At 42.4% G+C, this 209,759-nt stretch overlaps 4 protein-coding genes, 1 long non-coding RNA gene, 2 other non-coding genes and 2 pseudogenes across 15 annotated transcripts; 5 read left to right on the top strand and 4 right to left on the bottom strand.

The window, feature by feature from the left end:
* Nucleotides 1-17,384: 17,384 nt before the first annotated feature.
* Nucleotides 17,385-39,113, bottom strand: LOC120098765 (histocompatibility antigen 60b-like). 2 transcript variants are annotated; one of them, XM_087604435.1, is made up of 5 exons: nt 38,761-39,113; nt 25,295-25,543; nt 24,591-24,857; nt 23,776-23,958; nt 17,385-22,341 (listed from the first exon to the last, which is right to left on the bottom strand). In XM_087604435.1, exons 1-4 carry the CDS (start codon nt 38,852-38,854, stop codon nt 23,804-23,806), a joined length of 765 nt encoding a protein of 254 aa, XP_087460561.1. In that variant the 5' UTR covers nt 38,855-39,113; the 3' UTR covers nt 17,385-22,341; nt 23,776-23,803. The 2 variants fall into 2 exon arrangements, 1 of the variants encoding a protein (XP_087460561.1); XR_015648919.1 differs by lacking the exon at nt 25,295-25,543.
* A 211-nt stretch (nt 39,114-39,324) lies between these two features.
* Raet1ll1 (retinoic acid early transcript 1L like 1) lies at nt 39,325-79,954 on the top strand. 2 transcript variants are annotated; one of them, XM_087588389.1, is made up of 7 exons: nt 39,325-39,505; nt 42,261-42,380; nt 76,731-76,991; nt 77,254-77,517; nt 78,077-78,229; nt 78,815-78,956; nt 79,608-79,954. In XM_087588389.1, the coding sequence occupies exons 3-7, from the start codon at nt 76,811-76,813 to the stop codon at nt 79,672-79,674; spliced, it is 807 nt and encodes a 268-aa protein (XP_087444515.1). In that variant the 5' UTR covers nt 39,325-39,505; nt 42,261-42,380; nt 76,731-76,810; the 3' UTR covers nt 79,675-79,954.
* Nucleotides 70,327-129,787, bottom strand: LOC134482572 (uncharacterized). 3 transcript variants are annotated; one of them, XR_015648947.1, is made up of 3 exons: nt 129,637-129,787; nt 103,560-103,754; nt 89,923-92,137 (listed from the first exon to the last, which is right to left on the bottom strand). It is a non-coding gene; the product is annotated as an uncharacterized LOC134482572 (long non-coding RNA). The 3 variants fall into 3 exon arrangements; XR_015648942.1 differs by lacking the exon at nt 129,637-129,787 and adding an exon at nt 110,593-111,068; XR_015648948.1 differs by lacking the exons at nt 89,923-92,137; nt 103,560-103,754; nt 129,637-129,787 and adding exons at nt 70,327-74,983; nt 110,593-111,068.
* On the bottom strand, nt 75,460-75,581 carry LOC120100384 (small nucleolar RNA SNORA32). Its single transcript, XR_015655772.1, has one exon. It is a non-coding gene; the product is annotated as a small nucleolar RNA SNORA32 (small nucleolar RNA).
* H60al (histocompatibility 60a like) lies at nt 90,355-94,244 on the top strand. Of its 2 annotated transcripts, none has more exons than XM_087604440.1 (5): nt 90,355-90,471; nt 90,771-90,904; nt 92,015-92,248; nt 92,514-92,780; nt 92,924-94,244. In XM_087604440.1, exons 2-5 carry the CDS (start codon nt 90,814-90,816, stop codon nt 93,082-93,084), a joined length of 753 nt encoding a protein of 250 aa, XP_087460566.1. In that variant the 5' UTR covers nt 90,355-90,471; nt 90,771-90,813; the 3' UTR covers nt 93,085-94,244. The 2 variants fall into 2 exon arrangements, with proteins under 2 accessions (XP_087460566.1, XP_087460570.1); XM_087604444.1 differs by having other exon boundaries at nt 90,774-90,904; nt 92,924-94,241.
* LOC120100082 (retinoic acid early-inducible protein 1-gamma-like) lies at nt 113,138-163,326 on the top strand. 4 transcript variants are annotated; one of them, XM_087604456.1, is made up of 9 exons: nt 113,142-113,253; nt 113,536-113,665; nt 136,495-136,537; nt 139,320-139,422; nt 139,726-139,856; nt 141,015-141,275; nt 141,538-141,801; nt 142,362-142,513; nt 161,156-162,293. In XM_087604456.1, the coding sequence occupies exons 5-8, from the start codon at nt 139,766-139,768 to the stop codon at nt 142,430-142,432; spliced, it is 687 nt and encodes a 228-aa protein (XP_087460582.1). In that variant the 5' UTR covers nt 113,142-113,253; nt 113,536-113,665; nt 136,495-136,537; nt 139,320-139,422; nt 139,726-139,765; the 3' UTR covers nt 142,433-142,513; nt 161,156-162,293. The 4 variants fall into 4 exon arrangements, 2 of the variants coding, with proteins under 2 accessions (XP_087460582.1, XP_087460585.1); XM_087604459.1 differs by lacking the exon at nt 136,495-136,537 and having other exon boundaries at nt 113,172-113,253; nt 161,156-163,326; XR_015648928.1 differs by lacking the exons at nt 136,495-136,537; nt 139,320-139,422; nt 139,726-139,856; ... (2 more) ...; nt 142,362-142,513; nt 161,156-162,293 and adding an exon at nt 123,938-124,778 and having other exon boundaries at nt 113,138-113,253.
* LOC148006808 (retinoic acid early-inducible protein 1-gamma-like) lies at nt 149,223-161,621 on the bottom strand (annotated as a pseudogene).
* On the top strand, nt 160,586-160,707 carry LOC120100385 (small nucleolar RNA SNORA32). The gene has a single exon (XR_015655783.1). It is a non-coding gene; the product is annotated as a small nucleolar RNA SNORA32 (small nucleolar RNA).
* Nucleotides 163,327-179,662: 16,336 nt separating the features above from the next.
* On the top strand, nt 179,663-191,985 carry Vmn2r116l-ps21 (vomeronasal 2, receptor 116 like, pseudogene 21; annotated as a pseudogene).
* Nucleotides 191,986-209,759: the final 17,774 nt, after the last annotated feature.

Here is a 209,759-nt window from a genome sequence, read left to right as displayed (position 1 = left end):
AGAAAGCAGTATGCAGGGTTGGGGATTTAGCTCAGCGATAGAGTGCTTGCCTAGCAAGCGCAAGGCCCTGGGTTCAGTCCCCAGCTCCGAATAAAAGGGAAAAAAAAAGAAAGCAGTATGAGTGATCACAGGGCAGCAAGAAATAAACGTCACCCAGACCCTCATCCATGGCCTCTTGTTTCAGTTTCTGCTTGAGGTCCTGTCCTGACTTCCTTCAGTGATAGATGATGATACGGAAATCTAAGTCAAACAAACCTTTCCATCCTAACTTGCATTGGTCACGGTGTTTCATCAGAGCAATAGCAACCCCAACTAGGACAGAAATTGGTTCAGCATTGTTGGGTGTTGCCGCCACAGACATGATGACATATTGTGGGGCAGAATTGTGGAAGAACATTGAAACTTTTAGCCAAAAAGTCCCTGAGTGTTGAGAGCTCAGGGAGCTGCTGTCCTGTAATAGGTTGAGGGAGAAGTCTTTTGGACACAGCTCATATGATGAGATCTGGCTTGTGAAGTTTAAGAGGGAAGCAAAAATTCCTCTACCAAAACATTTGTACAAAAAATCTGTTGTGTCTGGACAGCCGGAGCTGAAGAATGTGCTGCACTTAGTAAGAAATCAGAAGAGTACAGTAATCTTTTGCTTTATTGGGACAATGAGTGCTCTTACCTGAGCCTGAAGCATCAACTCAACAGTGATTAAAAAGAGATCAAGATCATTGAGGGGAATTCCATGAAGGGTTTCCTAAGAGTCAGCACACAGAAGCTTTGCTCCAGACAGGGCCTAGGAGTTACCTTGTGCTGGCAGCAGAATCTGTTACTGTGTAATAGTCTCCCAAGTGATATGGTTTGAGGCATGAAGGGGTCACACGGAGCAGCAGAGGCTCAGCATTGTAAAAACACAGGAGAGGAAACTGGCAAGGGTGAAGCCTCTGGAGCAGTCAAAGCCCCAAGATGAAGGAATAAAGAAGAGAAGCTGAGGCATCGTGAAAGAGCCCTGGAGGGCTGTAGGTGAGAGCGCAGTCCAGTTGCAGCAAGAGACACCAGTGTTTTGAAGATGCCAGTACCATGTGATGAGCAGAAGACCTGCCTCAGCAGGGTAGGGAAGACATCTGGAGCCTAGGAGACCAGCTGTATGCTATGTGGGGCCAGAGCTGGAGAAAAACCCAAGACAATTGGAGGATCTGGAAGACTGTGAGTGGATCCCAGACGTTGAATCCTGAGTTGTTTATCAGTGGAGACGGGTTTTGCTGTGTTTGTATTGCAATAGTGCTCTGGCTCTTTCCTTGTGAAATAAAAAGATACTAACTTAATTTTTTTAATGTAAGGCTGCAGTTAGAGACTTAACTTTTAAGAGATAATTTTCATTTTTAAAAATATTTATTCTTATAGATTGAACTTTTAAAGTATATGAATTGAGAGAGAACATGGGAGTTTTTATGTTATTTGTGTTTTGTTTTGTGGTATTACATGAATGTGCCATGTTTTCGATAAATGAGACAGATTTTGATTAAAATAAATAAAATGAATAAATAAATAAAGTAATAAAAATAAATTATTGTGTTGTTTTTGTACATCAAGGGGATAAGGACTCAGTTGTGCTAATAATTTTAATTGTCACGGTGACAGAAGCTAGAGTTTAATCCTAACACTCTTTGTGGCATGGTGTTTCATGATAACATTAGTAATCCTACCCAGAGGGGACTCACTGTGCAGCAGAGAGCAAAACCCTGATCACCTAGAGTTCCTTGCATCAGGGTGTCTGTTGAGAAATCAACGTGGTGGACACAAATGTCAGTCCAGAGGGAGGATGAGGAGATTCCCACATTGTGTTTCAGGATTCTGGAAATGAATTTTGCTCCCCCTTCACTGCTAGAGTCCATGAGAAATGAAACATTAGCCCATAAGTCTTCCACAGAAGTCTGGCAGTCAGTCTTTGGCTTACATCATGATACATCTCGACCCTTGACAGATTGAGGAGGTTCAAACTCCAACATGGAGGCCACTGGATCTCCCTGAAAAGTCTCCAGACAGAAATCTTTAGATGTCCATGACTGCTCCAACCACCACCACAGGGAACAGAGGAAAAGGAGGAAGTCAGGAAGAGAGTTTTCCAACAAAGTCACCCATGATTTGCCTCATGGGCATGAGTCCAAAGCATGGGCAAAATATTACTTAAATCAAACAGTATATAAACCCACCCAAGAGTCAAGAGTCATGGCATAGGAGTCAGAAGAAAGGATGTGAGAGCAAGATGGGGTGGAATGATGTGAAATGCTGTTCTCCAGCCATGAACTCACCGTCGCACTGCTGGCTGCTCAGCAGAACTGTGTATGGGCTTGGTCCCTGCACAGATACACACACACACACACACACACACATATGAAAGCAGAGGTAGGAGAACCTTAAAGAAAGTCATCTCACCCGCGGATCCCGCCCGCAGCAGCTCTCTGCTCCCAAACACCGTGGGAGAGAGACCTCACCGCCTGGTCAGGTGGGCACTCCTGAGGCTGCAGAGCAGAGGAGACCACCAACACTGCCCACCCCTGCCCACATCCCTGGCCCAAGAGGAAACTGTATAAGGCCTCTGGGTTCCCGTAGGGGAGGGCCCAGGAGCGGCAGGACCCCTGCGCCTGAGACACCGCTGGAACCTGAAGGAAACAGGCCGGATAAACAGTTCTCTGCACCCAAATCCCGTGGGAGGGAGAGCTAAACCTACAGAGAGGCAGACACGCCTGGGAAACCAGAAGAGACTGCACTCTGCACACACATCTCGGACGCCAGAGGAAAACACCAAACGCCATCTGGAACCCTAGTGCACGGAAGCTCCCGGAAAGGGCGGCACATATCTTCCTGGTTGCCGCCGCCGCAGAGAGCTCGTGGGCAGCACCCCATGAGCAAACTTGAGCCTCGGGACCACAGGTAAGACCAACTTTTCTGCTGCAAGTGACCTGCCTGGTGAACTCAAGACACAGGCCCACAGGAACAGCTGAAGACCTGTAGAGAGGAAAAACTACACGCCCGAAAGCAGAACACTCTGTCCCCATAACTGGCTGAAAGAAAACAGGAAAACAGGTCTACAGCACTCCTGACACACAGGCTTATAGGACAGTCTAGTCACTGTCAGAAATAGCAGAACAAAATAACACTAGAGATAATCTGATGGCGAGAGGCAAGCGCAGGAACCCAAGCAACAGAAACCAAGACTACATGGCATCATCGGAGCCCAATTCTCCCACCAAAATAAACATGGAATATCCAAACACACCAGAAAAGCAAGATCTAGTTTCAAAATCATTTTTGATCATGATGCTGGAGGACTTCAAGAAAGACGTGAAGAACTCCCTTAGAGAATGAGTAGAAGCCTACAGAGAGGAATCGCAAAAATGCCTGAAAGAATTCCAGGAAAACATAAATAAACAAGTAGAAACCCATAGAGAGGAGACACAAAAATCCCTGAAAGAATTCCAGGAAAACACAATCAAACAGTTGAAGGAATTAAAAATGGAAATAGAAGCAATCAAGAAAGAACACATGGAAACAACCCTGGATATAGAAAATCAAAAGAAGAGACAAGGAGCTGTAGATACAAGCTTCACCAACAGAATACAAGAGATGGAAGAGAGAATCTCAGGAGCAGAAGATTCCATAGAAATCATTGACTCAACTGTCAAAGATAATGTAAAGCGGAAAAAGCTACTGGTCCAAAACATACAGGAAATCCAGGACTCAATGAGAAGATCAAACCTAAGGATAATAGGTATAGAAGAGAGTGAAGACTCCCAGCTCAAAGGACCAGTAAATATCTTCAACAAAATCATAGAAGAAAACTTCCCTAACCTAAAAAAAGAGATACCCATAGGCATACAAGAAGCCTACAGAACTCCAAATAGATTGGACCAGAAAAGAAACACCTCCCGTCACATAATAGTCAAAACACCAAACGCACAAAATAAAGAAAGAATATTAAAAGCAGTAAGGGAAAAAGGTCAAGTAACATATAAAGGCAGACCTATCAGAATCACACCAGACTTTTCGCCAGAAACTATGAAGGCCAGAAGATCCTGGACTGATGTCATACAGACCCTAAGAGAACACAAATGCCAGCCCAGGTTACTGTATCCTGCAAAACTCTCAATTAACATAGATGGAGAAACCAAGATATTCCATGACAAAACCAAATTTACACAATATCTTTCTACAAATCCAGCACTACAAAGGATAATAAATGGTAAAGCCCAACATAAGGAGGCAAGCTATACCCTAGAAGAAGCAAGAAACTAATCGTCTTGGCAACAAAACAAAGAGAGTGAAAGCACACAAACATAACCTCACATCCAAATATGAATATAACGGGAAGCAATAATCACTATTCCTTAATATCTCTCAACATCAATGGCCTCAACTCCCCAATAAAAAGACATAGATTAACAAACTGGATACGCAACAAGGACCCTGCATTCTGCTGCCTACAGGAAACACACCTCAGAGACAAAGACAGACACTGCCTCAGAATGAAAGGCTGGAAAACAACTTTCCAAGCAAATGGTCAGAAGAAGCAAGCTGGAGTAGCCATTCTAATATCAAATAAAATCAATTTTCAACTAAAAGTCATCAAAAAAGATAAGGAAGGACACTTCATATTCATCAAAGGAAAAATACACCAAGGTGAACTCTCAATCCTAAATATCTATGCCCCAAATAAAAGGGCACCTACATACGTAAAAGAAACCTTAATAAAGCTAAAAACACACATTGCACCTCACACAATAATAGTGGGAGATTTCAACACCCCACTCTCATCAATGGACAGGAGCCGGATGTAGATCGCTCCTGAGAGACACAGCCAGAATACAGCAATACAGAGGCGAATGCTAGCAGCAAACCACTGAACTGAGAATAGGACCCCCATTGAAGGAATCAGAGAAAGAACTGGAAGAGCTTGAAGGGGCTCGAGACCCCATATGTACAACAATGCCAAGCAACCAGAGCTTCCAGGGACTAAGCCAATACCTAAAGACTATACATGGACTGTCCCTGGACTCTGACCTCATAGGTAGCAATGAATATCCTAGTAAGAGCACCAGTGGAAGGGGAAGCCCTGGGTCCTGCTAAGACTGAACCCCCAGTGAACTAGACTGTTGGGGGGAGGGCGGCAATGGGGGGAGGGTTGGCAGGGGAACACCCATAAGGAAGGGGAGGGGGGAGGGGGATGTTTGCCAGGAAACCAAAGAATTATTATTAAGTATTAAATAAATTAAAAAAAGAAAAGAAAAAAAAAGAAAGTCATCTAAGGGGATTGGAAAGGAGAGGTTGATACAAGAGTTGATATGACTGATTTATGTCTCATGTATATATAAAACCAATTGTCTTGGTGACTTTCCCATCAAATAACTGCATGACATATGTCACCTACATATGAGAAGTATGGGCCTGTGTGTGTAAATGTTAATGGTTATCCCTGCCTTTGCTTCAGAATCTTAACGAAGGCAGTTAGTTGAACATATTGCCTAATATGGAATTTCCATAAGAGGCTTGATTCTATGACCTCTGTGAGACTCAGTTTGTGTACCCCAAAGGCCTGTGTCTGACATCATAAAATGACTTTGAGGGTTGAGACTGTTTGTAAAGCATGGATGTAAAGTCTAACAAGGTCTATAGTAATCACTCTAATGTGTAGGTCTACTACTCTCTGATGTTATTACCTGAGACCCAGTGGAAAGTCTTTCACTTGAGAGCTCTAAGGGCCTGGAAGGCTTTGACATTGAGTTTGCTATTTGAGAAACTGACGTTGTCAGGGCTTAAGGAATTATATCACTAGGTTACTGACCCATCAAAGCCTATACAAACCATGGTAAAAGGAAAGTCTCTCTTCATCTGCTTCCTTGTCCACACTTACTAGTATGTCCCTCTATTCACAAACATTGAAATCTACTTCCTTGGAATTCTTGAATAGACTGAGAAATAGCTGAGACATCCAGTCCCATGAACTGGACAATTTCTGGATTCTTGGATGTTCACTACATAGGCATCAAGGTGGGATTATGGCCTGTAAGTCCTTTTTATAAGCCATGTGTGTATATATATATATATATATATATATATATATATATACATATACATATATATATATGTGTGTGTGTGTCTGTGTGTGTGTGTGTGTCTGTGTGTGTGTGTGTCTGTGTGTGTGTGTCTTTGTGTCTGTGTGTCTGTGTGTTTGTGTGTGTGTGTGGTGGCTATTCATGGCTGTCAACTTGATTACACTTGGAATTCATATCCCAAAATGGAACATCTGAGAGGGATTTTGGATTAATTACAAGTAGAAAAATCTAATTTTAAATAAGTTATTTAATGTTTGAAGACATACCTTTAATCCCAATCTTTTCATCTGGGAAAACCCATGTTTCATATAGGCCACACCATCTTCTATAACTCCTATAAGCACATGGAAGAAGTATACTTTTTGTATTTTCCTGATTACTCTGGCTTTGTTAGCAAGTCCATTCCTTCACAGTCATTTGCGCCTACCACTTCATTCTTCTGAAACTGAAGACCACCTGAGACATCGAGCCTTGTGGACTGAGCAACATCTGGATTTGCGGTCTTTCCATTCATAGGATTGAATAGCCATTGTTGGATTAGCTGAACCCCAGCCTGCATGTCTTCCTTGTAAATCACCTTTATAGAGAGAGAGATTCATTCTATATATTGTTAGATTAGAAAACCCCGACTAACACTTCTGTCATGTGTTTAAGACCATGTAGATTTTACAAGAGGTTAATTTTTTTTCATGTGATTAGTAGAGGTTCATTCACAGTTACATTGAGAATTTGGAAATCATTGTTGCTTCCATTAATTTTCTCATTCAGGAATACTCTCTGCTAGAATATATAAGCATATTGCTGTCTGTGTGGTTTCCCTTATAAACAATAAAGACATTTCTTTTCTTATGACTCATCCTGCTTGTTACAGAATGCATGTGGACCATGTCTACCCTCTGTACTCTCTATGATCTCTTTTATCAAGAGGAGAGATGTCATATCAGAACCATGGGTGCTTTTGACTTGTCCTATTGTTCTCTGTTCTATCTGGGACCCAGATGACCTGGGAACAAGAACCAACATCATGACTATTGTCTTAGCCCTCAATCTTCACCCACATCAGCCTCCATAGGTGTGTTGAAGAAACACCACACCAGTCCTTTGAAATCCAGCCAGTGGAGAGCATTGAAACCTTGACCTAAATTGGACTCTGTTAAAATTCCTTTCATTTCCCCAATAACTGAGATGCTAAAAAAATTGGTAAAATGTACAGGCAGTTGTCTTGATCAAGTAAGATATTTATGATTTAACCTCCATGTTCTTGAGACAGAATTTCACATTGTAGCTCTAAGTGTTCTGGAATTCTCTAAGTAGACCAGGCTGGTTTCAAATCCACAAAGATCTTCCTGCCTATGCCACCCAAGTACTGGGATGAAAGGCACAAGTCTCCACACCTGATCCCACACCCTGTTTAAAGTAAAGTTTCACACACTTTTTGTGTGTATGTGTGGAGTATTCACCAAAGAAGACCGCTCAGACATGGGTTTTAAGCACATATAATAATTTATGTTAGTCAGTGATCACAGCGATTGTGTGAGATCCCAGTGCAGCACTGAACCTGCTTCAGGGTGAGCTTTTAAGCACAAACCCTCTATCCTGTGTTGAGGTACTTCAGGTAACAAGAACAGTTAGCTAAACAGTTAGCTGGGCTAGAGAGATGACTCAGTGGTTAAGAGCACTGACTGCACTTCCAGAGAACCCCAGTTCAATTCCCAGCAACAGGGTGGCTCATAAGCACCTGTAATGGGATCCCATGCCCTCTTCTAGTTTGTCTGTAGATAACGACAATATACACACATACAGGAAATACATAAATCTAACCAACAACAACAACCACAACCACAACAACAACAACCCAGTAAGCTAGAAGTAGAACTACAGAAGCCAAAAAGCAAGAGTAGACCAGTTAGATAGTTCCTTAACTATGGCCTTAGATAGACTAGACCTTTCTTTTAGTTTGGGCAGGTGATGCTGCCTAAGTCTTGAGTCCTACAGTTTGAATGGCACTTCCATTAGGTCTGGTGGCCTGCTATCCTCTGGGTCCTATTACAACATCCCTGTGTCTTACTTTAAACTTGTGGTGTTTATCCTGATATCTTTCTCTTGTTTTCAGTAATCCTTACTTTAGGACGAACCTTATTTAAAAACCTTTCTTGTCACAAACATTTTTTTCAATAAAACAAATACCTATTACCTTCTGTGTTTCTCGCTACAGCTATAATTACTTTACGTCATGGTTTCAGTTATAGAATCCTTGACGTGAATTAGTATTTATTCAAAGAGCCACAAATCTTGACAAAGGCCACATCTGATCTTTTTCCTTTAATAATAGGTATGAATTTATTAGTACTTAATTATAAAGAACTTCAGATAGCTGGGCTTGGGGGTGCACACCTCTCATCCCAGCTTCTGGGAGGTATAATCACATGAGTTCTAGGTCAGCGTGGTCTACAGAGCTAAGAGCAGAGCAACTGGGGCTATACAGAGACTGTCTTGGTAAATCAAAATAATGAAAAAGAATAAAGGAATTTGCAAATCTCAGGAAAAAAAATCATACAGTGAAATTAATCAGACTCAAAGTCCACTATCATTATGAAAGGAAACTCAAAAGATAGTTTACATAGTCTTAGTTCACTTCTATGCAGTTAGAATAGCCATTCTTACTAGTAATTCTTGAATTTAGTAAGAGAATGCTGTCAAAGTTCATATTATTATCAGTTAATCCATTTCAACCTGTAACTGAGGCCTGGAGACGTGGGTAGGTATTTATGAGCACCGGCTGCTCTCACAGAATTCCCAGCTTCATTAATTCCCAGCATCCACCTGTGGCTCATCACCACCTACTACCGCAGCTGCAGAGGATGCTCTGGCCTTGGTTGGTCCTTGCATTTAACACACAACAAATCACCCAGTGCCATTGATTGTATGTATGAGATGTGTGATAGGTCTTTGCTATGTAAGGTCAAATTTACAGCACCATTTTGTGATTTAATGAATTGACAGAAGAACAAAGCTCAAATACTCTCTTGTTCATGTAAAATGAATTTAAAGTGACCCTTCTTTGGTGGTCTTTCTTGTATAATCATGTAATATATATAGAAACTTTAATCCTAAAGAAAACAAATATATCAAATTGCAGTCTCAGCTAACAGGTAGAACTAAGAACAAAGGGCATAGGATGTATTTAATTTAAAGTAAAACCTCAAAGGATATCAGAGATGATTAGGGTTAAACTGTGTTTGGCTGTGTTTGACTGAAGGTGAGGGCTTGTGGGGGGGAGCATTCATACCACAAAACAGAACTTAACCCACACAAGCGAGTAGTCAGCATTAACTGTTCTCTCAGTTCCTGGCAGCAAGGATCGAGGCCAGTGCATAAGGAGAAAATACTGGGGTGAATCAGGCAACAATCATTAGGTGTCACTTCACTGCTGCAAACTCTAGTCTGCTTATGTCACAAAGCTAGCAGACACAGGGAGGAGGAGGACTAAGGCAGAGTGCACACACCATGCAATAGTACCTTTCCTTCATGGTGCTACATGGCATTTAGCCTGGGGTCACTTAGGGGGAAACCAGAGGCAGGTGAACTGAAGTGTCCTAGAAGAGATTTTTAAAAAACAGTGTGAACTCAGAATGTGGATGTAGAAACTAGGGGTCACGTGTGGGGAGACAGGGGTCAGGAACTGTCTGAACACACAGCCCAGTTTTCTGTTCCATGGTACTCAGTGCAGTCAGCACTCTGCAAGAGCAACTTGGGCTGTGCTTTCTCTTGGCAGCTGAAGTCATCCCAGGACCCTGCTGTTGTTGTAAAAATGTAAAAATTAAAAAAGTATGGTTGTCTTTTATCCCCCACTAGGTCTGGCACCTCAGTAACCCAAGATATCTGCTGGATATCTTAATTCTCAGTCAGCAAGTGTCTCACCCGCTTTGCTCCATTCTATATCACACTGCCGAAGGCATCTCTCTTAGCCTGACAGCAATCTCTCTACCTATCTAGTTCCTAAGGCAGGTTTCCATGCCAGAAACACACATCCCAACTCCATAGCAGCCCAGAGCAGCTGCCGCACACTTTCTTACACTTAAATCGCTACATGAAAGAACACACAACACAATAACCTTTGACCCAATTGATAAGATAAACACCCACCTAAACATACAAAGGCCAATACACATCCATGCCTTAAAAACACTAATAACAACCTGTAAATACACAGAGCAGAATCTTAATGTCAGCCTCCATTGTTGTCCCTCTGCTTCTCTCCCTGTCCTCCTGTCTCTTCCTCCTCTTCTGTTCTAGTTCCCTCTTCTTCCTTTAAACTTTCCCCCAGCCCATCCTTCCTTCTCGTCCAGTGACAGGCCTCCTTCTATCTTGTACCTGCCTCACCTCTGACATCATCCCACATTTCACCCTTTTTGTCTAGTTAAAAAAAGAAAACATTTCTCTTAAATATGAGAACAACTATTATCATTTTGTAATTAAAAGCATAAAATATATCTAACACCCAGTCCAACACTACATCAGTTAAACAGAACATTTAGTTATCCATTCCAGCTTAGGAAAGGCTTAAAATCTATATTATATATTGCTAGCTTGTATACTATCTGATAACTATCCAATAAAATATGTATTTTCAGAGTTAAACAGCCTGATAGGCTATGAAACTAGAATCAGTCTTCAACCCCATCAGAAGTCTGAGAACGACCAAATATCTATATACATAGGAAGCCTAACATGGCTTCCAGAACTGAGAGGTTGTAGAGACAAATCTCCACTAGCACAGTCGCCTGTTAGCAACATGTGAGTGCAAGTCTTCAGCCTTCTGGCCCAAAATCAACTGACTGACTCTTGAAATGCAGATTTTGAAGGGCTAATCACCCTGTCTTGGCAGAGTTTATCAGGCAACTATTCTGCATAATTTGTCCTTTTCTGGACAGTATTAGTCTGCAGATGAAACAGGCAGTTTTGTCCAGTGGCTGCCCAGCCACAAAGTATTGCCTCACCTGGATGTAGAGATGTTCACAATCTTCATTAAATCTGCCAACAATTAGGAGCAGATATGTCTTCATTAAGTCTGCCAACAGTTAGGAGCAGATATGTCTGAAGAAAAGATAAATAACTTTAAATCTCAAACTTTGTGGATTTCTGACATTTGTGAAAACCATCTATGTATATGAGACAATCTGGACTGTTGTCTTTATATCTTAATATTATCTTGAAAGTACTCTAGCAAAGTCAGAGCCATGAATTTGCTCTTTGACCCTTAACTCACAGGTGTAATCAACTCAGAAATTTATAATGGCATCATTAGAAGGACTGGCTATAAACCTTGCACTTTTAAACTCTTTTAACAAACAAATTGTATACCAAAACAAAGATATGATTTTAGCTTAGTTACCAAATGAGATTATGACTGTACAACTCAATCTAGCTAATTCCTCCCTGTTAAATTACAACTAATTTCAAATTCCTCATAAAAACAACTTTAGAATAACCACTTTCAGTTCCCCAAAAGTCCAGGGAATTGGGGCGACGACTCCTCCATAACTTCTTCAAGCTGATCATGGGCTTTGAGATATCCTTGGGGATAGGGGACAGGAAGAATGAAGCAAATGCTGAAGCCAGATGTGTCCTGACTGGACCCAGATGAACGTCCTTGAGACCAGGAATCCAAGAAGGTGCACACTGCAAAATACAGCTCTCAAGACAAAAGTTTAGAATCGAGATATCTTTTGTTTGTTCAGATTGATGTCTCCTAAATCATTTTTTTCAGGTGGTCTACCTCTATAAATCTGATCAGTATGACTCTGTGAGCTTTCCAGAGCCTAATCACACTTTTTAAAAACACAAAGACAAAATCTTTCTCCCAAAATACTGTGTTTCTTAGTAACCAGAAAAGGTTGTATCTTGCACTCTCTCCCAGAGTAATAATATAACCATAAAACTCAAAGTCACACCCATTATGAAGATTAAACAATAGTTTAAAAAGGAAATAAGCTAAACAATGAGCCTGATAAGCTTTTGTACTCTAGGATATCAGGAAATGAACCCAAAATTCCCGTTGAGCCCACATTAAGAGAATCTGAGCTTCCTCTTGTGGTAAATACCAAAAGTAACCACAAACCCTCAGTAGCTGGCATCAATGAGCCGTATGGCCTTTAGCGGGGTAATTCATAAAACAAACTAAACACCTTCTATCAATTCTATTACCAATAAGCAACGCATCAAACCAGGACTTTAGCCTAAAATATACCCATCTGTTAATCTCTCTTCCTGGAGCCACAGACCTTGGCCCAGGTCTGTGCAGTTCAAATTACTCTCAACAACATAGCCTTCCATATTCCTACTAGGATGGGACATTAAGCCCCATTTAAAGCATTCCAGTTCTTTCAAAATCCAAAGTCCCTGATTCCACATTCTTCTACACAAAATCATTTTCAGGCCAACCAAAGCAATGCCCTAGTTTCTTGTATCAACTTCTGTTTTAGTTAAGGTTCTACTGCTATGAACAGACACCATGACCAAGGCAACTCATATGAGGACAACATTTAATTGGGGCCGGCTTACAGGTTCAGAGGTTAAGTCGATTATCATCAAGGTGGGAGTGTGGCAGCATGCAGGCAGGCATGGAGCAGGCAGAACTGAGTCTACATCTTCATTTGGAGAATGCTAGTAGAATACTGACTTCCAGGCAGCTAGGATGAGTGTCTTAAACCTCACACCCACAGTGTCAACCTATTCCAACAAGGCCATGTCTCCCAATAGTGCCACTCCCTGGGCCAATCATCTACAAACTGTCACACATAGGGTTACTAGTGCCCTGATGAAACAACATGACCAGAAACAACTTTAGGAGGAAAATGTTTAGTTGAGTTAGACTTCCACATCATAATCCATCACTGCAGGAAGTCAGGACAGAAACTCAGATAGGGCAGGAACCTTGTTGTGGTTTGGTCTGTGCTGTGTATACAAAGACTAAATCCTAACTCCAAGATCTGATTGTTCCCTAATTTAAAGTTTTTAGTTAAGTAAAAGTGGCTATATCCAGTTACTGGGGAAAATAGAGGGAGGAGGAGAAGCTTTGGTTACTGGGCTGAGGGGTCACAGGTAGGGACGGTGAGAGGAAGAAGGAGAAAGGAAGGAGGAGGAGAGAAAGAAGATGGAGACAACAGGAAATCTCCATGAGACAAGATGGACCAGGGGCACATGGCCAAGTGAAATGCCCTTGAGGACAGACTGATGGAGCAAAAATTATCCAGACAAGACTCAAACTGTTAGGACTTGGGGAGCTTAGCTGGGAATTAGCCAGTCTAGCATAATAAAAAAATAGATTAGAGTTATTTTGCCCAATAGTTTTGATAAAGCTGATTAAATAAATCTAGTAGGCTTCACTCTCACTCATGAGCTAGCTAGGGATAGAAATGAGTATTTACTTTTTAAAATGTATTAACAGGACTTGGAGCAGGAACTGAAGAAGAGGCCATGGAGGATTGCTGCTTACTGTCTTGACACGGTGGCTTGATTGTTCAACCTAACTGCTTTCTTTCATTCTTTCCTTCTATCTCTGTTTCCTTCCTTCCTTCCTTCCTTCCTTCCTTCCTTCTTTCCTTCTTTCCTTCTTTCCTCCCTTCCTTTATTTCTTCTCCTCCTTCTCCTTTCCCTCCTCCTCCTCCTCCTCCTCCTCCTCCTCCTCCTCCTCCTCCTCAGCCTTCTTAAGCCAGAGTTTCTCTGTCTGGTTCTGCCTGTCTTGGAACTCACTCCAAAGACCAGGCTGGCCTCAGACTCCACCTTATTCTGCCACCTAAGTGCTAGGATTAAAGGCATGTTCCACCACAACCCATCTTTAGCCTGCTTTCTGATAGAACCAAGAACTACTTGCCAAATGATTAGCACCACCCATAATGGTCTGAACCCTCCCCCATCAATCACTGATTTAAAAAGCAAACCTCCCCAGAGCTGGGTCTTGTGAAAGCATTTTCTCAATCAAGGTTCCTTCCTTTCAGATGACTCTTAGCTGTGTCAAGTTGACATAAAACCAGTCAGGACACCCACCTTGCCCTTAAGCACATCCTGCCTCTAACCGAGTCTAACCCTAACCCACCTTGTCTCCTGTGCTCTTTGTCCTCCACCCAACATGCGATTCCTGATGAAGTCCTGCTCCTAAGGGTCCATTCTTTCAGTTGTCTGATGATAAACGTGGCTTTCCGTAAAACACATTTTCCCTTTCCAACATGGTTACAATCCTGATGGTCCTGCATCTCACTCTGACAGAGAATACACATCAGGGGCCAATAGGCAGTTGTGGGCCACCCAGCGTGGATGCTGGGAATTGAACTCAGGTCCTCTGTAAAATCAATATTCCCTCAGCTGCTGAGCTATCTCTCCAGCCCCCAGATAGAGAAATTAAAAACACAGAAAAGCATCTCCAATCAGTTGAGCTCCAACAAAGTTGTTCAATGAAAGGAGAACTTCCTCAGCCAACAAGGAGTGCTTAACGTAAACGTGTTATTGCCTGTAAACCACACTTCGGTGACATTGACCTTAAGAAGGGAAAGAAGAGCCCAACACAGAAACACACACACACACACACACACACACACACACACACACACACACACACACACACACACACAATCAAACCCAATTTTTTACTTAACAGTCATTCACTGTGTGCCTTCAGAAATCACTTTTGGGTCTTACAGAAGCACTGCTAATTCTTTTCCAACACCAGATGGCACCAACAAGCAAGGCTTAGCCCTCCTAAGTTACACTGTGGCTAGCCCTGGGTTTTCATCAGTGACTTGGGGAGACAAGGAGACCAAAACTCACAATTGATGGGGAAGCTGAAGTGAGATCAGCTGGCTGATCTGGTACCCAGAAGCTGCTCAATGAATAGTCTCTCTCCTCAGTGTGATGAAGGGACATGAAAGTGGGGATTTTAAATTCCTCTGAAGAATCTGCTTCGGTGAATATCCAACCTAAGTACAATCCCTTCAAATGTGGACTAGCAGGAGTGTTCAAAAACCATATCCAAGGTTGTCCTCTGGCTTCCACACATATGTACATACACTCATGTACATACACGCACGTACACCTGCACATACATTAGTATAATTTTTTGAGTCCTGTGTTGTGGATTTTAGTTTTTCAAACAGGGTTTCTCTGAGTAGCCCTGGTTGCCCTGGAACTTGCTGTGTAGACCATGCTGACCTTAAACTCACAGAGTTTAAGGCCAGAGTTTCTGCCTCTCAAGTGCTGGGAGTAAAGGCCTGGAACACTCCTGCCTGGCTATATTACTCTCTCTGTCTCTCTGTCTCTGTCTCTGTCTCTGTGTGTGTCTCTCTGTGTCTCTCTGTCTCTGTCTCTGTCTCTCTCTCTCCCCGCCCCCATGTGTGTGTGTGTGTGTGTGTGTGTGTGTGTATGTCTGTGTGTGTGAGATTTAAATTCCCCAACTAGTCGTCTTAAGTATGTGATTAAGGAGTCATTGGGATGTAAGCAGTAAGGTAGTTCCTGTCTCCCCTTCTTCCTCTCTCAATGTCTATTACTGAGTCCTCCACCTGTTCCTCTGACAGCATGTCTCTCCTCTGCTGAACAGCTCCTCTGTTCTGCAGTCTCCTTTCAGGTAGCCCTGGAGCCTACCTGACCCCTCAGCTATTCCTCCCACTCTGACTCAGTTGTGTCTCTCTGTTCCCCATCTTATATCCTAAAAGAAAACTTCTGAGAGGTTCTTCTAGGCCAGATGTTCACAATCGGTCCCAACATGGGTCTGGGGGTAGAGTCACTGAGAGCTAAATCTGTCCCAGCATACAGAGCAGAGTCCATGAAAGGAGTGCAGATGAGGATGGAGGGAGGGGTCTGAGTATACTGACCACTTCATTAGCAGGTTCAGAGGAAAGTTAGGCCCCACCTGGTTGCAGGACATGTAATCTTTCAGCTTTGTGCACCTGTTTCTTATCTGTAAAATCAGGTGAAGGGCAGCGCAGGCAGCACTGTAGTGGTTTGTGATGTTGGACGTTCTGGGGCTGGTTGCTTTGGAGGTGTCTAGAATGGAGATTCTGAAGGAACATCTGGGGCTGGCAAGTTGCTGGAGCATTTTTTAGTTGATTTGAGGCTCATGGTCCTGGCACTTGGGGAAGGGGAGTTCAAAGACCAGGGAAAGGGGGAGAGGATCAGGGAGAGGGGGAGAGATCCCAGGGAAAGGAGGAGAATTCCCACCCATAGGAATGGACAGGTAGGGGAGTTCAGGATGTTGGATAGCAAGGTTTACACAGCAAAAGATAGTGTATGTGAGAATTCTCTCACTGGAAACAACCAGATCTTGCGGTTCAGAATTTAGGATTTGTAAACGCAACACCAGACCAACCCCCAACAAGAGAGTTAATGGTGGAGTGTGGAGGGGTTTGGAACACTGGCCGTGTATTCTGACTGTGGGTGAGGGAAAGGAGTGAGTGGGGGAGAGTGACCGGTGTGTGCTTAGGGTGGTCAGTCAATATCATCAGAGATCTGGGGATGAATTATAGGAGGAGGTGTCATCTAAATGGTCTCTATATCAGTTAAAATAGCATAGACTTTTTCATTACCTAGACAATATCCCTAGGTTCCTGTGGTCTTGACGGCCGGGCAGCAATGGTAAGCCTTCAGCTGTCATCAGGGCAGTGGCCTTGAGCTGTCAGATCCACATCTGAGATGTATTTTTATTACTGAACTTGGGAAATTGACATCAGTTTGACAAGGCAGAGCAATTAACCCAAAAGTGTTTTCAAGTGGAGCAGAGTCCTGGCAGTGTGTGAGGCCTGGGCAATTTCCCCAGTGGTTAGTGTTACCACAGTCCAGGTGGAGTCACTGTCATCATTGTGCTCTGTCTGTCTCCATTAAAGAAAGCAGGGTTTATGCTCATCGTGAATATGTCTGGAAGGACATGTCTAATAGTCACAAGAACGCTAGCTCACATTCTGAGACAGGCAGTAAGTGGATCCTAAGCAAGCTAAACATGGACCAAGACAATATGTCTTAGGACCTGTGGCATTCCAGCATCTCACATCTTGAGGATCTACCCAGTCAGTTACATTTCGTGGGTGAGCATCTTTCTGGGAACTCCTGTTCCCATAAGCAATGCTTCTTGTTTCATTCTGTGGCCTGATCCAGGTGCTGCCTGCATCTTCCATTCAATGTATCTGTTCTACACCTTCAGATATATGCTAAGTGGTTATCTTTACGTGACAGCATCCTTCCCTCAAAGGCTTAACATAAATTGATGGATAAGCAAACAAGAAAATGCAATATGCAAACTTAGTTCAAATTTCCTTTAATTCATGAAATACAAGCAAATCTAACATCCTGAATTATTTTAAATTTGTTAAGCAAAAGGAGATATCAGCATTTAACAAAGAATGTCACATGGTTATTAAAGCCAGATAGTAAAAAGCACATTAACAAGTAACAGTGTAACACTTGATAATAATGTGGATCTAATTCCATTTTGTAAAAGACAAAACATGATGTTTGCTGTTTCATGGTTTTATACCTTCCAGGAAAACAAGACACCTGAAGTACATCTGGATTTAACAAAGGAAGGAAGCAGCCCATAAACAGATGCAAGCAAAGAAATGCATTTCTGATGGCGAGAATAAGCTCATGGGAAGAGGGATTCATACAAAAAGTTCTTTTCACTCTACACGATGGGTAAGAGATGTTGAAAATGCAGACGTTTTTGTATGTCACAAGGCTTAGGACACTCAATGTAAAGTGGTATGGGTTTCTAAAACAGCTTTTTCATTACATGTTTGGTTTACTAAGATAACTGAGTGGGTCACAACTTTAACTTCCTAACAATGGAGTCTTCTCAGAGTTAAGATTGATTTAATATGTGTTTTTACGATATGTATTCATCTGAAGTATCTAACCTTTTGATGTTATGATACAAAGTGATCTTCTAATTCATGCTTGAGGACCACACAATCAAGTTCCTAAAATATATTTGCAAAACTCCCTCCTGATGTTTTAAGGAAATCCCTGAATTTAATTTGGTGATATTCATATGTATCCTTGGCTGTGAACTGGTCACACATGAAGCTATGAAACAGATTAAAACCACTATTTGTTCTGCAAGTCTGGTGTAACTGTCTTTCTGAGATTGCAATGGCTACCACTAGAGGGCTAAAGCAATGAGAATGAAAGGGCTGGGCTGAGGGCAAAGATTTTTCACCTTCACCTCCAGGTTGGCCATGTCCTAGCATCGAGGACAGTGGGGTAGCTCTAAAACAATATGACAGCTTCAGAGAGGATATGGAGACCCCAGAGTCCCAGATTCACTTAGAAATATCCTTGTCCAGAAAATGATGAATATAAGAAACTAAAGAGAAAGGGCCCCTAAATGTCTCCAACACCCCTGAAAATAACCTTCAAAGAGAAACTGCCAGCAACAAAAGAAAGCTGTTGGCATCTACATGGTCTTAAAATCCCAGCAGAGTACAGACAGGAATAATATAAAATTATAAATCTACCAGCTACAACCAGGATTCTCAAGAGTACCTGGTTCAACTGGGAGAACTGAAGTTCCAACTCCCTCACGTTCTAATTAATTCTCATCTATGATCTTGAATTATTCCAAACTCTGTATCAACCCTTTTGCAGCAACTAGTCGTCATTTAATTGTAAATTATTCCCATCTCTATGTCTGTCAACACCCATGATGTCTGTACAGAAGATTTTTCTCCACACTCAGCTCTCCCTAAGGGAAGAGACTCTTGTGTTTTTGTATATGACTGGACAGCTACTCAAGACTGCCACGGAACAATAGGATAAGCACAGCTCAAACTCTGACTCCACGATTTTAGGATAATCTCCAGTCATTAAACCAGTGCATTAAGTTTATCTTAAATTTGTTCCACAGGTCACAAAGGAAGCCATGGGTGATGTCTGAAACAGTCCTAACAGGTCCTGCTCGTCTCTCCAACTGTAGTTGTTACAAGGCCTGTCACTGAGGGTTCATCTGAAGAGTTAATAGGACTCAACCTGCAAAGGCTCAACCAGCTAGTTCCTGGGAGCATCGTGGAGACTCGTGTTCATTATTTCAGTGAAAGTTTGGTACAACATACATAAAACACCCCCTGACTCTATTTTCCAACAATAATCTGAGGTCTTTATGTCAAGTTATGAACCCCTTATTTCTGCATTTCTAGGATTTCTCCTCCTCAGTCACAATGGTCATACCTCCTGCCTATGCTGAAACCACAAAAGGGTAGTTCCCCCTTTAAACACTGTGGGCTACAATTACTTATTCCTGCTCACAGCCTATTTCTGGTTTTAACTCTTTGGTGACTTTGGCTGGTCTCACTGAACCCTCCAGTATGATGTCTATGGTCTAGATTAGAAGTCACTGTGATGGAGTTAGTGCTGTAGCAGGATGAGCCATCACTGCCATCTACACCAACACCTACAGTAAGCACCGAGGACCACTTGACCTCTGAGTGATGTTACAGTCTGACCTTCAACTCAGGCAACAACAGTCCTTTCCCTCTCCAAATTGTTGGTTGATGTCATAAGTTGTATAGTCTTAGGAGCCGATAAGAGCTCAGCATTCCCACACAGGGCTCTTAATGTCCTATCCTCAGCAATAAAGCCCTTCCAAGAGAAAGTGGTCTGCATCATTTGTCCACAATATAATCTGCTCATCTTTCAGGGCAGCAATGCAGATTCAAAGAGTTCCTCTGTCAAAAATAAAATCAAAATATCCTCTTTTAATAATCAGGGTCTAGTGCTTGGAGTCTAAGTTTCTCATGATACCTCCTATGATTAGAGGGTGAATCCTACCACCTCCGGCACCTTGGGACAGTGGTTGAACAATGGTGTCACGACCCTTGTCATCTAAGAAGACACAAGCAGGGCCCCTTTTATCTATTATAATACAAATATGAAATGGCCCAGAAACCAAGAACAGGTAACATCTCGTGACTAGTTTTAAAAAGCCCCATTCCATCTCCCAAGTAATGCATCTCAGGAAGTCATCAGCTGTGTTTTGGTCCATAGTGTGTATCTTTTCCTGTGTGTATGTTTGTTCATATACTAGTACATGTGGGTACTACACATTACCTTTTGCTGTCACTACTCAGGACGCCATGCCCACGGTGTCTTGAGGCAGTGTGTACTGGAACTCACCAAACTCACCCATTTAACTATTCCTTCTGATGACGAAGCCCCAGAGATGCAATAATCGACCCCCTACCCCCTCTGTCCCACTTTCTCTCTCTCTTTCCCTCTGTCCTCTATGCTGAGATTGCAAGCATGTATCACGACAGTGTTCACGTATTCTGGGGAGGGAACTCAGATTCTCAAAAAGCATGAGCGCTGTATGACTGAGTTGTCTCTTTGTCCCTCATTCCTCACTGAAACGTATGTATAATTTTCAGTTGCTGAATGTAACATATCTATGCCTTTGCTATGGTCCCATATGCTACTGTCAAGATAGTGACAATTGGTCTAGGACTGTTACTGTCACATGTTTATTCGGGCTCTGTAGATCGATGATGCTGCATCAGAGGCAGCACCGTCTGAGGATTTGTCTATTACGTAGTCTGTTACTCATCTTTCTCACCAACACTCATATTTCTCTTAGTTTTCTTTCGAACAGTATGAATTCGTAGTATGGTATACTTCTATATTCGTCGTATACATTAATAATCATAGATGCGTGAGCTGAGGTTTGCTCACTTCTATTTCTGCTTCGTTATTTATTTTGCTAACGCACTCCTCTTGGGAGACAGATGTAAGCCTCTCCCCTTCCTAACAAATATGGTGATTCAGATGTCACACTGAAGAGTGTGAAGTTTCACTGGGCTGTGAGGCAGGCATTGGGTCAATGGAGCAAGTTTAGTCTCTGTTGACCAGGGTTTGGTAGGGAAGCTGAATTTTCTATAATCAGGTACTGCATTCATTTGAAAAACAATGTATTTCTAATTTCTTTGCTAATGGACTATTTACTCACTGGGTTATTTTACTATGAAGTATGAAATCCCAAATCAGTGAGCTATGCCAGGAAAATCTATATGCCTTAACTTACAACCTCCATCCAATTCACAGCCTGTAATTAACAAGTAGTCCTGATTACCTTTGACAACTGGCTCCTGGCCATCCTGGGCTCTCTGTCTCCAGTCGTAATTACTAATACAAACTCTCAGATCACACATTGAACACAACAGAGTTATCTCATGGCCTTAGATCACAGAATGGCTGCAGAAGAGTGAACGAGTTGCCATTGGAGTTTAAAGAGCTCAGACTGGAGCCAGAGACAGAGGGATTACAGACACACAGACAGATTGAATGCAGGAGGTTAGAGGAGCTGCGAAGGAAGCTCATGGAGAGCTGCAGGGCTGCAGGGCTGCACCAAGCCTCAGCACTGAGTGAACTGCACAGGTGAGGTGCAGGACTGAGGATCCAGCAGGTGAGATGCAGACCCACATTAGCATGAGCAGCAGATGAGCTGTCAGACAGTGATTCAAGGAGGAGACATTAGCAGTGTGGACGGAGATGAGGGCTTAAGATGGCCAGGAGTTCTCTGCCTGCAGGTTCCCTGACACACAGACAGCCAGGGGGCAAGTTTGTGGTGACATAACTATTGCGAGTTAGGTGGCTTCTTCTAGGGTCTAGGTGAGGGTGAGATAAATCCTTGAGTTGGTTCTCTGATATAATTTGATATGTACATGTGATTCTCACTGCTTCCAACTCATTTTGATAAGTGTACAGGTGACTTATTCTTACTTTTGAGATTATGGTAATTTCACTCTCTGAGTCATCGATGGCCCTGGGCTGAAATGTGTCTCTGTATAAAGTGAAGTTTCATGCCCTCCATTGTCTGCATGGCACTTAGGAGACAGCCACCTGCAGCTTGTAAAATGGAGTCACTTAGGGCAAGCCCTGTTTTGGAAAGTGATGTGTAATTTAGAGGCAGACCCAGCTTTATCTCCACAATGATAAGGCAAGAGTGAGAAAGGAAAAGGATTAGAGCAAGAGGAAGGCCCCAATGGCAACAGCCTAGTGCACCCTGATGCCCTCATGCATGAGGCTCTGACAGCCATCAGTCTCCTGGGATCCCACCAGTTTGGTCCGAAGTCAACAGGTCAGATTTCAGAGATGCCATCAGAAATATGTTTGCTTCCTTTGCTGAAGAAGTCACTGGCAATGTTCAAGTGTCACCCGACAGCTGGTGATGCAGATCAGACTGCAGAGGAAGAGGAGCAGCAGGGAGCACCTATGACAAAAGCAGGTGTGGATTACAGTGAGCTCCTGGGCATCAGCTGCAGCACCCACTCTCCTTCCTCTCTCAGACACTCGCCCACACCACAGACCAGAGTCAGTGGACCAATCCTTTTCTCTTTCCTCTTTCCTTCTAGACCTTTCTGCCATTCTAACCTCTGATATGCTAAGACCGCAGTTGCTGCTGGAGTTGTAAGTGTACTGAAACAATGATTGTGAATAAAAATATTAAAATAATTTAGTAAACATGAATAAATCAGCCTACATGAAAGGCTAGAAAATTATACCAGTGTTTCTGTCTTTTCTGGGCTTTTAGCTTTCATCTTTTGGGGGTGGGCCAAGGCTTCACTTTATTGCCTAGGCTGGCCTTCAGCTTAGTATATAGTCCACAACAGGCTTGAATTCTTCCAGCAACCCTCCTGCCTCAGCCTTCCAGCTACTGGAATTGTAGGTCGAACCAAATATACAGGTGGATTTAAGTTTTTTGTGGAATAAAAGTTATTCAAAATAATTATATTGGCTGAAGTATCTGAGGGACCTGATATTAGATGTAAATGTTTTACCAGCCTGTGCATATAGTAAACATTTTGAGTTCATATTAAAATAGTTAGACCATTTGCTTTTTCATCACAGGCCTCTATTTTGACTCTAGACAATATTTGGCAAATCTAACAATGACAGCAGTGAGCACTTGGTTCATGTTACCTGCATGGACACAGGTGACTTCAACTTCAGAGGACAGGGACCTTGAAATCTTAATTCCACATGCAAGGAATTGTGGCTCAGTAGAGTGAGCAAGATAAATGAATGGATTTTCTTTTCTTTGTTCTTTTGACAAGGATTGACTATGCAGCCTAGGCTTATCTTGAACTTGGTGATCCTTATACCTTGGCCTCTTGAGTGGTGGAATTACAGGTTGGTCCCCCAATACCAACTCCTTGAATAGTCTGCTCATTCTGATCACTTTGTTATCCCTTAATTAGCTGGGTGCTACTAATGTACAGACTTGGCCCTAGGTATAAGAATTATTGTGTTGGAGCACATCATGCTCAGAAGAAAAACAGACTTTAATCACAGTCTTAGGGGAACCTCTTTTGATTTTGAGGAGGGAACACCTCATTTCAGTTTTTCTTGATCTTATATGGATCTTTGGTTCTCGGGTTCTCTGTCCACTCAGGAGGACTTTCATGTTTCATTCTCTTCTGACTGCAGAGTTATGCTGACCCTGAGAGCCTCCTGTACCCAACAATTTTCATCTCCAACACTACTGTGGAGTAGGGTCTGAAGACTAAGCTGAGATTTCATTCTAGTAGACAGAGATCCACTGTGATGGAGAGTGACATTGACGAAACCACTGGGACACCTTTTCTATGTTGTTACCCGACAAATATGACCAAGAAAAAGAGTGAGGACCTAGTATGTTCCTTACCCGTATTTTTGTACCATCTCTTGGCCAACTAGATGATAAAACGAATTAATATCAATAATAGAAACAGACTCCAGTTTGCCTTTAAATGCTGACTGTCAGGTACAGAAGAGGTACCATTCACTGTAGTTGAAGTGGTGTTGGCAGATGTAAGCTGGGCTATATCCTGGGCTGTTATTGTTGATCCTGTTAAAAGAAATCAGAAAACATATGCATGAAGATTAAAACCACACCTCCATCTGCAACTTCCCTCTCTAGGAGGTCCAAGGAACTCCTGTGCGACAACTATTTTCCATACCCTGGATAGAAAGATGACTAGGACGTGTGTGTAAGAGGTCCTTAGAGTTTGTTTTACTATCAAAGAAAGAGAATGTCTACTGAACCATCAAGCAATGTGACATATTTACTGTGGTTGACACAACTGGTGGTGCTTAATTGTGCCAGACGAAAACAGTGACACCTTCAAACGTGATGCTTGGACTGATGCAAAGGGCAGCTATAACAGACGATGGGAAAAGCCTGAATGTTTAGAGTGATGCATACAGACTGTTGGTCCAGGAGAGTCCATTTAATGTCATGGCATTGGTTAATAGGGAATGAGAAACGGTGAGAAATGAGATGGGAAAGAGGAACCCTTGTGATCACCAGGGATCTCCAGAGAAGGAGACCACCAGAAAAACATTGCCTAAGTCTACCAAATTTTCCCATTATGTACACATACTGGCATCCACACAGAAAGTCATCAGACTTTTCCGCAGAACTCCATGCCTTTCCCACGCTGTGGATATTTCCTCATGATAATCTGCTTAATAACTTACTTGGCACGTCCTTCCAGAGTTTTAAGAACATATTGTGACAGTTATTGAAATCTCCCATGGAGAACATAGAGAGATGGTCTTCAAGATCAATGCTATTCTCAAATTCCCTTATGATACTGTTGGCTTTATGTTGAGGTGGGTCCCATAACTTGTTTGTTGGATAAAAGTGGAAGGAATGTTGTCTATCAATGGTGAAGGTCCAGAAGCTATCACTGAGTCTTCCTTGTTCATATTGGAGTACCAGGGTGCCTTCTAGGATATGATTACCTGAAAATGGCACACAACACCATCATTTCCCAAACGTTACAGAGTCATCACCCTCTGACTTGACAAGTCTTCCCCTACACATTCTTTTCTTTCCTCCATGGGTTGCCATTTCTTACAGCTCAGGAGCCCTGTACTTCCAGGTTCAATCAATATTCAGGTTTTTTTTTATATAAATACATGTATAACCTTCTCTCTGCACCTGCTTGCTTCTCTTGTTTCTTTCTTTTTCTTTTTCTTTTCTTTTCAAGTCATGGTTTCTCAGTGTATCCCCGTCTGTCCTGGAACCTTCTCTGTAGACTAGCCTGACCTGGATTTCAGAGATCTGCCTGGCTCTGCCTCCTGGGTTCTGGGATTAACAGGGCATTCCACCACCACCCAGCATGTTCTTCCTGTTTCTTGTTGATAGCCTCTGTCTTTGCTTCATGTCCTGGTCTTACCCTTGGTCTTGACTGGCCATGATTTCATGTTATGTAGATTTTTATTCAGCTCTTCTAAAAGGCCTTTTATGGTTTCGGTCAAATCTTCCCAAGCTTTGGTGGCATTGACCTCCATTCCCAGATTACCCAAAGGCTTGGCCTTGTTGTCTTTATACTGAAGGAAAGGTTTTCCGTTCACTGAACACTGTCCTTCATAGCAGTGTAAAGAAAGATCCTTGACAGTGAAGTTGAAACGGATATAGCATGTATCTGTGAGAAAAATGTGTAGGTGAGTTACAAACAGGGAAGAGTACATAGGAGTCATGTTCTGTGAACTCAGCACTCTATGGATATACTGGTGGGGACAACTAGATCCTTAGCCTTGGGCTACCTTCACTGCTTTAGTCTGGTAAAACCCTCCTAGGTTACCAGGAGCCCTCAGATGCACACAATGTTACCAGGAGGACCTACCTGGCAAACACTTGAAGTGACTTTTTCTCAAGTGTCTTTTTCTAAGTATGTAGGTAGAAAATACCATCTATGCAACTGGCACTTCTACTCTTGCTGATGAGAGAACACCCTTTATAGAAGGGAAGATATCCCAAGGACGCATGGCAAATTTGCCTTGAGTCCTAAGTGTGCCAGAGAAGTTTTCTGGAGAAAACTGCAATTTGACACATATGGGAAGCTGCTGGCTATGGTCATATTACCTAGTGCCAATCCTGGTGATCCTAATCTGGGCACTGGATAAATAGGATCCTCTCTAGTTAAATCACAACTTTAAGAGATATGCATTTGGCTATTGAGAGAAAATGTAGTAGAATTGTATATCTTCCACTGTTTACTGGAAGTATGTGATTTGTTTTTCTATTTCTAGTTTACATAGGACTACAGTAAAGAGATTGCATGAATCTCAGAGGAGACTTTTAACTTTTCACTTTTCGATAAGTTTGAGAGTGTTGGAGACTTTGGGGACTGTTAAAGTTGGACTGAATCTATTTCCACATTATGACATGGCTAAAAACACCTTTGAACGCCAGGACATGGAATTTAGTGGTTTAAAAGAAGATGGCCGCCATAGGCTCATAGAGAGCAGCACTATTAGGAGGTGGCCTTGTTGGAGAAAGTGTGTTTCATTCTTTTCGTGCTGCCTGCCAGTCAGGATATAGAAATCTCAGCTACATTTTTAGAACCCTGTCTGCTGTGCATTTCCATGCTTCCAGCCATGATGACATTCACCCAAACCTCTGAACCATTAGCCAGACCAACATGAATGCTTCCCTTTATAAGAGTTGCTGTGGTCATATTATCATATCAATAAAATTCTAAGACAGGCTATAACCTGCACAAGGACATCAGCACACAAGCCAGTTCTCATATCTCAGAACACTTATGGTCTGTGGTCTTTCAGCAGCAAGAGAAGACATACAGTACAATGTGAAGCATTTGTACTAAGCAGAGTGAAGAGTGGCAAGCAGTAGCAAGAGGCATCTGTACACATGTTCCCATGCATGGTTTAACACTGAGCCAAATCTACCACATGAAACTGAGAACCAGTCTACTAAAGGGACTTCTTAAAGGAGCGTTTATCCATAATGCAGTATACTTATTCATCATAAAATATAAAAGGAGGTATCAGAACATACTCTCTCTAAGCCCTGCCTTGCCTGCTGGATATACACAGGCTCAACCACCTTTCACTCTGCTTCTCCCCACTGCTTCCCCTTCTGTGTTTAATTCTCATCTTCACATTTTCTTTCAACTCCTACACCTGAACTTTTGAGTTCATCCCTTTTGATTGCCTGAGGTTCTTTGTCACTTCATTAAAAAGATTGATGGACGTGAAAATGAACCCTCTGCAGCCCCAGAACTCTCACTTTGTTTGTGAACAAAAAGCGAATAAGGCCCCCACATTAAAGTAGATAAGATAAGAAGAAGCACAAGTTTTCTCTAAGAAAGACTGCGTTTAGGAGCTGGGTCCATAGATGGACTGCGTGTGGCTGAAGAAGAGGCAATGGACCATGAAGACGGTCCAACTAAAGCAACACTGGCAGCTTCAGATAACTTCTCCTTGGAGGAAGATGGAAGTCGAGGACAGTGATTGGGGGAAACTCTCTCGAGCCTTGAAAAGGGATTTGTGCTTAAAGATGACACCAGGTTCCACCAAGAAGAGAGAACCCAGTGCTGCAAATGAGGGTGGAGAAGGAAAGAACAGAGATCTGAAGGGCCCAGCCTAACATTTCAACAGCAGTGACTTTCCTAAGAACAGACACTTTACCCTTGGTAACAGACAATCGGCTCCTAAGAGGAAAACCTAGTGTTCTAGAGGTTTTGAAATTGATTACTTAAGTTACTCACAATTGCTCATAGCAAGGTAAAATCATTAATAGCCCATTGGAATGCTCCAAGCTACAATTTTCAAATGGTAACAAATCCCAAAACTGGAAAGCATCTACACTGCTGTAACTGTGATAAAAAGGCAAGGCTTCCCCAGCTTGGGAACTCCCACACCCATGCACTATATTGGAGAGATTGGAGGGTACAAGCTCAAGCTTGAATAAAGACTCTTTGCTTCCGCATGTGAGTTGAATTCATGGTGAACTCTGGTGGTCTATGGGAACCTTGTGTTCTGGGCATAGCATCTGGGGACACGCTTGATACTTCCATGACCCCCTACACAGGGTCTCCGACCTGTAAATCAAAGACTAGTTGGGAACTATTCTCTGGATATTGTTTCTCTGACTATCTGGCTATTTTCTCTCCAGCAAATCTGTAAACAGGTGAGTTAGCACGGCCACAGGGGACTAGAGAATATTGCTTGATACCCCTTTACTGAGATTCAGCAGCACTGAGAGACTTCCTAGACCCATTAGCAAGAAATTGGATCCCCTAATTTCTTTAGATAGACATTTCAGGTTGTACCCACTTCATCATCATCTAACTTTGCTTTTACTATTGTATACTAATTGGCATTCATACCTCTGTGTTCTTTGGCTATTTGCATTGTTTCTGATTTATTTTCTTGTGTTCAAGGTTAGAAGGATGGGACAGACCCAGATGTTCTGCCTCCCTGCAATGTTTTTCCTGGACAGGTTTAAGGACTTTAGAATTAGGGTTAGAAGGTACGATGGACAGACTAAACACTATTTGCAGGTTGGGAATTACCAGCATTCCATGTTGACTGGCCACATGAAGGAACCCAGGACCCCATATGTTAAGAAAGTCAAGGATGTCATCTATAGTTGGACCAGCCACTCAGAACAAGTCCCCTACATCACCACCTGCCAAGAACTCATATACCACCGACCCATGCACCTGACAGAAACACATCCTAGTGCTTAGGAAGAAAAGACAGAAAACTAAACCAACTGTACCACTCTACCTTGTTTTGCAGGATAGTGAGGATGCAGATTTGCTTCTCTCCTCTTCTCCCCTCTACCAGTACTAGTGACTGGACCCACAACCCTACAACCAGTACTGCTGCACACAGGGGCAGGTTGCTATCGAACATGCTAGTCACAAGACACCAGACACCACTGAGACCCTCCCTCCCCCTTAGGGCCACAGGGACCCCACATGATCAGAGTAAACTGATCCTTACAATAAGGCCTTTCTCTACTAGTTATCTGTATATTAGGAAGATCAGCACCTGAAATTTTCAGAGAGGCCAGGGCCCTTACAGAACTGCTGGATATGGTAATCTTTACCCACCAATCTACATGGGATGATTGTCAGCATCTGAGACAGATTCTCTTCACCACAGAAAAGAGGGAAAGAATTACCAGTGAGTCTCAGGAAATAGTTCCAGGTGAAAACTAATCCATTGATAATTGACACATCTTTTCCTTTGGCCAGGCACAACCTGGACTTACTTCACCATTGCTGAAGGTAAGGGAAAACTACAGATCTATCCTCAGACTCCAAGGATGGGGTGTGTCTCCTAGCAGTTGCTGGTCATTCCACTACATTGGCTTGAATAGGTGATGTTAGACAAGAAGATAGGGAGTCCCCTGCAGCCTTCCTAGAGAGAATTATGGCAGCATTCCAGATCTACACATCAGTGAACACAGAGTCAACAGAGAACACATCAGCAGTGATGATGGCTTCCATCAATCAAGTAGCACCAGACATAAATCATAATGTACACAAAGAAGATAGGATGAAGGAAAAGTCTGTACAGGAACTGTTAGCAGTCTTAGAGAAACTGTACAATAACTCAGAGTCTCAAAGACAAACAGGCCTACTCCAATGCCCAACAAACACAGAACACGGCCAAAATCTTGCTGAAAGCCACAGTTGGCACTGAGGAGGAAAAACAACAGCAGTTGCTACACCTAGCAATAAACAATGGTAAGAGATTATCAACAAGGGACAAGCCCCGACTCCAAAGAACCAACATGCCTCGTGTAAGAAGATAGGGCATTGGATCAAGGATTGCCCCAAACAAATCCCCTTCCCCAAAAATGCCAGAAGTGGGTCAAACCAAATTGGTGGAATTAGAAGATTTGAGCAATTAGGAGAGACAGTGCTTGAACCACCTCCCTGAATCTTGAGTAACCATTAAAGTGGAGGGGTAACCCATCAAGTTTCAAGTAGATACAGGAAGCCCACATTCAGTCCCCTCAACGGGTTATGGAAAACCAACAAGCAAAGAGTCATGGATACAGGAGGCCACAGGCATCAAATCAATATACACAGACTATTCAAAGTATAGTAGACCTCGGGATGAGATGGGTATCCCACCTTATCCTAGTCATGCCTGGATTCCCCTACCCCAACTAGGAAGTGACTTGCCATACATTATCCAGGCCCAAATCAAGTTCTACCCAGATTAGGATACCTTCACAGGTCAAGATGGACCACCAATACAGGCCTCACATTATCTTTAGTAGATGACTGTAAACACACAAAACTAAAGCCTACTTGAGAAGGAGTCTCCACATGGCTGTCACAGTTCCCAGTCAGGGACTGGGGAAATGGGACAAGCAGGACACTGAGCCCCTATTAGGATAGAATTTAAACCAGGGTCCACCCCACCTCAGGTTAAACAATATCCAATGCCACAGAAAGCCCAGAAGGATGCTTTCTTCAGTCTACCCCCAGCACCTAAAAGCAAGCTGCTATTTATTTTAAATAGCATGCATGATCTTGATGAAGGATTCAATGGACAACTTTTGTGGACCTGGCTACCCAGTGATTAAGAATTTGCCCACTATCTTCAACAAGGCCCTACATGAGGACTGGGAATGGATACAGGCAAACATTAGTACCTGTAGATACTTTCTCAGAATGGACTGAGGCCTTTCTTCCCACACAAGAAATGGCAAAACAGTGATCAAAATGTATTGGAAGATATCCTTCCTAGGTCTGGTGTGCCTTCAATGTGGAGCTCTGATAATGGCCCTGGCTTCGCCTTTAGTGGCCTGTGTTCTTGGCTAATTATGTTGATCAAACCCTGTTTGCAGTGTCACACATTTAGGCTAAAGGAAGCCTGACATCAGTAGGCTCTCATTGGGAAATAAAGCTGCCATTAGTGAAGGGATCAGCAGGGTAACAGAGGCAGGACTTTTAGGATTTCTCGGCAAGAAATGCAGGAGAGAGAGAAGGGACAAGTCCTCCAGGAGAGGGGTGTAGGATGGACCACACCGTGAAGGTGGAGGAAGATGAGACTGCCGAAATGTTGTTGTCAAGGGAAAAAGGCTCCATGGGAGGGCTGCCCAGATGAAACCAGGACAGGAAAGGTGAAATATAGACTTAGTAAATGCTAATTTAGGAATATCTGAGGGAAGTGTGTTAGCCATGTGGAGGTTTGGGAGTGGCCCTGTCATTTAGCTGGCCAAGACATATTAAAAATAAGTTTGTGTGTGTGTGTATGGGGGGGGGGAGAGACAGAGAGAGAGAGAGAGAGAGAGAGAGAGAGAGAGAGAGAGAGAGAGAGAGAGAGAGAGATTCATTTTTGAATGCAAAACACTTGGGTGGGTGGTGAACAGCAAGCACACATCCATGTCTGCATACATACATCAGTTTTAATATTTACTGCATCATTCATTGCTTAGGTAACACAGGAAGTAGCTTGTACGTTTAGGCCACAAAGTTCAAAACAGTTATAAAGGATGAGTAGAACACTGAAGGACACCCTTTCCAAATTAACAATGGAGACTGGCAGGGACTTGATGGCTCTCCGTCATCCATGATCCATACAGTCAGGAACACACCCTATATCTTGGGACTGACTGCAAGGTATGTATGGGAGAAACCTCCCTGCCCCCCATGATTCCTCAGCTCAAATCAGATGTATTAGCTGAAGTCACTTATATACATATATTTGACTCGCTCAGTGCCCCAGCTTATATCCCGAAGGAAATCTGGCATTAAGTGAGAGCCATCTCTCAGGCTGCTCTTCCACCTACTGCTCATAATGAATTACAGGCAACTGGGTGCTCTTCAATAGACATCAGAACCTGAGTCTTGAACCCTCCCGTAAAGGACCTTACAGATTTGTGCTGATTATACCCACCACACTTAAGGCAGACAGAATTGCCACCTCAATTCTCCACATCCACTATTGCCTCACAAATCTTTCTTCAGACCCAGAGGACATCACAGGCAGATAGCAGGTCTTCAAGCACAAAGACAATCCCTTGAAACCGAACTGCAAATCTTAGAGTTCTAATAGCCTTGCTTTTAACCAATCACTGCTCCTCCTCTTACAACCCTCACCAGCCTTATAACCTGACTTGAATCATCTAAAATGCCACCACGGGAAACATCCTTCAGCAGGTACATAGGGTGGCCCCCAGAGGCACCTGGTATCACTACCCCATCTTTGACCTCCATGACTTTTAGTGGGTACCTGGCCTAGTGCCCACCTAAAGAAACATTAATTTTATGTTTGTCCACGCCATAAAAATGGAATCAAGAATTGGAGACCTCAATGGGGAGGTGCTCCCTATTCCTATTGTGGATCATGGTAGTGCGTGAGTATGGGGGATAGTTGGTGGGCAAATCCAGTCAAGAACAATTTTATTCAGGTAACTAGACAGGACAACCATCCCAAAGTTCACTTATGGATGGATTTGGCCTGGTAAGAAACTTGTTCATCCCACAATATCATAAACAACATAATGTAATCCCATCTTTATAAAATTCACCCAATCAGGAAAGCAGCTATGGCATAGGGACAAGAAAACACCTGGGTGCTAAGGACCCATTTTAACTCACTTTTAGGACCAGGGGACCTATTTTCCATGTGTCTTGTCAGAGAACCATTGTTCCTCCTAGACCATTGGGACCAAAACTAGCATTGTCCCCACACTAAGCCACACCACAAATGTGACCTCACCATCACCATAGGGTCTACCTGAATACCCAACAGGATTGCACACTCTGAGGTCCAGACACAGAACCTTCAGACTAGCAAGGACCTAGTCCCCTTCCCCTATTGGAACTCACATATGAGGTTTGAATGTTAGCCATAATGACCTCACTCGTGATTATTGGCTCTGCCTAATGTTAAACCCTCTTAATATGAAGGCATTTCTCTCAATGCTTCAGTCTCTTAATACACAAAAGCAAGCCACTGCAGATGGCAACAGACACAACCTACCTGGATCAGTTACAGTGCTAGGGCTATGTGTATTCCGAGAAACACCAGGAGAATACTCCCACAACCACTGTAACCGGACTATTCCCTGAGATAAAGTAATGGGTACTTCTTAGTCCTGCCAGATGTCTGGCAGGCCTGCTCTACTGGCCTAACTTCATGCATTCACACAGAAACACAAAAGGCTTCCTCTGAGTTTTGGGTTCTGGTTCAATTGGTGACTTACTATTCAGGAAAAGATGTTCTCACCCACCTCACCCATGACCCTCGAAGAAATTTAACCAAGAACCCATTACCAACATCATTCTGTCTTCCCTCCTGGGCATCAGGAGAGCAGGAGCAATGGAAATAAGCCATATGCTTAGCATTACAAATCAGCCTTACTGCATTACAATTTTCAAAGGTTAACCAATCATGTAACTGCTTAGATGGAAAGCACCCTACTGTAATTATGATAAAAAAAGGCAAGGCTTCAACAACTATGGACCTCAGACACCCATCCACTGCATTAGAGGGGTTGGAAGGTCCGAGCTTCAATTTGAATAAAGATTGTGCTACGTCATGTGAGCTGGATACCTGGTGGACTCTGGTTGTCTGTGGTACCTTGTGATTTTGGCTGTGGTGGTTTTCATATGCTTGGGCCAGCAATTGGCACTATCAGGAGGTGTGGCCTTATTGGAATAGGTGTGTCACTGTGGGTGTGGACTTTAATACCCTAGTCCTCTCTGCTTAGAGGTGAGTCTTCCATTAGCCGCCTTCAGATGAAGATGCAAAATTCCTAGCTCTGCCTGTACTATGACTGGCTAGATGCTGCCATGCTCTCACTTTGGTGATAATGGACTGAATCTCTGAACGTATAAGCCAGCCCCAATTAAATGTTGCCTGCTATAAGACTTGCGATGGTCATGGTGTGTGTACAGAGCAGTAAAACCCTAACTAAGACAGAAGATCACACAGGAAGTGGGGTACTGCTGGGATAGAACTGACCATGCTATTGTTTGGAAGGATGGGTATTTGGGGTCTTAGGATTTGGAAAGCAGTGGAAAGTTTTAAATGGGGCTTAATGGGCCATCCTAGTAGGAATACGGAAGACTTTCTTGCTGAGAGTAATTTGAACTGTGCAGACCTGGCTCAAGTGGTTTCAAAGGAGAAGAATTTCAGTGTGTGGCCCAGAGAATGTGGCTGCCTTTTGCCCTTATCTGAAAAGTGTATGTTAGGCTAAGGAAAGAGATTTATATGATTGCATTGACAAAGGAAGTCTCAGTCCCAGCAAAGAATTTGTTCTCTGGTTTATTCTCATGCATAACATTTTGAACAAGTGTAGCAAGCTCAGAAAAATTATAAAAAATATAAAATATAGGATTAGAGTATTAATGGGGCACCAGGATGTGACATAGAGCCAATCAATTACTGTGTTCTAGGAGATACATTAAGGGAATGAGATTTTGGAGCAAGGTCCTACCCAGCAGTGGTACACCCCTTTATCCCAGGAGACAGGCATGCAGATCTGAGTTCCAGGTCAATGTACAGAGCCAGACCCAGGACAAGGAAGCATAGACAATGAAGAATTTGAAAAAGAGGAAGTTAATGATAATGCAGTAAGAATAAGAGGGCCATGTTTGAGCCTCTGCAAGCAGCATAACTCAGCAACTTTGCCCATGTGGCTCTGACTTTACAGTCAAGAGGAAACAGAGACCACTGGGACAATTGATGCTGATTAGCTGGAGCTAAGAAATTAGTGGTGATTAAGGAGAGACCAGCATCACTGAGTTGAACTCTTGTGGAAAGTGCTTTCTGGGAGTACAAAGAAGCTGTTTCCAGACATAGCCAAGCTTGCACTTCGTGCTGCAGCTGGACTTGGCAATGTGTAAAAGTCATCCAGGTGGTACTGGTTTTGAAAGCATGAAGGGGTCATGCCGAGCATATGAGGTTTGGCACTGGGAGAGGCCATGGAAGGACACTGGGGAAGGTAGAGCCTCAGCTGCAGTTTATAACACAGGAATAACAGGGTCATGAAAAGTAGTTGAAGCTTCGCACCATAAAGAGAGCCTGTGAGAGGCTATTGGTGAAGCCTACTTGTAGAGGAAGACCACAATGCATTGGTGATGTCAGTACTATAGAACTATCACCAAGAAAAACAGCAGTGGCAGTGAGGGCATCAGCCTGAGCTTAGAGTGCTCTAGAGGGCCTAGCTGGGGAAGTGATGCCAGCCTTTTGGAGGAGCCCAGAGGATCATGTGTGGATCCCAGACATTGAAACAAGAAGCTGTTGAAGTTGCCTTGGAGACCCCGAGGAATTTGAGATGCAGAGCCATGGACTGTCTGCTGGGGGAAGCTGCTAACCAGTAGTGGAACAAACCCAGGAGAAAGAGGATCGTTGCAGTCAAAAAAGGTGAAGAAGGAGTCAGATATCTAAGACTGCTGTGACATCAGACATGGAGATACAGAGTTTGGAATTTGCCCAGCTGGTCTCCTGTCTTGCTTTGGGAATTACAGCTAAGTGATTGGATGAATCTCAGAACAGACTTTTAACTTTGGACTTTTAACATGGTTGAGACCGCTATAGACTATGGGGATGCTGGAAGTTGGACTAAATGTATTTTGCATTATGCCATGTTTAGGTGTGGCTCCCTTAGACTCATATGCTTGAACAAGGCTATGGGGGCCAGGGAGTAGAATGTGATGATGTGTAAATGTTTGGGCACTATAAGGTGTAGTCTGGCTGGAGTAGGTTTGTCACTGTAGGTGTGCGACTTAATACTATATTCCTAGCTGACTGCAATTGAATCATCCACTAGCAGCCTTCAGATGAAGATGTAGAACTCTCTGCCCTGTCTGCATCAAGTTTACCTAGTTGCTGCCAAGTTCCCACCTTGATGATAGTGAACTGGACATCTGAACATGCAAGCCAGCCCCACCTAAATGTTGTCCTTTATGAGACCTGCCATGGTCAGGGTGTCTGTTCACAGCAGTAAAACCTGAAGACATGGACCTATCAAGTCCCAGTCAGTACATCAATAGGAGACATCTATAATGAGAACATTTACAGGAGACATTTACAGTGAGGACATTTACAGCCTGAAAGGCAGAGGTCACTAGCACAGGAAATACTAACAGTTCAACCTCAATTTAAGGTCATCAAAACTGCTCTGAGTGTAGGAAAGCAACCACAACTCACCAAAGGGACCCAAATCTTTAGAGGACATCAATGACAAAATGGAAGCAATAAACAAAAACGGTGCTTGTTTACCCAAAGTGAAGTTCATCAATTTTGAATATTTACAATTTCTTCCTGATGACTAACTAAGATCCTACCTTTGGACAAAGCCTCTTTGTGAAAACAACATTGACAGGCCACACCTGCCAAAAGCGAGGTATGGAACTTACCTGCAGATTTCTCTCCCCTGTGTGTACCCTATGTCCAATACCCTGGTCTCCTCCCTGGCTCTTTCTTTAGAACATCATTGGCAGCTCTCCGTTTCCCAACCACCGGCTCTCATCTCCAGTTGATCCCACCGTTGATCCCGGCTGACTACCTCACCCTATTAGTTGTTTATTTACAACCCCCAGCTCCATCAGTGCCCATGACCCTGCTAACATAAAGATCACTTTTCCTGGGGCAAGAAGTAGGGTGAAGGTGGACCTACCTTTCTCCTTTGCTCCTGACATCCAATCCCACACTCTCATTTCAACCTCTGTGGTTGGACACCAGCTGTGACCTCCCTTTCCTCTCTCACCCTATCCCCAAGGGATCAAAAAAGACATTCTCTTCCAACCCTTTTTTCTTCAGCTCCATCCACTATCCCACCTCCAATACCAGTAATCATCCATTGTGAACACACCAGCTGAGCAGACCAGGGAAACAGACAATACACAAGCATCATACTCTCCAAAAATCCAGAGAGAAAAGAGAAACCTAGGAACAAAACACCCACTGGAAAAAAAAGTCCAGACTTCAGCACCTCCTCCTATAATTAATTATCCCACACCCAGATGCCAGGGCAACAACATGATCACTGAGAGCCAGTGCAATCCGTCGGTCTCCATGAGAGCCCAGCTACTGCACCACACCAGGTGCTGAACATCCCAGCACAGTTCACAGTGAAAGCACAAGACAAAGCCCTGAAAATCAACCCTTTGAGGATGACAGTGGTCCTTAAGGTGGACATAGACAAATTCCTTAAAGAAAATCAAGAAAACACAAATGGTTGGAGGAAACAAATAAAACTGTTCAAGACTCAAACATGGAAATATAACAATACAGAAAACAAAACCTGAAGGAATTCTGTGAGTGAAAAATTTAGGAATGTGAACAGAGGTAGCTTCACCCACAGAATTCAAGCAATGGAAGGGAGATTCTCATGAGGGGCAATACCACAGAAGAGATGGATACATTGGGCGCAGAAAACATTAAATCCAAAAATTGCCAGGCACAGAACATTCATAATTTTTCTCTCCAAAAAAAAAAAAAAAAACTGAAGGGAAAAAATGGAGAAGAGCAAGGAAAAGGAGGTCCAGTGACAGGCCCACATTAGGATCCAGCTCAAGGGGAGGCCCCAAGGCCTGACACTATTACTGAGGCTGGAAAAAAAGGCGCCTATCATGACTGCCTGCTGAAACTCCCAACAAGCAGCTGAAAGAGTCAGATGCAGATATTTACACCCATCCAATAGATGGAAGCTGCTGACCCCTTGTGGTCGAACTAGGGAAAAGCTGGAAGAAGCTAAGGAAAAGGGCAACCCTGTAGGAGGACCAGCAGTCTCTATTAACCTGGACCTGCGAGATCTCCCAGATACTGGGCCACCAAACAGGCAGTGTACATAGGGTGACATGAGGCTCACAACACATATACAGCAGAGAACTTCTGGGTCTGGGTTCAGACAAGAGACAAGAGGCCCCAGGAAGTGAGGAGGTATTGTTGGGTGAAGGATGGGAGGTGGGGACCTCTTCCTGGGCTGGGTGCCAAAGACAGGGGAGGATGTGGGACAAAGAACAGTCAGAGGGTGGACCAGGAGCAGGATAAAATCTGGAGTATAAACAAGATTAACTAAAATTTTAAAACTGATAACACTATTTTACATATAATATAAATTAAGTTGCACAAATGGACATGTATTCTTGTCTAATAAGTGTTTGGGAACTGGAGGCCATCATCAGTGTTATGAAAGTAAAACATATGTTAATCTTTAAAAAAAGGAAATAAAATCTGGCCTCCTAGTCATCGACTGAGTATCTGATACAGAGACACATATAATATGCTTGCCAATTTGGAAGTATTCCTGACCTGCCTTTTCCAGAAAAACTGACTTCTGTCTAAACAGACACCATTCTCTTCACCAAGTGGAAGGAGTCTAGACAGGTCCAGGGGCAGGGGCAGAAGCGTCCTTATGCCCCACTAAGCACCATTTAACTGTGCTGTCGCCCAGTGAAGGCAGGGCCTACAGTCCTGTCTGAGTGGGACAGTCGGGTGAGAATATGGGGAGCAGCTGCTGGTTGCCTGTGCTGGGATCTAGCAAACCACACTGAGAAGCTCAAAAGCAAAAGGGCCAGAGAACTCCTGAGGGGAGAGACAGTCTTGGTAGAGAGGGGGAGGGGTGGGGTGAGGACAGGAAGGAACTTGGGTCCTAGATTCTTCTGGAAAGAGGCTCTGGCTAAGGAGGTCCTGTCCTCCCACACTGTGTTGCAGGATTCCCCTCAGGTTCCTGTTCCAGGAAGTCACTCACTGGCTAGCTCAAGACAGAGGCAGCTGTGCTCCCCAACCCCCACTCTAGGCTTTGGAAATTCACAGGGTAGCCTTGAACACTGACAAACTGTGTTCCCCCCTCCTCCCCATCGCTGCAGCCCTCCTATCACCCCTCTCCCTCCAAGGGATCCCCGGAACTCACCTTCTATCCCTGAACACAGACAGACAGACAGCAGGCACTGCAGGGACAAGTAGCAGGAAAGGACTTTGGCAGCAGCAGCAGCAGCCAGCCTCATAGCTCCTCCTCTAGATGCTGGTGGCCCAAGGGAGGGAAAGACTTGATCACTTCCTGCTGATGGCCCGGACCAGAGAAAGTTTTGAAACTTGGCTATGTGTTCAAGACAATTCCTTCTCCTCCCTCCTTCGTCCTTAGTCCTTCAAAACAGGTTTCTTGTTTCCCTCTCTCCAGATCTTTTCACAGCCTAGCTGCAGCCCTGCAGGCTGGTCCCTGTGCCCAGCAGACTGAGATGTGGGCCAGTGCTTATCTCAAGTCTCAGCGCTTTGTAGGGTGGGGTCACGAAGGAGCACAGCTGCGCATGGCTTGTGCGAACTAGCATGTGACCTCCTGAGTCACCAGAAGAAGAAAAGCGCGGGAAGAGAACAGGAAAAGGAAAAGAGCGGGAACTGTCACTAAGTGACAGGAAGCTTTTGGTTGGCTGGCAGGTGGGGCGGGTGAGTGACGTGAGCCAGGGTGGGGTGTAAGGGCAGAGTGAGCAGTAGGTAGGAGGGGTGTGGTGAGCTACAGAGCAGCAGGATCTCTGGGCTTCTGAGTTCATTGTACACAGATTCCTCAGGGAGCAACTCAGCAGCCTTAGTCCTCAGAGAATCTCAGCAATAAACCTGGACAGAAGGCTCAGAAAGTCACCACAGGGAGCTGCACCCAGAGAGTAAGTAACCCTGGCTACAAAATTCATAATTTTGTGGTGCCCCCCTACAGGCACCCCAACACCTCTCATGCCTCCAGCTTCCTGCTGCCTTCTAGGCGTCTTCCAGCACTGATCTGGCTGTAGCTATCCATCTCCCCAAATACTTCCTCTCTCTTCCCATCTGCACCTCTTAAAACTGTCCTAAAACGCCTGAGAAGTTATGCCCCACCTTGGAAATCAGAGTTGTTCTCTGCCCAGCCTGCAAGCTGTGCTTTATTTATTTTTCTGCCTCCCCGAAGCCCTTGCCTTTTGAGGCCAGAGTGTCCAAAGGTATTGGGGTGGCCCGAGTTTTTTGAGGCAGGGTCTGCTCTGAAGTTGGGAGTTCCTGGATTTGGCTAGATTGACCAGCTTTCAAAATCTGTACATTCTTCCTGTGTCTGGGATTATAGCACAGTCTGTTATGTCTAGAGTTCTCTATGGGTTTATGGAGGATGAAATGTAGGTCCTTGTGATAATGAGGTTGGAGTTTCAAAATGAAAGCAACTATTTAGATGATTGTGGTGGCACTTGCCCTCCACCCCAGTTTTTGGGAGGTAGAGGTTGACAGGCAGATCCATGTTGAGTTAAAGGCCAGGCAGAGTTAAATGATGAGATACTGTCTCAAGAACCACACACACACACACACACACACACACACACACACACACACACACACACACACACAGAGGCAAACAACAGTTTCAGAGGAAATGTTACCACAGGGAGGCAGTGGTTCTTTGCCTGTGCTGACATAGGTCCTTCTGTGTTCTGTTTTTGTGTATGGTGAAGGGGAGGGGTGACTGCTCATGGGTAGGGGTAGTGCTCATCCACACTGTGCTCAAGTCCCTGAAGGGCTGACAGAGAACTCACAATGCTGTGGTTCCTCAGCAGATGTGGACCTTTTGTTTGAGGCAGAGGGATTCACTGACTTAGGGAGTAGCAAGTCTGCAGACAAGGCTGGCTGAGCAGTGAGCCACAAGAATCCACTCGTCTCCATTTACCTCCGTAGAGCTGAGATTTCCAGCATGCTCTACCACACCTCACTCTAAAACTTGGTCCTAGGGGTCAAACTGGACCTTCATGGAATGTCCAAGGCAAGCTCTTTGTGAGTCAGCTCTCTGTCTCTCTCCTCAGATTTTTTCCCACAAAAACTTTCTTCTTGGCGTGTGTCTCAATTGTAGCATCCATTCACTCACTCATGCAGCAACCCAGCCACTGGCCAGCACCCTTTAGACAGCTTAAGGGAAGGATTGAGACTTCTGTGGAGATGAGCCAGAACGAGCAGTTCAATCTGAGACACTGCCCACCCAGTGCTCTCTCTACTCACACTGTCCTGGGAATCTCCTGCAGGGAGCACAGAGGAGAATTGAAGATGTGTGCACATGCTGTTTGGGTTGAGGTCTACATGACTGAGATTTGAATGTCCACTGTAGAAACAGTCTGTTGAATCATGGTCATCTACATGCTACTGATCCTTTCAGTTTCTATGTAGAGTTTTTGTAGTTGTTCTGAGTAGTGGCTTATGTGCCCTTTGCTATGTGGGTCCTGCTACCCACAGTGCTTGTTCATTGCCTTTGCACACATAGTGACACATGTGTTAATGTTGAGTTCCTCCTCCAGTGGGATTAATATACCCATGCCATATATGTCAATTTAGTCCTAAATTCTTTTATTTCACTGCATGTGAGTTCTTTTGCAGGATCTCAGTAAGCTACAATCTGCGATGTCTGTAAAGCCCTAATGGTGAGTCTTTAGAAGACACACAAGACAGGATTTCAAGCTAGAGAACATCAGCTATGAAAATAAGTCTTCTCACTGAGCCCTGCTACCATTATCATAGTAGTTAATGCAACCAGCCTTTTAAAACCTGCTGGGCTTGCCTGGAAATACATGGCATTGAGATTGACCTGACTGGGGTCACAGATCATGAACAAAGTACAGAAATGTGTTCAGAAAAGCTGGGATCTGGTAGGAGGTGGGCCCTTATGTCTGTGCACCTGCAGCATTCAGTAATCTCAGTGGGTTTTTTTTCTATGCATCAGGATAAGCAGGCATGTTAGCTAATGTTGGTATGGGTCTCTGTAGAGAATTAGATGTCAGTCTGCATTCATCTGGGGGGAGGGGGACACTTTCTTTACACACTGAAAAAATCAATTGCTCAGATCAGGGGGATGGACTTGCCACATCTGAGTCCCACCCAAGGAGGATGAATGCTGTTACTGAATACTAGGGAAAGGGCACCCCAGGTGCAGACCTACCTATCCAGTGTCACCTATATATGCAACCCAAGAAACTGTATCTTCAAATCCACCCACTGGCCAAAACCACACTAAGCCCTGGAGCAGATCCACTAAACCCTGCCTGGTCATGATGCTCTGTCACCAGGGGTCCACCTGTCCAGAGTTAGAGTGTGCCACCACCAAAGCTCTAATGTCCTATCTTCAAACACATCTCCCAATAGGTAGCCATAGTGTGGGGACTTACATTGAGCCATGTCCCCTATGTTTACTTCCTTACTCTAGTGTTGCTGGGACATAGACTCAGGTAAGATTCCCTTCCCTCTTCATAGTTACTATGATCACTCTTCTTGTTACCTTTCTTAAAGTCACTCTGTGGTGGCTTCTAACCACTGTGACTCCTTGTTTTCTTGCTCCCACTCACTGACTCAGTCTTGTTTTCAATCTACTATGTGTTTTTGGCCCAGCCTTAATTAGCTTTCCTTTATGATATCTTGTAGATGCTATTAAGATACAGATAGTATTATGGCAGAGATATCAATACCAACATCTTTACCGACTTCCTACCACCGAGGACATCGCAACCCCGAGTGACACGTCAATCTGGCCTTCAGCTTTCTGTAAGTGTATCCCCACCCTCCTATTCTGTGGTTCAATCTTTACACTGTGGGATCACATGACCCTGTGACAGACGGGCAATGCCAAAGAGCCCAACACTATTTTGAAGCAATGAATTAAGTACAAAGGAAATGGAACTTTGTCAGTTGTTAATAATTGGATTTTGTGGATTTAGTAGGGGGGATGTAAAGAAAAATATGCCAAAAACAAAAATAAGTTCCCCTAATCTAATACACAGACCCGAATATCTTAGAATCAGTTATTTGTGATGACTTGCACAAACAACTAGACGGTGACTCCTAATGAAGCCTGGCACCATATGTTTATGCTCAGGATGAGGGATCAATAATGTTTACAATGTACCACCTACTAAGATGCTCCCCACACCTTGTCCAGGCTAAAACAACTCCTTAAAATGTATCTTAAAATAATGCAAGTTAATTTCTTTAGGTATAAAAGACCCTATTTTAGCCTAAGGGTGCATGTTTGTTCAATAATTCATCTGCTTTAACATTGTCCGCAGAACATATTTTTACAAATATATGTGTGTATGTGTGGCCATGTACATGTGGGATGTGGATGAAAGAGACCTACCTTGGGGATACACTCCTCAGGTGGTCCTCCATCTTGGTTTTTATGTCTATTTCTTAGTCAATCCCTCACTGTCCTGGAAATCACAGATTAGGCCATACTGGCTGGTCAAAAGCTCTAAGGTGCCACCTGAGTGCTCTTTGCTGAAATTTCATGAATGTGCCTCCACCCCATGCCTTGTCTCTTTTCAACATTGGTTGTCAAGATTGAACTCAGATCTCCCTGTTTTTGTATGACAGGTACCTTAATATCTGACCTATTTTTCTCCCCAGGCTTTATTGTTTAATAAAACTAAATTTTTCTTATTATATGTATTGATATATGTATATCTAGCTATATATGTATCTGTTAATGTAGATTCAGATGTAGATGTAGATATATCTGTATCTGTATCTGCATCTGTGTCTATAACTGTATCTATATCTGTATCTGCATCTGTATTCTGTGTCTGTGTCTGTATCTGTATCTGTATCTATATCTGCATCTGCATCTGCATCTGTATCTGTATCTGTATCTGCATCAGTATCTGTAGCTGTATCTGCATCTGTATCTGTGTCTGTGTCTGTATCTGTATCTGCATCTGTATCTGCATCTGTATCTGTATCTGTATCTGCATCTGCATCTGCATCTGTATCTGCATCTGTATTCTGTGTCTGTGTTTGTATCTGTATCTGTGTCTATATCTGTATCTGTATCTGCATCTGCATCAGTATCTGTAGCTGTAGCTGTAGCTGTATCTGCATGTGCATCAGTATCTGTAGCTGTATCTGTATCTGTATCTGTATCTGCATCTGCATCTGCATCAGTATCTGTAGCTGTAGCTGTATCTGTATCTGCATCTGCATCTGTATCTGTATCTGCATCTGTATCTGTATCTATATCTGTATCTGTATCTGTATCTGTGGATGTCGCTGATGCTGTACCTGTAGATCTAGTCACACGGGTGATGCCCTGGTTAGAATTAAGGGTTCTCAACTGCATGGTGTTTAGTGGGAGAACCAGAGATGAGAAATAAAGAGGATAAGAAATAAAGAAGGAAAAAGCAGTCTCTGGGCTCTGGAGGACTTGTGTAAGCTGATGACTTGTGCCAAGCACATTTATGAAGAACTATAGTGCTGGGGGCCAGCCCCGACATTAGTCTTCTTTCTCATGTTGGTTCTTTTTGAGGCATTGGAGGGGGAAGAGGGTCGGCGGAGGGTAAGACTTTGTCTTACAAGATACTTAGGGTTGCTGTATAATAATAAGTTTACTTATCTACGTCTCAGTTACTATGTTGCTGTAGCTGGTTTACTTATCTATGTCTAAGTCACTGTGCTCTGCTACTGTAACTGACCTGCCTTCTGTTCCTCTGAGGCCAGAAACTGCAGTCTTGGGCACTTAGCACCTCATTCTAAAACAGCAGGAGATAAAGTAGAGGATTACTTGCTGGAGCCTTTTCCCTTTTGTTCCTATGCCTCTTGCTTGTCAGGCTAGGGGGAAGTTTGGAGCAATAAATTTCTATTGAACCAAGAGAAGTGAATAGGGCTTGCAGAAGGAAAAGCTTCTACATAGCCAAATATGCATAAACATATATAATTTCACACACGGATTCAAAAAAATGTGCATTTATACATTTCCACTCAAAATCAGTTGGGCCAGCTCACAGGCATTCTCACAGTTGCATTCTTACACATACACATGCATGCATTCTCATCATTACATATTTACACACACATCCATACTTACATATGCATGTGGAGCAAAAGACCAAGCCTCAGTGCAGAAAGAACTCATTCTGGATGAAAGATGAGCTCCAATCTTTATTACATAGAGAAAGAAATCGCTTCTATTCTTTTAATGCTAAGTGAATTAATCCCAAGTTTGTAAGAGAAAAGACTTGTTCCTTCTAATAAGACTAAGCCTGTGTTGCTATTGAGAAATGACCTGTTCTGTCCCATGGTAAAGAGAAACCTGCCTGCTCCTTCTGCTCTCTCCAGCTTCTTTTTTCCTCTACATTCTGCACATTGTTTTCTTATGTTTTCTATAGTCTCTAAGTTATTCCTCTCTGCATTTCTTCTCAGCCCAGCTCTTTTTAGCTCAGTTCTACTTAGCTCTGTTCTCCTTAGCTCAAACCTGACTCTTCAGCTCAGTCCCTCTCCAGCTCAGTCCTTCTGTGTCTGTCCTTCTGTGTGTCTTCTCTTTGTCCTCAGCCCTTAAACATCTTTCAGAATACATGATCACGTGTTACAAAGTTCATCACAAGTTCATACGAAAGATCAAAGCATAAATTGAACTAGAAGTTTACAACCGAGAATGTTTACATGAATATCCATCAGGAGTACTTATCTGGCTAAACATTCATCACCAGTGTCAGCTCTACAGTTTATTGAAGGTCTAAAACCATAGCTGTTAGTGAAGTTTTGTATAGATAAACCCAGTCGATATTTTATCCTTTGTCCTTGCACCTGTAATAAATTGTTTGTTCTCTTTTTATGACCCTTGATAATTGTTTTACAACCTCTTGGAATGTGCTCTGAGTAGGAGAAAATCTGGTTACTATCTAAGAGCAATTAATTGGTGACACCTGGGAGACTGGCAGAGTTCTCACTGCAGTTTTGACTATTAGATAAGTGGCTATTAGCCCAAATGCTTGAATTACCCTAGATGCCTAGAACAAATGAAACTCAAGAAGGATGATCAAAATGTGAATGCTTCACTCCTTCTTTAAAAGGGGAACAAGAATACCCTTGGCAGGGAATAGAGAGGCAAAGATTAAAAGAGACACAGAAGGAACACCCATTCAGAGCCTGCCCCACAGGTGGCCCATACATATACAGCCACCCAATTAGACAAGATGGATGAAGCAAAGAAGTGCAGACCGACAGGAGCGGGATATAGATCGCTCCTGAGAATCACAGCCAGAATACAGCAAATACAGAGGCGAATGCCAGCAGCAAACCACTGAACTGAGAACGGGACCCCCATTGAAGGAATCAGAGAAAGAACTGGAAGAGCTTGAAGGAGCTCGAGACCCCTTATGAACAACAATGCCAAGCAACCAGAGCTTCCAGGGACTAAGCCACTACCTAAAGACTAGACATGGACTGACCCTGGACTCTGACCTCATAGGTAGCAATGAATATTCTAGTAAGATCACCAGTGGAAGGGGAAGCCCTTGGTCCTGCTAAGACTGAACCCCCAGTGAATGTGATTGTTGGGGGGAGGGCGGCAATGGGGGGAGGATGGGGAGGGAAACACCTATAAGGAAGGGGAGGGGGTGGGATTAGGGGGATGTTTGCCCGGAAACCGGGAAAGGGAATAGCACTCAAAATGTAAATAAGAAATACTCAAGTTAATAATAAAAAAAAAAGAGAGAGAGACTTAATAGCAGTCCCACTATAAGAGCTTAATAATCATTGACATAACTTTAGGAATTCTTATAGGATCATCATTAAGACTTAAGGAGTCATCTATTTGTCTGTATAGCATCACTATGAGATAGTACATCTTCGTAGATCTGCAGAGATCTGCTCCAAAGGGATGTGCTATTATTTAATGATTGTTATGTGTTTAGTAATAACAGGAAAAGCCTTTTAATAGCAGGAATCTTTCCTAAAATGAATCCCTTCCAGCTTTGCTTAATAAGGGTGAACCAGTCGCAGATTATATAATATTCCGAGGCTGGCCATCTCAGGAAGATCACCCTCTAGTTATCAGCTTGTCCTGTTATGGCTTCTGACACTATAGCTTTTGATATGATATTTAGAGGGGCAGGGAGGGAAGGGTGAAGGTCAGCAGAGAGCTAAATCAGAAAATGTTGGCAAAGATTACACAGTGTACCTCAGACATGGCTGCCTCAAGATGATAACCAGAGCCAGGGGGGCAGAGGTGTTTCCCCTGAAACCTCAACCATGACTGCTTTGAGGCCCTGGCTCCAACTTCAGACTGGCAATGGAAAGTCTGCTCCTGACATGAGCTCAGAACTAAGGTTCCCCACTTTCTTTCATCAGAGATCTGAGAAAATCTTGGGTCTGCCTGGCTCCCCACAGGGTTTGGGAATGGAAACCACATCAGATTTAGCATCAAGTGGCTCTCCTTGCTGAGTCATTTCACCAGGCATGTTAACACTTTCATATCAGTTCTGTTCTGAGAAATGCGAAACTTTCAGCTCTGGGCTTTGATATCCTTGTATTTCCTATATGAGCTCATCCTCCAGAACTGTTACTGATCTTATGGTATTTTCTTAAATCATCATGTTGTAACTTTTTACTCTATGGGTGCCATGGATCCCAAGAGGTCAGCTCTATTTTAGGACATGTGTCTTCCTCTAGTCTGTCCCTCATTTTCTTTCCTGATCTAATATGTCTACCAAGATTCTTTATTACTTTGTTGCTTATTATTTATATTTGTGTGATGACGTGCATATGGGTGACCATGAATCCCTGAAGAGGGCTTCAGATCACTTGGAGCTGAAGTCCCAGGCACATGTGACTTACCTGATGAAGTGGAAACTTAAGAGTTTTTTTTGGAAGGCTGGAGAGATGGCTCAATGGTTAAGAGCACTGGCTGCTCTTCAGAGGTCCTGAGTTCAAGCCTCCTTATCCACATGGTTGCTCAGATCCATCTATAATGGGATCCGATGCCCTCTTCTGTCATGCAGGTGTACATGCAGATAGAGCACTCATTCATACAATAATTCTTAAGGGAAAAAGAAGATTTCCTTCTAGAGGAAGCCAAGAGCCTTTAAAGCCTTCCTGCTCTTGTTTTATCCTCTCTTCCCTTCTCCTTCTCTCCCCATTTCCTTCCCCCCTCTCTCTACCGGTGCTCATGGCCTCTACTTCTCAGCTCCTGTATTTCTCTACTCCAATCCTTCTCTGCTTCTCTACTTCCGTACTGTCTTTCTCTGCCTTTCTCTGTCTCTGCTGCCCTCACAACTCACCTACCCCTGCCTTGAATAAGCTATATTTTATACTAAAAAAGGTGTTTTTCTTTTTTTGAAAGTCAGTTGGATAGTGCTTTGCTGGGTCAAACACATAGAGGAACATTTTGTTAAGTTGGAGACAGTTGAGAAAGGTAAGGCAGGCTCATGATGGAATGTCTCACTGAAGCAGACACAGGAGAGAGGATGTTCGGCTAAAGCAAGCAAGTGAAAGGAAAGGTGATGAAGGATTCATAGCTAAAGACACGCATGTATTGGCTCCTATACAGTTTGTAGTTGAGCTGCATTTGTCAAGACTCCATAGAAAGAAATGCACTGAAATACTTCTGATATACTGCAGTTTTTTGCTATTGTCATGAATTTTGGTTAATTGGATGCATGGCATATCCTGGGTACTTTATGTCAGTCAGCCAGACTCAGCAGATTCTCTGGCCCAGAACTCTCAAAATGTCTCCACTGAACTCCCTAATTTCCCCAATTCCATCTCATGCTGCCTCTTGCTACTATCTGTCCCTGGCAGTCTCTCCGCCTCCATGGCTAGCCCCACGCAGTGTCTGCCTATCTCTCGGCTTTCTTGTTATGGACTCTGTTCATATTCCCAACAAATCAAAACTCTAGAGGCTTGTAATTTCTCAATCAGATTTATATCAGTAAATTCTCACTCTACAAAATAGCCACTCAATAAACTCAGAGGCAACTGACATTGATATTAACTCCCTACCTAGATGAGACAAACTGTCCTGGAACAATGCATCCCCTATCAGATTTTCATAGCTACCTGTGACTACTTAAAGCCACATGAGCATGGGTCATCCTCCTCTTCTCCTATCTCTCTCACCTATCAAAAACTCTGCCCCCTTTCTTTTTCTTTTTAATATTTTATACTATGTTTAGGTGAAAGTGAAATGGCATAGATAACCAACACCATCAGAAGGTGTGTGTGTGTGTGTGTGTGTGTGTGTGTGTGTGTGTGTGTGTGTGTTGCAGAAAAATTTGGGCACTGTCAGACCACAATCCATGAATGAAGCTGTGTGTGGAGAATTCTGAGTCCTTTTGAGCAAACTAAGTAAAGAAGACAACCCTTGTATACTAAGTTCCTCTTCATCCTAGATTTGTTCTTGGAATGAACGTTCATGCCCATCCCATGAGTAAATCGGCATGGATTTGGTTCAGATTACACAAGGTTCCTTATTTGTGTAGCTAAGAAGTGTTTCCAAGCATGGTGTCCTTGTGACTATGTAAAGTCCTGTGAACTTTGCTCATATGACATTGCTTAACCCAATTATCTGATGCTTTGAATAAAGTTGGCTATTGATTGAGACTTCAGTCTGCCTCAGCGTATCCTCTGCTCTCCCTGGTTAAGGCCAACACCTAGAGTAGTAGCAAGTTCCACCTCCATGGGAACCTGATATCCCCTATAAGATAGGAGAGTGAGGCCCGCAGCAGCTCTCTGCTCCCAGACCCGGTGAGAGAGAGACCCAACCGCCTGGTCAGGTGGGCACTCCTGAGGCTGCAGAGCAGAAGAGACCACCAACACTGCTCACCCCTACGCACATCCCTGGCCCAAGAGGAAACTGTATAAGGCCTCTGGGCTCCCGTGGGGGAGGGCCCAGGAGCGGCAGGACCCCTGCCTGAGACACCGCCGGAACCTGATAGAAACAGACCGGATAAACAGTTCTCTGCACCCAAATCCCGTGGGAGGGAGAGCTAAACCTTCAGAGAGGCAGACAAGTCTGGGAAACCAGAAGAGACTGCTCCCTGCACACACATCTCGGACGCCAGAGGAAAAAGCCAAAGACCATCTGGAACCCTGGTGCACTGAAGCTCCCGGAAGGGGCGGCACAGGTCTTCCTGGTTGCTGCCGCTGCAGAGAGCCCCTGGGCAGCACCCCGAGAGCAAACTTGAGCCTCAGGACCACAGGTAAGACCAAATTTTCTGCTGCAAGAAAGCTGCCTGGTGAACTCAAGACACAGGCCCACAGGAACAGCTGAAGACCTGTAGAGAGGAAAAACTACACGCCCGAAAGCAGAACACTCTGTCCCCATAACTGACTGAAAGAGAGGAAAACAGGTCTACAGCACTCCTGACACACAGGCTTATAGGACAGTCTAGCCACTGTCAGAAATAGCAGAACAAAGTAACACTAGAGATAATCTGATGGCGAGAGGCAAGCGCAGGAACCCAAGCAACAGAAACCAAGACTACATGGCACCATCGGAGCCCAATTCTCCCATCAAAACAAACATGGAATATCCAAACACACCAGAAAAGCAAGATCTAGTTCCAAAATCATTTTTAATCATGATGCTGGAGGACTTCAAGAAAGACATGAAGAACTCCCTTAGAGAACAAGTAGAAGCCTACAGAGAGGAATCGCAATAATGCCTGAAAGAATCGCAAAAATCCCTGAAAGAATTCCAGGAAAACATAAATAAACAAGTAGAAGCCCATAGAGAGGAGACACAAAAATCCCTGAAAGAATTCCAGGAAAACACAATCAAACAGTTGAAGGAATTAAAAATGGAAATAGAAGCAATCAAGAAAGAACACATGGAAACAACCCTGGATATAGAAAACCAAAAGCAGAGACAAGGAGCTGTAGATACAAGCTTCACCAACAGAATACAAGAGATGGAAGAGAGAATCTCAGGAGCAGAAGATTCCATAGAAATCATTGACTCAACTGTCAAAGATAATGTAAAGCGGAAAAAGCTACTGGTCCAAAACATACAGGAAATCCAGGACTCAGTGAGAAGATCAAACCTAAGGATAATAGGTATAGAAGAGAGTGAAGACTCCCAGCTCAAAGGACCAGTAAATATCTTCAACAAAATCATAGAAGAAAACTTCCCTAACCTAAAAAAAGAGATACCCATAGACATACAAGAAGCCTACAGAACTCCAAATAGATTGGACCAGAAAAGAAACACCTCCCGTCACATAATTGTCAAAACACCAAACACACAAAATAAAGAAAGAATATTAAAAGCAGTAAGGGAAAAAGGTCAAGTAACATACAAAGGGAGACCTATCAGAATCACACCAGACTTCTCGCCAGAAACTATGAAGGCCAGAAGATCCTGGACTGCTGTCATACAGACCCTAAGAGAACACAAATGCCAGCCCAGGTTACTGTATCCAACAAAACTCTCAATTAACATTGATGGAGAAACCAAGATATTCCATGACAAAACCAAATTTACACAATATCTTTCTACAAATCCAGCACTACAAAGGATAATAAATGGTAAAGCCCAACATAAGGAGGCAAGCTATACCCTAGAAGAAGCAAGAAACTAATCGTCTTGGCAACAAAACAAAGAGAATGAAAGCACACAAACATAACCTCACATCCAAATATGAATATAAAGGGAAACAATAATCACTATTCCTTAATATCTCTCAATATCAATGGCCTCAACTCCCCAATAAAAAGACATAGATTAACAAACTGGATACGCAACGAGGACCCTGCATTCTGCTGCCTACAGGAAACACACCTCAGAGACAAAGACAGACACTACCTCAGAGTGAAAGGCTGGAAAACAACTTTCCAAGCAAATGGTCAGAAGAAGCAAGCTGGAGTAGCCATTCTAATATCAAATAAAATCAATTTCCAACTAAAAGTCATCAAAAAAGATAAGGAAGGACACTTCATATTCATCAAAGGAAAAATCCACCAAGATGAACTCTCAATCCTAAATATCTATGCCCCAAATACAAGGGCACCTACATATGTAAAAGAAACCTTACTAAAGCTCAAAACACACATTGCACCTCACACAATAATAGTGGGAGATTTCAACACCCCACTCTCATCAATGGACAGATCATGGAAACAGAAATTAAACAGTGATGTCGACAGACTAAGAGAAGTCATGAGCCAAATGGACTTAACGGATATTTATAGAACATTCTATCCTAAAGCAAAATGATATACCTTCTTCTCAGCTCCTCATGGTACTTTCTCCAAAATTGACCATATAATTGGTCAAAAAACGGGCCTCAACAGGTACAGAAAGATAGAAATAATCCCATGCGTGCTATCGGACCACCACGGCCTAAAACTGATCTTCAATAACAATCAAGGAAGAATGCCCACATATACGTGGAAATTGAACAATGCTCTACTCAATGATAACCTGGTCAAGGAAGAAATAAAGAAAGAAATTAAAAACTTTTTAGAATTTAATGAAAATGAAGATACAACATACCCAAACTTATGGGACACAATGAAAGCTGTGCTAAGAGGAAAACTCATAGCGCTGAGTGCCTGCAGAAAGAAACAGGAAAGAGCATATGTCAGCAGCTTGACAGCACACCTAAAAGCTCTAGAACAAAAAGAAGCAAATACACCCAGGAGGAGTAGAAGGCAGGAAATAATCAAACTCAGAGCTGAAATCAACCAAGTAGAAACAAAAAGGACCATAGAAAGAATCAACAGAACCAAAAGTTGGTTCTTTGAGAAAATCAACAAGATAGATAAACCCTTAGCCAGACTAACGAGAGGACACAGAGAGTGCGTCCAAATTAACAAAATCAGAAATGAAAAGGGAGACATAACTACAGATTCAGAGGAAATTCAAAAAATCATCAGATCTTACTATAAAATCCTATATTCAACAAAATTTGAAAATCTTCAGGAAATGGACAATTTCCTAGACAGATACCAGGTACCGAAGTTAAATCAGGAACAGATAAACCAGTTAAACAACCCCATAACTCCTAAGGAAATAGAAGCAGTCATTAAAGGTCTCCCAACCAAAAAGAGCCCAGGTCCAGACGGGTTTAGTGCAGAATTCTATCAAACCTTCATAGAAGACCTCATACCAATATTATCCAAACTATTCCACAAAATTGAAACAGATGGAGCCCTACCGAATTCCTTCTACGAAGCCACAATTACTCTTATACCTAAACCACACAAAGACACAACAAAGAAAGAGAACTTCAGACCAATTTCCCTTATGAATATCGACGCAAAAATACTCAATAAAATTCTGGCAAACCGAATTCAAGAGCACATCAAAACAATCATCCTCCATGATCAAGTAGGCTTCATCCCAGGCATGCAGGGATGGTTTAATATACGGAAAACCATCAACGTGATCCATTATATAAACAAACTGGAAGAACAGAACCACATGATCATTTCATTAGATGCTGAGAAAGCATTTGACAAAATTCAACACCCCTTCATGATAAAAGTCCTGGAAAGAATAGGATTTCAAGGCCCATACCTAAACATAGTAAAAGCCACATACAGCAAACCAGTTGCTAACATTAAACTAAATGGAGAGAAACTTGAAGCAATCCCACTAAAATCAGGGACTAGACAAGGCTGCCCACTCTCTCCCTCCTTATTCAATATAGTTCTTGAAGTTCTAGCCAGAGCAATCAGACAACAAAAGGAGATCAAGGGGATACAGATCGGAAAAGAAGAGGTCAAAATATCACTATTTGCAGATGACATGATAGTATATTTAAGTGATCCCAAAAGTTCCACTAGAGAACTACTAAAGCTGATAAACAACTTCAGCAAAGTGGCTGGGTATAAAATTAACTCAAATAAATCAGTTGCCTTCGTCTATACAAAAGAGAAACAAGCCGAGAAAGAAATTAGGGAAACGACACCCTTCATAATAGACCCAAATAATATAAAGTACCTCGGTGTGACTTTAACCAAGCAAGTAAAAGATCTGTACAATAAGAACTTCAAGACACTGAGGAAAGAAATTGAAGAAGACCTCAGAAGATGGAAAGATCTCCCATGCTCATGGATTGGCAGGATTAATATAGTAAAAATGGCCATTTTACCAAAAGCAATCTACAGATTCAATGCAATCCCCATCAAAATACCAATCCAATTCTTCAAAGAGTTAGACAGAACAATTTGCAAATTCATCTGGAATAACAAAAAACCCAGGATAGCTAAAGCTATCCTCAACAATAAAAGGACTTCAGGGGGAATCACTATCCCTGAACTCAAGCAGTATTACAGAGCAATAGTGATAAAAACTGCATGGTATTGGTACAGAGACGGACAGATAGACCAATGGAATAGAATTGAAGACCCAGAAATGAACCCACACACGTATGGTCACTTGATTTTTGACAAAGGAGCCAAAACCATCCAATGGAAAAAAGATAGCATTTTCAGCAAATGGTGCTGGTTCAACTGGAGGGCAACATGTAGAAGAATGCAGATCGATCCATGCTTATCACCCTGTACAAAGCTTAAGTCCAAGTGGATCAAGGACCTCCACATCAAACCAGACACACTCAAACTAATAGAAGAAAAACTAGGGAAGCATCTGGAACACATAGGCACTGGAAAAAATTTCCTGAACAAAACACCAATGGCTTATGCTCTAAGATCAAGAATCGACAAATGGGATCTCATAAAACTGCAAAGCTTCTGTAAGGCAAAGGACACTGTGGTTAGGACAAAACGGCAACCAACAGATTGGGAAAAGATCTTTACCAATCCTACAACAGATAGAGGCCTTATATCCAAAATATACAAAGAACTCAAGAAGTTAGACCGCAGGGAAACAAATAACCCTATTAAAAAATGGGGTTCAGAGCTAAACAAAGAATTCACAGCTGAGGAATGCTGAATGGCTGAGAAACACCTAAAGAAATGTTCAACATCTTTAGTCATAAGGGAAATGCAAATCAAAACAACCCTGAGATTTCACCTCACACCAGTGAGAATGGCTAAGATCAAAAACTCAGGTGACAGCAGATGCTGGCGAGGATGTGGAGAAAGAGGAACACTCTTCCATTGTTGGTGGGATTGCAGACTGCTAAAACCATTCTGGAAATCAGTCTGGAGGTTCCTCAGAAAATTGGACATTGAACTGCCTGAGGATCCAGCTATACCTCTCTTGGGCATATACCCAAAAGATGCCTCAACATATAAAAGAGACACGTGCTCCACTATGTTCATCGCAGCCTTATTTATAATAGCCAGAAAATGGAAAGAACCCAGATGCCCTTCAACAGAGGAATGGATACAGAAAATGTGGTACATCTACACAAGGGAATATTACTCAGCTATCAAAAACAACGAGTTTATGAAATTCGTAGGCAAATGGTTGGAACTGGAAAATATCATCCTGAGTGAGGTAACCCAATCACAGAAAGATACATGGTATGCACTCATTGATAAGTGGCTATTAGCCCAAATGCTTGAATTACCCTAGATCCCTAGAACAAACGAAACTCAAGACGGATGATCAAAATGTGAATGCTTCACTCCTTCTTTAAATGAGGAAAAAGAATACCCTTGGCAGGGAAGGGGGAGGCAAAGATTAAAACAGAGACTGAAGGAACACCCATTCAGAACCTGCCCCACATGTGGCCCATACATATACAGCCACCCAATTAGACAAGATGGATGAAGCAAAGAAGTGCAGACCGACAGGAGCCGGATGTAGATCGCTCCTGAGAGACACAGCCAGAATACAGCAAATACAGAGGCGAATGCCAGCAGCAAACCACTGAACTGAGAATAGGTCTCCTGTTGAAGGAATCAGAGAAAGAACTGGAAGAGCTTGAAGGGGCTCGAGACCCCAAAAGTACAACAATGCCAAGCAACCAGAGCTTCCAGGGACTAAGCCACTACCTAAAGACTATACATGGACTGACCCTGGACTCTGACCCCATATGTAGCAATGAATATCCTAGTAAGAGCACCAGTGGAAGGGGAAGCCCTGGGTCCTGCTAAGACTGAACCCCCAGTGAACTAGTCTATGGGGGGAGGGCAGCAATGGGGGGAGGGTTGGGAGGAGAACATCCATAAGGAAGGGGAGGGGGTAGGGGGATCTTTGCCCGGAAATCGGGAAAGGGAATAATATTCGAAATGTATATAAGAAATACTCAAGTTAATAAAAAAAAAAGATAGGAGAGTGAGGACCCCACAGAAGCATAGAGAGTGGCACTGTTAGGAAGTGTGGCTTTATTGGAGGAGTGGGGCCTTGTTTGGGAAAGTGTGTCACTGTGGAAGTGGTCTTTGGAAGTCGACTAGTATGGTCAGGCTCCACTCAGTGCTTAAGAGACCCTTCTGGCTCGCAGTTCCTTCTCCAGCACCATGTCTGCCTGGAGACTTCCATGATTCCTGCATGATGATGATAAACTGAACCTCTGAAGCTGTAGGTCAGTCCCAGTGAAATGTTTCCCTTTATAAGAGTTGCCCAGGTCATGGTATCTTCTCACAGCAATGGCTATCCTAATATCTACCTTCTGGTTCTTTAGGGCAACAGTAATAGCCTGCCTGGATGTTTTGGAAATCACTTCCTTAGCACTGACCAACAACAGAATACAAGAGATAGAAGAGAGAATGTCAGGGGGAGAAGATACAACAGAAAACACTGTCAGAACAGTCAAAGAAAATGCAAAACACAAAAAATCCTAACCCAAAATGTACATGAAATCCAGGGGAAAAATGAGAACATCTAAGCTAAGGATGGTAGGTATAGAAGAGAGAGAAATTCCCATCATAAAGGACCAGTAAATATCTTCAACAAAATTAGAAAAGAAAACTTCTTTAACCTAAAGAAAGAGATGCCCATAAGCATACAAGAAGCCTACTGAATGCCAAATAGATGGACCAGAAAAGAAATTCCTCCTGTCCCATAATAGTCAATACACCAAATGTACTAAATAAAGAAACAATATTAAAAGCAGTAAGGGATAAATGCCAAGTAACAGACAAAGGCAGACCTATCACAATTACACCAGACTTCTCCACAAAGAATGTGAAACCTAGGAGACCCTGGGCAGATGTCATAGAGACCCTAAGAGAACACAAATGCCAGCCCAGGCTACTATATCCAGCAAAACTCTCAATTACCATAGATGGATAAAGCGAGATATTCTATGACAAAACCAAATTTTCACAATATCTTTCCACAATTCCAACCCTAGAAAGGATAATAGATGGAAAACTCCAACACAAGGAGGGGAGCTACATCCTAGAAAAAGCAAGAAAGTAATCTTTCAACTGACCCCCCCCATAAAGATAGTCATACAAACATAATTCCACCTCTAAAAACAAATATAATAGGAAGTAACAATCATTGGTCTCTAATTAATCTTTCAACACTGGTGGACTCAATTCCCCAATAAAAGACAGAGACTAACAGACTGAATATATAAACAGGACCCAGCATTTTGCTGCATACAGGAAATGCACCTCACTGACAAAGACAAACACTTCCTCATAATAAAAGGCTGGGGAAAAATTTTCCAAGCATATAGACACAAGCTGGAGTAGCCTTCTAATATAAAGTAAAATTAGCACACAGGTTCTCATGTGTAATTCTCTACAGCATGCTGATAGTTAACTACTTTTGAGAAAATACCTCTATAAGATCATATTCTGAGCTGTGGACAAGCCTGGATGGTACTCACTCTCTAATGGAAATCTGTCAATAAACTAGACAGTGTGGCCAATCAGGACTCAGGCCCCTCAATGGTGGTCCTTGTGTCCAGGCTTCCCGAGTCAGATCATCTGAACTGACCTCCAGGACTCCACACAGGCAGAGCAGGAGAACAACTCAGTGGAGCAGCAGTGCCTGGGTGGAATGACAGAGCTTGGGGCCTCCTGCCCAGGTCTTGGCTCTTTTCTTCAGAATCTGCAGGAATCTGGGGTGACTTTAGCTGCCAAGAGAAAACACAGCCCAAGGTGCTCTTGCAGGGTGCTGACTGCTAACTACCATGGAACAGAAACCTGGGCTGTGTGTTCAGAGCCATCCTGAGCCCTGTCTACCCACATGTGACCCCCAGTTTCTACATACACATTTTAAGTTCACACTGTCTTTCTAAATCTGTCCTAGGACACTTCAGTTCACCTGCCTTTGGTTTCCACTTTGAGAGACCGCAGTATAAATGCCATGTAGCATCACGAAGGAAAGGTATTGGAAAGTGTGTGCAGTCTGCCTTAGTCCTTCCCCTCCTTGTGACTGACAGCTGTTTTGCATAAACAGCCTAGACTTGCAGCAGTGAAGTGACACACCTAATGTTTGTTGCCTGAGTCACCACAGTGCCTTCCCCTCAGGCACTGGCTTGGAACCTTGCTGCAAGGAACTCAGAGAACAGTTAAGGCTGATAACTCAGCCTTGTGTGGGTTAAGTTCTGTTTCATGGTGTCAATGCCCCCTCCACCCACCCCCTCATCCACGGTGAACCACAGTCATACACAATCATCTCTGATGTCCTTGGAGTGTTTTCAAGTGTCTTGCTTTCAGGTAATACTTTTCAGGTGCCCTTTGGTCTTCAGGTCTACCTGTTAGCTGAGACTGTGATTTGATATCCTTGTCATCTTTACAATAGGAGTTTGTATATTTAATCTATGATTATACAAGAAAGATCCCCAAAGCAGTTTAATTTAAATTGATTTTATGTGAACAAGAATGTATGTGATTTCTGTTCATAGATTCACAAAATTGTTATTATAAATTTGAATTTTGGATAGCCTTGACCTAACACATCTCATACATACAAACAATGTCACCAATGATTTAAGTTGTGTGTTAAATTCAAGGCCTAGCAACAGCAGAGAGTCCTCTGCAACTTCAGTTGTAGGTAGTGGTGAGCCACAGGTGGGCGCTGGGTATGAATGAATCTGGGAGTTCTGTATGAGCAGTCAGTGCTCTTAAAACAATGAGTCAACTCTCCAGGCCTGTTACAGGTTGAAATGAATTAAGTGACAATAATATGAACTTCAACAGCATTCTTTTACTAAATTCAAGTGTGACTACTCAGAATACCTATTCTAACTGCAAGAAGTGTACTAAAACTATGTAATATATGTTTGAATTATGTGTTATAATGATGTTGGGCTTTGGATCTGAATAATTCTATTATTTGGTTTTTATGAAATCTGCAAATTCTTTTAAAATTTTTTATTAACATTATTTAACAAGACAGTCTCTCTGTGTAGCCCTGGCGTCTCTGAACTTAGCTCTGTAGACCATGCTAGTATAGAATTTGCCTGCCTCTACCTCCCAGGAGCTGGGATTAAAGATGTGCATGACCAAGCCCAGCACTATGAAAGTTCTTTAAAATTAATTGTTAATAAATTTACATCTATTTTTAAAGGACAAAAAGAGATCAGATATGTCCTGTGTCAAGACCTTCTGACTGTGAGCAAATCCTAACTCGTGTCAAGGATTCTATACCTGAAAGTGAGACAGATAGTAACTGTAGAAAGAAACACAGAAGGTCATAGGTGTGCGTGTAAATCAGTTCATTGACAGAAAGACAAGGCTTTGTGATAAGAAAGGTTTTTGAATAATGTGTGTCCTAATGTAAAGGTACTGAAAACATGAGAAAGAGATCAGGAATAACCCACAACTTTAAAATAGGGCACAGGAATGTTGTAACAGGACCCAGACCTTAGCAGACCCCCAGAGCTTAGCACAACTGACTCCATGATGCAATTGTCTTTCAGGCTATAGAACTCAAGACTTAGACAGCATCACCTGTTCAACCTAAAACCAAGGTCTCATCCACCCAAGGCCATAGTCAAGGGAAAGTCTCTAAATGGACTAACCTTGCTTTTTGGCTTCTGTAGTTCTGCTTCTGAATAAATGTTCTTCTTAGCAGAAGAATATCAAGAAAGAAAAGGTGTTTTTAAGGTATTTTTAGGAGCTCAACCTGGAGCAGGGTCAGGACTATTGCAAACACCCATAGAGACTGCCTGGCTAATATAAAAACTTCCTATTGGCTTGAACTATTCTCTAGTGAATAGCTCACAAAAAATGTCTGTGAAAGTTTACTTTAAAAAGGGTGTTGGATCAGGCATGGACCTTTATTCCCAGTACTTGGAAGGCAAAGGCATGCAGATCTATGTAAGTTTGAAACCAGCGTGGACTACTTAGAGAATTCCAGACCACTTCTAGCTACAAAACTAAAGGCTCTCTCAAAAACAAAAAATAAAACAATAACAAAAACAAACAAGAACCAAAGGAATAGAAGTTAAACAACAATGTCTTACTGGATTCAGGTCACTGCATGTAGATTTCACCATTTTTTAAGCAGCTAAGTGGAGGAAAAAAAAAGGGTGTCATAGCAAAGCCCCATGGAGGAGTTAGAGAAAGGACTGAAGTTGCTGAAGGGGTTTTCAACCCCATAGGAAGAACAATATCAACCAACCAGAAGCCCCGGAGCTCCTGAGTAGTAAACCACCAACCAAAGAGTACACATGGAGGAACCATGGGTCCAGCTGCATTTGTATCACATCATGGCCTTTGTGTGAAGGCCCAATGTCACAGCGTAGGGAAAAGCCTGGGCAGTGAGGTGGGAGTGTGTGATGAGTGGGTGGTGAGTGGGAGAGCATCCTCATAGAAGAGGGCAGAGGGAAGGAATAGGGGGGGTTGGAGGAGAATCTGGGAAGGGAATAGCATTTGGAATGTAAAGAAATAAAATGGCCAATAAAAGAATAAAGAAAACAAAGTCCATTTTGGGTCAAGGTATCAATATTCTCCAGTGACTGGATTTCAAAGAACCATCTGTTCCTCAAGACTGGCGTGCTGTCTCTTCAACAGTCCACACGTGGAGGCTGATGTAGGTGAGGATTGTAGGACTAAGACAACAGTCATGATTTTGGCCCTTGTTTCCAGGTAATCTAGGACCCAGATAAAATCGGAAATAATTAGACAAGTCAAAAGCACCCATGGTTCTGATATGACATCTCTCCTCTTGATAAAACAGATCATGCAGACTACAGAGGTTGGGCATGGTTCACATGCATTCTGTAACATGCAAGATGAGTCATAACGAAGGGAATGTCTTTAGTGTTCATGAGGGAAACCACACAGAGAGCAATATGCTTGCACATTCCAGCAGAGTACTCTCTGCTGAAATGTACTCCCTGAATGAGAAAATCAATGGAGACCACAGTGGTTTCCAAATCCTCTAAAATAACTGCCAACGAGCCTCAGCTGATCACAGGAAGAAGAGACTAACTTGTGAGACCTACATGGTCTATGACAGGTGTATTGGTCAGGGTGCTCTAGATTAACAACACAGAATGAATCTCTATATACAAAGGTGATTTATTACAATGACATGCACGCTGGAGGCCATATAATCCAGCCATGACTGCCTAGGAATGGAAAGACCAAGAATCCAGAATTTACTCAGTACCAAAGATGGATGACTCAGGTGGTCTCCAGTATACGCTCAAATCCTGAAGTGATAGGCTCTAATGACAGGGAAGAGATTGACGTGCTAGCAAAGCCGGAGCAGTAAGGGGAATAGCAAATATGTACTCCTCCATCTGCTTATATGAACATCAAGCAGAAGTCTGGCCTATATTAAAGGTAGGTTTTTCCCAGGTCAGTAGATCGAGATTAACTGTGTGTTTTCCAACATTCAATAACATGTTTAGAATTAGAATTTTTCCACTTTGTATTAATCCAAAATCACTATTATGTGTGGCCCATTTTTCTATCTTAGTTAATTCCAAGTGTAGTCAAGTTGACAACCAAGAATAGCTAGCACATACATACAACACACACATGTATATATACATATACACATATACACTGCACATATATACATGAATATACACTGTATATAGGGATCTACATACACACATATATGCATATATTCATATATGCATATCTATCTATCTATCTATCTATCTATCTATCTATCTATCTATCTATCTATCTATCTATTATTGGAATGGCTTCCATGCCATCATCTAGCAAATCCAACCTTAGGCCTAAGTACTGAAAGTCCAGGGATCCAGAAACGGTCCAGTTTATGAAACTGGATGTCTAAGCTGGTTTTCAGTCTTTGTGAGTATTCCAAGGATGTAGATTCCAGTGCCAGTGAGTCATTCTAGCAAAGGGGGACAGAAGCAGGCAAAGAGAGACCTTTCTTCTTCCATGTTGTGTATAGGTTTCCATGTTTAACGTAGGTGACAATTCTCTGCAGACACAATGCTTTCAACCCTGACCAAGTCAGCTATTCACATAGCAGGATTAGTCACTGCCCTCCAGATCATGAGGCTCCCAAGTGAAGAGCCTGCCTTCCATTCGGTCTCAGAAAATCCAACCAGCAAGTACCTGAGCTTGTCCTACACGCTATGGAGATTGCTATAGATCCTGTCAGACTTTACAGCAGGTGCATTACCGCCAGTCTCAACCCTGGAAGTCATTTTATAGTGTGAGGACACAGGCCTTTGTGGTACTTGACCTGAGTCTCCCAGAGGTTGTAGAATTAGGTCCATTCTAGGTAGTTCCGTATTAGACAATATGCTCAACTAACTGCCTTCACCAAGATTCTACAGCAAGGGCAAGGACAACCATTATTGTTTATACAGACTGGGTCATGCTTTCCATATGTAGGTGACCTGTGTCGTGCATGTGTTTTACTGAAAGGCAACAAAACAATTGGTTTTATTATGACATTTCCACATATGTATAAAATGTAAATCAGCTACATCAACCCTGTATCAGCCTCTCCTTTCCATTCCTTCTAGATGACTTTCTTTAAGGTCCTCCTGCCTCTGCTTTCATGTGTGTGTGTGTGTGTGTGTGTGTGTGTGTGTGTGTGTGTGTGTGTGTGCACTCCTGATGAGGTATCAAGCAAGTTCTCAGAGCTGCTGCTCGTTTAGTAGTTCGATGGTGAGCTCATGGATGGAGAACAGCCTTTCACCACATTCCACCCGATCTTGCTCTCGAACCATTTCTTGCCCCTCCTATCTGGTGATTCTTGACTCTTGGATGGGGGAAATACATGTTTGATGTGGGAGATGTGTTTGCCCACGCGTCCAGTTCATCCCTGTGAAGCAAATCTATGGTCGTTTGTCTGGAAACTCCCTTCCTGTCTTCCTCTTTTCCTCTTTTGCTTGAGGTGGTTGTTGGATCTGTCCATGCACAGCTGAAGACTTCTGTCTCAGGGGACTTTGTAGGGAGATTCAACGTCTCTAGGTTCAAATCTTCGCCACTGTATTTGTCAGCTTATATCAGGGTATAAGCCCATTGTCTCAAAGTTCTTCAACAATCCTGTCCACAGCACATCATCAGGTCAGTGGTAGCAATATCCTACATTCTTGTACCGATTTCTGTCCTAGTTGGAGTTGCTATTCTGTGATGAAAGAGCAAAGGTAGTTGTGGATGAAAAGTTATGTTTGGCTTACACTTCCACATCAGTGTATTACTGAAGGAAGTCAGGACAAGACCTCAAGCAGAAACTGAAAAAGAGGTCATGGGATCTGGGGGAACTGCTTACTCCCTTGGTCCCCATTGCTAACTCAGTCTGCTTTCATACAGAGTCCAGGATTACCCTTTCAGAGGGTGCGATATGATGACATTTCCACACCAATCACTAAGTTAGGATATGCTCTGTAGGATTGCCTCCAACTCAGTATTATAAAGGAATTTCCTCAGCTGAAGCTCTATGCAGCCTGATAGGACCATACTGTGTGAGGTGGATAAAAAAATGAGTCAGCACACACTCAGAGCTGACTTATACCTAGTCTCAGAAGTGTCCAGAGTACCTCATTGTTATCAATCTACTCATTTGACTTCTGGAGTGAAAATTGGTTTCAGTCCTATTGTCCAGGAAGCTACATCCTTTGGATGCTCACAAAGAAGACATGTTGTGTGAGCAACAGTGGAGACCCTAGGTCTGATGGGCTAATGGGCACTTTCAGACTCAGTGTTGTATCTTGGATAGGAGCAACTCTGACCCTTGGCTAATGTGCCTTCTTACTTTCCTGGAATGTATTCTCAAATACTGCCTATATTTGATGTTCAGACTATTCTGCACAAAACACATTTCCTTTGTAATATCAGTGGTTAACTGATGGCATATCAGCTGTATCCTGTAAGTTATACCTCTAAGGTCACAAGTCAGACAAGGATTCTCTGATGTTGACAGATGGCCCTCATGGCTTGTGACAGCATCCTCAGATATGAGAGGGCTGCCCCGTGAACCTCAGCAGATCCTCTTCTTTCCAATCTCCCACCCGCTGACCTCCCTTTGTTTCTGCCCTGTCCTTTCTCTGCCTCACCTTACAGGTCCCTCTCAGATCATCCTTCCTCTGCCTGCATGTGGGCTTTCCCTCACCCTTGCTGCAGAACATTTTACAGAAACTTAGGGAACAATTATAAGCTGTCTTCTCTCCATCAAACATTTCCTGCCAATACTAGAGAAGCTTTCTTCTCCAACCCAAGTCTTCCCAAGTGACTTTACTTTTCATTCCTTGAATTCACTGTGCCCCTTTCAAGGTTCTGCATGAACTGTGTGCCTGAGGCCCCATCTCCCACTTTGTCCCTACATAGGGTCCAGTCTGACGAAAACTATCCATGGTATATGATCTTCCCATTTCTGATAACAGCTCTGAGAGTTGCTTCACTGTGGAAACAGGGGAAACCTTCACTCAAACGTTTAAGAACCTTTTATTCTGGAGGTAAATATTAAAGACCTTGGCTACAAGAATGAGCCCAAATTTGGATAACCTACAATTGTATATGATAGCAATTTTATGAACTTTTTATACTAAAGACACAATAAAAGTCATAATTTTCAAATATATTTGGTGCATAAGCCAGATGACTGATACCATGTCTTAGAAATCTTGAGTCTGATCCTCAGATGCTATTTGTTCAAATTTTGGCTTGCAGGTTGGGGGAATCCAGAGGGACTGTCACATACTTGGGACATAGGAAATAGTCACAATAAAGTGAGAACACTAACTAGGGTAGGCAACAAATGGGTGCTGAGTGGGCTACAGATGACCCAAGGCAATATATCTTGGGACCTCTGTTGTTCCAGCATCTTACATCCCTGAGATCTCCTCAGTCAATTAGCTTTTGTGAGTCCAGACCTTTCTGTGAACTCCGTTCACAGATGCAATGTTTTTGTCATTTTGTGGCCTTGCTCAGCTCTAGTCTGTATGTTTGATTTGATTTATTTGTTCACTACCTTCAGATAGATGCTGTGCACTAATGTTTGCCTAAGTCAAAGGGTTTAACTAAAATAGACTGATAAATAAGAGAGCACACAAGGTCGTGGGAATGTGTTTTAATTCATGAGATAAAACCAAATATAACACGGTATATAGTTTTAAATTTGTGAAGAAAAAAGGAAATATCAGAATTATACCATGTCAGCAGGTTATTGAACTTAGCTTTTGACAATAACAATGTTGATAATATTGTACATCTAAACCCATTTTATAACTCACATATATGATGAAGTTTGCTGTGTTCAGAGCTTTAAACCTTCCAGAAAAAAAGCCCGAATTACTTCAAGAATCTGACAAAGGAAGGAAGCACGAAAAAATCATGCCAAGGGGTAAATGTAGGCAAAGCAATGATTTCTGATAAAGAGAATAAACTTCTTGGCAAGAAGGATTTCAATCATGAATTAATTTCAGCCTGAATGATTGCTAAAAGACAGTGAAAAGCAAAAGGTTCTGTATGTCACAGGTTTTACCACTTCCTTAAAATGGTATAGGTTAAAATATATAACTATTTAATTACACGTATGATTTGTCATTCCTTCTGAGTTTGTAAAAACTTTAACTTTTTAACAATGTAGTCTTATCTTAGTCAAGATTGATTTGAAATCTTTTATTATTATTACTTTCTCACCATTTCTTCATCAGCAGCATCTAATGATTTGGTCTTGAGACACAAAGTAATCTCCGAAGTCATACAACCACACAGCACACTTACCTAAAAATATTTGCAAAACTGTATATAATATTTATCAAACTCCCTGACTTTCAGTTGGCCACATACATTTGTATCTAGGGCTGTGAACTGGTCATTGATGAATGCTATGATACAGATTAAAACCACTATTTGTTCTTCAAGTCTGATATAACTGACTTTCTGGTTCTCCACAGCCACCACTAGAGGACACAGTGTGGAACAAGGGTGGGGCTGAAATTAAAGATTCTTACCTTCCCCTCCAGGTTAAACATGTCCCATGAAGAGGACAGTGGGATAGCCAAAGTGATATGGCAGCTTCAGAGAGGTTATGGAGAATCCAGAGTTCCAGCTTTAGTATTTCACAGGGAAATACCCTTGTCCAGAAGATGACAAGTGGAGGAAAATCATAGACAAGGGGTCCCTAAATCTCTCCAACACCCCTGAAAACGACTGCTAGCAAGATACAAGTGCCAACAAGACAAGGACGTTATTAGCCATCTACATGGTCTTAAAGACGAGCCCAAAGATACAGATTCAAATCATATGAAATTAAAAATCTATTAGTTGCAACCAGGATTCCAGGATTCTCATCAGGACCCAGTTCAACTTGAGAACTCAAGGTGTTAAAGCCTCTACATCCTAATAAAGTCACTTTATGTTCCCGAATTATGTCTTACTCTGTGTCATCAGCCCGTGAAGCAATCACTCCTCATTTATGATCCTATAATTCCTAACTCTACGTCTATCAACCTGTGTGAAGCCTGTACAGTGGTCTTCTCCTCCACACCGACCTCTTATGGGATGCAGAGTCTTGGGTCTCCCTATATGATTGGAAGAGATGCTCAAGGTTGTCACTGAATACCACCATAAATACAGACCAAACTCTGACTCTACCTTTTCAGGATAATCCCCAGTTATTAAAACAACACATTTAGTTTATCTTAAATTTCTTCATCAGGATGCAAGACCATGGGAGATGTCAGGATCAGCTCCTGTGAGGACCTGCTCATCCCTCAACTGTAGTCATTGCAAGGCCTGTCACTGGGATCATCTGAGCAAAGTTAGAGCACTCAACCTATAAAGGCTCAGAGCCACTTCCTGGGAGCCTTGGAGAACTTTTATTCATTCTTTGAATAAACGTTTGGTACAACATACACCAAACACACTGAGACTCTAGAGGGAAACCACAATCAGAGGTTCTTACATCATGTTATGACCCCCTTACTTTTACATTTCTGTCATTTCATCTTGTCCTCAGTCACTATTGTCATACTTCCTGCCTGTCCTCAAACATCCTAATTGTGGTTTCCCCTTTTAACCCTTGGGGCTTTAAATTCTTTATTCCTGCTCACAACCTATTTCTGCTTTTTAACCTGTGGTGACTTTGGCTAGTCTCACTTAACCCTCCAGTGTGATGTGTGTCGTCTAGATTAGAAGTCACTGAGGTGGAGGTAGTGCTGTGGCAGGGCTGTCCATCACCGCCATCTACACCAACACTACTGTCAGCACTGAGGACCACTGGATCTCTGAGTGACCTCAGAGTCTGGACTTCAACCTCATGCAACAACCAACCTTCCCTTCTGCAAAATGTAGGTCAATCCCTTCTTAGGTTTGAGATCTTGTGACCCTTTGACAGCTAAGTAACCCCAGAGTGGACTCTCAATGTCCTATTCCCAGGACTAAAATCCTTCCAGTAGAAAGTGGTCTGCATCATTTATCCACAACATGATCTGCTCATCTTTCAGGATGGCAATGAAAAATCATATTCTCCCTCCTGGAAAATAAAATCAAAATATGTAGTACATTGAATTTAAGTGCATCCCTGACAAGCCGATAAGTGAGACTCAGACTAAGGTTATTTTATTTGGCTTTGACAATTACGGGAGGTTTATCCCTAGTCTACTCTTCTACCTGCTGACTTGGCTACATTTCCAGTGATGTACCCCAGACACTTGCTCTTTCTCCTGAGCATAGACTGTTGTCTGTCTTCCCTCATGGCAGCTTCCTCTCTCTCTTCCTTTTTCTTCTTCCTTCTTTCCCTCCCATGTCACTCCAAACCCACCTATCTCTAATCCCTCCAGTAATTGGCCGTAGCCCATTTTATTTAACCAATAGTTTTAAATCAAGGTACAAAGTTTGCACAACAAAAGAGTATAAATCTGAGAAGTCAGTCATAGGCTCAGACATTCTAGTACAGAATTAATATTACACTACAACAGCAACATACTAAACCTCAACGAAAATACTGTCTTATAACCACCAAATTCGAATACTTAGAGTCTGTCTTAGTTCCCCATGATATCTCCTAAAATTAGAATGCGGCTCTACTCAGTGTTAGCACCCCAGGTCAGTGGTTGAACAATGGTTCTATGATAGTTATTATCTAAGAAGACACGAGGTGTCTCTCTTATTTAAATACAAACATAAAAATGGCCAGAGAGAAGGCTAGGTAATATCTCGTATGTAGTACTGAAAGTTCCCATATGCCCCTCAGAAATATTGTCTTTTGCAAATTCACTAGCTATGTCTGAGAGAACAGTGTCTATTTGTTTCACGTGTGTATATACATATGTGTGTGTGTGTTCGTTCATATATATATGCAGACTACATATTTCCTTTGGACGTCTCTCTTCAGGATACTATGTGGGGTGTGTTTTTGGTCAATGTGTACTAGAACTCACCACTTCAACTATGAGGGCAGAGGAAGAAGCTCCAGAGCGCTCTCTCTCTCTCTCTCTCTCTCTCTCTCTCTCTCTCTCTCTCTATCTCTCTCTCTCTCTCTCTCCTCTCTCATCTTGGTATTCCAAGCATGTGCCACAGCAGTGTACATGAGTTTTAGGGAGGGAAGTCAGGTCCTCATGCTTGTGACAGGAAAACACTATATGACTGAGCGTTTATATTATTATGGGTCACTCAATGTGACATTTCTATGCTTATGCCATGCCCACTGGTAGTTCCTGACATGGCACTGACCACTAGTTGAGGACTGTTACTATCCTCTGTTTCTAAATGGATTCTGTGGTTTGAGATGCACATGTGTTCATGACTTCAAACCTATTTTCATAAATGTGTAGGAGGAATATTTTTGCTTTGGGATTAAGTTAATTATCAATATCTGCATCATGGATGGTACTTGGCTGACATGTGTCTGCGTTTAAAGTGAGGTGTCATGTCCTTCAGTGTCTGCATTGCACTCAGAAGGGAACCAAGTGCTGTTGGTAAAATGGAGTCACCCAGGGCAAGACATTGTTATTACATAGTGAGGAGTAATTTTAGGGCCATGCCCACTTTGATCTCCACAGCGCTATCTGGTAAGAATGAGAAAGGAAAGGAACAGAGCAAGAGGAAGCCCCTGATAGTAACAACCTAGTGCACTCTGATGCCCTGGTGTGGGAGGCTCTGTCGGCCATCATTCTGGGTTCCCAGCAGTCTGGTCCGAAGTCAACAGCACAGAATTCTGAGATGCTGTCAGCCATTCATTTGCTTCCTTTGCTGAACTCGTCTCAAGCAATGTCAAAGAGTCACCCAACAGAGATGGTGATGAGGACTGCAGGTCAATTTGGAGAGCAAGAGGACAAAAGGGGTGTGGATTACAGTGTGTTCCTGGGTTACAACTCCACTACCCACTCTCCTTCATTCCTCAGACAAGCGCACGCATCACAGATCACAGAGCTCAGTTCACAATCCTTTTCTCTGTCATTCTTTATTGTAGATCCTTTGGCCACAGGAAACTCTAGTATAATAAGATGTCAGATGTTTCTTGAGTTGTAAGTACAACACAATATTGTGAATGAAAAACATTTTAAAAAATCAGGAAAACGAAAAACATCAGGAAATATGAAAGGCTAGAAAAATACTGTGTGTTTCTTGGCTGGCCTTTTACCTTTCACTTTTAGGTTTTTGGTAAAGGATTCTCCTTAGCTCCCAAGCTGGACTTGAGCTTAGTATATTAACCACAACAGGCTTGAACTGTTATGGCAATCCTCCTGCCTCAGCTTCTCACATACTGGTATTGTAGGTCTGACCAAACATCCAGGTAGATTTAAAAGATTTTAAGCAATAAATGTTATTCCAAAATAATTATATTGACGTAAAAATATATGTCCCACAATGCCAACCAACCAGAGCTTCCAGAGACTAAACCACTACCCAAAGACTATACATGGACTGACCCAGTGCTCCAACTGCACATGTAGCAGAGAATAGACTTGTTGGGGCACCAGTGGAAGGGGAAGCCCTTGGTCCTGCCAAGGTTAGACCCCCATTGTAGGGGACTGTTGTAGGGGGGTGATAAGGGGGGTGGATGGGGAGGGAACACCCATAGAGAAGGGGGGTGGGAGGGGCTATGGTGCTGAGCGTCAGGAAACCGGAAAAGGCAATAACATTTAAAATGTAAATAAGAAATACCCAATTTAAAAAAATGGGATAAATAAAGAAATAAATAACTAGAAAAAGATATATATTTCCTAATATTTGGTACAAACCTTTTATCAGCCTATGCTTATAGGGAAATTTTAGATCAATTTAAAATAGAACAACTCTGTGTTTTGAATCCACCCTGTGTTTGGCATAACCTGACAATGATGCAGTGGGTACTCACCCCCTTTACCTGCATAAACCCAGGTGACTTCAAGATTAGAGGACAAACATTTGAATCATGCTTTCCATAGGCACTAAAGTATAGCAAAGTACAGTAACCAAGTGAAAAGAATGGATTTTATTTTGTATCCTTTGTTTGTTCTTTTGAGACAATGTGACTATGAAGCCAGGCTGACTCTGAATTTAGTTATCCCTCTGCCTCAGGCTCCTGAGGACTGGGATTACAGGTTGGTCCCACAAGGCCAACCCCTTGAATGCTCTGATCATTCTGATCATTCTGTCCTAAGGGCTGTCCTAAGCCAGGAGCCACAGATATCCAGACTTAGCCCTGGTATGAGAGTCACTGTAGGGTTCGGTTTAGGGTTAGGATTAGGTTAGGGTTAGGGCTAGGGTCTGGGTTCCATTTCGGGTTAGGACTAGGTTACAGTTAGGGTTCGGGTAAGGATTAGGGTTAGGGTTCGGGTTAAAGGTTGTGGGTTAGGGTTAGGGTTAGGGTTAGGGTTAGGGTTAGGGGGGTTGAGGGAGAGACTCTTTCAGTCTGCATAGCTGCCCTGACAATGGGCAGATCATGACATGAAAATGAGGCAGAAGGCTTCCTTTTGGAAGGGCTGTATTGCTGAGAACAGTGCATTGAGAGCCCTGTGTGGGGTTGCTGAGCTCTCATAGGGTCATAAGGTCATAAAACTTAAGAAGGGATTGACCTACATTTTGCAGAAGGGAAGGTTGGTTGTTGCATGAGGTTGAAGTCCAGACTCTGAGGTCACTCAGAGATCCAGTGGTCCTCGGGGCTGACAGTAGTGTTGGTGTAGATGGCGGTGATGGACAGCCCTGCCACAGCACTCATTCCACCTCAGTGACTTCTAATCTAGACGACACACATCAGACTGGAGGGTTAAGTGAGACCAGCCAAAGTCACCACAGAGTTAAAGACACCACAGACATAGACTGTGAGAACGAGTAGTGAACTGTCACGGAAAGAATGTGTAACTGTCTCCACAACACTCCCAGGAACCTGATTGATTGCAGGTGGAGAGCTCTTCCCTCAGTGGATCCCTCAGGGGCAGGCCTTATCATGACTACAGTTGGAGGGATGAGCAGGACCTGACAGGAGCTGGTCCAGACATCTCCCATGGCCTTGCCTCTTATGGGAGAAATGTAAGAGAAATTGAACACCCTGCTTTAATAACTGGAGAATGTCCTGCCAATGTGGAGCCAGGATGTGAGCTATGCTTTTCCTTGTTTCAGTGAGAGCCATGGGCATCTGTCCCAATCATTATTGACATTCAAGGGTCTCTTCATCTAAGGAGAGGTGGGTGTGGAGGAAAGGTATAGTGTCCAAACATCCTAGGGGTGATAGACCTAGAATCAGGAATAATAAAGATCACAGATAAGGATTAATTAGAGTGTGGAGGGAGTCAGGATCTTCAGTTCTCCCAGTTGAACCAGGTCCTGGTGAGAATCCTGGTTGGAGCTGGTAGACTTTTAAGTGTATATTATCTGTAGCTATTGTCTTGGACAGGTCTGTAAGACCGTGTAAATAGCACAGGTTCCTTGTGTGGTTGACAGATGTATCTTTACAGTGGTTACTTTCAGGGGTGTAGGAGAGTTTCAGTGAACCATTGTCTTTATGTTTCATCCAGAAATCCTGTTCTGGAAGGGTACTTCTCTGTGAAATGACCCAAAACTTGAATCTGGGATCCCACATCCTCTCTGAGGCTGTCATGTTCTTTTAGAGCTATGCCCCTGTCCTCTATGCCGGGACACGGCCAACCTGGAGGTGAAGGTTAAAATCCTTGCTGTCAGCCCAGCCCTTGATCCTCATTGCTTTAGGCCTCTACTGGTGGCCATTGCAAACTCAGAAAGTCAGTTACAGCAGACATGAAGAACAGAGAGTGGTTTAGTCTGTTACATAGCTTCATGAGTGAGCAGCTCTCAGTCCAAGACTCCTATCAATGTGGCCAAATCTAATACAGAAACTTATACAAAATACTTTAAGGCAGTTTGCAAATATAGTTTGGGAAGTGAACTGTACAGTCCTCAGGCCTGAATTAGGAGATCACTTTGTGTCACAACATCGAAATATTAGACCCTTCTGATGAATAAATACGGACAAAAACAGATTCTCAATGTTGACTGTGACAAGACTCTATTGTTGTGAAGTTGAATGCGTGACAAACTCACAAGAAATCAAGGTATAATCTTGCCAAACTAAATTCAATTAAACAAGTTTCTTTTTGTGGTTTTTCCAATATACAGTTTTAAATTTACCTCCACAAGCCTATAGAATCTTCTGTGTTTCCTTGTTTTGTTTTGTTCTGTTTTAACAGTCCTTTAGCAATCTGTTAGGGTGAAATTACTTTATCCTACAAATCTTTCTTACCGGTAAACACAGTCTATTGTGAAATTCATAGTCATTTGGATGTTTTTGGGTGGTGGCTGCTTCCTTCTTTTGTTAAGTTGTAATTTAGTCTTCTTCTTTCCTAGAGATATAAAACCCTGGACACAGCAAACGTCCCCATGCTTTGTCTTTAACAAATTGGGCGTAATTGCTTAATATTATCAAGTGTTGTATTGTCACTCATTAATGTGTTATTTCACACCTAGCTTCAATATCATTGTGGCATTGTTTGATTAATATTGATATTTACTTTTCTCTTCACGAATTTAACATATCCAATGTGTTAGATTTTCTTGCATATCATGAATTAAAAGAAATTTGAACTAAGCTTGCATATTCCATTGCTTCCTTATCAGCCACATTAAGTTATAGCCTTTGAGGGACATTATCATGTAAAGACACCACACATCACCCATCTGTAGGGGGAGAAGAGCTATAACAAATCAGACACACAGACACATAGCTGGGCCTGGCCTAGAAACGATAGAAAAGCCTTGCATGTGTGAACAGGAGTTCCTAGACAGACATGAACCCACGAAAGCTAACTGAGCAATCCTCAGTGATGTGAGATGCTGAGGGGCCCAGGTCCTGAGACATATTTTCTAGGGCCATCTTCAGTCCCCTTAAGAACCAATTACTGTCTATGTCCTTTTGTGACCTAACTTTCTTGCGACTTTTAGATATGTCCTTAAAATACATGAAGAGACCCTCTAGTTCCACCAACCCAAAAGCTACGAATTTTGTCAGACACGATCTGGGCCAGTTGTGTTTCTATACAATTGCTGTAAGATCCCTTCCTCATGTCTCTACTGATTCATTTGAGAGATTTTTGATTTATGACTTCCGTGTCTCTTCATAACAGAAAGTTCATAAACAGAGAAATATCACATAAAAATATGGGTAACCTAAATCTGTGGTCACTCTGGTGGTCTGGTCTTTCATATTTGTCTCCAGAATAAAGAGTCTTTTACCCTTTGAAGGAAGGGTTCTTTCTTTAAGACATGGAAGTTGTTGACTATTTTGCCACTCAGGTGTAGAGAAATCTTTCCCTGGGGGGGACTTCCTTTTGTAGGCTCTGTGTATGTTGGAAACTTTGTAATACTTCGTATTGTTTGTCAACCTTTAAGTCAGGAGAGTGCTCAGGCCCCTTTCGAAGGAGCTCCAGTAGACAGATCCCCCCCCCAGACTTCCCTCATTGTCATAAGGGCACTCCACCCTCTATAAGGTCATAGAAGTTCTCTCTCGCCCCTCAACAGGACAGTACCCAGGTTAGGCTCACTTTAGGTGAAAAGTCTACATAAAGGCAGACATTTAATTGGGGCTGGCTTACAGTCTCAGAGGTTCAGTGCATTATCATCATGGCAGTAAGCCTGGCAGCATGCAGGCAGATGTGGTGCTAGAGAGTTAGAAGTTCTACAGTGTGATCAAGAGGCAGCTAGGAGAAAACTCCTTTCTGCAGGGAGCTAGGAGGGTCTCATTCCACACTGGATGGAGCCTGGACAGAGGAGGAGACCTCCAAAGGCCACCCCCACAGGACAAACTTTCTCCAACATGGCCACACCTTCTCCCATAAGGCCAGAATTCCTAATAGTATCACTTCCTTTGGACCAAGCATATTGAAAGCAGCATAGAGGGGAACACTTGTGGGGTAGGCCTTTGAGAGGGAGACTAAGGGTGTGGCTGATTAACTCAGGACAGAAGCTCTTTAGGATAAAGGGACCCAATTGCCCTGGGCCTGAGCACTGCCTGAGCCTGGGACATTTAATTGGTTGCACAAGTGTCATTCCATCTGCGACCTTTAGCGCCACCTACTGGTTGTGTTCCTGTGCACGTGCAACTGCCCAGGAATGCTAAACAGTGGGAGGGGAATGATCCACCAACAGGGGCTGGTTGGTTGATTGGTTTAGAAGTGGGCGGGACAATGAAATCAGCGCATCCTTACTCATATGGAGGGTGGAGTTCAGGCTCCCAGTTTGGCCGGACGGCCTTCCCGCGTGGCTGTGATCCTCACGGAGGGACAAGCAAGCTACAAAGTTCCTGACAATTGCTGGAGTTACAGCGTTGGTGACCGGCATTTTCGTGAATCTCTGAGCGGGATCCTCTGCGGGGCGGCACAGAATCCTCACGGCTTCTCACAGCTCAGGTCACACCTGTTGCTCATGGCGGGTATGGCAGAGAATACAGCCGCTGAGCATCCTCTATTCACAGGAGCTTCATGCGTTTTGGTTTTTCTGAGCTGTCTGGGGTCTACGCTGTGCGCTGGTGAGTTGCAATGTCCTGACTGAAGTGGCTGTCGTGGGGGGCGGGGAGGTTGTCGGGATGGCGGGAGGGAAGCAAGTTTGTTGAAAAACAGGGTAGGGGACGCCCTTGTCCGCTCTCTCAAAGGCTCCTCCTGTACATGGTTCCTCCTTCCTGCCTGAAAGATGAGCATCAACAGTTACTCTAAGGCCCTGGCACAGTTTGTAGAACAACCACCCCAGGTCTGTAGAACAAATAAGGAAGGAAGGGAAGATCCCTGTCAATCTGTGGTGAGGCTCACAGTTTTCAGCCACCTGGCTGATTGTATGGGCAAAGTGCCAGACCCTGCAGGCAGGATGTCTCAGACAGTTCCCATGGACTTTGCTCTGAAGACTGCCTTCCCCTGGTATTCTTAGCATGCCCAGAGCCATTCTGTGAAGTCTTGTCCTCTAACTTTCTTTCCTTCATTTCATGGTATTTTTCCATCAGATCGGAATAGGAACTTCCAGGGACAAGGCAGTCACAACCACTCATGTTGTGACCTGTTTTACCCCTTTGTTCTTGTTTTTTTTTTTTTTAATTTAATTTAAATATTTTTATTTTTTTAATTTTAATTTTATTTTTATTATATTTATTTTTTTATTTTATTTTTAAAAATGTTCCCAACAGGCTAACTGCTAGACAAGTAGCATGTGGAAAACCTAATGGGAATTTTTCTTTATGGTCATGTCCACAGCAAATGAGAAACTGGATTCTAAAAGCCTTGGTAATGACCATTTGTTCTTGTTTTCTTTTAAGGCAGGATTTCACACCATTTCCTAAACTATAGAATTTGCAACAATCCCTTCTCCCCGGGTCAACCTGCTGGCAGAGAGAAAATCGGTTTTCTTCAGGGAATGACACTAGAAAGATCAAGCCATCCTGGGAAGAATTTGTTCAGGAGTAGTTGACCAACAAATAAGTCATGAAATAGCCTCTCTCTGTGTGTGTGTTTGTGTGTTTGTGTGTTTGTGTGTGTGTGTGTGTGTGTGTGTGTGTGTGTGTGTTGGGGTGTATGTAGTGTTCTTTTGGGCCGATGTTGTATTTTATTTTGCATTTTCTAGTGTAAATATATTACAAACTTGTTAAAGGTTTCTACAATGAAATATTATTGAATTTTACATTCTAGTGCTCCCACAAGCATGTGACAGCAAACTTGCCCAGGCTTCTCTGTCTTGCTTGCTTCCTTTTGTAGTCTCCTTCACAGAATAGCTGTAAGGCATTGTGTCTCTTTAGCTGTTAGTGAAAGTCTGGGACATCAGGGGCCATAAGCATGCTGGGAAACAAAGACTTAAGGAGAGAGATTGGGGCTTCAAGCAATCACAGACAGAGAGAGATCTCTCCTTGTGAATGGAATAGGTGTGTGGTTTAATGTGGGGGAAGCTGAGCTCTGAAGGCCAACAGTGCTGTGTGACAGAGCCCAGTGGGAGCAGGGATGAGCACTGAGCTCACAGCTGGCAGTTGCCCTCTCCAGGACAACTGGGGCATTGCCTCAGGAGCTTCCCTCAACACCAGGTTCAATGTTGAATTTCCATGTGTTCTATGTTGCCTCCCTACCCGTGAGTGTTCAGATAGATTTTCATGCCCAGGAATATGGATGTTATTTGACATACTTTATATTCAGTACATGATAGTAGACAATAAGTGTACTTTTGAGATAATCCTGCTGATAACATGGTATGCATTGGGGTGAGAGGAGGGGTCCGACCAATGTGACCCAGCGACTGTTCTCACAGAACAGAAGATGCAGAGATCGTGGGCCTCTTGAATAGAGTCACCTCCTCCTGACCTTTGCCCTTCAGAAGAATGCTTGGGGTCACAGGAACATGTGTCCTATGGCTTTTTGTGCTCCCAATTTGGAACTCACCTTCATGTTTCTCTCACAGATGTACACTCTCTTAGTTGCAACTTGATCATCAGGTCTCCTACCAAAGCAGAACCTCTCTGGTATGAAGGACAGTGTTCAATGGATGGAAATGTTTTCCTTTCTTCTAATAACGTGAACAAGACCATGCCTTTGGGTAACCAGGAGAAGATGGCAAATGCCACCGAAGTGTGGACATGTTTGACCCAGTGGATAGACCGATGTAAACAGGACTTAAGGGACAAGGTGTCTGAAATCAAAGGGGACACTACCAAGACCAGTGGTAAGTGTGGGACTGAGCACAGAGGCAGAGATAGTTGGCAAGAGAAGAGGGGCAGAGCACATGCAGGAGTGGGATGTGAGTGTCTTTGTGTGAAGGAGCTGAGCGCTTGTGGTATTGTGCAGGCCCAGGGTACACAGTGGATAAAAAGAGAAAGTCGTGTGGAAAAGATACTGACACCTAAGCTTGTAGAGAAAGACTTGATCTTGAGGAGGTGACGAATGGATCAGAAGGGAAGAATGACGGTGTTGTATGTGACTTGCAGGTCACCCCACTTTACGGGTCACCATGCTTTCTAACCACAGCCATGAACAAATCATTGGTGCTTCCTGTGTATTCAACATCAGTGAGAATTATTCCTTCATCTTGGACCTAAAGACTATGAAGTGGAAACTGATTAATCCTGTACCAGAGGACATCATGAAAGAATGGAAAGATGATAAGACATTAATGAAACATCTGAATTTGTTCATAGTAGAATGCAGTCCGAAATTCAATGAATTCTTAAATCAGCACGAGGAAAGAACAAGTAGGTATTACCTGGATTGTCAGAAGGCTCTTCTTCTCATTTCATAGACTGAGTGAGTGAGTTCTGGGTAGTGTTCCTGAGACAGTGATGACCACAGGGATTCCTCAGTTCATCTCACACCCCAGTGTTCCTCACTCCCTGTTAACCAGTGGTCCAGGCTCTGCATGGCCTGCTAATGAGCCCTAAGTCTGTGTGCATCACTGTACACTTCCCGTCCTCTCATCCTCAGGTAGCTGCCCTTCCACCAGCTCCACCACCACCTTTTAAAGGATTTACCATCTTACTCTGGCACAGTTATACACCAGCAATTTCCTCAACATCCAGTGATATCCACAGTTCATTTGTCAAATTTTGGGATGGTTTGATAGATATTAACTTTCCTTTGTAATGAAATAAACTCTGCTGAGACATCATTTATACAACTCCCACTCCTCTGTCTACTCAGGACTTTGTAAATAGGTCTGGCATGGGAGTCCCTCTGACTGCCTTGGGAGAGAAGGTGCTAATGGAGGGGTGTATTTAACTTTATGGAGAACTTTCCTATGTTTTTTTTTTTAAGGATCAACAACAAGGGCCCCAGATATCACCCAGCCTCCACCTACCAGCCAGGTTCCTTATAAGGAAGTATTGATCCCTGTAGGACTCATCATTTCCATCATCTTTATTATTTTCCTTTGCATATGTGTGAAGAGGATGTGTTGTCCCCACGGAGGTGAGGAGCAGGCTGGGGTCTCATCCTGTCCTTGGTAGTGTTGTTTGTCAGGGGACTTTCAATAGTTGTCTCAGTGGGTATTAGGGATGGGAATGCTGGTCCTCATACTTGCATAGCAAGTGCCTTTACCCACTGAGCCATCTTACCAGCAACCAACATTGACCTTTTGGGAAACTGATTTCCAGTTCAATAAGTTTCCTTCTGCTCAGACCATGAGAATGGAATGAAACAAGCTTGTGAGCGCCTCACTTGCAGGCACTCATATCATGACCCATGCAGGGACACTGACTCTACATTCATTCCCAGAACAATTGGAAAGCTGTTTCCACACAGCCAGTTAGGACTGCCCATGAACTCTCTCTGTCTTACTTCCCTTTATGCTACATGCAGTAATGGCTGTTGACCCCAGAAATGGGTCTGTCTGAGAAGAGGATTGGTGACCTGGATCTCTAAACCATCTTTGTTAGTCAGGGGTCATGACATATCAGGGTACAAGCTAAGAAGTGACTTCCAGACTTCTGTGCTGGGATCAAGGATGTATTACTTTCACAATCAAAGTGTGTCTCTCACTTCAAACCTCCCTAGGTAGAGAACTTCAGCTGCTCAAGGACTACTGCATCAACTGGCACAAGCCACAGAGGAATGAGGGGCTAGAGGAGACAAAAGGAGAGGTTCCCAACCAGAGAACCAAAATGTTGTCCCAGGAGGAAGATCCCAAGACATTGGGGTAAAAGCATTTACTCAACCAAACATCCAAATTATCCCATCCAAGATTCAGGGAATACCTTATAACATAGGGAAGAATAGGTGCAGGAGAACACAGTTCCCAGGCATGACCTCACTGCTGTGTCTTTGAGCTCAGGAATTCTGAGAAATTGCATGATCCCTGCACAAGAGCAGGCCTGTCAACCATCCCTTCATGGAGCCACAGGGCCTCATAAGCTTCCTCACTCACTGAGAATTTTTCTGCATTTAATGATGCCAGAGCTTATTGTGTTTATTGGTGTGGTCACTACTAAGGAGCCCGTATTCCTGCAAATAACTCCTTGCCCACACTCCTATTAGTAAGTTCAAATTAAGTCTTTTTATCAATTATTATTACTTTTTAATTTAAAGAAACTTCCCTTGAAAGTAGAGGGGGCATTTGGAAGAGGAAACCTATGCAGGAACTGGGTAAGGGACATGAGAGGTGATTAAAGGGTTGTCGTCACCAGATTATCTTACACACATATATGAACACATCATAGTTAATCCAACTGTGATGCATTACTTATGTGAAATACATTGTTAGATGTTTGTGTATGTTTTACTCTTACTGTGTATCAGTGTTTTGCCTGTCTGTCTGTCTGTCTGTAACATGTGTACCTGGTACTTGCAGAGGCCCAAGGAGGGCATCAGAATCTGTGGAACTGGAGTTACAGATGTTTTCAAGTACTGGGAGCTGAACCGAGGACATCTCCAAGAACAGCAAGGGATCTTAACTACTGAGCCTTCACGCCAAACGATAAATGAATTTTTCCTTTAAAAATGATTTTTATTTTGTTTATGTATATGAGTACACTGTCTCTGTCTTCACACACACCAGAAGAGGGCATCAGATCCCATCACAGATCGCTCTGAACCACTATGTGTTGCTGAGAGTTGAACTCAGGACCTCTGGAGAGTGAGCAGTTCTCTTAACTGCCCAGCCATCTCTTCAGATTAATAAATTTCTTAAAAAGAAAATATGGCCTTAATATTATTCAATACAGGGGAAGGCCTTAACCAAACTTCACGATAAAGTTGAATGTTTCAGATTCACTCACAGTAAAATGACCATGGAGTGAAATGGCCAGTTATGACGTCATTTGTAGCATTGGAGCTAAAGGTTTGGTCAGAGGGGCTCACAGTTGCTCTAAGAGAAATGCCAAGTAATACCGCCATATCTAATGAAACCTGTAAATATAAGGTATGTGCTTCACAGTTTTATGTGAGTTTGACATATTATAAAGCGGTATGAGAGGAGAGAAACTCGGTTTTAAAATGCTTCCTTCAGATTAGGCTGGAGGGAACCCTGTAGGGCATTTTCTTCACAGTAATCACATGCAGCTCACAGCCCATTTCGGTGATCCTTTCCTATAAGGCTGATGGCTTGTGTATGAGACTGTATGGCTGAGCAAGCCATGAGGAGAAATCTAGTAAACAGCACCCATGCATGGCCTCTGCATCAGCTCCTGCCTCCAAGTCCCTGCCCTTTTCGAATCCTGTCCTGACTTCTTTCAAAGGACAAACAGTGATTTGGAAGTGTAAGCCACATAAACTCTTTCCTTCTCAAGTCCCTTTGGTCATGATGTTTCACCACAGCAAAAGTAAACATCATTAAGACAAATTGGTACCAAGATAGTGTGTGGTTTTGTTGTAGCAGACCTGGCATGTGTTTTGGGGAGGTTTCTAGAAAGCCGTTGGACCTCTTGGCTAGAAAAGCCATTGAGTGATAAGAGGTACCTGGTCCATTCTTTAGGACCTTAGATGACAGGCATGTTGAAAGCAGTGCAGACAACGGAGGCCTGACTTGTGATGTTCAGGGAAGCAAATGCTACCAAGTCATTTGCATTAAGAACGGATGGCTCTATGTTGCTGGGGCTGAAGAATTGGCTGTGATTAACAAGAGTCCAGAACTACTTTAGTGGAACCTTTGTTTTGTTGGGATACTCAATGCTCTTCAGCTGGAGCTGAGAACTTAACAGTCATCAGGAGAGAGCAGCACCACTGAAGTGAGATCATCTGGAAAGGGATTCCTGAGAGTCAGTACACAAGCTGTGTTCAAGACCCAGCCAGATTGGAGCTTGTGAGGTACCTGAACAAGTCAGTGTAAGAGCTAGCCTGGTGTTCCTGGTTTTGTAGATGTGAAAGGGTCATGGAGAAGAGCTGAGGCTTGGCACTGTGCGACAGAATTGGAGTCCATGAATAAAGCCCTTCACAGGACACTACTAAAAGTGTGGCTAGAGCAGAAGACTCTAGCTCTTTGGAAATGCCAGTGCCAAGAAGTGACCACCGAGGAAAGCATCAGTGGTAGTGGAGTGGAGCAAGCCAGAACCTAGAAGACAAACTGTCTATACTCTAGTGGGTGAGCTGGTGATGTAACTCACATGGTGATGGGGAGCCGGGTCTAGGCCAACCTTGGACCCTGCATCCAATTTTCTACTTATGGCTTTCATTGGAGACTCCATAACTGGTCCTGTTGTCAATCATGGCTTTCTGGCTAAGCCATGACTCCTCAAGACCTGATTAAGACCTTAGTTTAAGGAAAGGGAAAAATTAGGAAAGTCCCCTGAGACACAAACGGGGTAAGTTATCCTCCAAGAACAACATATTTGAACACACACACACACACACACACACACACACAAACACACACCAGAAATAGAACTTAATGACAGATCAAAGTACAAATTGTGCAGACATTTTGAAGCTCCACTGAGTTTTCTTTGGGGTTGCTAACAGGAGTCTAGTGAGAGGTTAATTATAGGATCTGGGGTGACTTCTCCAAAGCTGTTTCATTGCAGAGCTCACCTCAACACAGGTAGTGACTCCTGATGAGAAAATTAGAACAGATTTTAATATGTGCAAAATGACCAGCCAGTTTTAAAACCACAGGGAAAAACGTAGTCCTATCTCAACTGGGTAGAACAACTGAGGAGCTGTCTTGCACAGCTTCTGCTAAGCCAGGCCTTTAGCAAATACACAAGAATGAAGTGACTGCAACAGTGGAAGTCATTACCTTGAAAATCTTTGCAACCTGATATTACAGCTAGAACCCACCTATATGTTCTGACGACTCCCCCTTCAGTGGATGTCAACAAGCAGGAGGGCACAGAGCCAGGAGCCTTCTAATTCAGGGTGACAACTCTGTAGCCACAGAGACATTTTTGGAAGCTCACGGAGCACTTTCTATATCTGATAATTGTGTTTCTGCAGGAAGTGGCACTAATGTGGAAAGGTAAAGTTAAGGAAATCACAGAGACCAGAGCCCACAATTAGTCTCAATGAGTATCTGAAGCTCATGATTGGAGTCTGGGAGACTCAGAGGAAGTGTGCACTAAGTTGTAGGGAGAGACCACACCCAACTGAGATGCCTGATAGAGAAACAACTGTAAAATATTATAGCAGCAGGTGAAGGTACCATGGAAAAAGACTCCATGCACATACACTGAAAGACAGTGAGTCAAGCAGAGGCTCCAGTGGTAGACAGACACATGGTCCCCTTGAAGAAACTGAGTACTAACTTCTGGGAGTCTGAGTCATGTCTGGAGGGAGTTCACTGAAATATGGACCTTCTGAGGGGATGAGGCCAATTCTCTTCCCATGTTATTCCTTGGTACCAAGTGAATATCTCCAACAGGGGCCCAGGAGGATTGCTAGACAGCACAAGCCACAGAAACATGTGAGGCATTCTGAAAGTTCACGTGTCAGTGTCTGGGAGGGATCAGGTCACATACAGTGATGACAGGCTTCCTTCTAAAGATTCAACAGGGGAAAGGTGAAGTTGTCTGTTCAGATTCTGTGTACTTCTGTCTGTATGTCAGAGTGAATTGATAGATTGTTTGTTTGTTTGACATGGAGCTGACAAGCACACAGTCCTGATGATGAGTCACCCTCTCTGGAAAGATCATTCAGTTCTGGCGTGCCCTTTACCCATGCACTGTAAACATTCCTTATTTATTTTATTTTTTAGACATGTTTTCTCTTGGTAGCCCTGGTTGTCCTGGAACTCATGTACAGAATAGTGGCTGTGAAGGCAGAGATTAGCATCCCTCTGCTTCTCTAGTGCTGGGAGCAAAGCCTGACCCGTCCACTGCCTGGCAAAAATACTCTTTAAACATTTATCTGTTTCATGAATCAAGGAATGGCCTAAAAACCAGACCACTCAGTAATATGTGATGTCATTTTCAAATCAGCAATGTGACCACTGTTCAATTCAAAGATGAATGGCCACTCAGAGGCTTGCATTCATCTCCTGGGTCTGCTAGAATGTGAAATCGAAGAGTGACATCTGCTGGCCTAGGTAAGAATCTCCTGGACGGTGACAGTAAACATGGGATAACAAAAAACCCAGGATATCAAAAACTATTCTCAACAACATCAGAACTTTTGGGGGATCACCATCCCTGACCTCAAAACATATTTCAGAGCAATAGTGATAAAGCCTGTATGGTATTGGTACAAAGACAGGCAGGTAGATCTATGGAATAGAATTGAAGACACTGAAATAAACTCACCCTTCTATGGTCACTTGATTTTGAAGAAGAAGCCAAAACCATCCAGTGGGAAAAACAAAGCATTTTCAACAAATGGTGGTGGATCAATTGGTCTTTGGGATGCAGAAGAATGCAAAATGACTCATTTTTATCTACTGAAATTCACCCCTGTCAGGAAGCACTCCTTGGCATCAGTAATAATGTATGGGTTTGGGATGGATCCCAAGGTGGGGTGGTCTCTGGATGGCTTTTCCCTCACTCTCTGCTCCACATTTTTGTCCCTGCATTTTCTTTAGGCAGGAACAATTCTGGGTTCAAAATCTTGAGATGGGTGGGAGGCCCCATCCCTCAACTGGGACCTTATCTATCTACTCCAGGGGTCTCTTCAGGTTCTGTCTCCTCTCTGTTGTGTATGTCAACTAATGTCAACCACATTAGGAGGTCTAGCATTAGGAACCTCTAGCTTCCCTGGTGTCTGGAACTTTCTAGTGGTCTCTGCCTGTCCCACACCGCAGACAGCCTCATATTTCTATTCCTTTCTCTGACCCTCTGAACTTCTCTCCTATCTCTTCACATACCTAATCCTCCTTGACCTTTTTTTTTTCCTCCTCTCTCTCTGAGGTTCCTCCCTCCTCAATCGATTATTTTGTTCCATTTTCTAACTAGGATTGAAGCATCTGCATTTTGGTCTTGCTTCCTGTTTAGCTCCATATGAATTTGTGAATTGTAACTTGGGTATTCCAAGTTTTTGGGCTAATATCCACTTCTCAGGTGAGTACATACCATGTGTGTCTTTTTGGGTCTGGGTTCCCTCACTCAGGATGGTATTTTCTAGTTCCATTCATTTGTCTAAAAATTTCAAGAAGTCATCATTTTTTCCTCCATCTTTATTAAATTGGGTATTTCTTATTTACATTACAATTATTATTCCCTTTCCCGTTTTCCCGGCCAACATCCCCCTAACCCCTCTCCCTCCCCTTCTATATGGGTGTTCCCCTCCCCATCCTCCTCCCATTACCGCCTTCCCCCTAACAATCACATTCACTGGGGGTTCAGTCTTGGCAGGAACAAGGGCTTCCCCTTCCATTGGTGCCCTTACTAGGCTATTCATTGCTCCATATGCAGTTGGAGCCCAGAGTCAGCCCCTGTATAGTCTTTGGGTAGTGGCTTAGTCCCTGGAGGCCCTGGTTGGTTGGCATTGTTGTTCATATGGGGTATCAAGTCCCTTCAAGCTCTTTCAGCCCTTTCTCTGATTCTTTCAGCGGGGGTCCCGTTCTCAGTTCAGTGGTTTGCTGCTGGAATTCACCTATGTATTTGCCATATTCTGGCTGTGTCTCTCAGGAGAGATCTACATCCGGCTCCTGACGGCCTGCACTTCTTTGCTTCATCCATCTTATCTAGTTTGGTGGCTGTATATGTATGGGCCACATGTGGGGCAGGCTCTGAATGGGCGTTCCTTCTGCCTCTGTTCTAAACTTTGCCTCCCTATTCGCTCCAAAGGGTATTCTTGTTCCCCTTCTAAAGAAGAAGTGAAACATTTGCATTTTGGTCATCCTTCTTGAGTTTCATGTGTTCTACGCATCTAGGATAATTTGAACATTTGGGCTAATATCCACTTATCAATGAGTGCATACCATGTGTGTTTTTCTGTGATTGGGTTACCTCATTCAGGATGATATTTTCCAGTTCCATCCATTTGCCTATGAATTTCATAAAGTCATTGTTTTAGATCGAGAATCCTGTAAAGTAATGTTCAACATCTTTAGTCATAAGGGAAATGCAAATCAAAACAACCCTGAGATTTCACCTCACACCAGTGAGAATGGCTAAGATCAAAAACTCCGGCAACAGCAGATGCTGACAAGGTTGTGGAGAAAGAAGAACACTCCTCCATTGTTGGTAGGATTGCAGACTGGTACAACCATTCTAGAAATCAGTCTAGGGGTTCTTCAGAAAATTGGACATTGAACTACCTGAGGACCCAGCTATACCTCTCTTGGGCATATACCCAAAAGATGCCCCAACATATAACAAAGACACATGCTCCACTATGTTCATAGCAGCCTTATTTATAATAGCCAGAAGCTGGAAAGAACCCAGATGCCCTTCAACAGAGGAATGGATACACAAAAAGTGATACATCTACACAATGGAATAGTACTCAGCTATCAAAAACAATGACTTTATGAATACACTTATTTTTACAGAGGGTAGGACCAAAGAGCAGAGGTCTAAATGCTTCACACAAGCTACATCATCAAGCTGTGAGGAAACCTTCCATCTCACAGGCCCAGGCTCTTCCGTAATGCTGATTGTCCCAGCCGTCCTCAGGGGCTCAGGAGAACATGACCTTAAGACATCGTTAGTCCAAACTATTAAAGAACATGGAACAATCTCGGGATAAAAGTGAAGGATTCAAGTATGGAGAAGGAAGGCGCAGGGAACCTTCAGTTAATTCCAAATCAATGATGTGGCTTTAAAACCATAAGTATGTAGCATGATGTAGGCCTGTGCAGGTACTGAGCACCCAGCGTGCAAAACAAAACAAACAAAATAAGAACTTAGGAGTAATCAAGTACAACAGTGTAAAATTTTTAAAAAATCAGCAAACAAAAAATCCGGTGTACGTACATACATTAAGTATGATGGGAAACATAATTTAAAGGACTGCTTCCCGGTCAGTAACAGTAAGAAGAATTGAATACTTAGAAATCAACTTAGCGAAATGAGTAAAACACCTGGGGACAGAGGACAGAAGTTGAAGGGGAGGCATCCAGTGTCCAGGGATTAGAAGGAAAATTATCATAAAGTTCATGGTAACCACAGTGGCCCAGAGACTGTATGCAATAGCTATTAAGTTCCTAAAAATACTTTCCATAGGAGAAAACTAGGAAGTTCATACAGAAATATAACAATCTCCAAAGAGACATCATATTTCTTAATTTTTACATTTAGGGGAAGAAGAAATGATAACAGGGACAGCCAGCAGTAGGCCGGGATGGAGACATCTCAGAAGCCCACAGCAGCTCCTTGTAAAGTAGGGTGGCATCTGGGACCCTAAGAAGCAGGATACAGATCCCTCCAGAGGACGCGCCATCTGAAAAAAGAAGCTGCCTGCAGTAGCAGGGATGGAAACATCTCAGTAGCCCACAGCAGCTCTTTGTAAAAACTGGTTGTTCCCATTTCTCCTATCCTTAGTCCTGGACAACGGCTGTATAGATTTCATTTGTGGCTGACTGCCTTTCAGTTGGCCTTGGTATGCATAATTATTCTATTATATCTGACTTTCCTACTTCTTTCTCCTTCTGCTCTGGTGAATTCTGTGAAACTAGATGTTCCTTGATGTTATGATTCTTAAACAATTGGAAATTGAGGCATAGGGGCATAGCACAGCACAGTCCTAATGGCCCAGGTGGATGCCCTGTGTTCTCATCTCGGAAACAACGTAATAACTGCACAATAGTACTTTCAGATTAATACTTGACTTGCAAAGAAACTTTAAAGAAATTATTAGAAAAATGAATCACAGTCAACATTGGGACCGTAAGAAGGGAAAAAGTTATTGAAGTTAGGAAATAAGTTTACATAACATTTGAGAGTTGTTCCTTGATACAGAAGTATAGAATATATAAAATTATATACTAGTAAAGTAAGTCAAAATACTGGGACTCTTACGAGAGTAATTGTGTGCAAGGAACAGAAAGTTAGCAGAACCACTGAGTTAAGGGTTAACTTGATTCTTTCTGGCAGCTTTGCCTATGTCATTTATCAGTAGAAATTCACAGGAAAAGGCAAGTAGCTGACCTCAGAGCTTTGGGGTCTGAAGTATAATAAGTCAAAAGTTAAAGTTTAAATAATGATAAGTTTGCAATTATTATTATTTTGCCCACAGGCCTGGGAATAGGGGAAGCTTGAAACTTTGGGGAACATTTGTAATTCTTAGTTCTATGTGACATTTGGCTATTCTTTTGAATTTGATTTGGCAATGATTGTACAATGTCTTTTTTCTACCTGCTTTTGAATTATCAATAAAAGACTGGGGCAAGAGAAAGACTGGAGTGAATGAGAGAGAACATGTGAAGAGAGCATGAGAGAGAGCATGAGGGAGTGAATGAGAGAGCAAGTCTGAGAACAAGGGTGAGAGCGAGTGAGAGAGCATGAGAAGAGCATGTGAAGAGTGACTGAAGAGAGAATTGAAGAGTGAATGAGGGAATGTGAGGTGTGTATGAAGATTGTGTGTATGAGTGAAAGGAGAGTGCGTGTGGTGTGTGTGAGATATGTGTGAGGTGTGTATGAAGAGTGTGAGAGTGAAAGGAGAGTGCATGTGGTGTGTGTGAGATATGTGTGAGGTGTGTATGAAGATTGTGTGTGAGAGTGAAAGGGTAATGAACAGAGGTGTGCATGAGTGTGGGAGTTTGAGAAAAGAAAACCGTAATAAAAAAAAAGCAGAGTGTGCAAGAGAATGCAGTGTGTGCAGAACCGAGCTATGAGAGAGGGAGGGAGGGAGAGAGAGAGAGAGTGAGAGAGAGAGAGAGAGAGAGAGAGAGAGAGAGAGAGAAACTTTAAGCCTTGAAATTGCCTGTCAGTTTGTACACAAAGAGTAGTCTGTGTATATTTATTATGCGCCTTCCAGATATCCCTGCTTCCAGTTGAGAACTTGTATCCTGTGTCAAGGCTGGATCCCAGCACAGGTGTATGAGTGTTGTGCTCCTATGTAAATCTGTTCACCACTGTGTTGTGGATGTTTGTGAGCCGACAGCTGGACCCACAAACCAAATGGCACATAAACAATTACTAGAAAACAGTTGTGAGCAGTCTAGCAAGAAGCTCAAAGGACAGAGAAGCTGAGTGGCTGTGATTCATCAGAGTGTTTCATAGGAGAGACCTGCACATCTCAGCCAGGGAGATCAGCCTCAGCACCCAGGAGAGACAGCTGTTCTGAGTTCCCTCCACTGAAGCTCCCAAGCCAGTGTGAGGGAGACTCAGTGCATAGAGGGTCTGTCAGACTCAACAGTGAGTGTCATCAGCTGTGGCTTATCTCACACAGACGAGCACTGAGCATCTCAAGTTCTTTATCTAAGTAACCCACAGGTTGGAAGTACCAGTGACTCTTCACCTAAACTTAATCTCTGTCCTATATATACATTCACTCACTGACAACCCCCTATGCACATACCAGCAACTTCCAAATATACAATGCATGTGCAAACACACACACGAACACACACACACACACAGATGGGCAGATTCACAAATTTGCTCTCAAGGGCCCTGATATAACAGTGGTGGTTAATGAAACATTTTCATTCATTTTTGTTTCACGTGTATCTCATCATCTCATCTCATATCTCTCTCCTCCCCTCTCTCACTACCTCCTCTCTCTCTCTCTCTCTCTCTCTCTCTCTCTCTCTCTCTCTCTCTGTGTATGTGTGTGTGTATGTGTGTGTGTGTGCGTGTGTGTGCGTGTGTGTGCGTGTGTGTGTGTGTGTGTTCAGCATGTGAGTTCAGTCAGTGTCCAAGGAGGGGAGAGCCTGCATCTAATTCCCTGACAACATTTAAAGGTTTTCAATACCAGGCATGGGACACATGGTTTTAATCCCAGCACTCTATAGACAGATGCAGGCTGTTCACTGAGGCCAGCCTGGTCTACAGAATGAGTTCCAGGACAGCCAGGGCTACAAATAGAAACACTGTCTCTAAGTCTCACAGAGCTAAGTGGAAAAGGAAAAGCATAGTCTCTCCTCAACACAAGATAGAAATTGTCAGGCTGGAGAGATGGTTGAGTGGTTAAGAGCATGGACTACTCTTCCTGAGGTCCTGAGTTCCAATCCCAGCAACCACATGGTGGCTCCCAACCATCTGTAATGAGATCTGATGCCCTCTTCTGTTGTGTCTGAAAACAGCTCTTGTGTTCTTTGTTTATATATAATAAACACATGATTTTTATTTTATTTTTTAAACAAAGGTGGTAATAGTCTTCACTGGGGAGAGTAGAAGGAAGGAAACAGGGGAGAGGAGGAAAGGAGGTGACTGGGAAGCACTGGTGGAGAGGGGACAGTGGCTAACAGCAGGGCAGCAAAGAAGCAGAGCCTTCACCAGGGGATGATGGAGCTGGAAAGACAAGAGTGTGATGTGGAGAAAAGATGGAGGAAGTGAGAAGAGCAGACTGAGTCTGAGGGAGCCTGAGGCTGTGTCTCCAGGAGAAGAAGCAGCAGTGGAAACTGCTAGAACAATCACTGGGGCCCCTACTGGGTGAGAACAAACCAGTGACTCTGTGAGTGCTGCATGCATGGGAGTGGGCAGAAACTGGAGCTCTGGTTGTAAATTTCCTTGATTCTGACTGCACTTTTTGCAGAGGATGTGTTGACCACATCGATCTTTTTCTTTTTCCTTTCTTTTTCTATTTCTTTTCTTTCTTTCTTTCTTTCTTTCTTTCTTTCTTTTTCTTTTTTTTTTGCATTTCGACTTTTATTTGAAAACAACTTAAATTTTAGACAAAATTTTTTAGTATATAAATTTGATTTTTTTATACAGAATATAAAGATCTCCCTTGTTAATGTTTCATGTGAAGAGGATTAGACACACGAAGGAAGACACATTCTGCACACAAAGTACACCTCCTATGTGTGGCACTGGTGACAAATGGTGTCCTGCTCCTGCACATACATTAGGACCAAGTGGCAACATCACACATCAAAGGGCTGCCCCCACTGCCTGTGGTTTGCTCACTTTGACTTTAAGGAATTTGCTGGGCGGGTACCCTTCACTCTGGTTCTGGAGCTTGGATGTGAGCCTCCTGCTGTCCGCTAAGGACTCCGCCCTTTCACTCTCTCAGTTGAAGCGCGGGCTTCTCTCTACATTCAAAGCCGCCGCCACCACCTCCGCCCCGGCCTCAGGAAGCAGGTTTTGCCCGCCACCTCCTGCAGCCGCGGCGGACCGCCTCGGGGGACTGGTTATTTTGTTTCTTTACCCTGTTCCCAAGGAACCCTGAGGGCGCAACTGCAGGTGAGTGAGATGAAGGGGCGGCCAATGTGAGAGTCCTGGAAAAGTAGGCTTAGTATTCAGGTCACAGTAGCAAACTCCACGGGCCCTCGGGGACCTCGGGAACCTCTGCTTGTGGGACTGAGGACCAGAGCCACCAGGTCCTGTAGGGATTCCCAGAAACAAGTAGGAAAAGGGGCACTAGGAACCTGCAAGGCTGGAGCGCGGAAAGCCCAGAATTCACAGTCCAGGTGCCTGAACTTTCTCAGTTCTCTGCACTGGGTCCTGTGCGGGGCGGTACTGAGGATTCCTGATTTTCTCAGCAGCTCTGGGCGCACCTTAAGCAGCCTGGACTCAAAAAGGACCATGGCAATGAGAGCCACCACCAAGTGCAATCTTTCTCTGAATCTGGGCCTTTTCTTGCTGCTGAATTTTCTGGGGACCGCGATGCTAGAAGGTGAGTTCCCAGGGTCTACATGGAGGGGTCTACGTGGAGGGGGTTGGGGCACTGAGCAAGGACCTGGCTAAGTCAGGAAGTTCCCTCAGTCCTGAGCTACCAGGAAGCTCCCAGGCTTCCTCTCTACTTCACCACCCCAGCAACTGGGGACCCTGCCTCTTCCTGCCTGTATTCCCCTCCCCCACGCTGCGCATAGTAGTTCTGAAAAAAAAGTTATGGCAGGAGGACATAGAGGGGCTACAGGGTTGAAGGTAACAGAGGACAAAAAAGAGTACCTGTTATGTCCTCAGCACCATTGGGGAAGGAAGTCTAAAAACCGGTCTCTGGGACTGGATAGGCTGGGCACAGTGCTTACCCCTACTGGAGAAAGACTCAGTCAGCTGACCTGGATCTAAGGCAGGCTGGGCTCTGAAGACTGCCTCCCTGGGGATTCCTCACAAGCTCTGCACCATTTCAACATCTTTTTATTCTTGAGCTTTCTTTCCTACCTTCCCATCCACTGTCTTATGGTACCTCCCAGACTGGTGGAAAAGAAAGGTTTAAGGAGATACTTTGGGGCTTCAAGCAGGTCACAGACAGACAGAGATCTCTTCATGAGAATGGATTAGGTGTGTGGTTTAATGTGGGGGAAGCTGAGCTCTGATGGCCAACAGTGCTGTGTGACAGACCCCAGTGGGAGCAAGGATCAGCACTTACCTCACAGCTAGCAGCTCCCCTCTCCAGGACAACTGGGGCATTGCCTCAGGAGCTTCCCTCAACACCAGGATCCATGTTGAATTTCCATGTGTTCTATGATGCCTCCCTTCCCCCTGAGTGTTCAGATAGATTTTCATCCCCAGGAACATGGATGTTGTCTCACAGATTTTATACTTCAATATTGATGTAGACAATAAATGTACTTGCAAGACAAATATCCTGGGTGACATGTATGCCTTTGAGGAGTTCTAAGACAGTTAACTAGGGCATAGAATTAATATCCAGAAGCTGCTGAAACTCTTGATTAGAGGCTTCTCCTCCTGATCCATCAGAGAGATTCTGAGTGCTAGAAAGCCATGACTCCTATGGATCCCTGCTCCCACTTTGGACCTCACCTGCCTATTTCTCTCACAGGTACAGACTCTCTAAGTTGTACCTTCACTGTTAAGTACAGATCCTCACCTGGACAGTGCTCAGTGAATGGAAAGCCTCTCCTTCGTTTTGATGACGTAAGGCAGAACTCACCTGTGGGTAAACCTGAAAAGAAGGGAAATGCCACTAAGGTGTGTGCTGATTTGAACCAAAGCCTGAAAGACATTTTTCAGAAGATGATGAACCTGGAGTCAGGGCTATTTGATCTGTCCAAGGGTAAGTATGAGGTAGAATGCAAAGATAGAGATTATGAATAAGGAAGAGGAAGAACAGAGCATATGCAGGAAGGGGCTGTGGATGTGTCTGCATGTAAGAGCTGAATATTGACCCAACCTTGAGGTACATGGCACCCAATGTGTAAGAAACAGCAAGTCAGTGAGGAAAGAATACAGACCCCTAAGCATGAAGAGAGCGAATGGACCACTGAGGGAGGATGATTGTATAAAGGGTGGAAGATGATGGTGTTTGGTGTCATTTGCAGGTAATCACACCTTGCAGGTCACTGTACAATCTCAATATAATCAAGGAATATTCATGGATGGATGCTGGGTCTTCACGATTGATAGACAGTATCCCTTCTACTTTTATCCAAAAATCATGACCTGGAGAGAGAGTCATCCTGATGCCAGCAGGACCGTGAGTCAATGGCAGAACAACAGGGAAATAGCCCAGAGTCTCAGGACGTGCTCCATGGGGGATTTCAGCCAGTGCCTCAGGAAATTGTTGACAGACTCCAGAGAAGTGCCAAGTAAGTAGTTATGTAGATGATCACGAGGAAACACCCACAGAGTGGGGAAGGCAAGACTATTCTCCTGAAATGGGTGACGATTTCCCTGTATGGATATCAGCATGAGTGTATGATCAGCCTAAAGCTTTTCTCATTTTTCTCAGGATCAACAATAACGACCTTGGATACCACCAAGCCTTCCTCTGCCACCCAGATTCTACCCACAGTGGACAGTGCCTCATCTGTGTTTACCACCTGGAGTCAATATATATTTGTATTGATTCTGTGTTTAGCAATATTAATCATCAATGCATTGATCCGTTAGGTGCCTTTGTGGTTGCTACGATGGTAAAGAAAAAAGTAAGGAAGGGGCTGGGCTCACTCTTCTTCTTGGTATATTAATCAGGTAAGGACACAGGAGAGGGGTCCCAATGGTCTAATGCAAGCCACTCTCTATCTGAGTACTAGAATGAAGTCTCAGTTTAGTCTTCAACCTCCTCTCCAGAGTAATGTTGGAGATGATGATTGTTGGGCACAGGAGGAAGGCAGAGTCAGCATAACTCTACAGTCAGCAGAGGATGAACCAGGAATGTCCTCGTGAGGGAACAGAGAATCCATAGTCCAAGGTTCCAAATGAGATACAAGGAAACCCTAAATGAGGTGCTCCCTCCTCATAACAAACAAAAGTTACCATTAGACTGTGATTAAAATTCTATTTTTTTTCTGGGGACGACATGATCCAGTGCAGTAATTCTTATGCCCAGGGCCATGTGTGTACATCAATAGCTCCTGACTTAGGCCAGCCCTTAAGACAGAAGGATCAGAATGAGTAGAGCATTCAAGAAGTCGGCTGACCTGTAATCTGAGCATTCAGGTGGCTCAGTGAGAACGACCACCAAATTCAGGGCCAGCCTGGGCTGCATAATTGAATCTTCTCCAAAGAATGAAGAAAACTGCAAAGTCCACTCATTTAACTTGGTCCCTCTACCTAGGCACAGTTCCATGCATGTGAAACTATGACTCCAATGTGTCTGTCCTCTGAGGTTGAAGCCGAGTTTAGTCAGGGAATGTGGGCTGAGTGCTCACCACTGACATTCTTGGCTTTTTCCAAATACATAAGAAAGTAAACATAAAATTTGTGTAGAAAATGTCAATGTTCTTAGCATTTTAATGTGTTCTAAAAAATTTTTTCCATATAATCATAGGTTGGTATTTTAATGTCAGGTGACATTTCACATATTTAAATCAACATAATTATTTTTAATGACTTATATTGCATAAAAAGTTTGAAATCTATCTGCAGACCTACATTTCCTCTGTGTGGGAAGCTGAGGCAGGAGGATTGTCACAAGTATTCAAACTTGTTGTCAATTACATTCTAAGCTTGGGGCCCACCGGAGTGATAAAAAGAAGCCTTGACTCCTAAGAATTAGAAAGAAAGGAAGAAAGAAAGAAAGGAAGGAAGGAAGGAAGGAAGGAAGGAAGAAAGAAAGAAAGAAAGAAAGAAAGAAAGAAAGAAAGAAGGAAGGAAAGAAAAGTAAAAGGCCAGCAAATAAAGAAAGAGTTATATTTTGCTGGCCTTTTATATATTCTGATATTTTCATGTTTCCTGATTTTTTTTATATTTCCTGTCTATTCACAATTTTTTACTGTATTCAACTTCCAGCTACAGAAACATCCCATCTTACCTGAGCTTGTGGTGGGAAAAAATATCTAGAAAAAAACCGAGAAAAGGATTGGGTAACTGAGTCTGTGGTCTGTGATGTGGGCGAGTGTCTGGGACAGGGAATTAGAGTGGGTGCTGCAGCTGATGCCCAGGAACTCACTGTAAGCCTCACCCCTTTTTGTCACAGATGCTCCCTGCTGTAGTCTGATCCGCAGTCTTCATCATCAGCTGTGTCAGGTGACACTTGAACATTGTCTGTGGCTTTTTCCTCAAAGTCCCAAACATACGTAAGTCTGTTGGCCTCTCTGAAATCTGTGCTGTTGACTTCAGACCAAACTGTTGGAAACCCAGGACACTGATGGCTGTCAGAGCCTCACCCCGCAGGGCATCAGGGTGCCCTAGGCCATTGCTTTAAGCACTTTCTCTTGCTCTGTTCCTTTTGCTTTCTTATTCTTGGATGGTGGTGTCATGGAGGTCACGGCAGCTCTAACTCTAAATTATTGATCGCTGTACAAAACAGGGGCTTGCCTTGGGTGATTTCATTTTACCAGGAGAAGTTGGCTCCCTTCTGAGTGCAGAGCAGATGTTGGGTGACACGACACCTTCCTGTTAGCACAGACACATGGCAGGCAAATACCACCCACGAGGCAAAGGCTGGTAGTTAATGTAATCCTAAAGGTAAAAGTGTGTCACCTCTACTCTTATCAAAATTGGTTGGAAGCAGTGAGCACAAGTGCATCTCAAACCACATCAGAGAACCAGGTCTGAGAATTTATATTATTTGTAGCTATAGTTTTGGTCAAGTCTTTAAAACCATGTAGATAGCACCAGCTTCGTTGTACAGTTCACAGATGTATTTTTATAGTGGTTACTTTCAGGGATACAGGAGAGTTTCAGGGAAACTTTGTCCTTATTTCTCATCCACAGATCCTATTCTGGACAATGGTATTATTCTGTGAAATGACCCCAAAATTGAACTCTGGGATCTCCACATCCTCTCTGTAGCTCTCATATCCTTTTAGAGCTATTCCCCCCTGTCCTCTATGCTGGGCCATAGACAACCTGGTGGTGAAGGTGAAAATCACTGCTGTCCACCCAGCCCTTGATCCTCATTGCTTTAGGCCTCTAGCTGTGGCCATTGCAAACTCAGAAAGTCAGTTACACCAGACTTGAAGAACAGGTAGTGGTTTTACTCTGTTTCATAGCTTTCAGGAGCAACCAGCTCACAGCTCAAGACACCTATGAATGGGGCATAATTAAATACAGAAACCTCTAAACGTTATTTTGAGGCAGTTTTGCAAATATATTTTGGAACCTGGATTGTATGCTCTTCAGGCCTGAATTGGGACATCACTTTGTGTCACAACTTTGAAAGATGGCTCTGAAGAATAATTAGGGACAAAATCAGATTCTAAATCAGTGTTGACTGTGACAAGATTCTATTGTGAATTTGAATGCCTGAGAAACTGAGAAAAAATTACAAGCAATAATTTTGCACACTATAAATGTAATTAAAGATTTTTTTAATCATACAGTTTTGAATAAACTGCAGCAAACCCCAGACCTGCTTTTTTACAGTCCTTTAGAAACCCTTTATTATGAACTTATCTTCCAAATCTTTCATAACAATAAGCATATTCTAATCATCAGAAATTTGTACTCTCACTAGGATTGCTCTTTTTGGGGCATGGGGATCTGCTTCCTTTCTTTGTTAAGTTGTAATTTAGTCTTCTCTTCCTAGAGATATAAACCCTGAACACAGCAAACCTCCCCATGTTTTGTCTTTTTCAACCTGGTCTTAAATGCACAGTACTATCAAGTATTCCATTGTTATTGGTTAATATGCACCATGGTTCAGAATCTGAAGGTGTTGCTTGTGTAATGCTGATGTTTCCTTGTTTCTTCAGAAACTGAAAATAATCTAGTGTGTTAAATTTGTTTGTATCATATGCATTAAAAGAAATTAGAACTAAGCGTGTGTATTCCATTGCTTCCTTATCAGCCACTTTAAGTTATACCCTTTGAGGGACATTATCATGTAAAGACACCACACATCACCTACCTGTAGGGGTAGAAGAGCCATAAAAAAATCAGAGACACAGACACACAGCTGGGCCTGGCCAAGAAGTGATGGAAAAGCCTTGCATGTGTGAACAGGAGTTCCTAGACAGACATGAACCCACAAAAGCTAAGTGAGCAGTGATGTGAGACACTGAGGTGCCAGGTCCTGAGACATATTTTCTTGGGCCATCTTCAGTCCCCTTACGAACCAATTACTGTCTATGTCCTTTGGTGACCTAACTTTTTTGTGACTCTTAGATATGTCCTTAAAATACATGAAGAGACCCTCTAATTCCAACAACCCAAAAGCTAAGAATTTTATCAGACATGATCTGGGCCAGAATCGAGATTCGGCAAAATTGATATCACAGGACTTCCTGATATCTATACAGATTCATTTGAGAGATTGTTGATTTAAGACTTTCCTTGTCTCTTCACTACAGAAAGTTCATAAACAGAGAAATATCACATAAAAATATAGGTAAACAGGGTTTGTGGATTTAGCTCAGTGGTACAGCGCTTGCCTAGCAAGCACATGGCCCTGGGTTCAGTCCCCAGCTCCGAAAAAAAAAGAAAAAAGAAAAAAAAAAAGAAAATATGGGTAACCTAAATCTGTGGTCACTTTGGGAACCACATGATGGTCATGGTCTTTCATATTTGTCTCCAGAATAAAGTGTCTCTTACCCTTTGAAAGAAGGCTTCTTTATTTAAGACATGGAAGTTGTTGGCTATTTTGCCTCTCGAATGGGTTGGACTGTGTTTGTAAGCTTAATGTATGTTGTAAACTTTGTAATACTTCAATTCTTTGGAAACATGTAAGGCCAGAAACTGCCCAGACCCGCTTCTGAGGAGCTCCAGCAGCCAGAGCCCTCTGCCCAGACCTCCCTAATTGTCATAAGGGTGCTCCAGCCTTTATAAGGGTCACAGAATTTATCTCTAGTCCCTCAACAGGACAGTACCCAGGTTAAGCTCACTTTAGGTGAAAAATTTGAACAAAGGACAATTCCTGAATAGAAAAACACACAAATCCCTGAACCTCCCACAGAATCACACAAATTCCTGCATAATCCCTGAACTCTCCCAAGATCAGGACTTGAAATCCCTCCAATCTTCACCCTGCACACCTCCAACCTAGAAAGCTCAGTCCTATTGAACTACCTGAGGACCCAGCTATACCACTCTTGGGCATATACCCAAAAGATGCCCCAACATATAAAGAAGACACTTGCTCCACTATGTTCAAAGCAGCCTTATTTATAATAGCCAGAAGCTGGAAAGAACCCAGATTCCCTTCAACAGAGGAATGGATACAGAAAATGTGGTACATCTGCACAATGGAGTATTACTGAGCTTTCAAAAACAATGACTTTACGAAATTCATAGGCAAATACATGGAACTGGAAAATATCATCCTAAGCGAGGTAACCCAATCACAGAAAGCACACATGGTATGTACTCATTGATAAGTGTATATTAGCCCAAATGCTCAAATTTCCCTAGATGCACAGAACACATGAAACTCAAGAAGGGTGACCAAAATGTGAATGCTTCACTCCTTCTTTAAAAGGGGAACAAGAATACCCTTGGCAGGGAATAGGGAGGCAAAGTTTAGAACAGAGGTAGAAGGAACACCCATTCACAGCCTACCTCACATGTGGCCCATACATATACAGCCACTCAATTAGACAAGATGGATGAAGCAAAGAAGTGCAGACCGACAGGAGCCGGATGTAGATCTCTCCTGAGAGACACAGCCAGTCTACAGCAAATACATAGGCCAATGCCACAGAACTTAGGATGGGACCCACGTTAAAGGAATCTTAGAAAGGACTGGAAGAGCTTGAAGGGGCTGGAGACCCCATATGAACAACAATGCCAACCAACCACAGCTTCCAGGGACTAAGCCACTACCCAAAGACTATACATGGACTGACCCTGAACTCTGACCTCATAGGTAGCATTGAATAGCCTAGTAAGAGCACCAGTGGAAGGGGAAGCCCTTTGTCCTGCCAAGACTGAACCCTCAGTGAATGTGATTGTTGTGGGGAGGATGGGGAGGGGAACACCTATATAGAAGTGGAGGGGGAGGGGTTAGGGGGATGTTGGCCTGGAAACTGGGAAGGGAGATAACAATCGAAATGTAAATAAGAAATACTCAAGTTAATAAAGATGGGGCAAAAAATGAAAAAAAAAAAGAAGAAGAAGATGAAGAAAGCTCAGTCCTCAGGCAACTATATATAAGCCCTTCCCTTGGTCCAACCAGGGGGCCCACTCGCTCCTAGGAGAAGTGGCAGCCACTCCTGAATTTGTTCCTCAGTGCCCTGGATCTTCCTAATAAATCTCTTTTATGAAATTTGCTGCCTGTGACTCTATTGTCAGAGGATGGCAAGAACCAATGAAGACAAGAAGGGAAGAATTGAGGAGAAGGAGCAGGCTGAGGCTTTGTGTGGAACTTTAATGTTTCCAACCTTTATTTTTAATGCTGGTTCCTAAACGTTTTAACCTCTCTTCCACCCCATGACCTACTGGAGGTAGTGGGAAAGAAATGATATGGGGGACATGGGGGGAAGTTGACCTGTTTAAAAGGTTCTTTGGAGCAACTCCTGTCTGTGCTGCCTGGAAATCATCAGTTCTGTTCACAGGTTAGCAGCAGCAGCCTGATGCACTCGCAAACACTTTAAAGATGCACCAGCAGTCTAGTTCTATAGAGCCAGGAGAGCAAACAGGAATTAGCAGCAGTGGCACTACTTAGCAGAGACAGCCAGGCCTCAGCCTTCGCTCAATCAGGAGGAGGCACCCGGAGGGACGCCAGGAGATGTTTTTGGCTGTAACTCTGTTGGGGAATGGAAGATCAGTGAAGATTCGAGACACAAACATTGTACAGCTAGGTGTACCAGCAAGCCAAGGTTTGTCCCTTTGCTCTGTCACATGTCCTGTATGTGTCGTGCTTTAGCACAGGTCTTGTCTCAGTATGTGATCTAATCAGCCCGAGTCGACAGAGTGACAACAAATGGAGCTCAACTATGGATGTTGTAAGGATGACTAATACATGTGTGTTGTTAGTAAAGACTCTTTTACCATGTGTCCTGTCATGTGTTTGCTATAGCAGACCATCTACTCTCCTTTGTCTGCCCTAGAGAAATGTTTCTTTATGAGTCTGTCTTGATGTTTCCCCTGAGTTCTCTTCAGGACACTCCACTCCTTCAAGTGTTTGCCCCAGCAAAACAGCATCTAACACAATTGACTTTCCATAGAACCGTTAAGTTTCCACTTCATGTGCGCTCCGCAGCTATTGGGGGATATCCTCCCCTGGGAGCTGCAGTGCCTCAGCTGAGGAGGATTCATCTTGCAGCTCTGTGGTTCCTGAACTCCAGTGTCTCAGGATGTCCTTCTGTTAGGACACTGTCCCACCTCAGAGCTGTGTGATCCCTTGGCTCCCCTGTCTCAGGATACCTTTCCATTGGGTACCTTCTCCTCTCAGAGCTGTGTAGTTCATGAGCTCCTGAGTCTAAAGACACCATCCCATCCAAGCAGAAATTCCAACAGAAGCAATGCCCAGCACTGTAATAGGAGTCGCAAAGAACATGTACCAGAATCAGTTTTCATCAAAGTGCACACTTACTAGACACAAAGGTGCCTCAGATACAGAGCTCATGCAGCACCTGGATAGGTACCCAGAGAAGACAGGAATGAACAGTAAAGCCTCTTAGGGAGCCTTAGGTTAGAAACAAAAGCTTCTGTAGCTTAAGGAAATGTTTTGAGGGAGAGGGGACAGCTTCTGGTTTCTCCCTAATGTACTGGTTGAATGTTCTGCAGCAAGGTTCACACCTAGTTAAATGAAGTGCATGAGAGAACCCTGCAGGCTGAGACAGTGGAGAAAAACAAAGGGAGGTCAGAGGGTGGGAAAGTGGAAAGCAGTGTCAAGGAGAGGGAGACTGATGGCGAAAGAGCCAGAGTTTGAGAAGGGTTTAGTGAGAGGATCTGCTGAAGTTCACAGGGAAGCTCTCTCACACATGAGCATCCTGTCACATAGCCATGAAGGCTTAGCTATAGTGATCACAGAATGCTTGTCTGAATCATCACAGAGAGGTGTGATTGAGAATAGAGCTGATATGCCATCACTAAGGTAGTGCTCTCCATTTGAGAATGGGTCCTAAGGAAAAATAGTTACAAATGAAATAAGTATTTTCTTTTGGAAGTACTGAACAGCCAGTTTTTGAGAATACTTCATAGAGTGCATTGGAAGGTACTGTGGCTAAGGGACAGAGTTAGTCCTACCTAAGAAAACACTGAGTCTGAATGTGCCCATTAGGTTGTCAGACCCAGGATCTCCACAGTTACTCACAAGCCATGCCTCCTTTCTGGACTTCCTAAGAGAAGAACTCTTCTGAACCATGGGGCTGGAACTTAGCTTCATGGCAGAGAAACTGCACAGATAGTTTTCCTAGATCAACATCAAAGACATAGTCTGAACTCTTGCAACCTGAAACTGACTGCAAGTGAGTGTATGCTGGCTATTTATACGTAAACTTCACACATCATGGAGTTATCATAGTATAAGGGGCCCCCCATGAGACTGGACTGTAGGCAATTCTACATGACATTTATTACTTTAATGATTCATATGGAAGGGCCCATTGTGAGTGTGGGGCAACCCTTGGGCTGGTAATCCTATGTTGGACAAGTAGGCAGACTGAGCAAGCCATAGGGAGCAAGCATTAAGCAGTTCCCTCCACAGCTTCTGATTCAGTTTCTGCTAAGGACGGTGTCCTGAGCTCCTTCACTGATAGACTAAGATGTACAACTCTAAGCCAAATAAATATTTTCATCACAAATAGGATTTCCTCATGGTCACACAGCAGTAGTAACTCTAGCTAGGACAGAAATTGGTACAGGATTATCGAGTATTTCTGCCAACACTTCATGATGTATTGTGGGAAGGACTTGTTATATATATAATATGGTCTAGACATGTCACCGAGTGTAGACTGCTCTATAATAGGATGGAAGGGAAAAATATTGAGAGCAATGCAGACGATCGATGCTTCACTTGCCAATTTTCAAAGGGAAACAAAGACCCAACCAAGCCATTAGTGCTAAGAGTCTGCGGTGTCTGCTCATCTATAGCTCAAGAACCTGGATTCTCTTGCTGAGGTCCAGGATTCAATTCATTCCCAGCCCCAGCAGGTGGCTCACAACCACATGTAATGACAGCACAGAGGATTCGCTCTACTTGATGGGCACCTGCCTTTAAGACACAAGTTAATCACCTGGTAACACTGTTTGTTTGTAAGACTTGTATTAGGTCAAGGTTGCATAACATCACATTTATAATGACCAATTTGTGGCATTTGTTAAATGTCTCATGAATTGAAAGCAGAAACAAACTTACATAGTCTCTTGTTTTCATACAATCAACTTAAATGAACTCTCTTTGGGGGACTTTATCATGTAAACATGTATAGCACAATATTGAAGGCAAAAGAGGAAGACAAACGTATCAATTCATAATCAGGGGTCACAGCTGCACCTGAAGACCAAATGGCACACGAGCAATTTCCTGAAAACACTTATGAGAACTCTACTGTGAGACTCACAGGACACAGGGATGGTAGTGTGTAATAGTTGTTTCACTGGAGAGAAAACAAACAGATAATATTCAAAGCACACACCAGAACTTGATATAACATGGGAGGGGTTCACAATTAGCTTTTTTCTGAGTTCCAGGCAGAAAGTTTCCAAGCCAGTTTTTAATGAGAGTGCCCTGGGGTGACTCAAATGCCACAAACACTAGGTATGACATTTCACTGCTGCAAACTCTAAGCAACATGTGGCATTATGCAGTAGGACAGTGGGTAGAGGAAGGATGTGTGAGGGCTCCATGCACCTTGTATTACCATTACTCTATGGAACATTGTGGCATTGAGCAGGCATCCCCTTACTCTTTGTCTTTTTCTATTTACACTTCTGTCCTGTTTTAGAAGGGACAGATATCTTACAAATTCTACAAGGCCATAGATACCATCACAGAGTACTACACCCACCAAAACTTTCCTTCACCACATATCGAAAATACAAGCTATCCCATGACTAAGTGAACTTTCAAAGTATTGATCCAGAAACCAAAGTTATGAGATATTACAAAAAATCCTCCAACAACATGAGGTAAACTACACCCATGAAAATGCATGAAATAAATAATCTCACTACAGGAAATCAAAAGATAGGAGAAACACACACACTCACATACACACTCACACACTCACACCCAACAAAATAACAGGAATTAGCAATCATTGGTGTTTACTGTCTCTAAATATCAGTGGACTAAACTTCCCAATAAAATGACGCAGGCTAACAGAATTGATGTGAAAATAGTCTTCTGCTGTATACCTCAACATTAAAGAGAGACTTTACCTCAGAGTAAAGTGTTGGAAATAGATATTCTCAGAAAATGGATCTAAGAAGCCAGCTGGTATTAAACAAAATAGACTTTCCACCAAAATGAATCAACAGAGATGAGGAAGGACACTTCATATTCACCACAGCAAAAATCCACCAAGTTGGCATTTTGATTTTTAACATGGTCCTATGTGAAGAAATGCACATCTGTAAAAGAAACATGACTATACAGCTTAAACCACATAATGAACCTCGCATGTGAATAGTGGGAGACTTCAACACTCCATTCTCACCAATGGACAGTTCTAAAGTATAGAGAGAAATAATGGAGCTAACAGATGTTATGAAACAACTGGACCTAACAGATATCTACAGAACAGTTCATCCAAACCCAAACAAAAACACCTTCTTCTCACCACCTCACAGAACCTTCTGCAAAAGTCTACATATTAAGTCAGAAAGCAAGTCTCAACAGATACAAGGAAAATGAAGTAACGCCCTCTGTCCTATCAGACCACCACTGATTAAAGCTGGTTTTCAACAACAGTAACAACAGAAGGCCTACCAACTCATGAACACTGACCAACTCTCTGCTGAATGAACATTGGGTCAAGGCAAAAATGAGGAAATTTAAGTTTCTAGAATTCAATATAAATGAACGTGCAACATACCCAGACTTTTGGGAGTCAAAGAAAGTGACGACATCAAAGTTCCACCATTCTTGGCTCTCCTGGAGACAGCCCGAATGAGGGCACAACAATTACAGCACAACTGCTCACTGTCCACGGGACCGAAGAGACGAGAGCATACTTTGGTCCTGTGTGGAACAGGTCAGACTTCACCAGGATTGGACATGGTACTTGTGGCTGAAACACAAGATAGACCCAGGACAGTATGGAAACGACAACATCCGTCACAATCTTCCAGCTCCCTCTGGTCCTCCTCCTAGGTGCTTTTCCACCACACCAAGAGACTAAGGTGGGTGTTGAGTTCAGATACACTGCACCCTAGGTCACAGCTGATGTCTGCAGAAGCCAATATATTGATGAAGGTAGGGTCACAGCCCTGTTTACACTAAGAATATTACCAACTAACATCAATGATCTGTGCTAAAGTGTCCTTCATGGGTGTGAACATCCGGAATGCTTGTGAATTGCCAAGGTCCAGTGGTTTCCCACCAGTCCCCTATTCTTCTGTCCTTGGGTGTAACTCCATCCTGCCAATCAGAAGTACCCTGGACTTCAGGATACGACACATACTCTATAGCCTTGGTGTTGCACGAGTTTTTAAAAATGGATCCATGCCTCTGGTCTCAATTTCCTAGCCAGTGTGGCTATGGTAGCATACTTGGGCAGCTGGCATGGTGTCTGGGAGAGAGAGGAGAACAGCAGAGCCAGGCTGCCTAGATCAGAATCAAGGCTTTGCTGGGTGACCCCTCATATGTACCTTAACATCTCTGAGCTCCCTATTTAAGGATAAAATAAATTAGTGTAGGGGACCCTGGGAAATGGGAGCTGTAGGCATGCCTGTCTGCCACCAATTCTGACAGAGCCTCCTTCCCCCCATCCCCTGCAAGACTCCCACTGACAGGTACTACAGGCTATAGGCCTTTATTAAGGATGCCAGTAGGCAGTAACCTGGGAGGAAAGGAGAGCCTGAAGGGGTGGATCAGGGTTGTGGCTCTCCCAAGGCTAAGAGGAAAAGTCACAGCACTAAGTGCTGTCATGAAGAAACTGGAGAGATCTCCTACAAGTGACTTGACAGCACAACTGAAAGTTCTAGAACATCTCCTGTAGCCAGGCAAGACTTCTAATGGAGGTATTGGGACACCATCCCAGACACAAAGCCTTTGACCTATAATTTATTTTTCCTTCGAGATAGGCTGGGGAGAAAATGGAGCAGAAATTGAGGGAGTGGCCAGCCCATGCCTGGACCAGCTTGAGACCCATACCCTGATAGGGCATCCACCCCTGAGACTTCTGATGATAATCTGCTGTACTTGCAGACAAGAGCCTTGCATTACCATCAGCAGAGAGGCCTCAGCCAACAATTGATGGCAAGAGATGCAGAGACTCACAGCCAAATATTAGGCAGGCCTTGGGGGATCCTGTGGAAGAGAGTGAGGAATGAGTGCATGGTCCAGGGATGTGAAGGACACAAGAAAACCCACAGAATCAACTACTCAGGTCTTACAGGGGGACATCGAAACAATCACGGAGCATGTGCTCATATGACATAAGGCAACACCAGCTGATTAATATACACCCAGTAATCCCAGTGCTTGGTTACAGTGGACATATTCTTAGAATCACAGATTTGGATTTGCCTTTTCTTTATTGAATGTTTGTACTATGGAAATAATAGCTGGTGTGGATTAAACCAACTTTCCCTAGTCCATGTGAATCTCTTCCTCAGGAGAAGATGATCTGCCATTGGCATTATCTCCCACCCAAAGGTTGAATAGAAGCTTATGCATGATTTTAACTCATGTTTTGTGACATTATGTATAAGTACCGCATTTACATCAGTTTCTCCTTATCTCTTCTGCCCATGTACTTCCTTATCCTCCTGCTCTTTCCTCTCAAATCCAAGATTTCCTTTGCTTCACTTTAGTTGGATAATGCATAATGGATATCTACACACGTCATATGTACATTTCTGCTCCCAAGTTTAACCATTTAAGCATGACTGCTTGGACCTAGATAATCTTTCGGGTGATGACACCCCTGAAAAGACTGATTGGACATTTCTCTGCAACCATTGCTTGCCTGTAACTGCTCATCTAGGAATGGATTCTTCTGAGATTCCTGCTGAGATTTGAATAAGCTTGATGATACTACAAAAATGTAATCCTGAGCAGACCTCTCTACAGCATGGCATATCAATATTTTTTCCAGCAACCAATACTTACACTCCAATTCTGAGGATATCTGTGTACCTCACACTATATGTAGCTGCGTTCTTGTATATTTCCCCCTTTCCATTACTTAGCACGAGTTTCTCACTAAATACCCTGGCTTAAAGAATAAGGATACACAATAAGCAATATGTAGTCCTGAAGTTTAATATGGGAGAGTGATTCAGTCACTATTCTGTTAGACGCACCAATATGAAGACCTGAATATTATGCAGAAATCCCACATAACTAATGTCCACGATGGGGGATTGTACCTGGAATCCTAGTGCTGGTGAGACAGTCGAGTCCCTGGGGTCACTAGGCAGCCAGCCAACCCTGATTAGTAAGCCCCAGAGCAGAAGGAGATTGTCTCAAAAATAAAATGAGCAGAATATGAGTAACATCATTCCCCTGCCTCAGCCTCTGACTTGGCATTGAATGAATGGCCAAAGTAGTTGGGGGTTGTTTTTTTATTGTTGTTGTTTTTTTTTTTTTTTGAGTTTGTCCCTCTGGAATAAACCACTTAGAGGTGTTTCTGCTACATCCCATTCTGCCTGTCCTTACTGAATTTCTTCATGCAGCTGCTGTCCTGTATTTGGATTTCTTAGGTAATGTCTCAGCTCCCTGTGCCTTATTTAACAACTGACTAAAAGCAGCCTTAAAACAGCAGAAATGAATTCTCTCACTGTTCTGGAGGCAGGGACCTGAAATCCAGGAGTCAGCAGGAACATGGTCCTTTAAGGCTTCGGGAAATACTGGCTTGCCTTTGCCTCTCTCCTGGGGTAGCGAACAATCCTTGGCATGTCTCCGTTTATAGCAGCCTAACTCACAGCTTTGTTGTTTTAAGATACGTGTGTGCTGTTTTTCTCTCTCTTAAAAGGAAAAGTCTCTCACCCTGGTTTTTGATCACCTCTTCAAATATCATAATCATAATTCCAGAGCCTGATTTCCATACAAAGAAACATTCTGATACTCTAGGGAGTACTTCAATGTATTTTCAAGGGTACACAACTATGAAAGTAGCCAGAAAGTATTATCAAATGTGTGTATGTGTGTATTAGTAAGGAGAGTATATAGTTAGTACTATGTAGTACTATGTAGTACTATGTAGTCCTGTATTTGAGAAATGTGCAGAAAAAATGAAAACTTGAAGTTTAACAAAAAGGATCACAACAACAAGTCAAGTGAAACGAAAAATCAGACAGCAAAATTAATCACACCCAAAGTCTACAAACATTCTAATCAAACACCCAAAAGACGTATGACATAAACTTAGTCCTCTACACAGTTAGAAGAGCCATCCTGATTAATAATTTCTTAATGTAGTTAACAAATGCTGTTACCAGTTAATTCATTTCACCTGGTAACTTAGGGGCTGGAGAGATGGCTCAGCACTTAAGGGCACTGACTGCTCTTGCAGAGGACCAGGATTCAATGAGTTGCCAGTGCCCACAGGTGGCTCCCAACACCACAGGGGGTAACTGCAGGTGCAGAGGATTGCCTGGCCTTGGGGGGCACCTGCATTTAACATGAACTTAAGTCATCCAGGGACAATGTATGTATGAGGTTTCTGTTGGGTGAAGGTTGTATAAGGTCCAATTTATAGTAACAATTTTGTGACATTCGTTAATGTATTATGAATTGAAAGCAGAACAAAATTCAGGTGGTCTGCTGTTTTCATATACTCTGTTTAAATTAACCCCTTTGGGAAATTTTATCATGTGAACATATATTACACAGCACAAAATTGTATCCAAAGAGGGAAGACCAATCTCTCATATCAGAGTTGCAACTAACAGCTGGACCTGAAGACTGAAGGGCACACAAGCAATTACTCAAAAACAATCAGGACAACTCTAGCAGCAAACTCAAAGGACACAGGAGACTACTGTGCTTACGTGGTGTTTGGGGACATGCCCAAAACAAAGAACCAAAACTTTACTTTCTCTAGGGTTTAATGAAGCTGGAGAAGCAAGGGCACCAGAAAAACTCAGAGGCAACAAACATTAGGTTATCATTTCACTGCATTCAAGCTGTGTTTCATCTGAAACTGGAAGACCGGATGCAGGGAATGAATTCACACAACCTCCCTTATCTCCTCTCTGCATGGGCACAGGACTTGTGCAGCAGCCATCCTCTTCTAAGCATTTCAGGTGTCTTTATACATTTGTCCTGCTCCAGGCCTGAGTGTGAGTGCAGAGAAATGACCACGGCAGAAAGAAGACCAGGGTCTCACTGAATGGGTACCAGAGACAGGTGGAGAGCAGTGGCCTTGGTTAGAGTTAGAAAGACAAACTGAAACTCCTGATAGGGATGCCAAGGACTTTGTTTGGGGCAGAAGTGGGGAGTGTCAAGGCGGAAGTTGGTGTGTGTGGAGGTGGGGTCTGTTGTGGGACAAGCCATACTCTGAACGGGCAGAAAGTTTCTCTTTGAGTCAGAGCTATTTGAGTCTTGCTTTCTCTTGGTAGCTCAAGTCAGCTCAGATGTCAGTGCAGGCTGAAGAAATGACCTATGGACTGGGCAGGAGGCCCCAAACTCAGACATTACCTCAGGCTGTGCTACTCCACTCAGTTGTTCTCCTGTTTGTCCTGCGTGAATGCCTGGCAGTGAGCAGAGGTGATCTGACTCTGGGAGCCTGAACACAGGGACCAGAAGGATGAACCTGATTCCTGCTTGGTCATAATGGTCCCAATTAGAGCCCTTTCCCCCCAGGGCAGAGGTCTATGTCTAGAATGCCTCTGGGCAATAGACAATAGCCTGCCATTTCCCCTCCCTGGCCACTCAGAGGTAAACATACAGAATAAAAAAATCATCCCTGTAGAATATGCAGGATCTAGGGCAAAGTGGGTCATTATGGTAGGTTTGGATCCTAGACTACTGTACAGGTGTCTAACCCTTCCCACCCTGCAGATCCACAACCTCTCCTGCTCTCCCTGATGACTCAGCCCCTAACTTCCCTTTCCATCTTCCAGAGGGTCTACACACACACATTCACACACACACACACACACACACACACACACACACACACACACACACAAGCACACTCACAAACTCACACACACACAAACACTCACAAACTCACACACACACAAACACACTCACAAACTCACACAGACACACAAACACACTCACAAACTCACACACACACACAAACACACTCACAAACACACACACAAACACACACAAACACTCACAAACACACACACACACAAACACACACACAAACTCACACACACAAACACACTCACAAACTCACATACACACACACACACACACACATACACACACACACACACCCCACACACACTACTATAAATGCTGCCTTTAAATTCTTTTCAGTTGCTATGACTGAATGACTGACTCAGTGGAAGGATCACATTCTGTAATCCAGGCTGGCTTTAAATCTCACCTGGTGCTTCTTGATAGATTTTTATATTTCAACACTTGGTAAAGGTGCCTAAACGTCCTTGTATGGTACATCATCCTGCTAATGCGGGTAGAATCTATGGCATCCTACAAACTTAAGACAGTCAGAGATGACACAGAATTGAGGATGCAGAGCTGGCGGACATCTTGAATAGAGACTTGTCTTCCTGTCCTTTTGCATGTCAGATAGATTCTTGGGTGGCAGAAACATGGTCTGCTCCCACATTGGAACTTGCCCGCATGTTTCTCTCACAGATGCACATGCTCTTAGTTACATTGTCATTGTCAGGCTCATAGCACCCCTGGCCATCCTTGGTGTGAAGGACAGTGCTCAGTGCTCAGTGCTCAGACGCAATGCCCTTATAGGTTGATAATGAACATAAGGCCACACGCACCTTTGGGTAAACTCGGAAAGATGGTAAATGCCACTTAAGTGTGCACATTTGACCCAATGGCTGGAACACTTGTGGTAAGAGTTCAGAAAGAAGCTGGCTAACATCCAACTGGGCATCTTCAAGACCAGTGGGAAGTATGCGATAGATTACAGTAGGAAGAGACAGTTGGCAAGAGAGAGAAATGGGAGAGCACATGTAGGCATGCGATGGTGAATGTCTTTGTGTGAAGGAGCTGAACATTTGTGGTACTGAGCAGACCCAGGATACACAATGGATAACAACAGCAAGTTGTGTGTCAACAAGACTGACACCCAAGCCTGGAGAGAAAGTCTTGACCTTTGAGGAGGTGACTGATGGATCAGAAGTGAAGGATGACTGAGTTGTATGTGACTTGCAGGTCACTCCACTTTACAGACCGCCATGCTTTCTCAGCACAGCCAACGACCAATTGTTGGTACCTCCTGGCTATTCCACATCAGGGGAAATTATACTTCATCTTGAACACTATGACTTTGACCTATTCTTCTCTACATTTATGAAGCATCTTTTATTTTTTAAGATTTATTTATTTATTATACATTACATTGTAGCTGTCTTCAGACACACCAGAAGAGGGCATCAGAACTCATTACAGATGGTTGGGAGCCACCATGTGGTTGCTGGGATTTGAACTCAGGACTTCTGGAAGAGCAGTGAGTGCTCTTAACCACTAAGCCATCTCGCCAGCACACGAAGCATCTTTTAAAAAGCCAGCATCCACACACCAGATATCAACAGCCATGCAGACAACGCCTCTCATACACTTCTACTTTCTCTGAGAGAAAAACTAACACACACACACACACACACACACACACACACACACACACACCCCAGAAGTAGAACTTATGACATTCCAAAGTAACGATTACACAAATGTCCAATTTCAAGATCCACTTAGAGTTTTTGGGCTTGCTAATAAGAGTGGGGTGAGGGGTTACTTACAGGAGCTGGGGTGACTTCAAAACAGCTGTGCCACTGCAGAGCCCACCTCAACACATGACTCTAGAAACAGCACAGCAGAAACCTCAGGGACAGGTTTGGAGTTTTCTCTGTAGCTGGTTTGGCCAGAGTCTCCTCAGCAGCTTGGAGGGTCTCCTTTCTTAGACCCAGGAAGTTTGCTCATTTCCTGAGGGCGAGAACCCTCCCCACCCTCTGAAGAGAGTGCTGCAGTCAGAGTTAAGCAGGTAAAAACATCAAATGACATTTACATGAAGGCAGAGCACTTTGTCTCACAGACAGATCAATGCTTACAGCAAGCCCAAAGGGACAATCTGCAGAGGACCCAGGCTAGCTGATTTCCAGCCCCTTTCTTGTCTGTAATACACTGAGATCCTAGTTCAGGTCTCAAAGAAGCAGCAGGTAAAAGCTTTACTAATGCTTTAAGATGTCTTCTCTTTCCTAGGAGGGTGTTCCTCAGCAAAAACCACATGAGAACTTAACACTAACATTACTGTCTGCAACCAATGAAAAGGGCAGAAAGTAAGGTGGGGCTATGTTTAGAAAGTATCAATTTCAGTCATCTCTGATATCAGTCAGAAGTCACGTAGGGTGTTCCAGAGTAACCTCGGTGCTTCAGACACATGGGAGCTTCATACATTCAAATCTCAGAACTAAAATCAAGTTCTGCTTCTTAAGGCTCTGAGGAGTAGTGGTTCTCAACTTGTCTAATTCTGTGACCCTTAAACACAGATCCTCATTGAGGTGAATCACAACTATAAAATTTATTCCACCCAACTTAAACAATTACTAGAAAACAGCTGTGAGCAGTCTAGCAAGCTCAAAGGACAGAGAAGCTGAGTGGCTGTGATTCATCAGAGTATTTCATAGGAGAGACCTGCACACCTCAGCCAGGGAGATCAGCCTCAGCACCCAGGAGAGACAGCTGTTCTGAGTTCCCTCCACTGAAGCTCCTAAGCCAGTGTGTGGGAGACTCAGTGCACAGAGGGTCTGTCAGACTCAACAGTGAGTGTCATTAGCTGTGGCTTATCTCACACAGACAAGCACTGAGCATCTCAAGTTCTTTATCTCAGTAACCCACAGGTTGGAGGTACCAGTGACTCTTCACCTAAACTTAATCTCTTTCCTGTATATACATTCACTCACTGACAACCCCCTATACACATACCAGCACCTTCCCAGATATACAATATACCTGAAAACACACACACACACACACACACACACACACACACACAAGGAGATTCACAGATTTGTCCCCAGCTGCCTCATGTAACACTGGTAAAGAAATGCATGGGCCTGATGTGAGACCTGTGGAAAAATGTCTGTGCAAATGGTTTCAAAGTCTGCAACGAGGAACTCCTCTGGAAAAAGAAACCTCTTGGGAAATGGTTTCAGAATGAGGTCAAGCACATTTAGGATTCAGAGCCGGGCAGAGCTGGTGGTCTCTGGGAAGACATGTGGAGCCTGTAAATCCACACACAAGGTTAATCTCTGTCCTGTGAACACACACACACACACACACACACACACACACACACACACACAAAAGCCCCTTAAGGAACATGTAGTTCATCCAAAAGCACACTAAAAAATAGATTCATATGTACTCTGTCAGGGATTTGGACATTTCTTATGCAGAAGGCTGTTCTACAACAGAAAGAAAAGGGTTAATTCATTTTTGACTCATTTACATGAGTGTTTTACCAGTGTGTGACCACATTATGGTTGTGCAGTAACCATGATGAAGAGAAACGTGAATCTAATTCCCTGCAGCCACAGTTATAGAAGGTTTTGATCAGCCAGGCATTGTGGCACAAGCTTTTAATCCCAGCACTCGAGAGGCACAGGCAGGAAATCTGTGATTTTGAGGCAACCTTGATCTACAGAGAATGTTCCAGAACAGTCAGGTCTATACAGAGAAACCAAACAAAAGAGAAGAAAACCTGAGGAGGGGAGCTGTTGTGTGAGTGCTGGGAACCCAGTCTGGGTACCCGAAAAGAGCAGCAGGTTCTCTTAACCTCTGGGTATCTGTTCACCCCCCAGAAGATGCTTTTAATTAGAAAACAGTTTTTGATTGCAGAACTTCCCAGAAGCCCTTAAGTTCTAGTGTCACAGAGAGGGGAAAGCTCACCATCTTTCCCCACACGATAGTAATTGTCTTCAGTACAGAGAAAGTAGAAGGAAGGAAATGAGGCTGTGAAGGGGGGCGATAACCATGGAGCATCAGTGGAGGGGCGACAGTGACAAGCAGTGGGACAGGAAAGAGCTTGTACCTGAGCCAGGGGATGATGCTAAAGGGACCTGGAGGGGCAAAGAAGGAGTCTGAGATGGAGAGGAAAAGAGGAAGTGAGGGAGAGGAGACCGGAAGCCTGAGGGAGACTGAGGGAAGGTCTCAAGCTAGAGGAGAAGCACAGGAAACCAGTACAGCCAATATTTAGGGCCACCTACTTTGATGATCTCATGTTGACCGCCCAGAGTGACACTGCATGTGTGCATGGGCGTGCCACCTCACTGGGTAGGGACTGGCCTGGTATAAATGTCTCTGACTCTGGTGGCAGGCTGCATCAGATCAAGGTGAAGGCACCAACTTCATTCTCTGTTTCCTTACTCTTTTCCCAAGAGACTCTGAGGGTATAGATGCTGGTGAGTGAGATGAATGGATTGGGAGATGAGGGGGGTGTGGGAGCCCTAAAAAAGTGTCAAGGCCTCCAGGCACCCAGGAGAGATGATCAGAGCCAAAAGGCCCTGGAGGAATTTCCTTAGATAAGGACTAGGAACTTGCATGACTGGACCAGGAAAAGTCCTGAATTCACAGCCTGGATTTATTCTGAGCCGTGTCCTCTGTGTGCTGGGGTTGTAGAGGGGTTGGGGGGTGAAGGCAGGGGTGTTGGGGTAATACAGCAGATTTTCTCATTCTCTCTGCAGCTCCTGTCACACCATAGGCAGCAGAGTCTCAGGAAGTCCATGGCAAAGGGAGCAACCAGCAAGTGCAATCATTCTCTCACTCTGAGCCTTTTGGTTCTGCTGAGCTCTCTTGGCACCATGCAGGTAGACGGTGAGTTCTCGGGGTCTGCATGGAGTGGGGTTGGGTTACAGAATATGGACGTGGTTTAAGTCAGGAAGCTCGCAACTGGGTTATGGGGAGGGAAGCTACAGGGCTTCTCTTTCTCTCCTTCAAGGACTAGGGGCCTTGGGCTCTCCCTGGCTCCACTCCACCCAGCCTTCACTGGATTGAAGAAGTCAGGAAAAAGTTATGGTGTGGAGGGTGTGGGATAAGCTACATGGATAAATAGCACATCAGACAGAAGGCAACATCTGGTAATGCCCTCAGCACCATTGGGGTCTGCAGGGAGCCTAAAACCAATCACCAGGCTGGCTATGCTGGGAACATTTCTTGGTTAAACATTTTAAGATGTGTGGGTGGCACCGCCCATCAACTGGGGGCCATGCTTCTCTACTGGTGGTGGTCACTACAGGTTGTATCTCCCCTCTGTTGGATATTTCGGCTAAAGTCATCACCATTTGGTCCTGGGGCCTCTTGCTTCCCTGGAGTCTGGAACTTTCTAGTGGCTTCCCCCAGTTCAGAATCCTCCACTGCTCCGTGTGCCTACTCAATTTCCTGACCCTCTGTACTTCTCTCCTGTCCCTTCCATTGCCTGCTCCTGTTCCCCCTTTTCCCTCCCTCTCTGCTCTCTCTCCCAGACCCCTCCCTCCCTCTGCCTCCTGTTATTGTTTTGTTCCCTGTTCTATGTAGGATTGAAACAATTATACTTTGGTCTTCCTACTTCTTAAGCTCTGGGAGTTTTCTTTAAACTACCACTGTACACATTCACAGTAGCACTGAGGCATTGTTCCTGAGTGACGGGGCAATAATGAAGCCAGAGAGAAATAATCACTGCACTTCCTGGGGCGATGAGAGGTCTCTACTTGTTGTGACCTGATTGACCCTCCTAGGAAGTCAATCTGGGTCTTTCTTTGAGGTGGCTCACTTTTAAATTCTTTTAGGTATATTTTGATTTTATGTGCATAATATCTTAACTTCATTATGCATGTGTACCATGCGTTTGCTTCTTGCCCTTGGAAACTACAACAGGGCACAGGACCCCCCCCCCCCCCTTAAAATAGAGTTACAGGCAGTTGTGAACAACCACTTGGTTTCAGGGAATAAATCTAGATCTTTGTCAAGAGCAACCAGTGCCCCATCCTCTGTGCCATCTCTTTAGCCTCACTGGTCTGGCTTTACATAGTTGACAGAGGAGTCTTGGGAAGGCAGCTTTTAGATACCTGTTCATCTATAATGGATTTTCTTCATTACACTTTCTGGTGCTCCTTTTCTCCTCAAACTATACCTTTCATATTTTTCCTTTCCCAGCTTTCTACTTTTCATTCCGCATAAGAGTAACCTCTAACAACCACAAGACAGGATGTGTTGAAATATCTTCTGCCAAAGCCATTAATCCTAAACTCTTTCATTTTGCCTTAGGCAATTGTTCCAGGGGGTTGTGATGGTGGTGCAGGATTGGAGGGCAGAGCCGCAAAGCAAACACATTCTTCAAAACAATATTACAAGGTCATTTTCTAGGACACTTTTCCTCTGAAACCAATACTAGGTTGTTAATATCTACATTTCTCAAGGCATTACAGTTGTCCATGGTCTTGCTCCTATGGCCCATTACACTCTGCTAAAATGATCAACTTCTTTGCTAATTCAAGGTTCAAAATTCCACATTCTGCCCACGAGCGGCTTGGTCAGGCTTGTCACAGCATTACCCCACTCCCAGGTCCCAACTTTTTTTTTTAATCTATTATTCTTTTTTTTTCTTTTTTATTAACTTGAGTATTTCTTATATACATTTCGAGTGTTATTCCCTTTCCCAGTTTCCATGCAAACATCCCCCTAATCCCTCCCCCTCCCCTTCTTTATGGATGTTCCCCTCCCCATCCTCCCCCCATTGCTGCCCTCCCCCCAACAGTCTAGTTCACTGGGGGTTCAGTCTTGGAAGGACCAAGGGCTTCCCCTTCCACTGGTGCTCTTACTAGTATATTCATTGCTACCTATGAGGTCAGAGCCCAGGGTCAGTCCATGTATAGTCTTTAGGTAGTGGCTTAGTCCCTGGAAGCTCTGGTTGCTTGGCATTGTTGTACATATGGGGTCTCGAGCCCCTTCAAGCTCTTCCAGTTCTTTCTCTGATTCCTTCAACGGGGGTCCCGTTCTCAGTTCAGTGGTTTGCTGCTGGCATTCGCCTCTGTATTTGCTGTATTCAGGCTGTGTCTCTCAGGAAGGATCTACATCCGGCTCCTATCGGCCTGCATTTCTTTGCTTCATCCATCTTGTCTAATTGGATGGCTGTATATGTATGGGCCACATGTGGGGCAGGCTCTGAATGGGTGTTCCTTCTGTGTCTGTTTTAATCTTTGCCTCTCTATTCCCTGCCAAGGGTATTCTTGTTCCCCTTTTAAAGAAGGAGTGAAGCATTCACATTTTGATCTTCTGTCTTGAGTTTCATGTGTTCTAGGCATCTAGGGTAATTCAAGCATTGGGGCTAATAGCCACTTATCAATGAGTGCATACCATGTGTGTTTTTCTGTGATTGGGTTACCTCACTCAGGATGATATTTTCCAGTTCCAACCATTTGCCTACGAATTTCATAAAGTCATTGTTTTTGATAGCTGAGTAATATTCCATTGTGTAGATGTACCAGATTTTCTGTATCCATTCCTCTGTTGAAGGGCATCTGGGTTCTTTCCAGCTTCTGGCTATTATAAATAAGGCTGCTATGAACATAGTGGAGCATGTGTCTTTTTTATATGTTGGGACATCTTTTGCGTACATGCCCAAGAGAGGTATTGCTGGATCCTCAGGCAGTTCAATGTCCAATTTTCTGAGGAACTTCCAGACTGATTTCCAGAATGGTTGTACCAGTCTGCAATCCCACCAACAATGGAGGAGTGTTCCTCTTTCTCTGCATCCTCGCCATTTGCTGTCACCTGACTTTTTGATCTTAGCCATTCTCACTGGTGTGAGGTGAAATCTCAGGGTTGTTTTGATTTGCATTTCCCTTATGACTAAAGATGTTGAACATTTCTTTAGGTGTTTCTCAGCCATTCGGCATTCCTCAGCTGTGAATTGTTTGTTTAGCTCTGAACCCCATTTTTGAATAGGGTTATTTGTCTCCCTGCGGTCTAACTTCTTGAGTTCTTTGTATATTTTGGATATAAGGCCTCTATCTGTTGTAGGACTGGTAAAGATCTTTTCCCAATCTGTTGGTTGCTGTTTTGTCCTAACCACAGTGTCCTTTGCCTTACAGAAGCTTTGCAGTTTTATGAGATCCCATTTGTCGATTCTTGATCTTAGAGCATAAGCCATTGGTGTTTTGTTCAGGAAATTTTTTCCAGTGCCCATGTGTTCCAGATGCTTCCCTAGTTTTTCTTCTATTAGTTTGAGTGTATCTGGTTTGATGTGGAGGTCCTTGATCCACTTGGACTTAAGCTTTGTACAGGGTGATAAGAATGGATCGATCTGCATTCTTCTACATGTTGACCTCCAGTTGAACCAGCACCATTTGCTGAAAATGCTATCTTTTTTCCATTGGATGGTTTTGGCTCCTTTGTCAAAAATCAAGTGCCCATAGGTGTGTGGGTTCATTTCTGGGTCTTCAATTCTGTTCCATTGGTCTATCTGTCTGTCTCTGTACCAATACCATGCAGTTTTTATCACTATTGCTCTGTAATACTGCTTGAGTTCAGGGATAGTGATTCCCCCTAAAGTCCTTTCATTGTTGAGTATAGTTTTAGCTATCCTGGGTTTTTTGTTATTCCAGATGAATTTGCAAATTGTTCTGTCTAACTCTTTGAAGAATTGGATTGGTATTTTGATGGGGATTGCATTGAATCTGTAGATCGCTTTTGGTAAAATGGCCATTTTTACTATATTAATCCTGCCAATCCATGAGCATGGGAGATCTTTCCATCTTCTGAGGTCTTCTTCAATTTCTTTCTTCAGTGTCTTGAAGTTCTTATTGTACAGATCTTTTACTTGCTTGGTTAAAGTCACACCGAGGTACTTTATATTATTTGGGTCTATTATGAAGGGTGTCGTTTCCCTAATTTCTTTCTCGGCTTGTTTCTCTTTTGTGTAGAGGAAGGCTACTGATTTATTTGAGTTAATTTTATACCCAGCCACTTTGCTGAAGTTGTTTATCAGCTTTAGTAGTTCTCTGGTGGAACTTTTGGGATCACTTAAATATACTATCATATCATCTGCAAATAGTGATATTTTGACTTCTTCTTTTCCGATCTGTATCCCCTTGACCTCCTTTTGTTGTCTGATTGCTCTGGCTAGAACTTCAAGAACTATATTGAATAAGTAGGGAGAGAGTGGGCAGCCTTGTCTAGTCCCTGATTTTAGTGGGATTGCTTCAAGTTTCTCTCCATTTAGTTTAATGTTAGCAACTGGTTTGCTGTATATGGCTTTTAGTATGTTTAGGTATGGGCCTTGAATTCCTATTCTTTCCAGGACTTTTATCATGAAGGGGTGTTGAATTTTGTCAAATGCTTTCTCAGCATCTAATGAAATGATCATGTGGTTTTGTTCTTTCAGTTTGTTTATATAATGGATCACGTTGATGGTTTTCTGTATATTAAACCATCCCTGCATGCCTGGGATGAAGCCTACTTGATCATGGTGGATGATTGTTTTGATGTGCTCTTGGATTCGGTTAGCCAGAATTTTATTGATTATTTTTGCGTCGATATTCATAAGGGAAATTGGTCTGAAGTTCTCTTTCTTTGTTGGGTCTTTGTGTGGTTTAGGTATAAGAGTAATTGTGGCTTCATAGAAGGAATTCGGTAGTGCTCCATCTGTTTCAGTTTTGTGGAATAGTTTGGATAATATTGGTATGTGGTCTTCTATGAAGGTCTGATAGAATTCTGCACTAAACCCGCCTGGACCTGGGCTCTTTTTGGTTGGGAGACCTTTAATGACTGCTTCTATTTCCTTAGGAGTTATGGGGTTGTTTAACTGGTTTATCTGTTCCTGATTTAACTTCGGTACCTGGTATCTGTCTAGGAAATTGTCCATTTCCTGCAGATTTTCAAGTTTTGTTGAATATAGGCTTTTATTGTAAGATCTGATGATTTTTTGAATTTCCTCTGAATCTGTAGTTATGTCTCCCTTTTCATTTCTGATTTTGTTAATTTGGACATACTCTCTGTGTCCTCTCGTTAGTCTGTCTAAGGGTTTATCTATCTTGTTGATTTTCTCAAACAACCAACTTTTGGTTCTGTTGATTCTTTCTATGGTCCTTTTTGTTTCTACTTGGTTGATTTCAGCTCTGAGTTTGATTATTTCCTGCCTTCTACTCCTCCTGGGTGTATTTGCTTCTTTTTGTTCTAGAGCTTTTAGGTGTGCTGTCAAGCTGCTGACATATGCTCTTTCCTGTTTCTTTCTGCAGGCACTCAGCGCTATGACTTTTCCTCTTAGCACAGCTTTCATTGTGTCCCATAAGTTTGGGTATGTTGTACCTTCATTTTCATTAAATTCTAAAAAGTTTTTAATTTCTTTCTTTATTTCTTCCTTGACCAGGTTATCATTGAGTAGAGCATTGTTCAATTTCCACGTAAATGTGGGCATTCTTCCCTTATTGTTATTGAAGACCAGTTTTAGGCCGTGGTGGTCCGATAGCACGCATGGGATTATTTCTATCTTTTTATACCTGTTGAGGCCCGTTATTTGACCAATTATATGCTCAATTTTGGAGAAAGTACCATGAGGAGCTGAGAAGAAGGTATATCCGTTTGCTTTAGGATAGAATGTTCTATAAATATCCGTTAAGTCCATTTGGCTCATGACTTCTTTAGTCTGTCTATGTCTCTGTTTAATTTCTGTTTCCATGATCTGTCCATTGATGAGAGTGGGGTGTTGAAATCTCCTACTATCATTGTGAGGTGCAATGTGTGTTTTGAACTTTAGTAAGGTTTCTTTTACGTATGTAGGTGCCCTTGTATTTGGGGCATAGATATTTAGGATTGAGAGTTCATCTTGGTGGATTTTTCCTTTGATGAATATGAAGTGTCCTTCCTTACCTTTTTTGATGACTTTTAGTTGAAAATTGATTTTATTTGATATTAGAATGGCTACTCCAGCTTGCTTCTTCCGACCATTTGCTTGGAAAGTTGTTTTCCAGCCTTTAACTCTGAGGTAGTGTCTGTCTTTGTCTCTGAGGTATGTTTCCTGTAGGGAGCAGAATGCAGGGTCCTCGTTGTGTATCCAGTTTGTTAATCTATGTCTTTTTATTGGAGAGTTGAGGCCATTGATGTTGAGAGATATTAAGGAATAGGATTATTATTATTATTATTAAGGATTATTGCTTCCTGTTATATTCATATTTGGATATGATGTTATGTTTTTGTGCTTTCCTTCTCTTTGTTTTGTTGCCAAGACGATTAGTTTCTTGCTTCTTCTAGGGCATAGCTTGCCTCCTTATGTTGGGCTTTACCTTTTTATTATCCTTTGTAGTGCTGGATTTGCAGAAAGATATTGTGTAAATTTCGTTTTGTCATGGAATATCTTGGTTTCTCCATCTATGTTAATTGAGAGTTTTGCAGGATACAGCAACCTGGGCTGGCATTTGTGTTCTCTTAGGGTCTGTATGACATCTGTCCAGGATCTTCTGGCTTTCATAGTTTCTGGCGAAAAGTCTGGTGTGATTCTGATAGGTCTGCCTTTATATGTTACTTGACCTTTTTCCCTAACTACTTTTAATATTCTTTCTTTATTTTGTGCGTTTGGTGTTTTGACTATTATGTGATGGGAGGTGTTTCTTTTCTGGTCCAATCTATTTGGAGTTCTGTAGGCTTCTTGTATGCCTACGGGTATCTCTTTTTTTAGGTTAGGGAAGTTTTCTTCTATGATTTTGTTGAAGATATTTACTGGTCCTTTGAGCTGGGAGTCTTCACTCTCTTCTATACCTATTATCCTTAGGTTTGATCTTCTCATTGAGTCCTGGATTTCCTGTATGTTTTGGACCAGTAGCTTTTTCCGCTTTACATTATCTTTGACAGTTGAGTCAATGATTTCTATGGAATCTTCTGCTCCTGAGATTCTCTCTTCCATCTCTTGTATTCTGTTGGTGAAGCTTGTATCTACAGCTCCTTGTCTCTTCTTTTGGTTTTCTATATCCAGGGTTGTTTCCATGTGTTCTTTCTTGATTGCTTCTATTTCCATTTTTAATTCCTTCAACTGTTTTATTGTGTTTTCCTGGAATTCTTTCAGGGATTTTTGTGATTCCTCTCTGTAGGCTTCTACTTGTTCTCTAAGGGATTTCTTCACGTCTTTCTTGAAGTCCTCCAGCATCATGGTCAAATATGATTTTGAAACTAGATCTTGCTTTTCTGGTGTGTTTGGATATTCCATGTTTGTTTTGGTGGGAGAATTGGGCTCCGATGATGCCATGTAGTCTTGGTTTCTGTTGCTTGGGTTCCTGTGCTTGCCTCTCGCCATCAGATTATCTCTAGTGTTACTTTGTTCTGTTATTTCTGACAGTGGCTAGACTGTCCTATAAGCCTGTGTGTCAGGAGTGCTGTAGACCTGTTTTCCTGTTTTCTTTCAGCCAGTTAAGGGGACAGATTGTTCTGCTTTCGGGCGTGTAGTTTTTCCTCTCTACAGGTCGTCAGCTGTTCCTGTGGGCCTGTGTCTTGAGTTCACCAGGCAGGTCACTTGCAGCAGAAAAGTTGGTCTTACCTGTGGTCCCGAGGCTCAAGTTTGCTCTCGGGGTGCTGCCCACGGGCTTTCTGCGGCGCCAGCAACCAGGAAGATCTGCGCCGCCCTTTCCAGGAGCTTCAGTGCACCAGGGTTCCAGATGGCATTTGGTGTTTTCCTCTGGCATCCAAGATGTGTGTGCCGATTCTGTCCTGAGGTATTTGAGACCTTCCTAAGTGAGTGAGGTACGTGGTCCCAAACGTTGGGCTAGTTTCATAGAGATAACCCGTGTCCTAGGTCTCTCTGGACCCCGAGAAACTCCTCAGTCTTAGTTTCCTGTCTGTAGCCCTGAGAGAGACAGTAGTCAGCTGCACAGCGGCGGTAACCGCAGCACGGAGACTCTGGAACCTCCCAGGTCAGAGGAGCTGTGGGCTGGAAAATGTGGCATTTTGATTTTTACCATCTAATGCTTCTATGCGAAGGAATGCACATTTGTAAAAGAAACATGACTATAAAGCTTAAACCACACAATGAACCTCACATGTTAATAATGGGAGACTTCAACACTCCAGTGTCAGAAATGGACAGTTCTAAACTATACAGAGAAATAACGGAGCTAACAGATGTTATGAAACAAATGGACCTAAGAGATAACTACAGAACAGTTCATCTAAACACAAACAGTACCTCACAGAATCTTCTGCAAAAGTGTCTACATATTGAAAGAATAAAGATTTTAAACTATTCCCCACTGACCCTGCTGTGAGGACAAGTGCACCTCACAGCAAAGAATAACATAACATGTTTTGGGGATGCAGCCTGGCTATAGTCACCACAAACCATCTGGCCTCGATAAGGCCTGACTCAACAGTCCCGAGAAAAACGAGAATTAGGGTCAGCTTGCCCCAGAAAGAGGGTGGCCTAGAGTTGAACTGAGCCCAAGCTACAAACCAATGAAATTGCTTTGTGTGACTGTTGCCAACTACCTATGTAATTTTCCCTATAAATCCCTTCCCCTAATTGCGCTTGGGTTCAACTACTCTGTCTTCTGTGTGAGATACATGTCGTCCCCAGTGCTCTGGTTCCTCAAATACACCTCTTGTTTATTACATCAAGACTGGTTTCTCGTGAGTTCTTGGGGGGTTGCATCGTCTCGAGACCTGAGTGGGGGTTTTCCCCACCCCGATGGTCTTTCAATATTAAGTCACAAAGCAATTCCCAACAGATACAAGAAAAATGAAGTAACACCCTCTATCCTATCAGACCACCACTGATTAAAGCTGGTTTTTAACAACAGTAGCAAGGGAAGACCTACCAACTCATGAACACTGACCAACTCTCTGCTGAATGAACACTGGGTCAAGGCAAAATAAGGAAATTAAAGTTTCTAGAACTCAATGAAAATGAACACACTACATACCCAGACTTCTGGGAGTCAAAGAAAGTGACAAAGTCAAAGTTCTACCATTCTCGGGGCTCCTGGAGACAGCCAGCCATGAGGGCACCACAACACAGCACAACTGCTCACTGTCCATGGGACTGAAGAGATGACAGCATACTTTGCTCCTGTATGGAACAGGTCAGACATCACCAGGATCGGACATGGTGCCCATGACAGATACACATGAATCCATGGTCAGTATGGAAACGACAAAATCTGTCACAATCTTCAGCTCCCTCTGGTCCTCCACCTAGGTGCTTTTCCATCACCACAAGAGACTAAGGTAAATCTTGAATTCAGATGCCCTGTACCAAAGGTCACAGCTGATGTCTGCACAAGCCAATATATTGCCGAAGGTAGGGTCATGGCCCTGTTTACACCAAAACATTATCAGCTAGCATTAATGATTTGTGCTAAAGTGTCCTTCATGGGTGTGAACATCCGGAATGCGTGTGAATTGCCAAGATCAGTGGTTTCCCATCAGTCCCCTTTTCTGCTGTCCTTGGGTGTAACTCCATCCTGCCAATCAGAAGTGCCCTGGAATTCAGGATAAGACACATAATCTATACGCTTGGTGTTGCACGAGCTTATAAAAATGGCTCCATGCCTCTGGACTAAATTTCTTAGAGAATATGGCTAAAATAGCATACTTAGGCAGCTGTCATGGTGTCTGGGAGAGACATGAGATCACCAGAGCCAGGCTGCCTAGATCAGAATCAAGGCTTTGCAGGGTGACCCCTCATATGTACCTTAACATCTCTGAGCTCCCTACTTGAGGATGACCTAAATTAGTGTAGGGGATCCTGGGAAATAGGAGCTGTAAGCATGCCTCTCTGCTGCTGGTTCTGACAGAGCCTCCTTCCCCCCACCCCACCCCTCCAGACTGCCACTGACAGGTACTACATGCTGGAGGCCTTTCTTTAGGATGCCAGTAGGCAGGAGCCTGGGAGGAAAGGAGAGCCTGAAGGGGTGGAGCAGGGTTGTGGCTCTCCCAGGGCTAAGAGGAAAAGTCACAGCACTAAGTGCTGTCATGAAGAAACTGGAGAGATCTCCTACTAGTGACTTGACAGCACACCTGAAAGTTTTAGAACATCTACTGTAGCCAGGAAGACTTCTAATGAAGGTATTGGGAAACCATCCCAGCCAAAATGCATTTGACCTATAATTTGTTTTGTCTACGAGATAGGCTGGGAAGAAGATGGAACAGAAATTGAGGGAGTGGCCAGCCCATGCCTGGACCAGCTTGACATCCATGCCCTGAGAGGGAGTCCACTCCTGAGACTTCTCATGATCGTCGGCTGTACTTGCAGACAAGAGCCTTGCATTATCAGCAGAGAGGCCTCAGCCAACAATTGATGGAAAGAGATGCAGAGACTCACAGCCAAATATTAGGCAGGCCTTGGGCGATCCTGTGGAAGAGTGAAGAATGAGTGCATGGTCCAGGGATGTGAAGGACACAAGAAAACCCACAGAATCAACTACTCAGGTCTTACAGGGGGACATCGAAACAATCACGGAGCATGTGCTCATATGACATAAGGCAACACCAGCTGATTAATATACACCCAGTAATCCCAGTGCTTGGTTACAGTTGACATATTCTTAGAATCACAGGTTTGGATTTGCCTTTTCTTTTTTTTGTTTTTTTGTTTGTTTTTGTTTTGTTTTTTGTTTTTTGTTTTTTTTTTCCCGGAGCTGGGGACCAAACCCAGGGCCTTGTGCTTGCTACGCAAGTGCTCTACCACTGAGCTAAATCCCCAACCCCGGATTTGCCTTTTCTTAAATGAATGTTTGTACTGTGGAAATAATAGCTGGTGTGTATTAAACCAAGGAGATTGTCTCAAAAACAAAATGAGCAGGATATGAGTAACATCATGCCCCTGCCTCAGCCTCTGACATGGCATTGAATGAATGGCCAAGGTAGTTGGGGTTGTTGTTTTTATTGTTGTTGTTGTTGGGTTTTTGTTTTTTTTTTTTAATTTGTCCCTCTGGAATAAACCACCTAGAGGTGTTTCTGTTACATCCCATTCTGCTTGTCCTTATTGAATTGCTTCATACAGCTGCTGTCCTGTATTTGGATTTCTTAGGTAATGTCTCAGCTTCCTATGGCTTATTTAACAACTGACTAAAAGCAGCCTGGCTTAAAACAGCAGAAATGAATTATCTCACTGTTCTGGAGGCAGGGACCTGAAATCCAGGAGTCATCAGGAACATGGTCCTTTAAGGCTTCGGGAAATACTGGCTTGCCTTTGCCTCTTTCCAGTGGTAGCGAGCAATCCTTGGCATGTCTCCGTTTATAGCCACCTAACTCACAGCTTTGTTGTTTTAAGATACATGTGTGCTGTTTTTCTCTCTCTTCAAAGGACATGTCTCTCACCCTGGTTTTTTATCACTTCTTCATAGATCATAATCATAATACCAGAGCCTGATTTCCATACAAAGAAACATTCTGATACTCTAGGGAGTACTTCAATGTATTTTTAAAGGTACACGACTATGAAAGTAGCCAGAAAGTATTATCAAATGTGTGTGTGTGTGTGTGTGTGTGTGTATTAGTAAGGAGAGTATATAATTAGTATTATGTAGTCCTGTATTTGAGAAATGTGCAGAAAAAATAACTTTAACTAACTTTTAATAAGTTTAACCAGAAGGATCACAACAACAGCAAAATTAATCACACTCAAAGTCTCCAAACATTCTAATAGAAAGCTCAAAAGACTAATGACATAAACTAAGTCCTCTACACAGTTAGACTAGCTACCCTGATTAATAATTTCTTAACTTAGTTAACAAATGCTGTTACCAGTTAATTCATTTCACCTGGTAACTTAGGGGCTGGAGAGATGGCTCAGCACTTAAGGGCACTGACTGCTCTTGCAGAGGACCAGGATTCAATGAGTTGCCAGTGCCCACAGGTGGCTCCCAACACCACAGGTGGGAACTGCAGGTACAGAGGATTGCCTGGCCTTGGGGGGCACCTGCATTTAACATGAACTTAAGTCATCCAGGGACAATGTATGTATGAGATTTGTGTTAGGTCAAGGTAGTATAAGGTCCAATTTATAGTAACAGTTTTGTGACAACTGTTATTGTCTTATGAATTGAAAGCAGAACAAAATTCAGGTTGTCTGCTGTTTTCATATAATATATTTAAATTAACCCCTTTCGGGAGATTGTATTTTATGAACATGTCCTTTTGCAGGCCAGAAAGACTCTTGGGGTGGCAGAAGCATCGTCTGCTCCCACTTTGGAATTTACCTGAATGTTTCTCTCACAGATGCATATGCTCTTAGTTGCATCTTTATTGTCACCCTCATACCACCCCTGGACATTCCTGGTGTGAAGGACAGTGCTCAGTGCTCAGATGCAATACACTTCATTAGGTTTGATAATGAACACAAGGCCACACACACCTTTGAGTAACCTGGGAAAGATGGGAAATGCCTCTTAAGTGTGCATGTTTGACCCAATGGCTGGAACACTTGTGGCAGGAGTTCAAGAAGACGCTGGTTAACATCAAAGTGGGCATCTTCAAGACCAGTGTGAAGTATGTGATAGAGTACGGAAGGAAGAGGCAGTTGGCAATAGAGAGAAAAGTTAGAGCACATGTAGTCATGCGATGGTGAATGTCTTTGTGTGAAGTACCTGAGCACTTTTGGTACGGTGTACGTCCAGGGTACACAATGGATAACAAGAGCAAGCCGTGTGGAAATGACACTGACACCTACGCCTGTAGAGAAAGACTTGACCTTTGAGGAAGTGATGGATGGATCAGAAGGGGAGAATGATGTTGTTTTATGTGACTTGTAGGTCTCCCCACTTTACAGGCCACCATGCTTTCTCAGCACAGTCAAGGACAAATCATTGGTACCTCCTGGCTATTCCACATCAGTGGAAATTACTTCTTTATCTTGAACACAATGTCTATGACCTGGACACTGATTAATCCTGTACCAGGTGGTAGCATGAAGGAATGGAGGTAAGATGATGAACCAATGGAGATCTGAAGATCTCCATAGAAGAATTCAGTCACTGATTTCTTCAGGTAACACAAGGAAAGGCATATTAGGTATAACCTAGATTATCAGAAGGCACTTCATCTAATTCGATAGACTGAGTGAATGATTTCTGGGTAGTGCTCCTGGCTGGGGAGACAGTGATGACCACGAGGATTCCTCATTCTATGTCACAATCCATTGTTTCCCACTTCCTGTTAACCAGTGATCCAGTCTCTGCATGGCCTGCTAATGAGCCCCAGGTATGTGTGCATCACTGTACACTTCCAGGCCTCTCATCCTCAGGTATAGCTGTCCTTCCACCAGCTCCATTATCACATTGAAGGTCTTTATTATCTTTCTCTAGCACAATTAAACACCACCAATTTTCTATCCACAGAACAGAAATCAAAATATTTAGTAAGCTTTTCTTTGTAATGAAATAAACTCTGCAAAGACATCACATACACAACTGACAATCCTCTCTCTGCTCAAGATTTTGTAACACATTTATTATGTATGAGATTCTCTGGCTGCCTGGGCAGAGAAGGTGTGGTGGAGAAGTGTTTAACTTTATCCAGAGATTGTGATGTTTTTTTTAAAAAGGGTCAACATCAAGGGCCCCAGATATCACCCAACTTACACCCAGCTTCCACCTCCCAACCACTTTCATTATGAGGAAATATTTATCTGTGTGGTATTCATCTCCATCTTCATACTCTTTATTACTTTTGTTTGCATATGTGTGAAGAGGAAGTGTTGTACCCAAGGAGGTAAGGAGCAGGCTGAGGTCTCATTCTGTCATTTTTAGGGTTGTTCTGCAGGGGACTTGCAATAGGTGTATCATTGGGTACTGAGGATGGAATTTCTGGTTTTATTTTAAAATAAATAACAAGTGCCTTTACACACTGAACCATCTTACCAGCATCCAAAACTGACCTGTTGAGGGTGTGACTTCCAGTTCAATAAACTATCTTCTGTTCAGATCATGAGAACCAACTGAAACAAGATTGTGAGCACCTCACTTGCACGCACTCCTATCATGACCCATGCAGGGACACTGACTCTACATTCATTCCCAGAACAATTACAAAGGTGTTTCACACAGCCGGTTAGGACTGCCAATGAACTCTCTCTGTCTTACTACTATCTATGATATATGCAATAACAGCTGTTGACCCCAGAAATGGGTCTGTCTGAGAAGAGGTTTTGAGGCCTGGAGCTCTAAATCACCTTCGTTAGTCAGGTTCATGATATGTCAGTGTACAAGCTGAGCAATGACTTTGAGATTTTCTGCTGGAGTTATGAGTTAAATACTTTCAGAGTGGAAGTCTGGAGGCCTTGGGATGTCACCCCAAGAATCTTAAGCTACCCATGGAATATTCCATCTAATCCCACAAGCCGCAGAGGAGAGGCCAAAGTAGACACAGGAGAGTTCCCCACCAAAGGCACAAAAATGTTGTCTGAGGAGAATGAGCCCAAGACATGGGGATAAAAGCACATATCAAATGTATTTATCACTCCATGCAAGAGTCAGGAAACAGTTCACAAGATGGGGAAGAAAGGAAGAGTGGAATGATAGGAAATGCAGTTCTCCATCCATAACCTCCCTGTTGCTCTGTTGAACTCTCAGGACTCTGAGATCTCTCATGATCCCTGCAAGAGGGCAAGGCTGTCGATAATCTCTTCATGAACCCAGAAGGCGTTATGAGGCTCTTCAGTCCCTGGGAATCTACCTGCATTAGTTAATTAATTAATTAATTAATTAATTAATAGTCCAGTACCTGAGGAGACATTGTGCTCACTGATGCTGTCACTAGTAAGGAGTCCATGTTTCTGTAAATAACTCTTCACTCATGCTTCTATTAATAACTCCAAATGAAGCCAATGGTTCTCAGAAAATCATCCATGAAACTACTAGGCAGAGTTCGGGAAGAGGAAAGAGGTGGATAGAATGGGCCTACAGCATGAGAAGGGGTTGAAGGGTTATGTGTCCAAATGCACACGTATATGAAAACATCACAATGAAACCAATTATGATGCATAATCGCCTTGCCAATGCACTCTTAAAAGATGGACTAATTTTTACTTCCAATGTGTATGAGTGTTGTGATTATGGTCATGTGTCTATATAGAACCATGGCAAAATTATAAAGGAAGGCATTTAATAGGGTCTAGCTTGCAATTCGAGAGCTTTAGTTTATTGTGAATTTTGCAGGGAATATATGGCCGCATTCAGCAGACATGGTGCTAGAGAAGTTGCTGAGAGTTCTATATCAGAATCCACAGGCACAGAAAGGGAAGTTTGAAGTTTCACATCCCACACTCAGTGATACACTTCCTCAACTAGGCCGCACCTCTTCCAACAAGAACACACCTCCTCATCTTCTAAGTGGCACTACTTCCTGATGGTTTGGTGTTCAAACATATGAGCCTCTGAGTGCCATTCTTCAAAGCAGGACATGTGATCACCATTTCTGATTCCCTCCTGTGTTCTACACCTCCTTGCCAGACAGACTGCTGGCCAGATCAAGAGTTGTTTTTTTAGTAACCATTCTTCTCTACATTTAGGGAGCATCTTTTAAAAAGCCAGCATCCACACACCAGATGTCAACAACTCTCATACACTTTAACTATTTCTGAGAGCACAGAAATATGTGATCACACAAACCAATTGTGTCTTATGAAAAATGGGCTTGTATCAGAGTTTTTACCGTGGGATATGCACACACACACACACACACACACACACACACACACACACACACACACACACCCCAGAAGTAGAACTTATGACATTCCAAAGTACCAATTACACAAATGTCCAATTTCAGGATCCACTGAGATTTTTTTGAGCTTGCTAATAAGAGTGAGGTGAGGGGTTACTTACAGGAGCTGGGGTGACTTCAAAACAGCTGTGCCACTGCAGAGCCCACCTCAACACATGACTCCAGAAACAGCACAGCAGAAACCTCAGGGACAGATTTGGAATTTTCTCTGAAGCTGGTTTGGCCAGAGTCTCCTCAGTAGCTTGGAGGGTCAACTGAAACTACTAAGTTCTTTTTTCTTATACCCAGGAAGTTTGCATGTTTCCTGAGGGTTGAGAACCCTCCCCCATCCTCTGAAGAGAGTCAGAGTTAAGCAGGTAAAAACAGCAAATGACATTTACATGAAGGCAAAGCACTTTGTCTCACAGACAAATCAATGCTTAAAGCAAGCCCAAAGAGACAATCTACAGAGAACCCAGGCTAGCTGATTTCCAGCCCCATTCTTGTCTCTAATACACTGAGATCCTAGGTCATGTCTCAAAAAAGTAGCAGGCAAAAGTTTTGCTAATGCTTTAAGATGTCTTCTCTTTCCTAGGAGGGTGTTCCTCAGCAAAAAACTTCAGACCTTAACACTGCTGTCTGCAACCAATAAAAAGGGCAGAAAGTAGTGTGGGGCTGTGTTTATACAGTATCAATTTCAATCTTCTCTGATATCAGTCAGAAATCACGTGGGATGTTCCAGAGTAACCTGGGTGCTTCAGACACATGGGTACTTCATACATTCAAATCTGAGAACTGAAATCAAGTCCTGCTTCTTAAGGCTCTGAAGAGTAGTGATTCTCAACTGCCCTAATGCTGTGACCCTTAAACACAGATCCTCAGTGTCATGAACCCCAACTGAAAAATGTATTCCATTGCTACTCTAATTTTTCATACTTCTAATTTTCTACTGTTAGAAAATAGAATTTTATATCTGATAGGCAAACCACCCAAAGGGGTCACAACTTACAGGTTGAGAACCCCTGCTCTAGACTGCAGAAGGTTAATGTCTGACTACAAGATGAGGTGTATTGCACAGAAAACTAGTTTTTGAGGCAGACAGCCTCCTCTTCAAGTCTTCATTCAGAAGACACTTTCTTGTGATTCCTTTGTAAACAAGTTGCCTTGCTTTAGTTTCCAAATATGGAGCCATTGCTATTAAGAGGCCTAACAAAAGAAAAGGGTTTTTAAACAATGTAGTGAAAGACAGTTCTGAAAAGCAAATACTACTGGATCTGGAGCATGCTTAATCCTACCCTTAAGCAGCGGCGTGCCTTCCTATAAGAGGTTAAGGCTAGCCTGGTCCACTCCCTGCTACCAGCCAGGGAGATACAACTTCCAGGAGGCGTTCTGCTAAGCATATAAATTCCTAATAGTATTCTCAATAGGGGGGGTAAACTCAAGTTCATACTGAAATATGACAATCTTCAAAGACTAAACATAGTTATTAAATTTTAGATTTATGTATTTTACTGTATGCTTATGACTGTTTTGTTCATATGCAGATCTAACTGCTCAACAATGTGTTGTGGATGTTTGTGAGCTGACAGCTGGACCCACAAACCAAATAGCACAGAAACAATTACTAGAAAACAGTTGTGAGCAGTCTAGCAAGAAACTCAAAGGACAGAGAAGCTGAGTGGCTATGATTCATCAGAGTGTCTCATAGGAGAGAAATGCACACCTCAGCCAGGGAGATCAGCCTCAGCACCCAGGAGAGACAGCTGCTCTGAGTTCCCTCCACTGAAGCTCCCAAGGCAGTGTGAGGGAGACTCAGTGCACAGAGGGTCTGTCAGACTCAACAGTGAGTGTCATTAGCTGTGGCTACTCCCACACAGACAAACACTGAGCATCTCAAGTTCTTCACCTGGAATAATCAGAAGTTATATGGCACCAGTGAATCTTCACCCAAGGTTAATCTCTGTCTTGTATATTGACTCATCCAAAACTCCCCTGCCACACTCACACACAGGCACACACACCAGGAGATTCACAGATTTGTTCCCAACTGCCTCATGTGACACTGGTGAATAAATGCAAGGGCCTGATGTGACAGCTGGGGACAAATGTGTGTGCAAATGATTTCACAAGTCAGCAGAGAGGAACTCCTCAGGGGAAAGAAACCTCTTGGGAAACGGCTCCAGGATGAGGTTAAGGACATTTGGATTCAGAGTTGGGCAGAGCTGGGATCTCTGGGCAAACATGATCACCAAGGCAGACTTCTGGGGCTAGTGAAACACTGTGTCCTAAAGCAGGGTCCATGGAACCTGTGGATCCACACACAATGTTAATCTCTGTCCTGTACACACACACACACACACACACACACACACACACACACACACACACGCCCCTTTAAAAATATAGTTCACAGCCAAAAGCATGTTAAAAAAGTGATTCATATGTAATCTGTCAGGGATTTGGACATTTCTTATGTAGAAGCCTGTTCTACAACAGAAAGAAAAGTGTTCATTCAATTTTGACTCATGTACATGAGTGTTTTACCAGTGTGTGACCACATTATGGTTGTGCAATGACCATGATGAAGAGAAACGTGAATCTAATTCCCTGCAGCCACCATTATAGAACGTTTTGATCAGCCAGGCATTGTGGCACAAGCTTTTAATCCCAGCACTTAAGAGGGACAGGCAGGAAATCTCTGATTTTGAGGCCACCTTGATCTACAGAGAATGTTCCAGAACAGCTAGGGCTACACAAAAAAAAAAAAAACAGGCAAAAAAATAAAAAACCTGAGGAGGGGAGCTCTTGTGTGAGTGCTGGGAACCCAGTCTGGGTACCCGAAAAGAGCAGCAGGTTCTCTTAACCTCTGGGTATCTGTTAAGGCCCCAGAAGATGCTTTTAATTAGAAAAAAGTTTTTGATTGCAGAACTTCCCAGAAGCTCTTAAGTTCTAGTGTCACAGAGCTAAGGGGAAAGCTCAACCATCCTTCCCCACACGATAGTAATTGTCTTCAGTACAGAGAAAGTAGAAGGAAAGAAACAAGGCTGTGATGGGGTCGATGACCATGGAGCATCAGTGGACCAGGGGCGACAGTGACAAGCAGTGGGACAGGAAAGAGCTTGTACCTGTGCCAGGGGATGATGCTGAAGGGACCTGGAAAGGCAAAGAATGAGTCTGAGATGGAGAGGAAAAGAGGAAGTGAGGGAGAGGAGGCTGGAGGCCTGAGGGAGACTGCGGGAAGTTCTCAAGCTAGAGGAGAAGCACAGGAAACCAGTACAGCCAATATTTAGGGCCACCTACTTTGATGATCTCATGTTGACCGCCCAGAGTGACACTGCATGTGTGCATGGGCGTGCCACCTCACTGGGTAGGGACTGGCCTGGTATAAATGTCTCTGACTCTGGTGGCAGGCTGCATCAGATCAAGGTGAAGGCACCAACTTCATTCTCTGTTTCCTTACTCTTTTCCCAAGAGACTCTGAGGGTATAGATGCTGGTGAGTGAGATGAATGAACTGGGAGATGAGGGGGGTATGGGAGCCCTGAAAAAGTGTCAAGGCCTCCAGGCACCTTGGAGTGACATGCACCTTGTTCCTTGGGAGGGATGATCAGAGCCACAGGCCCTGGAAGGATTACCTGAGACAAGGACAAGGAACCTGCATGACTCTAGCTTGAAAAGTCCTGAATTCACAGCCTGGATTTTTTTTTTGTGCTGTGTCCTCTGTGTGCTGGGGTTGGAGTTAAGAGTGGAGGTGATATGGTAGATTTCAACATTGTCTCTGCAGCTCCAATCACACCATGGCAGGATCATGGCAAAAGGAGCAACCGGCAAGTGAAATCATTCGCTGACTCTGAGCCCTTTGGTTCTGCTGAGCTATCTGGGGACCATGCTGCTAGACACTGAGATCTCAGGGTCTACATGGAGGGAGGTTTCGTTACAGAACATGGACCTGGTTTAAGTGAGGAAGCTCATGCCTGGGTTATGGGGAGGGAAGCTGCTGGGCTTCTCTTTCCCTCCTTCAAGGACTAGGGGCCTTGGCTCTGCCTGGCTCCACTCCACCAAGCCTTCAGTTGGTTTTGGAAGTCAGGAAAAAGTTAGGGTTGGGGTGTGTAAGATGAGCTACATGGATGAATAGAACTGCAGTCAAAAGGGAGCATCTGCTGATGCCCTCAGCACCACTGGGGTCTGCAGGGAGCCTAAAACCAATCACCAGGCTGGCTATGCTGGGAACATTTCTGGGTTAAAAGTTTTGAGATGTCTGGCTGGCCCCACCCATCAAGTGGAGGCCATGATTCTCTACTGGTGGTGGTCACTACAGGTTATATCTCCTTTTTGTTGGGTATTTCGGCTAAAGTTATCACCATTGATTCCAGGGAGCCTCTTGCTTCCCTGGAGTCTGGGACTTTCTAGTGGTTACCCCCATCTCCCCATCCTCCACTGCTCCGTGTGTCTACTCAATTTCCTGACCTTCTGTACTTCTCTCCTGTCCCTTCCATTGCCTCTGTTCTATCTCCCAGACATCTCCCTCTGTCTACCTCCTGTGATTGTTTTGTTCCCCATTCTATGTAGGATTGAAGCAACTACACTTTGGCCTTTCTTATTTTTAAGCTCTGAGAGTTTCCTTTAAACTTCCACTCTACACATTCACAGTAGCACCGAGGCATTGTTCCTGAGTGACAGGGCAATAATTAAGCTAGAGAGAAATAATCACTGCCCTTGCTGTGGAGATGAGTGGTCTCTACTTGTTGTGACCTGATTGACCCTACTAGGAAGTCCATCTGGGTCTGTCTTTGAGCTGGCTCACTTTTAAATTGTTTTAGGTATATTTTGATTTTATGTGCATAATATCTTACCTTCATTATGCATGTGTACCATGTCATGTGTTTGCTTGTTGCTCTTGGAAACTACAGTAGGGCATAGGATCCCTCCTGAAATGGAGTTCTATGCAGTTGTGAACAACCACGTGGCTTCTGGGAATAAATCTACATCTTTTGCAACAACAACCAGTGCCCTTAATCTCTGTGCCATCTCTCTATCCTCAGTGGTCTGGTTGACACAGTTGACAGAGGAGCCTTGGGAAGGCAGATTTTAGATACCTTTTCATGTGTAATGAATTTTCTTCATTATGCTTCCTGGTGCTCCTTTTCTTCTCAAACTATACCTTTTGTACTTTTCCTTACCCAGCTTTCTACTTTTCATTCTGCATAAGAGTAACCTCTAACAACCACAAGACGTATTCAATACCAAGATGTCTTGAAATATCTTCTGCCAAAGCCATTAATCCTAAACTCTTCAATTTTGTTTAGACAGTTTTTTCATCGGGTGGAGGGAAGGAGGGCAGAGCACAAAGTAAACACATTCTTCAAAACAATATTACAAAGTCATTTTCTAGGACACTTCTCCTCTGAAACCAATTATATCAAGCTGTCCTGATCCATATTTCTCAAGGCATCACTGTTGTCCATGGACTTGCTCCTATGGCCCAACACGCCCTCCAAAAAATGATCAACTTCTTTGCTAATTCAAGGTTCAAAAGTCCACATTCTGCCCATGAACAGCTTGGTCAGGCTTGTGACAGCATTACCCCACTCCTAGGGACCAAATTTTATCTTGGTTAGTGTGTTAGTTTGAATATACTTGGCCTAGGGAGTGGCACTGTTAGGAGGTATGGCCTTTTTGCAGCAGGTATGACCTGGTTGAAGGAAGTATGTCACTGTGATGGTGGGCTTTAAGACCCTTCTCCTAGCTGCCTTAGGAAAGTCTGTTCCTGGCTTGTTTTGGGTAAAGACATAGATCTCTCAGCACCTCCTGCACCACGCCTGCCTGGACACTGTCATACACGACCTTCATGATAATGGACTGAACGTCTAAACTTATAAGCCAGCTCCAATTAAATGTTGTCCTTTATCAAGGTGCGTTGATCATGGTGTCTGTTCACAGAAGTCAAACCCTAACAAAGAAAGTCAGTGTCCTGACTAAGGCACAGTGACCATTTTATTGGGGCTTGTTTACCATTGGACAGGTTCAGTTCTTTTTTCTCAGGTTGGGGAGCATGGCAGCACACAGGAATATATGGTAGCTGAGAGTTCTACATCCCTACCTAAAGGCCACAGAAGACAGAGACTCTGGGTTATAAACTGGTGTTTCAAACTTCAGGCTAGCTCCAGTGACCCACTTCCTCTTCTTTGGCTACAACAAAGCCATACTACTGATTTCATTACTCATCTCTCTTGACATGTGTACTTCTTTGCGTCTTTTTACACACACTTCAGTACAAGTTTTAGAGGTTCTAGATTCTGTTTTACATGTAGTACGGACTAGCCTCTGACCAGATTCCTGCCAGACATTTCTATGACACATGGGCATTAGCTCCAGAGAATTCTGGTGGTTTGCTGATGACTAAAAGTCCTGTATCCAAAGAATGAGGAGAAGCCTGAGTTTAAACTGCGTGTTTCCCAGCCATGAGAACCTGAGCTAATTGTTGGACCTCCTGTAAAAGGGCTGGACATGGTGCTGGGTGCTTTCCTTGTCAGGACTAGCAAGGCAGAGGCAAATATCTATAACTTCATTGCTCTCTGAAGCTCTTTGGACTCTGTAGGCCTTCACAGACACTGCATTGCACATGGTACACAGAACCACAGGCAAATATTGATATATATATATAATAAAAATAAGTAAGATCTGAGTCCCTGGCGAGACTTTCAAGTCTACTTTGTGAATCCCAAGCCTGTTAGAGACCTTGTCTAATCAGAATTACTATGACATTTTTGTAAGACATTATTAAAATATTTTTCTTACTAGAAGTTTACAATTACTAAAAGTAATAGCATTCTAAGACAATTTGCTGCCACCTTCTTCCTCCTCTGCCCCCTCTTCCTCCTCCTCCTCCTCACCACCACCACCATCGTCGTCGTCGTCGTCGTTGTCATCATCATCATCATCATCATCATCATCATCATCCTTTATTGATGCAAATAAAAGGAAAGGGCTGTGTTCTCACTCTTCTTCTTGGTTTATAAATCAGGTAAGAACTTTGGAGACAGGTCCCAGTGGTTTGTTTAATCCAAGCCACTAGCTATTACAGTGTCTCTCTGTCTATTAGATTGAAGTCTCAGCTTAGTCTTCAGCCCCCACTCCACGGTAATTTTGGAGATGATGATGGTTGGGTACAGGAGGCACCAGAGTCAGTTTAACTCTGCAGTCAGAGGAGGATAAAACAGTAAAGTCCTGCTGATGGGACAGAGAACCCAAGGATCCAAAGAAGATACCAGGAAAATGGAAATGAGAGGATTTCTTCTCATATCGAACAAAAGGTTCTCCCAGGACTGTGATTAAAGTCTGCATGCTCTCTGTGGATGACATGATCCAACACCACACAATAATTCTAACAACTCGGGCCAAGTCTGTACATTAATAGCTCCTATCTTAGGCCAACCCGTAAGACCCAGAAGGATCAGAATGAGCAGACCTTTTAGAGTTGAAAATGGGGTACAGAGCTAAATGATGAATTCTCAAATGAGGAATATCAAATGTCTGAGAAGTACCTAAAGAAATGTCCAACATCCTTAGTTGTCAGGGAAAGCAAATTAAAACATCCCTGATATTCCTCCTCAAACCTGTCAGAATGGCTAAGATCAAAAACTCAGGAAACAGGAGATGCTGACGAGGATTTGAAGAAAAAGGAACGTTCCTTTTGCTGGTGGTATTGCAAGCTGGCAAAAACACTCTGGAAGTCAATCTGGTGTTTCCTGAGGAAATTGGAGATAGTTTTACCTGAAGACCCAGCTATACCACTACTGGGCATATACCCCAAAAGAGATTCCTACATATATAAAATGTAGATGTTTCAATCCTCCTTAGAAGACAGAACAAAATAATCAATGGAAGAGAGAGGAGAGATAGGAGGAGAAGGTGGGAAAAAAAGGTTGAGAAGGATCAGGTATGGGAAGAGACAGAAGAGAAGTTCAGAGCAACAGGGAAAGAAATAGAAATATGAGGCTGTCTGGGGTGTGGAATGGGCAGAGACCACTAGAAAGTCCCAGGTACCAGGGAAGCTAGAGGTTCCCAGGATGCAGTGTGGATGACATTAGTTGAAATACCCAACAGAGAGGAGACAGAACCTGAAGAGACTCCCTGGATTAGACAGACATGGTCCCAGTTGAGGGACGGGGCCTCCCACCCACACACACAGACAGACAGATGAGCAGATTCACAAATTTGCTCCCAAGGGCCCTGATATAACAGTGGTGGTTAATGAAAATTTTTCATTCATTTTTGTTTCACATGTATCTCATCATCTCATCTCTCTCTCTCTCTCTCTCTCTCTCTCTCTCTCTCTCTCTCTCTCTCGTCTCTCTCTCTCTGTCCCCCACTCTCTCTGTGTGCCTGTGTGTGTGTGTGTGTGTGTGTGTGTGTGTGTGTGTGTGTGTGTGCAGCATATGAATGCGGTCAGTGTCCAAGGAGGGTAGAGCCTGCATCTAATTCCCTGACAACATTTACAGGTTTTCAATACCAGGCATGGTGACACATGGCTTTAATCCCAGCACTCTATAGACAGATGCAGGCTGTTCACTGAGGCCAGCCTGGTCTACAGAGTGAGTTCCAGGACAGCCAGGGCTACAAATAGAAACACTGTCTCTAAGTGTCACAGAGCTAAGTGGAAAAGGAAAGCATAGTCTCTCTTCAACGCAAGATAGAAATTGTCAGGCTGGAGAGATGGTTGACTGGTTAAGAGCATCGACTACTCTTCCTGAGGTCCTGAGTTCCTGAGTTCCAATCCCAGCAACCACATGGTGGCTCACAACCATCTGTAATGAGATCTGATGCCCTCTTCTGGTGTGTCTGAAGACAGCTCCTGTGTTCTTTGTTTATATATAATAAACACATGATTTTATTTTTTTTTAAACAAAGGTGGTAATTGTCTTCACTGGGGAGATTAGAAGGAAGGAAACGGGGGAGGGGTGGAAAGGAGGTCACTGGGAAGCACTAGTGGACGGGGGAGAGTGGCTAACAGCAGGGCAGCAAAGAAGCAGAGCCTTCACCAGGGGATGATGGGGTAGGGAGCTGGAAAGACAGAGTGTGGTGTGGAGAGAAGATGGAGGAAGTGAGAAGAGCAGACTGAGTCTGAGGGAGCCTGAGGCTGTGTCTCCAGGAGAAGAAGCAGCAGTGGAAACTGCTAGAACAATCATTGGGGCCCCTACTGGGTGAGAACAAACCAGTGACTCTGTGAGTGCTGCATGCATGGGAGTGGGCAGAAACTGGAGCTCTGGTTGTAAATTTCCTTGATTTTGACTGCACTTTTTGCAGAGGATGTGCTGACCACGCCAATCTTTTTCTTTTTCCTTTCTTTTCTCTTCTTTGTTTCTTTCTTTTCTTTCTTTCTTTTTTTTTGCATTTCAACTTTTACTTGAAAACAACTTAAATTTTAGACAAATGATTTTAGTATATAAATTTGATTTTTTTATACAGAATATAAAGATTTCCCTCATTAATCTCTCATGTGAAGGGTATTACAGGCCCGAAGAAAGACACATTCTGCACACAAAATACACCTAGTTTGTGTGGCACTGGTGACAAATGGTGTCCTGCTCCTGCACATACATTAGGACCAAGTGGTGACTTTACACATCAAAGGGCTGCCATCACTGTCTGTGGTTTGTTCATGTTGACCTTGAGGAATTTGCTGGGCTGGTAGGCTTCCTTCTGGTTCTGGGGCTTGGCTTTGAGCCTCCTGGTGTCTGCTAAGGACTCCGCCCCTTTCACTCTCCCACTTGTAGGCAGAGCAGGCTTCTCTCTACTTTCCACAGGGGCGACTGGCTGCATCACACATCTACTGCGGACTGCCACTGGAGACTTGGTTATTTTGTTTCTTTACCCTGATTCCAAGGAACCCTGAGGGCCCAACTGAAGGTGAGTGAGATGAAGGGGTGGCCAATGAGAGAGTCCTGAAAAAGTAGGCTCAGTATTCAGGTCACAGTAGCAAACTCCACGGGCCCTCCGGGACCTCAGGGACCTCTGCATGTGGGACTGAGGACCAGAGCCACCAGGTCCCGTAGGGATTCCCAGAAACAAGTAGGAAAAGGGATACTAGGAACCTGCAAGGCTGGAGCGCGAAAACCCCAGAATTCAAAGTCCAGGTGCCTGGGACTTTCTCAGTTCTCTGCACTGGGTCCTGTGTGGAGCGGTACTGAGGATTCCTGATTTTCTCAGCAGCTCTGGTCGCACCCTAGGCTGCCTGGGCTCAGAAAGGACCATGGCAAAGAGAGCCACCACCAAGTGCAATCTTTCTCTGAATCTGGGCCTTTTGGTGCTGCTGAATTTTCTGGGGACCGCGATGCTAGAAGGTGAGTTCCCAGGGTCTACATGGAGGGGTCTACACGGAGGGGTCTACATGGAGGTGGTTAGGGCACTGAGCAAGGAATTGGCTAAGTCAGGAAGTTCTCTCAGTCCTGAGCTCCCAGGAAGCTCCAAGTCTTCCTCTCTACTTCACCACCTCAGCAACTGGGGACCCTGCCTCTGCCTGCCTCTACTCTCCTCCCCCACGCTGCACATAGAAGTTCTGAAAAAAAAAAGTTATGGCAGGACAGCATAGAGGGGATACAGGGTTGAAGGTTACAGCAGACAGAAAAGAATACCTGGTGATGTCCTCAGCACCAGTGGGGTCCTTAGGAAGGAAGTCTAAAAACCAGTCTCTGGGACTGGATATGCTGGGCACAGTGCTGACCCCTACTGGAGAAAGACTCAGACAGCTGACCTGAACCTAAGGCAGGCTGTGCTCTGAAGACTGCCTTCCTGGGGATTCCTCACAAGCTCTGCACCACTTTAGAATCTGTTTGTTCTTGAGCTTTCCTTCCTACCTTCCCATCCACTGTCTCATGGTACCTCCAGACTGGTGGGAAAGAAAGGTTTAAGGAGAGAGATTGGGCCTTCAAGCACGTCACAGACAGACAGAGATCTTTTCCTGAGAATGGATTAGGTGTGTGGTTTAATGTGGGAGAAGCTGAGCTCTGATGGCCAAGAGAGCTGTGTGACAGAGCCCAGTGGGAGCAGGGATGAGCACTGAGCTCACAGCTGGCAGCTTCCCTCTCCAGGACAACTGGGGCATTGCCTCAGGAGCTTCCCTCAACACCAGGTTCAATGTTGAATTTCCATGTGTTCTATGTTGCCTCCCTACCCGTGAGTGCTCAGATAGATTTTCATCCCCAGGAACATGGATGTTATCTGACATACTTTATACTTCAATCCTTGATAGTAGACAATAAGTGTACTTTTGAGATAATCCTGCTGATAACATGGTATGCATTGGGGTGAGAGGAGGGGTCCAACCAATGTGACCCAGCCACTGTTCTCACAGAACAGAAGATGCAGAGATGGTGGGCCTCTTGAATAGAGTCACCTCCTCCTGACCTTTGCCCTTCAGAAGAATGCTTGGGGTCACAGGAACATGTGTCCTATGGCTTTGTGCTCCCAATTTGGAACTCACCTTCATGTTTCTCTCACAGATGTACACTCTCTTAGTTGCAACTTGATCATCAGGTCTCCTACCAAAGCAGAACCTCTCTGGTATGAAGGACAGTGTTCAATGGATGGAATTGATTTCCTTTCTTCTAATAACGTGAACAAGACCATGCCTTTGGGTAACCAAGAGAAAATGGCAAATGCCACCGAAGTGTGGACATGTTTGACCCAGTGGATAGACCGATGGAAACAGGAGTTAAGGGACAAAGTGTCTGAAATCAAAGTGCACACTACCAAGACCAGTGGTAAGTTTGGGACTGAGCACAGAGGCAGAGATGGTTGGCAAGAGAAGAGGGGCAGAGCACATGCAGGAATGGGATGTGAGTGTCTTTGGGTGAAGGAGCTGAGCACTTGTGGTACTGTGCAGGCCCAGGGTACACAGTGGATAAAAAGAGAAAGTCGTGTGGAAAAGATACTGACACCTAAGCTTGTAGAGAAAGACTTGACCTTGAGGAGGTGACGAATGGATCAGAATGGAAGAATGGCGGTGTTGTATGTGACTTGCAGGTCACCCCACTTTACGGGTCACCATGCTTTCTAAGCACAGCCATGAACAAATCATTGGTGCTTCCTGGGAATTCAACACCAGTGAAAATTATTCCTTCATCTTGGACCTAAAGACTATGAAGTGGAAACTGATCAATCCTGTACCAGGCGACATCATGAAAGAATGGAAAGATGATGAGACATTAATGAAACATCTGAATTTGTCCATAGCAGAATGCAGTAAAAAATTCAATGAATTCTTAAATCAGCACGAGGAAAGAACAAGTAGGTATTACCTGGATTGTCAGAAGGAACTTCTTCTCATTTCATAAACTGAGTGAGTGATTTCTGGGTAGTGTTCCTGGCTGAGGAGACAGTGATGACCACAGGGATTCCTCAGTCCATCTCACACCCCAGCGTTCCTCACTCCCTGTTAACCAGTGGTCCAGGCTCTGCATGGCCTGCTGATGAGCCCTAACTCTGTGTGCATCACTGTACACTTCCCGCCCTCTCATCCTCAGGTAGCGGCCTTCCACCAGCTCCACCATCACTTTTTAAAGGATTTACCATCTGACTCTGGCACAGTTATACACCAGCAATTTCCCCAACATCCAGTGATATCCACAGTTCATTTATCAACTTTTGGGATGGTTTGATAGACATTAACTTTCCTTTGTAATGAAATAAACTCTGCTGAGACATCATTTATACAACTCCCACTCCTCTGTCTACTCAGGACTTTGTAAATAGGTCTGGCATGGGAGTCCCTCTGGCTGCCTTGGGAGAGAAGGTGCTAATGGAGGTGTGTATTTCACTTTATGGAGAACTTTCCTATGTTTTTACAGATCAACAAGGGCCCCAGATATCACCCAGCCTCCACCTACCAGCCAGGTTCCTTATAAGGAAGTATTATTGATCCCTGTGGGACTCATCATCTCCATCATCTTTATTATTTTCATTTGCATATGTGTGAAGAGGATGTGTTGTACCCAAGGAGGTGAGGAGCAGCGTGGGGTCTCATCCTGTCCTTGGTAGTTTTGTTTGTCAGGGGACTTGCAATAGGTGTCTCACTGAGTTACAGATGGTTTCGAGTACTGGGAGCTGAACGCAGAACCTCTCCAAGAACAGCAAGGGAACTTCTGAGCCTTCTCTCAAACCCTCGAATTTTTTTTTCTTAAAAAAGATTTTTATTTTATTTATGTATGTGAGTACAGTGTCGCTGTCTTCACAGGCACCAGAAGAGGGCATCAGATCCCTTTAAAGATCACTCTGAGCCACCATGTGGTTGCTGGGAGTTAATTTAGGACCTCTGGAAGAGTGAGCAGTACTCTTAAATTTTTTTTGAAGTTGGATTTGCTGGGGTTTTTTTATTATTGGTTGTTTTATTTAATTACATGTCAAATGTTACCTACTTTCCCTGGCTCCCCTTCTGCAACCTCCCTATCTTATCCACCCTCCACCCTGCTCCTATGAGGGTGCTCCTCCACCCACCCACCCACCCACTCACACCCACCTCAACTCTGAAGCATCCCCCTGTGCTGGGGCATCAGGCCTGCACAGGACCAAGGGTCTCCTGATCCCATTGATGCCAGATATGCAGTCCTCTGCTACATATGTAGCTGGAGTCATGGACCCATTCATGTGCACTTTCTGGATAATGGTTGAGTCCCTGGGAGCTCTGCGTGTCCAGTGAGTTGATACTGTTATTCTTCCTATGGACAGCTCCTTCAGTCCTTTCCCAGGCTCTTCCATTGGAGTCCCTCTCCTCAGACTGATGGTTGGCTGTATCTGTTTCTGTATTAGTCAGGTGCTGGCAGAGCCTCTCAGAGGACAGATATACTAGGCTCCTGTCAGGAAGCTCTTCTTGGTATCAGTAATAATGTATGGGTTTGGGATGGATCCCAAGGTGGGGCAGACTCTGGATGGCCTTTCCCTCACTCTCTGCTCCAGGTTTTGTCCCTGCATTTTCTTTAGGCAGGAACAATTCTGGGTTGAAAACCTTGAGATGGGTGGGAGGCCCTGTCCCTCAACTGGCACCATGTCTACCTAATCCACGGGGTCTCTTCAGGTTCTGTCTCCTCTCTGTTGGGTATTTCTACTAATGTCATCCACACTGGGTCCTGGGAACCTCTAGCTTCCCTGGTGTCTGGGACTTTCTAGTGGTCCCCTCTTGTTCTATACCCCACGCAGCTACACATTTCTATTCCTTTCCCTGTCGCTCTGAACTTCTCTCCTGTCTCTTCATGTACCTGCTCCGTCTTGAACGTCTTCCCTCCTCTCTCTGTCAGGAGGTTAATCCTCCTCAACTGACCATTTTGTTCCCTCTTCCACGTAGGACTGAAGCATCTACAGTCTGGTCTTCCTTCTTGTTTAGCTCCATATGAGTTTGTGAATTGTAACTTGGGTATTCCAAGTTTTTGGGCTAATGTCCACTTACCGGTGGGTTCATAGCATGTGTGTTTTTAGGGTCTGGGTTCCCTCACTCAGGATGATATTTCCTAGTTCCATCCATTTCCCTAATTGTTTCATGAAGTTATCATTTTTAATAGCTGCGTAGTACTCCCTTCTGTAAATGTATCACACTTTCTGTATCCCTTCTTTCATCATGGGGCAGCTGGATTGATCCCACCTTCTGGTTACTATAAATAAGGATGCTATGAACAGATGTCTTCATTTGACCCGTCCAGCAGGTCCAGTTATTCAGGGTCCCGAAGAGGCTTTCTACCTGTAGGCCAAATGGGGGTGAAGAGAAGAAGGAGACCAAGCAAAAGTTCTGTTGTCAAGGTCTCGTTTATTGGGGTGAACATTACAGCTTTAAAGGCTTTCAGGTAGGGGGAGTGTCCTTTGTGAAACACAAAGGATGGAGGGAGAAGGGCATTCCAGAAGCGATAGCAGAAGGTGAAGAGGTCATGCGATGGAGACGCTGGAGACGTCTGGTGTTTGCTCAGACTGAAACATCCTGTGAAAGTTATCTTTCTGTGCCGTAAATTCATGGGAGAGGCTTTTGTCCAATACTCTCAAGACTTATGGCAGTCATTTCAAGGTTGAACATCTGTGGCCATGCAGCCAAGAGTCATGTAGACACTTTGAGCCACAAATCAGCCAGGCCCCAATCCAATACGGCTCCCTACATTTATTATATGCAGGAACATTTTTTGGGGTATATGCACAGTAGTGGTATAGCTGGGTCCTCAGGTAAAACTATTTCCAGTTTTCTGAGGAAACACCAGATTGACTTCCAGAGTGTTTCTACCAGCTTGCAATCCCACCAGCAATGGAGGAATGTTCTTTTTCTTCACATCTTACCCACCATCTTCTGTTGCCTGAATTTTTGATCTTAAGCCATATTGACAGGTTTGAGGGGGAGGCTTGGGGATGTTTTGATTTACTTTCCCTGACAACTAAGGATGTTGGACATTTCTTTAGGTGCTTCTCAGACATTCGATATTCCTCATTTGAGAATTCATCAATTACCTCTGTACCCCAGTTTTAGCAGGGTTATTTGGTTCTCTGGTGTCTAACTTTTTGAGTTCTTTGTATATTTAGGATATTAGCCCTCTATCTGATTTCATGTTGCTAAAGACCATTCCCCAATCTGTAGATTGACATTTTTGTCCTACTTACAGTATACTTTGCTTTAAAGAAGCTTTCATTTTCAAGAGGTCCCATTTGCCCATTGCTGATCTTGGAGCCTGAGCCATTGATATTCTGTTCAGGAAATTTCCCCTGTGCCAATGTGTTCAAGGCTCCTTCCCACTTACTGTTCTATTACATTCGGTGTATCTGGTTTTATGTGGAGATCATTGATCCACTTGGACTGGAGTCTAAATAGATATAAATGAATCACTCGCATTTTCTGCATCCCAAACACCAATTGATCCACCACCATTTGTTGAAAATGCTTTGCTTTGCCCACTGGATCGTTTTGGCTTCTTCTTCAAAGATCAGTGACCGTAGAAGGGTGAGTTTATTTCAGTGTCTTCAATTCTATTCCATGGATCTACCTGCCTGTCTCTGTACCAATACCATACAGATTTTATCACTATTGCTCTGTAATACACCTTAAGATCAGGGATGGTGATCCCCCCAGAATTTCTGATATTATTGGGAATAGTTTTTGTGATCCTGGGTTTTTTGTTATCCCATGTTTACTGTCATCATCCAGGAGATTCTTAGCTTGGCCAGCAGATGTCATTCTTTGATTTCACATTCTAGCCGACCCAGGAGATGAATGAAAGCCTCTGAGTGCCCATTCATGTTTGAAATTAACAATGGACACATTGCTGATTTGAAAATGACATCACACATTGCTGAGTGGTCTGGTTTTCATGCCTTGATTCATGAAACAGATAAATTTTTAAAGAGTATGTTTGCCAGGTAGTGGATGTGCCAGCCTTTGCTCCCAGCACTAGAGAAGCAGAGGGATGCTAATCTTGGCCTTCACGGTCACTATTCTGTACATGAGTTCCAGGACAAGCAGGGCTACCAAGAGAAAACATGTCTAAAAAATAAAATAAAGAAGGAATGTTTTCCGTGCACAGGTAAAGGGCACTCCAGAGTTTAATGCTGTTTCCAGAGAGGACAACTCACCATGAGGACTGTGTGCTTGTCAGCTCTGTGTCTAACAAACAAAGAAACAATCAATTCAGTCTGACATACAGACAGAAGTACACAGAAACTGAAAATATGACTTCACCTTTCCCCTGTTGAATCATTAGAAGGAACTCTGTCATCTCTGTATCTGACCTGATCCCTCCCAGACACTGACACGTGAACTTTCAGAATGCCTCACATGTTTCTGTGACTTGTGCTGTCTAGCAATCGTCCTGGGCCCCTGTTGGAGATATTCACTTGGTACCAAGGAGGAACATGGGAAGAGAATTGGCCTCATCCCCTCAGAAGGTCCATATTTCAGTGAACTCCCTCCAGACATGACTCAGACTCCCAGAAGTTAGTACTCAGTTTCTTCAAGGGGACCATATGTCTGTTTACTACTGGGGCCTCTGCTTGACTCACTGTCTTTCAGTGTATGTGCATGGAGTCTTTTTCCATGGTACCTTCACCTGGTGCTATAATATTTTACAGTTGTTTCTCTATCAGGCATCTCAGTTGGGTGTGGTCTTTCCCTACAACTTAGTGCACACTTCTTCTGACTCTCCCACACTCCAATCATGAGCTTCAGATACTCATTGACACTAACTGTGGGCTCTGGTCTCTATGATTTCCTTAACTTAACCTTTCCACATTAGTGCCACTTCCTGCAGAAACACAATTATCAGATGTAGAAAGTGCTCCCTGAGCTTCCTAAAATGTCTCTGTGGCTGCAGAGGTGTCACCCTGAAGTAGAAGGCTCCTGGCTCTGTGCCCTCCTGCTTGTTGACATCCACTGAAGGGGGAGTCGTCAGAACATATAGGTGGGTTCTAGCTGTAATATCAGGTTGCAAAGAATTTTCAGGTAACGACTTCCACTATTGCAGTCACTTCATTCTTGTGTATTTACTAAAGATCTGGCTTAGCAGAAGCTGTGCAAGACAGCTCCTCAGTTGTTCTACCCAATTGAGATAGGACTAAGTGTTTCACTGTGGTTTTAAAACTGGCTGGTCATTGTGCACATTAAAATCTGTTCTAATTTTCTCATCAGGAGTCACTTCCTGTGTTGAGGTGAGCTCTGCAATGAAACAGCTTTGGAGAAGTCACCCCAGATCCTATAATTAACCTCTCACTAGACTCCTGTTAGCAATCCCAAAGAAAACTCAGTGGAGCTTCAAAATGTCTGCACAATTTGTACTTTGATCTGTCATTAAGTTCTATTTCTGGTGTGTGTTGTGTGTGTGTGTGTGTTCAAATATGTTGTTCTTGGAGGATAACTTCCCCCGTTTGTGTCTCAGGGGACTTTCCTAATTTTTCCCTTTCCTTAAACTTAGGTCTTAATCAGGTCTTGAGGAGTCATGGCTTAGCCAGAAAGCCATGATTGACAACAGGACCAGTTATGGAGTCTCCAATGAAAGCCATAAGTAGAAAATTGGATGAAGGGTCCAAGGTTGGCCTAGACCCGGCTCCCCATCACCATGTGAGTTACATCACCAGCTCACCCACTAGAGTATAGACAGTTTGTCTTCTAGGTTCTGGCTTGCTCCACTCCACTACCACTGATGCTTTCCTCGGTGGTCACTTCTTGGCACTGGCATTTCCAAAGAGCTAGAGTCTTCTGCTCTAGCCACACTTTTAGTAGTGTCCTGTGAAGGGCTTTATTCATGGACTCCAATTCTGTCGCACAGTGCCAAGCCTCAGCTCTTCTCCATGACCCTTTCACATCTACAAAACCAGGAACACCAGGCTAGCTCTTACACTGACTTGTTCAGGTACCTCACAAGGTCCAATCTGGCCGGGTCTTGAACACAGCTTGTGTACTGACTCTCAGGAATCCCTTTCCAGATGATCTCACTTCAGTGGTGCTGCTCTCTCCTGATGACTGTTAAGTTCTCAGCTCCAGCTGAAGAGCATTGAGTATCCCAACAAAGCAAAGGTTCAACTAAAGTAGTTCTGGACTCTTGTTTAATCACAGCCAATTCTTCAGCCCCAGCAACATAGAGCCATCCGTTCTTAATGCAAATGACTTGGTAGCATTTGCTTCCCTGAACATCACAAAGTCAGGCCTCCATTGTCTGCACTGCTTTCAACATGCCTGTCATCTAAGGTCCTGAAGAATGGACCAGGTACCTCTTATCACTCAATGGCTTTTCTAGCCAAGAGGTCCAACGGCTTTCTAGAAACCTCCCCAAAACATATGCCAGGTCTACTACAACAAAACCACACACTATCTTGGTACCAATTTGTCTTAATGATGTTTACTTTTGCTGTGGTGAAACATCATGACCAAAGGGACTTGTGAAGGAAAGAGTTTATGTGGCTTACACTTCTAAATCACTGTTTGTCCTTTGAAAGAAGTCAGGTCAGGATTCAAAGAGGGCAGGGACTTGGAGGCAGGAGCTGATGCAGAGGCCATGCAGGGGTGCTGTTTACTAGATTTCTCCTCATGGCTTGCTCAGCCATATAGTCTTATACAAAAGTCATCAGCCTCATAGAAAAGGACCACCGAAATGGGCTGTGAGCTGCATGTGATTACTGTGAAGAAAATGCCCTACAGGGTACCCTCCAGCCTAATCTGAAGGAAGCATTTTATAACCGAGTTTCTTTCCTCCCTTACTGCTCCATAATTTGTCAACCTCACATAAAACTCTGAAGCACATACCTTATATTTACCAGTTTCATTAGATATGGCGGTATTACTTGGCATTTCTCTTAGAGCAACTGTGAGCCCCTCTGACCAAATCTTTATGCTCCAATGCTACAAATGACGTCATAACTGGCCATTACACTCCATGGTCACTTTACAGTGAATGAATCTGAAACATTCAACTTTTATTCTGAAGTTTGGTTAAGGCCTTCCCCTGTATTTAATAATATTTAGGCCATATTTTCTTTTTAAGAAATTTATTAATCTGAAGAGACGGCTGGGCAGTTAAGAGAACTGCTCACTCTCCAGAGGTCCTGAGTTCAACTCTCAGCAACACATACTGGCTCAGAGCGATCTGTGATGGGATCTGATGCCCACCTCTGGTGTGTGTGAAGACAGAGACAGTGTACTCACATACATAAATAAAATAAAAATCTTTTTTAAAGGAAAAATTCATTCATTGTTTGGCGTGAAGGCTCAGTAGTTAAGATCCCTTGCTGTTCTTGGAGATGTCCTCGGTTCAGCTCCCAGTACTTGAAAACATCTGTAACTCCAGTTCCACAGATTCTGATGCCCTCCTTGGGCCTCTGCAAGTACCAGGTACACATGTTACAGACAGACAGACAGACAGGCAAAACACTGATACACAGTAAGAGTAAAACATACACAAACATCTAACAATGTATTTCACATAAATTATGCATCTCAATTGGATTCACTATGATGTGTTCATATATGTGTGTAAGATAATTTGGTGACAACAACCCTTTAATCACTTCTCATGCCCCTTACCCAGTTCCTGCACAGGTTTCCTCTTCCAAATGCCGCCTCTACTTTCAAGGAAAGTTTCTTTAAATTAAAAAGTAATAATAATTGATCAAATGACTTAATTTGGACTCATTTATAGGAGTGTGGGAAAGGAGTTATTTGCAGGAATACAGGCTCCTTAGTAGTGACCACACCAATAAATACAATCAGCTCTGACAGCATTAAATGCAGAAAAATTCTCAGTGAGTGAGGAAGCTTATGAGGCCCTGTGGCTCCATAAAGGGATGATTGTCAGGTCTGCTCTTGTGCAGGCATCATACAATTTCTCAGAAATATTCAGTTCAAAGACATAGCAGTGAGGTCATGCCTGGGAACTGTGTTCTCCTGCACCCATTCTTCCCTACGTTGTATGGTGTTTCCTGAATCTTGGATGGGGTAATATGGATGGTGGAATAAATGCTTTTACCCCAATGTCTTGGGATCTTCCTCCTGGGACAACATTTTGGTGCTCTGGTTGGGAACCTCTCCTCTTGTCTCCTCTAGCCCCTCATTCCTCTGTGGCTTGTGGCAGTTGATGCAGTAGTCCTTGAGCAGCTGAAGTTCTCTACCTTGGGAGGTCTGAAGTGAGAGACACACTTCGATTGTTGAAGTAATTCATCCTCGATACCAGCACAGAAGTCTGGAAGTCACTTCTTAGCTTGTACCCTGATATGTCATGAATCCTGACTAACAAAGATGGTTTAGAGCTCCAGGTCACCAAACCTCTTCTCAGACAGACCCATTTCTGGGGTCAACAGCCATTACTGCATGTAGCATGTAGGGGGGAAAGACAGAGAGAGTTCATGGGCAGTCCTAACTGGCTGTGTAGAAACAGCTTTCCAAATGTTCTTGGAATGAATGTAGAGTCAGTGTCCCTGCATGGGTCATGATAGGAGTGCCTGCAAGTGAGGTGCTCACAAGCTGGTTTCATTCCATTTTCATGATCTGAGCAGAAGGAAATTTATTGAACTGGAAATGAGTTTCTCAAAAGGTCAATGTTGGTTGCTGGTAAGATGGCTCAGTGAGTAAAGGCACTTGCTATGCAAGTATGAGGACCAGAATTCCCACCCCTAATAACCAGTGCGATACCTATTGCAAGTCCCTTGACAAACAACACTACCAAGGACAGGATGAGACCCCAGCCTGCTCCTCACCTCCTTGGGTACAACACATCCTCTTTACACATATGCAAATGAAAATAATAAAGATGATGGAGATGATGAGTCCCACAGAGATCAATACTTCCTTATAAGGAACCTGGCTGGTAGGTCGAGGCTGGGTGATATCTGCGGCCATTGTTGTTGATCCTTAAAAAAGCATAGGAAAGTTCTCCATAAAGTTAAATACACACCTCCATTAGCACCTTTTGTCCCAAGGCAGTCAGAGGGACTCCCATGCCAGACCGATTTACAAAGTCCTGAGTAGACAGAGGAGTGGGAGTTGTATAAATGATGTCTCAGCAGAGTTTATTTCATTACAAAGGATTGTTAATGTCTATCAAACCATCCCAAAAGTTGATAAATGAACTGTGGATATCACTGGATGTTGGGGAAATTGCTGGTGTATAACTGTGCCAGAGTCAGATGGTAAATCCTTTAAAAAGTGATGGAGGAGCTGGTGGAAGGGCAGCTATGCTTGAGGATGAGAGGGCTGGAAGTGTACAGTGATGCACACAGAGTTGGGGCTCATCAGCAGGCCATGCAGAGCCTGGAGCACTGGTTAACAGGCAGTGAGGAACACTGGGATGTGTGATGGACTGAGGAATCCCTATGGTCATCACTGTCTCCCCAGCCAGGACCACTACCCAGAAATCACTCACTCAGTCTATGAAATGAGAAGAAGTTCCTTCTGACAATCTAGGCAATACTTACTTGTTCTTTCCTCGTGCTGATTTAAGAATTCATTGAATTTTTTTTTATTTTTTTCTTCATTAACTTGAGTATTTCTTATTTACATTTCGATTGATATTCCCTTTCCCGGTTTCCAGGCCAACATCCCCCTAATCCCTCCCCCTCCCTTTCTTTATGGGTGTTCCTCTCCCGATCCTCCACCTGTTACCGCCCTCCCCCCAACAATCACATTCACTGGGGGTTCAGTCTTGGCAGGACCAAGGGCTCCCCCTTCCACTGGTGCTCTTACTAGGCTATTCATTGCTACCTATGAGGTTGGAGCCCAGGGTCAGTCCATGTATAGTCTTTGGGTAGTGGCTTAGTCCCTGGAAGCTCTGGTTGCTTGGCATTGTTGTTCATATGGGGTCTCGAGTCCCTTCAAGCTCTTCCAGTCCTTTCTCTGATTCCTTCAACTGGGGTCCCATTCTCAGTTCAGTGGTTTGCTGCAGGCATTCGACTCTGTATTTGCTGTATTCTGGCTGTGTCTCTCAGGAGCGGTCTACATCCGGCTCCTGTTGGCCTGCACTTTTTGCTTCATCCATCTTGTCTAATAGGGTGGCTGTATATGTATGGGCCACATGTGGGGCAGGCTCTGAATGGGTGTTCCTTCTGCCTCTGTTTTAATCTTTGCTTCCCTATTCCCTGCCAAGGCTATTCTTGTTTCCCTTTTAAAGAAGGAGTGAAGCCTTCGCATTTTGATCATCTGTCTTGAGTATCATGTGTTCTGTGCATCTAGGGTAATTCAAGCATTTGGGTAATAGCCACTTATCAATGAGTTCATAACATCTGTGTTTTTCTGTGATTGGGTTACCTCACTCAGGATGATATTTTCCAGTTCCCTGGATTTGCCTATGAATTTCATAAAGGCATTGTTTTTGATAGCTGAGTAATATTCCACTTTGTAGATGTACCACATTTTCTGTATCCATTCCTCTGTTGAAGGGCATCTGGGTTCTTTCCAGCTTCTGGCTATTATAAATAAGGCTGCTATGAACATAGTGGAGCACGTGTCTTTTTTATATGTTGGGGCATCTTTTGGGTATATGCCCAAGAGAGGTATAGATGGATCCTCAGGTAATTCAATGTCCAATTTTCTGAGGAACTTCCAGATTGATTTCCAGAATGGTTTTACCATTCTGCAATCCCACCAACAATGGAGGAATGTTCCTCTTTCTCCACATCCTCGCCAGCATTTGTTGTCACCTGAGTTTTTGATCTTAGCCATTCTCACTGGTGTGAGGTGAAATCTCAGGGTTGTTTTGATTTGCATTTCCCTTATGACTAAAGATGTTGAACATTTCTTTAGGTGTTTCTCAGCCATTCGGCATTCCTCAGCTGTGAATTCTTTGTTTAGCTCTGAACCCCATTTTTTTAACCTACAAAGCATTTTTAATACTTGGTATATTGTGCTTAACTCATTCTCATTTATATGTGCATAAAATGTTCTGTGTGAATTCAAACAGAACACCTAGTCTAACACATTGAAATCACTACACTGAGCTACAACTGTATAGAAGGCTTGGTGATATTTTCTTTTTTTTTCTTTTTTCTTTTTTTTTTTTATTAACTTGAGTATTTCTTATATACATTTCGAGTGTTATTCCCTTTCCCGGTTTCCGGGCAAACATCCCCCTCCCCCCTCCCCTCCCTTATGGGTGTTCCCCTCCCCACCCTCCCCCCATTGCCTCCCTCCCCCCAACAGTCTAGTTCACTGGGGGTTCACTTAGCAGGACCCAGTGTTTCCCCTTCCACTGGTGCTCTTACTAGGATATTCATTGCTACCTATGAGGTCAGAGTCCAGGGTCAGTCCATGTATAGTCTTTAGGTAGTGGCTTAGTCCCTGGAAGCTCTGGTTGCTTGGCATTGTTGTACATATGGGGTCTCGAGCCCCTTCAAGCTCTTTCAGATCTTTCTCTGATTCCTTCAACGGGGGTCCTATTCTCAGTTCAGTGGTTTGCTGCAGGCATTCGCCTCTGTATTTGCTGTATTCTGGCTGTGTCTCTCAGGAGCGATCTACATCCGGCTCCTGTCAGTCTGCACTTCTTTGCTTCATCCATCTTGTCTAATTCTGAACCCCATTTTTTAATAGGGTTATTTGTCTCCCTGCGGTCTAACTTCTTGAGTTCTTTGTATATTTTGGATATAAGCCCTCTATCTGTTGTAGGATTGGTAAAGATCTTTTCCCAATCTGTTGGTTGCCGTTTTGTCCTAACCACAATGTCCACAGAACATTGCAGTTGTGGTTAGTTTCCTAACCACAGAAGCTTTGCAGTTTTATGAGATCCCATTTGTTGATTCTTGATATTAGAGCATAAGCCATTGGTGTTTTATTCAGCAAATTTTTTCCACTGCCCATGTGTTCGAGATGCTGCCCTAGTTTTTCTTCTATTAGTTTGAGTGTGTCTGGTTTGATGTGGAGGTCCTTGATCCACTTGGACTTAAGCTTTGTACAGGGTGATAAGCATGGATCGATCTGCATTCTTCTACATGTTGACCTCCAGTTGAACCAGCACCATTTGCTGAGAATGCTATCATTTGTCCATTGGATGGTTTTGGCTCCTTTGTCAAAAATCAAGTGCCCATATGTGTGTGGGTTAATTTCTGGGTCTTCAATTCTATTCCATTGGTGTATCTGTCTGTCTCTGTACCAATACCATGCAGTTTTTATCACTATTGCTCTGTAATACTGCTTGAGTTCAGGGATAGTGATTCCCCCTGAAGTCCTTTTAATGTTGAGGATAGTTTTAGCTATCCTTGGTTTTTTGTTAACCAGATGAATTTGCAAATTGTTCTCTTTGAAGAACTGGATTCATATTTTGATGGGGATTGTATTGAATCTGTAGATTGCTTTTGGTAAAATGGCAATTTTTACTATATTAATCCTGCCAATCCATGAGCATGGGAGATCTTTCCATCTTCTGAGGTCTTCTTCAATTTCTTTCCTCAGTGGCTTGAAGTTCTTATTGTACAGATCTTTTACTTGCTTGGTTAAAGTCACACCGAGGTACTTTATATTATTTGGGTCTATTATGAAGGGTGTCGTTTCCCTAATTTCTTTCTCGGCTTGTTTCTCTTTTGTATAGAGGAAGGCTACTGATTTATTTGAGTTAATTTTATGCCCAGCCACTTTGCTGAAGTTGTTTATCAGCTTTAGTAGTTCTCTGGTGGAATGTTGGGATCACTTAAATATACTATCATGTCATCTGCAAATAGTGATATTTTGACCTCTTCTTTTCCGATCTGTATCCCTTTGATCTCCTTTTGTTGTCTGATTGCTCTGGCTAGAACTTCAAGAACTATATTGAATAAGTAGGGAGACAGTGGGCAGCCTTGTCTAGTCCCTGATTTTAGTGGGATTGCTGCAAGTTTCTCTCCATTTAGTTTAATTTAGCAACTGGTTTGCTGTATATGGCTTTTACTATGTTTAGGTATGGGCCTTGAATTCCTACTCTTTCCAGGACTTTTATAATGAAGGGGAGTTGAATTATGTCAAATGCTTTCTCGGCATCTAATGAAATGATCATGTGGTTTTGTTCTTTCAGTTTGTTTATATAATGGATCACGTTGATGGTTTTCCGTATATTAAACCATCCCTGCATGCCTGGGATGAAGCCTACTTGATCATGGTGGATGATTGTTTTGATGTGCTCTTGGATTCAGTTTGCCAGAATTTTATTGAGGATGTTTGTGTCGATATTCATAAGGGAAATTGGTCTGAAGTTCTCTTTCTTTGTTGGGTCTTTGTGTGGTTTAGGTATAAGAGTAATTGTGGCTTCTTGGAAGGAATTCGGTAGTGCTCCATCTGTTTCAATTTTGTGGAATAGTTTGGATAATATTGGTATGAGGTCTTCTATGAAGGTCTGATAGAATTCTGCACTAAACCCGTCTGGAACTGGCCTCTTTTTGGTTGGGAGACCTTTAATGACTGCTTCTATTTCCTTAGGAGTTATGGGGTTGTTTAAATGGTTTATCTGTTTCTGATTTAACTTCGGTACCTGGTATCTGTCTAGGAAATTGTCCATTTCCTGCAGATTTTCAAGTTTTTTTGAATATAGGCTTTTGTAGTAGGATCCAATGATTTTTTTAATTTCCTCTGATTCTGTAGTTATATCTCCCTTTTCATTTCTGATTTTGTTAATTTGGACATAGAGAGTGACACACTTTCGTTAGTCTGGCTAAGGGTTTATCTATCATGCTGATTTTCTCAAAGAACCAACTTTTGGTTCTGTTGATTCTTTCTATGGTCCTTTTTGTTTCTACTTGGCTGATTTCAGCTCTGAGTTTGATTATTTCCTGCTTTCTACTCATCCTGGGTGTATTTGCTTCTTTTTGTTCTAGAGGTTTTAGATGTGCTGTCAAGCTGGTGACATATGCTCTCTCCTGTTTCTTTCTGCAGGCACTCAGAGCTATGAGATTTCCTCTTAGCACAGCTTTCATTGTGTCCCATAAGTTTGGGTATGTTGTACCTTCATTTTCATTAAATTCTAAGAAGTCTTTAATTTCTTTCTTTATTTCTTCCTTGACCAGGTTATCGTTGAGTAGAGCATTGTTCAACTTCCATGAATATGTGGGCGTTCTTCCCTTATTGTTATTGAAGCCCAATTTTAGCCCATGGTGGTCTGATAGGACACATGGGATTATTTATATCTTTCTGTATCTATTGAGGCCTGTTTTTTGACCAAATATATGATCAATTTTGGAGAAAGTACCATGAGGTGCTGAGAAGGATGTATATCCTTTTGCTTTTGGATAGAATGTTATGTAAATATCTGTTAAGTCCATTTGGTTCATGACTTCTCTTAGTCTGTCTATGTCTCTGTTTAATTTCTGTTTCCATGACCTATCCATTGATGAGAGTGGGGTGTTGAAATCTCCTACTATTATTGTGTGAGATGCAATGTGTGCTTTGAGCTTTAGTAAGGTTTCTTTTATGTATGTAGGTGCCCTTGTATTTTGAGCATAGCTATTTAGTAATGAGAGTTCATCTTGGTGGATTTTTCCTTTGATGAATATGAAGTGTCCTTCCTTATATTTTTTGATGAGTTTTAGTTGAAAATTGATTTTATTTGATATTAGAATGGCTCCTCCAACTTGCTTCTTCTGACCATTTGCTTGGAAAGTTGTTTTCCAGCCTTTTACTCTGAGGTAGTGTCTGTCTTTGTCTCTGAGGTGTGTTTCCTGTAGGCAGCAGAATGCAGGGTCCTCATTGCGTATCCAGTTTGTTAATCTATGTCTTTTTATTGGGGAGTTGAGACCATTGATGTTGAGAGATATTAAGGAACAGTGATTATTGCTTCATGTTATATTCTGATTTGGATGTGAGGTTATGTTTGTGTGCTTTTCTTCTCTTTGTTTTGTTGCCAAGACGATTAGTTTCTTGCTTTTTCTAGGGTGTAGTTTGCCTCCTTATGTTGGGCTTTACCATTTATTATCCTTTGTAGCGCTGGATTTGTAGAAAGATATTGTGTAAATTTGGTTTTGTCATGGAATATCTTGGTTTCTCCATCTATGTCAATTGAGCATTTTGTAGGATACAGTAACCTGGGCTGGCATTTGTGTTCTCTTCGGGTCTGTATTACATCTGTCCAGGATCTTCTGGCTTTCACAGTCTCTGGCGGTGAGAAGTCTGGTGTGATTCTGATAGGTCTGCCTTAATATGTTACTTGACCTATTTCCCTTACTGCCTTTAATATTCTTTCTTTATGTTGTGCATTTGTTGTTTTGACTATTATGTGATGGGAGGAGTTTCATTTCTGGTCCAATGTATTTGGAGTTTTGTAGGCTTCTTGTATGCTTATGGGCATCTCTTTATGTTAGGGAAGTTTTCTCCTATGATTTTGTTGAAGATATTTACTGGTCCTTTGAGCTGGGAGTCTTCACTCTCTTCTCTACCTATTATCCTTAGGTTTGCTTCTCATTGAGTCCTGGATTTACTGTATGTTTTGGTCCCGTAGCTTTTTCTGTTTTACATTATCTTTGACAGTTGTGACAATGATTTCTATGGAATCTTCTGCTCCTGAGATTCTCTCTTCTATCTCTTGCATTCTGTTGGTGATGCTTGTATCTACGGCTCCTTGTCTCTTCCTTTAGTTTTCGATATCCAGGTTTGTTTACCTGTGTTCTTTCTTCATTGCATCTATTTCCATTTTTATTTCCTTCAACTGTTTGATTGTGTTTTCCTGGAATTCTTTCAGGATTTTTGTGATTCCTTTCTATAGGCTTCTACTTGTTCATTTATGTTTTCCTGCGTTTCTCTAAGGGAGTTCTTCATTTCTTTCTTGAAGTCCTCCAGCATCATGATCAAATATGATTTTAAATCTAGATCTTGCTTTTCTGGTGTGTTTTGATATTCAGTGTTTGCTTTGATGTGAGAATTGGGCTCCGATAATGCCATGTAATCTTGGTTTCTGTTGCCTGGGTTCCTGCGCTTGTCTCTCACCATCAGATTATCTCTGGTGTTACCTTGTTCTGCTATTTCTGACAGTGGCTAGACTGTCCTATAGGCCTGTGTGCCAGGAGTGCTATAGACCTGTTTTTCTGTTTCTTTCAGCCAGTTATGGGAACAGAGTGTTCCGCTTTCAGGTGTGCAATTTTTCCTGTCTACAGGTCTTCAGCTGTTCCTGTGAGCCTTTGTCCTGAGTTCACCAGGCAGGTCACTTGGAGCAGAAAAGTTGGTCTTACCTGTGGTCCCGAGGCTCAAGTTTGCTTGTGGGGTGTTGCTTATGAGCTCTTTGCGAGGGCAGCTTCCAGGAGGATTGTGCTGCCTTTTCCGGGAGCCACGGTGCACCAGGGTCCAGGATGGCGTTTGGTGTTTTCCTCTGGAGTCTGAAATGTTGGCAGAATGTAGTCTCTTCTGGCTTCCCATGCGTGTCTCCCTCTCTGAAGGTTTAGCTCTCCCTCCCAGGGGATTTGGGTGCAGAGAACTGTTGATCCAGTCCCTTCAGGTTCTGGTGGTGTCTGGGGCACAGGGGACCTGCAGCTCCAGTGCCCCTATCTTCTGGTTCCCAGAGGCCGTATACAGTTTCCTCTTGGGCCAGTGATGTGGGCAGGTGTGGGCAGTATTGGTGGTCTCTTCCACTCTGCAGTCTCAGGAGTGCCCACCTGTCTGGGCGGTGAGCTCTCTCTCGAATTCATTGAATTTCTGACTGCATTGTACTATGGACAAATTCAGATGTTTCATTAATGTCTCATCATCTTTCCATTCTTTCATGATGTCCTCTGGTACAGGATTAATCAGTTTCCACTTCATAGTATTTAGGTCCAAGATGAAGGAATAATTCTCCCTGATGCTTCATACCCAGGAAGCACTAATGATTTGTCCATGGCTGAGCTTAGAATGCATGGTGACCCATAAAGTACAGTGAACTGCAAGTCCCATACAACACCATCATTCTTCCCTTCTGATCCATTCGTTACCTCCTCGAGGTCAAGTCTTTCTCTACAAGCTTAGGTGTCAGTATCTTTGCCACACGATTTTCTCTTTTTATCCACTGTGTACCCTGGGCCTGCACAGTACCACAAGCGCTCAGCTCCTTCACACAAAGACACTCACATCCCATTCCTCCATGGGCTCTGCCCCTCCTCTCTTGCCAACCATCTCTGCCTCTGCAGTCAGTCCCACACTTACCACTGGACTTGGTAGTGTGCACTATGATTTCAGACACCTTGTCCCTTAAGTCCTGGCCCAATAGGTCTATCCACTGGGTCACTTCAGTGGCATTTGCCATCTTCTCCTGGTTACCCAAAGGCATGGTCTTGTTTACGTAATTAAAAGAAAGGAAAACAGTTCCATCCATTGAACACTGTTATTTCATACCAGAGAGGTTCTGCTTTGGTAGGAGACTTGATGATCAAGTTGCAAGTAAGAGAGTGTACATCTGTGAGAGAAACATGAAGGTGAGTTCCAAAGTGGGAGCACAAAGCCATAGGACACATGTTCCTGTGACCCCAAGCATTCTTCTGAAGGGCAAAGGTAAGAAAGTGGTGACTCTATTCAAGAGGCCCACCATCTCTGCATCTTCTGTTCTTTGAGAACAGTCGTTGGGTCACATTGGTTGGACCCCTCCCCTCACCCCAATGCATACCATGTTACCTGCAGGACTTATCTCAAAAGTACACTTATTGTCTACTATCAAGGACTGAAGTATAAAGTATGTCAGATAACATCCATATTCCTGGGCATGAAAATCTATCTGAACACTCACGGGGAAGGGAGGCATCATTGAACCCTTGGAAATTCAACATGGATCCCGCTGTTGAGGGAAGCTCCTGAGGCAATGCCCCAGTTGTCCTGGAGAGGGAAGCTGCCAGCTGTGAGCTCAGTGCTCATCCCTGCTCCCACTGGGCTCTGTCACACAGCTCTGTTGGCCATCAGAGCTCAGCTTCCCCCACATTAAACCATACACCGAATCCATTCTCAGGAAGAGATCTCTATCTGTGACCTGTTTGAAGCCTCAATCTGTCTCCTTAAGTCTTTGTTTGCCAGCATGCTTATGGCCCCTGGTGTCTCAGACTTTCACTAGCAGGTAAAGAGACACAATGCCCTATAGCTATTCTGTGAAGGAGACTGCAAAAGTAAGCAGGTAAGACAGAGAAGCCTGGGCAAGTTTGCTGTGACATGATTGTGGGAGCACTACAATTTAAAATTAAATAGTATTTTACTATAGAAACTTTTAACAAGTTTGCAATATATTTACATTAAAAAATGCAAAATAATATACAATATCGCCCAAAAGTACACACACACACACACACACACACACATACCCCAACACACACACACACACACCCCACACACATACATACACACACACACACACACACACACACACACACACACACACAAACACACAGAGGCTATTTCATGACTTATTTGTTGGTCAACTACTCCTGAACAAGATCTTCCCAGGATGGCTTGATAGTCCCAGTGACATTCCCGGAAGAAAACCAATTTTCTCTCTCCCAGCAGGTTGACCCAGGGGGAGAAGGGAATGTTGCAAATTCTATAGTTTAGGAAATGGTGTGAAATCCTGCCTTAAAAGAAAACAAGAAGCAGTTGGGGATTTAGCTCAGTGGTAGAGGGCTTGCTCAAGGCCCTGGGTTAGGTCCCCAGCTCCGGGGGAAAAAAAAAAAAAGAAAACAAGAACAAATGCTTTTAGAGTGCAGTTTCTCATTTGCTGTGGACATGACCATAAAGAAAAATTCCCATTAGGTTTTCCATATGCTCCTTGTCTAGCAGTTAACCTGTTGGGAACATTTTTAAAAATAAAAGAAAAAATAAATAAAATAAAAATAAAATAAAATAAAATTAAATTAAAAAAAAAAACAAGAACAAATGGGTAAAACATGAGTGGTTGTGAATGCCTTGTCCCGGGAAGTTCCTATTGTGATGTGATGGAAAAATACCATGAAATGAAGGAAAGAAATTTCGAGGACAAGGCTTCACAGAATGGCTCAGGGTGTGCAAAGAATACCAGGGGAAGGCAGACTTCAGAGCAAAGTCCATGGGAACTGTCTGAGACATCCTGCCTGCAGGGTCTGGCACTTTGCCCATACAATCAGCGCGGGTGGCTGAAAACTGTGAGCCTCACCACAGATTGACAGGGATCTTCTCTTCCTTCCTTATTTGTTCTACAGACCTGGGGTGGTTGTTCTACAGACCGGGCCAGGGCCTTAGAGTAACTGTTGATGCTCATCTTTTGGGCAGGAAGGAGGAACCATGTACAGGAGGAGCCCTTGAGAGAGCGGACAGGGGAGTCCACAACCCTGTTTTTCAACAAACTTGCTTCCCTCCCGCCACCCCGACAACCTCCCCGCCCCCCACGACAGCCACTTCAGTCAGGACATTGCAACTCACCAGCGCACAGCGTAGACCCCAGACAGCTCAGAAAAACCAACAATCATGAAGCTCCTGTGAAAAGATGGTGCTTGGCGGCTGTATTCTCTGCCATACCCGACATGAGCAACAGGTGTGACCGGAGCTGTGAGAAGTGGTGAGGATTCTGTGCAGCCCCGCATAGGATCCCGCTCAGAGATTCACGAAAATGCCGGTCACCAACGCTGTAACTCCAGCAATTGTCAGGAACTTCATAGCTTGCTTGTCCCTCTTTGAGGAAATCAGCCAAGCTAGAATGCCATCCGGCCAAACTGGGAGCCTGAACTCCATCCTCCATCTGACTAAGGATTCGCTGATTTCATTGTCCCGCCCACTCCAAGGCTTCTAAACCAATCAACCAAAAAGCCCCTCTCCGGTGTTCTCCTCCCACTGTTTAGCATCCCTGGGCAGCTGCTTGTGCACACAGACACAACCTGCTGGCCTCCAGTAGGTGGCGCTGCAGGTCGCAGATACAGTGATACTTGTACAACAAAAGATCACTCCCAGGCCCAGGCAGTGCTCAGGCCCAGGGCAATTGGGACACTCCTAAAGAGTTTCTGTCCTGAGTTCATCAGCCACACCCCCAATCTCCCTCTCAATGGCCTATGCCTCAAGTGTTCCCCTCTATGCTGCTTTCAATATGCTTGGTCCAAGGGAAATGATAATATTAGGAACTCTGGCCTTAAGGGAGAAGGTGTGGCCTTGTTGGAGAAAATTTGTCCTGTTAGGGTGGGCTTTGGAGGTCTCCTCCTCTGTCCAGGCTCCATCCATCCAGTGTGGAATGAGACCCTCCTAGCTGCCTGCAGAAAGGAGTTTTCTCCTGGCTGCCTTTTGATCACACTGTAGAACTTCTAACTCTCCAGCACATCTGCCTGCATGCTGCCAGGCTTCCTGCCATGATGATAAAGCACTGAACCTCTGAGACTGTAAGCCAACCCCAATTAAATGTCTGCCTCTATGTAGAATTTTCACCTAAAGTGAGCCTAACCTGGGTACTGTCCTGTTGAGGGGCGAGAGATAACTTCTATGACCCTTATAGAGGCTGGAGCGCCCTTATGACAATGAGGGAAGTCTGGGGGGGGGGGGGGATCTGGCTACTGGAGCTCCTCAGAAAGGGGCCTGAGCACTCTCCTGACTTAAAGGTTGACAAACAATACGAAGTATTATGAAGTTTCCAACATACACAGAGCCTACAAAAGGAGTCCCCCCCACGGAAAGATTTCTCTACACCTGAGTGGCAAAATAGCCAACAACTTCCATGTCTTAAAGAAAGAACCCTTCCTTCAAAGGGTAAGAGACACTTTATTCTGGAGACAAATATGAAAGACCAGACCACCAGAGTGACCACAGATTTAGGTTACCCATATTTTTATGTGATATTTCTGTTTATGGACTTTCTGTAGTGAAGAGACAAGGAAAGTCATAAATGAAAAATCTCTCAAATGAATCAGTAGAGACATGAGAAAGGGATCTTACATCAATTACGTGGAAACACAACTCTGGCCCAGATCCTGTCTGATAAAATTCTTAGCTTTTGTGTCGGTGGAATTAGAAGGTCTCTTCATCTATTTTAAGGACATATCTAAGAGTCACAAAAAAGTTAGGTCACAAAAGGACATAGACAGTAATTGGTGCCTAAGGGGACTGAAGATGGCCCAAGAAAATATGTCTCAGGACCTGGGCACCTCAGCACCTCACATCACTGAGGATTGCTCAGCTAGCTTTTGTTGGTTCATGTCTGTCTAGGAGCTCCTGTTCACACATGCAAGGCTTTTCCATCATTTCTAGGCCAGGCCCAGCTGTGTGTCTGTGTCTCTGATTTGTTGTAAATCTTCTCCCCCTACAGATAGATCATGTGTGGGGTCTTTACATGATAATGTTCCTCAAAGGCTATAACTTAAAGTGGCTGATAAGGAAGCAAAAGAATATGCAAGCTTCGTTCAAAATTCTTTTAATTCATGATATGCAAGAAAATCTAACACATTGGATATTTTTAATTGGTGAAGAAAAAAGAAAAATATCAATACTAATCAAACAATGCCACAATGATATTGAAGCTAGGTGTGAAATAGCACATTAGTGAGTGACAATGCAACACTTGATAGTATTGTGCAATTATGACCAATTTGTTAAAGACAAAACCTGGAGTGGTTTGCTGTGTTCAGGGTTTCATATCTCTAGGAAAGAAGAAGACTAAATTACAACTTAACAAAAGAAGGAAGCAGCCATCCCCCCAAAACATCCAAATGACAATATGAATTTCACAATAGATTTTGCTTACTGGTAAGAAAGATTTGTAGGATAAAGTAATTTCACCCTAACAGATTGCTAAAGGACTTTTAAAACAGAACAAAGCAAAACAAGGAAACACAGAAGACTCTATAGGCTTCTGGAGGTTAATTTAAATCCGTATATTTAAAAAAACTTGTTTAATTGAATTTATAGTTTGGCAAGATTATTGCTTAATTTCTTGTGAGTTTATCAGGCAGTCAATTTCACAACAATAGAGTCTTGTCAGAGTCAACATTGAGAATCTGTTTTTGTCCGTATTTATTCATCAGAAGGGTCTAATATTTCAATGTTGTGACACAAAGTGATCTCCTAATTCAGGCCTGAGGACTGTACAGTTCACTTCCCAAACTATATTTGCAAAACTGCCTTAAAGTATTTTGTGTTAGTTTCTGTATTTGATTTGGCCACATTGATAGGCTTCTTGGACTATGAGCTGCTCACTCATGAAGCTATGTAACAGACTAAACCACTCTCTGTTCTTCAAGTCTGGTGTAACTGACTTTCTGAGTTTGCAATGGCCACCACTAGAGGCCTAAAGCAATGAGGATCAAGGGCTGGGCTGACAGCAAGGATTTTAACCTTCACCTCCAGGTTGGCCGTGTCCCAGCATAGAGGACAGGGGCATAGCTCTAAAAGAACATGACAGCCTCAGAAAGGATGTGGGATCCCAGATTCAAGTTTTGGGTCTTTTCACAGAGAAGTGCCCTTCCAGAACAGGATTTCTGGATGAAAACTGAAGACAATGATTCACTGAAACTCTCCTACACCCCTGAAAGTAACCACTGTAAAGATACATCTGTCAACCACACAAGGAACCTGTGCTATTTACATGGTCTTACAGACCTGTCCAAGACAATAGCTACCAATAATATACACTGAAAAGTCTACCAGCTGCAACCAGGATTCTCACCAGGACCCGGTTCAACTTGGAGAACTGAAGATCCTGACTCCATCCATATTCTAATTAATCGTTATCTGCGATGCTGAATTATTCCCGATTCTAGGTCTATCACCCCTAGGATGTTTGGACACTATACCTTTCCTCCACACCCACCTCTCCTTAGATGAAGAGACCCTTGAGTGTCAGTAATGATTGGGACAGATGCCCATGGCTCTCACTGAAACAAGGAAAAGCACAGCCCACGTCCTGGTTCCACACTGGCAGGACATTCTCCAGTTATTAAAGCCGGTGTTCAATTTCTCTTACATTTCTCCCATGAGGTGCAAGGCCCTGGGAGATGTCTGAACCAGCTCCTGTCAGGTCCTGCTCATCCCTCCAACTGTAGCCATGATAAGGCCTGCCCCTGAGGGATCCGTGAGGGAAGAGCTCCCCACCTGCAATCAATCAGGTTCCTGGGAGTGTTGTGGAGACGTTTATTCATTCTTTCCGTGACAGCTCATTATTCCTTCTCACAGTCTATGTCTGTGGTATCTTTAACTCTGTGGTGACTTTGGCTGGTCTCACTTAACCCTCCAGTATGGTGTCTGTCGTCTAGATTAGAAGTCACTGAGGTGAAGTTAGTACTGTGGCAGGGCTGTCCATCACCGCCATCTACACCAACACTACTGTCAGCCCCGAGGACCACTGGATCTCTGAGTGAACTCAGAGTCCGGACTTCAACCTCATGCAACAACCAATCTTCCCTTCTGCAAAATGTAGGTCAATCCCTTCTTAAGTTTTATGGCCTTATGACCCCTTGAGAGCTCAGCAACCCCAGAGGCGGACCTCAATGCACTGTTCTAAGAAATACGGCCCTTCCAAAAGGAAGTCTTCTGCCTCATTTTCATGTCATGATCTGCCCATTGTCAGGGCAGCTATGCAGACCGAAAGAGTCTCTCCCTAAAAAATAAAATCAAAATATTCTCTTTTAATAACCACAGTCTAATGCTTAGAATCTGACTCAGTTCCTCCTGATACCTCACACAATTAAAAGGTGAATCCTGCCCACCCCAGGAAACAAAGATCAGTGGTTAAAAAAGGTTAAATGAAACGTGCTATTTAAGAAGACATGACCTATTCCCTTCTTATGTATTCAAATACAAACATACAAATGGCCAAGAAGACAAGACCAGGTGATATCTCATAGCTAGTATGAAAACACTTCTTTCTGCTCAGGAATATTGCCTCTGTAGAAGTGACTACCTGTATTTTGGTTCAGAATCTCTCTCTCTCTCTCTCTCTCTCTCTCTCTCTCTTTCTCTCTCTCTCTCTCTCTCCCTCTCTCTCTGTGTGTGTGTGTCTTGGTGTGTGTGTATACACATGTGCTTATGCTTGTTCATATACTCATACTTCAGAGAATACTCATTACCTTAGGATGTCAGTTCCCAGGATGCGATGCACACTGTGTCTTGGGCTAGTCTCTACTGAAACTCACCAATTCAACTACTCTGGCTGAGGAGGTGCACTTGTCTCTCTCTGTACCCTACACTGGAATTACAAGCATGTGCCATCACAGACTGCATGGGTTCTGAGGAGGAATCTCAGGTCCTCATGTTTGTGAGGGGCAAGCACTGTACGACTAAGCTGTCTCATTGTCCCTTGTTCCTCACTAAAATGTTTATATTCTTGTCTGCTGTGATTGAAACATTTGGATGCCTGTGCCAGGCCCCTCTGAGTTCCTGGCATGGTAGAGCCATATAATCTAAGACTGTGACTGTCATCTGTGGCACTTTGCAGCCCTGGACGCAACACTGCTTGGGGATTTATCTTCCTTTACTCTGATACTCATGTTTCTTACCCTAGCTACCAATTTTCTTTAGTTTTCTTTTATACACCATAAATTCATGGTATCGTAAAATTTTATGGCCACCTTAGAGACTAATAGTCATAGATGTGTGATCTGAGTTTTGCTAAATTCTCTTACTGTTTATTTATTTATTTTTGCTCACCTGTTCATCCTGAGAAGCTGATGGAAGGCTCCCCTGATCCGCACACCTTGGTCAGATCTCACCCTGAACAGTGTGAGGTTGCACTGAGCTGTGAGGCAGGCATTGGATCAGTGGAGCAAGCTTAGTCTCTGTTGGCCAGGGTTTGGTAGGGATGCTGAATTTTATTTCTATCACCAGACAATGCATTTCTTTGAACAAAAGTTGTGTGTTTCCAATTTCTTTGCCAATGGTCTGTTTATTCACTGGATGGTCATAACCCTTTAGGGTTCCAGGTGAAGGTTGGAAAAAATCTTCAGACCTGGTTCTCTGATGTGGTTTGAGGTCCACTTGTGCTAACTGGTTCCAACCAATTATTATAAGAGAAGAGGTGACACACTTTTACCTTTAGGATTACATTAACTACCAGCCTTTGCCTCGTGGGTGGTATTTGCCTGCCATGTGTCTGTGCTAACAGTGAGGTGTCCTGTCACCCAACATCTGCTCTGCACTCAGAAGGGAGCCAACTTCTCCTGGTAAAATGAAGTCACCAGGGCAAGCCCCTGTTTTGTACAGTGATCAATAATTTAGAGTTAGAGCTGCCCTGACCTCCATGACACCACCATCCAAGAATAAGAAAGCAGAAGGAACAGAGCAAGAGAAAGTGCTTAAAGCAATGGTGTAGGGCACCCTGATGCCCTGGGGAGTGAGGCTCTGACAGCCATCAATCTCCTGGGTTCCCAACAGTTTGGTCCAAAGTCAACAGCACAGATTTCAGAGATGCCATCAGACATACATATGTGTGTGACTTTGAGGAAGAAGCCACAGGCAATGTTCAAGTGTCACCTGACACAACTGATGATGAAGACTGCAGATCAGACTACAGCAAGGGAGCACCTGTGACAAAAAGGGGTGAGGCTTACAGTGAGTTCCTGGGCATCAGCTGCAGCACCCACTCTACTTCCCTGTCCCAGACACTCGCCCACATCACAGACCACAGACTCAGTTCCCCAATCCTTTTCTCCGTTATTTTTTTCTAGGTATTTTTTCCCACCACAAGCTCAGGCAAGATGGGGCTTAAAATGTTTCTGGAGCTGAAAGTTGAATACACCAGAAATTGTGAATGAAAAGGAAATATTAAAAAAATCAGGAAACATGAAAATATCAGAAAATATAGGAAGCCAGCAAAATATAACTCTGTCTGTATTTGCTGGCCTTTTACTTCACTTTTCTTCTTTCTATCTTTTCTTTTTCTTTTTAATTCTTAGGAGTCAAGGCTTATTTTTATCACTCCGGCTGGCCCCAAGCTTAGAGTATAATTGACACTTGTGACAATCCTCCAGCCTCAGCTTCCCACACAGAGGAAATGTAGGTCTGCAGATGTATACAAGTGGATTTAAATTTTTTATGCAATATAAGATATTAAAAATAATTATATTGACTTAAATATGTGAAATGTCACCTGACATTAAATCATCAACCTATGATTATATGGAAAAATTTTTAGAACACATTAAAATACTAAGAACATTTCATTTTCTACACAAATTATATGTTTACTTTCTTTTGTATTTGGAAAAAGCCAAGAATGTCAGTGGTGAGCACTCGGCTCACATTCCCTGACTAAACTCGGCTTCAACTTCAGAGGACAGAGACGTTGGAGTCATAGTTTCAAATTCATGCAATTGTGCCTAGGTAGAGGGACCAAGTTAAATGAGTGGACTTTGTAGTTTTCTTCATTCTTTAGACAAGATTCAACTATGCCGCCCAGGCTGGCCCTGAATTTGGTGGTCGTTCTCACTGAGCCGCCTGAGTGCTCAGATTACAGGTCAGCCGACTTCTTGAATACTCTGCTCAATCTGATCCTTCTGTCTTAAGGGCTGGCCTAAGTCAGGAGCTATTGCTCTAGACACGTGTCCATGGTTATAAGAATTACTGCACTGGATCATGTCTACCCCAGGAAAAAAAAAACCAGACTTTTAGTCACAGTCTTATGGTAACTATTGTTTGTTATGAGGAGGGAGCACCTCATTTAGGGTTTCCTTGTATATTATTTGGATCCTTGGACTATGGATTCTCTGTCCCCTCAGGAGGACATTCCTGGTTCTTCCTCCTCTGACTGTAGAGTTATGCTGACTCTGCCTTCCTCCTAGGACCAACAATCATGATGGCCAACATTACTCTGGAGAGGGGGTTGAAGACTAAGCTGAGAGTTCATTCAAGTGCTCAGAGAGCCATTGTGATAGAGAGTGGCTTGTGTTAGACCATTGGGACCCCTCTCCTGTGTCCTTACCTGATTAATATACCAAGAAGAAGAGTGAGCCCAGCCGCTCCCTTACCTTTTTTCTTCACCATCGTAGCAACCACAAAGGAGCCTAAGGTATCAATGCATTGATGATTAATATTGCTAAACATAGAATCAATACAAATATATATTGACTCCAGGTGGTAAACACAGATGAGGCACTGTCCACTGTGGGTGGAATCTGGATGGCAGATGAAGGCTGGGTGGGATCCAAGGTCGTTATTGTTGATCCTGAGAAAAATGAGAAAAGCTTTGAGGCTCATGATACACATATTCTGATATCCATACAGGGAAATCGTCACCCATTTCAGGAGAATAGTCTTGCCTTCCCCACTCTGTGGGTGTTTCCTCGTGATCATCTACATAACTACTTACTTGGCACTTCTCTGGAGTCTGTCAACAATTTCCTGAGGCACTGGCTGAAATCCCCCATGGAGCACGTCCTGAGACTCTGGGCTACTTGCCTGTTGTTCTGCCATTGACTCACGGTCCTGCTGGCATCAGGATGACTCTCTCTCCAGGTCATGATTTTTGGATAAAAGTAGAAGGGATACTGTCTATCAATCGTGAAGACCCAGCATCCATCCATGAATATTCCTTGATTATATTGAGATTGTACAGTGACCTGCAAGGTGTGATTACCTGCAAATGACACCAAACACCATCATCTTCCACCCTTTATACAATCATCCTCCCTCAGTGGTCCATTCGCTCTCTTCATGCTTAGGGGTCTGTATTCTTTCCTCCCTGGCGTGCTGCTTCTTACACATTGGGTGCCATGTACCTCAAGGTTGGGTCAATATTCAGCTCTTACATGCAGACACATCCACAACCCCTTCCTGCATATGCTCTGTTCTTCCTCTTCCTTATTTATAATCTCTATCTTTGCATTCTGCCTCATACTTACCCTTGGACTCAAAGAGCCATGACTCCAGGTTCATCATCTTCTGAAAAATGTCTTTCAGGCTTTGGTTCAATTCAGCACACACCTTAGTGGCATTTCCCTTCTTTTCAGGTTTACCCACAGGTGAGTTCTGTCTTTCATCATTAAAAAGAAGGAGAGGCTTTCCATTCACTGAGCACTGTCCAGGTGAGGATCTGTACTTAACAGTGAAGGTACAACTTAGAGAGTCTGTACCTGTGAGAGAAATAGGCAGGTGAGGTCCAAAGTGGGAGCAGGGATCCAAAGGAGTCATGGCTTTCTAGCACTCAGAATCTCTCTGATGGATCAGGAGGAGAAGCCTCTAATCAAGAGTTCCAGCAGTTTCTGGATCTTAATTCTATGCCATAGTTAACTGTCTTAGAACTCCTCAAAGGCATATATGTCACCCGGGAAATTTGTCTTGCAAGTACTTTTATTGTCTAATATCAAGTGCTGAAGTATAAAATCTGTCAGATATCATCCATGTTCCTGGGGATGAAAATCTATCTGAACACACAGGGGGAAGGGAGGCAACATAGAACACATGGAAATTCAACATGGAGCCTGGTGTTGAGGGAAGCTCCTGAGGCAATGCCCCAGTTGTCCTGGACAGGGCAGCTGCTAGCTGTGAGGTCAGTGCTCATCCCTGCTCCCACTGTGCTCTGTCACACAGCACTGTTGGCCATCAGAACTCAGCTTCCCCCACTTTAATCAACACACCTAATGCATTCTCACGAAGAGATCTCTGTCTGTCTGTGACCTGCTTGAAGGCCCAAAGTATCTCCTTAAACCTTTCTTTCCCACCCTTCTGGGAGGTACCATGAGACAGTGGATGGGAAGGTAGGAAGGAAAGCTCAAGAACAGATTCTGAAATGGTCCAGAGCTTGTGAGGAATCCCCAGGGAGGCAGTCTTCAGAGCACAGCCTGCCTTAGATCCAGGTCAGCTGTCTGAGCCTTTCCCTTGGAGGGCTCAGCACTGTGCCCAGCATATCCAGTCCCAGAGACTGGTTTTTAGACTTCCTTCCTAAGGACCCCAGTGGTGCTGAGGACATCACCAAGTACTCTTTTCTCTCAGCTATAACCTTCAACCCTGTAGCCCCTCTATGCCCTCCTGCCATAACTTTTTTTTTTCAGAACTTCTATGTGCAGCGTGGAGGAGGGGAGTAGAGGCAGGAATATCCAGGGTCTCCAGTTGCTGAGTTGATGAAGTGGAGAAGAAGCCTAGGAGATTCCTGGAAGCTCAGGACTGAGAGAACTTCCTGACTTAGCCAGGTCCTTGTTCAGTGCCCCAACCCCCTCCATGTAGACCCCTCCGTGTAGACCCCTCCATGTAGACCCTGGGAGCTCACTATCTAGCATCGCGGTCCTCAGAAAATTCAGCAGCACCAAAAGGCCCAGACTGAGAGAAAGATTGCACTTGGTGGTGGCTCTCGTTGCCATGGTCCTTTCTGAGCCCAGGCGGCCTAGGGTGTGACCAGAGCTGCTGAGAAAATCAGGAATCCTCAGTACCTCCCCGCACAGGATCCAGTGCACAGAACTGAGAAAGTTCCAGGCACCTGGACTCTGAATTCTGGGCTTTCCGAGCTCCATTCTTGCAGGTTCCTAGTGCACCTTTTCCTACTTGTTTCTGGGAATCCCTACAGGACCTGGTAGCTCTGGTCCTCAGTCGCACATGCAGAGATTCCCGAGGTCCCCGAGGGCCAGGACTCTCACATTGGCCACCCCTTCATCTCACTCACCTGCAGCTGCACCCTCAGGGTTCCTTGGGCACAGGGTAAAGAAACAAAATAACCAGTCCCAGGTGAAGGTCCGCAGCGGTGGCCTGAAGCAGCGGGCAGTACCTGAGGTGGAGAAGGTATCAAAGGTAAAGAGAAGCCCACGCCTACAACTGAAGTAGGTAAAGGGTGAAATCCTTAGAGGATGAAGGAGGCTCAAGTCCCAGAACCAGAATGAAGCCTACCTGCCCAGCAAATTCCTTAAGGTCCACGTGACCAAACCACAGACAGTGGAGGCAGTCCTTTAATGTACATGCAGGAGCAGGACACCATTTGTCACCAGTTGCACACATACGAGGTGTATTTTGTGCGCAGAATGTGTCTTCCTTCTGGCCTGTAATCCAATTCACATGAGAGATTAATGAGGGAAATCTTTATATTCTGTATAAACACAAAATCAAATTTATATACTAAAATCATTTGTCTAAAATTTAAGTTGTTTCCTTTTTTCCCATCTTTATTAACTTGGGTATTTCTTATTTACATTTCGATTGTTATTCCCTTTCCCGGTTTCAAGGCCAACATCCCCGTAACCCCTCCCCTCCCCTTCTATATTGGTGTTCCCCTCTCCATCCTCCCCCCCATTACCGACCTCCCCCCAACAATCACGTTCACTGGGGGTTCAGTCTTGGAAGGACCAAGGGCTTCCTCTTCCACTGGTGCTCTTACTAGGCTATTCATTGCTACCTATGAGGTTGGAGCTCAGGGTCAGTCCATGTATAGTCTTTGGGGAGTGGCTTACTCCCTGGAAGCTCTGGTTGGTTGGCACTGTTGTTCATATGGGGTCTCAAGCCCCTTCAAGCTCTTTCACTCCTTTCTAAGATTGCTTCAACCGGGGTCCCGTCCTCAATTCAGTGGTTTGCTGCTGGCATTGTCCTATGTATTTGCTGTATTCTGGCTGTGTCTCTCAGGAGAGATCTACATCCAGTTCCTGTCAGTCTGCACTTCTTTGCTTCATCCATCTTATCTAATTGGGTGGCTGTATATGTATGGGCCACATGTGGGGCAGGCTCTGAATGGGTGTTCCTTTTGCCTCTGTTGTAAACTTTGCTTCCCTATTCCCTCCCAAGATTATTCTTGTTCCCCTTTTAAAGAAGGAGTGAAGCATTCGCATTTCCATCATCCTTCTTGAGTTTCATGTGTTCTGTGCATCTAGGGTAATTCAAGCATTTGGGCTACTATTCACTTATCAATGAGTGCATACCATGTGTATTTTTCTGTGATTGGGTTACCTCATTCAGGATGATATTTGCCATTTCCATCCATTTGCCTATGAATCTCATAAAGTCATTGTTTTTGATAGCTGTGAAATATTCCTATGTGTAGATGTACCACATTTTCTATATCTAATCCTCTTTTGAAGGGCATCTGGGTTCTTTCCAGCTTCTGGCTATTATAAATAAGGTTGCTATGAACATAGTGGAGCATGTGTCATTTTATATGTTGGGGCATCATTTGGGTATATGCCCAAGAGAGGTATAGCTGGGTCCACAGGTAGTTCAATGTCCAATTTTCTGAGGAACCTCCAAACTGATTTCCAGAATGGTTGTACCAGTCTGCAATTCCACCAACAATGGAGGAGTGTTCCTATTTCTCCACATCCTCGCCAGCATTTGCTGTCACCTGAGTTTTTGATCTTAGCCATTCTCACTGGTGTGAGGTGAAATCTCAGGGTTGTTTTGATTTGCATTTCCCTTATGACTAAAGGTGTTGAACATTTCTTTAGGTGTTTCTCAGCCATTCAGCATTCCTCAGCTGTGAATTCTTTGTTTAGCTCTGAACTCCATTTTTTAATAGGATTATTTGTCTCCCTGTGGACTAACTTCTTGAGTTCTTTGTATATTTTGGATATAAGGCCTCTATCTGTTGTAGGATTGGTAAAGATCTTTTCCCAATCTGTTGGTTGCCGTTTTGTCCTAACCACAGTGTCCTTTGCCTTACAGAAGCTTTGTAGTTTTATGAGATCCCATTTGTCGATTCTTGATCTTAGAGCATAAGCCATTGGTGTTTTGTTCAGGAAATTTTTTCCAGTGCCCATGTGTTCAAGATGCTTCCCCACTTTTTCTTCTATTCGTTTGAATTTATCTGTTTTGATGTGGATGTCTTTTATCCACTTGGACTTAAGATTTGTACAGGGTGATAAGCATGAATCGATCTGCATTCTTCTACATCTTGACCTCCAGTTGAGCCAGCACCATTTGCTGAAAATGCTATCCTTTTTCCATTGGATGGTTTTGCTCCTTTGTCAAAAATCAAGTGACCATAGGTGTGTGGGTTCATTTCTGGGTCTTCAATTCTATTCCATTGGTCTATCTGTCTGTCTCTGTATCAATACCATACACTTTTTATCACTACTGCTCTGTAATACTGCTTGAGTTCAGGGATAGTGACTCCCCGGGAAGTCCTTTTATTGTTTAGGATAGTTTTTAGCTATCCTGGGTTTTTTGTTATTCCAGATGAATTTTCAAATTGTTCTCTCTAACTGAAGAATTGGATTGATATTTTGATGGTTGATTGCATTGAATCTGTAAATCGCTTTTGGTAAAGTGGCCATTTTTACTATATTAATCCTGCCAATCCATGAGCATGGGAGATCTTTCCATCTACTGAGATCTTCTTCAATTTCTTTCTTCAGAGGCTTGAAGTTCTTATCATACAGATCTTTCACTTGCTTGCTTAGAGTCACACCGAGGTATTTTACATCATTTAGGAGTATTATGAAGGGTTTTGTTTCCATAATTTCATTCTCGGCTTGTTTCTCTTCTGTGTAGAGGAAGGCTACTGATTTATTTGAGTTAATTTTATACCCAGCCACTTTGCTGAAGGTGTTTATCAGCTTTAGTAGTTCTCTGGTCGAACTTTTGGGATCACTTAAATATACGATCATGTTGTCTGCAAATAGTGATATTTTGACTTCTTTTCCGATTTGTATCCCTTTGATCTCCTTTTGTTGTCTGATTGCTCTGAATAGAACTTCAAGAACTATATTGAATAAGTAGGGAGAGAGTGGGCAGCCTTGTCTAGTCCCTGCTTTTATTGGGATTGCTGCAAGTTTTTCTCCATTTAGTTTAATGTTAGCTACTGTTTTGCTGTATGTGGCTTTTACTTTGTTTAGGTATGGTCCTTGAATTCCTATTGTTTCCAGGACTTTTATCATGAAGTGGTGTTGAATTTTGTCAAATGCTTTCTCAGCATCTAATGAACTGATCATGTTTTTTTTTTATCTTTCAGTTTGTTTATATAGTGGATTACGTTGATGGTTTTCCCTATAATAAACCATCCCTGCATGCCTGGGATGAAGCCTACTTGATCGTGATGGATGATTGTTTTGATGTGCTCTTGGATTTGGCTTGCAAGAATTTTATTGAGCATCTTTTCGTTGATATTCATAAGGGAAATTGGTCTGAAGTTCTCTTTCTTTGTTGGGTCTTTGTGTGGTTTCAGTATAAGAGTAATTGTGGCTTCATAGAAGGAATTCGGTATTTTGAATACAGTCTGTTTCAATTTTGTGGAATAATTTGGATAGTATTGGTATGAGATCTTCTATGAAGGTCTGATAGAATTCTGCACTAAACCCATCTGGAACTGGCCTCTTTTTAGTTGCGAGACCTTTAATGACTGCTTCTATTTCTTTAGGAGTTATGGGGTTGTTTAAATGTTTCATCTGTTTCTGATTTAACTTCGGTACCTCCTATCTGTCTAGGGAATTGTTCATTTCCTCCAGATTTTGAAGTTTTGTTGAATATAGGCTTTTGTAGTAGGATCTGATGATTTTTTTGTATTTCCCCTCATTCTGTAATGATGTCTCCCTTTTCATTTCTGATTTTGTTAATTTGGACACACTCTCTGGGTCCTCTCCTTAGTCTGGCTATTGGTTTATCTATCTTGTTGATTTTCTCAAAGAACGAACTTTTGGTTCTGTTGATTCTTTGTATATTCCTTTTGTTTCTACTTGGTTGATTTCAGCTCTGAGTTTGATTATTTCCTGCCTTCTACTCCTCCTGGGTGTATTTGCTTCTTTTTGTTCTAGAGCTTTTAGGTGTGCTGTCAAGCTGCTGATATATGCTCTCTCCTGTTTCTTTCTGCAGGCACTCAGAGCTATGTGTGTTCCTCCTAGCACAGCCTTCATTGTATCCCATAAGTTTGGGTATGTTGTCCCTTCATTTTCATTAAATTCTAAGAAGTCTTTAATTTCTTTCTTTTTTTTCTTCCTTGACCAGGTTATCATTGATTAGATCATTGTTCAACTTCCATGTATATGTGGGTGTTTTTCCCTTATTGTCGTTGAAGACCAGCTTTTGCCTGTGGTGGTCTGATAGGACACATGGTATTTTCTCTTTCTTTCTGTATCTATTGATGCCTGTTTTATGACCAATTATATGCTCAATTTTGGAGAAAGTACCATGAGGTTGTGAGAAGAAGGTATATCCTTTTGTTTTAGGATACAATGTTCTATAAATATCTGTTAAGTCCATTTGGCTCATGACTTCTCTTAGTCTGTCTATGTCTCTGTTTAATTTCTGTTTGCATGATCTGTCCATTGATGAGAGTGGGGTGTTGAAATCTCCTACTATTATTGTGTGAGGTGCAATGTGTGCTTTGAGGTGTAGTCAGGTTTCTTTTATGTATGTAGGTGCCCTTGTATTTGGAGCATAGATATTTAGGATTGAGGGTTCATCTTGGTGGATTTTTCCTTTGATGAATATGAAGTGTCCTTCCTTATCTTTTTTGATGACTTTTAGTTGAAAATCAATTTTATTTGATAATACAGTGGCTACTCCAGCTTGCTTCTTGAGACCATTTCCTTGGAAACTTGTTTTCCAGCCTTTTACTCTGAGGTAGTGTCTGTCTTTGTCTCTGAGGTGTGTTTCCTGTAGGCAGCAGAATGCAGGGTCCTCATTGCGTATCCAGTTTGTTAATCTATGTCTTTTTATTGGGGAGTTGAGTCCATTGATGTTGAGAGATATTAAGGAATAGTGATTGTTGCTTCCTGTTATATTTATATTTGGATGTGAGGTTATGTTTGTGTGCTTTTCTTCTCTCTGTTTTGTTGCCAAGGCGATTAGTTTCTTGCTTTTTCTAGGATGTAGCTTGCCTCCTTATGTTGGGCTTTACCATTTATTATCCTTTGTAGCACTGGATTTGTGGATTTTGCGTCGGTATATTTCAGTGTCTTCAATTCTATTCCATGGATCTACCTGCCTTTCTCTGTACCAATACCTTACAGTTTTTATCACTATTGCATCGTAGTATAGCTTGAGATCAGGGATGGTGATTCCCTCAGAATTTCTGATATTGTTGAGAATACTTTTTGATATCCTGAATTTTTTGTTATCCCATGTTTATGCTCATTATCCAGGAGACTGCTACCTGGGACAGCAGATGTCACTCTTGATTTCACATTCTAGCAGATCCAGGAGATGAATTCAAGCCTCTGAGTGCCCATTCATCTTTGAATTGAACAGTGGACACATTGTTGATTTGAAAATGACACCACTCATTACTGAGTGATCTGCTTATTAGGCCAAGCCTTGATTCATGAAACAGATAAATGTTTAAGAGTATTTTTTTTCAGGCAGTGGAAGTGCGAGCCTTTCTTCCCAGCACATTTAATATCCTTTGTAGCACTGAATTTGTAGAAAGATGTTGTGTAAATTTGGTTTTGTCATGGAATATCTTGGTTTCTCCATCTATGTTAATTGAGATTTTGCAGGATACAGTAACCTGGGCTGGCATTTGTGTTCATACAGGGTCTGTATGACATCTGTCCCGGATCTTCTGGCTTTCATAGTCTCTGGGGAAAAGTCTAGTGTGATCCTGATAGGTCTGCCTTTATATGTTACTTGACCTTTTTCCCTTACTGCCTTTAATATTCTTTCTTTATTTTTGCATTTGGTGTTTTGTCTATTATGTGACGGGAGGAGTTTCTTTTCTGGTCCAATGTATTTGGAGTTCTGTAGGGTTCTTGTATGCTTATAGGCATCTCTTTCTTTAGGTTAGAGAAGTTTTCTTTTATGATTTTGTTGAAGATATTTATTGGTCTTTTGAGCTGGGAGTCTTCACTCTCTTCTATAACTATTATCCTTTGGTTTGATCTTCTCATTTTGTCTTGGATTTATTGTATGTTTTGGACCAGTAGCTTTTTCCGTTTTACATTATCTTTTACAGTTGTTTCGATGATTTCTGTGGAATATTCTGCTCCTGAGATTCTCTGTACTATGTCTTGTATTCTGTTAGTGATTCTTGTATCTACGGCTCCTTGTCTCTTCCTTTGGTTTTCTATATACAGGGTTGTTTCCCTGTGTTCTTACTTTATTGCTTCTATTTCCATTTTTAATTCCTTCAACTGTTTGATTGTGTTTTTCTGGAATTCTTTCAGGGATTTTTGTGATTCCTCTCGATAGGCTTCTACTTGTTTATTTATGTTTTCCTGCGTTTCTCTAAGCTAGTTCTTCATAACTTTCTTGAAGTCCTCCAGCATCATGATCAAATATGATTTTAAATCTAGATCTTGCATTTCTGGAGTGTTCAGATATTCAGTGTTTGCATTGTTGGGAGAATTGAGCTTCCATGATGCCATGTAGTCTTGGTTTCTGTTGCTTGGGATCCTGTGCTTGCCTCTTGCCATCAGGTTGTCTCTGGTGTTACTTTGTTCTGCTATTTCTGACAGTGGCTAGACCGTCCTATAGGCTTGTGTGTCAGGAGTGCTGTAGACCTGTTTTCCTGTTTTCTTTCAGCCAGTTATGGGAACAGAGTGTTCTGCTTTCGGGTGGGTAGTCTTTCCTGTCTACTGGTCTTCAGCTGTTCCTGTGGGCCTGTGTCCTGAGTCTCCCAGGCATTTTGCTTGGAGCAGAAAAGATGGTCTTACCTGTGGTCCTGCAGCTCAAGTTGCTTGTGGGGGCCTTCTTTTGAGCTCTCCGTGAGGGCAGCAACCAGGAGGGCCTGTGCTTCCTTTTCCCGGAGCCTCCGTGTACCAGGGTCCCAGATGGCATTAGGTGTTTTCCTCTGGAGTCAGAAATGTGGGCAGAGTGTATTCTCTTCTGGATTCCCAGGCTTGTCTGCCCTCTGAAGGTTTAGCTCTCCCTCTCACGCAATTTGGGTGCAGAGAACTGTTGATCTGTTCCCTTCAGGTCCAGGCAGTGTCTCCCACCTCATTTTTTTACTGTACAATCATGGCATTGACCTAACTGGTACCAGCCCTCTGCTGTCTATAGACATCAACCTACATATCAGATATACATCTCTCTTGTTGCAATGTAAACCAAGACAATACCATTTCAAAACAAATACCAACTAGACATAAAAAATAAATGGTATATGCTAACATTAGCAATAAAATTCTCCCTCATAAACAACAGCTATATACTTTCATTCCTTTAAATAAAACATAGAAAATTGTTCCCAACCATCTTAATGAGGTGTGAACAAACATCAAACAAAAAAATATTTACCAAATGTCTATAAGTGTCAAGGAATGATTATCAGGCAAGTTAACAGCATTACAGCTCATAAAATGTCTTCATAGGAACTGCTATTGGACAGGATGAGTGTTGAATCTATATGATTCCAGGAATTTTTGGATTTAGCATAATGACATATTCTCCAAATGACAAGAATTAAGGGAAATCTGAGGAGATTTTTTAAACATTCTCAATTCCTGGCTCAATGTTGGATGTGAAACTTCCCTTCCCTACACCAGGGGATGAAAGATATAATGTGTCATTATTCAACTCAAAGTCCAAATGATATGGAACATTTATGCCTTTGCAACTCTTGCTGTAATATAAAAATTCTGAGGAAATCTATTGGGTTCATATATATTGCTGTTGACACATGGTCTGTTGAAGGCCGTTCAAGAGAAAATTGCCCTTTGGAATATTTATGGCGTGGATGTTAATGAAATCATGGCAGCTGTGGATGGAGAACATTATCTTCAAAACATGTTTTTGGAAATGTTTTGATAAAAAGTTTTCAGGCCTCAGATGTAGAGCTTGAGGCCAGAATGTTCCCATTGTATCCAGGGAGCAGAACATAGGATGAACGGAAAGGAACTGTTGAATATAATTAAGTGGATCTCCAGACAGCAGAAGCCTTAAAATACACACATAGCTGTAAATGTGTGTATTATGCCTACATAAGAATCAGGTTTCACAACTGCTCCATCCTAGATCCTAGCAGACATGAAGAAGCTGTGTGCTTTCATTATTGTCTTTTTTCCCTGAAGTTTTCTCTCATCCTGTGCAGCTTGACTGAACCCAATTGCTTTTGGAGGATAAGGAAGAGTGAAGATAATGATGGAGATTTGTGAAATGACTGTGGTTTTGGCCTTTTTACACTCCAGAGCCCTATTGAAAATTTTTATAATTGCATTATTAATTTTAGGTAAGTTATTAAATTTATTTCTTGCTTCAATATTATGAATTAGAAATATGCAATTGTGTACACAACCGGTGAGATTCTGTCCTGTTTATCCCCTTGTAACTTTAGGAACAACAGAATATTAATTATAACTTCAACCACTATTTTAATATTTTCAAGTGTGTCACAGTTTACCTTAGCCTTACTACATTGGCTCTAGTTCACAAAGCTGGAAAATAAGAGAGACTGGATTCTATCTCTTGAATCTTTTTTGATATCATATGTTTTTACCTTTACCTTGAATTCATAATTCTCACTTTGGGCAAGTGACTGCATCACTGTCTCTCTTCAGCTTTCTGCCAAGCATTCCTGTATAAGCATGCATCTAAAGGACTCACTAAAATGGTTATCTAATTTTGGCCTCTAAAAGTTGGACATACACTTATACATTGAAATATGTGTGGTGTAGTGGTGGAAGGATGTCTACTATATATGATTACATGTATATTATTACATATATATTATGAGCACATATATGTGCTTTGCATTATAAAATAGTCTTTAAATGAGCCCCTCCTGTCATTCTGGGGCTGTCCCTGAATATGGAAAAAGCCTGCAGAACTGTTATACTGTTACCAGAATATCTTTTCATCCAGTGATGCAAACACTCAGGCACATATTAGAATTATTATCTGCATTATATAGATAGTCAATATTTATTTAATTTTTAAAAATGTGTAACATTAGTGAAGATCTAGGAGAATAAATGTACTTCTTGTGGATAAGAAGTTCTCAATGTGGCTACATACTTCTTAGATCCCAAGTGTGAGATGTTATCATTAGTGGCTGCAGATCACGAGAGAAGGGATGCTGAAATCACTCAAATTTTAGCTAACCAATGTGCTTGGAACTTCATTTTTTCATAAAGTGAAGTTTCCTGCACTTTTCTATCCTGCACTCTCATCCCATTTCTTAATTTTTTTTTGTATTTTTGGGATTTAAACAAAATATTTTCTAATTGTTAGCCACAGTATACTGTGTACACTTTGATAGTAGTGGTGGCTTCACATTATTGTAATTCTGTGTGAGGTCAGTAGAAATTTCATTTCTGATGCATTCTATATCATCCCAGATCTCATTGGAAAAAATAGTGAACATTCTCACTGACACTTCTATAAGCGATAGTAAGATTTAAATTTACAAATATGTGAATTATGTCAATACACTTTTACGGTTTAGAAAGGAAAACTTAGCTCCAAACAGTCAATTTAAATGTGCTAATTTCAGCAAAAGAGCATGTTTGTTGTTTTACTTCTGATGAGAGGTAATTGCTAATAATAACAGATGAATATATGAACTGCCAACTGTGCTTGGGCAGAGGTACACATTCCAAGTGAAAGAAAATCTTACTGCTCAGACAACTTAAAGAATTAAGAAGACTGAAGTGTTAAGAGAAATCTCAAACCACTTTTATAAAATGAAAATAGTAACAACACACTAAAAGGTAACTTTAAGGTGATGTGTAATGGAACCTATAAGATATTATTCAGGTTACATAGTATATTGTATCATTTTTTTGAACTTGAAATGAATAAATAAATTTAAGTTGAATATATCCTTGTATATTTATTGTTAAATGAATACTAACAGATAAAACTATTAAAAGCATGTTCTAAGAACAAGGAAATATTATTTGTAATGCTTCTTACTATGCATAAAATTAGCATTTTCATAATGTTTAACTTGAAAGTTTTTCCTAATTTGAAATTTAAAAAATGTTCTTACTGATACCATAAATTCTCTTCTAAAAACACTGATTTGCTTTTTGAAGTAAACTGATTGTTAGATAATTTACACAGATACATAATTCATTTTTCGTACACTTACTCTATATTAGGTAGAATTATATATGGGCTTTTGAATATATTTATAAATGATTCACTTTTTAATATTTTATGCTCTTTTGATACTCTGCTTGATACTTGAAGGATATTTTGAGTTTTGAAACAAGTTAGTATGCAACATTAGGTTTAGGATCATGAGTAATAGACATTATTAAATATGCATTAATGATATTTTTAGGGTGTAACAGTATATGAATATAAAAGTTGAACAAAATTTTTGATGTAGTATATGATTGAAAAATATCAAATATTATTAACATGTTTGAATATAAAGTACATTTAAATACTAAAAATATAAGGCAAATACGTTATGTATTTCAAGTGTAGTTTAAGTAATGCTTCTTTTTTTTTTTTTTTTTTTTTTTTTATTAACTTGAGTATTTCTTATATACATTTCGAGTGTTATTCCCTTTCCCGGTTTCCGGGCAAACATCCCCCTCCCCCCTCCCCTTCCTTATGGGTGTTCCCCTCCCAACCCTCCCACCATTGCCGCCCTCCCCCCATAGACTAGTTCACTGGGGGTTCAGTCTTAGCAGGACCCAGGGCTTCCCCTTCCACTGGTGCTCTTACTAGTATATTCATTGCTACCTATGGGGTCAGAGTCCAGGGTCAGTCCATGTATAGTCTTTAGGTAGTGGCTTAGTCCCTGGAGGCTCTGGTTGCTTGGCATTGTTGTACTTTTGGGGTCTCGAGCCCCTTCAAGCTCTTCCAGTTCTTTCTCTGATTCCTTCAATAGGGGACCTATTCTCAGTTCAGTGGTTTGCTGCTGGCATTCGCCTCTGTATTTGCTGTATTCTGGCTGTGTCTCTCAGGAGCGATCTACATCCGGCTCCTGTCGGTCTGCACTTCTTTGCTTCATCCATCTAGTCCAATTGGGTGGCTGTATATGTATGGGCCAAATGTGGGACAGGCTCTGAATGGGTGTTCCTTCAGTCTCTGTTTTAATCTTTGCCTCTCCCTTCCCTGCCAAGGGTATTCTTTTTCCTCATTTAAAGAAGGAGTGAAGCATTCACATTTTGATCATCCGTCTTGAGTTTCGTTTGTTCTAGGGATCTAGGGTAATTCAAGCATTTGGGCTAATAGCCACTTATCAATGAGTGCATACCATGTATGTCTTTCTGTGATTGGGTTAGTTCACTCAGGATGATATTTTCCAGTTCCAACCATTTGCCTACGAATTTCATAAACTCGTTGTTTTTGATAGCTGAGTAATATTCCATTGTGTAGATGTACCAGATTTTCTGTATCCATTCCTCTGTTGAAGGGCATCTGGGTTCTTTCCATTTTCTGGCTATTATAAATAAGGCTGCAATGAACATAGTGGAGCACGTGTCTCTTTTATATGTTGAGGCATCTTTTGGGTATATGCCCAAGAGAGGTATAGCTGGATCCTCAGGCAGTTCAATGTCCAATTTTCTGAGGAACCTCCAGACTGATTTCCAGAATGGTTTTACCAGTCTGCAATCCCACCAACAATGGAGGAGTGTTCCTCTTTCTCCACATCCTCGCCAGCATCTGCTGTCACCTGAGTTTTTGATCTTAGCCAATCGCACTGGTGTGAGGTGAAATCTCAGGGTTGTTTTGATTTGCATTTCCCTTATGACTAAAGATGTTGAACATTTCTTTAGGTGTTTCTCAGCCATTCGGCATTCCTCAGCTGTGAATTCTTTGTTTAGCTCTGAACCCCATTTTTTAATAGGGTTATTTGTTTCCCTGCGGTCTAACTTCTTGAGTTCTTTGTATATTTTGGATATAAGGCCTCTATCTGTTGTAGGGTTGGTAAAGATCTTTTCCCAATCTGTTGGTTGCCGTTTTGTCCTAACCACAGTGTCCTTTGCCTTACAGAAGCTTTGCAGTTTTATGAGATCCCATTTGTCAATTCTTGATCTTAGAGCATAAGCCATTGGTGTTTTGTTCAGGAAATTTTTTCCAGTGCCCATGTGTTCCAGATGCTTCCCTAGTTTTTCTTCTATTAGTTTGAGTGTGTCTGGTTTGATGTGGAGGTCCTTGATCCACTTGGACTTAAGCTTTGTACAGGGTGATAAGCATGGATCGATCTGCATTCTTCTACATGTTGCCCTCCAGTTGAACCAGCACCATTTGCTGAAAATGCTATCTTTTTTCCAATGGATGGTTTTGGCTCCTTTGTCAAAAATCAAGTGACCATAGGTGTGTGGGTTCATTTCTGGGTCTTCAATTCTATTCCATTGGTCTATCTGTCTGTCTCTGTACCAATACCATGCAGTTTTTATCACTATTGCTCTGTAATACTGCTTGAGATCAGGGATAGTGATTCCCCCTGAAGTCCTTTTATTGTTGAGGATAGTTTTAGCTATCCTGGGTTTTTTGTTATTCCAGATGAATTTGCAGATTGTTCTGTCTAAATCTTTGAAGAATTGGATTGGTATTTTGATGGGGATTGCATTGAATCTGTAGATCGCTTTTGGTAAAATGGCCATTTTTACTATATTAATCCTGCCAATCCATGAGCATGGGAGATCTTTCCATCTTCTGAGGTCTTCTTCAATTTCTTTCTTCAGTGTCTTGAAGTTCTTATTGTACAGATCTTTTACTTGCTTGGTTAAAGTCACACCGAGGTACTTTATATTATTTGGGTCTATTATGAAGGGTGTCGTTTCCCTAATTTCTTTCTCGGCTTGTTTCTCTTTTGTATAGAGGAAGGCAACTGATTTATTTGAGTTAATTTTATACCCAGCCACTTTGCTGAAGTTGTTTATCAGCTTTAGTAGTTCTCTGGTGGAACTTTTGGGATCACTTAAATATACTATCATATCATCTGCAAATAGTGATATTTTGACCTCTTCTTTTCCGATCTGTATCCCTTTGATCTCCTTTTGTTGTCTGATTGCTCTGGCTAGAACTTCAAGAACTATATTGAATAAGTAGGGAGAGAGTGGGCAGCCTTGTCTAGTCCCTGATTTTAGTGGGATTGCTTCAAGTTTCTCTCCATTTAGTTTAATGTTAGCAACTGGTTTGCTGTATATGGCTTTTACTATGTTTAGGTATGGGCCTTGAATTCCTATTCTTTCCAGGACTTTTATCATGAAGGGGTGCTGAATTTTGTCAAATGCTTTCTCAGCATCTAATGAAATGATCATGTGGTTCTGTTCTTTCAGTTTGTTTATATAATGGATCACGTTGATGGTTTTCCGTATATTAAACCATCCCTGCATGCCTGGGATGAAGCCTACTTGATCACGGTGGATGATTGTTTTGATGTGCTCTTGAATTCGGTTTGCCAGAATTTTATTGAGTATTTTTGCGTCGATATTCATAAGGGATAAGTAATGCTTCTTATTTTGTATTTGTGGAATTACATCTCCACGATTATATTATAACAGTCTTACTCAGTTTGGCTCTAATGTAGTTTGAAGATGGTATTCAGAGATAAAATAGTCCCCTTATTGACTTTCACAATTAAAAAAATTATCATATGTTAGTGTCCTAGTTCTATGAATTCTTAAATTGTATTCAAATCTTAAGATCTCTAATTTATGAGACTTATTTCATGACATTTAGACAGAGATTTAGAATTTCTTGTGTTACAAATTTAACTGCAATTGAAATTTTATTTTTCAAACATCTCAGTTAATCATCATTATGCTTGTTTTTAGAATACCAGCAAGAAAATATGAATTTTTTCTGGTACTGTTTTTTTGCTACCGATGAGATCAACAAGAATCCTTATCTTTTACCCAACATGTCATTGATGTTTATCATCATTGCTGCTCTGTGTGAAGATACAATGGGAGTTCTGGATAAAGAATATTCACATCAAAACAACAGTTACAAACTAATTAATTATAACTGTGAAAGAAAGCAAAGTTGTGATGTAGACCTTATAGGACCGTCATGGATAACTTCCTTAAAAATGTCAATTCATTCAAAGACACCAAAGGTAATGATATGTGACACTGGACAGATTACCAACTTTTAAATTCCATTTATATGGGCCTACAAGAAAACTTGGACACCGTGCAGTTGTGGGTATGCTGCTGCCACACACACACACACACACACACACACACACACACACACACACTAAAATAATCGGATTGTATAATTCTACTGGGCAAACAGGAAAAATTGTTTTCTAGAACATTCAGAATTGTCAGGAATATTCTAGAATATGAAAAATATATGATATTTATAGTTTAATTTTACTACCCACAATCTGAGTTCTGAACGGTGAGTAACTTTACTTGTATTTATGTCCAAACCTCCTAACAATCATATTCCTCACGTGGATGATTCATCCTCTCTTCTATACTATTCATATTTTCTCTGGATCATTTAACCCTAACCTGAGGGACCATGACCAGTTTCCCTATACCTAACAGATAGCAACCAAGGACACATATTTGTTCCATGGCATGGTCTCCTTGATGTTTCATTTTGGATGGACTTGGATAGGACTGGTCATCTCAGATGATGACCAAGGTATTCAGTTTCTTTCAGACTTGAGAGAAGAAATGCAAAGGCATGCAATCTGTTTAGCTTTTGTGAATATGATCCCAGAAACCATGCAGATATACAAGACAAGGGTTAAGATATATGACCAACAACTTATGACATCTTCAGCAAAGGTTGTTATCATTTATGGAGAAGTGAACTCCACTCTAGAACTCAGCTTTAGAAGATGGGCATATTTATGTGCACAGAGAATCTGGATCACAACCTCACAATGGGATGTCATCACACATAAAGAAGATTTCAGCCTTGATTTCTTCCACGGGACTGTCACTTTTGCCCACCACCACAATGACATTGCTGTATTTAGGAATTTTATGCAAACAATAAACACATCCATGTATCCAGTAGACATTTCGCAGTCTATGCTGGAATGGAATCATTTTAACTGTTCAATCTCAAAGAACAAGAAGAAAATGGATTGTTTTACATTCAGCAACCCATTGGAATGGTTAACACAGCACACATTTGACATGGTCCTGAGTGAAGAAGGTTACAATTTGTATAATGCTGTGTATGCTGTGGCCCACACCTACCATGAACTCATTTTTCAACAAGTAGAGTCTCAGAAAATGGCAGAACCCAAAGGAGTATTCACTGACTGTCAGCAGGTAACATTTCTTACATTTCATTATGCTTAGATTTAACAATGTGACCTTTCAGGCCCCTGAGAAGTTCACATACATTTGTTACAGGTTATCTCTCAGTGTAAAGTTTTCTATACTGCAAAACTCCAAAATGAATTTTTTACATGGATATATATCCTGCACAGTGATAAGTTTTAATAGGAGACAATACATTTTTATAAATATCAGTGAATTGTGTGACAATGTGTTTCAACATTTAACCAAATGAGTTCAAAATTTAAAAGGAGCCAAGAGTTTTATCATAAAATTCTTAAGTGATGACTAGACCGGAATATTTTTCTCAAGAAGAATTTCTCAAAAATAAGTACATGTGCTCTGATAATAGTTATTCATTTAAATTAATAATTATTTATAAAAAACAAATGATGAAGAGTGCACATTTTATTAAGGTTATGTTTATGTCATATATGTATTCGGTATGTACATGATTGACCCACTACCATCCTTTAGTTCCAAAACTTCCAGACTTTTTAACTTCCCCTTATTTCTTACATATGTGGCTTCAGCTTTTAAATATTATTATTGACAAACATGTGTACACATACACACACATTCCATGTGATTTGTTCTGTGGTAATCATTTATTCTAGCTTTTTTTTTTACCATCGAACATTAATTTGAAGTATATTAACTTGTAATTATACAATATAACATGTGATTATAACTTGTAATAATGCAGTATCATGTACTTTACTACATGGGATTAATTTAACACACCTGTCTTTTCTGAAAGACATTAAAAGATTATGGGACATTCTCAATTTGGCATATTCTGTATTGATATGCATATGTAATCTTCTAATGATTAATCTCATTTAGGTGGCTTCTTTGCTAAAAACTAGGGTATTTATTAACCCTGTTGGAGAACTGGTAAACATGAATCATAAGGAAAATCAGTGTGCCATGTATGACATTTTCATGATTTGGAATTTTCCACAAGGCCTTGGATTAAAAGTGAAAATAGGAAGCTATTTTCCTTGTTTACCACAGAGTCAACAACTTCATATATCTGAAGACTGGCTGTGGGTCACAGGAGAAACATTGGTAAGTATACTACAATTTTTACTTTTTTAAAGATATCTAAATTTTAAAATAGCAAGCACTCAAATAATATCCATGTGGTTAAGACCAATTAATATGCTCATAAATTTCCATTCTCAGTTACAAGCACCAAAATTTAATAACACTGAAATTCACAGGAGAAACATTGGTAAGTATACTACAATTTTTACTTTTTTAAAGATATCTAAATTTTAAAATAGCAAGCACTCAAATAATATCCATGTGGTTAAGACCAATTAATATGCTCATAAATTTCCATTCTCAGTTACAAGCACCAAAATTTAATAACACTGAAATTCACAGGAGAAACATTGGTAAGTATACTACAATTTTTACTTTTTTAAAGATATCTAAATTTTAAAATAGCAAGCACTCAAATAATATCCATGTGGTTTAGACCAATTAATATGCTCATAAATGACCATTCTCAGTTACAAGCACCAAAATTTAATAACACTGAAATTCATGTAATCTGGTCATAGGGATCAAAGGACTCTGAATTCCATGTCCAACTGTATCCATGTGACTATTTACCCCATACTACAGAAATATATTTATTAAATTTATAGCAATATACATACACACAGACACATATGTGTGTGTATGTGTGTATATATATGTATATATATATACATATATACGTACCTACACATAAACCATGAAATTATCTGCTTATATGAACATAGTTGTAGCCCAATTGAGTATAGAATAGATTCATTAAGAGAAGTATTTTTCCAGATTCAAACTTTTCTTTTGCTAATTTATAGATTTTTATTATTAATTTTATTTATTTACATTTAATATTATCCTCCTTCTCAGTTTCCCCTCCTCTGCAGAGTATTGCCTTATCTGGCATCAGAGTAAAGAAAGGCCCTTAGTTATGTGGAGCGTGCATGCCACAGATTATGAGAATGTTAGATCAGTGAGACCAGGGTGGCCAAATTGTTGGAGAAGCTCTCTAATAGAAGCAGGGGGAGGGATGGAATGGGGATTAAAGGTTGTCTTTTACACTTAGGCAAATATCATTAATTGTATGAGAGTCTTATATGAAATTCTTTGTTCTTACTCAATGAACGATTCTTTCTTGATATATCCTACCTTCTCTCTCCTTACAACTCAGTGTTCTTATTATTATATTTCAAAATCTTGAGAGAAATACTGATGCCACATAAATGTTCCATTTGAATTAACAAGTTTAGCAAGGACAAAATTTAAATTCTGACACCAGAAATGTTACATATATATTACATGACATAGTAATTATTGTATGACATTCAGTGTATTGCAGGTTAATACAAAATAATAAATTATCAGAGGAATATATCTGGTAATATCCCATATATTAATCTGTGGATCATTTTACATATGATGTATTCATGAACTACACACACATACACATTAAATACATATTTGTATATCAAATATAACGTGCATTGTTTATGTATATATATTTTATACATATATGTGTATGTGTGTGTGTGTGTGTCTGTGTATGTCTGGATGTCTGTGTGTTTGTCTGTCTGTGTGTCTGTATGTGTATTGCCTCAGGTTCCCTCCTCAGTGTGTAGTGTGACATGTACTGCAGGATTCAGAAAAATTCATCAGAAACAAACAGCCAAATGCTGCTTTGATTGTGTCCAGTGCCAAGAAATTGAGATTGCCAATGATACAGGTACATGCTTGCATGCAGAAGAAAAGATGATGAATTTGAATATCTTCTCTTTACAAACTAGAAATATGATATGACCTAGATGGAAACTACAGTCCAAAAATCTCCATGTTTCAGAATTTAATTAGTTAAATAATATCAGTTTCTCTTGGACCCAGTAAATTACCTGCAATATCTTCTACAAACAACTCATGTATGTCACAATATAATGGTTAATGGTTTTATATTATGCAGAAAATGTTTAGGGGGACATACATGTGTAACATTTTTTAAAAAATAATTTTAGGCATAACCTGAGCAGATGTTTATTCTTCTTCGATTCTTTGTACAAAGAATCTTAACTACATGTACAGTCCACAATCTTTCTGTCATCCGGCTTAGTCCCTGACAAAGACAAGATGCTCAGAACAACAAGTGTTCTCTAGTGAAACACATTTTTAGAGCTTACATGGCACAAAGGATTAGACATTTCCTATCAAAGAATTAGAAAAAGAGTGATGATTTCAAGAATGCAACAAGAGATAGGAGAGTGCTTATCATTAATCACAGCCTAACTAAGGAAAGCGGGATGAATGTCAATATCGATAATCTTCATGCCATAACCTTCTATACTCATAACCAAGGAAATTGTAGTTGCGGGAAAGGAAATTGTACCACAACAAGAGGGACATGCATAAAATTATGAGGCATAAGGCCTCAAGAATGAAAATATTCCTTTACTCATACAGTATTTGAATGAGGAATTGTGTGCTCACAAGCCTATGTGTAGATACAAAAAAAGTGAATAATTCACAAAGCAAACAAAATACATAATGTTTTTCATCAACTGGCATCAATAAATACCTCAGTATACTTCCCTTGTCTCTGAATAGTGAAATTATGGTTTAAGAAATAAAATAAACTGAGATTATACATATTAGTAATCATATTTTTATTTTATTTTTGTTTAAGCGATAACTTTTCCATTTTCTATGATGATGATTTGTTCTATCACAAAGCATAGGTAAATAGATAGCAAACTCAAGTTAGTAGTTCCTAGAGCAATAATGAACAAAATATTTTCTCAACCCTAAAATATTTATTGATATATCTTCTGAATAAAACAAATATACAATTATTAACTATATGATTATGATAACTTATAAGGGATTATTGTTCTTTGCCAGCAGATATGGAGCAGTGTGTGAAGTGTCCAGATGATTCGTATGCCAACTTAGAACAAACCGAGTGCCTCCAAAGAGCTGTGACATTTCTCGCTTATGAAGATTCATTGGGGATGGGTCTAGGGTGCATGGCCCTGTCCTTTTTAGCCATCACAATTCTAGTACTAGTCACTTTTGGTAAGTACAGGGATACTCCCATTGTGAAAGCCAATAACCGCATTCTCAGCTACATCCTGCTCATATCTCTAGTCTTCTGTTTTCTGTGCTCATTGCTCTACATTGGACATCCCAACCAGGCCACCTGCATCCTGCAGCAAACTACATTTGCAATATTTTTCACTGTTGCTATTTCTAGTGTGTTGGCCAAAACAATAACTGTGGTCACAGCTTTCAAGCTCACTACTCCAGGGAGAAGGATAACAAAGATGATCATAAAAGGGGCAACTAACCTGCTCATTCCCATTTGTACACTAATCCAACTTGTTCTCTGTGCAATCTGGTTGGTGACATCGCCTCCATTTATTGACAGAGATATACAATCTGAACATGAGAAGATAATCATCACTTGCAACAAAGGCTCAGTCATAGCCTTCCACTTTGTCTTGGGATATTTGGGCTCCTTGGCTCTGGGGAGCTTCACTGTGGCTTTCTTGGCTAGGAACCTTCCTGACAGATTTAATGAGGCCAGTTCCTAACATTCAGCATGTTGGTGTTCTACAGTGTTTGGATCACCTTCCTCCCTGTCTACCACAGCACCAGGGGGAAGGTTATGGTTATTGTGGAGGTTTTCTCCATCTTGGCTTCCAGTGCAGGGTTGCTAGGGTGTATATTTTTCCAAAAGTGTTATGTTCTTTTAGTTCACCCAGATTTAAATGTTCTTCAGAAATAAAAACATAAATTGCTTTAGCAACCTTTTGATACTTTTAAAACATTAGGTGATGATCAACATATCTATTTTGCTTTGTCTTAACAAAAGTTTTCATAAATCATCAATGAAAATTAAGTAATATCTAGCGAAAGTACTTTTACCATCAGACAGCACTGCCTAAAGCAATAAAATTAGTAAGTTTTGGTGGCAAATGAGCTCTCAGAAACCTAAACATATTGAGAACAGGAAATCTGTTAAGGAAAGGCTACAAGTGCTTTGATTTGTAGACATGTGTTTAAGAAACGTTCTTAATTAAGGATTAGTGTAAGGTGACTCTGCTTCATGTAGCCAGTGCCACCTCCAAGCAAGTTGTTCTGGGAGCTATAAGGAAGAAGACTGTCATAGGATGGACATGAAACCAGCGATGAGCATTACTCAATGGAATACTCGTTGAATCACTGCATCCATGTTCTTTTCTTGGCTTCATTCAATTAAGCGTGACCCAGGTACATAGGGAAATAACACTTTTCTCATATATGTTTTGACCATGTTGTTTTGTTACAGCAACATAAACTGAAACATCAGCTAATTGGTAACTTGCCTTGAGTGGGAATTGGAATGGCATATATTACGCATACAATGAAAGGCATTGATTTGAAAAGAGAAACAAGATTGAATCTTATTAGAGGGTGGAGCATCGTTAGAAAGTTTAATATTGTCAGTGGTCACCACAGAGGTATGAGATATTGGAATAGCTTCATAATATACTATGAAGATATTCAAAATATCAAATAAGATACTAAGAAGAGTACACTATATGAAAAGGACTTTGGGGTTCAGATTTTGGCTGTACTTGATCTTTATATGAAAACATACCATATCATTACAAAATGTAAGAGTGTCCCATTCAGTGAGAAAAACTGGTAAGAAAAATAATGTAATACAAAATAACTTTTTCAATATTTGGTCAGTGAAGTCTGCAGACATAAAAAACACTTTAGATGAAGAATCTCACGCAATTTCTCAAAACAGGAATAACTAAAAATTATTGTTTCAATTATATACACAAAGACACAGATACAAAATCATACTACTATTTCTGAACAATAGTTTGTGAAACAGTGTCATGTTTTTCAAAATAATGGTTTTTGATTTTTTACTGTTACTTGGTAGTTTAATTTTTTTTATTTAATTTAATTTAACATTTACCTTTTCATTTCTTCTTTTTAACTTTCACATCATATGTCTCCACAGGTTCATTTAATAAACCATATGCAAAATATTGTACTGGTTAATTTTCATCACCATGATAAAATTAGAATCACTTGAGAGGAGGTAATGTGAACATGAGTTTAGGGTACTTCTTTGATTAATGATCAGGGTAACAGGACACAATGCAATGTGAGCAATGCTATCCTTGGCCTTTCAGTCAAGTGCAGTATTGTAAAGCAAACTTAGCAAGTCAGTAATTTTTATTCCTCCATGGAGTCATTTAGTTCATGCTTAAGTTTTCCCAATGCAATACTATAAGTACGAATCCAAATGAACCCTAAAATTCCCAAAGTAGTCTTTTAGCACAGCAACAGAAATCGAATGGGAAGTTGATGCCTAATTTGATATAAATCAAAGACTGAGTTTTAAGCACAAAACACTATGATTGAAGTGTTTCTTAAGTAATTGCTTTTTAATGAAAACATAATGACAGGCATGGTGGCACATCATAGTAATATTATCAATACGAAGGATGAAGCAAGAATAGACTAAGAGAAACAAAGTCAAAATCAGGCTGTGTGGTGATAGATCGTATCTGGTATTTGTAAGCATCTGTACCTTCACTTTGAATAGAAGTATTAAATGTTCTCTCTTTGAGACTGTGAAGATAGTTTGTTAATTAAGGGAATTTTGTTCCCAGGCTCACAAGCACCTATGAATTCATCTTTTGGTTTTCATTATCCTCTTTTGTCCTCATGCACTCATGGACATTTGAATTTCTCCAATCACACAGATACGATTTAAAATTAATGGGAATACAAAACAAATAAAAAGACAAAAAAATACTTTGAAATTTTTATCAGATTTATTTTTTTCCAAATTGAAGATATTTGGCCCTAACCTATTTTAGGCTCAAATTCAAGAACTCAAAGTAGTCCTGAACATTCAAATTTTCAATTCAATCATCACTAAGGTATTATGGCATGCAACTGTACATTTCACAGATGTGCTTCCTAATGTGGACAAGCAATTCCTCATATAAACCACATAACAAGTAAAACAGCAGCAGTCACAATCACATAAATGTTCTCTGGGAAACTGTGGAGAGTTGAAGGCAAATTCCTATAATCTTGTTTAGAAGAAGGTATATGGGAGGACTATAAGTTAATCAAAGGAATCTTCTTCTACACAGTGCCCTTATGAGAACATGAGTGAGGAGAGAACATCTTACATTTAATAACAAAGGTTCTCCCAGCTTTAAAAGTTTAATTTGCTTATGGTGAATATTGACTAGAAAACTTGGTGGATTGTAGAATCTTCTGGAACCAACACCATCACTTATTCTCTCAGTCGAGGATACTGGGATAAGAAAAAAAAAAACCACACATCTTTCTAATGAATTCCGTCTTCTAGTATTTTTGTTTCTCACTTTCTTCTTGGTATCATATTTCAGAATTATCAATTCTCTTGTATACTGTAAAATTGGATTCAAGATTTTGGGAAGAGTCTTTAAAACACCAATTGTCAACCAGAGAGCTGAATAACACTATTAAAAATGGAGTATGGAACCAAACAAAGAATTTTCAACAAAGGAATATTGAATGGCAATGCTCAACATCCTTAGTCAATATGGAAATGCAAAATAAAACAACCTTGAGATTCCACATCACAACAGACAGAATGGCTAAGATTAAATCTCAGGTAACTGCAGTTGTTGACAAGGATGTGGGAATAAAGGAACACTCCTCCAGTGTAGGTGGGATTGCAAGTTGCTACAACCACTCTGTTAATCATTCTGGTGGTTCCCCAGAAAATTTGGCATAGTAGTACCTGAGGACCCAGCTATACTAAAACTCAGAATATATACTGGAAAGGTGCTCCAACATGTAACAAAGACACATATTCTCTGTGTTCTTCCAGCCTTATTTACAATAGCCAGAAACTGCAAAGGACCAAGATGCCCTTCAACAGAAAACTTAATACAGAAAATGTGACACCTTTACACAATGGAATATTACTCAGCTATTAAAAACAATGGCTAAAAAATATTTAAGCAAGTGGGTAGAACTAGAAAGTATCATCCTGAGTTACCTAACCCACTCACAAAAGAACACACATGTTGTGCACTCACTGATAAGTTGATATTTGCCGAACATTCTGAATACCCAAGAACAATTCACAGACCATATGAAGTTCAAGATGAAGGAAGATCAAAATGTGGATGCTTCAGTCTTTCTTTGAAGGGAAATCAAAATACTCACAGGAAGATATACAGGAACAAAGAGTGGAGCCGAGACTGAACAAAAAGTCATCAAGAGACTCCACTACCTACAAATCCATCCCATATGCAGCCACCAAACCCAGTCACTATTGCTGATGCCAAAAAGTGCTTACTGACAAGAGCCTGATTTGGATGTCTCCTGAGAGATTCTACCAGAGCCTTACTAATAGAAATAAGGTTTGAAGTCAACCAGCAGACTGAGCACAGTCTGAGACAGTGCAGGACTTATAGAAAGGATTGAATGGGCTGAAGGGGTTTTCAACCTCATAGGAAGAACAGAAATATCAGTCAACTAGACCTCCATCCGCAGTTACCAGGGACTGGACCACCAACCAATAAGTACATGGAGGGACCCATGACTCCAGCCAAATATGTGGCACAGGGTGGCATTGTCCAGCATCAATAGGAGGAAAAGCCCTTGGTCCTGTGAAGGCTCATTTCTCCAATATAGAATAATGTCAGGGCATTGAATTGGGACTGTGTGCATGGGAATGGGAAAATCTTCATGGAAGAATGTGGAGAGGAAGGGGCATATAATAGGGATAAATGAGATAACATTTGAAATGTAATACATGAAATATCCTGTTAAAAATTTAATTAGATTTCTCCTAAATGCATCTTTTAAGTGATTGTCACTTATGTAGTTGATACTGACAGGACTATCCTAGAGAACAGAGTGGATAAAATCTTACAGTTCACAATTTCGTATATGCAATTTTGTTTAGAATTGATTGATTTGTTTACTGCTTGCTTGATTATTGCTTATCCATATTAATGGTTAGCCTCAAAGATGTATGTGAAACACATGTTTTCCTAATGCCAAGGATACATAGGATGTCATATAACATAGAAGACGACTGAAAGTCCATCTCTCAGCATCAGTGGAATGCATGCCATTTTTCACTTAGCTGTGTGGTTATGTGACTATGAATCCCTCCCTATGGATTGCCAACTGGTAATGTCATTTTGTATGTCTTCCTTAAGTGATTCACTTATTGTGTTATCAAGGTGCAGCTCCACTATTACATAGAAGACATTTCCTCTCAGCAGGAGCCCTAGTGTTCTAGATTTCACCATCTTCCAGTCCCTTCACATGAAATTCCTTGTGAAATCCAGGGATAGGGCTCATGTTGTGCATATATCACATAGGGTTGGACACCCCATAATTAGATGTCTTTTCCTGTTTACAAGTAGAGATTTTCTGCAATGCAGAAAATTAAAAATTGTTTAATTTTTAATCAGACAATTGAAAATAACTTGTATTCTTAGTAAACAATACTATGCTTATGTGTGGATAAGGATAGGTATTAAAAATTTGTCTGCTTTACAGAAATAGCATTATTTTGTTCTCCTTTAGGTTCTAAGCCCTCAAAAGTTAAGAATACATTAGAAGTTATATTTGCCACAGCTCTAGTAGAATATTTGTACTCTTTCTAGGCTTTGTGGTTGTATGGTTTTACAACTGGGTAAGACCTGGACTTGATTTCACTATTGGAAAGATTTATAACCTCTTCAGTTAAGCTGAATTATTTTCCTCGGAATGGAAACTTCCTGGTTAGATTCAGGTTAGTACTTCTAGGTTCTGCAGCTGAAGAATAAGGTGCATTCAGGAAAAGGGCATAGATTTTGGGATGTTGGAAAAAAACAAAAAATAAAATGCTGTCTTGTAACCAGTCAATGTCTGAAACTGTTTTACCCCAAGATATCTGCTAGATATCTTAAGTTTCAGTGAGCAACGCCCCTCATCCGCTTTGCTCCATCCTATATCACACTGTCAAAGGCCTCTCTCTGAACTTGGCAGCAAATTCTCTACCTATCTAGATCCCAAGGCTGATCTCCATGTCAGATACAAACATTCCAATTCTGTGGCGACCCAGCATCTCTAGCAGCCACACACTTTCATACAATTAAATCTAGTCAATGAAGAATGCACAACACAATAACCTTTGATCCAATTGATAAGATATAATGGCCCACCTATACATTCAAAACCCTGTGCACATTTATAACTACATGTAAAGTTACAGCATGGAATCATAACATCAGCCTTCATGTTCTATTTTGGTGGCTTCTCTCAGTCTCCTACTCTCTTCTGTTACAGTCTCATCCTCTTCCTTCAAAATTTTCTCCCACCCTTCCTTCCTTCTCAACCAATGACAGGCCTCAATCTCTCTTGCGCCTGCCTCACCTGTGACATCATCCCGCACTGGGAGGCACTGAGATGAATGACCATAACACAGTTTTCACAGTATTTTCACTTCCCCTATACAATCTCTAGAAATACAGTTTCTCCTACATGATACTAAAATTCATATTAGAGTATTGGTGGACCTTGGAAGATTGCTATAAAGCTAAATAACACAAATATTTTGAATAATACTATGTTAGTGTACATACATTAAAATATTTTGTATACCTAATTCTAATTTTTTACACATATTGTTTTTTATTTTTATATTGGTTATTTTACTTATTTACAATTCAATTGTTATTCATCTAACAATGCTCCCTTACAAAAACCCTTTATTCCACCTACTTCTATGAGGTGCTCCCTCATCAATCCACCAACTCTTGCCACACCACACTAGAATTTTGCTATGCTAGGACATCAAGACTTAACAGGACCAAGGGCCTACTTTTCCCTCGATGCCAGATGAGGGCATCCTCTTCTACAAATGCAGCTGCAGCCATGGGTTCCTCCATGTTTATTCCTTGGTAGGTGTTTTAGTCCCTGGTAAGTCTGGGTATTCAGGATGCATGATATTGTTCTTTTTATGGACTTGCAAATACTTTCAGTTCCTTCAATCCTTCCCCTACCACCTCCATTGCTGTTGCTGTGCTATATCTGATGTTTGGGAACAAGCATCTCCATCTGTAATAATAAGGCTTTGGCAGAGACCCTCAGAAGACAGCTACATCAGTCCCTGTCAGCAAGCACTTCTTGACTTCACTAAGATAAACTGGGTCGGTGGCTGCAAATGACATGGATCCCAAGGTGGAGCAGTCTCTGGATGTCCTTTGCTCCAATCTCTGCTCCATTTTTGTCACTATATATCTTTACACATGAGTGATATTGGTAAAATTTTTGAGAAGAGTGGGTGGTCCCATTCCTCAACAGGAGGAAGTGCCTTATCTCTCCAAATGGTCTTTACAAGTTCTCTCTCCCGTTGTTGAATAGTTCAGCTAATGTTGTTCTTATTGCATCCTGGAAACCTTTTGTTTTCCTGGCATCTGGGACTTTCCAGTAACTACATTCAGTTCCCCATTCACTATTGCTATACACCTCTGTTCAAAATCCTTACCTTCTGAAACTTTCCCTCTTGTTTTCCCACCCCTGATCCTGCCCTGCTTTATCCTGATATCCTCTGCTCTTCCTCCTAATATGTCCCACCCTCTAACTTCCGAGCATTTGGTTCAACCCACTAAGTATGTCTGAAACATTCACACATTGGTCTTCCTTCTTGAACTTCATACTTTCTCTGTGTTGTGTTCTGGGTATTCCAAGCATTTTTTTCCCTAAAATCCAGTTAACAGTGAGTACATACCATGCGTGTTCTTTTGTGACTGGGTTCCTTCACTCAAGATGATATATTTTACTTCCATCTACTTGCATGTGAATTTCATGAAGTCATTGGATTTAATAGCTAAGTAATACTGCATTGTGAAATTGTACCACAGTTTCTGAACCCTTTCCTCTGTTTAGGGACATTTTAGTTGTTTCCAGCTTCTGCTATTATAAATAGGCTGCTATAAACATAATGGAGCATCTTTTGGCTGTATGCCCAGGATTGTTACAGCTGGGTCCTCATGTATTACTATGTCAATTTTCTGAGGAACCATCACAATGATTTCTAGAGTGGTTGTACTAAATTGCAATTTAACCAACAATGGAGGAGTGCTCCTATTTCTCCATATCCTCACTAGCATCTATTATCACATGTGTTTTTGATCTTAGCAATCCCGACTTGCATGAGGTGGAATCACATGTTCCTTTTGATTTGCATGACCCTGATGACTAGTCATGTTGAACATTTCTTTAAGTGTTCTTAGCCATTCAAAATACCTCAGTTGAGAATTCTTTGTTTAGCTCTATATCCTATTTTTGATAGGGTCATTTGGTTCTCTTGAGTCAAGCCTCTTGAGTTCTCTTTATATACTAGCCATTAGCCCTGTATTGAGATGTAGGATTGATAAAGATCTGTTTGCTGTTTTGTCCTATTGACAGTGTCCTTTGCCTTCTAGAAACTACGCAATTATGAGGTTCCCATTATCTATAGTTGATCTTTGATCCTGGTCCACTGTTGTTCTATTCAAGAAATTTTCTGCTGTGCTTATGATTTTGAAGTTTTTTCCCAATTTCATCTTCTAATAGATTCAGTATATCTGGTTTTATGTGTTAGTCTTTGATCCACTTGGACTTGAGCTTTGTACAAGGAGATAAGAATGGGTCAAGTTTGGTTCTTCTACATGCTAACTACAACTTAAGCCAGAACCATTTCTAGAACATGCACTCTTTTTATCACTGGATTGCTTTAGCTTTCTGTCAAAACTCAAGTCATCATAGGGGTGGGTTTATTGCAGGGTTAATATAGTAAAAATGGTCATCTTACAAAAGCAAAATACGTATTCTATGCAATTCTTATCAAAATTCTAATTCATGAAACCTTGACTCCTGCTGCATATGTAGCAGTGGATGGCATTCTTGGGAACCCATGGGGAAAAAAAGCCCTCTGGCCTGCTGAGGCTGAACCACTGAGTGTAAGGTAATGTCAAGATGGGTAGGTGAAAGGAGTGGGTGGTTAGGTGGAGCAACAATCTCACAGAAGAAAGAGGAGGAGAGAATTAATAATTGGTTTAAGACCAAAAACCTGGAATGGGGATAACATTTGAAATATAGATAAAAAATTCCAAAAAAAGAATTTTCCTAAACAGAACACCAATGGCTAATGCCTAAATCAACAAAAGACAAATTGTACCTCTAAAAATTACAAAGTTTCTCTAAGGCAAAGGACATTGTCATTAGGATAAAGGAGCAACAAACAGATTGGGGAAAGATCTTTAACAATCCTATATCCAATAGGGGGTTAATATCCAATACATAAAAGAACTCAAGAAGGTAGAGTTCACAGAGTCAAATAAACCTATTAAAAATGGGGTACAGAGCTAAAAACGAAATATTAGCTGAGGAATATCGACTATCTGACAAGCACTTGATAAATGTTAAACATCTTGGGGTCCCGATCCTTGCTGATCTGGCTCACAGCTCCCTACTCCGAAACCCTGTGGGAGAGAGAGCTCAGGTCCCAGACAGGTGGGCACTCCTGAGACTTCAGGGCAGGAGAGACGTCCAGTACAGCCCACCCTTCCCCACATCCATGGCCAAAGAGGAAATTATATAGGACATCTGGGAACAGGAAGATAGGGGCACTCAACACTGGGATCCAGACACCTCTGGATCTGAAGAGATCCAGTCAAACAACTCCCTGCACTCAAATCCGGTGGGAGGGAGAGCTAGACCTCCAGAGGCCCAGACAAGCCTGGGAAGCCAAAGAGACTACACTTTGCCTACATTTCTGACTCTAAAGGGATACTCCTAGCACCATGTGGGCCCCCTGTGAACAGGGTCCTGAAAGAAGGCAGGGCAGGCCCTTCTGGTTGCTGACAGAAGCCAGAGCTGAAACCCAGCAATGAGGAGCGACTTCAGGCCTGAGACTAGAGGTAAGACAAACTCTTCTGCTCCAAGTGACCTGCCTGGTGTACTCAGGACACATGCCCACAGGAACACCTGAGGACCAGTAGACAGGAAGGACAATACACATGAAAGCAGAACACTCTGTTCCCATAACTGGCCAAAAGAGAACAGGAAAACAGGTGTACAGCACTCCTGATACACAGGCCTATAGAACGGTCTAACCACTGTCAGAAATAGCAAAACAAGGTAACAGAAGAGACAATATTATGGCAAGAGGCAAGTGCAGGAACCCAAGCAACAGAAACCAAGACTACATGGCACCATTGGAGCCCAATTCTCCCACCAAAGCAAACAGTGATTACCTAAACACACCATAAAAGCAAGATCTAGATTTAAAATCACATTTGATCATGATGATGGAGGACTTCAAGAATGACATAAAGACCAGACACCGCCTGGACCTATAGGTACCCGGTCAACAGTTCTCTGCACCCAAATCGCGTGGGAGGGAGAGCAGAACCTTCAGAGGGGCAGACATGACTGGGAAGCCAGGAGAGACTACACTCTGCCCACATTTCTGACTCCAGAGGAAAAAACCTAACCCCATCTGGGACCCTGGTGCTCTGGGGCTCAGGGAAAATGTGGTGCAGGCCCTCCTGGTTGCAGCCCTCATGGAGAGCTCAAAAGCAGCCCCCCAAGAGCATCTTGAGCCCCAGGACCACAGGTAAGACCAACTTTTCTGCTCCAAGTGACCTGTCTGGTGGACTCAGGACACTGAGAGGCAAAATTCCTCTGGGACCAGACACTTCGAGTTTTTAGGTGGGGCTTGAACCTCACTGATCCCGGCCCACAGCTCCCTGCTCCCAAACCCCTTGGGAGAGAGAGCTTACCACCCAGACAGGTGGGCATTCCTGAGACTGCAGAGCAGGAGAGACCACCTATACTGCCCACCCCTGCCCACATCCCTGGCCCAAGAGGAAACTGTATATGGCCTCTGGGAACCGGAAGATAGTGGCACTGTTGCTGTAGGTCCCCTGTGCTCCAAACACCGCCCGGAACTGAAGGGACAGGATCAATAGTTCTCTGCACCCAAATTCCATGGGAGGGAGAACTAAACCTTCAGAGAGGCAGACACGCCTGGGAAGCCAGGAGAGACTACATTGTGCCCACATTTCTGACTCCAGAAGAAAACACCTAATGCCATCTGGGACCCCAGTGCACTGCGGCTCAGGGAAAAGGTGACACAGGCCCTCCTGGTTGAAGCCTTCATGGAAAGCTCAAAAGAAGCCCCCCATGAGGAACTTGAGCCCTGGGACCAGAGGTAAGATTTACTTTTCTTCTCCAAGCGACATGCCTGGTGGACTCAGGACACAGGCACATAGGAACAGCTGAATGCTTCACTCCTTCTTTAAAAGGGGAACAAGAATACCCTTGGGAGGGAATAGGGAGGCAAAGTTTAGAACAGAGGCAGAAGGAACACCCATTCATAGCCAGCCCTACATGTGGCCCATACATATACAGAGCCACACAATTAGATAAGATGGATGAAGCAAAGAAGTGCAGGCCAACAGGAACCAGATGTAGATCTTTCCTGAGAGACAGTGCCAGAATACAGCAAATACATAGGCGATTGCCAGCAGCAAACCACTGAACTGAGAACAGAACCCCCGTTGAAGGAATCTTAGAAAGGACTGAAAGAGCTTGAAGGGGCTCAAGACCTCATATGAACAACAATGTCAACCAACCAGAGCTTCCAAGACTAAGCCACTACCGAAAGGATATGCATGGACTGACCCTAGGCTCCAACCTCATTGGTAGCAATGAATAGCCTAGCAAGAGTACCAGTGGAAGGGGAAGCCCTTGGTCCTGCCAAGACTAAACCCCCAGTGAACGTGATTGTTAGGGGGAGGATGGTACTGGGGGGAGTATGGGGAGGGGAACACCCATACAGAAGGTGAGGGGAGGTGGTTGGGGGATGTTGTTCCAGAAACCGGGAAGGGGAATAACAATCAAAATGTAAATAATAAATACTCAAGTTAATAAAGATGGAAAAAAAACCAGATACACAGAATCTAATAAAAGAGAAAGTGGGAAAGAACCTTGAACTCATTGACACAGGTAGAAATTTCCTAAACAGAATGCCAATGGTTCATTCTTTACAATCAAGAGTTGATAAATGGGACCTCATGAAACTGGAAAGCTTCTGTAAGTCGAAGGACATAGCCAATAAGACAAATAAGTATGCTGAAGATTGGAAAAAAATCTTCACTAACCCCACATCCAATAGAGAGCTTCTATCCAAAATATAAGAAGAACTTAAGAAGCTAACCAACCAAAAAAATAAAAAACTCAATAAAAAAAGGGGGTTCTAAAATTAAACCAAGAATTCAGAACATAGGGATCTTGAATGGTTGAGAAGCACCTAAAGAAATGTTCAAAGTCCTTAGTGAGCAGAGCAAAGCATATCAAAATGACCCTGAGATTCTACCTTCCACAACAAAGATTGGCTAAGATCAAAACCTCAGGTGACAACACATGTTGACAAGGATGTGGATAACGAGGAACACTACTCCATTGCTGGTGGCATTGCAAACTGTTACAACCTCTATGGAAATCAGTCTCTTTGTTCCTCAGAAAATTGGACATAGCACTCCTAGGCATATACCCAAAACATGCTCTGTTGTGTAACATCACATAACAAGGACACATGCTCCATTATGTTTATAGCAGCATTATTTATAATAGCCAGAAGCTAGAATAAACCCAGAAGTCCTTCAGCAGAGGAATGGATACAGAAAATGTGGTACATTTATACAAAGGAGTACTACTCAGCTATTAAAAACAATGACTTCGTGAAATGCTTAGGCAAATGGACAGAACTAAAAAATATCATCCTTAGTGAGGTAACCCAGTCACAAAATAATATACATGGAATGTGTTCACTGATAAGTGAATATTTGCCCATAAGCTCAGAATACCCAAGATATAATCCACAGACCAGATGAAGCTCAAGAAGAAGGAAGACCAACATATAGATGCTTCAGTCCTTCTTAGAAGGGTAATTAAATACTCATGGGAGGAAAAACAGGAACAAAGACTAGAGCAGAAATGGAAGGAAGGGCCCTCCAGAGACTGCCCCACCTGATGATTCTTTGCACGTGCTACCACCAGACCCAGTCACTATTGCTGACACCAAGAAGTACTTGCTGTCAGGAGGCTGATATGAATGTCTCCTGAGAGGCTCTGCCAGAGCGTTACTGACACAAAGGAGGATGCTTGCAACTAATCATACAGTTGAACCCTGGGACCCCAGCGGAGGTGTTAGAGAAATGATTGAAGGAGAGCTGAAGGGGTTTGCAACATCATAGGAAGAACAACAGTATCAATCAACCAGACCATCGAGATCTCCTTGAGACTCAACCACCAACCAAAGAGCATGCATGGAGGGATCCATGGCTCCAGCCACATATGTATGAGAGGATGGCAGTGCCTGGCATCAATAGGAGGAGAAGACCTTGTTTCTGGGAAGACTCGTTTCCCCAGTGTAGGGTAATGCCAGTGTGTTGAGTTGTTAGTGGGTGGGTGGTAATGGGAGCATCTTCAAAGAAGCAGGGGAAGGAGGGTGAGAGAGGAGGGAAAGAGGATCAATTTGAAATATAAATCATAAAATACTTAATAAAAATATAAAAATGCAAACTGGGTTGGGGATTTAGCTCAGTGGTAGAGCGTTTGCCTAGCAAGCGCAAGGCCCTGGGTTCGGTCCCCAGCTCCAAAAAAAAAAAAAAAAAATGCAAACTGACCGCTTATTTAAATTATGCAAGCTTAAGTTGAAATATGTATTGGAAATTTTGGATTTTCCATTTATTATTTGTATCCCTTTATTTACTGTTCTGCTGAGACATAAATAATTGCATAGGATTACAGTGAAGAAAATGGATGCACAATGAGTTGAATTGCTTAAAAACTAGAACTCGGGGTTGGGGATTTGGCTCAGTGGTAGAGCGCTTACCTAGGAAGCGCAAGGTCCTGGGTTCGGTCCCCAGCCCCGAAAAAAAAAAAAAAACTAGAACTCAATAAAGTTACTGAGAACTGTGAAGTTATGATGTCAGTGTGGTCTATGCACTATGTTACTGGGCAACATATATTAGATTTTGAGCTGGTGCCATCACAGAGTATTGACAATACTCTACTGTCTCTAGTACAGGAAGCTCCTGTACTCCTTGAAAATATTATGACAAAAAATGATGTTTTTCTTACAGGATAGCTAGGGCATTGGTGGCACAAATTGTGTAGGGAAGGGAAGCAAAGTTGTCTGATTTGTGTGAATAAACCCTACATGGGACTGAGCACACCAAGACAGTATTTGGAATACCAAAAATAATTGATTAGTTTCTGTACCTACAAAAGTAAATGCTGCTATCATAAAAAAAAGATAGAGCAATAAAATGACTCGTATTATTCTGTCATACTTATAAATCTGTGTCTTCCTCAGCCGTTAACAAAAATTCTGAAATGCAAAATTCAACCAGATCTTCAAAGAATACCTAATATTAATATTCCTCAAATTATTTCATAAAATACCAACAGAAGGAACACTACCTAATTCATTCTATGAAGTCATAATTACACTATTCCCTAACCACACAAGGACACAACAAAGAAAAAGAACTTCAGACCAACTTTGCTTAAGAATATCAATGTAAAAATACTCAGTAACATTCCTGCAAATCAAAACCATCATTTGCCATGGTCAAGTAGGCTTCATTTAAGTGATGCAAGGTTGGTTCCATATACAAATTCAATGACCATAATTTACTATATGAACAAACACAAAGATAAAAATCAGGATCTTTTAATTACAAAAATAAAAATAAAAACAACAACAACAAAAAATAGGCTGAGAAAGAAATTAGGGAAACAACTCCCCTTACAATAGCCACAAATAACAAAAAGTATCTTGGGTCACTTAAAACAATCAAGTGAAAAACCTGTATGATAATAACTTCAAGTCTCTCAAGAAAGAAATCAAAGAATTGCTGGAGGAATCACAACCCCTGACCTGAATCTATACTAAAAAGCAATAGTTATCCAACCTTCATAGTATTGCTGGAGAGAGACACATTGATCAATGGAATAAAATTAGAAGACCCAAAAATGAACACACATACTTAGGGACAATAGATTTTTGTCAAAGAAGCAAAAAATATACAATGGAAAAAAGAAAGCATCTTCAATTAAGAGTGCTGGGCCAACTGGAAGTCTCTGTGTAGCAAAATGAAAGTAGATCCATATTTGTCACCTTGTACAAAGCTCTAGTCCACGTGGATCAAAGATCTCCATATAAACCAGATTCACTGAATCTAATAGAAAAGAAAGTGGGGGAAATACCTTGAGCTCATTGGCTCAGGGGATAATTTCATACACAGCAAAATAGAGAATTCACAACAGAGAAATGGAGAATGGTTGGGAGCCATTTAAAGAAATGTTCAAAGTCCTAAGTGATCATAGAAATGCAAATCAAATGACCCTGAGATTCCATCTGACACCAATCAAAATAGCTAAGATCAAAACCTCAGGCAGCACCAAATGGTGTCAAGGATGTGGAGAAAGAGGAACACTCCTCCATTCCTGATGGAATTGCAAACTGCTACAACCACCCTAGAAATCAAACTGGAGATTCCTCAGAAAATTGGAAGTAGAAATACCTGATGATCCAGTGATTCGACTCTTGGGCATAAAACTGAAAGATCCCACAGGTGGGATACTTACTCAACAATGTTCACAGTAGCTTTGTTTGTGATAGAAGGTGGAAACAACCCACATGTCCTAAAACAGAATGATGAGTTCAGAAAATGTGGTTCATTTACACAATGGAATACTACCCACCTATTAACAGGCAATTGGATAGAACGTGAAAATATGATCGTGAGTGAGGTAACTCAGACCAAAAAGGACATGCACAGTATGTAGTTACTGATAATTGTATATTAGCCAAAATACCAAATAGTACAGAACAACCAGGATATAGTTCATATAACTTAAAAAGATTAACAAACCGATTGTCCAAAGTTGGATGCCTCAATCCAACTTGGTAGAAAGAATAAAAGTATCACAGGAGGAAGGAGGAAGGGAAGGACCTGGGTGTGAAAGAGAATGTGGGGAAACTCAATAAACTAATGGGTGGGGCAAAAGGAATGAAGCCCTGAGGGGCAGAAGAAAGAATGATAACAGGCAACATTGGGAGGTAGGAGGTTGGGGGACCCTCCAGATTGTCCAAGGGGCCTGGGAGGTGAGGCTCAAAGGAAATTAAAGGGGGGACCTAAGGTCAAATGCCTGACAGCAGGGAGAAGGAAACTGTAGATCCCAGGTCAAGCAGAAAGACAGGGCATCAAATGAGGTATGGGGTTGCCATTCCACAGACAATAATTGACCCATAATTTTTCCTGACTGAAAGAACTGCAGTGAAAAAAATGAGGAGGAGCTTGAGGAAAACATGGTCCAGCCACAGGTCCAAAGTGGGATCCAGCTCAAGGGGAAACCCCAAGATCTGAAACTATTACAAAGGCTATGATGTTTTCACAAAAAGGGGTCTATCATGGTTGCCCTCTGAAAGACACAACAAGCATTCAGATTCAGATATTTATACCCAACTGATGGATAGAAGCTACTGACTCATGTGGTTGAATTAGTGAAAATTTGAAAGAAGCTGAGGAGGCAGGATACCCCATATGGGAACCAGTGATCTCAATTATCCTGGACCCCGAGATCTTTCAGATGTTGGACGACCAACCGTGCAGCATAACCATCTGATGTGAGGTCCCCAACACATATACAGCAGAGGACTGCTGGGTCTGACTCAGTCATAAATGATGCACCTGACCCTTAAGAGACTGGAGCCCCCAGGAAGTGAAGAAGTCTGGTGAAGTGAGGATGTGGAGTGGGGACATCCTAGTGGAGAAAGGTGATTGTGTATCAGATGTGGAACAGAGGGTAGACTGAGAGGAGGATAAAATTAGGAATTTTTAAAAAAATATTAAACAAACTAAAAAATGTTACAAAAAGAAAGGAAATAAGAGAAACATTAATTGCAATTGCACTGAATGTTGGAATATTTGGAGAGAGGGATGATGTGCTTCCAGGGTTTCATTTATTATTTTTATATATAAAATACGTTTATGGAAAGCAATTATTAGTTAATGTTTTTATGGGTCTGGACATTTGGAGCATCTGTGCAGAGAATGTTCTGCCCATGCTGAATATCTGATTTCTCTTCCTCCTTCCATGTCAGGGTTTTTACATCTATCTCTCTGTCTAAATCCAGGATCACTGTATGCCTCTCATTTGAAGCTGCACTTGTGAATGTATCGCACACACATACACATAAGAAAAATAATAAAAACGATTTTTGTTAAAATTTTGTTGTACTTATTTCTCTAAATCGTGTTATTATTTTATTAGAAATAGTTTTATATTACATTGTATAATAATTCTGAGTATGTATTATTTAAGAATTCATGTATTTCAGACACCCCCTAGGGTTAGGTATTCTCATGCTATTAAATAGTCCTGAGGAAGACTCAGTTTATCATATTTAGTGTCAAGGGATTTAATTGCTTAGCCATCATTCAGGCCACAAATGTCATTTAAAGATATTGATTTCCTTTTAAATTACTACAGGCTAAATATACCAGTCTCCAATTTTTATGTAGGCAACACTAAACAAATAATTTTTGAATAGTATTCGTTCTGCAGTTGACAAAACAATTTGAATAATTGTGGCTAACTGTGCAATAACATTTTAACCCATTATAATGCAGCACAATAAGCTTGGTATTTATGAAATATAAAATATAAGATTCCTCATATTCTGTATATCGTGTATCAAAAGTTATCTACAAAACTGTAGGTATTAAAACGTGAATTTTTGAAATGGGGGTGTCTAGTTCATGAATAAAGTCACTAGTCTCTTCCTTAGCAGTTATTTCAATGTTTCAATTATTCATTTATTTTCTTCATTAACTAACAGGGTTCTTAAATCTTGATTACCAGCATCCAAGATTTACAGTACAGTTGATCTTTTGACATTTTCTGTTCTCTACTGGCTCCTGAACTTACATGGTGAAAAGAAAATATATAGGGATACATATAGATATAAAAAGAATAAGTTAATATGATATTATTCAAGATGGTAATATAATATAAAAGAAAATTTAGAGATCAGTTATTATAATAAATTTGTGTAGAATTCCATTAATCCACAGTTTAAATATCAAATTTCATTGTGAAAAGGCCACTTTCCATAAATTTTCAATGAGTAAAATGTCACTGTAAAAGCAGAATGTATTCTTTAAAGGGACATTGCTAATGATCATATTTCTGTGAAGAGTAACTCAGGGAAGTAATTTTTTGATAATTCTGATGCATTATACACCCATTCAGCCTCCCATTGTTGCAGGAGAATGATGAATGTGAAGGATTTATTGCAACTGCAAACACTCAATTCTCTTTTAAAAATTCATTTTCTAGAAAGCAGCACAGAGAAACCATCTGGCCCCCGTTTGATCCTTCTAGAATTTTCTGAGTCCAGGATCCAAATCATTACTTCACACCAAGAACAGACTGAGAAACATTAGGTACAAACCAATATCAGGAGTTTTACCAATCCTTTCCATAATTGCAATATAATATCATGTTGATATATCTACAAGCTTACTTTATTTCGTTTTGTTTTGGTTTTGTATTCTTTAATTTTTTTTACAGTTCCATCATTATCCCTTTCCTAGTCTTCCCCCTGATTCATTCTCATCCAATAACTCCTTCCAATCATCGAGGGGCAATCCGCAACCCAAACCCCAGACCTCCCCAATCCCTTGGGGAAGTCTCTCCATGTTTAGGTGTGTATTCTCTTGGTGAGACTGGATCAGGCAATC

Source organism: Rattus norvegicus, chromosome 1 (genome assembly GCF_021556685.1).
Source record: "Rattus norvegicus strain SHRSP/BbbUtx chromosome 1, alternate assembly SHRSP_T2T, whole genome shotgun sequence".
Classification (NCBI taxonomy): domain Eukaryota; kingdom Metazoa; phylum Chordata; class Mammalia; order Rodentia; family Muridae; genus Rattus; species Rattus norvegicus.
Note: the sequence above shows the minus strand (reverse complement) of the source record. Positions and strands in the feature narration are given on the sequence as shown.

Coding starts and splice junctions, on each gene's coding strand:
- LOC120098765 (XM_087604435.1), bottom strand. CDS start 38,854: ATGAGGCTGGCTGCTGCTGCTGCTGCCAAAGTCCTTTCCTGCTACTTG. Junction 25,544..38,760: donor TCTGTGTTCAGGGATAGAAG/GTGAGTTCCGGG, acceptor TTTTTCTCACAG/ATACATGCTATATCCGTTTC. Junction 24,858..25,294: donor ATGGCCAGTCAAGACCAAGG/GTAAGACCAGGA, acceptor TGCCATTTTCAG/GTAATCATATCCTAGAAGGC.
- Raet1ll1 (XM_087588389.1), top strand. CDS start 76,811: ATGGATGGAAATGTTTTCCTTTCTTCTAATAACGTGAACAAGACCATG. Junction 76,992..77,253: donor GGACACTACCAAGACCAGTG/GTAAGTGTGGGA, acceptor TGTGACTTGCAG/GTCACCCCACTTTACGGGTC. Junction 78,230..78,814: donor GATGTGTTGTCCCCACGGAG/GTGAGGAGCAGG, acceptor AAACCTCCCTAG/GTAGAGAACTTCAGCTGCTC.
- H60al (XM_087604440.1), top strand. CDS start 90,814: ATGGCAATGAGAGCCACCACCAAGTGCAATCTTTCTCTGAATCTGGGC. Junction 90,905..92,014: donor GGGGACCGCGATGCTAGAAG/GTGAGTTCCCAG, acceptor TTTCTCTCACAG/GTACAGACTCTCTAAGTTGT. Junction 92,249..92,513: donor GCTATTTGATCTGTCCAAGG/GTAAGTATGAGG, acceptor TGTCATTTGCAG/GTAATCACACCTTGCAGGTC.
- LOC120100082 (XM_087604459.1), top strand. CDS start 139,766: ATGGCAAAGAGAGCCACCACCAAGTGCAATCTTTCTCTGAATCTGGGC. Junction 139,857..141,014: donor GGGGACCGCGATGCTAGAAG/GTGAGTTCCCAG, acceptor TTTCTCTCACAG/ATGTACACTCTCTTAGTTGC. Junction 141,802..142,361: donor TCAGCACGAGGAAAGAACAA/GTAGGTATTACC, acceptor ATGTTTTTACAG/ATCAACAAGGGCCCCAGATA.